Genomic DNA, 243,793 nt, shown 5'->3' on the forward strand with positions numbered 1-243,793 from the left:
ATGGAAGTAAATAAAGTTAGTTATAGTTGGTTTGTGCAATTAAATAATATTAAACGGTTGAAACTTGACTGTTGAGAATTTACTTTTATAGTTTTTATTAATTTTAGTTTGAAATGAAATCACTAATTTAATATTAAATTATTATTATTTTTAAAACATCCTTAAAACAGTATAATTTATTTATTTAGAACACTTCTTAAACAATTTATGTATAACAGCAAACATAATACCAAAGGCATTCTTTACTAGTTAATAATTGGGTTAACTGGTACAAAGCAGTTTACAGATAATATAATCATATTATTAAAAACCTTTAAATGTTTTTCCTTTACAAAACAATTAGGAAGATTGCATAGGGACGACTCAGTTTGCGTAATGCGTATAAGACTAGACTTAAGAATTTAATAATAAATTTTAATTACAATTAATTACTCTATATTAAAAATATATATTTTACTTTCATTTCTAAATTAAGCTAACATTGTACTTTCTGCACCGTGTTAGTTGAAGTAGCAGTGGGAAAGTCGGGGGAAGACGACGGAACAGCAAGCGCAGCATATGTTCATCCACAGAGTGGACAGACGACGACTCTTAAAGCCGTCGGAAGATGCTGGGTGCACAACGATTCCAACTGTTCCTATAGGAAATATCTAAAGGAGATCTATGTCCAGTAACGGACATCTTACAATTAAAAAAAAATTATCTAATCTAATATATAAAATTCTCGTGTCACGGTGTTCGAACTTGAACTCCTCTGAAACGGCTTGACCGATTTTTACCAAATTTTATATGCGTATTTAGTAGGTCTGAGAATCGGCTACTATCTATTTTTCATACCCTTAAGTGATAAGGGTTGTTCATCCTTAAAAAAAATTTTTATTTTTTTGACGAAATTTTTCGTTTTTATTTTTTTTTTGATACAACATACAAAAATACATATAACCCTAAATTTTCACTCCTCTACGATCAACCCTTATTTTTAAATTGAAAATTAAAAATTTTTTTTTTTTGCAAAACAACGTTTGCGGGATCAGCTAGTTTCATATAAATATAACGTACACAATACCTAATACAATATAATTTAAACTATGTTTATATCCGTACAATAAATGAACATAGATTTATCTAAGTTAGTTATGCACAAACTTAAACGTTCAATTAAAAGTATACAATAAAAGACATAGTTGAGCGAAAGCCGAACCTTTCTAAGACAACGCTTGTCATTACAACTGATTGGTTTCTTCAAATTCACATTATCAGACGTTGGTCCCTATGCATACTAATGATGATTTTACTAATTAACTTCCAACAAAATGCGGTGAATTCGTAAGATGAAATATCATCAAAAACTCTTCTTATTTTCTCAATGTGTTTTCAATAAAAACATTTACAAATACAAACAATATATGCAAATTTTAGATAAATAAATCCCATATTAATTAGAAGTGTTATGAATTCCACGTTTATTTGTTAATTTTATTTACATTATTCATGTGCTATAATTTGAATTAGTGTTCGTTTGCAACCAAAACAAGCGTTAAAATTAATTAACAAATTTCCAAAACTTATCTATAGGATGCCGACATGTTACAATGGTTGTAATATGCAAATTAGTTTTTGGATCACAATAAATTTCATAATAACCGTTTTACGTAAATTATATCAATAAACAATATTCGTAGTTTCAATTTATACTCGTAATATAATTCTGTTAAGAATCATATTAATAAATCCACATAATGCGCAGTGTACTAAGCCACTAAAGCCTTAAGGCTCTGGAGTAGGAACTATGAACCGGCAAACGCAGCGTAAGATTTCCTTACATAACATTATCGAAGATGGATCGACCCTACTAAGGTCTTCGGAGAATACTGTATACTGGCTGTTTCAAACCAGTTCTGTTGGAAATCAATAGAGGAGGGCCGTGTCCTTTGATGAACATTGACGACGATGAACGTCCTTTTACTGAAATGATGATATTGGCCCAAAAAGAATACTTGCAAACAGTGAAAAAAATATTTAATAGATCGCAACATTAAGAAAGGAACAAAGGCTCAAATAAAAGAACGATCAGCTCACAAAAAAAGGTAAAATAAATAGAATGGATACATTTAAAACGTGGTAAAAAAAATTATGTATCATGGACTCTTGTCGTATTATACATATATAAAATGATATATTAGATATATAAGATGAAATAACGTCTCCTGGCTTTGGTTCTAGAATGATGAATACTTACTATATATTTATTTATTTATATATATATATATATATATATATATATATATATATATATATATATATATATATATATATACTTTCCCACATCGTGTCATCAACAAACGAGACTGGTTGTCCAGGGAAAAATGGCTCAAGATCCAGATATCGCCATAGTTTGCGATGAATGAAAGTAAGGCGCATTATTTCGTCCTTAAATCTTTACGTGCGAATTACCCCGCAAAAAGATAAATGTAGAGGGACTTTTTGGAAGACCATACCGAAAGGACACGACTAAGAAAATATTTGCAAAATCGAAATAAATTATTCTATATTTTAATTTAAAACTATAAATGACATTGCGCTAAGCTGCGAATAGGTGACAGTAATACTATCACATGCAACTCACTAAAACATTATAAATTAATTAATGATGTAATTATTGTAATATGATGATAAAAAATACAAACACACAACAATCTACATATGTCAAGTAAGTCATTTAAAAATGTTGCTGCTTATACTATTTCGTGTACAAAAAGCAAACGTTGTCGTTCAATTATTCAAGAAAATTTCAAAATTCTACCCTTGCTACACAGATACCTAAAACTTTCTACCACGTACAGCATCGGATATTAACTCACGTGTCCCCGAGATAACATCTTGAATTTTAAAATAGTAAAGTAGTATAAAAAACCATCTGTGTCTTATTGCACTGATTTTAAAAGAGACAGGATAATACAACATCGTGAAATAGAGTCAAAGGTACAAAGTAATAGGTTCGTTAAAATTTTCATCACTATCTTTTATTCTTGTATTGTAAAATTAAAATGGGATATTCCTCATGGTGAACAATTCCCTCTGCTTTTTCCAACCTTGTGCAAATACAAGCTTTCGTCTTCATTATCATTTAAGCCGTAGGAAGTTCACTATACTGAACTTTTTCAGACCTCCGACGACATGCGTTATTAATCAATTTTCGATGTTAATGCTATTAGCCCGAGGACTTTTACAGCTTCATATGTGATGAGTTCACGGAGCGGAAAAGTACGGGTACTTGCGAAAATTTTAACTGAGCACTACTCTACGCGTGTAGATATGCGATATGTTGTGTGTGCGGCTTGGGACGGTGGCGTGGACTGGCGTTGGCTCGGCTGTTTGGGGTTTTAAGGCAAAATTTCTGAAAATGTAAGAAAATACATTGACTTTTCAACAATGCGCTGTGAAACTCGTGCGTTCGAAGTTCGCTTTGAATTTCGAATTGCTTATTTATTTCGAAATCAGACAGCTAATAACCAGTCATCGGTCTTATTGTAAATCTACGTGGAAAACCTATGTTCAGCGATAGCTTTTGAGTAAAATTAAGATGATGATAATGAAGGACATCGTATCAGCCAGCTAGTACAATATCAATAAACACTACTAAATATCATGGATTTAAATAAAACCTAAATTGTTTATGCACTAATACCTTGTGTAATATGTCGATACTTGTGTTTATTTAAAGTGTAGTCTGTATCAGCCAAATGTACTATATTAAGAACATTACAGATTATCTACGGCTGTTACAGCCTATTTCCAAAGTACATAATAATACAATTAATTTGAATAGGCCATTATTTGCGTACTGCAATCGTTAACAATTGGGGCTTTTTAATTATGCCTCGTAATTATTTTCGTCGGTTCAGTGTCTCGTAAAGTAATCTTTAATTAATGTTTAACGATATTAAAGCCGATATTTAAGGCGAAATGTTTTTAGGATCGGACGTGTTTTATCACTTTAGATAAAATATATTCCATCTATACATACTTTTTAAATAGTTGGTACCGACCATCTTTTTCAATGAGTTATTTTTTTTTTAATTTCAACAGTAAAAATTTAATAATAACTTTTCAACTCAGATCATAACTTCTACGTATTTATGTCACTCTCCTATTTAAATATATAAATTTAGTATTCCAAAGGTTGTCTCATGTATAAGACATCGCAAAATACTTTAAGACCACCAAGTCATTTGTCTAATTTGTTGGTGTAATTTATTGAAAATATGATATGCAAAGTACGTAAAAAAATTGTAACATGGTGACACGAACAGTCTTCTTTTTGTTAATGGTCCACGCTATTTGGGGCCTCTAGCTTTCCCCTATCATATTTATGGGACACTCACTTTACTCTCATAATTAAACAATTTTTGCATATTTACATACGTTTCTGTTTTGTTTATATTAGCTTTATTTATTTCACATTAGTGTTATTTTTTTTTCCTATTCCTCTAATTTCTTACGAACAGTCTTCACATTTAACAACCTTTATTTATATATATATATATATATATACGTTTGTGTGTGTGTGTATATAGAAGGGTTCAATTAATACCAGTCATTGATAAGAGGATAAATAATGTTCGGTCTCAAAGATTAACACTATTTCAATCTCAAATGAATAACCTTTCGTTTTAGTCTTTAACGTGTTACGTTTATTTATTCATTAATTCAGCTGAAAAGAAGCCCTCTGCTGGACATAGGAGTGTGGAGTGCGGCCTACATTCAGCATCTTTCGACAACCTTGACAATTCACTTTGTGCGAAGATGTCCTATGGTTGCCTGTCTATAGGCTCCACTACAGAATGTAAAAGCCCCATCTTTTATTTATTCTAGACGCTATGTAACTTACTGCCACTTCAGCTTCCCAATTCGCTGGGCTACTTCAGCTTCTATCGTGTTCATTCTTAAATCCTTAAGACGAATCTAGGGCGTACCTTATTAACAATTACTTTACTTTCGTGCGAACTATATATAGCCCTGTGTAACGTAGAGAACAATATTTCAACCGAATCGTGTTTCCGGAGGCTAAAATATCTAGACAATACCGCAATGCTGTATGTAATAACGATCTCATGTATTATTTATCCAATTGTCACAATCCGGGTAGTGGCGCAGAAATTTAATTATTAATTTTGTACTTAAAGGACTGCTAAAACAGCTACATTCTACTGCATCAACTGTCGCATATGTTGTTGATGCTACCAGCCTTGTAATATTTTCTCACACATAACCTCTCCCTTAGGAGAGTAGTGGATCGTAATTTACACTGTGAGGACTTTCCGGTTGTCCCACGATGTTTCCTAATTTATTTATTTTTCTTTTTTATTGTAAATCAATACAGGATATAGATAATATATGAAATAGGTAAAAGATAAAGCGAAAAGAGCGATCGTACAGGAAATGCACCTTTCTTTCAGACAAGCATTGGATATACTTGGTTGAAAAGGTAACAGCGCAAGGTCATAAACTGAAATAAAGAGTTGAAAATAGGTACATATTACTTACAATACTTATGTCATGAAAAAAACTGCAATATGTAATTAATATATAAGCTGCACAATTTCAATACAATATATTCATTTATCCATACACGTGATAGGCAATGTAGTAAACATCTTCACTTGTCATTGTAATATACAAAATCAAAGAAAGAGAAGTGGTGCTGTTTTGTTAGCCTTTTGAAAACTGTCAGAGATTTATTCTTTCTTAGCGGCACAGGTAACTCGTTAGATCTCCTTTCCTTTTTTCTTATATGTCGCTTTGATAATGCATTCAAAGTGTGTCAGTTTCTGAGGATCGAATTCATAACTTACAATCTCAAACTCTAATTTACGGTTCTTCTCCACTAACTTTGACATATGTGTAATTAATGTTGTAACGTTTTCGTTACTACACGAACCTTCTCGCAGAAAAAAATTGCATTTACCATTACTAACCGTCCCAATTTTCACACGTTCTTGTATAAATATTAATTATAAATATTCACCTAGGCGTTAAATATTAATTTTACTAATTGGATACAATGGCGAGTACCTCTGAACGTACCTTGTCCGGTGATATGGTTACCGGCATGTCTTCTATAGACCAATAACGCGTACATTGCTGACTTTCTTTATTTGTCCGCTTGTGTCAGGCTTAATGAGGCATCTTTGTAATGTATTCACAAGCCAGACTCCTCTTCCTATCTAACCAGATTTTAAATGACTCAACCAATACTTAGAAGGCCTTTACAGGAATGAGATAGTGTTCGCTTTTGGTAGGCCTAAATCTACTGTTACCTTTTACCACCAACTCTATTACATTCGCATTCATTATGGATTCATTCCTAGGTATTTCATCGTTCACCTTAGTTAATATACACTAACAAATATATTTTGCAAAAGTACGTATATATATTTTAATATCACTGAAAAGCTTTCTGTGATTCTTAAAAATATATGATGTAGAGATATCGTGAAAGCTCTCAGATGAATTGTGAACTCTACAAAAGTATTGTTTAAATATACACGTAACTTATAATCTCTTGTAAGCATAAAAGTCCCCGTGAGACGAAACAAAGCGGTCTATTTTATTATTCCTGTCACCGATGTTAAACAAGAAACCCATTCACCGTTACGCTACGAGAGATATTGAAAGCTTAATAAGATCCTTGTCACAGACGGATGGCGTAATTAATACTACTTTGCGTTGCTTACATTTCCATCTAGTATGTTGGAAAGTGCAAATGTATCATTACTTTTAATTAGGGCAAGTTTAAAATTAGGTAACTTGTATTAAAAATTGTTTTTGTATCTTTGATTTAGTTAAATATAACGACTTAAGGGTTACTTTCTTAAACGGATTCATAACTATCCTTTATCTTAATTGAGTTTTAGATCTTAAATCGTTCGATGTTGACATAATAAGTGATACTATTATGATTATTAACACATTTTATTTATGTATGAAGGTTTTCAACCAGTCCTATTCAAAATCCACGGAGAATACCTATGTCCAGTGTTCTATTAAATATTCCAGCCGCGTAGATGTTAATGATGACTGAGGTTTTATTACATTCACCACTCGCTAGGAGTTATTTTACTCAATCATAAAGCCAATATTCCACAAATAATTGGGAAAACATCAGCGTAAACTCAAAAAGGAATTATACAAAAAAGACATCATGTATTGTATACAAATATATATCTGCCCACCTTCAATCTAGCTGGTTGCAATGCTGATATATTAATAGAAAAAAAAAATGTGTGTATCTTCGGTGGTTTTTAATTACTTCATTTTAAACAGTAGGCATGCGAGACAGTTAATTGCAGAAAAGAAATATAATTTTGGTATAAAGCAATTTTTTTAATAGTTATCGTATTTTAAAAGCATATTATTTATCTTCGTAAGTGCTATGTTTTGAAATTACTACAATATCTCTAGATTTATGTAACTTCATAAAAGCCCAAAGAAGCCTACTGAATGGTATAAGCCTCCTTCAAAAAGACATCTACGGATGGATTTACCATAATCACCACGATCGCTGTGTGGTATTATGGTACGCAGAGAACGTTGCTACCATATACCCATCCTCTGGAAATTTGTTTGTGAGCAGTAGCAATCTTACATAATTAATGCACAAAGTGTAAATAATAAATGAATACAATAGTTGCGCAAATATTTCCAAGCAAGAATTTTTAACAAATATTACTACGAAAAGAAGTATAACACAAAAATATCTTATTACAACGTCCTCTGGTTTTCTGTAACTACTGTACAAATTTTTAGAAGCCTATAAATTATACAAAACTTTGACATGATAAGTATTCTATTCATTTGCTGTGTTTATAATTATAAAAATGCATGTAACACGTATAATAATGCTAGTGAAAGATGTAACATATACATTGCATAGGAAAGCGTATTCTTGTAGGAAAGATATGGTTTTTTAAATTCTACTATAAAGCAACGGGTGAAGTAAGCGGTAATGGAACGCTCGAGTTTCAGACAGCAATATACACTCTTCACTATTTAGAACGCAGTGAACATTTCCATTTGTTTTATATTATATGTGGTACATGTTATAAGCCAAACGTTTAAAAATTTCTTCTCATAATTGTGAGTCCTAGTTGTTACCGTTCGCTGTTAAGCAAATATATCGAAAAGAAATCATTTATAAAAATATGTTTGAATATATATAATATGTGTGTATTGTAATGTATGTAGGGACACCCTAAACAACCCACAGCTTCACGTCTCTCATCCAAAGGTTGTCAGGAAGAGATCGCCACGAGCGATTGGACTGCTTCTTGTACCTCTATCTGTTTCTTTTTTAGTTATTATCTGTGGTATATAATAAAGTGTAAATAAATAAATTAATCAATACAACTCAGGTGAAAATGCACTATTACTTAGTCAACGTAATAACTAATTCATAGTGAAACTGTATGCGGCAAGGCAAGAGCAAAAGTTCAGCTAAATCTTTGTACAACTTGCTGGAAGATGCCTGCCCGCCTAATACGTAAGATAAATTTTACTTAAGTTTCCTAAAATTGTCAAAGTTTCTAAAATTTAACAAAAACTTTATAATATGAATAAATAAACTTTGCATTTGACAGTTAGCTATGAACTTCGCGCGTTTGACAATTCGCCAGGAACTTCGCAAGTATGACGTGATTCACGCGGTCCACGCACTGCAAATTTAAACTGACATTTAATAACGGCATCGGTCGGTATTCATTAATCAGAAATTGAATTTATTAATTTCATGTTTAATCAATGAATGAAGTGATTGCTCAGAAACATGTCATATTAATTTATTTTTCTTTCGAATGCGATAAGCTAATAACTTCTGACAAGTCAAAGTATTGGAATAGCTAGTTATTATATAAAAAGAGTAAAATACAACTAATTGTTTCTTTGGTTATTTTGAAGCGAAATATTTTTTTTTATCTGATGCATATTTTATAGTTAGAGGGCTACAGAAAATAAATTCTTACGAGGTTGTCGTAAGATAAAAGATGATAAAAATTAAAGTAACAAAATCAGTTCAGAATCACTATCCTATGAAAGAATTAATTTATTAATAATTGTGTAATATATAAATAACTGTGTCTCTTTTTGTCTTAATTAATAAAGCAGTAGGATGTGTATGTAGCTTTTTTAATACTGCTGCCAAAGTGCATCAGTGTTGGCAGTTGCATACAGATCGCTGTTTAGAAGACCATGACTCCAGCCATTACTGTAAAACTTAACGATTTTCGCTGCTGGCCTCATTTAACTTTGTTTGTGTTACTGTACGAAAAAACTTTAAGGTACCGTTCTTATCCAAATTAAAAAGTTGTTAGTAATATATATTTTTTTGACCTTTTTTCGATAAAGAAACTGAGCATTTATTTTGCACACATAAACATAATCATTTATTTCAGCCATAGAACCTGTATTCATGAACAAAGGCTTCGCGCAAAGGTTAACAAGAAAGACCGTTTTCAAACGGCCTTTATCCAGATTTTCTTATAGGCGCCACCATGCGTGGTGGGAGTGCTACCATACCTGTCCGAGTCTACTCCAGAACCTTAAAATCTTAGGGGTTGTCTGTCCTGCTATGTAGTCCTCAGTAGAAATAATATTAAATATATGTATTTGCTAATCCTTAAACAAGATGATGAAAAATAATAGCTTATATTACCACTATTGGAACATGGTCTTAAAGAAAAAAAATATAGGTACAATGTAATTTCGATATATTTCCATTTGCCCTATGTAACTTTAGTGTATTCCGAAAATCGAACTAAAGATTTCTGTTAGTTTAACATTGGACTATACACTATTGAGACAGACAAAATACATTACCGATCGGATATTTGAATCCATATTTACTTAAGTAGAATCTATGAAAGAGTCTAGAATCAAGAATGTAAAATATCTGGGATATGTGACAAGTAAAATGGATAATCAATGTATACAGTAGCATTTGGTATGGCACACCGGCTTAGTTGATGCCTTATATGGAGTAGCTAAAACCGATGGCAATTATTTATTATATTCAAAATGATATTGAAATCAAAGTACTCGTAATTAGTTAAAATTTTACAGTTACAGAAACATCTACGCACTGTCCACTCAGCCAGTAAATCAGTTTGTAAAGTAGTGCAACTACTCGTTCTTACTTTGATCATCCACCAGGGAGTTTAGCTCAGCTGTAATGTTCAACGACGTTGTAATTAATGTTACCTCTCACCGGTAATTATCTTACCGCCACATTGCATGCACCTTTAAATACATGTTATGAAATTTTGACCTAAATTATAGAGGTAATAGAAGATGATCTACTCTTAATAAGGATATATCTTCAAAATATCTTCAGCTTCAAAAATTTATGGTCATACGTCTTACGGCGTGTTTTATTCATTCGTAAGTAGTTGTTCATTTGAGAGTTCAATAGTAGTCATTTTTGAGCCTGAACATTGTCCTACTCCTAAAAATTACAACAACAGGTATCAACGTTTTCGGTCAGGTAATACATAATAATAGAAGAAAACGTGTGTAAAAACAGACAGTAGGAAAGTATATTTAATATTTCTTAACAAAACGTGCAAAATTCAAGTAAATATAAAAATTACAACCTATTTTCAAGAAACAGCAGTTTTGTTTGAAAATGAAAAATAAACTGAAAAGTTTAAGCAAAATTATTTATTTTCTCTCGGAAAATATTTTCCGGGCGATTTGCAAGTGCAAACTTTTTTCCCTCTTAAAGAGTGTACCATCAAACAATCTTTTATTTGCCTTCATCTGGAATCTCAGGCTGTTTGCAGTCTTCAGAACCTCGAGAAGAACTGTAAATATTATTTGCATTACGATATAAAGTTCATCGTTAATATTAGACAAACTACTTGCATCAGTTGAAAGTCGTCGCAATCCCATCTCAACGGCAAGAATTTCTTTATTTGAGATGATTATCTGTAAATTTTGTAAAAAATTACAATACAGTTTTTCGAGGTCTTAGAAAAAAGCAAATATGAAAATGGATATCATTTAGATAATATAATTTTAAAAATAAATTACAGCGTTTAAACTATCCTTGTAGGTTTACTCTACATAGCCTGTGTCAGAAAAATTATGTCACCTTACCCCTAAGTCCCCATGTAACGATTTTTTTTTCTATTGTGACTAATTATTAATAACAAATTATTTACTCATCAGATGTTCCTGATTCGCCGGTTTTGAGGTTGAATAACTCTGAAGGGACTAAGTTTCTACTCAGATCATCACATTATTGATTTTACAGGATTGAATCAACTATAAACACATAGTTTTATGTATCCAACGAAATATGTACCCGTCTCGTTGTTATAAAAATAACACGTTTCAAATGAAGCAGTAAGTTAAGCGGTCTACAACCCATTTAAACTTCAAGAATATTAACAAGATTATAACAAAACAAAGCGACCCTTGAACAAGGTTTAATGTAACTTTAAGTTCTTTAAATATTCATCTTGAAACGTGAACACTTTTTGCTTAAAAGGATATTATAAAGCTATTTATTTTTAAAACAAATTTATATTGCAACATTGATACAAAAAGATTTTGAATCGTTTATGATATTCAGAAAAGAGTGAACATATGTACGTTTATATTCATCAAGACAATGTAAGACTGTAGAGAAATGCTGAGAATGGTGTTCGTATCTACACAATGATATAATGATGGACTGTAGAGCTAACATATTTATGCACGCCCACACATGGACATTTTCCTACAAAGGAGCGCGATCAGATGATGCTGTAAAAGCCATAAAGGCCTAACAGCGCCTGACTTCACCTTCTAACTCATGATTTTGCATTTCAAAAACATGCAACTACAAAACCCTTTTAAATGGAACAGCATACTGCTCAATGGCGAAAAATAGACGGTACAAATAAACACCTCGTCTGTTACCAGCTAAACAAGACTTTGCAAAAGAAACATTTTAATTTCTTTGGGGTAGAGAATCCTTCGTACACCTCGCACCCACTAAAACCAATTTCTGCGTTTTCCTTCACTTTAAGGTTCCTGGACTCTCCCACAGAACTCATCAATAACTCTCTACATTGCTCAGCGAAAGAAGTATCCTCTACCTGTCTTCTTCTAATTTATTAATGACTTACAATTAATCTGATTATCTTAAAATAAACCACTAAAATTTTCACCAAACCAGTAATTATTTAAATTTGCTTCTGTTGTGTATTTGCTAAGTAATTGTGAAAGTTACTACAGCGAGGGTTCAACTCAAAGTTTCAATGAAAATAAACCCGCATACGAAATTACGTAATTATTAAACGTGTGCACTGTATGTGGAGCCTATTGACACAAAATACCATATCACAACTTTATAACATAAGATTTTCTTAATTTAAAATTTACGTGCTTGAAATTTTGGTTATAGTTGAAGTAAGTAAATATCTTTTAATTAATACTATATCTTTATTGAATCTATGTAAATAATGGTGGATGTGGGCAGTGCAAGACTGGCCGTCGTGGCAATCTTTGAGGAAGACTATGCATTGGATGTCTATCGGCTGACATGAATGATTGAATGTTAATAATAATGAACCGTCGTACATCTCGCTCAAATACAGTTTTTTTTTTGGTTCTAGGTTGAAGAGAAAACAGAAATATTAACTAATATAAACAACAAAAAAAATAATAATATATCTTTATACAACTCTTTTCTTTAACAGTCGCAAAGTGAACTAAAGTACAGCTGTCAAATATTAAACTTCGATGGAAAAAAAGAGAAAAAAAATCGGTTTTGCAGTGTACGAAATAAAAAGTATTAACTATAAAATAATCTTTGTATTATTAGTACAATAATTCAATATAAATTATTCGTCTGATTTTTTTTCTTAAATTGAACCGCAACTGACCAGTTACTTAAGAAGTACGTTATTGTACAATGTCTAGACCGGCTGTTACATATGTGTTTAAAAAATTGTTGCATTATCTAATATGAGATCGTAGTAAGAAAAAAATTATTACTCAATTTGATTTTATGTATCAGTATTAAAAAAAAAATTTCTAACTTTAGCTCCGTCAATTTTTTATTCTCTTTTACTTAAACATAAGTGATTTTATGTTTGACATTAAAAATCGATACTAGTTATAACAATAAAAAAAAAAAAACTTTTTACGACTGTAATAGGCTACCGCTTACAACGTAAATTTACGACCTGAACAAAAAGCTGCCTAAAAGCATTGGATGAAAAAGGTTTCGCTTTTCTTTTAAGCGCGATTTTTTTGTTACTATCTCAGTGTTATTTCCGTTTTCATTATAACGAACCGACTTTTAATGAATTAGTAAGCAATGCATGTACTCGTATATTGTATAATTGTTAAACACATGCACCTGGTGTAAAACTGTGACCTGAGATAGAGTTCGATCCCCACCAATTGTTTAAATTATAGCATGACCTCTGCTATAAAAAAGAACATTATCAATATCTTACCAGGTATAACTTTCGCATCTCCAGACGTTTTCCGACGGTCTAGATGCATGCCATCTTCCAGTGGTCTTATTTGAAATCTGTTTAGACCTAAGACACACAATGGACATTCTACCAGTTCATTGTAATTTCCAGGTAGGCTTCATACTTAAGTGTTAAATAGGGAATTAGTGGTTTAATTTTTATAGGGAATCTGTTTACACCATAAGACGTACATAATGCATGCGTCGTTACTTTTTGGAAAGACGGTAAAGTAAGTTGGACTAACTTCATTATATTTTTTTAATTGTGAAATTGCTTACAAATAACCATACACTGAATCAATAGTCCAATTTTTTATTTATTCTTTTAATTAATTAATATTTATTCGTTATTTTTGTATGCTTTTCAAGACCAAGTAATGATAAATATATAGCTAAAGAAAAAACTTCTTCTAAAGTAGCATCCACTTTCAAATATTTACACAGCAAACTTTAGAAGTAATCGCCTCTGCAATCATTGTGCAAAGAAAGCATGGAATGCGAGTTTGTTACTTGGAAACGGACGCTGCGACTTAGTGCTCGTTGCGCAAACATTATTTACTGTTCTCGAAAGTCCTTGACAGACGTCGGCAAGTAGCTGATGAATCAAGTGAGACCAAATAAAAATATCTCTAGTTCTTTTATTATGACCAATGCATTTTTAAATTAAACTGTATATACCTGTATAGAGATCGATGTATTAAAACGAAAACTATCATTTAGGAATTTACTTGTACCATAAATTATACGATAAAATTATTTTACTAATGATATTATAACTTAACGAACTAAAATCGAAAACGCAATCTAAACGGTTAACCAGCAGTCTGCGGTTAAACTAAAATGCTACGCAAATTGAATAACATAAACAACAAAATCATCATACAATTATGTGTGTATAAATCCAAGAGAACTTGCTATGATTCGTTATGAGGAATTCTTTATTCATTTATTATTTATTTACATAGTAAGCTTCACTTTTGTCTAACTTACCCAAAAATGACATAAAAAAGTGTTACCGAAACTCTTGTACCGCGCCTCTGACCAGCTCGGCGAGATGGGGGAGCGAGGGGTGGGGGGTAAAAGTGATAATACTGGAAAGAAACTACTGATGCTTCTTCCAGTCTTGCAGCGAGCTTATCTAAAGGGCAATACAGTAATTTCGGTAGCACTTATAACGTATAGCTACGGCGCCCACAAGGTATTAACAAATGCATACACACTTTTTTTTGACGATTATTTAATAAACTGAAAACCCACTTTACTGTTTATATTATGTTTATAGTAAATTCCCCAGAACCGTCTGTGTATCCCACGTACATTACATAACATTTAACGACCAAAAATTTCTTTTTTGATTGTCCCACGACATTTACCTTTCTGTGACACTTCGCTCACAAAGCGATTCAGGAGCAATCCCGTGTCCAGTCTGGTAGACTGGACTGGATCTGTTGATCCAACCAACTCTTCGCTAGAAGATCCTTGAATCTCAAACGATATACTCTTCTCTTGATCTTAACGTTATCTATTTATTACTTCATGTTTCTTTATTGAAAAAGTACCTTAAAATTATAATATGAACGATTCACCGTACTTGTGCAAAATTTTATTGCAACAGCAAATTTTTTTATGTAAATGAACTATAATGGTTGATTTTAAATAAAAAAGGCGGGACTATTTGAATTTAAAGTAAGAAACTTAAAAATTATGTGATTGTTATTAGCAGTACTTCTGCCAAAGTGCAACAGTGTTCCCACAGATTGCTGTTTAGAAGACGATGGCTCCAACCATTAACATAAAATCCAATGTTTTTGCTGCTGGCCACGAGAGCACTCTTAGATAGCGTAATTATCCCAATTAAAAATAAAAATTAAAGAGAATGTAGCTCATTTTTTCGCAAAACGCTTTTACACTCTTTTCCCTTTAATCTTAGAATGTGATCACTCTGAAATACGTTTCATTAATTTATTTTTTCTTTTTGACGACATGCCCATAACTTCTGGCGGTATAAAAACTGCAGGGATAAATAGTAAACAATATTTAATTATAATATAATGTAATCTGAATTTACGAAACGCTTTTTCTTACTATATTTCCATTACGTTATTTATTATTTCTGAATCCATTGGTTTTTGGAAAGAGTGTACCAAACATTAATTGACAGCTAATGAGCTAGGCTAAATTAAGCTATAGACAGCTATAAACAGGCTCCCTTCCTTATGATTTGAAGCCACTGCTCATTGCACGTTTTTTCGCCCGTGAACAACTATTCCAATGTCAAAAAAGAAGAAAAGTTTTCTTTGTCGCATCATGGCAGTTGCTGAAAAGTGTATACATTTCTGTATCAAAAATAATAACCTAATAGAGACTTCCCAGTCAAGGCATAATGTTGATGATATATATCCGAATAAATACACTGCGAAGGTTACGCTGTATATTTACCGGGACCAGATCGGTATTATTAAGTAATAAAATCAACCGAAACCATCACCGGCGAAAGTTAAATTAATGCGACTAGACCAAGTAATACAATTAAAAATGTTACATGCACGACTTACAAGCACAATACGAGCAATTACATACACTACATTTTAGCTCTACCAAAAAGATAGGATAAATTACCAAAAATAATATAAGTAGAGATGGGTTACTGTTAATAATACTATTTATTTTAAGCATTTTTGCATAGTTGAATAAATTTTTAAAAAGAGAGAGAACTTAGTTGCGCGTCTAATAACACAAGTTTTGCGCACACGGGCTCTTAGACTATAATTCATTCATTTATATAATAAGTCTCTACTTTCATCAACTTTAATGACTACAACTGTAATTTGCATATAATTCTGTAATTTCGTAGTCGCGTAGATTTGCAAGCAAAGTGTGATTACGATTTAAATGTAAAAACTTTTTTGGTTTGTTTATTACATTCTATAGTCATACGCACGCTCTCTAGCTAAGCGCTAATCTTTGAAAAGTCGTTAAAGAACTACTGCATTGACTCAACTTCGACTCTTAGTAAAGTGGCAAACTTATTTATTATTCTTTCTAACTCTAACCGGAAAGTAATCAGAAAGGCGTTAAGCATTATTCATAATTATAAAAAATTGCCATATAAAATGCTCCCCGACATTTATTATTTTTATTTCTTAAATATTTTAACATCATATCATCCCGGGAGCATGTTCTACGATGTACTTAATCAAGAATTATTTTATATGAACTAGATTTTTTTTAATTCCACAGCACCGCGAAATGAATATTAATATTTATCTCAGTAAAAAAAATATTCCTTCCAATTTTAATTCAAATAGTGCACGGCAATGATTAACTAAAGTTACATGATACAGAAAGCCTAATATTACGTCAGTTTGAGACAAAAAACTCATAAGTGTAGGCCTGACAATTACATTGTATCATTAAAGTCCCTGATGGAAACAAATAATAAAAAAATCTCAAATATCAGCTGATTCATTGAAAATTCCTGAATAAACCTCTGGGCCACGTTTAACCCGCTGGTCGTGTTACATCTTGTATATACGTTAACACCTAATTAAACATACAATTTATTTATGTTTGTATGTTATTTTTTAATAATCACTAATACAAAATAAAATCTCCATGTAATATGCCCTTGTTAGTTTACAGCGCCCCGGTACACTTACTCTACAAATATATTGTTACAAGTTCCAACATTTTTGTCAAAACTCCTATACAGTTGTTTCTGACAAAACCAATAAGTTTGTACTCTATGCTTATTTTTAGATTTCATTATTATTTGCACCATAATAATTAGATAAACATTTTAGACTTATATATTACCCACTGGTTTGCCTTTTCTAAACTATATCCTTAAAAAAGCTCTAGCGCCGACTAAAAGGCGGTACCGCTCTAAATGAAACCATATGAGCTACCGTCTTCCTGAAAATCTTGTTGAATCTACTTTGTCTACTTGGGACTGATACCGCTACGTTAGGAATCCATATTCTACTCTCCTGCTCTGGTTAGAGCAAACCCTGGACCTACCGCCCACATGAAAATTTCGTGAGAAAGCTATTATCTACCACCCCCATAAAAAGCTCCAATGGCTATTATAGGACAGTGGCGCCTTCGTTGAGAACATCTACCGCTCTCATAAAAAGCTGGTAGAGAATCTATAAATTACCGACCGAATAAAACGCCGTCCACGAGGGAGTACCGCCCTCTTGGAGACCTATGTAAAAGTAAAAATAGATCCATAATAAAAGTAGCACTAAACGATTTTGTTATACATTATCAGGTACATTGTATAACAAATTCGTGTAATTCTAAACTATGTTAGCAATATTATTTACATACTCGATATATGGATACATTATTTTAGCCAAGTAGTATCATTAGCTCGACCGGTACACTGTAATATCATATTTATATAATATTATTTACTAGCAGAATCATACAAGTCACTTACCTAGATTAAAAATAAAGCAAAATCCAGTCAATTTTTATTGTGACGGAACAAGTAACTATTCATACCCATGTACTCAAATAAATGTATCGTTACAGTGAGCATTTTTAAGCATTAGATAAATCATTGTGCGCTTAGTTACTCGTTTGATATCTCAAACGAATCTAAAACGAATTAATATACGGTACACTATATCAAAAATTTAATAATTTCAGAAATAATAAATGACTTGATGATAATAAATAGTAATAAAAAGCATTTTAAAATTCGTATTACTACATATTAAAATTAATCACTGTTTACAATCTGTCCCTGCAGATATTTGTACTGCTCGGAGTTATTCGCCTGTCGCATTTCAAAAGAAAAAATAAATTAATGAAACAGTGCGTGGTTACTTTATATAGTATGAATACGAAAAGGAGCAAAAGCTTCAGCGTTTTTGGTGACAAGTGAGCTATAGATTCAACTCTTCATAAGTTTTTAGATCTGTTAATAATCATTCTGTTCATGTTTTTTTTTTCTTTTAATGATACGCTTCCAAAAAGTCCCTACTAGTTGCGACAATAACAATATAAATTCTGAAACCAACCGACGACGTAAGTGTGGGCTCGCAGTATTAATTAAAACAACACAGAGTCTAATCAACGCAAACTGCTAAAGCTCTGTCGTTGATTAAAGCTTTCCCAGCGGTTAACGCGAAGTCACACGGAACTACAAAGTTCAGTTTATTCAAATCAAACGTTTTTATTGTTAACACTCTACGCTCGGTTGAAAAACTTAAATTGTGTTTCGCGACTAAATTTACTCGGTAGAAGAAAAGCAACTCTCTTGCTTTACACAATTCGAAATCATTTTTAATCGTTATTACAATAAGACTTTTAATTAATCTTAGTTTTCTTTCACATTACTTTTACCAATAAAACTATAGTTTTCTTTAAAAAAAAACCTAATAGCAAATGTTTTTAAATTTGTACGTAGTCAAGAACAAGAGCTGATTTAATACATTGAAGTACAATTTCAAGGAAATTTTGTTTCCATTCTATCGTAACAATAGAAGCCATAGCCTATAAGCTCACTTAAGCTATATTTCCCAAGGTTTATTCCGTTATTCTTTTACTTCACTTAGTTATCGCAGTGACTGTTTGTGCTCCGACAATTAAATAAAAAATATTGTTATAACATGACGTAAGCATATCAAAAAAAGTCTACACCAATTTCAAAGAACTACTAGGAAATTCACTGCTAGTAAGTGTCGACGTCTATATTATTACATATACATATTTGCTGGCAAATAATAATTTAATAATACTGTCCTCTGATTTACTGGGTATGAAGTAAACCGAGCTGTTATAATAAATATATATATACGTGTGTGAGATGTATAGTTTTTCGTGTTATATCGTCAACGCTATTTCATTCTACGTATGTTATGTTTATTTATTACTAAATAGCTTGAATGAAAATAAATCTACTTTCATAATGTTTTTTTGTTATTATGTACGTATGCATTAATTGATTTAGAAATATAATATTTTGTAGTTCATTCTGATAATAATTATAGAAATTCGCCAAGGATAGTCATTTTATATTAACGATAAATTTAATTAAATTGGTTGCATTCCAAGCTTAACACGAATGTTATATATCTATACATACAATGGGGCAGTGGTAGCCCTGGGGTGTGTACTCAATATAATATGATTCACGTGTGTTTTATTTATATACGATTGCTATGGATGGGTAGCAGTGTCCTTTGCGCTACATGATACCTCTCTGCGATTGCCAACCCGCCTGCCAAGCGATTATAGTATAAGCCCCCTTAGACATCATTGCGCGATACGATATCTTTCGCGAAACGACGATAAATTCTTACGTACATATGAGAAGTTTCTACCTATACACTGATTAATACACAATAAATCTAGGACTATAAGGTTAAAAGACTTGAATTTTAACAGAAATATTCTTTTTGTCGAAAAGAGTACAATTGACGACGAATTTTACGAAATTTAGAAATTTACAAAGAAGTCGAAAAGACCGTTTATTAAAAACATATATTTTGAAACAATAGCTGTTATAGGTATAAAACTTGTAATTTTTTTTGGCATGTAAAAAATTTCCGAGCATGGTATTATGAAATTGTACCTACAAAAGGCAGGGCGGGTCACGCAGTGGAGGAACAACTATTACAGTATATAAGATAATCGACTTCTGAAATTTGATAAACGTCTAAAATAAATATTAATAATAAAGAATAAAATTACTTGGTTAGGATGTGCATTCAGTTTACAACATATATCGTGTATCCTAACAATGGTGTTATTTTGTCTCTTTTACCAAAGTGAAACTTTTGGCATTAAAAACTTGGAAAGATTAACTTTTATACAGTAGCTTAAAGGCAATATAACATATGACCCCTGGGCCCTTTAAGTTCTAGAGTGGATATAAGGTACAGGTAATAGCAGCGAAGGACGGCCACCTACGAGGTGGACAGGTGACCTTGTTACAGTCATCTGAAAACATTGGAAAACCACTATCGGCCTTATTTGAAATCTCCGGGAGATGCTTGAACAGTGAATGTAGATAGCTGAAAAGTTGATGTTCGCGATGTAATCTTATTTATTTCAAAGAATTGCGAAGTTATTGCAGAATTTTTATTATTACACTAATATTATAATAAGGCTGTATCATATATAGTCAGATTAACACCTTTCCCTTTTTTTACTCTATAGCAATAAACAAAAAATTTTGTCTTCATGTGTGAACCAAGTTGGATAACACGGAACCATATATGCGAAACCACAAAATACATCTGTGCGTGTATATTATTAGATACAATAAAACCACGTACACATAAAAACTATATATTTATTTTTCAACAACACGAGCAACAAATAGTTTCGCTCAACGTTTAGTTAGAGTCAACTTATTAGAGCCGTTAATTCAATTGTTGAGTATTTCTAGACTGCGTTGCAGCAGGATTAGCCGACTCGAGGCTGCGATAAAGCCGGGCTAATAGAATAACAAAACCAACTTACTAGTGCAGTATTATGGACGTACGTTTTAAAATTACTTAAATATTTTTTTCCATGTCCCAAATGTTTACTTACAATGAACTTCTAAATCATGGTTGCACAGACTTTTTAAGACTAGGGGCCACTCGGGCAAATCATGAACTGATGGCGGGCCGGCCGCCAAAAGTATAGGTAATTAATTTTTTTTAGTTTTATTCTGGAATAGAATTCAATATTTTTCGAATGTACGAGAGTATTATTTTTGCTGTCGGTGGGCCACCGGTATTCGACCGGCGGGCCGCTGTCTGTACATCCATGTTCTAAATCCTTACAATTCTTAATAAGTACCATTATGATAAGTTTAATTTTATAACTGTCCTTGAGAAATATATGTGATATATATTCATTCGAAGAATTGCCAGTCTGCAGTGGAAGTAGATAGGGCACATAGCTGTGCACATCAAGCTGGCGGCGTAGATGGACCAACGATAATTTCAAAGGTCGCGGGAAGACGCTAGATTCGAGTAACGCAAGACCGTACATTGCGTCGATCTTTGCGGAAATTAATATAAATATTCAGTTTATTTTACAGTTTTTTCAACTACGTTCAGAAAAAAGCTGTTAGACAGCCCAACTTGTTAGAAAATTCGAGCTCTTGTATCCTAAAGTTTACTAGTTGCGTTTTTTTTTTTTAATTCTTTATGATAGTTGTCTGGAATTATGGAGTTAAAGTAACATCGTAAAAGTTGCCTACGAAAGAGAAATTATAGACTCGAAATAGGTATAACATGCTTATCTTTATTTCTAGTACTAACGTTATGTACATCGCTATTTAGTCTGTTTATTTTAATAGTGTTATTGAAATACAAACCTCCCTCAAGAAGTTTGCTTAAACATAGACCGCGTTCATAACTTTTTATCACAGAAATCAACAGTCTCATGGTCATGATTTCTTACGCCGTTTTTGTAAATTGATCACTAAAAAGTTAGGAAAAATGTAATTAAACTCTCAATATGATACCTGCTTGTGGACCTATTGTTTACAATTGTCTAAAGACTTAGTTGTCAGTGCTTAACTGGGCCTCGGTGTTTATAGGTGCATGGAATGGTTCCCACCCTTTCTTCCCGTGGTTACTGTAAGAGCCCTTATCTGAGAAAATTGAGTTAGAATGATGGGTCGCAGAATCTTCTTAACATATTTGGTACAAGCCCCCTATATGAGAAAGTCCTTGGGGGAGGCCGATGTCCACTGGTGGACCTTTCACGGCTGAAATGATGCCTTGACGTTGGCAAAACTATCCGAACTTCGATTTTCCGGAGATAGTTTAGGAAGTCATTACTCCTCTCCTTTTGACAAGATCTCAAAAGGTGACGCCAAATTTTTGTTCAATTAATTTGATTTTATTTCAATCCACTCCTGTTAACAACGTGTCACAAATGAGGTGAAACGGAATGAAGTGTATTGCAGCGCCACATTGCCACTCCACGGGTAATGTTGCTACGAAATGAAGTGCTTTGATAAATATCAAATCGCCGTTTCCATTACCAGTTCGATGACGGCATGATTTCGTATCGAGATGTTTTAACACAAAAGTACAGTTAATTATCGTTTACGTAGAACTTCATAAGAGTTTTGTTATTAAAAAGTTATAAAAATATTTAAAGAATTGTTTACAGTCAATATTATTTACATTTAATGCTTCCAAATGTTAAAATTAAAAAAAAAATATTCATAAAAAACTCATTTGGCACGACCAATAAGCAGGTTGAAAATTGTAGACATTAGCATCCTTCTAGTCAAACCAATAATTCGATGAAACTAGTCGCTAAATTACTAATTTTTTGCTGTCACACATTTTATTTCTATTGTTATTCAAACGATTTTCATTTTCTGGTGATTTCACTGAATAAGAACACAAACACCGTATCCCTCAGAGGTATTATATATTAAAAGATGTTTTTTTTTTTAATCTTCTTTTGACGTCATTTCTTACAATAACTTTTATTGCTTATTGGGAGTACTATATACATAGATAAATATACATAAGTATTGTAAGTTACGAACGAAAGAAAAAAAGTGTCTAACGTTCGTCGACAACAACAAATGGTCTAAAAATTGATATTTTTTAGACAATTTTAGAATATATAAAATGCCAAAGATACCATTAAATAATGGACTCCGTGAAATAGATGAGCTTTGGACACTTATGCGTCTTATGATTGAGCAAAAAATTCTTATAAAAATTACTCTTTTTATAACACATAGTAAGCCGTCAATAATTAGCTGTCAACAACGGAGAAAGAAAACCAATTGTTTTTATGACAGTTTGAATAAAAATGCACTTTTCAACTTAAACTAAAGGGCGATCAAATGTTTAAATTGGTTTCCTTATAGACGTTTATGTCTTAGGTTTGAAAGTTTATAGATATAAAATTATCGTGTTATACAAAATCTTTCTTTTGTATACAAAATCTTTCAAACAACAGATATTTTAGTCCAACGCTGTAATAAGTTATATGGTTCAGTTTATTTATCTGTGTATTATTAATAATCAGATAATATGTTTTATTCTATGGTTTATATTATGTATAAGTTATATTTAATATGTAAAGGCTTTGTTTTTATAAATAACATCTCACGTCTATTATTTTGATATTTTTTCTATTTTTATATTTACACATCTGTTTCCTATGGTTATCCCTGCTCCATCCTGGGTAGAGAATATCTATAAGGTATGTAGTCTGCCATTATAAAATGTGTGTAGTAAAAGTCTGAATAAATATTTATAACAGTCGTCGTTCCAGGCCGTAGACGCCCACTGCTAGGCCTCCCTTAAAGATATCTATAGAGTGATATACCATAATCGCTACGCTTGATAGGCGGATTGATGATCTCAGTATAGTATTATGAAAAGCAGAGGACATATGCAGCAGGCACATCCTCTGAAAACTTATTTATGAATTATATTTGACTGTTTTCCGAGAATCGAAATCGCGACCTACGATCACAAATCTCACCCTTCTACCACTGGGCTACCACTGCCGATAAATGACAGTAAGTTTTGATCGTTACGAAGTTATAAATATTTTAATACAGTTCAAAAGTTAACCTTAAAATTGTTTTGATATTTGATTAAAATTAAGTATAATAATTTGCAACAAAATCTTAAACCGATTGTGGGTTTTTTACTCAAACAAAATAAAAGGCAGATGTAGAAATAAATCGTGACCGCACCGACACCGTATCGGATTTCACTTGTTGCACACAACGTAGAGCATCGGACTGTTCAAACAGTGTGCCGATTGCGGTTCAAGCTGATGTTTGTGAGAATTTTATCGAATCTATTGAAATTGTCAATTTTTAGAGATAGTCATATTATTCAATAATTCATATTTTTATTAAAGTCATGTTATGAGTTTTAATTCGTAAATGTAATTATGTTACACTTAAACAGACATTAAGGATGTTCGTGAAAGTGATTGAAACAGCAGGCTAAATTTCATGTGGGACGCTCCGACTAAATTTAAATATATATTTCATTACAGATGATTTCAATTTGATATTTGTTTGTATCTAATTAAACTCTGATATTCTTCTCTTGACGTACGTAAATCATCGTCGCATACAATTAATTAGTTTTTTTTTTAAAGAAAATCCTTAAAAACCTTTTAATATTTATTACGAAATAATTTAAAGATATTACACGGGTGCGACAAGTAATACATGTATACCATTACCCATGTTTTATAGATTTGTTTTATGTTTGCAATGGTTATAATAAACTGATTTAATATAGTTGTAACAAAATAGAATTAATTGAATAATTGATAAAGTCTCAGTTTTCATAGCCAACTTCATACAAATTTGTTTTTTTAATATTTTTATTCATAGCCCTGATTATACCGACATATTACTAGATAACTTTTTCTGCAATAGTGGGACAACCAAGCCAACTTTATGGTTCCTGCTTGAATTTATAAAATAAGTTAAATAATGATATACGAGGAGTATTACTCAAAATAAACAAAACAAAATAAATATCATAATAAATGCGTATTAATTAGTAAAAAAAATCATGAAGTCTTATATGCAAAAGCAATAAAATGATACGTTCAATTTCAATGTAAGAATCCCAAAATGAATCATTTGACACGTTATGGTATGATTAATGTTAATATTTAAATGACGCTACACCGAAATGGTTAGCAATATATTCTAGTAGGTAAGTACAGTAATTTATTTCAATAACATGTCAGGTTATATACGCATAGAGCGTAAATGCAACAGCCCATAATAGATTTTCTAATTCTATAAAACCTAAGAGATAGGTCAACGTATCAACCCATAGACGCCTTCTATAAGGCATAGGACTTCCCCAAGGATGTCTGTGAGAGGATATATCATAAACGTAACGCTTGACAGGCAAGTGGGCGATCGCAGCGTAGTATTATGGTACGCAGAGGACGTGGCTAACAATCCGCAGGAAACTTGTTTGTGAGCAGTAACAATCCCTTATAATTATGCATAATGTATCCTATAGGAATCGAACCCGCGACACACGGGCAAGCGTCAGTCCTTGCCACTGGACTACTTCTGCTCGAGAGAGCAGTAGCTGCAACTTAGAGAAAGGTATAACAAGCTTGTCTTTATTTCTAGTGCTTACCTTACGTACGTCGTACGCTATTTTTCTTAAATAAATTAATTTTCTTAAGGACATAGACTACATTGTCACATAAATTAGATTGTAAAGAAATATATACATTTCTTTAGATCCATGAAGAGTCGTAAGTGATGTCGACCACAAAATCTGTATCAACACAATGTATTCGTTTAACTTAAAAAATTTAAAAGCACTCAATTACCAAAGTTACATTTAATTTACCCTTTTTTCTACCTGATACCGAGTAATAAATTGCATCAACTGTTTATTTTATAAACAATCTACAGCCTCGCAATAGCGCAACTTAATAAAAATTCTCTTGAAAATAAAGCATAAAATGGAAGCCTCCGACCAATGCAGCCACTTTGACTAGACTTTGCAAAGATTATTGTGTTATTCCATCAGCTTAGCGCTCCAGTCTGCTAGGCGGATGATCCTGCTTCCATGAAACTGACTCAAGGAATAGCTCTCCATAATATAATTATCGAGAACCCTTTTGAAAAAAAATCTTTAAAAACAAGTAAACCAAATATTCACTCTTCTAGTTTTTTTTAAATTTTCCTATAATATCTATTATACATATACCTTTCCCTCTTTCACATACATATACATACGCACACACACAAGCATTTATTATAGAATTTAATCTTCCGAATTGTTGTCTTTTTACTTCTTGCAATCATACTTTTTATTGTTTTTATGTATGAAAAATGGCGAGTAACAAATTTAAACACAGAAAAAAAATATAAAACGCACTACCGGTCAGCGGCAAATAAGTTATCCTGTGTGCGAGCCCAAGGCTCGTCGAAGTTGTAAAAGAGGAAAAGGTTAAGAGCGTTGACCATTAATCTAAAATAGGGTACAAATGATACTATTTATGATTTCATACGTGACTTTCTGATACACGAAAGAGAGTGAAGATTTTAGATATTTTCCTTTGACAACATAAGTAAATATAACGTATATTATATGTGTACGTGTTTATATATAAATTATTAATGTTTGACGATACAATGTTTAAATGGACTAACAGACTGTGTTAATAATATTCTATTAGCAGTTGTACATGTTTTTAAAAAATGTTTTACATTTTTAATAAACAAAGGAAATATTATGACGGAACTTAGTCGATATACGTATGATAATATTCCACATAAGTTTAGCACCACAAGTAATTATAATCATATATTACATCTTCCTCTAGGCTTCATAAAATTAATAATTTTGTTTGGGCTATTGTTTACGACATCAGAATACTCTACCATGTAATGTCTCTTAGTTATCTTGTAATATTTAAGAAAATTAGTAAAAAAAAATGCATAATTATAATTATAATTTCTTGGATTTTTAAGTAATCATGCTTGAGAATTAATAACTCTACTAAAGTTTATTGTAAAAGTAGTATTCAACACAAGTAGATTCAGCTGAGTTTGATGTGGGCTAAATTAACATCAGGGTGTGTTTGGAAACCGAGTAGTTTTAAATTAAAGCATTTGACTTGACCGGTCAACGTGGCGATTTTTGGGGAAGCATATGCCTTATAGTAGGGTCTATAGGCTGAAAAGAAAAAAAAAGTATAGAAAATGTTTTTACTTAACATTCGACGTTAAAATTTCTATGAAGGTGCCCAGTGAGGAGTGCAGGACTGATTTTTTAAAAAAAAAAAAGATTTTCGCAGCTAGTTCTGAAAATGTAAGTAAACTTTACGTTAAGAGCAACGTTAGTCTAATATTCAAAGTAATTCAGCCTTTCTCAATTATACACAGTGCCTATTTAAATCAACAAGCAGTTGCTATATACCAATCCATATAGAAACTCTTTGTTAGATTACCGTTAAATAAACGCCGTATTCGTCTTATTATTCTTAATTTAAACTTTTTTTTAACAATATACTATATTTAAGGAGATAGCTACGAAAAAAAGACATATATAAAAAATTTAATATCGGTCGTAAATATTTAGATAAATTTAGTTTATTCTAGAACTTACCAGAATGCTGTTGCTGTAGAGAGTGTCGTAAGATTCAGCTTTAGACGCCACATTTCTCAGTTTGCAAGGCTTCTTCAGCGGCGGCGGAGGTTGTCCATGTTTATGAGAGGGAGAGGCTTGCTGATTACCTCCTCCGCCTGCACCACAAATGCCTACGTGGTTCGAGTTCGCTTTATTTTCTTTTTCTTTTACTAGTTTACTGTTATGCACGAGGTTGTTCTTAGTAAAGTTGCCGATCTGCTCGAACATGCTTGTCAGATGTTGGGACATCATTTTGGTATAATTTGCTAATCACTTTTTTCTTAACCGAATTCAAGCATACAGTTTTGCATTGTATAATCCTCAGACGTCTGCACACATTTTTATAGTTTAGAGAACAATATCACTTGCATTATATTCCTTTTAAATGTCAGCAGTAATTCCTAAAAAAAGTTTTTTTTTTAATGAATATTCGTCTCAAAAATTCGTCTTCGTAAAAAAATACATTCCCTGTCACCGTAAAAACTCTCCATTCCGAATTTAACACGCGATGTGGCTTTAATTTCTATTATCAAATTGCCTTTCATCATTACGTTTAATCAGATAAATGTAAGCTGTGATTTGGCGGTTTAAATCAGAAATAACCTTACAGAATATTTATATAAGTAATTTATTATTATTTGTTTCTTTTTTTATAGATAAACTTAAACAAATAAAACATAAACTCTGATTAATAATAATATTTTAATAAGTTTTTTTAATAAAAGTAAACGTCCGCCAAACCAAAAAATTCTATAAATAAATAAAAACGCCTCTTATCTCCTGCTTTGTTCACTTAAGATCTACCATTTTAATGTAAGATATTTAGAAACGCAGGGTTATATTAAAACCTAAACAATTTACGAAAGTATTACGACTACAAAAAGCCTGTATAGTCACATAGTAGCCTGTATATACACATATAAGTTGTAGTACACTCTGGCTGTGGCAGTTAAACAGTAAAATACTGAGACTTGCGATCGCAGGTTATGGGTTCAATTCTCGGGATGCAAACCTACATAATTCAATTGTGCATTATTCAGATAGAATTGCCACTGCTCACAAACAAGTTTCCAGAGGATAGTCAGCAATATCCTCTGCCTACCATATTATCACACTGCGATCGCCAACCCGCCTACCAAGCGTAGTTATTATGGTATATCCCCCCATAGATATCTTTTGAGGAGACCTTTGCTTTACAGCGGGCGTCTATGGGCTGAAATAACGAGGATACGCTAATAGGTAAGTTGTTAAGTTGTATGCAAAATAATCTTATTACAAATAAGAAAGAATGTCTTGAATATAAATTTAAAATTGGAAAGTGTAATTTTTAAATATTGGTAAGAGTTTTTTTAAGAGTGAGAGCAGAAACAACTAAATCGAACACAACTCAGGGTGCAAATTTGCAATAACTTTTAACGTACGTTTCTCCAAAGTATCTATCAATACTCTCATGCAGCCATTTAAGCAAAGTTACCTAAATAACATCTTATAAGCAATGTTCCCATCGCATCGGAACGGGGTCGGTGTGAAACAGTGACGTCACAAACAGCGATACTGTCACGCGGATCCGGCGCTGCTCTGCTAGGGGGAACTTGTCTTAACAAGGGTATAGGGTTGATAGCTTTGAATGTTAAATTGAAAATTTATCGTTAAATTTCTTTTTATTCAAGCTCGAAAATGTTTTTCAGTGTTTAATGAAAAACAGTTTGACATCTATTTAATAATACGTAAAAATTAAAAATATAACTACTCTTCAATAAGTATTTGTATGCTTGTTTATTACGTTTCACAACCTTGGTCTGAACTTATTACAACAATTCTAATTTCAAATTCGCTTTCTAATGCACAAGATATACATAAAGTTTTTACTACTTCTTGATATGAAAATCAAATATGTTTAAATAAATATGAAGTATGACACTAAAGACATTTGTTCGCAATATCTAGTCATAAACAAAGTAAACTTATTTATATAAAGCAACAACAATGAATTATGATTTGATGTCGTCTAATCTTTCTGCAATGTTATGTAAGTATATTTTGAATGTTGTGTCACCTATAAAAGAACACATAACGGAATCATTATTTATACTGTAACTTTTAATATAATTTTAATTGATGTGTATTTATGATGTACCTAAATAAATAAATAGATAAATAAATGATATAGCAGGATAAAGTGGCAGTGAACTGACCATATACAGAGGTGCAGAACAGATTTCAGCTAAAACTTTAAGGTCCTGAAGTGCATGACTGAAGATCTGAAGTGAAGAAAGAAATGAGGAATAGTGAACGCAGCGTATGTAGTCCACCTAATAGTCGTACAGATAACTTGGTTAAGATTGTCGGAAGATGCTAGAAACAGACCACTTACAATAATACCTATTGCAAGGGAGGATTATGCCCAGCTGTGGACAACCTACGACTGGAATGATAATTACGATAATAATCCAGAACGTAACAAAGGTTTTTCGAAAACAAAACCAGATTGCTCTTTATGTTCTCTCTTAAAACTTGAAAGTCATGAATACAAATGCATACTTGGAAGTAGTCTCACATAATTTACATTTGCATGCAGCTAATTATGTTCTCGAGAAAGATAAGTCTTTTGAGGCAACATATACGAAGGAGTTAGACAATAACAGATGAGCGTGCAGTTTGCTTAAAGACTAAGTTGAGAAATAAGTATGCACCGCAGAGATTAATATTCGTTTATGAAATAATTTGTAAAAAGAACAGCTTCCTTAAAAACTTTTCGAATTTGGATGTCGTTATTTACACATTTTCATACAATGTTAACCAAAGGCCACATATGTAAATATTCATCACCATTATCATTTCAGTCGTAAAACGTTGACTGCTTGAGTTAGGCTTCTTCCATAGAATCCCAAAAAGACCGGTTGGAAACAGCCTCCATTTAGCTGATCCGATCAATTAAGCAAAGTCGCTAGTCCTGAGTGGACTTCTATTCTACGTTCGTCGGTCCATGGAATCCATTTCAGAACCTTAAGGCGTCACCGACCATGTATTCTTTGGTCTGCTACTGCCATTTCAATTTGCCAATCAACTGGGCTATGGCGGATGCTTACATAAATAATATAAAACCAAAATTACTCAATGTACGTTCATTATTTAACCGTGAAAAAACGTCACTATTTATTTTACTGGCTGGCATTTTAGACAGTTGCGGATTGGAGACTGCTCAAAGGATTTAGCCTAAAGCTCTTTAAATTCTTTTTGTTACTAACATCAGCAACCACTTTTTGTTAATTAACAAAATAAAAAAAAATTAAATTGAAGTATATTGTACAAAGTATTTTTTGTACTAGCTATGCCTGCGAAATTATCCGCGTGGAATTTAGTAAGAATGTTTTTTTTTTTTATTAAGTTTCTTTTACGTTTAAGAATTTTTCTAATACAAAAGAAGCCGGAGTTACTCCTAATTAAATCAGCTATATAGCCGGTATAAGTTCTGTCAAAATCGGTCCAGCTAATTCAAAAATTTATTGGAACAAATATACAGACAGGCAGACAATTTTAAAAATGTAATTCTGGCGTATGTACCGTGTATACTTATGTATTTATTTATAAACATGTAGTAAAGAGTACTAATTTAAATAATATTGGAAACAAACACTCCAATTTAATTAACATTTTTTTACATTTTTGTAACAAAATATCTTGCACAGAATCTCGTCTATGCTCAATAAGATGATGAGTACGTCTCTATATGTTCACTGGTAACTTAGTGGTTAAGAACAACAGTATACGTTTCTAGGTCGCGGATACTAATTTTATTTTCTCTCTCTTGTGCAAGTACGAACGTACCCATGTTAATTTGATGTTCTATATATTTTTGTATATATCATTGTGTTTAGACGAGTTTATTGTAAATATACATCCATAAATGTAAGTATGTATATAAATAAGTGTATATATATGTATGTCTATATACACCATCGAGTATGTACATGTCTTATTTCCATATTACAAGCTTATTTTTTTTAAGAATTTTAAATCTAATGTATTTATTTCGTGAATTTAGTTTGTGTGTCACGTGTACATTAAAGTACATTAAATTAAATTAAATTAAAAAAAAACAGCAGTATTACTGTATTTATACCAATTTTTATAAAATTTACAAATTGATTTTAGAATCTACAAAGCAATTATCGCTTTCGTTTGAAGTCGATTAAAAAAATCATCAACTTATATGAAAAATTTTAGAAATAAAATTTCGAGAAAATTATGTATTACTGTCACATTAAATTTGAATGCTTGCTGATATATTTTCGATAAATTGTCGTATGTAATGTAGTGTACGCTGTTTGTATAAAGAGCTTTGTACCGAAAGCCGTATTTATTACGGTTCATTGGTTTTTCGTTGATGCATGCACGAGCATAAACATTTTATAATTATAAATTATCATACATTAGTATTCACTTATTTACAATTTGTTACATACAAATATTTTAATTCGTCTCCTAGTCATAGCGCATTATTTTCCTTTTTGCGATTTTTTTTAAATGATCCTTCTTTTTGGGAACTTCTCGCTCCTCCCAGGGGCAGGAACGTTACAACTCGGACGAAGTATATTTTTAATTTTTTTCTCTCATCCTCCACAATCTTTTAATAAATTTTCTTCTGTCCTTCACAATCCCTATCTTTCTTCACATTCAAATCGTTATCCATGCATCACCTCAGCTTCCCTCATTTCCTTCGAGACCACAAATTGCTACATTTTAGTTCTGACCCAATTATTTCTAGTTTTCTTTTTTTTTTTCAATTACTGTTAGTTTTTTATCTTTTCTTATTTACTGAACCTATATTGCTTTCTTCATGACTAACTTGGGATCTTGTTTGACTCTTTTAGACGTACTTCTGAGTCTTATTCGTTTCGATAATGCAAGTGATCTTCAACCTGGCATCATTGGAAAACCCACAGTTGCTCACAGAACCATACAAAGGACTACGTCGGGATAACTCTACAAGATCTAATTTAGAATGGGGAGATCCATATACGAACGAATGTAACCGACATGCCCAGCGAATTGGCAAGTTGAAGTAACAGTGGGCAGATAGCGAACAGAACAGATACGTGTTGGAATTTTGTGATTCTAGAGCGAAGACTTCCAAAAACGGAAATTGTAAACTTATAAAAATTAACAATTTTATATAGCACATGTTCATAAGAGCGACATAAAATTATAACACACAATAAATACATATTATTAGTAATTCCATAAAATAAATAAAGAATATAGTTACAATCTAATTTATATTAGTTCAATAAATAATTATTCTTTTTCATCTAAAAACAATAGCGTCCGATAAATCATATTCGATAAAATTGAATGGAACAATCCCCGATCCTTCAACCTCCTCTATTCGAACAAGGAAATTCTCCAACTATCCTCAAAAGACCGTGAAAGACGTTTCAACGCGAATAAAAATAATAATGAGGCGATATTTTGAGGGGCATTGGACAAAACAAAGCCCCTCAATAATAGGCCTCCACTAAGTTTAGCCAAGGGAAACAGATCGGGGTTAAAGTTGTCGCTTATCTTGTCCAAGTTAGGCGCAATGACACTTATCTAGTTTCGCGCCGCGAGAGCTTTGACGGAAGCGAATTTCTATTATGAAATATATTACACAAACTTTATCTCCTATGACAAGTGATAAAATTAAGTCGTGTATTTGTTCTTTTAAGTTTCACCGACATCTCTTATAACAAGATTTTAAATATAGAGGATGATTGGTTATATTTGTTAAAGCAGGAATGAATGCTCATTTGTCACCAAAATCTTTTAAAGCCTATTTCTAATTACCTTCTATAGTCATTACTCTATAACATGTTATCGTTAATGGAATGCCAATAGCTAATAGCAGTATAAAATTTACAGATTGATACTAAACAATAATTAATTTCAGTATGTAGTAATCTGAATTTTCAAAAGGCTTTTTTTTCTTACTACTACTCCTTGACTGTTCTTCTGTAATATATTAATTTACATAAATGTGCTATATATTCTATGGCTACATAAGGCAAAAACACTGCAAGGCCTTATTAATGCACAAAGGGCAAATTGTATAGGATTTTATGCCGGGAATCGAACCAGCAATCTGCGATCACAAGCCACAGTCTACCGCGGACCTACCACAGCTCTTTAAGTTTTGTATTAAAATCAAATTAATTATAAGTAATTTTAATACAAAATATGACACGATACACATTTCAGAACATTATTATTTTATGTAAAAGTTGTTTCATAAGGATTTACATTTTCAATAATATCATTAAATTGGTTTAAAAAAAGACTAAGGAGAATTTGTTTAAACAAAAACATTATTGCTTTAAAAGTTATCAATGTTTCATGTAATCTTTACAATTGGTATATCCCTAAGACACGATATTACCCGTGAGATCTGAGAATACTTCATTAGGTAGGATTAAAAAAGAAAGTACTTATTTAGAAGTAGGTCATCACACTGTATAAAACTTCTACGTACTATAAAATACTAAATCTAACAAAAAGTTTCATACTATATATAGAGCGGGAAATTTGTGATTCAACACAAGACGCCAACGTCAGCGATTGCTCCAATAACTTAATTCAAGGAGCAACATCCTAGCAATAATTGCCCCTAGCAAATTACACGTCAAAGCGACATGCGCGTTCATGTTACAGACACCTCATCACAAAGTTCTTTGATAACCTTCTTTCGCTTTGAGGTTTAACAAAATAATGAATTCATCGTCGAGTATATCGTTGGCTATTGAAAAAAAACTGAAGAGACTGCGTCGCCGGAGCTATTATTCAATAGCTTCTATTATATGATATTTCAATTTATTTTACCGTTTTTTGAACGTTTACTCATAGATAAAGCAATAAATGTGCATATATCCCCAATTTAAAAAAGGTCTATTGCATTTATACAATTACTGGTCCGTTTTGCAATGTCTTTATCGAGTTATCAAGTTAAGAATCTTTTCTTTTAAAACATGTATTGTATCGTAAAAGAATTAAAGTAACATTATTTAAAAATATTACTAGGTGAGTGAGAAATGAAATAACTACATTAAGTCAAAATCATCACTATTAATTTCCGTCCAATTATAAGTATATAAATAAATTGATGATCATTTTAGCAATTTATCACCCGCTGCTGAACATAGGGATCTCCCATAGAACATCAATAAAAACGGTAAGCAGCCTGCATCCAGTTTCTTAACTTTTACGTTGACTTTAGTTCGTCTATGAATTTTGTCATACATAATTTAATCTCGTAGAGAAATTCCGGAAATGGCTCTTTGTATACATATATAAATTATAAGTATTCAGCAAACGCGCTGCCAATAAACTTAAGTAATTTTGTTCAGATCAAAAAATGATAATTAATTTACAATGAATTGCTTATAATGCTGAATATTGATAATCATGTTCACTTATCGCACATCTGGTCATAGAATCCTAAATTTAGGGGAGATAAAACCGTAGTCAAATTCGAGAACCGTTACCTAGAATTCACCTACATTTGATAGTCACTTCCAGATTCGCGGTTACGACCACATCCTACAGACTGGTACAAGATAGAACGCATAATCAAATCGATTTGTTCCTATTTAAAATTGAATAGAAATAGGTGTTAAATTCAATGCGCTATAAACTAATGAATTGGAAATTTATTGACAAAATTATTAGTTGTTTAAACCTTTAATGAATTCAATATTCAAAATTAAACGTAAGACATTTGATTTTTCATCACAGAAATTCAATTTCATTCAATCTTTCACATAACCATATTGAATATATTTTTTAATTACTATTATGAATATATTATACAAGTAATAAGTGTTTATCTTTACTTGCCACAAAGTGTGTTCTCCATAGGCTGTGTCACAGCCTCAATTGTTTGATGCTTAACAAGATTTTTATATCACATATGCGTTCGTCCTTTCAACACCAAATGGTGCGCATTAGGTTTAGTTTTACTACCTATGGCCCTTTAGTACATGGCGCATTATTCTTTAGCTGTAGAAATAAACCTTTCGTTAGTACATATACGTATTTAACGGGTTTTAAGTAATAGAAACTTAGTTGTCAAGTCAGTAAGATCAATGAGATTTTTATATGAAATTGGTACACGATATATTTTTCTCATGTTGATTAAAAAAAATACCGGTTCTTATTGGCAAGGTCACATTTGCTCAATGACTTATATAGTTCTGCTCAAAGATATACTCTTGATTTCTCAAGAAGATCGAATCAGGAATGATGAGATTCGTAGACGAACTCAACTTAGCGTATCAACAAGTTGAAGTGGCAGTAAGTAGGCCACATAGCGTACAGAACAGATGGGCATAGAAACCTTAAGGTTCTAGAGGGAACCACGGGCCGGCAAGCGCAGCTTACGACGTCCATCCAGTGGTAGACAGATAACCTTATTTGGGTTATTTAAAAAAGCTGGATGCTGTTTCCACCCCTTATTGAACTCTATAAGACAACACTAAACGTAATTTGACTAAAATGTTGATGACGTTAAAGAAGACTGTCATGTATATCGTTCAGTGTTGAATTCTTACCTCATAAATTAGAAAAAGAGGCTTGGAAATATTTAGTTCAAGTAATCGAAGTTTAAATACAAAACAAAATACATTTACAATTTCCGTATTAAAATTTATTTGGAAAAATAAATTTTTGTAATTTTAGTCATGATCTCACTCAAAATTCTCTGTCGTAGGCTTAATAAAATTCGGACAGCCGTGAATCGTGTCTTAAGCCTGCTGTTGACCCGCACAGCGAGCTTTGCATAGTAATTCCTACAGAACAGATTAAAAGCATAGAACCGGACGGAAGTGGATTTGTCGGATTTACACCGCAGAGAGAGTGAACACATCCTTTTAGGATGCACTAGGCTTAAGAAAATTCTCACCTATTAATACTTTCAGAAATGTGTGTGACATTGTCGATTGATTGTAATATAATGATATCTATCCCGCATACCCATGATTATGACTTTTTCTCACATTATTTTTATATGTCGATAAAACAGCGATGTACTCTAAAAATTTATTATTGTGGGAAAGACACATATATTGAAAAAAACTTAATTAACTTAGAAATAATCTCACTAGATAGAAGCGTTGCTAGAATTTTTTCCGCCACTTCTTCGCAACGCTGACTCTTTGCGCAATATTAATGGCCTTAGCCAGGTAATGGCAGCCCATCAGGCCAAGTCTGGGCTCTCTTGGACGCCCTTGAGTCAATGCTAAGCGGGCATTATCTACGAGTGACAGCCCAAGTCAAAATTCTCTTGTAGGGACCCTTGTACCTTGTCACTCCTCAGAGTGTCTACAGTGATCTAACAACTTGGCAGCTTTCCATTCTGGTAAAATAGCTGCTGCTTCTAGTAAGTAGCGGCTCGAGCTAAGGCTATTCCGCGAGGTCTTGAGCTTCACTACTTATAAATATGTCCTCTGCGCTCTGCTACATGAATCTGAATATGCCATTTAGGCAACAATGACAGTCCAGTCCAAAAATAAAAAAACTGCCTATATCGAAATCTTTACGAGGCAACTAAAGACGAATACTGATTGACAGAGGACCTTGTTATGGTTGTCGGAAAATACTGAATACAGGCCGCTTTCACCCGGTGCTATTGGAAATTTGGGAGAGGCATATGTCCAGCTGTAAGGATGATGATGCCAGTAACGTGAATACGATATCACTCATTGATCTGAATATTTGAAATCTACCACTATTGTATAATATAAGGAACAGTTATGCTTTCGCGAAATTCAACAACGTAATTTATATATAATCTTACAATTTTGCAGAATTGTCTCAAGAAGAGTAATAAAAGTCAAGCTCTATTTTTATTTTCAGAACGTATCGCAAATAAATAAATACGTCACAAATAAATCTATAAAGGTCCGTTCTTTATTGGCACGTTACTAGTAATTCTGTAAGTCAGGATCCGCTGACGTGCAGCATTTACGGAAAGGGACTACGCATTAAAGAAATATTACGGTCGTCTCCACCTGACCCTTTATTATATTTACTTTACCAAAATAAAACAAAAGCAAATATTTATAACTTGAAATACTTCGCAAATACCATAATTCTTTCGTTAAATAACGTAATCGTGAGGAATGAAACATATAATCGAGTGTTAAAATAGTGTCGAGTAAGCAATTTTAATTAGACTAAAAAGAATAAGAGCAATAAACGTAACAGAAGAAGGTTATAAAATAAAAATGTAAATAGAAATATTGAAATAGACAAAAACCATAAGACTATAAACTGTAATAAACATACATCAGTTATACAAATAAATAACTTAAGCTTTAATTAAAAAAAGTTAGTAGTAGTGTTAGAGATAATCATAGACTGTGATAATTGAGAAGAGGATATGCAAAGAACAAAATTCAGAACGAATGAGAATTTTAGATTATGTGATATATTTTAGAAGAGTGAATGAATGTTTATGTGAAGACTGGAAGTAGGGCGCAAAAATAAAACAAGTGAAAAATTTATTAAAAATTTTGATGTCCCTTTCCCAAAATAAGCTGGGGTGCACGAAAGGCCCTCAAAAACGGGGACCACACAATTCTTTTGTTACTCATCTATGTATTAAATTTCATTATTCAATTGTAATAAATTCAAAAAAAATTATCAAACTTTTTTATTTAAAATGTAAATTAATGCCTTCTATAAGCATTTAATTATTGACACTGAACAATAAATGTATTTATTATAAAATCGAAATATAACGCTATTAAAATAGACAGTAATTAGCATATGAAACCAATGACATGTGTAATAAATATATGTGTAAAAACAAAACAAATATGAACAGGGATTAGGTCCGAAATATAAAAAATGGATTAAGAACGCGCTCACTTGTAAGATTATTTTTATATTAGATATTAATTTAATTATTTTAATATAATCAGAATTATAAATTACGGACTTGTAAAATAACTACCAATAGTAGAGTTAATAAAATAGTGATAATAAGAATAATAACAAAATTATAAAAATAATTTTAAAAAATGAAATGCGCTTAAACGAAGCTCTTTTAAAAAATATTATTTTATATTTGGAACGCCCCTTATCAGATGCATTAGAGCTATCGAAATCAAAAAACACGTATTCAAATGGACAAAAAAATTATTATCTTTCTTTATTAAATTTAAAAATTAGTATCTTCTAAATCAAACGCTGAATAATGTACAAAAAAAATATTTTTGTTCACTGCCGTTACGCTTATTGAAAGTTTTTATGACTAAAAACTTTAATTAACTATTTAATAAAGCCAAATAATTTCCACGTATCATTTAATACGATCAGGCTGAATAATAATTAAGTGAATAATTAATGTACACTACTGATTAAAAAAGTACAAATAGGCTGAAATGAAAATAATATAACTGATGACATGTGTCTATAGGAAAATATTTTCTGGGAAATTGGGTAGTAAGTACTACGCCGAATTTTTATAATAACCTGTTCCGGTTTAGTCGGCACTACTGTTTGATTCGGCACATTTAACTAAATTGTTGAGACAATGAGATAGACGCACCTTCTTACTTACACCCATGGTCCTCACTTACATACTCTCTACTCGTATGAACTTTACTCTCATACTTTATTCTATTTTATTAACTTCTATACTCTATACGTTCTGACTGCGTACGCTAAAATTATTATACTAATATAACCTCATCTCTTACTTACTTTCTACTTTCAAGTCTTTATTCTCATGCTCTCTTTACGTATAATCTCATCTTTAACACTTTCATAATCTAAAACTCTGGCTACCGCTGCTTCTATACTCTCTATTCTCATACTATAAATAATTTTACTATATTTTTTTCTCTTACAATCTTTAATGATGTTAATAGAGGCTGTAAGATATATATTTTTGATAGAAGATTACGAACTCCCTTACTATTGAGGTCTTTATAAAATGAACGCTAAATATTTCTGTAGATTTTTTGCTTTGAAACACAGGGTAATATCATATTTTGATGAAAATTGTATATCAAATATCATCGTGTAAACTTCTTTTTCATTATTACTATCCTTGTTAGGTTCTAATAATGAGTAACCCTTGATAGATATAGATTGATCCTTTCTTACTGTAATACTTTTGAGCGCTATTAATATAATACTTTTGGGTTTAAGTCTATAAAGAGTCACAGAACTAATAATCTTTATTTATTAACCTCTGCACATTTAATACAACAAAAAATAATTTACGAATTAAGTATAACGAAAAATAAATTACTTTAAATAAATTTATATAAAAATGATAATCGCACTAACATAGAATTTTTAATGTTTAGGTAAAAATTCAAAAGCAACACGTTAGTGATACGTCGTTAACGATAATTACGGTCGTTTTCGGAGCACACTCCGGCCAACGTGATCGTGTGGGCTTGAAAATAATTAACCAGATTTAGCTGAACTTGCTAGTTTGCACATGTCGCTTCATAAAACCGGTTATAAATAGAAATGTACATGTATATTATTGGATGACTTTACAGTTATTTGGAATAGAATTTATTTATTAATATATATTTCATAAACGACTTAAACTTATTTAAACTAATCAATTCAGAAAAATAATCAATTCAGGACTCAAAAGTAATATATTATTTCTATTCTCTGGTGTGTAAAAAAGTAATATTAAGACTTACAATACGAAAATACAATTATCAATTGATGCCAAAAACAATAACTGCCTTTGCCAGTTATTTATCAACATTGAAGATGCAAGTTGCACTGGAAATTTTATTTATTTTTGTAAGAATTTCATTTTAAGTAATGAAACATAATCGTTAAAGTTATGACATAATAATTAAAAAAAAACAAGAAATCCATTTTAACATAAATAGGTTAATAAAAAATGTACAGGTTAATTTTACCCTTTTCATTCCTTTTTTTCCTTTTAATTATTTCTGTTTATTTTAATTTATAAAAAAATAATTAACTGTTATTTTTAATAAGGAGTGTATTTATAATTAAAAGATTATTCTAAAGCAGTATTAAAATTAAATACATGTATCCATATAAGTATCAATTAATTAATTATTTAAATTTATCCTGATCACGACATACACAACATAAAAAGTGTTAAATAATAAATGAAAATGTCAATTGTAAAAAAAATATAATGCGCCTAAAAGTTCATTATTTTATTTAGAGACGAATATTCATTAAAACAAAGTTAAAATCTTACTTCGTGAAACTTGTTCGTACTTTGCAACTTGTTTTACTTTGTAATGACAGTCTGGTGTAGTTCGTAGCCGAAAAACTGGATGCAAAAAGTACTTTGAACACTACGACAAGTCTAAGCTATGCAAGATGCATTCGGATGCGACCGCATGTCCCGGAGTTTTCGCGACTACTGCTGTGAGATTCACTGCTTGGTCATCCGCTGTCGACGTAGAAGCACCTCTTCAGCGGAGCTTCTGCGCATGCGTCTGCAAGTCCCGCCCTCTAAAACTTTTTATTCGTCCACAAAGTCTCCGCGCGCCCTTTTCTAGAACTTACTTCGCGCCTTCGCAACTGATTTATTCAGTGGTATTAACAAGTTTACAATTAATGCCTATATTCTATACTTTGCGAGTTATGTACTGATTTATGGCTATTGTTCCCAATAGATTTGTGTAATGCTTGATTTATTGTCATTACATTTAAATCATTTATTTTAATTCAAGTCAAGTTCAATAATTTTAGTTGTAGGAAACTTTTTTGTTATTATGTTATGAACAATTTGTTTACATTTTTGTAATAATTATACTGCTTGCCTGCTACAATTAAACATAATTAAAATAAAACCAAAAATAGTACAAGATTTTTTATTTATAATACACAAATTCTATTACAAATAATTACTGCGAAGATCTACCTGAATTAAGAGAAAAATCTTTTGTGTGTACTAGTAAGACGATAGTGTTACTTGAATGTAGCACGTAGACTTTGAGTGAAGATTTGTACAATATACTAGCATTAATATATGACACTTAATTGAATGTTTACACTATCTCCATTCTTCCGAAGTGTTCTTGCACCTTTAGAAAACTAACTTGAGTTCCTCAGGTTGACTCTCACACTGATGCTCAACTATGGAAACTACCTTGAGTGTAAGACTAAATTAACTAGTATTAAGCTAGGTGTCTTGAATAAGGTCGATACGAAACGCGATATTTCACTCCGGGACATTAGGTAACTCTATATCAAGCACAAGTCCGGTCATGTATGGAATACTGCTGTCACCTTTAAGATGTCTCGGCTAAATACCAGTTTAAAGCTCAGTACAATCGCATGCTGTTCAACTTATAGATTATTAGTTATTTTATTAAAAAACTTCTCAGCCTTGAATACTACCCGCGAAATCGAGCCCGTTATTTTCTTACAAGATTCGGAACGTAATGACCTTCTCCCATCATCCCCGTTTCTCTATAGGACAATTCTTATCCGCTCGGTCCAAGTATGGAACGATTTGCCGGCTTCCATGCTTGCCGAGAATTATAACCCAGATTTCTTCAGGGTCACAGTGAATAGGACCTACTGTCTCTGCGTACTTCATCTGCAGATGATGGTCAAACACGGACAAGAAAACGTTAACAAAATCTTAGTTTTCAAAATCAAAAAACTGCTTTCTGAACCAACTTTGTTTTACTTTAAACGCAGACAAGTAAGCGTTAAAAAAATTAACAAATTTTTCAATCGTTGTTACTACATTTAATCGTTTTACAATAAAATACTTAAGATACTTTCGTGATCAAACAAGCCATCAGGGACTATACAACGTTTAAAAAACTGAGCAAATTAACAAAAAATTTATTTAAAGTATGTCCGCGTTGCAATCAATGTAAAGTAGCACTAAAAAGTAAAACATGTTGGCATTAGCTCAAATAGCGTTAACGTTTAATATTGCTAAAATAGCGCTTTAAAATAACATTCTCGTGTTCAGCTATAAACAATTTTAGCATTTAAACGTGCATACATAAAGTAATAACAACTCTCAGCTATTTCCCTGCGCTAAGCTCCGAACTGTATACAAGTGAAACTTTATCGCATAGCGCTCGGTGACAACAAATAACATTTTCAAAGTGTAACAGAACTTTTCCTAAAAGCAGTGTACATTACAATACGTGTGGAAGTTTCTAACAAATTTTTAATTCATACGCTATATCCATTATAAGCTAAATAGATTATAAAAATGCACGTATACACGATCACGGTTTATGGCACTGAACGATTTCGAGCAAAATAAATATTGTTTGTGAGTGTACTAAAGGAGCACTTTACGTAAACCAATTGCAAATTGTCTTAGTATCTTTTCTGCTTTTTTATAAAATCGTAGCCAATAAACTTCGTGTATTCGCCATCAAACTGTATATACATTTTGGAACTTTTATATCTACAATAAATTTTGTTAATTACCATATGTACGTGAGAAATAAAAAAAATGTTTTCTTTGTTTATGTGTTTTTTGTTGTATATTTTATTTAAAATGTTATTAAAGTCCTAAAAATTTAATTTAAGTTTATGGTCACCCAAGTAAAATTTAGGCTACGTTTTGGGCATATGTTTGTTAAACAGATGTAACGGGTGAGTTTATAACGACTCTTCGACGTTTTTATGTTTTCGTCGTATTTAGAAAATACAAATTCATGTTTAATTTTCAACATTTTTGCCTCTCTCTTTACTTTTAGATTAAATGTAGAATATAAAATTTACTTTAATAGCTTTAACCAACGTACGCTCTAAATGTAAAGGTATAATATTTACTTGATTGTTATGGAGGATGGCTTACAGTAATGAAACGTGGTCTCTATTCGGGCCTTATGGGCATGCCCATAAACGCTCAACGAATCAAGAAGAAGGCTGTGCTTCGGATTTACTTACGCGATCGTATCAGGAATAATAGAGCATTCATGGACGAACGAAAGTAACCGAAATAGCCCAGCGGATTGGAAAGTTGGAATGGCAGTGGGCAGATTACATAACTCGCAGAACAATAGGCCTTTGAAAGCCTTATGGTTATGGAGTAGAGAATACGAATCAGCAAGTGCAGCGTAGAACTCACTAAGAAGACATGTCTTTGTTATTTTCGGTAGAAGATGGTGGATGAACGCCGCTTCGAACCGGGCCTATGAATGAAAATCTGTAGGGAGGCCTATATCCAGTGGTAAATATCTCACGGCTGAAATCATGCTGGTGATGATGAAAGGACGACCTAATCATACCTATTAGATATCCAAATCCGATCGCTATTAAATTACCAGATTTTTCTAAACTACAATAGCCTAGTTAAATTTATGATTCTATAAGCTGTGTGAAACGTGATAGTTTTACATAAACACTAACAATCTAATCACGTTCGTATCAAAGAGCTCTCTTTATCATACGTTAAACATTATAAGGAAAAGTTGTACGTTAGTTTCAAAGGCTTTTTCAATTTACGATACGTGAAGGAAAAATAAATAGAAATAACTTTTTACAAAGGTTCTTAAAAAGTTTTTCTTTATCAAAAGTATTATATAAATGACATTTATGTTCCCCCTATTCTTTATCATCGGGTTTACATATACTCCTTCATCATTATATTCTTGAATATAATACGTAAGCGATCTCGTCAATGCCTTTCGACAAGACAGACAGATATCAAAACTGTCACTAATAAGTCAGTAAATGCATGCTCTCACTCCGCCAAACAACGAACTACATGGCGAGCAAGAATAACAGGGGCACCGGAACTAACTAAGGCATGACTTAAATCATCCAGACAAGAGTATACGAATGCGAAGTGAAATATATTAAAATCTTTTTATGCAAATTTCTTTCGATCTTTCTTTGTAATAAAGAGACAAATAAGTCCGTAGAAAGTTCAGTACATTACATTAATTGAACAAAATGTTGCAAGTTTTACTCTATAAAAAAAATTACCATTATTGGTTTGATTTTATTAATTTGGTAAAATTTTTTAATTTGTGTTTCGCTCAGAAGATACGCTGCGTCTACGCGACGTAGAGCATGCTACGCCGTAGTATAGTACGGTTAAGGCGAGACAAAAAAGAAAATATCTGCAGATAAATTTAAAATAATTTAATGTGTATATGGTGACATGTTTCTATAGAATAAGAAATGTTTTGTTCCCTTGATCGATCTCTGCTCATCTATCAACCACGAGCCGCTAGACATTGTGTGGTCTACCCTATTAGTGCATGGCCGATTATTGTGCTAATATTTGTAGAAAGCCTATGCGTCTATCGGCTGCCATTATAATTTTGAAAATAATGACATAATATGTAAAAACAGATTCATAAAGTATCTTATTAACGTCCTGATCTCTAATATAACTCTCCTATAGTGAGGCCCACTTCCTCCTATAACATTGGAGCACCTTGACATTTTCTATGGCCGGACCACATCATTCAGAAAACCATTAGGTATGTAATGTTCCTTATATTTATTAAGAAGTTTGACTTTTTTTATTATCTTTGTCTGTCTTAATGACATTTTTGTCTTCATTTTTTTCTTTTTTGTTGTTAACTAATAGGTTCAATTGTGAAAAACTGTTATTTTTGTTTCTAATTTCAATAGAAATTTTACGCACACCTATTATAATCTTATACACTAGTTTACTTCAAACGCTGTATATTTACAAATAATTTTCATATGCAAAAAATAAACAAAGTAAAAAATCATAAACAAAAAATAAATGCTAAAAGCGAAATAAATCCGCTAAATAAGTAAGAATTTTTTGAGATTAACACTGTAAAATAAAAAAAAATCAATAATTAGTGATAGCATATAAGCATTTGCCAGCTCTCGCTTCTTGTTTATCTTGAAAATCGATCGCCCGTTCAAAAAAAAAACTCAAAAGCAAACACTTCTATTGCTTGTGAACAACACATCTTGCATTGACAATAAATATTATTATAGTAACTCTGCCGCTGAACTAGGAAATATAGAAAACAATTCCTAACATCATCTTGTTGCTTTAACAAATAAAATATTATGTGTGATAGGCTTTGTAATGGTTAAGTCCATTAGATCACAAGATTTCACTGCGAGACACAAAGACAAACCAAATATAGGGACACCCACTACAGTTTATAGTGCTGCCTCCCCAAAATCACAGGCTTTATCAATCTGAGATTTCCAGGAGTTTAACTTGCTATAGCAAAGTTAGCTCCGACAAGATCGGATATTATAGCACATATGCATATTTATCAGCAAGTTGAGGTAGGATATAGCATAACAGATAACTGCTGTAGTCTATTCTGAAGAACAAGATGCAGCCTTGTCAAGGTTCGTAAAATGTTGGATACAGTCCGCTTCCTACCGGCCCTCTTGAAAATCTATTAGAGAGGCCTATGTTCTGCTGTAGACGTCCCATAAGTGAAATCATGAAGATGATAAATATTTAGCACTTTAACCATAATTAAGACATTATAACTAAATTAAAAAGACACTGATATATAGTCTAAATTCAATGAAATTTGCACGTATAAATTTCATTTAAAAAAAATAATTAAATCCGGGTTAACGGCAAAATGCTAATATTGTTTTACATCTCTAGAAGCTTCCTAAATATGTGCAGATATGCCAAAAAAGTACTATTTCCTATAATGATTTAATCAACAAAATCAACTAAGAAAATAAGACTAACCAATATTAATCCTTAGTACTCGCCTTTGTATCAAATAAAATATGAGTAGCAAAAGTTAAGATAACTTCCATTTTCTTGGAGGCGCTGTTTATTACTTTTAACTTAGTAAACCAAAGACTGCGGCTTTTAATAGATGTTATCTTCATGTGTCAATCTCCAGTATTACTAACGGTTTTACAAAAAAAACAATATTTAGAGTAGAAAAAACTACGCTCATCCACGACTTCAATCTGTTCTTTTTCTTTTCTTTTATTGTTCAAGACCTTTTCTTAATTATTAAATGGTTGTCTTAACATCTGTTCAGGAGACACGTAGTTATTTATAATTTATAACAATAAAGCTTCCTAATAATAATTACTATACAAACTTCTTTCAAAAATCTTCTTCGTTTTAAAACTTAATATAATACTAAATAACATATTAACTAAATTTCCTCGTACTGTTCAAATCGGGATTTGTATTCCATGTTATAAAGCACTATCTAGATCGAAAGCATTAGGTGTACCAACATTTACAGTTATCAGTGCTTTTATGTTCTTCCATGAGTCGACGTAAACTTTTTTATGTTTAACCGCAACATGCGCCCCGTGAGATAAAACCAAATGACTATTTATTCCATTTAAAATATGCAGAACTACAACAAAATACTCAACCTTTTTAGTTATTATTAAATTCCAAAGATTTAACAAAAGATACAGTTTACTATATCGTCATAATTATTATTTCAGCCATAGGTCATTATCTCCTTTTCTTTAAAGTTTTTGTCTTACCTCTGAAATACTTTCGCTTACTACCATAGTTTAACAACTAAGGGTAAGGCACAGCGCTCGTCACAGAGCGAGCGGAAATAATTTGCGCGCCACTTTTGGGTACAATTAGGACCGGCGGATCACCCCGGACCTCTTGCCGAGGCTGAGAAGCTAGAAGTGAGCAAGGCTCTTAAGGACTCCATCTAGGGATGAGAAGATATAACGTTATCTCTTTATCTCTCCCTCTCTCTCTCTCTCTCTCTCTCTCTCTCTCTCTCTCTCTCTTTCTGAAGCCTCCGTACGTTACTTAATTGATCACTCACTGTCCAACTGACAGTAGTCCTAAGTATCGTATTAATGTGAAAACAATTTTTAAAAAATTAATGCACTGCCATATACGGCTATTTAATAAAAGAAATAAATAAATAATGAATATAAGGTCGCCTCTATAAAAAAACTACGTAACAGTTTCAACTTTGAAGAAGCGCTGCCGTGATGCATGTGGCGCTAAAATGCCGCTGCTCGTTTCGACCCCATTGCCCCGCGGCTATTTTCCGCTTCATACATCACAACGCGCCGTACGTTTCGAACGAGCAAAATATGGTTAGTTATTAGAGCATTTTTAATCAAAATACTTCTGGTTCTCGATCGAAGAGAAGATCGAACTTGATATTATGAAATGTTAAACAAACATCATTGTCATCATTTAAGCCGTAGGATTTCCTCAGCTAAGTATAAGCCACCTTCATCGATTTCCAATGGTACTGGTTGAAAGCGACTAGCATCCAGCATCTTCCGACGACTTAAACATAAATCTTATTATATCAAATTATATTATATATTAAATTTTATTTTAAATGTAACTGACTACGTATTTAAAAAAAATTCTGACGTACTGGTATTCGGTAGACAAGCCATGCGTATGTTTTATGTGCTTTATTATTTTTTTTACCCATTACAACGAAATTTCTTTCTGTATTTTCTACCACAATTTAATAGTAGTGTTATGTTTAACGTTACATGTTCACTTACCCAAATCGGATATATAATAAAATATCGAATAGAGCTGTCCGAATGTGCCCCAGATTACATACACACATATCCACACACGCAAACTTTCACATATTCTCACTCCTTTTAATTTATTAATTTACCCGTTACATATATTTTCAAATTATTCTTGTTCTTGAAACTCCTTAGAACATAATAAAATATTTATATGTATAAAAAACAGCGATATCTTTTAACACAAATAATCGTTGTCATCGTTTCAACACATAGATGCCCACTGTAAGGCATAGGCTTCCGCAGAAGATATCAACAGACGGGTTGGAGATCGCTGTGTGATATCATGATACTGTTGCCCGTCTTCTGGAGTCTTTATTGTGAGCAGTGACAAAACATAAACCGGAAATCGAATTCGCAACCTGCAATCGTAAGTCTCAGTACCCCGCTGGGCTACAACTGTCCGTTCCTCATCAACACAAATATTGCTATACTAAAAAGGAAACACCAAAAACTGATGATGAAATTGATTTATTTAGTTGGTAAAATAAATATTTTGTATTATTGGTGTGTTATAGATATTTTATATCTTTATTGCATTAAATTTGATCCGCCAACAAACCTTGTAATTAAATAGCGTAAAAAAATTACATACCTAGTTAAAAAAAATTACGCAACCTTAACTATACAGTATATATAAACCAACTACTAACTAAAAAGTATAAACGCAGAACGAATATTAAGGTAAAAAAGGATAACAGTATTGCGTGGCGAAAGGATTTTACGGTAATTTACTCCAGTAGGATACCGTGGATTGGGACGGTATTCAGTTTAGAGCATTGCAACGGAATGTATGTGTGAGCATTATTACTGCAAACGTGGGTAGTCTCCTCTCTACGGAGGGACGACATAGTTAAACAACGCAGAAAGGTGAGTACGAAGAAGCTGTAAAAGCCAGAAAGACGCTGTTAGCGTCCAGCACCAATCTAATGTAGCCTGGATGCAGGCAGTGTAAGATCAATCATCAAGGTGGACAATGGGAGTAGCCTTACAGTGAATATCTATCGGCTGAAAAGAAGTACATACCGCGTTATACGGGGTCATATGAGCAAGCTATGCGAGGATGCTAGTACTTTCCCATAACGCACAGCTAATCTACTGTGTTATAGCTCATAATTTAATATATAATTAAACAGTAAATCTGACTTCATTTGCTACTATGTAAATTATAATACAAAAAAAACTTAACTAACATTGCGCTTTGGAGACAATTAGATAAAAAATGTATATATTTTTCAAAAGACCAACATAACGTCGCATCCAATTATTTTCAATTTTCTCTCCAATATCGCAGCCTGTCCGAATCGAAATAGTTCCGAACGTCATTTGAATAGACACTCTTCAATCCTTATCACTAATTGGAAAGGCTTTCATTCGTGCGACATTTATGCAGATGTACTCTTATCAAAGCAATCATGTTCATAATTTTCAGTTTACAACATTGCTGCACTTGGTAAAAAAACAAAGAAGCTAAATATTTTTATGATGTGCAATTATGCGCAGAATCTGGCGCTATTTTGCGGAAGTCCATCCTAAGTAAGAAAAGGACCAATATATAGCTACTTCGTAGTCAGTCGTAGTCGTGCAATAAAGTGCACCGCCCGCCAGCCCGCTGATAAATGCGCATTCGGCAAACAATGCGAATTACACAACTACCACCGCTAAATCACTCAACACGTGTTTACCCCTCCACGGGCATCTTCAGGAGCAATGTTACACCGATCAGTGCCGCTGTGTTTGGCACTGATCGGTTTTGTTCGAAAAAGGCTATTAAATGTATCAACGGTTCGCTCGGCTTTATAACCTGTGGGTTTTTGATTCAAATATACCGTAAAAACAGTTAATGGTTTACAACACCTAACTGCTTCAGGAATTCATCGTAACTGATTCTTACATAAAACTAAAGAAGATTTTCCCATCCCCATGATCCCATTTTCGAGACCTGGCATAACAACCACGCTTTAAAAAGGTTGATTTAGTAATTAAAAGGTCACAAAAAGGGAACTGTAAATTAATTGTACATATATATCGAGGTATAAGTATATAATATGTAACTCTTCTAGTATCTCTGACGGCTAATTAGGAAATCTCTTTACTCGTTCTTCACCATCTCAAAGTTTGATAAACACTTGCTAACAAGTCTAAACATAATCTTTTTAATACTTCTAACGCTACATTATTTCACAATGATTTATGATGTTGCATTTAATAAACGTGTTTCATTTTATTTGACACTTATTGATAATTTCATCCGCTAATTATGACATTAATCGAATCAATACATCATCCTATTCTAGTAATATCGCAGCACCGTCAATCATTTGAACAATCACTTAATCAAAATTTCATTACTAATCATGAGAATTTATTTTTATATTATTATATCACAATATGATGGAATACACAGATGTGTACCGGTTTTACTGATAATTACTGAATTCTAAATCTACCTAGCTATACGAGCATTTTGGACACATTAGTAAGAAAATTGCTGAACGGTCGCCTCCCTGATGAGGAACGAGGAATGACGCATCTTCCTAGAACACTACGGGAAACGAGGTCATTAGCGCAAATAAAACCTAGAAATTATAAGTTTGGGTAAGGAACACACAGGATATAAGTGATAAATTGTTTTATAGAAATAAGGAAATAGATTTTAAAATATTATCCATAATTTTTTACTTTCATAACGATGCATGGAGACAAAGGAAGGGATTATAGAGTGAGATAAAATGAGAAGAACATGATTAGGAAAAATAAGAGAAAAGCGAACGGAAAAAGTAAACGCACCATCATTAACACCAACATATACACGATACAACCCCACACAGATGGCCAATAATAGGTATTGTTAGCGTGATATCATACGCCTCCAAGAAGTTACAAGCCTCAAAATTGAAGGAAACGGTGTATTTATATATAATTCTAAGTTCGCAAATAATAACTGTATCATAATAATTATAATAAGTCCGACAATGCTGTAATTATAAAATTTTTTTTTTTAGTGTTGGCTTATCATTAAAAAATTAACGAACATTCCCGAGCTACATACTGTAGTATAATTGTAAACCCATGCTCTGATTTTCAGTAAAGGACCGGTATTTTCTTTTTAATATTGTTTGTATTATTATGCTCAAACCGTTCAAAAATCGTCCTGTGATCTATGGAATTTTGTAATGAAAATTCCTAAAAAAAGATAGAGGTGGTCGAAAGACGCTAAACACAGACCGCTCCCAGTCGGTCGTATTGAAAATATTTTAACCATCATAATAATTAGTAACTAACACTAGTGTTAGTACAAAATGAAATACTTCAAACCTCAAGATTTGTGTACTTACCAATTTATAATTTACCATTACTTATTTATGAATTTAAATCAAATAAAAATCGTTTTTTTTTTCATTACAAGAGATTAATAAAACCATCATCATTGTTTCAGCCGTTACTGCTCATAATTACATTTATACTCACTCACTATTAAATGTTTAAAATTTTCGAACAAATTCGAAAATTTTAAACATTCGAACTTCGTTACCTTTTTGCCATATATTTTCCTTTCTTGCTGCTGTTAAAATGTAGTAAAAAGTATTTAATAGTAACAGAGTCATAAATAATAAATCATCTTAAGTTATTAATTAAATTCACGTTATATAATTGGGCATCATTTAACTCTGGCACTTAGTTTCACAATAATTATGGAAATTAAATTGAAGTAAAAATTTCTTCCATCAACTGAAACCTCAAAGGTAATGCAAAAAACAGTTTCAAACCTCTAGAGTATACTATAAAAGCGTATTAATTTCAAAGAGGCTTCTTCATTTCTATTTCCAACACAAGAGAAATTTAAATTATTAAAAACCCAATCTAAAAATAACTCGTAACATTTTTAAACTCTCTGTTTATCTGAGGGAAGCCTTGAAGTGTTATCACATTATGTATAGAGGCCCTGATTCCGAGCCGCAACAATTTTCCGCCTTGCACACACAACTTAACGCAAATTACACTGAAGTATTATACATTATTTTGAAGCTATGTAGATATGATCATTTAATACAGCTCTGGACATACAAGCGTTGATAAATTTCCTGCTACAACTTGTATTGTTGCTATTTAAAAGATACACGTTCCAATACTTGAAGGCTAATAAATTGTAAGATAAACTTAAAATAGCAGCCAATGGATCTAAGCTTTTGCCCACTCGGGCATCCTTGAGTCATAATGCTAAACGCTTTTCTGACGTGCAAAGTTCCTTCTTCATTACATAAAGCGTCGAATCAAGTCGATAATTGTTTTCGACATAATCTTGACAACAAATTTAAAATATTTTACTTATGAGTGATTTTTCATATTAAAACGTTAGAAAGCGGCTTATTTCCCGCGTGTTCCGATGGCTTTAACATGGTCACCTTTTTTCCTCGTGTAAGTCCTGTCCTGTTCTCTGTGCTTGTTAGTCTGTTGTCTCCGTTTCAGAATCTTATAGCCCCAGCAGCCATATGTTCTGCGCGCTATGTGACTTATCCACTGCCACTTCATCTATCCAAATAGCTGGGCTCTGCCAGTGACTTCATGCAGACATGCCTTTTTTTGTGTGCAATTAATTAATGGCTGATTTTTGCACAACTAAAGATAACTGCATAACTTAATCTTTTCTTTTAATTTTTTTGAAAACGATGGTAATGATATACCTCAATTAGTAGTAAGTTAGTAAGTTATATTTTAATTGCACACGAAACATAAGTTTCTAAACTAAGCAATTTCTGTCCCTCAACCGCTCTTTTTTTAACAATTGTATAAAAAATTTAAAATCCAAAATTATCTATGCACTACTTAGCAGTAAACATAAGATTTAAATAGCAGGCATACTATAGTAAAAAGAGAACTGCTTTATAATAATATTGATAATAATCGCGAGGAGCACAACTTATTTATAAAGTTTACATCGTGATTCGTTTATATACAGAGTGATTGTAAATTATTAAAGCTTTAAGATGTATAGCTCATAGGCTGTCAAATAATATCATACATTTACTCCAAAAATCAAATTTTAGAAATAATGAATAATGTAATGATAATTTACGAAAAAAGGACGTTTTCAAAATTCGGATTACAACATATCAAATTGAATTACTATTTACTATCTGCTCTTGCAGACTGTATTGCATGAAGTCATTGACCTGTCGAAATACAACGAAAAAATCAATTAAAGTAATATATTTCAGAGTAAACACTTTATAGAGCTTGATTTGAAATAAATGTAAAACCTATTTCCTATACATTGACAAATATGCTATAAATTCATCTCTTTAAAACTTTTAAACTTATAATCAATAATCCTATATATATATTCTTCTATAAATTGAATATTTACAAATTAGAAAACTTTATCTATTTAGCCTTCAAAACAAACATTCATTTGTTATCAGCGAGCTAATATTTGAATGATGGAAGTGAAATGGTCCGTCATATTTTCGTTGACGAAAAGGTATACGTAAATTTATACGCACTGCACGCCATTCTCCGCACAGATAAAAAAGGTGAGTCAATTCAGTCTGAAAAATAGGAGCATTTTCTCTCTACGTAAAACAACAGATTTCCAAGGGACGCTGCGTGGCTTACTGATTTCAATGATGAACCAGCACATGCGGTGTTATTTGGGATTTTTCGTTTTAAATTTCTTATTATGCTCTGATTTGTTAACTGCAGACAAAATCTGACTTTATCACTCACATCTTGAATTACCCAACCATTATGCTTTAGTTACGTATGTTGGGTTCTGATTATCCAAAGAAAGTGTGAATTTGTAGGTAATCTAACTCAAAAGACACAACAATAACCATTCTCAGACTGTAACTACTATGTTTCCTTAGCTTCGAATCGTTGCACTGCGGTTTCTTACAGCGCGGTTCCGTCGTAAATTGAACAGTTCAAATTAATAATATCTATACATTGAAGTATAATTAAAGATATTTGTTTTAATTAGACATTAACAACTAATTTAATATGGCCTTCAATGATGGGAAAAAAACGCTCTATTTCTTATATCATTGTTGTCGATTTTACGCTGTTAAATGTTTTGTACATTTTTCTGCCAAAATCTTTATAATACCTTAGTATCATCCTGCGTAATATGATTACTCTGAAATATGTTAAACTGATTATATTTCTATTGGACTCCGATAAGCCAATAACTTCCGAACACAAAGTGTGCAAGGATAGAGACAGAACATTTATTAATATATACAGTAATCAGAATTTTAAGAACAATTTTTCTTTCAACATTATCATTACTTAATTTATTATTAATGAAATTGTCTGATTTCCTATGGGCTCTTTTTAAACCAAAGCGCGTTTGGAACCGTCGTAGCTTCGAGTTGAAGGTTATTACTGATGACCTGAAGCTGACTAGTTTCTGTCAAATTGGAATCTTTTTCGTTCTTCATGTGACGTACACATGTGGTCATTGTAAATGATTCTAAATATCTAAAATTGTGAACAATTGAATGAATAACTACCTAAAAGGTAACGAGATTATAAATTTTTCGAAAAATATTTTTGGAATAGTATGTAGTAAAAAAAAATAAAAGGTCGTCGAAAAAAACTTGAGTTTCTATTGTAAATCTGTTGACAAGGTATACGTCCAGTAATGGACATCTTTTGGATGAAATTATGATGATGATGTAATAAAATTAAAACTATAATTAGTTCCTTGGATTTTTTAAACGAAGCACATCTAAGAGAAACATTATTACACAGAAATTAGTACTGGCATTACAATAAAGAGTTCAGAAGTAATAGCACCTATACACCTTTACTTTATTACGATCATTGCGTATGCCTATTTGCTACGAATAACACACGCTATCAAATAAATTGTGTGCTTACTTTTTAGACAAGAGATAATTTGCTGAGAAAAATTATCGACAGAAATGTTACGGACTAATCCGCGAATCCTGACCGATGACACTTTAAGTGAAACAGCCTTGACAAACTTTGACCAAAGCAAGTACCTTTTATGTAATTCTCGCATGTGTATATAAAGAAACGTATGTTGTATTTCACTCAACAGTATATTATTACATTTTGAATAGAAAACCTCTCCTTACTCATAAGGTTACCTCCTAAAATATCGTTGCGAAGTTTCTGTTGTATCACCAATTAAAAATCCAACGATACCGTTACTCTATACTGTTATTCTCGTGAATAACGCGAGATTTTAAACAACGTAGTTCCATTAGGATACGTGAAAATATTTTGACTGCACTATAACTTTTTTATGTGTACTTACTCAGATATGTAGTTGCAAAATTTCATGAAACTTTTTATGCAGTTTTTGGGTTACGATACATGCAAATATAAACATAACCTCTAAAACAAAGAAATATTACAATAATTTTCGTAATTTAACAATTTTTTTAATGAGTTGCTTATTTTAAAATTTTATAAAGTACGATAACTCGACTAATAAAATAAACTTTGAATAATTTTACATAATAATTAGACATGAAAATTCATTCCAGTTCTTCCATTTACGATTTTTACAATATGGACACATGTTTGTGTTCAAACATTATCAATAAAATTGGGACTTGAATCAATGATAAATGATGAATGTGTACGCAAAGTGTGAAGAAAATGTTATATTTCTCATTTAATGACAACAAAAGATGTTTTATTTGCAGGCTAATTCGTTCACCATCGTTACATAGAGAGGATAAAATAAACCTTATGGTTAACATGAAAATGTATATGTCGAAAGATAAACGAGCGTAACGACAATGGCTTCTCACATTTTTAACTCTAATGCATTTGCATAGTGCACTTTTATGAATATAGTGCTCTCTTTAATTCCATATATACTACAGGTGAGTTGAGATTTCATCAACATATGGAAAACAGAAATTATTTCATACAAAAAAACTAGGGAGCGTCATAGTTTTTAGTACATATTTATCTTAAACTAATTGACTGACTCGACAGCTATAAATAATCAATTCGAGCGAAGCCTATTGTGAACTGTTAAATGCACCAAGTAATAACTCCCAGTAGCCATTATAATACTGTCGTTTTATTTAAAGTCTCTGCGTTTTTCTTTTTTTCCATTATTCTTTTACTTTAAATTTTAAGAAACTTAAATTATAAAAAAAGGATATTCTTAAATTTCAACATCATTTATTTATATTTAGTATGTAATTGTATTTATAACCATTTTGTCTGATAATGTGACCGGATATTAATCGGTATTGATCGTTGTTTTTTTTAAAAAAAAAACTGTCATGGCGTATAACTTTCATTTTCCTTTGAAGTTCATTAGATGTTATATTGCCAACAAAACAACAGCATTATTGTTCTTCTAAAAAGAACACTTATAAATGAAAGAATATTCAATAAATTTAAAGCGAAAAAAATTATGCCAATTAATAGTTTTTCTTAACATACAGAGAGAAAGACGATAAATCCAAATAAAATCCTGCGTGAACTATAGTCAAGGTATTAAAAACTTTAACTTTAAAATATAAGTGAACAAATATCCGTAAGTATCAAGCATTATCGTGTATTTAAAATAAAAATCCGTACAATAACAAGCTATGCAGTTCCAAGTCGTAGTACATAGTAATTGTCGAAAAAAAAAGCCACAATAAAAGAACTTAATAATCTGTTACGATTACATAAAAGATTAAGAAAAGTATAATCTCACATCTCTTAAGACAAAGAATATTTTACTGTCAATGACTTCTAAACTGTATTCTTATATGTTGTATTGTCTGATTGGACTAAGCCTTCAAACATACACAGCCTTTAAATATTATACTGTTACCTTCTCGCGACCTTGAATAAGTCGTCGGTCCATCTATAGGAGGCCATACCCAAAAGAATAAGTTCACCTAAAAATTCAATTCATACTTTAATTAGAAATGTGCAAATAAATTTCGTTCAAAGGTATTTATGTAATTTGATCATATCCCATACCTTGTCAATAGTTAAACTACAAAATTATTCTGATGATTGCGTACCGCACTGAATTATAACATAATTGATCATTCAAGTGATACGCCAAAATCTCTACGTGCCATTAAACACGTTGGTTTTACCACTAAAGGCATGTTTCAATTTCATCTGATGCCAATACAAACTGATCATTTGTATTTAGATCTGTATTTTATAAGCATTCCATGATATCATTTATCGATTACGCTGCGTGTGTACGAACGTGTCAATCAAAAAAATTTTTTTTAAAGACACGAAAAAGTTGTAATGGAGAAAAAAAATTACAAATTGCGAGTAAAACAGAGAATATTTTTTAAACTTTTGAAAACCATAGAGTAAATTTCAAAACTTATCTCTTTGTGCATGTAATTAGAATGAAAATCATAATTATCATAATTATTTTAGTCATAAAATGCCCAGTGCTGGACGTGGGCCTTTCCCGTAGACTTGTAGGACCGGAAGCAAACTGCATCCAGCGTCTTCGAACGGAAGAAGTAAATGCAATCATTTCATTATTACCGTTATTTAGTGCTCGAAATAGAAAAAAATATTTTTATCAATAATCGTTTATTATTACTACGACATTAAAATCAACAAGGTCATTTTTTTTGGTTTTTCTATTGCATTTCAGTGGGTTTAACTTTTACCATTACGAAGTCTGACGGCGCAGTAAGATTTTTACTATTATTTTTTAGTTAAATAAACACGTTAAATTTTGTTTTCTGATACTGAACGTTAAAAAAGGTAAACAATAAAGAAAAATGAGCCAAAAAATTTCATCCCATTCACGTTTTACAAGTTAAACTCATTACAATCGAATCTACGAATGCGGGAATCGAATGCAACCGATGAGGGCACTGGAAAAACAACGAGCCTTAACTTCAATTAGTAACGGCCCACTGCACACAATTGTATTTCGATATTTCCTATATATTTTTATTATAAAGTATTCACATAAAATTTGTTATTGGATTTTTATTTAGTCTATATTAAATACAAAAACCATAAAGGTATTTGGTTATTGATGTAAACGCTTTAAAGGGTTGAATATTATGCTCCTTTGCTGTCAATTAATATATGGAACAAACTATCCAAAAATCATCTGCTTCAGAAAAATGAAATAACATAATGATGATATAGCAAAAAGGCGTTATCGAAATTTGAATTTCTATTTATTATAATTCATTATAGTTTACTACATATCCATGCGGATTTTGTATTGCCAAAAGTTACAGACCTATTGCATTCCCATAGAAAAAATAAATTAATATATTATATTTAAGAAAGTTTCACTGTATACGGATAGTTGAAAATATGTGTAAAATTTAAACAATGAAAAAGCTAGCCAGTGATCTTATATATAGAACTATGAACTAAATAAAGCTCTACCAAAGTCATGCTCATCTTTATCATTTCATTATAATTTTCTACAATCATTACTAGTTTTTGAATACTCTCTTATTTTAGTAGTCTAGTAAATAAAAAATGATCATGACACTCTTCGCCGTACAAATTTAAACGAGTTCACTTAAATATTTTATGCTAATTGTAACACTAGTTGAAAGTAAAACAAAGTTGGTTCAAAAAGCGGTTTGTTCATTTTGAAAACTAAGATTTTTTGACATTTTTGTTCGTGTTTGACCACCAACTCACCTGAGATTTAGTAAGTATTTAGTAGATTTAGTAAGACCTGGGTTATAGTTCTCGGGAAATACGGAAGCCGGCAGATTGTTCTATACTCGGGCTGTGTGGAACAAAATTATTGAGGTGAAACGCTTGATATGCCTCCGAGGAATTTTTAAGGACTTCTAATCTAATCGTTCTATAGAGAAACAGGGATTGTATAATTAGACCGTGAAGTTCCACAGCGCATTACCCAAAATCAACCCTGTAAAAAAATGACTCTCTAATAGCCATGGATGTACAAGGAAGTTGAAATAGTAAAAAGTCATTACACGGAAATGTTTCCGTCGCAAAACATTTTTTTTAATTTTTGTAAAAATAGTACTTTTAATTTTTAGTATAAATTGCTGGAAAAATTGAACTTGGAACTTATTTATTTTTACGCTTAAATACTTTATTTTTAAAATAAAGTACTCTCCATGATCGTTACATAAAAGAGCGTTCTAAACATAAAATCTTTTTAAATGACCCGGTAAGTTTTCAGTCGGTAACTTATTGAGTGACATATATTCCTACTGTTTCTGATCATGTTGTTACATGTTGTTAGCCATATGGCTCTTCCAACTTTTTCTACTGACATTCATTCTTCTTATTCTTGGCGGGCTTCGTCAGTCTGGAAGACTGGTTGCTAGTTTTTTCGACAAAAGCCATTGGGAAAAACCGTGATTTTTTATTAAAAACAATATTCATTCTGGACATATCAAATAAAACAAATAAAATTGAAAGAAGTGCAAATACTTTGTATTTACTAATAAAAATTACATACTCGTAAAAAACATTCACTCTATACTCGCAACCTCCGTAAAGATTGATCCAAAACTAATATTCACGAGTGGAGAGGATACAATATTTTGTGTATTTGATTGGTTTCTGTCGGACGCGAGCAATTCGATTTCTATTAAAAGGTAACTGTGTGGAACGATTACTGCAATGCTTGGAATGAATTGGTAGGAAATTCAATTTTAAATTCGTAGAAAATATAATATTTCGCTTATTAAAATTTAAACTGCGTGAAATTTGAAATAATTTGATTTAGTCTATTTTACACAATGCTACAGATATTTATACGAATCGAATATTTATAGCATTAATACAATTTTTATAACAAAAAGTTAATAATAACTTTTTTTCGTTATGACATATAAAATACAGCTTCATACAGCGTCCTCCGGTGACCTTAACAAGGTCGTTTTTCCACCTTGTGGGCGTTCCTTTGCTGTACTAACCACTCACTCCAGGTCTTCACTCCAGAACCAGGCCCCTTCTACCATTCGTTCTACACGCTATGTCACCTGCCTATTGACACTTCAACTTGTCAATCCGATGGTCTACATCGGTCTATCTTTTTGTCGTCTACTAATTATTCCTGATATGATATCGCAAAAAACGACTTAAGAACAGCCCTCTCCGTGGTTCTTTGTGTTATTTAGTGTAGGGGAATTAAATTGCCTAATTATAAGTAGTTGTTTAACAGTGGTAGCTTCGCGGAAGACGACTTGCGATCGTAGGTTACAGGTTGTCTTATATATTTGCACACTTTGTGCATTAATTATATGTAATTGTCCTTGCTCACAAATTAATTTCTAGAGGATAGACAGCAGCGTCCAATGCGAACCATAATACGGAACTGCGATCGTCAAGAGAGAGATTATAGTATATCCCCTGATGAATATCTTTGGGAGAGGCCTAAGCTTTGCAGTGGGCGTCAATGGGCAGAAACTACGACGTCGTAAAATCCAGATAATAATAGTAACAGCTAATAATTAAATTTTTAAATGGTTAAAAACGTCAATATTGGTATTTAAAAAAGTCTGTATTCAGAACTGAAGCTTTGGTACTTTTTTGCCGCGTCCATTAAGTGTGTCAGCTGTTGTGAGCGGCTAAAATTAACTTAAAATAGAAAACAGAAACGGTATTACATTCAATACAACACATCTCTACACTCCCAATAAGGTTCTAAATAAAATATTTACCTTTATTGTCGTCATTTATAGGTATTTTAGTACTGTCCAGTTGACGAAAAACTGGACAGTACTTTTGGTTCGATAACCGGGACAGGGCACAATGTGTGATTTATATTGGGAAGGAAAACCTCATGAGAAAACAGAGCTTTACGTCCTGGAATCCTAATCCTTAAAGCATACTTACAAACATAAATATGCAAAAACATTACTCAACATTCAATTTGGCATGGCAAAAATAGAAATTTTACAAGCACTATCGGTTTTAGTTACTGCATATTCATACATATAAATATATATATATATATATATATATATCTATATATATATATATATATATATATATTTATATAGAATATATATAGTTCTATATTATATATAAAACTGAGACTTGCAATCATACGCCGTGTTTTCATTTTCCGGGATAAAATCTTATATAATTCATACTTTGTTCATAAATTTTATAAAATTGCCACTGTTTACAAAAAGTTTCCAGGGGATATGTCGTCTGCGTACCATGACACCAAATTGCGATTGCTATTCCCGCCAGCCAAGCTTGTCGATTATGGCATATCCCCCCCTAGATTTCTTCGGAGGAGACCTATACCTATTATTAGGCGTCTATGGGCTAAAACGGCTACGAAATAATTGTCTTGTAGCCACCTCATTGTTAAAAATTGATTTTTACTCCTGTTGGATGACGTAAATGCCGATACGATGGAAGCCCAATAAGGAGAATTGTCGCTTGAACCGCCGCAATTTACTTTACTGTAGCAATTCTTTTATGGGTATAACATTAGTAGTACAACATTACGTTCATTGGGAATGAGCTATGAATAGATTGCGTGGAAAATATCGAAGAGAAGCGGTGTAGGTGTGCTGCTGCTGTTTAAATAAAATGCATTACAGCAACGTTTCTTTAAGGCTATGATGCAATAAGCTCAATTACCTCGGAACGATGTAAATTTATTTTTAAATGCGATATTCTGCTATATTTTTGTAATGTTACTTATATGGCTTTCCTGTGCTATTCTCAAAAAGCGTAAAGCTCTTTATGTAACCTGAAAAATAAGAGATCTTTAGTATATCTTCCGACACTTTTGCGTCGTCTAAGGTTAATTAAACAAATTATTTAATTAATAAAGCTTACTTTATACCCATATAAATGATAATTAGCTGAAAAAACCACCAAGTAACACCACGAATATCCCATAATTTTGTTATTTAATTAAAATATTACGAAGTTATTGATAATTTACTACATTTCAAATATAACAAAGCATAAATCGAAAAATCGAAGCTTTCAAACATATTTTGAAAAGCGAAATTAAGTTTTATATTATCTTTATGAAATTTAACCACTGCCGGTAAAGCAAACACAACTGTAGTTTAATTTTAACACGAGGTGGATTTTTAAATCACTGTAATAACACTCCATAATATAACAAGAAAAAAGAAATTATTGTCTGGTTCATGTATATTAAAACGATTCCCATTTATTCATAACTCTCTCATTATCATGTACGCGGTTTTCACATCGATATCAATGAAGTATGGAAATGTTTTGCATTATGTAAAAATATTAAAGCGTATAATCATCCGTCCGTATTGTTGTAATATACAGAATAATTTAAAAATGGTGTAAATGCTTTACAGTACACTCTATCTAAAAATCAACAGTTACGGAAAAAAATTATGGCGAAATATAAATGAAGTAAAAAAAAATGTTTTCAAAATACGGATTACTACATATTAAAAATAATTATTATTTTCTATCTGTCCTATAGTCGTATTTCGATTGAAAAAATATATATATTTCAGAGAGATCACGTTATACAGGATGACTGGAAATTGGTAGGTAGGGAAATAAGCTATGCATGTACCTATTTATGCACGCATGAAATATGCATATCCAATTGAATGGCTTAACATTTACAAGTACAATACGTATCGCAAAAACTTTTTGTATTTTTCTTATTATTTCTTTTTTGAAGATAAAATTCAAATCTTGTATTTGTCCAGCTTGTGGACGCCCAACGATACGCTTGCTGGTCCGTGGTCTCTTCTCCAAAACTTATCACCCAGTGGCCATCTCTTCTGCTGGTGCTGGTGATTCTGTTAGTCTGCCCGCTGCTACAAAAAGAGAATCAATTAGATTTAATTTATTTCTGTTTTTTTTTTATTAACCCAATAGTAATTATTAAAGCTTAAAGTTTTTTTCTGATTAAATCAATTTTTTTACTGTTTTTGTAAACAGGCAAGAGGTGTAGTGTTTGCAAAGAAAAAACGTAAGTTATATCTATTTTCACCCCTTTTTGCCTCGGGGAACGAAATATGTAAACGTGTGAAAACACATCCAGCGATGATATTATTTCTTTTTATATAAACTTATCTGGTTGAAAAATTTTCTTCGCTACGATCTCTCGTAGAGTGTTTTTTTAAGTTTTCCCTTCGATCATTCACAAGACATCTGTATGAACTCTCTATCACTAAACTTTACATGTATATAATTTACACCCCTAGTAATATAATTAAAAACAAATAAAGTACTAAGTACTTTTTACTAGTTTTAGTAGTGTGCATTTAAACACCGTATTGGTTTGTCCGAATTCTACCGCAAGTATATTGATTCGAATAGGATAGAAAAACTAGCAAATAAATGGTAAATCATGTAGAAACAAAATTATTTTTCAACTTATTTAAGTTATTTATAATGATGAGCAGTGGCAGAGAACTGAGACTTGCGATCATAGGTCAAGGGTTAGATTCCCGGATTACAACTTTATATAATTCACTATATGTCCTTTAATTATATGGGATTACCACTGTTCACAAGAATTTTCCAGTGGATGTACCGCAGCGATCTCTGTGTACCATAATATTACACTGCGTTCGCGATTCCGACTACCAAACGTGACGATTTTGTTATATCCTCCCGTAGATATCTTTGAGGTGGTATATGACTTGCAGTTGGCGTTTATACGCTGAATATATGTTCACATGTTTATGGGGTAAGGAAACCGAACTTGATACAATATCTTTGCTACAGAAGAGAGCCGTTCGTGTAATCAACAATCTTATTACTTAGGTAAAGAGTCTTCTAGAAAAAAGATTACTGAAGCCAAAGATACGATAATACAACTACCACTACTACACTACTACAAAAACTTTGTCTATGTGCTTGAGAAAATAGTAATAAATATAAGAAAAATAGCATTATAAGAAATACAGTGTGTAATTGTAACATTAGAAAAATAAATTTTGTATTTTAAATAAAGAAATTTTTCTCTAGGACCCATTGTTAGTAACTCTTTTATAGGCAACTATTTACAGTTTCTTTACTTTACTCTTCGATATGTCTTAAATTTATTAAATTAAAAAATATTAATATCTTACTACAGTGTAGACGATTTTTTAAGATATCATAAAGTTTGAGTTAGTTAATTGAGAATTGATAGGGCAACTTGATCGCCTACAACAAAACCTGATAGTTAACCCTTAGCGAACGAATGCCCCGCATGTATGGCGGCATTAAAAGAATATTTGCAATGTCGCGAGTATGGCGGCATTTGTTCGCTCTGTAAATAAAGCACTTAATTTCTTTAAAATCCGTCGATCAACTGATCATCATTAAGAAACCAATAGCTATTTGGTTTTATTACCATTATATTTGTCATGAAAAACAGACTTATTTACAATACATGTACAATAATATGTAAAGTGTAAAAACGGAGATTTGTACAAAAATTATTAAATCAGCATTGTCTGTTCCCCGCTTAATTAAGACTGTGATGAATTAACTCCGCAAATGTATACCGCAATTAAAAATAAACCACGCCAGTGTTTCCGGACAAATGGCAAAGTCGACGCACTTCATTAAGTTTGTAATACGCTTGTTATCCTTAACGAGGTCTCCGAGTATTTAATCAACTGTCTGTTATTCATCATTGTTTGTGCTGGGTAGTAATTTATGACGTCCTTACGGTTCTGAGTGTATGCATGTATAGTGCGTGCATGATTTAATATCCAATACCATACTTAATTTGGGATAAATTGAACACCTTGTTGCAGATTCCTTTAACCGTGGGTTGTTAACTTATATATTTAATTAACCAATCTCCGCAGCATCACGTTTACAATTACTAACTTTACTTATAGACGTGACAATTACTAACTTTACTTATAGACTTGTGGCATTATCCATCATAATTTCAGCCGCAGGACCTGGATTTTGGCCTTCCTCATAGATTTGTAATAAAACCGGTTGGAAGCAGCCTGCGTCCGTCATTTCTTACGACCTTAACAAGGTCATCAGTTCACCTTCTGTTTAGAAGTCTTACGCCGCGCTTGTCGTATGGTATTTGCCGGACAAGGACACACCGACCCCGAAAGGTATCAAAAGACGCCCTCCATAGAGACCAAGGGGGGCCCCCATCAAAAAGGTCACACACAAGGTGACAAGACCCGCCCAAACAAGAGGGCGCACCGAATAGCAACTGCCAGGAGGCAGAAGCAAGAAGAACAACACAACACAACAAGACACTGACGACGACTCCAGCACCACCATCGAAGGAGAAAAGAAGCAGCAACACAGCAAGTGTCTCGCAGCGCACCGAAGCGCCGGGAGGCGGCGAATAGTATAGAGTAGAAAAATGCCCTGAAATCGACGAAGTTGTAAAAGCCCCACAAGGCTAACAACGGAAACAACAACCAAAGTACAGAGTTTGCCGTATGGCATACCGGTAAACATATATCACAAACATTATAATATTTCATTTATATTTAGACATATTTCATAGGAACCATTTACTAGTCACCGTTATACATACATAGATAAAATATTGCAATCCTCTGTTTTCTTCTCGAAATTGTTTACAATAACGTATACTTATATAGAAACTGAACAATTAATAAATTTAACTTATTTTAAAATAAACAATTTTTATTTAATTATTTATTTACACATTTTTGTACACTATAGACAATAAATAGATGAGAAAAAAAGAAACAATTCGTAGGGTGCGAGAGGTGATTTCTCTCTACCAGACAACCTTTGGGTGGCGATGAGAGACATGAAGGAGAGGGCAGTTTAGGGTGTAGGTATGCACAAATATATACATACATACCCGTATTTTATAAATACAAACATATCTATATAATGTACAGACGTAGTATTCAGGCCGCTTCTAACCAAACCTTTTGGAGATATGTATCAAATGTCCAGCAATAGACATCTTATAATGACGATAATAGAGTAAAAATTAATTTAAGAGCTACATATATTTTTTCACAAAAATAAAACTACAAAAATATAATCTCAAAAAATGTAAATACAACGAGTGTTCCATAGTGAAAAACGTAACATAAATATTTTTCCGTAAAGTGCCAGCGGAATAATTTTACGTTCCTTAACGCTCAGGCTATTTCTTAAGAAAGAAAAAAACCTAAAAAATAGGCATTATTTTTTGGCCGCATGCCAAGTTGTTTATTTGTCTCAATTTTATAAGAACATAAAAAATATGGCAGTGAAACAAAAGACGACGGTTACCGGCCGGCTTCCTATAGCGGATTCGTCACACTGTTTTTTTGCTAACATTATATTTACAGGTAAAAATAATAATATATAATCATGTTTGAAATTTTAACGAACCATTCGAATGTTTCCTTTTTAAGTATACAAAATTAAAGAACTATTTATATATTAATTTAAATTTTAAATGATAAAATTATAACATTATGACCATGCCAACCGATAGACAAAAAACGTATTACATCGTCATTTCAGCTAATAAACGCTCACTAAAAGTCAAAATCTTGAGGGAATTAAAGATATCTATTGAGGAATATATCATAATTGCCACGCTTGAGAGATAGAGAGGTATTATGGTACGCACAGAAAGCTGCTACTCATCCTCTGGAAACTTGCTGGGAGCAGTAGCGATCCCATATAGTTAATGTACACAGTGTGAATTATATAAAATTGTAATCCGAGATTCGAGCCCGTGACATACAATCGCAAGTCCCAGTTCTACACTGCTCATCACTAAAAATAAAAATCTAGCTGTGACCGCTATTGTATTTTTGTGATTGACTACTTTTTTCTTTCATGTGTAATTAATAATAAGTAAATTTTTATTACATTTCACCATTGTTATTATATTCATTCAGTTTTAATAATTAAAAACGTTTTTTTTTAATTTATTTATGTAAAAAGATCATTTAAAAATATTTATATGACCTTTTTAAATAATTTGTAAAACACGTCATTTCTTTTTTCGGAAAGCATGTACTTTAGAAGAATACACCGGCTGTATTACACAGATTCAATGCCGCAAAATAAGTTCTTTTTTAATCTGTTTAGTTACTGAAAAGAGCAGATTAAATGAATTTTAAATTATATAGATTATAAATAAGGACAGGAAAAACATAATTGGGAATTATGTCTGGGCAAGTAGTGGTATCGTTATTATTATATATTGACAGTTCGACATAAACAAAGCAATTAATCAAATGTTACCGACCAAAGCATATATATATTATATTTTGTGCACGTAAAGGCTATTTTTAGATGACATTTTAAAAACAGAAAAATGAAAAGAAAATTTTTTCATATTTCATTTTTTTGTTACTAATTTTAAAGTTTTGTTACATAAAAAGAAAAATTACTACACAAAGTGTGACAAAAATTACAACTTTTAAAACTTCACCATCAATAAACACGTTAATAACAACAAAAATATGGATCCTGAATAAAGGAGTCGTCCAACTTTTTCTATAGGAAATCTATAGGGGAGGCCTATGACCAGCAGTGGAAGTTCCACTTTTACGATAATGATAAGTGGTGATATTAATAAGGCAGATATTATCAACTTACTTTAATAAAAAAATACCGCTGCACTTATAAGTAAAATAATTTTAAGAAAAATAAATATAGCCAAAGCACAATTCAATTTTTTATTATTATTACTGTATTATTTTAGGTCCACAGGTTGTCACATCCTTTCAATTAATTATTATCTCTATACATGTCGAATGGTCGCAATGGTCGTGCAAACATATGTAACTATCGCAATGGTATAAAGTAACGTTTTGTAGAAAACTATTTGTAACGAATATTCAGATGAATTAAATACTTACAAACTATTAAATCAATTATTAAATCTCATTCATTTATATAACGTTTCGGTAAAATATGAACTCATACGATACAGATAGTGCCTGCGAAGATAATCTTTTTTATTATTATTACCTGTGTAAAGAAACTATATTTGTTTAATTACCTATTTTATTATTTTTAAACATCTTTCTTAGTAATCATCATTTTAGTTATGGATGTCAATAACTAGACTCCAGGCCGGAAAACACATTGTTTTTTGGCAAAATAGCAAAATTCTTCGTCATTGAGAATGTAGTTGAGCATGTGTTAGCCTAGTGACAGAAAAGTGAGTCTTGCGATTGAAAGTCGCGGGTTCTATTTCGAAAATACATTCGAATATAATTCACACTTTGTGCATTAATTATATTAAATGGCAGCGTTCTGAAAATAAAATCTTTCTTTTAATATTTAGATCATAAATGCAAACGAAAATAATTACACACATTGTTTAACTTAAAACACTCACAGCCCTGTCTTAAAAAAAAGAATGAAATTTAAAGTTCAATATGTATAACTCTCCTTCAATTTCATTTTAGTCATAAAATAAACTACGAGCACACTCTTCGTTTTAGCCCATTGACATCCACTGCTAGGCATAAGCTTCGTCCAAAAAATCTATGGAATATTATATAACCGTCACGCTTGGTAGGCGGGTTGGCGATCACAGTATGGTATTATAAAACGCAGAAGACACTGCTGCCCATCCTCTAGAAACTTGTTTGTGAGCAAAGGCAATCCTATATATAGTATCGCAGGAATCGAACACGCGACTTACAATCGACTTTTACTGCTGGGCTATCACTACTCGGAGAGAATAAAAGATCATAAGTATCACGTTGCGACAATCTGATAGAACGACAGACTTAGCCGATATAAGTCCATGAGACCTAGATTTAACTCCACGTGTTGGACTTGGATAACATGACGAAACTCCAATAGTATTAGCGGCTGCACAATGTGGGTCAAACACCTGTGTTGTGGTACGATAGTTATAATCGATTTATTTGTATTAATTTTATCGCAAATAACATATCTAAATACGTTATTACATGATCAGAAAATACTCGAAGTCGAGTCGTTGCAACAAAAATTTTATACTATTAATCAAAGTCACGAATAACTTAAAGGTTACAGAGTTCTACCACAATTTAATCGCTTGTATACAACACAAGGATACCGTCATAATGATACCGTCATAAGGATACCGTCGATAACATTGACTCTTTAAAATTGTTTAAGATATTTAAATTTGAAACGAAAAAATTGTAAATACAAAAACAACATGGCTTGCTTATTCTTCTCCATATTTAGCTACGGGCTAGAAACTTGGACCTTGAATAAGCCTAATAGAGATCTTGAAGATGCTTTTGATATTTATTTAGAGCAGGTTACTGTAATAATACCGAACAAAATATAAAATCGTATAATATGATAAGGAAATTTCTACTAATTTTTATTTGAAATAACTTCATATTTTACAAGCTAACTTCTTTCTGCAGATCGTCAAAGAGGAGTTAATTGTTTGAGCATTTACGATCGTAAACTTAGGTTTAAGTTCTAAACTTGAAGGTATGATGCCCGCAAGATACCAGTAAGTTTGCACAACCTTTGCACTGATTGATGAACCTGACCCTTTTCGATATCCAGGCAATATGTAAGTTCGGAAAATAACATAGAGTTGTATTTACCAACATATTAAGATAACATTTATGATTTTATATAACATGACGTTGACTGAACAATTTATTTAATTTTTCCGTACTATATTCGTCAATTTACCGCACAGACGTCCACTGCAATGCCTCTCCCAAAGGTATGGGAAAATGTACCATAATCGTTACGCTTGGAAGGCAGGATGGCGAACGCAGGGCGGTATCATGGTACGCAGAGAAAGCTGCTGTCCATCCTCTTGAAAGTTATTTATTAGTAGCGGTTATATAAGTTTGTATTCCAGGAATCGAACCCGAGATCTTCGATCGCAATCCTTAGTTCTCTGCCGCTGGACTACCACTACACGTAATACATAATAAAATGTAAATATTTATTACTTTTACTTTTACCTTTCTTTCCACCACCACATAGATTGGATACAATATATTTGTTTATATATTATATGTTAATGGTTATATAAATTATAAAGAATATTGTACAATAAATACTTTTAACACGAAAATTAAATCATATCAAAAACATTTGAATACGCAATTTGAAAAAATATTTTGTTATCTCTATTAATAAATAAATTGTATTTTGTTAGGTTTTTATTCATTATATTGTATTACGGTACGCAGAGGATGCTGCTGCCCATCTTCTGGAAACTAGTTTGTGTGCATTGGCAATCCTGCATTAATTGATGCACAAATTGTAATAATATAAAATTGCATCTCGGGAATCGGACTTGTGACCACGATCTCAAGTCTTAGTCCTCTACCGCTGGCCTCGCTGGATCGTATTATTATTAATAAATGTCGGCATTGTTATCCCTGCAAGAAGCTACCACTAATTATGTTGCCCTGTTCGATTCTCAATTACGATATGAGCATCATTTATTTATCCACTAATTGATTAATTTATTATCCTTTTAGGATCATTAACAGTGACCATTTGTGATCGTCGTGAGATAAAGGCTAGAAGAGCCCATTCTGACAGTAGCTAGAATCAGATTGTGTTTCCTAATAATGGTTTTCTTCAACGTAAATACATGAGGGTTCTAAATGCGCTCTGATCTGAAAAGAAACATAACAAATTAAGACGAGATTTCTTTTGTGGACAATTACTCAATATCCTTATTATATATGTAGATTAACTTACTTCATTATTTTATTAGCACTTTAAAAATCCCTCGTACAAATTTTTATTCGTTTAACTTCCTAAATTTAGTTTGTTAATTCAGAGACATTAGAAAGGGAAAGGTAATTGCAAAAATTATACATAGTTTCAAAAGAGTTTCTAATTATATGAAGCCTAGAGAAAGGTAAACCAACTAATCTGTTTTGTAGAGGAGAAAAAAATTTCAACTTAATCGACTAAAAAAATAATTTAGTCTTCATCAGTATTTTAAACTGTAGTATGCCATATTTTAAGCATTAACAACATTAGATAGATATAGGTTAGAAGCAATAACATCTGATATCTGTTCAACGCAAAAAATTTAAAAAAAAACGTTTAATTTTCAGTATAAAGCCATTACATTTAGCATTCACAGACATCTTGATTCGAGTACTTCTATAGCCTATTTACATCTTTTTTTATAAATAACGACTTCAAGAATAATATCCAGCCATCGCCTTCTAAGAGTGCCCTAAGCCGTTTTTGACTTTATTACATATGTCACCCGGCAATATAAAAATATAAAACACCTTATATACCTCTTACATATCTTGGATAGTATAATTTAACCTTATTCTTATGAAAATAAAGTTTAAACTATTAAGATTTATGTAACATAAAATTACTTTGTATGGATTAATTCACACGATTGACGTTATTGCACGAATAGTTAAATATAATGCAAAATGGATACCGCTATTATTTCAATTGAAATCAAGTCAGCAAATGGTGAAATATTCTATATCGGATTTTCTTTAGTAATGTTTCTTAACAAGTAATCATAAAGACTGTCATATAAAAACATGGTTTACCTTAGCCAAAATGAAACTTAATAAAAATTTTCATTTTTCTTACAAAAGTAATTTATTACTTTTAGTATTACACTTTGCAATGATGAAGCAATTAGAATTTAACATAACCGCCAAAAAACACTTGCAAAGATAGAAAAGAAAACGAAACAAAATTGTTTTTCCTTTTTAAATCTATGTATACACAAAAACAGTATCATTTCTCTTCGTCACGTTATACTTTGGGAACGCCTCTACTGATTTCGTTCGTTCCTTTTTCAAAATTATTTTAATGGTTTTTTATAGAAAAAAAAAAAACAGAAAACTGAATTGACTTCGTGCGTTTGACACTTCGCTTTGAATTTCGCGCTGCAAATTTATATTGCCGTTTTACAGCTGCATCGATCAGAATTTATCCATTATAAATGAACCTATTTCTTTTACATTTAATCGAAAAATGGAATGATCGTATTGATATTTATAGTATATTTTTTTGAATTACAATGCGACAGGCCAGTATTTTCTGGCAGTGGAAAGTCTGTCGGGGCAGCTAGTACAATATTAAATCTCAAAGCATTTTATTATTTCAAATAATTGCACGAGACCACATTGCCTAACGTTTTAATATTTCCTAACGCCAAGAGAAAAGGCACTGAGCCGATATCCATTATGCAGACACAGTATGAATTAATATAGATGTTATATAACTACAGGTAATTTTCTGATTTTTATCCTATTTCCTATTTTATGCTAATGCCACTTACGATGTGTTTCTTCGCCGTTTAGTAGCAGTGACCCCGCAATTCTATTTCAAGCCCTTCTGAAAATTGAACCACAACAAACAATTATAACATTGTAAGTAACAGTTGATTCATAGTATAATATTCAAGCTATAATACTGTAGGAATAAACTTAATAACTAAAATTATTTTCTTTACATATATATATATATATATATATATGTGTGTGTGTGTGTGTATGTATATATATATATATATGTCTATATATATATATTTATATATATCCCAAAAGTTGAGGGAATGGAGCTCAATTTGAAGCACAACACAATCTTTAATAACGGAAAATGCTTTATTTTCTTCTTACAAATAACATGACATCTGTCCTTCATCACATTGTATATACCTCACCCGACAGTCTTAGAGTGGTATCCCCACTCTCATAAAAATAAATCTTACTAATCTATTACTCAATAGTGAACTATAAACTTAAATATTCCCACATATATAATAGTGTTATCCATAGACGTCCACTGCGAGGCCCTGGCCTCCTGAAAAGATCGCCACGTTGACCGGTTTTGCACTGCCCGGCGACTTTACCCGAGCTTAACTATGTCGTTGGTAACCTCGTAGAAAGACTACCCATTCCGCGTCTACTGGCTGCTGATCGCCTCTCGAGAACTGCTAGGCTGCAACGGCCATCGGTGTTAGTGACTGTTATGAATTACATATATTCTTTAAAATTTTATAATAGGTATGTTACATAAATAACGACATACTATTATAATACATAAAATACGTGAATATAAAACAATACTAACCAGTAATTAGTTCCATGTAATTTTTATTTTGCGCGCAATTGTAGAGAATCCGTTTTATTAGATTTCTATGACTCAAATATCTTCCGGTTATAGTATCATTACACGAATCTATATTTATAGAAGTTGTACCATAATATTGCAACAAACAAACAGAATCTAAAGAGACTCTGATTAATAATTATATACACCAATATAATTGGAGTTAATACAATCAAAGAGAAATCCGATTGCATTTTCTTTAGAGATATGGTAAACTTTAAAAAATTTGTAATCAAAAATAATAAAAGTCGAGAAAGTCAACGATGCCAAACTTTGCCGAAAATAAATGACTCATGGTTTTGTGTTAATAATAACTCAACGCTTGTCTCAAAGAGTAGATGAAGATTGTCAAGGAAACCTCTTAAGACCAATCTGCAGTTGTTCTTGAAATATACAGTCCTGTAATCTTTCTGGCTTATGGATGTTCGAAATCTTAATAGTAAGAATTTTATAAGTTTAGTAACTGTCTTATAAGTATGAAGAAATATAATTTTATCAACTCCTTGTAGTTATATCAGCGGTGCCTCGATAAGATAACCGCTTTAGACAAAACAACAAACTAGAGCGCAGGTCTCAAGTGTCGCTTAGATTGTGTGCGGCCCGTCGGACAAATAGACTTATCTGTGCCGTAAGTTCTAACTACATGCGCCACTTTCACGGCACGTTAAGCTTTGTCACACGGATAAATCTGATTTTATTATTACAATCACCTTTTTATTATTGTCATCGTCATTGTAGCCGTAAACCTTCCACTACTTGACCTGGGCTCTGTCACAAATTTCATATAGCATCAGTTGGAAGTGACTGCAATTAACGTCTTTTAAAGGTTGTGCATCCTTGTTGGTGAACGTCCTACGCTTCTCTTATCTGTCTTTACTACAGAAACTTAACATTCAAGCGACTACTTGTTCTGTGCGCTTTGTGACCTACTTACAGCTACTGTACTTAGCCATTTTGCTAAGCTATGGTGCTTACTTTTGCTTGTCCACGAAATTCCTCATTCCTTGTGGACAAATACCGAGTTTAGCCTTTTTTGTGACTCGTTAAACGAATATGAGATCACCAATGAAGCCTGAGAGATGATGTTTTAGTAAATCGTCACTGGTAACTTACGTTGGTCGTATATTTCGTCTTGACACTGAGACATATTGGACTCCCGTTAATTTTCTCAGATATTGCGTAGTTTCCCGAAAGCTAATGTTATTTTATAAAGGATATCCTTTTACAAAATCCTGTTTAGTGCCATACAAATATGAGCAGACTTAATTGTTAGTCAAAAGACTCCCTCATTCAAGTAATTGCTTCTCTCTAAGAATTTGTCTGACTAAATGTAACTGTAACTCAAAAGTAAGATATGTATGTAAGACAATCGAGATCTTCTGATTTATATCAATAAATATCTATTGACTTGATGAAATGTAAAAAAAAACACACTCAATAATACATTTGTCTAGTACACAAAGTATTAAAAATTCTAGAACATAATTAAAATCTATTTTGAAAGATGACTACATAAAGTGCATTTTATCTATTTTAATATTATTAATGTATCTTAAAATACGAATTAATCTTTGCGGACAGGAGAAAAGGGTGACTGGCAACTAAAAAGTATTGAAATCTCTGTTTGAGACGTAATTACAAGCATTCGTCGAATCAAAAAAAGAACGTGTATCATCTTAGTTTAGGACAAATTTGAAATTCTTATTTGTTCAGGAAATCTTGTTAATATATAAATATTTATTTAAAAAGTAGATGGAACATAAAAAAGTTAATTACTTAAGCAATTATCAGTAATGACACCGTAAATAAGTTTGAAACCACAAAACAATTGAAATTCTACGACATTTTACCAATTCCTATTAACATTTGCGGATCGGTACAATAAAGTTGTCAATTATAATATAGCCGAACACATCATCGACATTTTTAATGTATTTTTAATTAATGGTTATCGAACAAATACTTAAAACAAGTTAAAAATTTTAGTTTTCTTATAACCCAAACAGCTTGTTGTAGTCATTCGTTACGTCTGATATTGCTTGCATTAGGTAATACAGGGTGATTGGTTATATCATAAAAAAGGAAAAAGGCCTAAAGTTTTTATAAAATGTTTCAAATCATTCTGTATAAAGTGATAAATCTGAAATAAATAACATATCTTCCCTTGAAACACAACAGGCCTGTACCTTCGGACATAACAAAGTCTACAGTGACAAATAGTACACAATAATAATTTTTATTGAGTAATTCGAATTTTAAAAACAATCTTTCTTAATATAGTGTCATTAAGTTATTTATTATTTCTGAAATTGATTTTTGTATAGGGTGTACCGTACCATACATTAATTGACAGCAACTGGACTATACTTTCACCTCTTTAAAGGTTTTACACTTATAGCCAATCAATCGTACTATTTGATTAACGTTCTAAAGGTATTAATCAAATAGTACAATTCGTTTTATTTTGTTGAGAAGTCGTCGTTTGATATACACAAAGTCATCTTTACACTTTAAAAAATTTAAATCTTTTGAAACAATGATAAAATCAGAACTAAAAAGTATTTACATTTGTCTTTGTCATTCTTAACATCAACCTCTGTGTGTCCATTAATTACGAATGTTGTAACACTAGTTGTCTGACTGTTTCATTGTCAAGGGATTGCCTGATACATTCACCCGATTGGCTGACGTCAACGCAAATCGCTTTTATATTCCCCAGACACTACCGAACCATGTGAACAAGTCAAACTTTGTATGTTTTATACGTTAGTGTGAATCGTTAACATTTACGCCAACATTTATATGTATGAATACTATTTAAATCTTTTAATAATTCGTTTATTTTTTTTTTAATCATCATCTATTAGATAAACAAACATATTAATAAATCCTAGAAGTTATTTGTAACAATTTTTTAATTGAAATTATCTATATTTATGCAAGCATTTAGAAGCACTTTTTAATTGTAATTTATTTTGATATAAGTAATAAATAATCATTTGTTCGGAATACTTATCTGCTGAAAAAACCTAACCAGAAATTCCACAATTGCACTCATAAAATAAATTTAACAATGTTGAGACAACATAGGACAAGACAATAGGTAAAAAAAGTAGTTTATACGAAAGAGCAGTCGATTAACCTTCTTGATTGGACTTTTTTATACAAACAGAATACTCAGGCTTGTATATGTATCCGTGTCGCGTTAAGTTATATGTTAAGCTTATATCTTGAAATGTTCCCACTGCTTAAACAAACCTATTATAAATAGTACAAATCTGCAATCCGCCTTTTGATGACTGTAAACGTATGTATCTTTCAAATTTATTATTCTCCTATGTTCAGATTGCTTCATGATGTTCACATAATTAATAGAAACACAACACTAAAATTGCATAAAGCAGATGATCATCTTCATTGCAGCCGTTGAATGTCCACTGCTGGGCATAAGCCTCTGTCATAAACTTCCAATAGGACCGGTAGCGGCCTGCATCTGGCGTCCTCCGACCTTAACAAGCTCGTGGCTGTATATGTATATGTAGATATATATATATGTGCCTTGTGAGTGAACGTCCTATGCTGCGCTTGCATGTCTATGGTATCCACTCCAGAGCTTTAAGGCCCCAGTGGCCATCTTTATAAGTGCGCTAACAACCCACGTGACTTGTTTTAAAAAAAAATGTTACACGTTTATTATCTGCTCACGCGTAGATTTATTAGTTGCCATTTTGAATGCGCTCATTTGCGAGCTCTATACAGAATAATATAGTCCAACGCTATCTTTGAATTTAATCTTTTAAAAATTCTTTAGTCTTCATTAACAATTGAGTAAAAATCTGTACAACTGATTATTTTCATTGCCAATTTTCTTTCAACAATTTTACTTTTCAAAAAACCAATGTATATTTAATAATTTCTACATTATCCGTTTAAATAAATTTTAAAATTTAATTACGAATACAGTTTAAAATAATTTTGCAGAAATAGAAACGTATTCATATTTAAATCATCCGTTGTTATACGCCGAATATTTACACATAATACGTACGTTACTAAATTTAATTTATAGCATTATTGTGTTTTATTTATAAAAGGCATTTAAATTCCACTCGCATAGCTAGCTTCCTATTAAGTAATAAAATATTTGTTGATGTGTACAGTGTACATTAAAATAATTTTAAACAGCAGTCTTTAAGAATATTCTAACTATTTTTGAGAACTTTAATTATTTAATAAAGCAATTAATCATGTGGAGTTACATATACTTTCACTTGCAATTAAAAATTCGTAACATATATTTTTAAATCGACCCCTGTTAAACAACAAATAAGAATCAATTTTATTAATTATAACACTTTGTGCATTCATTATTTAAAATTTCCACTGCTCAATAACAGGTTTCCACAGGATTAGCAGCATTGTCCTCTGCGTGCCATACCACACTGCTATGTATTACGTTATATCCCCTTTTAAATTTTTTCGAGGTTTTTAGTTGCTATGCTTTACGTGGGCGTCCATGAGCTGAAACAACAAAGACATGATAATGAAAATATAATCACATTATTACTAAAGTCTTGCATTGTACGATTAGGTAAAGTGATTTTTGTAAGTACCAATGTTTATTATTAAGACAAAAAATTATTACCAGAATGATCGCTACATTTTAAAATACGTTTTCTTTATGTATCTCTCAAGTTTAACTTCGACAGGCCAAGAAATTTTGATAGTAAGAAATATGTAGTGGCAGCTAGTTATAAATATAACTGTCATCGTGCAAATTTAGTATTTTTAGTTTGTTTAACGTAACGTAAGAATAAATAAGCTGTTTATTTTTATAGTGGCATAAGTCACTATTTCAAAAAAATCGAGTTAATGGCAACACTAAATACAGTTGAACGGTATCTTTTAATTTTTAAATAATATCTCGCCTTAAAAACAAAGTTACATTATAAATCTAAAACTATAACATTTTCTGCAGTAAAGGCTTACAAACAGTATACCTCATTGAAAATTTTTACCATACATGATCAAGTTTATAACAGCTAAAAAAGTTGTTTTAAAATCTAGTTTAATCCTATAAATAGACAGAACTCATAAAGTGAGTCGTATTACATTTATTCGCGGCGATTAGCCTATGTGATAAGACGTTAAAAGTATTGGCACGTCTTTATCTTGAGACCAAAATAGAAGATAACCATCATACTAGTGGTCCCATTATAGGACCGCAGAGCAAATGTGGATCCGGCTTAGAGAGGTAAAAAACTTGCCCCCAAATAGTATCATCAGATAGTTAACTGTTTAGCTCAACTAAAGATTCTTAAATGTTCAGTGAACTCGACACTATTAACAAACTAATAATTTATTAAATCTTAATATAGTATGTATACAATTGATTATTGTAACTCTTAAAGAGTGCAATTTATTTGTTATTAATACCTACCTACAGATCGAATCACAAAAGAGTAAAACCACAGAAGAATCAAAGTCCACGAACTTAGCTCAAAGAATTGCTCGTCGCTTGTCGCTGGGGCCGAAAGGTTCTCAAATGTTCACCGCAAAACAGTACGGCTCACTGACACACGCTAGGACACGGCGTTGGTAGGCCCCTTTTTGAAATTATACTTGTCAAATATTTAATTCCTTATGAGAAACATTAGCAAGTTGTAATTCGCAGTGGGCAGGGCATAAAGCGCTCAGAACAGATGCCTGCTGCAACTTTGAAGTTCTGGATTGAAAACTTCGAATCGGCACAGTGCAAGACGTACACCTATAAGATGAACAGACGACCTTGGTAAAAAGAAGCCGGATAGAAGCCGCTTCTAATCGGTTCCATAAGAAGTCTCTGCGGGAGGTCTGTGTCCAGCACTAGGCACCTCACCTCTGCAATAATAATGATGATGAATACGCATTATTATCATCATTCACTAATTCTTAATTTAATTATTATAATTCAACAATATTTATACTTAAAATCATGCCAACATTAATTTTATTAAAAAATATTATTACTAATATTTTGATAACAATATTCTTTTATTTCTGTGACAGAATTACAACACATCTCACAGATTTAACAAAACAATTTCGTAGTGAGAATTAACGTAGGAGCCACATTTTGTTTTGCTGTGTAAGACTTAAAACAAATTATTTTACAAGATTTTTTATAAAATTGTCAATGTGTAAACAAGACATTATATTCTAGAAACTATCTTAAACCTCATTGGAAAAAACAACTTCAACATTAGACGATAACTATTTTTTTCCGTTTCCATTGGAACCTGTCATGCGTGGAAAACATATTATCAGAGAAAACTAAGAACTAACTGTAAAAAAATTCTAGCATTATGTTCTATCTGTGTCAAGTTCTTCCCCGTGTTATTAAGACGTTTATGGATGTATTATTGACACGTGTCAATCTAGTATAGACATACGCACAACAGGGATTACCCCATGAGCTGACAGCATACATTAAATTGTAAACGACCAGAGTTAGATTGACATCATTTTACATAATGTGTTTGTAGTGGAATTTTGAAACATCGCATCTTTCTTAAATTTCTGTTTCTTTCTCTGATTTTTTTTTGTACTCATATTTCGCTATCCTCGTAGCGTCTTTAGGAAAACGGATTCTCAACCACGAAACTCTACATTTTGTTTTACTATTATTATAAAAATACTTGTAGAAAATGTACGACTAAATTGTTAATCTAAATTTAAACCTTGTAAATTATTGTTTGCTAACTGTTATTTCAAGATTTCTTGTGTCAATAATTATTTAAATAAACAAACAGTATCTTTTTTCCTAATGCATGCAGCCTCCTTTGGTATAAGGTATCTATTGTTTAGAACTATATTTTCAATGTTAGCTTGAAACTATTTATGTAACCTATTTCAGAGAATTTAAAACTTAAATTAAAATTATATATTATATTACTTTATTTTCAATCTTATGAATGAAGATACATTCACATATCTTAAAACGAATGAATAGAAAGATGAAATGATGAAAATGAACACAGATCGAAATATGTCAAAGTACCGTTATCGAAACACAAGTATATTAAATAATATCGGTGAAGTCAGATTATTTCTGAGATGAGCTTATTTATTATGCAGGTGACCTCCGGTTGTATTTATAGATAGCTTTCGTGCCTGGCTTCGGTGCCAGTTTTTCGGACATCCGTTGTGGCATATCATGGTCACCTAAAAGTTAAGTTACTTGATTCGCTCCTTCAATTTACTATAATTTACTAATAAAAAGCCTTCCGATATGTTTTAATACAACCGCATATGGTTATTCTTGTAAAAATAAGAATTAAAAATTTAGAATAGATACCCACAAAACCTTATTACCAGAGTCCGTTTGAGTTCAAACAAGACTGTTTTATATAAATAAGTAATATGACAACTGAAGCTGATGAAAGTGTAATGTTTGGTAGAAATAAATGCTATTTGCATTCATAATCTTGAAGTATGTCCAATGCGAGAAAATACGCATATTATTATAAAATGACTCTTTTTCCAATAAAAAACATTTTCGAAAAATCTTTTTTTTGTAGACTAACAACATTGGAACATCTTATGCGATAGCTTTCTCTGTGATGAATTCTATTTATGCCATCAGTGTGCTGTTACTTCTATTCCAACAAGGGTTATAGAAATATATGTTAGACCCAAAAACTAATAGTTTAACAATCTCTTTGTACAAACATTACTGTATTCCAAATGTAACTACTACCAAATCTAAAGAAAATTCTAGTTAATAAGTAGTACCATATTAGATATGTAGATTCCAAAAGCATACGCACATCATTTGTACTTTAAAAAACCGAGTAACGAAATACACATAATTGTAAAGCATATACTCTCGTTACATCGTATAAAAATAAAGAATTTATCGATCGAAAAGTATAAGAATCTTGTAATAGTTTATGTTAATTTTATTGCCCCGTTAATTGCACATTAGGAAAAAGCAGTGCTTTTAAAAGGTATCTTAATTCTGCGCATGTTTTAAACATGTAACAAGCACTAATACATGCCAATGGAATCGGCTATTTATATCCAATTGACAAATACTCGAATGCTCATATTCCATATAGGGTCTAGTCTACTTTTCTCTTTAAGTTAGATCAGATTGCCGTGTATAAGAACAAATAGGTATGGCAAACGTTGATAAATATTTCTGAGATCATAGAGTTTACGTAACCTTACTTTTCCTTTAGAAAATTTTAATTCGCATCTAAATCATATCTACGACTTGAAAATGCTTTATATTATTTATTCATCAATTTAAACGAATAACTATCATCATCATCATTGCATCCAAAGGACGTCACAGGCCTCCTTTATGGACTTTCGATAAGAGTGATTAGAAGTTTCCTGTATCCAACGTATTCCGATTACCTTAACAGTGTCATCTGTCCACTGTGAGGTTGTACGTCCTGCGCTGGAGGTTCTCAAGAATGTAAAATGAATATTATAAAAATAAATCTTTGAAGGCTACAAACTAATAATTTTACACATTTTTATATATTTAAACGATCGGATTCCTACAACAAATTGTCCTTCAACAAAGTCCTCTTCTAAGTCTTCCATTAGCCTTTGTCTCTCGAGCGACTCTTTAAAGAACGCTCTCTCACCATTTTGCTTCTTTTCATATTATTCCCTTGCTTTCATTCACGTCCCTCGTATACTACTAAATTATTTAGTTTAGTCAATTTCTCGTTCCTTTCTCTTAACATTCGTCCAGTTTATTTACATTTTAAAGTCCTGGGTGTTTTTTTTAAGTCTTTTTATCGTCTTTTTAGTTTATTAATCTTATTTTGTAAGCCGCTAAATGCCCACTGCAAGGCATAGGCTTCCTCTAAAAATTGCGATTCTATGTCGTTGATTCAGGTCGGGCATATCCACATTACGTATTGTGGTTGTCAATCTATACCATGGATGCACAGACCGCGGCCCGCCGGTCGAATACTGGTGGCCCGACAGCAAAACTAATACTCTCGTACGTTCGAAAAATATTGAATTCTATTCCAGAATAAAACCAAAAATATTTAATTACCTATCCTTCTGGCGGCCGGCCCGCCATCAGTTCATGATTTTCCCGAGTGGCCCCTAGTCTTAATAAGTTATGCAACCATGCTCTATACCCTTTCGGCTGCAATAACAATCGATGGCACAAGCAATGTGCTGCACCCACTGCAACTTCAGGCTATCAATTATACACGCGTAGCTAAATAGTTTCCTTCTAAAAAATAAACTACATCGCCTCAGTCAGTATTAAATATACCACTCCGCTCCGTGTATAAAGTAATTATAGTCTATTCTATAACGATAAAAATCGATACCAACTTTTATCAACCGTGAAAGCTTCTTAATGCTACAATAATTTTTTATATGCTATTATAAATATTTTAAACTAGGTTTCTCAAGAATATTAATACTGTGAACCTTATTAAATATGTCTGGAAAAAGTGTTACTAAGCAAAATTAATTATTAGCAGGTATAGAATAGTTCTCACGCTCTAACATGGCTCACAAATTTATTGGTATTTTTAAACTAGTCATTTTATATAAAATTTTATTTGTCTTGGTTTTTTTTTGTGTAGCGTGTGTAAACTAAAGTTTCCAGCTTACAGTTTTCTAGAAAAGATCCTTATTAACGAAAAGACCTCCAAGTACTGACAATATGTGTATGTAGTTATTGGCAGGGCTTATTGGTCACATTTTTAGAGGCATGCTAACTCTTAAAAGTTGTAAATGCTTAAGATTTTGTAAACCTTCTGTACCCTTTTAAGGTTATGAAGAAAACGTCGAATGTAATAATTCTTTAACTATGAAAAGATATTATGTCTGAAAATAAAGTACAGTTAAGTTATATTGACCAAATTAAAAAGTCCGAATTTTTTGTGAAATTCATAATACTTTTTTTCGATAAATTTTTCTTAATTTTTTCGATAATTTCGAAATTTACCTTAGAGAAACTGCATGTCTTCACGTGCCCTCACACAAAACCCTGGCTATAAGCATTTTGTGCATAGTAAATTTCATTTGTATACAATTGGTGTTAAAATAATTTGTTATCTGTCAATCTGTTCACCTATCACAGATACCATAAAACAAACACAAAAAAAATCTTTCAAACGTTCAAAATATTTTATTGTGTCTATGTGTGTGTACCGGTACTTTACTTTTAAGATGACTAACCTACAGGATGTTTTATGCGAACGGAATATGAATTCGTTAAAAATCTTTCATCAATATTTATAACATTAGAGTAACGTACGGATTATACGCATCTAGGTTTTTAATATGCAACACCATTGTTGTTTATCGGCCCTAATGTTATGTAATATGGTTTTATAAATTCTGTATAGGATTGCCCAAAATATATTGTTGTATATGAATAGTTGTTATACATTATATGCCATATGTTACAGTTGCTATCACGTTAGTATAAAATATTAAACGATAGAATAAAAATAGTGCTGGCCTTTGAATAAAATATCACACCTATGCAGAATATACTGAAGCAACTTTTCACTTCTATGGCCTATGGCGTTAAAAATGTTTTTTATAGAAAAGATTATCATTAGCGTATTGTAAATACAACCGGGCAGAAGCCGTTAATATCTTAATATCTTTTTAACTAACCTTATGTGATCTATCTTCTTTCTAATAATATTAAGTTAACATAACTTTGCCACATACAAATACTACTGAGGTGTTTTAGAACATACCAAAACAATTTTTGGATCAATAACAAATCGACATCGGTAAGAGGATCGATCAAAAATGTTAGTAATTATAAAGAAATCCACTTTATAGAGTAAATGTACACCCGTGTTCACAATACTGATTAAATTACATCAAAATTTCTTGAGCAGCTCTGAAATAAGTTGCGTAATAATTGCTTTCGTATACATTCAATAGTTTAGGATTAATGACCCCGTGCACTTCAATTATTAAGAGTATTTCACCGGTCTCTTTCGACTTTTTAATCCATTACTTTTAACAAGAATGTAACTTTACCGAAACACATAGATAACTTAATGAACAACTTGGAATTTATACCAAAATTTTATTACGGAATCTTTAGTTTTTTTTTTATACTACAACTCATTTCAACGTTCACTTTATATTCCGTTAACGCAAGAGTTCTTCCCCCAACCCGGTTTTCCTACCTTAAACATTAGTCAAATAGGTAACATCACGTACTAACGGTCTTTTAAAACTGTAACTATAATTGACTTATGTTCCTAATCTATATTTAAGTTAGATTTAAGTATAATTTGTAACTTTAATAAAATGTTTCTGACAGATAATATCATTATATAGGCATACAAACAAATTAACGGAAAAAAAAAAACATTTTTATGCAATCCGCGAAGTTGTTTTGATATAAGTTGGAAGCGGATTATAATCGTAATATTTGTGACATACTATTTTATATAATAATCAAAACTACATACGTATGTAACTATATCGTTAACATATTTAAATTTCATACTAATTAATATTTTTATAGCTTTTTGATTAAGTCTAGTACCCGGACAAACCTGGGCTAGCTTTTTGCGATATTGTAATGTCAAAAATAACCTTTACATATCTTTCATATGAAATAAATGACTGTATAAAATATGTCCCATTCAAATTTCGAACTTAACATTAATTAATATAGAATATCGTTTAGAGTAATAATGGCGCTTAAAAATATGTTTACAAAAGAATGAATTTTTGCTTTAATCAATTTCATACACCATTGCGTCATACGTACTCTTGAAGTCAAAATTCAGTTATGATGTAATGACTTATGCACATGCAACTTATATAAAACCCAAATAAAAGGTATTTATCTGGAGCTTTTATAATTACACGGAGTTGTTTAGCGATGCATCATTTAAAAGATTTTATCTTTGACCAACTGACGTGATCTTGTTGCATGAGATTAAGACGACCCCGAAATTATGAACAGTGGTACAATAACTTATTTATTACAAGCTGTACCCGCGACTTCACCCGTGTAAAATGTAACTAAAAAAGTAATCATTTTATTTAGATTTTTTTCGTTCTAGAATTTTCTAAAATAAAAGTTGCCTAAGTTACTCCCTCATACTTTAGCTACCTGCCAGTATAAGTCCCGACAAAATCGGTTCAGCCATTTCAGAGATCAGTTGCAACAAACAGTCAGACGGACAATAATTTAAAAAAATGTTATTTGGTTGTCTGTGCCGTATTATTTTAATATTAACAACAGACACTCCAATTTTATTTGTCTATACATAAACGTTAAAATTATAAATGTTTTATTTAATAACAAAAAATTTATTCCTTCTTTCACACGAACAACTGGATTTTGAAGGTTATTTAGGACCTTGGCGTTGAGAAAAGTGTGATACTTTTGTCGCGAGGTTCTTTTGCGTGATTATTATCAATTCTACTGCTTTATAGGAAAAAAATATTTTTAATCCTTTTTTATAATACATGCTATTTTATAACACCATCAATTTCACGGTATCGTGCAAACGTAGTCTATACACGCATTTAAACCAGTGAATAGATATATACACAGACAGTTAATAGATTTTCGCTAGTCTGGCAAGAGTCTCCCTAAACTCTTCTGTAGTCTTTATGACCTGATCTATAAGATTTTTAAGAAAACCTTTGAGTATAGCTACTGTGAAGTGGTTTAGACTAAGTTCCTTCACCGATCTAGCATTTAACACCTGGTGAAACAGCTATAAGATTATAACGGGCTATAACGGATAATATTTTGTAGCTAAAATAACTCTACTTTCGTCCGTGATCCGTATTATCATAGAACTATAAGATAAATCGCACAATTTTTTTATTTTATTTAGCTATATACAGGTTGCCTTATATTCCTATGCTGTTACAGGTGTAAAATTTTAAATGAGTGAATGTATAGCTTATTTACTGTCAATTAATTAATAGTATACCCTATCTAAAAGACATCAGTTTCAGAAATAAATAATAACAGAATAATAATATAGTAAGAAAAAATATTTTAACAATTCGGATTACTACATATTAAAAACATTGTCTACTTTCTGTCCTAGCAGACTTTGTACATTACTAGAAGTTCTCGAAGTTATTTGTGTTTACTTTAATCAGGATTATTGGAAATAGGCTCAATAGGCATAGGCAATGGGTAAGGCAATGTTCTGAAATTCTCTTCGTGGTCGACTCTAGTATGATATGTTGATCTGTAAACAAATAAAAGTAACTGTGATAGCCCAGTGAATTGATAAGTTGAAGTGGCAGTGACCAGAACAGATAGCTGGAAGCAGGACGGATCCAAAAGTTCCTATTGGAAATCTCTGGAAGACTGTATGTTCGACCGTGGACGAACTCCTTGATTACTGGCTTAAGTTAAGCTTATTTAAGCGTTAACTAACGCAAGATTTATTGACTCATACTGACACGGCTATCACTAAATTAAAGTATATTTCTTAGTAGCATGTATAAATAATTTATTTCAAATCACATCCCCAGCGCCAGGTGTTTCTGTTGACATTTGAACTACTGGTAAATTGTAATCACAAAGACAAAAATTACATTCAGATTTACATTAAAGATCTCAACGTACGATACTCTACGAAATGTCATCGACATTAAACGTGCGTTCATTTATTTGTACATTATTGCTTATGACCTTATAAGGAACTGCGGACAAAGATTACACGACACTTATAATTGTTGTGCGTGCGAATAAACAAACATGGTTGCAAATTATAGTGGAATTATCGTGAGTAATCTACAGTTAGCTTTATTCTAGTGACTGCTAAAAGTACAAGCAACGTATTGACTGTGATAAATGATTTAAAAATCGTTTATTTTTGAAGACGTAAATTCCAAAGATGTGTTCTTTATTCAAGAAAAAACAGTTCTTTTTTTTATTTACCAAAAAGTGTCTAGACTTATTCGAATGTGCTTCAGCTTGTTAATAACAGTGTAATATTCAAGGTTTTGTTATAAGAACAACGATCCAACTCGTTGTCACAGTATTTTTACTATCTTTAACATTCACAAACCTGCAAAAGAGTTATTCTAAAATTAATTTGTTTTATCGAGTGACTCAACCAATGTGCTGTAAGCAACCATACGCCGTCTTTTGTCACCTTTTAATGTTTATCCTTGATATTGTATATTACGGCATTTACGTTCATATTTAAATATTTTTTTTACTATGAATCACCAGAATAAGGTGTTCTTGTCTGATGCTTTCTTTGCCGTGCTATATTTAATTAATTTAAAATATTTACGTCGTGTGGTCATAAAAACCCAAATTAGTTCGAACGTTATAAAATAAATGTTGCATACTACACTTTAGGTATAATCTTTGAATAAGTAGTAAAATCAATTAAGTGCCTGACAACCATATTATTGACAGTTCAGTGTTTAAAGGAAAAGAAATAATTACTTTAACAATTTATGGTTTCGTGGGGGGAAATCTTTGGGATGTCCAAGGTAGCCTGTCTAGGGGAGGAAGAGATTGCTTCGGATTGCTACCCATTTAAACCGCCTGGGTTATCTTTTGCGCTGGTCACATTCCGTCTACCGCTGTTCGATTTTAGATAGCGCTGTTCACCATTCTTGAAAGATTCGTTTTACTTTTACCATTTGTGACCAACTTGATCCATTTGTCTCAGAATCGCTGAGGCTTGTGGGTGTTTAAAACCTCCACTCTGAACACCCTTGAGTTTGTTGGTCTTCTTTCTGAACCAGAGCCTCATAGAAAAAGACCACGGCCGTCAAAACCGAAGACCTGCCCAGCATCGCCGACACTACTTCTTCGACTTCCACGCCGGCGACCGTATGCGAGGCGAAATAAAATTATTTAACTTTGTCGTAACCGCGCAAAGTTTCAAGCAATAGCAATGTTCGTGTCGTAATGTACTACGTGAGCGATCGCAGTGCGTTACGCTTTAATATCTTAACACAAACGTAAGTTCCACTGTAATAACAAACTACAGCGCTCCCGAAGAAAAAGAGCATAAGACCCAGAACAGCGATTACCACTACAGTCTCAGATTTTTTAGATAAATGCTTTTTTTATTTTTAGTGGTCACTATTTTTAGGAACCCATCGTGCTCCCCTGCCCTGTATAAACAGATATACATCAAATGTTTCACATTATTTTGTTATTTCGATGTTTCTCTTTTGTACTTCTTAAGATCTTTCATTCATTCCTCTTTCTTACCTTTCATTCTCTTCTATTCCTTTCCATACTTTGCTACCTATTACACATCGCCTCTATTCCCATGTTTTCCCTCCAGACTACTCTAACAATTCTAAATATTCATTTTTCATCTTAATTTTGCTATTTTTATATTTATTTAAGATTTATTTTGTATCCTCTATTTTATTTTCCATTACTATTATACATTTCTATATCACAGTTTTTATTTCGGTTATTCACAGTTTCTTTAAAATATTTATCTTTCTTCTTTCTTCTTTACTTACTTCCTACTTTCGTCTTAATATTTTTTACTGTTGTTCCGACTATCCTCCTACAGTACTCCAGAAAAATCTGGCGTCTTGCCTTGGCTAACTTGCGAGACGATGTAACATTCCTCTGACACATGATGTTTGCCTGTTAGCACTTATAGCTTTAAATGTGTTATTCACTCAACAAAAACTTGTAGTAACTAAGATCAAGCGATTCCTAGGGAGCCTCAGATTATGCCGTCATTTTTTTTATTTCATAACATCGGTAGGCCACCAGTCCTATACATCATCTAAACAGATGCATGATAGATTCCTCAGAGATCAAGGACTCCCGACGGGTTACTTAGGCTAGGGTTGCCACTCGGTTCGAATTAGCTTTAAGATTAGATCTAGATGCCCTAGAAAGCTAACTCGATCGTTTGTCATTAAACATGATCATTTATTCTATTGGGAAACCAAAGATTACGCTATGCCTGGTTGAGCTATCGACGAACCAATCTCATGCGTCAGTCGCATCAGATTCTCGCAGTAAAAATTAAAATCTTCTCATCAGTAACTATCTATTGTAAAACATAATATCTTAAGGCACATCATATATGATTTGCTTATTACAACTTTAACGTTTAGATTAATAATTATGAGTAACAGATTAGGATAATGAAAAAAGTCACAATTGACACTAGAAAGACAGAGACACTATATACACATTTCCCATTTGCTGTTAAAATTATTGCAATGTAAAATAATAACTAATGTATGGGGGAAATAGTTTAAATTTTGTTTTTTTTATGTTTCAATATGATTTAGAGTCATCTAAGAAGTTATTAGTAAATACTCGTAAAAACAATAAAAAAATCACATAATTAAAATAACCAAAATAAAAAATTGGTGTAAATAACTTTCTAGGGCAATCAAACTTTACTTTATATATTTTAAAAATATCTTCGTACATTAATTATCTGAAAAATAATAATTAAATGAAACAAACTTCTTTATTTTACATCAATCATCCATATTTATTGAATTAATATATACTTATACAGAATATTCTCAAAAAACAAGATATGTAAGGACAATTAAAACAATGTAATTTATGGTCTTAAGAAAATTATTATAAACAGTATCACTATAAATATATATAAATATATATTATGGACCTAAAATTACGGGCAATGTTTGCGGCAGACTGAAGAAGACAAAGTATAATTAAAAAACAAATCGAAAAATTCCGATTAAGTGCTATTTAGTGTACATACAAGAAACTGACAGAAAAGGAAAGATTGTAATAGTCTACGGTTCATAGAATTAACTTTTAACTGTGTAGCTTCAGCTAAGAGCAGAATAGAAACGGGTGTTAATTACAAATTGCTGTTTTCCCAGACGTTAAACGCTGACTGGCAACTCTGAAAGTTTTTTTTTTCGCATTTCACTGTTTTCATTTTCTTTCGTAAATATCGAGACAAGCTAAGCTTACTTTAACGAAATATAATGTGTAAATTATGGAATTCTCAGAAATAACAGATTATATTACAAATAAAGTTGGATAAAAATAGCTTCTGCTTTTTTCAGTATTGTGACCATTTTCGACAAAAGAAAAATACGAGCTGCAATATATACCTTTTTTTGGATTAGTAGATCTGGCCAAAAATATTTTCTTTAGCTGCGTTATAAATTCTAGAATTGGTTGGTTAAAAGTATGTATCAAGAATAAAAATTAAACATTAATATTCTAAGGACTGATAAAGGTATAATGAAAATATTCTATAACTTACTTATATACCTAAATTATAAAATTATGCTTAATGCTTTAAAACTAACTAAAGTTAGCTATTTGAAATAAATGACTTTAAACCCACATCAGTAAATGACACTAAAGTTCACTTGCACACAAAAACAATTCCCTTCAAATTGTTAACATTGTTCGTAAACGATATTAACTTAAACAAAAAAAACTAACAAATAATAATCTATCTGTTTTGTAGTTAACATAGTGCCGTTAAACTCTACCGTGAATAAATTCCATCACAACAAAATTTATGTACCAATTTTCAATAATAAATCATCCAATAAAATTCATTTAATCCAGCAACGTAACACGTTTTATAAGTACAATAAGCCAATATATTATCTTTTGAAAAGTGCGTTAACAATTCAAATACATCGCGTGTTCTAGGCACTGTTCGTATGATCGGCATAAAGTGAAACGTATCATTAACGTAATAATAATCGTATATACACGAACTAACACACTATCACAAGGTTATCACCAGTGACTATTTACTTCGTATCACAACTGTTTACAAACTATAGTTATATATGATGACGAATGTCTTTCATCACACTGGAGACGGTCAACCTGGACGAAGGAACATCCCCACATCATTCTTGTCTTTAACTTCTTAATTACTATTATTATGGCATATTTATTCTTCTCTACGAACTGTGGAGACTGGTAAGAGACAATATTGAGATATGATTCGGTGGTGCGGTCCAGATCAGCCCATCCTCATGATGTTACGGCGGCGGAGCAAGCGCTCCATTGCGTAGAACACGCGATCTGACCCTCAGTAAGGGCATACTATCCCACCTGCACCTGGAAATGCTACCGCGTCCGGGTAATGCACCCTGCAGATTTCCTTATACGTCTTCCCTTGTCTCTGTGGACGCTCGGTGTGTCTATTCCTCCAGCCATTACCTCCATACCCATTGTAGCCATAGTTGTAATCGTAGTTCCCATAACCCCCGTATCCGTACGATCTTCTTCCATTGCCGCTGATGGCGTCGTAGATAGCGTCGAAGAACGGTGCGCATTCAACACAAGCCACGGCCAAGATCAAGATCGCGAGCAAGAGCGAATTTCTCATGGTAGACATCGCGGAAGGGTGTTAAGTGGCAATTGTATCAATTCAGTTGGCGGTCAGCGCGGCCTCGTGCTGCGGAAGCTCACGGCGTTGGCGGTTAATCGCGAATGATGCCGGCTGCTGATACCCGCGCCTTATATACCGGCCTCGGTTCATCCGACGGCTGATAAACACAAGCGCACGCGGGTTCACGGTCCCTACCCCGGAGACGCATTGAAGTATTCACAGCGTCACTTTGAAAGGGTTAATTTTCAAATAATAACTACATTTAAAGTCACACTGGTGTAAAAGAGAACACGAAGTTAAACCTAATAGAACTAAGGTAACTTTAAAACACCGTTGTTTTTGTTAACAACAAATAATTAAGCAATAACAACTTTCTACTGTGTTCATTTTAAGCCAGCAACATTACTGACTGGTACTGACCTAAATAGTTCTATATTTACACTGATACGGTCGTTAATATATATTGTTTGCAATACATCGATAAAATTTAGTTTAATGTGGCTGAATAGCCGTGAATGCCATTATATGTAACACTAATAACTTTTGCAGTAGTTTGATAACAGATCAAACTGAAAGCTTGAAGTATACAGAGAAAGATGACAAAAGGAGACGGTTTTGCGAGCATTTACTCGGGAGGGCAATGTTAAGGTGTGTCAAGTTCAACCTCTAGCCGCGACGTGCGTTCACCTCTGACCATGACATGCCACAGCGAATGAGACGATCAGAGACGTCCTTACAGATTCAGCCATAATGTCAAATCGCTACGCATCCATTAGGATAAAATGTAACACACTTCAGGACTTCAATTTATGTAGTAAAACTGCATTTAATTTATTGCACTCGTTTGTAAAAGAAATCATTAAAATATTTTATCAAATACATATTGTTTATAAAAGATTATTTACAATTAGTTGTTATTAAGTCTTTAAGGAAATATGATGCGTGAAAATAACACTAATCTAAATTTATATATAGCAATTCAATAACATTGTTGTGAGGATTATTATTACAAGAAATAACATGTACGTCATCGACTGTTTCGATTTATATTTTAATTATTACAAAAGCACAAAATATACTTTAAAAGACATTCTGTAGATCACTATATAGAAAAATAAAAAAAAACATCACCAAAGGCGATAAAGTCTCATATATGTATACCCAGGTAGGTTTATTTCTGAACCTATAAGCTAAAGCCATACAAAAAGGGGATAGATAGGGATCTTTTTAAGTTCGTTGGATAAAACGGATTGCTTGACCCTTATTACCGGTCCTATTGGAATTTAGTGGGGGAGACCTAAACCCAGCTGTGGATATCCTGTGGCTGAAATGATGATGATGAAGCTTTGTAAAAGAAAAAAAGTCTAGCGCAAATCATATAAAAATCAAATCAAATTACGACAACAACTAATTTCCGCAACACCGCCCTCAGGACTAACATTTTCATACCGTATGGTTATAAAAGTCGTATTCAGATGCCATTGATAAAAAATAAATGATAGAAAAAGTCATCTATTAAGTTTTTACTTAAATATCTCCTAAATAAAGCTAAAGCTTACTTAACATAATGGTGCTTGTCTAATGAAGATCCAACAAATAATAAAAAAAATATCTCATTTAAATCTCACCGGCGATTAATTTAGATTTGGTTGGCCGAATTACGTTACCTCAAACAATCAACTATCTAAATAAATATATATGTACAAAATGTTGACATATCTATTCGTAAAATTGACAACTAAAATTACACCAATATATATTCCTAATGTTATATGGCCTACATCCCCTTTTACAGAAAAAAATGCAAGGCTCCCTTTAAATTGTTAAGTACAACAAATTTGTGTCTGCCTTCTATTAATAATCACAAATTTAAAAAGTCTATCGGGACAACGAATATACTACTCTTATAAATGTCTGAAAAATCTAAGCCGTATCATATATCTGTTGTATGTAATATATACTGTAATCCAAATCAGTTAAGAAATGCACACGGGTAATACATTTATTAGTCACCTAAAGGAATAAAAAACACGATTCTATATAATACTCTACCTTTGTAGTCGCAGTCATCTCTTTGTCATCATTTAAGCCTTAGTACATCCATGGTTGGACGAGGGCCTTCCCCATAGATTTCCAATAGGACTGGTCGAAAGCTACTTGTATCTAGCGTCGGTTGACGACCATAACAATATTGTCTGTCCACCTTGTAGGCGGACGTCTTACGCTGCATTTGTCGATCTGTGGTCATCACTCCAAAACCTTAAGGCGCCAGCGGACTTGTGACCACCGCCACTTCAACTTGTCAATCCGCTGGGCTACGTCGATTACTTTAATTTACAGATTTTTTCTTTTCCACATTTCTTCACAATTAATCGTTTTTTAATTACAAAACTTTTGAATACTCTTATAAAAAAATAATGAACGTCTTGTCCACTTTTATCAGTAATGTATAAAACTTTTTTCTCTGGACATTTCACTCAAAGGAATAAAAAGGTATTCAAAATGTTTAATATTTGTCCGTACTTTAATGTAAGGTTAAAGTTCCTCACGCTAGTGTCAAACGAACAGTGCTAAATTCCGATTTTATTGGTTTGTCCCACACTGTTGTATTGTCTAGTCCCAAAGGCAAATAAAATATTCACGGGTCACGGCTCCGTAGCATGGAATCACTTTGATGTATGCACAGTATGTTTGGAAAGCGCAAATCAATCGTGTTATTTGAACGTATTCATGCAGTGCCGTATAAAAAGGAGCGGTGTTCGAAAACAAAACCTTTTGATATGTGACAATAGATTTTCAAGTAGAAACTATAGTACGGAATTTACTTTATAAGGGCGAAAGAATTTTTGTACCAAAATACAAAGGAATTAGTGTCACACGGCGGTAAAGTTAGTTTAGTGATATATTTTATTTTTATTAAAATTCTATGTACATGTAAAAACGATTGCTGTTGCACGCTGTTAGCAGTTTAGGCTTTTACAGCTCCGCAGGCTAATAAATTTTAAAAAATCTATGCCAGATGTGTCTCCTGACATATTGTATTACTAATTAATATCTACTCAGTTATACTAATTGATATCTACTCAGTTGTTCGGAGAAAGGCCCTTTCCTCCGAAGACATTCTAGCTGAATACATATCAGAGCTGGAAGAGGATCGGTTGGAGTCGCCGGTGCGTGCGGCATAGCGTCGCGCACAGACACGAGGGCGGTGCGTTTTAAATCCGATTCGGTTTTCGATAGTAAGAACGCTAACAATAACTTTAGATATTTATACATCACCATTATTTCAGCAGTAAAACATCCTTATTAACTCCACTTAAAAATTTCCAATAGAAATGGTTGGAGGTGGTTTGTGTACGACGTCTTTCGACGACCATACCTTTATCATCTGTCCAACTCACTGAACTATGTTATTTACTTTCGTTCATCAAATCTTACACAATACAATTACACGCTGTATATACTTTACAGTAATATTTCATTTAATAATTATTAAATAAAAACTGTAAAAATATTCTCTATGCCGGTATTTTCAGAAAGTTTTTCGACAGTTGTTTACGGAGCTTGCGGTATTGTAATAACATAAGAGATTCAATGTGTAAAACTTTAACAAGCATTTGCTTGATTTATTCTGAAATTTTGTTTCTTAGCAGTAAATGAAAAGAGGTGAATATCACATAATAACTATCACGAATCGTCAACTTATAATTATACATTTATTACCATCAAAGAGATATAACATCTCGTAGCGTAATTATTGTAACAATGCCTATAGATTCAGCATGCGCATAAAGGCACCAAAATAATATATTGCCAAAAATCCCAAGCGATATATAAAATGTTTATATTGCATTAACAATTTAAATATTGACAAAGAGACGTCGTTTACAGGCACAATCGTGGACTCGTCTACAATCGAAGCTTAATAAAAAGAGATGGCCAATAAAGTGGGCTATGGTGGTGTACATAAATAAAGAAATCGACAAGCCTTATATCTTTTTATTGAAGGTATTGTTTAAAGTTTCTCCCGTTATACATAAAAGAGAATCCATTAGTTATCTTATTAATTATAAATAAAGTTTAAACAGTTTAAAACAGAACTAAACAACATTAATTACTATGGTGCTACCGAAATGTTTGTACCGCGCCTCGGGTATGCGCACGGGGAAACGGGGGAGGTGATACACCTGCTACACGGCTGTGACACACGGCTGCTACATTCCGTCAGTTCGTCGTAAACGCTCGCGACGGCAACGCTCACGCTCTTTTATCATCGGCCAAGATCTCGGTTTCCTAAGGCATGGTAAAGCGCTTTCAGCGCTATAATAGACAAATAGTAACCAAAATTATGACGTCATTAAAAACAGGACGAAAATCTAAATTTAACTTACGAATATCTAAAAAAATTAATTACAAATCCTATATTTCTAAAAGTATGATGATAATATGATAATGAGGGGAAAGCATTAGATTTATTATCTGTCAAATATACCAACACAATTCAGTCCATTGCGAAACATTCACTATTTATTCGTCAGATATTACCCCTAGAAAAGATGCTTCACGGCTCTTAGTGATATGATCGATTAAAATTTAAAGTAACAGACAATTTTCACAAAAACTTCCTATCGTAGTAACTTTTCCAATATAAAATTTTGAATAATAATCTTCTGGTTAGTTACTTCTTAATGTCGTGGTCAATTATGTAAGTCTCTATCGGATTAGACAGTGACTCATGTACCTCGTAATTTCTATTGCTATAGAATTCTTCAATCAGAGCAACTAAATTATTAACACTCGACTATTTGGCGGCAAATATAAATGCCTGAATGGTACTCTGTAAGAAGGCCCCAGCAATAGAGGTTAGCCTTGTTATTCTTAAAGGGTTCGATTTCGCAACTTGTCTTGTCAACTCTGTGACTCATTCAGTATTCATTCATGATTATTTAACTTGTTCATTAATGCTTATTTTACATATACTAAAGCCTTAGCTTGTTTTTATGGTCAAGTTCGTTTAAATGTTGTTTTGGAGAAGATCGTAAATATAATGTTTCAACTTTAAAACGACTTTAATGATTCGACTATTTTTTTTAAATTTTCACTAAGGCACGACAAGGGTTTTGATTAAGATTTAAAAAAATGTATTGTGGTTATATACGTGTATAAAAATATTAATTATTATGCATTTTGGAATTACCCGGACCCTGGAAATAAGATTCTTCATTTCAACAGAAGTTGGCAGCTAGCGTTATCCATGATTAATTATGTTAGTCATCACACAAACGTAACAGGGAAGATACAAAAAACTATTGATGATTTATAATAAATCTGCGAACCAAGTCATTTATCTTTGATAATTTTATTGCAAGCTTCGACTTCTAAATGCAACTTCAGAATATACACGAACCCTAATTATTGGTTGGCTTTGCTTTTGATCCGTTGCATTATATGCTGTGTTGAAACCACCGCTGGGATATGTCTAGCCGACTTGGCTTGCGCTATTGCTACAGAGCACGTGATCGTGGATAAATGCCGATTGAATTGTATGGATATTAAGCTATTTACATTTTATTACTGTCATTTTTACAGCTCTACACTCTATATTTCAACATCCATAAGTGCGCTTACAGTTTTAAAGCCGATAATTCTTACTCCTTTATATATATAAGAATACTTATTCCGTAATGTCATTAACTGGGGTCTCTTTGCTGTATATCAAAGTAGAATTTTATTATACAACAAATAAATCCTACTATTAGAACATTGTTTAACTCTTTGTCTCCAATCAAAATTACTAATTTTGATTTTGCTTAACAAATCATTTTATAGTACTTAAAGTCTTGCATTTTAGCGCACTAAATAAACTCTGATAGCTTAAATACATAAGAAGTGACTTTCTAGTTTTGTTGTTTTAGCACATAGATACCCATTGCAAGGTATAGGCCTCTCCCAAAAATGTAAATGGGGGGATATACAACAATCATCGCTTAGCCAACGAGTTGGCGATCGCGTGTATGGTATTGTAGTAAGCAGAGGACGCTACTGCCCATCCTTTGGAAACTTGCTTTGAAGCAGTGGCAATCCTATATAATTATAGCTCAAAGTGTGAATTATATAAGATTGTATCACGGGAATCGAACCTGCGATCTGCGAACGTATGTCTCAGTCCTCTGCCGTTAGACTGTAAACTCTAATAGCTTTAATATAAAGAAGTCTTTCTAGTGTATGCAACGAGGAAAAGACATAAGCTCTAGTCAAGTCTTCTGAGGAAGCTCCTAAGCTTAGTAAATATAAAGAGGTTTGGGCTTTGTGGTATTTATAATATCACTCAATAACAAAATAAAAAGACATACAAATATTTCTTTAGTTTTACTATAAATATTGTGCGTAGAATCGACACGTGGTATCCAATTATGCGTGAGTAAAAACCGGTCGAAAAATAATTCGTGAACGGAGTCCGAATGGTCACTTAACTTGTATGGTATTTATATATTAGTCACCATAAAGGACGTAAGGACATTTTGGAGAACATAAAAGAATAATAATAATATTTTACTCAAAGTGGTTATATTATACAAGGTGGTCTTATATTTATAACAACTGGTATGAGCTAAATATAAAAGTAAGGAATAGATAAAATATAATAACCTTACTAGCATATTTAAGAGGCTATTATATTATTATATACTAGTAGTATATGGCAGGTCATGTATAATTCATTTTTAATTTGAGGCAGTCAAATAAGATCCACTACTTCTATCCGATATCTTCGAAGTAGAATCAATTAGCACAGCAATTAGCGCAATAATTAGTACAGCTCTTAGAGAAAACTCACAAGACGTCAAGACACTGCCAAAGTGCAAACTCACCGACACTTCATAATCATTATAATGGCGACTAAGGTTGGTTACTTGCTAATTTTGTATGCCGATATAAGATCTCTTTACTGGAAAATAATTTGTTTCTTGATTTGCATTAAATATACTATATTTTCCTTTTAAAAATTGAAAATCTGATGCATGTCGATTAAGGTACTCATTGTATTTTTTTTTCATATTCTTTTTGTGGATTTAACCAGTTAAGAGATTGTTGCGTTTATATAAATGGACGAGTATAACATTATGGGATACATCCACAAAAGCATGCGATATTTATGAGTTAGAACACGTCTTTCAGTAACACGAGTGTATCACTAACGAAAAGGTTTGCAGAGGATGAACAGCTGCACACTCTGCGTACGACAATACAGCACTGCGCCTAAGAGCCTGCCAAGCGTTGGGGGAGGCTTGTGCCTTGCTACGGTAGTATGCGTAAACGTTCCCGTATTTTAATCAAAAGGCGTTGAAGAATAGGTTTTAGCCGGTAGGAGACGGGCATAACCATTTCGTTGCACCTGCAGCGGCGGAGTATCCCAAGCAGTATTTCCCTATGAAAAAAAGCCTCTGTCTTGCAATGCACGTTTTTAAGCCGAATCGACGGCGATGACTATACTCCCTGCTTATATTATAGACTCTCTAGAGAATATAAACAGTTGTGGCTATCCATTTTAAAAATAATAATTAAATAGTTTAAGTGGCCACTATACAGCTATAAACGTAACAGACTACCATCTTCAAAAGAATTATATTATACCATTAACCAAGTAGTTTTATATCAAAATCGAATACGCAATACACGATTGTAAGCCAAGAGAAGTTTTACAATCCACTTAGCCAAAATAAAATAAAATTCTAGTTAATTACGTCCACTACGTTTGTTATGACTACTATTTTTGTGAAATCCCGTAATTTTTTCTAAGATTTTCAACAAATAATTAAAATCGTCAAAATCCTAACCATAAAATGTTTTTAATGAGAACCTACTTAATATTTTATGTTTAAATAAGAAGTTAAATCTGGGTAAAAACATTGTATACACACTAGATTTTTAAATAATAATTATTAAGGTGCATTAATGTAACTGTAATGTTTATTGGTATAAACAACTTATTTATAATTCACTAAAACAAGAGAGTCGTCACGTTGACTTTTGAAGAAGTTATTACTCTTATATAAATAACTGTATTTAAAGTGAGTGGTAATAATCATCTGTTTTAGTGATATAAAAACACTGCGGAGATATATCTCCAAATATGTATTACACAATAAAAGTTAAAATATGAAATATTATTTGTATTAACTACTTCTGTGTAGGCTGGTATAGCTTTATTAATAATTATGATTTTCTAACAAACATACAAAGAAACAAAAAGGAACAAATGTATATCTCTATTAACATATTGTTTACACGTCCGCATTTAAATTTGGAAGCACTATATAAATTACATCTACTAACTACACCCGAGGCCGCAATCAGAAATGTTTTATTATTGGTAAACGATACATTGACTTAGTGTTTCTGAAAGAGATTTGAATGTTATTCAAATACAAATTGTATATTATTGTAAGTACAATAATATTAGTACATCGAATTTCCAACACCTGTCTCTGTATGATCGTCTGCTAATGTTTCCTTGGTAAATAAGTCCATCTAATGTCTGTTTCAAAGAAATCGCCGTTTGCAATAAGACTATCGCTTGTAGTTCTTTTTTTAACTTTTTCATATTATTTAATTTCTTTTTCAGTGTCTTGATGTAGAGTTAAATAAATACAATTATTTTTTGATTGTTTTATAACGGATTATTACGACTCTTCTTTAGGTTTCGAAATATAAATCGAATATTTTCTTACTGTAAGAAATATGTTTTTTAAAGATAGCGCAATGCATGCATGATTGAAATTAGCTTATCAAGATATTAATCATATCATAACAAGTTTACTAACACTAAGTTAGTAAACTAAACATAAGACATGCTTTTATACTAAAATTTTCGTTTAAAAAGGATTGCTTAGGTCCTTTAAGTGTCATTTTAATTCAGCATTTCAAACTTAACACGAGCAGAAACAGCCAAGCGGTAGAGAACTACTATAAGCTCATATAATTTAAACTGTGTGCATTAATTATATAAAATTACCACTGCTCACAACAAGATTCCAGAGGATGAACACCAGCGTCCTTTTCGTACCATAATACTACACTGCGATCGCCAACCCGTCTGCCAAGCGTGGCGATTATGGTATGTGCCCCATAGATATGTTTAGAGGAGGCCTATACCTTGCAGTGGGCGTGTATGAGCTGGAACGACGATATGAAAGTTATATTTACACACAGTATTTATTGATCTGACTATTACAATTTAAAATCCTGCAAGGGTACAATCAGCAAAGGTAAAGAAATCCCGTTCAAAGTTTTACGCTAAGATTAAAGAGAATTCACTGTTCACCATTACACACCGATAAAGCCGCTATAGAAAAATTTACACACGTTTCTTTTACCACCTTTCAGTCCAATCGTATCATTTTTATATTTGTAATAAAACCAGAACATAAATACTTCACTTTACTCATTTACTTATTGCGAAGAGATAAATCTTCATCGCTTAAAGAAGGTTCACTAGTAAATTTCCGATATCAAAACGATTGAAGCAAATGGGAACAGCTCTTAGAACTCATGAATCTGCAAAAGAAAAAGCTAAGGAAAGACATAACTTCCGATCTGTAAGGCTCAATACAGATTTGAAACGAAAACGAAATGTCTCCTTTGCCTCACGAATGTACAAGATATTTATAAAATTCACATTTATATTCGTGTTTGTTCGAATAGAATAATTTCATGCTTTTTGTATGCAAATTATTTAATATTTCGTTTCCAGTAAATGATTATTCGGGCTACACTTTTCAGCCCTAGTAATATCTTCATTCTCAAAATTAGATTATAGCATATTTTTTATTCTAAATTAATTTTTTGATTGTAATATGTCGTCAATGTCTAACTGTGATATGCAGTTTTTTTTATATTTTACACGTATACTTTGTATAAATTACAATAAATTTTGGAGGTACTTCCCTCCATTTTCCTCTTGAGACGATTATTTTGAGATGGTTTGAAATAACTGTACCTTCCAGAAATTAAAACGGACATATTTTTTATAAAGTATGACAGTGATGACAATCATCATTATCATTTCAGCACCACGACATCCACAGCTAGACATAGTCCTATAATTTGATTTCGAGACTGATAATAAGCGGTCTGCGGCCAGCGGCGACAATATTCATAATCAAAAGACTACTGGATTTTACAATTAATGCATATTCATTGCATACCATATCTTTTAGTCGTAAAACACTCATTACCATTCATTCACGTGAACTCCCTGTCATCATACCCTCTTATCAGATTCTTCAATGAATCTATTATGATTCTTAAGAACATGACTAGCATTGAAAATTCATTTTAAAGTACTCAACCATTAAAGCGAAAACTGTAACACATGGGTGGATATTTTGTATAGTTAATTAATAGAAAATACTGACACGTTATTAAACCCTGCTTATGGTCACCTGAGATTTCCCCACGTGACAAATTTTTTGATTTAACTCTAATAGAGTAAATTTACAGTTGTGAAATCTAGCACGTAAGTACGCAATATTTTTTACCTCAATTACTATTAATTTAAAATACAACACCGTTTTTGTTGAGTTTACGTTTATTAAAAAAGGTTCTATTTTATTTTTAGCAGGAATGCCAGTCTACGGCAGCGAATGATATCAATTGTATTATAAATATATTTCATCCTATAAAGGTTCTTTAAAGAAGGTTTTCCTAAAAAGGATATTTCGTTATGGAATACTAAAGAAGGTTGGGTTGGATGCCTTAAAATTATGTTTTCGAAATTTCCCCTTTATATGCAAACGGTGGTAGTAGAAGCATGTGGTATAACAGCTGAATCTCTTTTTAACCTGCTGAAAACTATTCTCCAGTAGGTTAGAAAGAGAGTCAGATCTATACATGGCAAGAGCGAACATCGGCTCATTTTCACTACGAGTTTCCAAGGCAGTATTTGTAGGATTATTAAACAATGGGTAAAGTAGGGAAAAGAATTTTATCGGTGAAGGTGAACGAACAGACCTCTTTAATATTGCTATGTCGTTTGTCAGCCTTAAGCACTTTACCCGAGAAACCTCCCTAAAATGCGATGGACCCAGCACTCGCACAGCGAATCCACTGTATAGTGAGTAATTGTCTTTACTATTAATTATGTTATGAAATTGAACTCATTTCATTAAAAGTAAATTTTTGGTTTAAAAAAGTCTGCGATTGTAAATAAAATACTTCGTTGCTAATTGTTTGTATTACAAAACGATTTTCTTATAAAGGAAATGTTTACATGTTACTTTACCGTAGTGTATGTTATACATTGCAATGACATGGGTTTGCTATATAAATCAAAGTACGTTGTAAAATATACAACATCCGTTTATAACAGGCGTTATTCTGGTTTAATATTGATAATAAAACTGACCGCTGAAGTTAAGCTCGCAAGACTTTTATGAGTATAAAACTTAATAAATAAGAGTGGCTCACGCGGGATCGCATTGAGCCTTTTTCTAATTAAAATTAAAAAAAAAACGTTTGTGTGAATATTACTATGAACAAAAGTAAAATAAGTGAGCTATAGAGAACGGTTGTTACCTTTTTAGTCCAGTCGTTCATTCGATCGTCCTTGCACGACCCTTCTCGCAATTTCCCTTCATTTTTCCCTCTCTATTAGCGAGCATATATTAAAGAGGGATTTTGTAATGCCTATAACCTAATTTGTCGATAGCAACTATACTCTACCCTAGACAACAACAGTCTTCACAGCTTCGTCTTTCTTTTATATGACATAACAAAAGCATTATAAATTTGAAGGCGACCCTTTTTCGAATCCAGAATATTCACAGAAAACCAAATGTTGGTAGAAGACGAATATCCTGGATGAAATACATACGCCGGTGGTTTATAATAGCTGGACACGTTTTCTCTTCGAAATTGTTCAACGCTGCACTGAAAGATATCTTCAAGCTCGTTGACTAGAACGGGCTTGACGTCAACATAAACGGTGAGTATATCACTCACCTTCGGTTTGTCGATGATATAGTTATAATGGCTGAGGCAATGGAATATCTGGATATGCTCGATGATCTCACTAGAGCCACCGGACAATTAGGCCTTAAAATAGATATGGAAAAGACAAAGTTAACATAATTGTCCACGTCGTTTCTACTCAAGTAGTTGCAGGAGGAGCTAAGCTAACAAAAAATCACAATTTGAAATAAATTATCAAGTGCACAAGTATTATATTAAAAGTAATTGATTCTGGACTAAAGACTCTCTAAGAGACAATGATTAATTTCTATATCATATTTAGATTAAGAGTCAATGATCAATTTCTATATTACATTTCGACTAAGAGTCAATGATTAATTTTTAATCATTGTATACTATTGTCCTCACTGTATTATTAAAAGTATATTTTTTATTTAAATTATATACTTACAAACGGTTTCTTTCCATAAAATAATAATTCATGATATATTAGAAATTCGCCAGAAAATGGGCGATACACGCAAAGAAGCCGTAACAGCGAAACAATAACATTGTATCGCAAATAAATCATCACCAAACGGTATTACCATAAATCTAACCGGAAGAATAGATAAATCAGATCGGTTGTAAACGTTAGGGATGATTTTTTCTTAAGTATAAAGAAAGTTGCGGTAGTAGCTTAACTAAATAACATTGTTATACTGACAAAATTATACATTTATCATAACAACTCAACATTTATAAATCTGTGTATAGTCCCAAAAATAATAACTCTAAGTATTTAGCGACGTAATAAAAATTCTCAAAAGGAAAAATTATAATTTTAATAAGGAAAACAATTAATGGGATCTCTGGAAATGCACCCTTTTTAAATTTCCGGCCTTTCATAATTTAACGCATTGTTTCGAAATCCGACTATCTTATCATTGGCTTTTTTATTTGCTTTTATCTAGAAGATGTCTCAACTTTTTAATTATTAGCTGTTTATTATTATAACGGTAACATTATTTTCAGGAATCGTAGTCCTGCAGTAGCGGACTGACACTTGCGATTGTAGGTCGCGGCTTCGATTCCCGGGATATAATCTTATATAATTCAAACGTTACGCGTCAATTATACGAATTTGGTTCTGCTTACCAACAAATATCCAGAGGATGGGTAGAAGAATCCTCTGCCTACCATAACACCACACTGCGGTCGACAGCCTGTCTGCCAAGAGTGACGATTCTGGTATATCCCCCCATAGATATCTTTGGGGGTAGCTTATGTCTTGCAGTGGACGCCTATGGGCGGAAACGATGACTAACATCCTTATAAAACGATAATCAGGGATGCTTCCAGCGTCCTCTGATGATATTGTCAAGGTACACCTTGTAAGTGGACGTTACACTCTTCGCTTGCTGGTCCAAAGTGTCCACTTCACCTTAAAGCCCCTGCGGCACTCTATAAGCTATATTGCCTGTCACCTTGCCACTCCGTTAAACTATGTCAGTTGCTTTCATACGTCTACGAATCTCGTCACTTGCTCTATTGAAACGCTCTCCTATAACAGTTCAGTGCTAATCAATGATTTGCTACTCAGAACTAATAGATCTTATCAAAAGCCTATCCATCACGTAGATTCAAATTTGTTCACTGTATAACAGAAATCATTCACACTTTACGTTCTTGTAAATGCCAGTTTCTTTTCATAGACTCTAAGGAATTGTTTTTCTTGACGGGCTGCGTTCTGCGATTATAATTCTTTCTCCTTAACCTTTAGGCGTTCAATTCTCTATAGTACTGTTATTCGACTTAACATAATGAAAGTATTTATTGTATCCGCGTACGTTATATCTAAAGAAAAGGTTAAATGTACGAAACTATATTGTACATTGACTCATTACTTTGACATTCTTGTATATTGCACATTATTTGCTTCGCCAGTGTTTCCCTTTCGACGACCATACATGAAAGTGTATATAAAGTACATAATCACTAATAGTTTCGAAATAAAGTTACAAGCAAACACATCTTAAGAATACAAAAGAAAGATGAGCGTATGAAATTTGATTATCAGTTTAAAAAATTCACAATTATTTATTTGTAAAAAGTATATTATCCCCACTGTGTTCTGTTAAGAATTATCAATCTGTTGTAATTTAATAAAAATAAAATCATTTTATTTTAAAGATCACACAGTTATTCATAGGTGAATAATAAATAACGGTTATTATTATTAAATATTTTCTATTTTATACACTGCAAAACGAAATAATAATTTTACTGAAATGCTTTATTTTTTGCTTGTACAATATTTTTTCTTTGACAATCTATCAAGTATTTTTTAGTTTGGATTAGCGTCAAATATTTCAAAAAACAAAACCGTTAGTTACTACCGTTACTTTTTTCTCCTTGTGAACTTACGCCACCTACAAAGCAAAGGCTTCCCCCTGATATATATAAATAGATATACTGGAAACACCACACTTTGCAGGCGGTTTGAGGATCGCAGTGTGGCTTCCCATCACCTGGAAACTTGTTTGTGAGCAGAGACGAGAAGAGAAGTGGAGTGTGAATTACATAAGATTGTATCCTGGGAATTGAGCCCGTGACTTATGATTGTCCTGTACCGCTGGGCATACACTGCTCACTTTCCTAGTACCTTAAGGAAAAAAAGGAAAAAAAAATTGGCCGAATTGTTAGAACTTTCCTCGAGTTATATGCTTAAACATTAGGCGATTAATTAATATTTATAAATATACATAGATATAGATAAAGCCAAAAGCAAGGCTAAATCTGATTTCCTCAAGAAGCGAAATCAAATAAAAATCGCAAATACTTTTTGCGTTTGCCCCCTACCGAAGATTGTCCGGGTGAAGGATCGCGGTACAAACCCTAATCCAGCGACAAGGTAATATGTATGCGTGAAACATTTATCAGAGGTGCTTTGTGTTTTTCCCTTTGTTGTACATCATTGGTTTTTTGTATAGTTAAAAAATGCTCCGATAAATTTATAGGCGTCGGCAAATTGAACGAAATATTTATTTATAAGCAATAATTAAATTGTCGATTGATTAATTATTAAACCAAAGTTATTTTATATATCTTTTGCTGTATTTGTCTTCATGTTGAAAGTCATATAAATCATAAAAATAAACGCAATTGAAATTGGCATAATTTTTGTTTGTCTAGTGGAAGCAAGTTGAAGTGATGGCCGCTGGGGCAGTAAGATTTTAGTGTGGAGACAATGAATCGTCTTACGCAGAGTAAGACCTCCACCCTTTAGTCGCTGTCTTTTATGTGATCGAAATAACGGATACTTATGTCCAGCTAGGAACATCCTATAGCTGTACATGTAAAGACCATGCAGCTATTAAAACATTATAATGAATCATTTCATTTCTTTGTCCAAAACAAACAATGGTTTTGACAAATTTTAAATTAACTTCATAAATTCTATACAAAATTCAAACTGTGAAACCAATTCGTTTTTGTAACAATTCCATTGTTTTATAAACAACCTAACCCCGATGCCAATACATTTATTTGCAATGTTCACAATGAAATTAACATTACAATGTCAAAAAGTCACTCACTCACAGCAGCACTTGAAAACAATTCACCAAACGTTACACGAAATTCGCAGTTACCATAGAAGGTATGTCGGTATTAAAAACTCGGAAAACAGCAGGAATTTGTAATCTGTGTTTATTGCGATCCTGATGCCCTTCTAATTCATTCATAATAAAACAGTTCATGACTCTTAAATTGAATTAAGGTTTTTTTTTCATGCTGACTAAAATACGTTAGAAGTAAGCTTGATCAGAAGATACACATGCTTTAAAGCAATGATGCGATACGAAACAGATGAAAACAAAAACAAACTCTACAAAATTGTAAACCAAAGCGAGTAAAGGTAAACAAAACATTAATTTATTTACATTTATAATGGCTATCAAAAAAATTACACTTACAAAGGCCTAATACAAAATCTGGCAATATACATACATATATAATCGTAATAATCTCTAAGGCCTGTTCTTTATCCAGTAAATAAAAAAAATCAATGAATTATGTTTTAATAATAATAGAATAAATGTTAGCATGTTAAACGTAGTATTAATTCAATTTTACACATTTAATTACAAAAAAATATACAACAATTTTTTTTTACAATAGTCCTTCTTAGAAAGGGCAGAATAGCGCTTTGTGTATTATTTCAGACAGTAACGCATTCTTATTATAAATTTAACATGGTATTTTCTTATCATTTACTGCGTAATTATTAAAGAAAAGTAAACAGAATTTTATCAAAAATTATGTTAAACTAATTCAATGTGATGATGAATATAAAATGATCATAAATATCGTAACATACACAAAGTATTTTTAAGCCTTATTCTGTATAGAAGATTAGTATGTTATTACTAATATTCCCACTTTTGGGATACAAGCTTTCCCTCGAATAAAGATTACAGTCCTAATCCACGACGAAAGCCCGGCGGAGATTAGTGGATGTCACATAACTTTCTGATTTTTAGTACAGAGAACCTTCGCCATTGCTTTTGCCGTTCTGAAATAACAATAGTGGTATAAAATTTACAAATATTTTTTACGGAGTTTCACATCCCGCTGGGATTATAAGTCAGTTTTATTGATATTAGGCTTATAATATAATAATATGAAAACACTTGTTTTATAAATTGCGAGAGCTTAATTCTTTAATTGTCTATCATTTTCTAAATGCAATACGAAACTTAACCTAAGAAGCCTGTCTATAATATCGAGAATATATTTAATAAAGTCTAATTAAAATACATTTATGAAACATATTAATAATTTAAACTAAATTTACATTTTTTTAAGTTTAGTGTAAATAAACATAACGTAAATACATCAAAAAGTGCAGTTAATAGTCGTGTCCCTTGAAGCAATTTTTTACATAGTATAGAAACAGACGAAGGACATGTAGCGGGTAGACGACATGTACTTTGTATGAGATTGTATAGAACATAATAAATATATAATGTACTCAAATGACAAATTTTTACTTAGATACAGATGCACATTTATACTTACTTAAAAAAAACTATCATCTTGGACGAAATTCCCACTGTGTGAGAGAGAAAAGAACAAAAAAAATAATTTAATATCGAATCATGGAAAAAATACTCTTTAACGGTTTTTCAAAAATTAATAATGATTTTGCAGATCTATTGGTTACAGGCAACAAATTCCAAAACCGTACAATTTATATGACGAATGATTTTGTGTTTTTTTACTTATTTTTTCGCAAAAACTTTTATGCGAAAGTAATAGATATGGATTCAGCGGTGCCATCTAATTGTCGGTCATCAGTCAGTGTCGATGAATATGCATGGCGTGCGACGCGTAGCCGATACAGATGCATTGATTAGCTGGAGGCAGCGCACTGACTAACGATCAGCCTTGTACACAAACGGAGAAGCTCTGACAGTCGCATGATTGGATATAACTTTGTTACAATATCGATGACATTCTCATTGGCGGAATATTGTATATTGGCAACTAAGATACACGCACGTAAATTACAATGTTAATTGCATTTCTCCTACATATTAAGTATAGTTTGTTTCTGGACATTTCCTTACAGTCATATTTCGTATGTATGCAATGAATATGTAATCTAATTACCTAGTATTACTTAAAGTTTTAATAGTAACAACACATGTATGGTATTAACATATGTTTAAGTTTTAGGGGGAGCTTCGATATCAAAGTTATATAAGAATTCGTAGTGGTTTCCCAACCTATTTACACTATACTACTATTTAAACATGCAATCAATATTTGTTTACAGCTTGCCGGTCATGGATTTCTTTCTAAATACTTCAGTCCCAACAGATTGTATTGTCAGAATTAACCCCATCGCATTCTAATACAGAAGATAAATAAATATAACATATTGTGATTACTTTTACTATTTATTAAACACGAAACAAATAAATTTTGCTATCGATAAATATTGACGAATACAACTGTTTAACACAAATTTATAGATTTTCAGCACGCGAACGTTCTAACGCGCGAAGTTTAAAGCAAAATATCAAACGCGTGAAGTTTATAGCGAATTCTTAAATGCGCAGTTTCAATAGTAAATTTTTTTCTGAAAATTTTACGGTTTTTTTCCTCCAGAACCTTCTACAATGTATAAGGAAACTTAAAAACTAGATGAATGAAATCGGTAAAGTCGTTCTTTAATTACATTACATTTTATGGAATAAAGTGATTGTAGTTAAAGAAGACGGTAGAAGACCACATGCACGATTACCAATCCACTGGTCTAATTAAATTAAATCCATGACTGCAATCTCCATTACTATGGCCCTTAGGAAAGCAGAGAGTAGAATAGTATAGAAAGGGCTTGTCGTTGATTCTGTTAGGGCGTTTCAAGACGAACACAACCTTTAGAAATGCAGACATAACTGAGAAAAGATAAACAAAAGTTTACATACCGTATTTATCACCAACACTCATTGTTTTAATTTTGAAGTGACTTGTGAAAACTCCCGTTGATTAGAATTAATTAAACTAATTGAAAGTTATCTTCAATGACGACCCTCACTTACTAATTGTGAGATTTTTAGGCGAGAGATTTACATTTTCCGCCCGGTATGATTTGCATACGTTGAATATTTTAATTGAATGTCCCGACAAGTTTAAGGGTTTCTTTTTTATATAAAACAACCTTTGTGGGAACACCTATATCCGACCTCTTTGTTTTCTGATCTCAAGTTCTTGATTAACTCTTTTCTCTATCTCGTGCGTTTTATTTAACTTGATCGCTGGTTTATTCAATCATTCATTTTACTATACTCTTACCGCCATTTACAGTGACCATAATTACATAAGTATGTAAACTAGAAGAGAAATCGGACTTGGTCAACTTAGACAACAAACTGAGACGGTTTTTTTTGTGTGGTGGTCATCGTCATTATCATCATCATAGAAGCCGATAGATACCCACTGCAAGGTATTAGTGTCCCCCAAACATCGCCACGATGACCGGTATTTTTCTCGAAAATATATTAATTACGTTATTGAAGATATCATAACAGTCTTTTGATGAACATATACATTAATAGGAAAGAATATTAATTTTACTTATAAGGACGATTTTTCACGCTTGTGTTTCAGAGTAAAATATATTTTAAAAGTGAACAACAATGTATAAAAAAGCTTAAAAGAAGTTAATGTATAGCTAATTTGCCAATTAATTTGTGATATAATATCGATAAAACAATTATTTTAAAATTTAAAATAACGTGATGAGTAAGGAAGAAGAAAAAATCGTTTTCAAAATTCAAATTACTAAAATTAATTATTGTTTGCTATATGTCCCTATGAAGACTGTTCTGTCTTTAGTTATCGGCTTGTAGCATTCCAATAGAAAAAATATATTAATAAAACATATTTCAGAATGATCACTACATTTAGGTTGATTGGAAACGGTGATAAAGCTTTTTAGCTTTTTGCAGAGAAATGAACTTTACATTCACCCTTTAAAATCGCTTACACCTATATACAATCTCACTATATACAGCAAAATAACAAAAGTATTGGGCCTGGATAATAAAACTAAAATTTACTTTACAAAGAGACAAATTTTTTAAAAAAAAGATTGAATAATGTTCAGTATAACCCAATCAATAATCGTCTAAAACATATGTTAACTGTTCTATGATTTTCTATATCTCGAGTCCAATAAATAAAGAATATTTTATACATAACACGTGTACACGAGAGTTCATAATGGCAGATTTGTTAGCAGGGATTAACAGACCCTCTCCGGTCCGAACTCAAATGAAACTCATTTAAATATAATGACACAATATGTCATAACAAAGCCTTTGATAAAACAAAATATAATAAGTTTTTTATAAAATGTAATACGAGAGAGTTATTGTGATTCGTGTGGTCTGAAATAAAAGGTTTTCTACTGCACTTACGCAGTAGGGGTTTAATATAAAAAATTATATTAAGTAAATTACTTTCCTACACGGAGTGATTTATAATTATAGGTGTAAATGAAGCTTTAAATTTATGGTCAACTCTACCCAAAATCAAACGTTTCAGGAATAATAAAAAAGAAATAGTATAGTAACATAAAAAGCATTTGCAAAATTCGGATAACCTCTTATTGTTTACTATCTGACCCTGTAAACTTTGTTTGGCCAAATGTTATTATTACAACAGAAAAAATTAAATTAATGTAGCCTATTTCAAAATGATCACTTCGTAAATGGTGATTGAAAATAGATGTAATAGCTTTACAACGTTTTACTGACAATTTGGCCTGTAAACCTTATTACACCTATCAGCCTTTATAACAATAAAATATAAAAATGCAATACGTTAGTTTAATCATTATTAAGAAATTTAAATAATGTTCTGCTTTTTATATATATTTAACAAAGAACTCAGAAATATAGCGAAGACATATAAATGTACGGCCCATGAAACACAACACGGACCTATTTGGAATTTTGTCACTGACATCTTTTTTTTATTTTTATAATAAGAATAGCTATAAGAGTGGTAAATATTTTGCAATTTTCACGCCATACAAAATTGAAGCCAATAGAATTATATTATTAACCATTATACTAATTCAACTTCGCACGGATGAACATTGTCCGGATTCTGGATTTTGTTATTTCGTGATTTAATATAATATTGTCCCTCATTGACCTTTGTAGACATGCGTTTTTCAGATTTTTTACCCTTCGATTGGATGGTTTTCTCAGGATATTTTCTTCCGCAATTGACGAGTAAAGACATAGTTATGTAATTCACACAAAATGTGGATCTTTCAAGATTCGAACCCGCATTCTTTTTGAATTGCAATCAAAGGGTATAAAAGATAAATTAACGTTCATCATACCTTATTCTCTATGTAAAGGGGTCAATTACGGTCTCAGGTATTATTATTAGTATATAATTAAATAATAACCTTTTGTATTTGTCTAATATTCAAAACATTGCGCAAAATAATTAACAGAATCCCTTACACAGTCAACACCTAAACAATTTAGAGCGGCCTCTAAAGTTCAACGACTGAATACAACGTCGGCAGCTGTGCTGTGCCCGTGTCTACCTTACGCTCCGATCCCACCTTCCGGGTTCACTTAGCGTGTACGTCGCAAACAAAGTAGGGTGACCATATTATTTGAAAGGCGAGGTTTAACAATTTGGAAATCATTTATAGACATGTATGTAATTTTGCATTGAATGTTTTATAACAGAACCCGCCGTTGTTGCATTCCCACATCTCTTAAATAATTTATCATAATAAATGGACTCGGTATAAAATATAAATAATCTAGTTTTCCATAACAATATGATTCTTAAGAAAGTATAAGTTTCAGTTCAATATCATTACCAAGATCTAAACACGAAGTGCACGACAGAAATCAACTATCGAATAAATTAAAACCACAGGATGCTATTCACGTATTTATTAACAAGGCAATTGATCGCTGAAATCAGTAACACCATATTACGCGTATTATTGCAGAATATTCTAGGCTTCTATCACGGAACCTTGGTTTCATAATTCACAATACTCTCGGACACACAACAAGCTTCGAAGCAACTAAATACACAAGAGTGAGACCACCAACTGAGACTCGTTCCCATAAGATATGTTTTGTTTATTAAATTAAATTGGCACATATAAATTTATTTTGTAATACGTATGGAATAATCAAAATTCAAATTACAACATTTCCTTTAATAATTATCTATGATCATGTTTATTAAATTGTTTTTTGTTATTTTGTTGAAAAATCTAAAGTATTAAAAAATATACGGACTTTAATATCAATCAAGAGCAGTGTGAATAGAGAGGATCAAACACCAAATTGCTAAGTTTTCTAGAATCATAATTTCTAGCTTTGAGAATTTTCGCGCAGAACGTTTTGGAATCAATCCTCCTCCTCCTTCTGTATAATAAACAAAAATAAATAAAAACTCTGCACGTGTAGTTATTACTATAGTTAATATCATATCCTAAAAGATAATACAAAATATAAAATATGCATAAAGAGAAAATTTATATTTATAATATAATAACGGCATGGGAATTTTATTTTTAAAAAATAACATCACAGATGTTTGCGGCATCTAACACACTCTTAGAATCTAAGCCGCAAATTCTTAAAAACTCGCTTGCATATAGGTCATTGATAGCGGACATTTCTTTACAAAAAATATTTTTGCTGGGTTAACACTCGTCGTTTTATTGTCATATGTGCGGCTCTAGTCGTACATCCAGAAAAAATAAATAGTGGCCGTGACAATCATTTCACCATTTCATCGGTTCACAAAAGTGTTCAACCACAGTTTCATAAAATCGCTATTTTAACTTTGCCAATTTAAGAAAAAAATATAATATTCCATGTGTCACCACATAATCTCCGTTTTCTATAGATAATACAATAAACAAGCGTATAAAATGATTTCTTTATGGCTGTACTGTTTCCTGGTACACGATGATGAATAATTACATTGCAATGTCGATTCACTCTTTCCACATTCCTCAACAAAAGTTAATTTATATGAATCTACATATTTTAATACACAAAGGCCAGCCAAGTCAAGCTAGTCTTTTATACTTATTGCTCCTTTAATTAAATAAGTATGGATAGTATAAAAATTCACAAAAGCATATAAGATTATTTTTTATCTATCTTCTTTAATTATTAGAACAATTTGGAACAAATCGACTTAGGCGCATTACTTATCTGTGATAAAATCTGATAACGAGAAGTCACTGAGCTTTTTATCACTTGACGTTTCCTTGTCAATATCACATTGATTGAAAACTTCTAGATAAAAACTCTGATATTCATGTATTCTCTTTTTAAATGTTTATGCTTCTAGCGATGATGTCCGCCATGACAGAAAAAAGATGTTATTATTTTTTTTAATAGATTTTTCTCAATTTTCATCTTAAATACTTTGGAATTGGCCCACTTTAGCAGTGTAGAAATGCATTTATTTATAATAATTGTCGGCTAGACCGCGCTGCCGTCGTTTCAGCCCATAGACGCCCATTGTAAGACATAAGTCGCCTTCAAAGATATCTATTATAGGGGAAAATATCATAATCGCCACGTCAGCAGGCAGGCGTTTGCAGTGTGGTATTATGGTATGCAGACTGCAACTCAGGAAATTTGTTTGTGAGCATTGAAAATTCTGTATAATCAAAGCACAAAGTGTAAATTATATAAAATTGCATCGTGGAAATCGAACCCTCGATTTACAATTGCAAGTATCAGTCCTATATCATTGGGCTACTATTGCTCCGCGTTATAAAATAGTCTAATTGATTATAATTGATTACTTATTTTATAGATCTAATTGTTTAAAATTAATTTTTGGGGATGTACCATTATACTGCTGCTTGTTGGTTATAAATAACGACGCACCGACAACATAAGTGAGAGTTTTCTCGTTGTCCCTGAAGACGTTGTTACGCTATTAGCCGATTATAAGATCTTTTTAAACCGTGTTATATTGGAAGTGCATAGTTGTATTCACCAAAATGCTATTGTTGATGTTGACAAAGCTGACATCTTTTTTATAAACTACCTGGTTGAAAGCAGTTGCGGCATTCTGTCAGTACGCGTAAAACAAGAAAATAGATATGCAAGTATTTTCATTTACTTACTAGCAATCATTAAAATTACATAGCAAAATGTTCTGAACAGCTTTTTATTGATACTAGTAAGCGTAATCTCAGAAACGATTGTTGAAAACGGAGAGATTTCGTGATGATTAGTTCGACGCTCTTATAGTGTAATATTTAAAAAAAAAGTACAATTCAATGTACAGACCGTATTTCCAGTTAGATCTAATAATTAACGTGGACAAATAGCTTCTTACATAATGGTCGGTAGACCTTTGTTAAAAGCCGCCTAGTTTAGCTTGTCGGCTTTATTGTATTTCAGCAAATATAATGACAGAGGTAATGAAATACGCGATGGGTTTAAATTATATCATTACATTGTTTTTAGTGAACTGTGCAGAAATAATAAGGATGACGCCCTGCGTATCGTAAATTTGTATGTTATAAGAGCTAGGAATCTCTAGTTCCCGAGGAAGACATCAGTCTAGCGGACACTTAACATTGAAACACCATTGCCAAACTAATTTCTGCGTCAATCATTTTAACGGCCTCAGTTGTAATCGCCGAATTCGTCCTAATCGTCCGGCCTCTACGCGACGAATATTATTGTTAATGCAACTCAATGCCGGCGACGGGTCGCGGGTTGAAGGCCGACGAATGCTGCGGCCCACTGACTCATATCCTACCGAGGACCCTTTCATACTACCAGCTATGTATACCTCGGTAGAGCCAGTATGTAAACAAATCATTGATGTCGCAGAACATAAGGAAGAGCAAAGTTGAACACTTTGTTTGAAGTACGTCCATGATTACTTTGCATGCATGAATTATCGAAACATCGAGTAAAAATAATAATTTATCTTAATATACTAAGACACTAGTGGTGAACCTCTTTCCTCGCGTTATTTCTACCATTTAAATACGAATAATTTTATGTTTGTACCATATTGTATTCCAATTTGAAAATTCCGTAGTTAATGATTATATATTCGAAAAGTTTATGCTTATTATATTTAAAAATATATACTATTGAATATGTATTGTTATTCGGGGCAAGTGTATAAGGACTTAACACGTATGTGGCCGATATCAACACTTGGTCTGAGCCCTTGATCCAAGTTCACGCAACGCCAAATAAGATAAGCTTCTCCGAAACTTGCCGATAAAGACGCCCGTACTAAATACCGACCCATGTTATTCATAACAAAATAACTATTATCCTTGTTTATATTTGTATGTTTATCATAAGACAAGTTACTAAACAATAGAATATCAAAAGTAGAAAAGCATCTAGAACCTTTGTTTGATACTCTATCGATAATTATGTCGTAACTCTGTTTAGTTTAGTTTAAAAACTCTGTAGAAATAATGTAAATATCCCTATAATATTTTGGAAACCAAGTAACATAAAATAGGTTACCTGTATCTTTCTTTTTTTCTTTGTTAAAAATATTTGCTGTCGTTAATTAAAACTATTGCTTAAAGGAAAATCGGTATGACTATTATTCATTCTCTGTGAACCTATTTTATTGCTAAAATTTCTATTGCTCTAAAATTTAATAGAAGATCAGCTAGGGAAATATTATCACATCTGTTACCACACATATTTGAAATCTTCAAGTCATCATTCATTACCATAGACTGGCTGTTCTTATAATTCTTGCCCTTAATCTCAATCCCTGGTAACCAATTTTTTTCGACATAATTTCTTTACATTACATGCGCGTTGGTGGTCATCATTTTTAAATTTCTTTTGCACTAAAAAAAGTAGTGATGTAAAGCGGAATTAGCAAGTTTTAAACAAAGATTTAAAAAAATCGATTTTTAATTTGTAAACAGACTTTTTAAATATGTTTTTTTTGAGGTAATGTCATTCTATCATTTAATAAAGAAAAAAACATTGGAGAAAAATATGACCGCTTCTTTCTTCGCTCGCATAGGCTATTATGCAATAGTTATTCTCAAAAATAAAAAAATCAGTCGAGTGGTACATAAGATCCCAATCTTGCTTTGCATTTATTAAACTTTACCTTTACTAATACTTATTTAATATTTCATTAAATACGGTTTCAAGATGCTAAAACTGTAGCTGCTTTTGAAAAAGCCCAAAGAGGAGTGGACCAATTCTTACAATATTTCTACAGGATAAAACAAAGTATAGATTGTCAAAAGAACTATTCCAAAAAAAAAAATATTAATCATCAGTTGACACTTAATTTAATCATTGGATTTCAAATATTTTCAAAGTATTTATATAATAAACACCTTTGTAATTTTCTTATAAATTTTCCCCAAAGGCTTTAATCAATTATACGGGTTTAGTGCAGTTATCGCTAGATTTTATATTATAACTATCTGATAAAGAGTCTTTTTCACCACTATATATCTATCGTTTCTGAAGAGTGACAATGAATTATAATTTACCTAATTTTTGTGGTAGTTCGTTACTAAGCCCATTGCATAAGATCATAAGTGATTATTAACCACCTGACTAGCAGTACTCGGTGGTTATATAAAAAAGAAGGAAGCAACGACGCACAATAGCAAGCAATTGAGTGTTTAATAGACGCAATGCGACGCATCGAGTGCGACGCAGGATAGCGCGACTTCCGCGTGGCCAGGGTCGCAGGCGGCCCGGCCTTCCCTGCCACGCCACGGCACACTAGCCTTCAAGGAATTGCAGCAAGCGGTCCCAACCCATCGTGGGTAAATAAACTGTTCCTAGTATCAGCCATTACACGGAACTGTCTTCATGATTTAGCTCTCAATTTATCAACGCATAGAACTCGGAATAATGCTAAATATAAATATAAAATAGGCAAATTTGTTATCTGAAATAAATAGTACTGCGATTATTGAACCGGATTATTACCTTTACAAAGTTTCAATGGCAAAATCTCGTTGAAACGTTCCATATACATGGAAGCATTATGTAAACATCATCAATCTGAACAAATATACACAAAGTTATTACAAGAAATTTCAAAATTAGCACAAGCATCAGTAATAGATACGTACATTTTTATTTAAATAAGGTTCAATAAAAAAGTAATTATGATTTGAATCTAGAAATAAAAATGAAGTAAACTATATCGCACACAAACAATATATCTATCTCACAGTCAGTACTTTTATTCTGACTGAAGATGTCCAGTCATAGATTCAGCCATTATTTCTTATTTCTTATTAACATATTTTATGGTTTCAACTTCATTGCTAATTCTACGTGTTTTTAATTTTCTTTTTTAACTTTTACCAATAGTTATAAGTTTTTGTAGGTGACGTATCTGTAATATGTAATGAGTAATTAAAATTATGTATCTCTCTTTCACCATACAAAAAGAAATTAAAATATATTTTAATACAAACTGTAATGGATTTCTTTAACGTGATAATAAATCATGTATAGAAACACTACAATAAAGATGTTCGGACGGCAATTGTTTTGTAATTGACTAAACGATTAAAAATATTATATTAATTGTTACTTGCACATCTTTTTATTATTTTAAAAATTAGGTACGTGTAAACGACTGTTTAAAGGTCTTGACAACTGTTGACATCCACTATTCAAATCTATTCCTTTTACTTGCTTACAAAATTCCAATTGAAAGAGCGTTGTATTAATTCTATGTGCAAATAAAATACCAGGTATAGGAAGCGGCCTACGTTCAGTGTCTTCCGACTAATAACTTCTTCAAATTACAAGCAGTTTTTCTGAAAATTGTAGAAATTTTCAGAAAAACTTTGTATGTGCATTCTGAAATATGTAAAAGACTGTGGACTATTTAACTTTTATAAACTGTTTCTCTTCAAAATTGCGTTTTTTACCTGATAAGTTACGGCGCTCATAAATAGGAACTCTAGTAACTTTGGTACGAAGCAAATATTTTTAGTAATTAGTGAAAAAGTTTTAAATTATATTAATAAGCTTATATAACTCATTCGTCAGCCAAAAGCTTTAAAGCTTTTGCACATTTTTTCAATCACTCTGTAAAAAAGTGTTCACTTTCAAATATGTTACAAAAATTTATTTTTCTATTGTGAAACAACAAAGTCTGCAGGAAAAGATAGTAAATAATAATTAATTTTAATATATGGTAAACTGAATTGTTTTTGGGCTGCGATATGCGATATTCGTGCGGCGATATGTTTATTCCGATCGTTGAAACTTGTTAGCCTTACAAGGCTCTTACAACTTCGGCGCATTCAGGGCTCGCGGGTTGAAGCCCAGACAATTAACTCGTGCGGCGACCACAAGCCAGATCGTCGACATAGTAAAGGAAGCCGCTGGATGCAGGAAGCGTAGAACCAGCTCATTTTTGGAGGAGGCCTAGGTCTTGCAGTGGGGGCCTATCGGCTGTTATGATGATAATAATGAATCATAATTTTAAAAACGCTTTTTCCTACTATATTATCTTTACTTTATCTAATATTTTCGAAACATTAATTGACAGCATCATTAATTATAATTCTTTCCTTTAAAGCTTATAACCATTACGGGTGATTAAAAAAGAGATCTGAAAGTAATAAAATAGAAAGAGGAGAAAACTTTATTACGCAATAGAAAATGTTTACGATAATTTCTAGTACATCTGTTAAGCAGTTACGTGCTATAAAATTAAAACCGATCACATCGTGTGCTCGCCGCGCACTCTGGATGTAAAAGCAGCTCGGGCCGCGTAGGCGGCACGTTTACTTATATAGGTTAAGGCCTGAAGCAATTAGAAGATTGGATGTAGCACATTTTATACGTGAGCAGTCATTATGTATGTCACGAGCCTATAAAATTGACATTCTTCTTCGTTAATTCACTTCCATAAATCGCGCTTTAAAGTCAAACGGAGATAAGACTGTTGACGGCGACTAGGGTGAGTAGACTTTCTTCACTTTCTTCAGGATATTTCCTTATTTTATTTACAGCTTAAAAATTAACACGAAATACAACTGGACAAAATAATAGTATGAAATTAAACGAGATTTGTTATAGAAAACACAAGCACTGCTGAGCATTATTTATATCGAGGAATGATTATATTTAAAATAATAAAGTCGTAAAAGTTTCTAGTTTTGTTTTATTTTTAATTTCATATCACGTAAAATTTGTCGTAAGTGCCATGGAATATCACTAGTATTTAATTTCTAGAAATCACTTTTACATTGTAATAAAACAATTATTAACTATTGTTAATTTGTCATTAGTTTAATTTAATTTTTCATTGAGTACTTAATAAACATAACGTCAAACATCGACATTTGGCTAGTATAAAATAATAAATATTTTATTTAAACTATTATTCATTTTTTAATTTCTTTCGTGAAATTATGTTACCTAAAAATTTTACTAAAATCAGTTCTAGCAATTTAAATATAGAATACAACATAAACAAAATTAATAATATTATTCCAATTGCTACGAAATAGACATCTAGTAGAAGCTGCTCGAACAAAGATTTTCCTTTCGACGGCAATGAAGGTGGCGCTGAGCGGTGTCGAGCTACGTACTCTGTCCAGTAGATGGCGCTGTCCATAACCGATTGTGGTCTATCGTGCCAGAGTTTTGAAACCCGTCGTGCGCTTTCCTGCATCCTAAAAATTACAAAATATATATTAATCGTTTACGCCTTCATATAACATATATAATACCTAACTTTTTTTACACAATCTTTTGTTATGAGATATTTGAAATAAAGTGGTTAACCAATAACAATAAATTTACATTTTAACACGATTTTTTTATTCTTGCACAATTCTTGCACATAAACAATCTATACAACCAGAGAATGCACTTGAACACGGCATTTCGTTTTTCATAAGTAAAGTATGTTCTCTAAGGAGGTGTAGTCATTCTTGTACTAATGACGTTTATGATTAGTGTTCATGTATTTCAATTGTAAGTAAACGTTGTCTCTGATTTCGTACTTCACTAAACTGTTCAAGCGGCCTTATTAATTCTCTATTACCATTTTTTATTAATAGAAATTCGTTTCGCAAATGTTCCGAATGATTAAATCAATTTGAAGCTTCACCTTCAATTATTTTACCTTAGATATTTATAGTTATTCTCTTCTATAAATATTTATATTGTCTAAAAATAGGTTACTTACTCTGGCGACGTCAATTTCATAATTTGCTCGACTAAATTATCAGCATTAAGTTGTGAAAAGAACATCGTGGTTCCGAGACCGGAGGTGCGCACCGCAGCCGCATTAGAAAACTGATCTCCGAAGAAAGGCATCGCAAGCAATGGTTTTCCGCAGTGTGCTGCTTCCGAGAGACTCAACATACCACCATGTGAGATGAACGCCAGCACTTTTGGATGACCTAGTGATAAGAAAAATAAATGAAAATATATATATTCATACATAGTAATAAATCTACGTCACTTATTTTGCCATTCAAAAGAGTAAAAAATCTTGTGCACCGTTTTCTTTTCTTATAATGTGCTATATTATTACGTTGTGTTACTTTTATGTTAATCTGGGTAATCCTTCCAAAAACAGATAAAATTTCATACAGCGTTGGCCAAATTTTAAAAGAATATAACTTTTAATAATAAAACTTTTTATATAACTACATACTAAAAGTAATTGAATTTTTAATTAGTTTTCTGGGACAGCTAACTATATTATTCGATTTCGGTTTGCCTTTGATTTAGGAAACATGGAATACAAATATATATTATAAAAGAAAAATAACATTGTTTTTCTTAAAATTAATAAGAATATTGAATAATTATATGTATATATATTAATATATAATAACATTGAATTAAATTTAAATAGCGATGTTTACGAGAATTAAAATAACCTACTCGTAACCTTGGCAACTAAAGATATTTCCGACGTGTTAAATCAAACGCCGCCGGGAACTATCATCAGTACTTTACTTCTAATTGAGTTACGTTTACGAGGGTGAATCAAAAAATTCTTGGAATCAATATAAAAAATGCAAAGATTTAAATAATAATATTTTATTTTTCTACATAATCACCCTCCAATGCAATGCATATAGAATAACGCGTTTCTAACTTCCTTATTCCTTGTGAAAAAAAATTATTTTCTTGACTCTCGAAAAAGTCCTCTACGGCAGCTATAACCGCGTCATTGTCGTGAAATTTTGTTCCACGAATTTCCTCTTTTAATTTTGGAAATAAGTGAAAATCACTTGGGGCTAAGTCCGGAGAATATGGTGGGTGGTCTAGGAGATTGAAGCCAGCACAGCGGATTGCGTTGAGCGCAACTTCCGATCGATGAGCAGGAGCGTTATCTTAAAGGAACAACACGCCCAACGACAGTTTTCCACGACGTTTTTCTTTAATCGCTACACGCACTTTCGGGATTAAATTTGTATAATAGGGTCTAGTAATCGTCTGGCCTTTTGGCATGTAATCAATAAAAAGGATTCCTTCACTATCCCAGAACACAGAGGCCATAACTTTGCCAGCGGTAGGAGCAACTCGAAATTTCTTAATGGATGGAGAGGATGGTCGTTTCCAAGACATGCTTTGTCTTTTAGTTTCAGGATCAAAATGGTGGACCCACGTTTCATCCATGGTGACAAGATGACGGCAAAAATTATCCGAATCACGCTGGAACATTTTCGAGATTACGCTTGGAAATTTCCAAACGTCGCTTTTTGTTTTCGTCGGTTAACATTCGTGGCACCCATCTTGCAGACACTTTTTTGAACCCCAGTGAATCAATTAAAATGGATTGAACGCTACCAAAAGATATCTTTAGGATCTCAGCTATATGTTTTATAGTCATTCTTCTGTCTTCCAAAACCAGATTCTCAACCTTTTTGACATTTTCTTCTGTAACGGAGGTTGAAGGCCGCCCAGAACGCGGGTCATCTTTACAGCTTGATCTACCTCTTTTAAATTCAGCCACCCAGTACGCAACCGTAGAATAGGGTAAAGCATCACCCCCTAATGTCTGCTGAATGTCCAAAAAAATTTCCTTCGTAGACATTTTTTTCAAACTGAGATATTTTATCACCGCACGTAACTCACTTTTATCCATAATTATGACTTTTTAGCAACTCGTTGCACAAAAAAATTTATTACATGCGAACGAACTGACAAAAACAAGTGACAGTCTGCATAAATATAGTGTGATAGACACTCTTTAATTTGAATATCGAACTTGATCCAAAAAGGTTTCATATATATGCACTTCTAAGAACTTTTTGATTCACCCTCGTACAACATTTTCGCATTTCCCATAACATACATTTCCAAATAAAAAGAATAAAAGATAGAGTAATTCATTCAAAGAATATATATGACAACAAAAGATTAAACGAGTAATGCAGACGTATTCCAAACGCCCCTTTTTATTTCATCTCGCGTAAGAAAGTAGGCAGAAAGTTAGTAAGAAGAAATCAAACTAAAAATCTGTTGATTATAAACTGATTTAGTTCGATGTCTTTATAGACTATTTGTGTCAAGGTGAACAATTATAAGAAATTAAAACATTTGCCAATGGCTGCTCGTAATCTATAGAAAAAAATATTATTCTGTTCAATTGATTCTAACCTCAAACTTGGTGAACCGGTTGTTTTATATATATTGCAAGTCAAAAAGTCTCAAGGGCTTTTCAAATTATCATATCAGTACTGAATTTCGAATTTGTCAATGAAAGTATTAATTTAAATAACGTTATAACCTCAAAATATTCAAAAAGCTATTTTTAACTTTGCAGTGATGTATAATATATCCTCTACAATTGATTGTCAAAACTAATCTGTTATTTTCATTTCAAAGGACGGTTTAATTGCAATTTGTTAACTTTTATAAAATAATCTTGAAACGATTTGATAGATATTTCCATTCATACAGACGAGAGGTCGAAAGCCGTCGAACAATTTTTTAGATCTTTTGCAAAAACAGGTTCCTTTCGAAAACCTGTTGCGTCTTGAATGAAAGTCAATACATAAAACATTCTTTACAATTATTTACTTCTGCAAATTTTTAAACACATTTTTAAAGAAAGTTTCAAACTGTTTGAACCTAAATTATTTTTGAGGAAATTAATATTTTCAATTTAAACTTCTATTGTGATACATCAAACATTGACAAGCTACGGCTAAGTAGTACCGTTTAAAAAAATATGTTTATTCTTTTAAATATACGCACATATATATTTGTTTTTGCTAAGAAAGCGTGAAAGAAAAAAACTTATAGAATAATATAATAAATATTTTATATCTATCTTTAATTTATCCATAAGTTTGAATTATACATTATTTATAGCTATATGATTTAAACATTCCATGTTTACCCAGTTTTACAATTCTAATTTTGAAACGAATAATGCCATCATAGCATAAAATAAAGTAAAGGACCGCTTTGAACCAACCACACAACTTATCAAGGTTATACTGGTATAATACACATTTATAGTCATCTATCGCACCTTGATTTCATATATGGGAATAATCAACCAAAGAGTAAGCATTGAAAGAGGAAAACAACGTTATAGGATTTCTCAACATTGATTTGGGACACGGGGAAAACCCTTTAACACGTTTTCATCCTTTTGCCAATTCAAGCCGCACATTGACCTAATGGCCAATTCAAATAACCGTTATTTATTCGCAACACCTTATTTATAGATCATACAACGGGTATCGTATTTTTCTTATAGGGTGATTAGTTATAAATGCTTTAAATAAGATTAATGTATAACACATTTGCTGTCAATTCCTGTATAATCCATACAAAATAGTTACAGAAATAATAAATTACGTAATGATAAAAAGTAAGAAAAAGCATTTTCAAAATTAGAATTACCTCATATAAAAATTGCCGGTAAAGGCTGCCGAATTATAACAGAAAAAAAATATTTAATTAAACATATTTAAGTTATTACTTTAGTTGTGGTAATTGAAAATAGGTGTATATAATTCACCGATAAACTAAGCCCTTTATAGCTTTTGCACCTATAATCAATGATAATTGATATTTTTATCATTAAATGTTACTTTATACAATACATCTAGGATTCTTCAACCATGTTACTATTACTGATAATATTTGAAGCCATGACTTTTGAACCCATTCATCTACAAGATGACCTCTTTAACAATATTCACCATTATTCTAACATCTTGTCATTATTTAGATACAAATTATACAATGAATTGCTTAATATGTTTATCATTATTTTGTCTGAGTAAAACAAAAAACAAAATTAATTTTTAATTAATTAGCACACGTCATGTTAATAATGATGATGGCGTCGGCTATTTCATTTTATAATAAATGACACCAATTGACAGGACGATAGTTAAACGATCATTGGACTATTGCGCTAATATTGTCCAGTTAGAATACCTGTATAGTTGTTGTTGAAAAATGCGAGTCAAGGACGTTCACTATAAACGTAAAAAAATGGTTTTAATACAAAACCGGCATTTCCAGGAAAAGAATATTAAAAAAAATAGTAAATTGTTAATTCCGTTCATAACTGTTTAGGATGTAGTTTAACTATTTATTTTATCGAAATTTTTTCATTAATAAATTTGTGTATGGGCAAAAATTGTCGGTCAGAATTTTCCTTTTTTAGAAAGTATTATAGATCGTAATATTAGAAAGCGTTTACGCAATAGCAAAATTTGATATAAATATAATTGATATTGCTTTGAATTGCTTTTTTTACTTAGCTTAAACTCAAATGGCTTGTACAGATTCCACAGGTTCTCTGTTTAAGTAAGCCTTCTGCGAAGCTTCGACGCGAGCCGCCAGATACTAGTTTTACAGGATTATGGGAACGCAAAGTTATATCGCTTAAACTCATGTATATAATACTCGTTTCAAGTACACCTGAGATGGCAAAATCTTAACTTGGTCGGTTAGTACTCGTGACTAACAATGCAATTGGTTTTTTATGCTTTGTAATTTTTTTTATTATCAAAAGACATAGTATAGATACTTACATAAAACATCTAACTGTGGCAGCCAACTGCTCGTGTAAACGTTGTCATTGCCCGCTGGAAGGCTCACATTCTCCAACTTCCACACTACCTTCTGCGGTATCCTCTTAAACGCTTCAATGAATTGCTGCAGTTTTTCAGACGACATCGTGTTGGCAATAAGATTCGAACCGAAACTCACATAGATAACCCCATCTGTTGCATTCGCTAAGAACTGGTCGATTTCCTAAAAAGAAAATATTTAAAAATAAGCAAAAGTGTATAGCAAAGATAAAACCAAAGATATGTAGCTTGACGCATATACATAAAACCTAATTTAACTATTGACATTATTACATCGTTTTAAACCGATTACTGACAAATTAATTTGGAGATATTTTTAACAGTTCTATCTACATCATTAGTTCTGGAGAATTAATTACGATTGATTAGTGAATCAGCATGTTTGGATCGGTTCTATTGAGTTGTTTATCTAAGTGTACACAAATTGATACAATGTTAACTATCATCACTAAGAGGAAGAAGTACAAGAGAAACTGCGGCGTAACATTACGTTAAAAACGATATAACAAACAAAACTTAGTTAATACTGCTACTATCATATTAATATGTCGTTTTAACAAAAAGTCGTTAAAAAAGGAGAATCCTTCAAAATCGTTAATAATGTATTGTTTTATATATGTATGCTTCAGTTCAAAATTTAATAATTAAATTTATATTTTGTGATCATAAATAAATAACATTAATATGCTAGGTATGTAATGGCTTTTATTGGAATTACCTTTGGTACTGGTTTTGGTTTGGCGATGTGAATACCACCAATTTCTAGTAACTGTGGCGCTAGCAGACGCCCGCCAGTGACAGAGAAATGCTGATTCGAGAACATCATCTTCATTTTATCTCGTGCCAACTGTTCTATATCGAAGCTAATGTTAGGCAAATGTCGTTGAAACACATCATAAATATTTCTATCGAAAAACCATTTCCCGTATGTTAAGTATAAATTCATCAATATTGATTCGATCCTTTGATATAATCCTGGATTAGGGCCAGAGGTTGAGAAGTAATACGCGTCTGAAGAAAAGTCAAATGGCAATCCCAGTCTAGGATAGGACCACGGTAATAACACGTGCGACGTTATGCCTATTATCGGAGCGTCGTACATAACACCAGCGTAAACTAAACCGCAATCACTAATAAACTGTTCAACGAATATCACGTCATACTTTTTCCGTTGCGACAAATCGTGCTTTGCATTTTCATTAGTTAAAAGATTTTCGCAATCCTTTTTCGTACCGTCAGGACCAAGAACTATATGGCGGTGAAGATTAATCAAATGCATAAATCTTGAATTCATAGTTTCGAACGATGACATAGGCGGTGTACCGTTCCTGAACATATTTTTCCCCTGTAGGTCGACAAACTTTAAGTTTGGCACGGGTTTCTTATCGGGGAAGTTATTCATGACCGTTACAGAGTGACCGCGGTTTGCTAATTCTTGAAAAAGCGTCTGGAAAGCCATGTAATGACTCCTCAGAGGCACAGAAACAATGGCCAGGATATTATAAGCGATTGCATGTTGTGAAAATGCGAATAAGATCGTTATAAATAATAAAAAACGTAGACGAGACATTGCGCGAATTACGAGGTCAACGTTCGAGGAGCGACCCGCGCGACGTCCAAGCTCCGCACGATATCTCTGACTAACTGACGTCTGACTACTAAGTATAGGATGTAATAGAATAGTATTTTTTTATTCTGTTTTGTAACGCACATAAATTATAACAAAACACGATACCCCAAATCATCATCAATCAGCATGTTTTTTACATTTATAAATAAATAAAAAATACGTAAACTATTTTTAACCTTAAGGCAAAAAATACACGAAATCACTTGTTAAACTTTAATTAAAAACCTACTATGGCAATAGGTTAATTTATTTGTTAACATTACAACATAATAAACTGAATTAAAATAAATTTATTGTGATTTATAATCGAAATGATTCACTTGAGGATAGTACATTTCTTAGTAATAGCACTCTCTTGGTGGATTTTGTAAAAAGTGACGGTGTCCCGGTAATATATGCTTAATGATGGATATTATATTATTATATTTACTCAAATTTATAATGACCCTAACGACTAAATCAAGGTCACGGGATGTCGCTGGATGCGGCCAGTGCAAGACCGGTCATCGTGACGATCTTTGGGAGGCCTGTGGCTTGCAATGGGCATCTATCGCCTGACTTGAATGAATGAACTTTTTTAATTTTATTTATTTGTTTTACTTACTTCATATTTATTTTTAAAATGCGTTTAGCACACTGTTTAATGTATTACAATAAGAATCAATAATAGTTGTTATACCCTAAATTTTGTAAATTACGTAGTTTAGTTATTATTGTAAGTTATTCTTTCGTTAGGCATCACCATAGCTTCATTTCCTGCCTGCAAACAACAATTGTCTGTATGCGTCTGTAGCTGTAATTATATATGTTACTGACCTCAGTACACTCACTGTATGTACCTAAAACTTATACAGATTATTTATGTTTTACATGAATGCATATAACCTATGTATATTTTTATCGTGGACAAAAATAGCTGTTCCAAAATAGTCAACGAAAAATAGTCAACGCGGTATTGTATTGCGGGAAGGAGCGTTACTCGAAGTGCATCGTCTATTACTGTGGAAAGTCGAGTCTCGTGACAACAAGACGATTTACAAAAAAAAAAATGGCTGCTCCCCAGCTCCTCCAAGAACCACGCTTTGGGCCATTATCTATTTCATCGGACTAAGTAATTGTAGTAAACTTAAAAGGGCCTATTGAGCTAATAAGAAGCTTCGATATTATAACTCAAAATAGGAAGCGCAAACGCAATGCTAAACATGATTTTAGTGATTAGTTCGATAGCCATATGTAATAAACTTATTAAAAATTTTCTCGTCTCGTAATTTATTGTATAAAAACAAGATGTGACTAAAAATAATGTTCTTCGTTCTCCCACAAAGATAAATAAAACTCTCTCGAGTCGTTGAGGGGCGTTTTATGATTCTGACATTGCCTTATAACTTTTAAATAGGTTTGACCACGTCAACTGCACCTAGTTGACGATTTAAATTGACTTTATTTTTAAATCAAAACTATTTGCTCATTTCATCAGTAAATGTTGCAAAAAAAAATATTTTACCTATATTCATAATCTTAAGGTTAGTGGAAACATTAGTAAAAGAGAAAAAGAAATAATTGAAATATGGCCAATCATCATTTATATGTTCATTTCAAATCTTAATGCTTAATTGCTTCTCTGTTTCTAAAGTTAAAAAGGAAAGTATAATTCATGTTCATCGAGATATTTGTCATTCTCCAGTATTTCCTTGATGCTTTAGTTTATGTTGTTATTCTGTTAAAGTTTTTAAAATGATTTATTGTTAAACCATAGCGCTATCAAGTGTACCACAAATTATAAATGTTGTAACAGCATTTACCAGTTGTACAATATTTATTCATGAATTATTATTTTTATTATTTATTTAAAATAGAATAACTATAGATCTCATTTCGATAAATCGTAATATGATATGATATGCTGTTAACTAATTGAATTATAAAAAAAATATTTACCCATTTTCAGTCAAGGTGTGACATGCACCTGTACATGAATACTGCATAGAATTTTGTAATCTCAAAGCTTTTCGGTGGATAGAAGGCCACTGTCTGGCTAGTTATGGAATTGAAGATATTCCATATAAAAGTAACTAAACATATAAACCTTTATTAAGGGTGTTACTTTCTACATTCATACAAATAAAAGGCAAAGAAGTTGACATCAATAATTTAATAACTGTTTAAATATTTATAAATATCATAAATTTATTAGAATAACCGTTTCTGTACAATGTAGAGACACACAGCCAAAAAGAACAAGAAAGCGAAGAACATTATAATTTTGTCTGTAAACTCCCTTCTGCCATATTTATTCAACAATTTGCTTGATTGTGAGATTGTACCTGCTGTATTCTCTAGCTCTGATTGGGTACCCTGGAAATGAACCATCATTAAAATAAAATAAATCACTTGTACAACTAATAGCCGTTGGGGCCGAAAAGTTCTTGAGCGGCGACTACGAACCGTTGCAGAAGCAGTGTATATAAGCCCTCCGCTAGGTGGATCGACGACGTAGTTAAGGCCTATATATAACTATAATAATATAACCTATACCTTGCAGTGGGGGTCTATCAGTTGAAAAGAAGAAGAATTAAAAAGAAAAGCTTGTAATGGTTTTGTTAAAAACATTTTCCAACTGTCCATAATTATTTAAAAAAAATAGTATAATTATTAATAAAATGGTGTGTACAATTTTTTTAAGAAGTTCAAACCATTTTTTTATTAAATTTTAATTTTAATAGCATGAAAAAACTTTTCAAAAGTAAAGTAATAAGTTGTTTCAATATTCAATATTAAAAAATAATTTACTGACACAATTTATTCACATCATTATTGAAACAAAACAGGATGATAAATGCAGCATCATTATCAATAATCAAGTAATATTTTTTGTATCTTTATGAATAAATATAAATCTAAAGATGTTAACATAGCATTTCTATTTTACACCTACTTGGCATACTTATTGTTAATGTTGTGTTATTGTTACTTTAAATTCAAATTCAAAATATCTTTATTCTAGTAGGCATTTTTGAAATGTGAAATATTTAATGTTGTATAAAGGTTAGTGTAGTTAATCTGTAACTAAGCTACAACACTGTCTTAGAATATTGATCACCTGAGAAGAGCTGACCAGAAACTCAACAGTTGCTTTTATATAATGAAACAACAATATTTAAAGCATATATTATAATAAAAAATCTGCAAGTCAGTCAACAAACCAAGTTCAACAGATTTCAATCAACTAAAAGATCCCATGTGCTATAATTAAAAAAAGGTTACATGTTTATTTATAATATGCTTTTGGTTTTAGATTTTAAACTAAGAAAAGAAAGGTCTGAGGCATCTTGTGAACTTTATTATACAGGCATACACTCAGACCCATGAAGAATCTGTGAACTTTTTTAAAAAGAAATTTGGATGTTACAAGTTAGTTTTATATTTATGTATAAATAGTTTGATGTTTTTTTTTAATCACACAAGACTCACATGCACTGTCGAACTTGAAGAAACCAAGCTATCAAGAGTAGCTTGACTCCTTTGTGTTGTGTCAGCCAACTGCCTACTTATTGAGAGCAGCTGTTCTGTTACCCCTGTAAAAGTAAAGTACTTATATTGAATGTTTAAAGCAGCATGGGAGGCCACACTAGGTTAACCGCCAATATAGTTAAGGTTGCAGGAAGTTGCTGAATACAGGCAGTGTGATTAGTCATTGTCGCAATCATTGGGGGAGATCTATGTCTAGGTCTATTGACAAACATGATGATAATGATGATTAAATGTTTGAAATGCTTAAGATGGCATCTCAAAATTAATGCAATGATTTTTGTAGGAAATTTTAAAATATAGCAATCATATAATTTTCATTTTAAACTTAAAAACTCATTAGGAGATTCATTTTTATTAATAATCAGACAGTATTACAAACCTGTTGTGGCATTTAACAGTCCATCTTTTTTGACTTGTGGTTTCCTGAGGCGTACATTTGACTTTTCACCTTCCATTTTAGATTGAAGTAATTCATCTCTTTGCTCCTTTTCAATGGTAAACAAGGTACTTACATTGGCAGCCCTGAATTCTCTTAGTAGACTGAAAAAAATTACACAAGGAAATTAGCTATAATTTAATATCCAGAGATAACATTTGTAATACTCTACTCAAAAAGAGTATATTTTGTAATGCTTATTGCTTGCAAACAGGGTTTATAGGTGTAATTGGTTATAGGTGTAAAAGCTTTAAAAAAGTGAATGTATGCATTAGCTGTCAATAAATGCAAGGTGCACCCTATTGACAAATCAATGGTTTCAGGAATTATAAATAATGAAATGATAATATAATAAGTGAAAGTGTTTTAAAATTCAGATTAATACTTTTGACTATTATGCCTGAAGTAATTGGCCAGTGACATTTCAATAAAAAAAAATGTGAAATAAAATAATCCATTTAGAGTAATCACTTTATAAGTTCTTTGCTGGATAATAAGCCACACTTATCAATTTCAAACTTTTACACCTATATCCATCTGTGTATGTATTATTAGAGTATGTAATACATGTGTTGCAACGAATAATGCCCTTTTTTGTATCATGTGGAAATCAACGAGTACCTTTCTGCTTCAGGGGCAAAAAAGAGCTGGACTTCTACTAACTAAAACTCTTTGGTTTTCTTTGATGATTTTTCATTACTACAGGAAAGCTTGCATACTGGCAGTTTTAAAGACTAAAAGATTTTGCTCCTACCTTAAGAAATTATAGTGAATTAGATATAAATGAATGTGACTCTTGAAAATTCTGTAGTAGCCATATTCAGACCATACCAACAATAGTTACACATGATTTTACATAATCACTCATTGTTTGTACAATCGCTTTAATTATGTGCTGATTTTGGACATATTCTCATTTATGATTCATTATATTTATTTTTCATTTCATATCTTAAATTCTTTTTCTTTAATTATTATATTATTATTCTAAGTAAATTTATATGTATGTATTTTTAAATATTTAGCAAATATGTTCCTATTCAGAGGTAAACACTATCTACTGTGGCACTGATAGTTGCACAATTACTAAAGTTACCAACTATCTATAACAAACTTATAATTAAGAGAATTTGTCTGAAATATTTTTTATGCTTCACTGTAGTAAAGGTCAATAAATATTATAAGGAACTCTCTTGCCTGTTACAAATTTAAGTATCAGTTTTAAATTTTAAACTAGTAATTTCTTTTAGAAATGATGACAAGTAATAATGATGTGTAATAGTTAATGTAATATTAAAAGTATTCTTATATTTATTTGATACAGTTTTCTTTCAAGATACCAAATATTATTTTTAATACCTGGCTAATAAATGTTTCTGTGATTCTAATTCAACAATGAATCTATCATCTCGAGTTTCTTTTCCATATAAGTCCAAGCTATCCAGCTCTTCTCTAAGCGATGTTAACAATGCTCTTCCTTTTTCATTGTGAGCATTTAACTTCTCCATAGATCTACATTCTAGGATATCCTGTAATATATAATTCCTTTCAACTCAAAATATTAAATAAAAACTGTAATAAAAGTATTTCCCGTTCGACTACACATTAGACATAATTATTTTATGTACTATTATGATATTACATACTTGTATAACAGCTTTTACTTGAAAGTGGTATTTAGCCAGATTTTTAACAAAACTTTGATAATTAGCATCTTGGCATTGTAATTTTGAAAACAATTTTTGATACGTGTCAGTGGTATTGATATCTGGTTTCACGTTTAGCTTCATTGTTATTTATTCACTACTGTTAATATAAATCCCAATCGATAATACCACTTGACATATGTCAACGATTATATTATAGATTAATAATTTTTTGCCACTTTTACAGATTATATTAATCGTACCTAATTTATTAATTATAACATAGTCGTTGCAAACTTATTTTTTAAACTATAAGCGTTACTCTTTTAATTTGTAATAGTTATAAGTTGTAAATAAAACGCTATTCCCAGAGATGCATCAATATTTATTAAGTGAAGTGAATAAAATTTATATATGTTTCTTAACCATTATATATTGTAAACAATGTTGTACATCCTTAATCTGTAAGATCATTGAGAACGGCAAATACGGAATAACCGTTATATAAAGCCTGTAAAAAAAGAAAGCAATGAATTTAGTACAAATACAATATAATCTTTAGAAATTTATTACATACACACCAACAATTAAGCTAAAGCTATATATACTAACTAGTTGCACCTTGTCATTTAAGGTTGCAACTTCATATAATCTATTATGTTATCTTCTAACCAACTTACATATAAGAGTTATAGTTTGAAATCGTGTTTTTTTTTTAAAGAAAAACGCCCCTTAACCCCGTTGTGGGTAGGATTTCGTAAAATTTGTTCTGTGCTGAATTTTATTTAAAAAAGAAATATTTCTATAAAATTTACGATCCCTAATCGTAATAGCTTCAGAGATATCGTGAGAATTGGTTCATAAATGGAAATATATACAAAGATTTAAAGTGCGTACGTATATTGCATTTGTCAGCAAATAATTTAAAGCTTTTACATCTATTTAAGTGTAAAGTGATCTGAAAAATGATACATTATTTTTATAATCCCCTCTGGCTGTACAAAATTTGCAGACTCAGAGAGTAAATAATATTTCATTTTAAAATGTAATAATTTAAATTATAAATACACTTTTTTATTTAATTTTCAAACAATTATCTTTGGATAAGGCGTACGAGTTTGAAATTGACATCAAATGACTTCAACATTTATACGTCAGATACGAATAATAAATAACACAAAGTGTTAATCACATTTATCTGTTGTAAACTTACAACTTAACTTTGACAAAGCATTCCGTAATGGGGTTCCGTATGGAGCAATAATGCAGTTTACTTCACCATCGCCGAAACTATTCTCATCATCGTTTCAATTATGCTAAGATGCATCCATTTGAAGATCAGTCCCAACAGCGTGTTTTTATCATAGTTGCTTCGGTGTCCAGGTGCAAAAATCTCGGGTATACCTAAATAGTTCAGTGCTACCATTCACCTGCTCTCATTCAAACTATATGCCGTAAACGATATCTTTATACCTACATACGATGAAAAGAGGCTAGAACACGACTTTGGTCTTTGATTTCTATACAAACAGAAATTCGTCTTACCGGATAAACTGTGAAAGTTCAAGTGGCAGCAACGTCTTAAATTACATATTAAATATGTATATGGGCAGTAAAGGAACTGTAAAATTATTGTATGTGCTTACTTGACTATATGACTTCATTGAAACGGTGACAACTCCTGCTGCGGTGAGAGATAATGGTTTTTGGGCTACACTAATAAAAAGAAGCAAATCTTTCTGCATATAGAGAGGCCAAGATGTCCACGGAGCTTCATATGCGGCCTCTGCTATAGCTTGACTCTAAAGTTAACATGTTATCATTAATTATAAATTTAAAAAAGAGAATACTTTAATTTACAGATAATACAATAATCGTTTATAAAATTCTGTTCAGTATTTTTTTTCTTTAATGAAATTCTTTTATCGTAAACAAAACACAAATTTTTGGACATGTTAGACATACATTAAGAAATGAAAACTTTAATGATGATTGATCAAAAAGCTAAATAATAAAAATAAGTATAAAGCACGCTATGTTTATATTTTAGTATAAAAACTGTACATGCTAACCTGAATAATCATTTCATTTCCTAAAAAAGAATAAATATATGCATTTATCAAAGCCAATGCTAGAAAACCAATAAAAGTGGCAAAAAGCGTCATTTGCTGATATCCGACCTGTAAATTATTATTAATATATTATATATTTTGCTTTGAATTCGACATTTAAATCTAATTAACGTATCTTTTGACTGACCATGGTTGCCATAATCGCGTTTAAACACAATTCTACTGACACTGCTATGTTTTGTATAAAAAAATACTCTTCAAATATATTCGAGGTAAGTTTTGAATATCTGAAAAGATGTTTTGTACATATCATTTTAATGGCTTATTAAAAAGGGGACATTTTGTTAATCGCAAGTCAAAAAGAATGCTTGTGGCGATTTTTCAATAATTATTACAAATACTTTAAAAAAAATACGAACGCGGAACATTAAAAAAATAAAGCATAAATTCTTTACATTTTAGAAGAAATGGCGTATTTTTTTTAGATTTTAACAATTATTTGTTGGATTTTTAACAATAAATATTTCAGCATACGTCTCGATGCATTGGTTATTTATTTAGTAAATGGTTGTTCACTTCAGAGAGTTCCTATAGCAATTAAATAAAGTTAACTAACTTAATAAAACAATAATGCCATAAGCTAATAATTCGACTATTTTCTAAAGCATATAGTATAAAGATATATATTTTTAATGCATCTGTTTAATCACACACCAATATCCTAAAACTTACTACCTCATCAAACGTATGTGCTTCTTGATAATTTCTTTAAACTCCATCTTCATTAATGTCTCGGTTTCTGGCGAATAATCCAACATTTTGATTCTATTTTGTAAATTAATAAATTGCTGACATAGATACATAGCTATGCTGCATACCATTCCTTGCATTGCCATAGATCTGCCCAAGATTGGAACGCAAAATGATGCAAATAACATTTGCATGGCCAATAAGGAGTTCATGACATTTTTATGGGGGTCAAAAGGTAACCAGGCTTCAACTACCATCTCCCCTTTACATAAAGCCAATAAACCGAATAGTCCTAAAACAACCGCGGCTCCCACAGTAATAATGACCACGTGAAGGATCATCAAACGCTTTATATGGTCAGAAACTTTATCACCCGATGAACGAATTTCATTTATCAATTCACTCAACTGTTTTCGTTTGAATGAGAAAACCATGACCTTTAATACAAAATTGTAAGCAACAAATGTTTTATCCAAATTACACATCAATATAATAAAATCATCTTTATTTTGATATGTTCCAATGGTCGTCACCGTAATATACATTATGGATAAAAAATGCAAAACTATTTCATATAACTTATATAGTAATTGCTTATTTCTTGTAACATCATCCCTTGGCCATAAACCGACATAATATAGATACTTAATATTAAATTCCAAAAAATGTTCTCCGATCGATATGAATCGCTCCATCGTTACGTCTAATATATGACTGACGTCCTATATTAAATCATTGTCAATTAATAGTCGCAACCTTTCCAGAAGTTTTTGCAGAAGTTAACAAATGATTACACGTAATCAGTTAAAGAATCAGAAACTTGTCTGTTGGAAATTAAACCTGTAATTGGAAAAACTATTATTTCTTTTACTTGTAATATCTTAATTTATCGTTTAAAGTGCATTAAATATAATTCGTTTAGTTATATTATGTTTTTTTTATTTTATTTACTAATATAACATCACTCAAGTCTGGTGATCATGGCGATAAGATTCAAGATCAGATATTTGTTACTTACACATTAAAATATAAAATATGTACTAAATAAAGACAGTCACTCACAAATTTTGCATAACATGACTCGATTTCGTCTATCTTTCTATTGGCATTGTATAAACTTTTAATAAGATCCCAGATAATTCAGAAAGAACTTATTGATAGATTTACATTGTAAATTAATTCATATTAGATAGCGCAACTTGGTAATGATGTGTTAGCCTCTGGCCTATTTCAATGTCTACTAAATATCTTATTTTATATTCTTTTAAAAAAATATATGTTCTTCCTCTGAGGTTCTTTCGCCTGTTCCTTTCAGGTCTCAGATATTTTATCTGTAAAATGTACAGAAACGGTGGCCTCATTTGGTGTCAACATATATATGTAATTCATCCTATGTTCTTCTTCTTCTTTCTAACCGATAGACGTAAGGCATAGGATTCACACAACGTGTCTGTGAGTACACGTTTCTTGGTTCTCTTAACCTCTAAGTGACATATGGGAGAGCCCTGTACTCGTGTTCGATTAGTAATATTCCGAATATTTTCAATTATATTTACATTGTCTATAATAAACTATACATTTTCCATTTGTAGGGAAATAAAATAAAACAGTCAGTTTAAATGCGTTTATATTTTTAACGATCATTAATAAATAAATTACAATAACTAGTTTAGGAAAAAGCTTCATGGATGAAGGTAAATTTGGTCTTGCTATCCGTCGATACGCTTTTACACTTATGCCTTAACAATTTGACTAATTTCTTTGGTCCACAGCAATATAAGTTTAGGTTCTCCCTGAAATAATAAAATTTTATATATATATATATATATATATATATATATATATATATATATATATATATATATATATATATATATAATGAAATAATGCATAAGTCGTTATAAATGCTATTTACAAAGATTTTAAACATTTTTTTTCTTTATCGTGGCGTCAGTAACCCATTATTTGTTCCAAATTTAAATTGATATCAAATTTTATTTACACAATTATGAAAAAATATCTATCGTGTCTTAAATAAATTAATGGGTAACATTTTTATGCAAAGATTTTTAGGGCTTCAACTTGAAACTTGATGAATCGTTTAATCTACTCAATTAGCTTTTATGGACATGACGCCTTTTAAAATAACTTTGTGTCGTTGGTACAATGACTTTAAGTACGGTCGCTTAAACTTGAAGGATCGGGAATGGAGTGGTCGTACTTTGGAAGAAAACGTGCTACCAGTGAAAATTTTGCTTTAATAAAACCAGCAACCTTGGCACAAGGAGAATCAGCATATACTAAAACAACTTTACGAAAGAATAGTAAAGTGAGAGATTTGGACATCACATCAGTAAAACCTTGGAATCAATAGCCTGACAGATTTAGCTATGTGTATCTCCTTATTCCCTAACATATATAACAATACAGTTTTCATTGTCAGATAATACGTTTATTGATTTATAGAAGGCCGTTGAAGTGAGGCCAGAAAATGTAAAGTGCAGACTAGCAGATGTACTTAGAAGTATGGTTCAGTCGCATCAAATGTCTTCACATTTGATGCTGTTGGTTTGAATGACAATTGGGTTGCATGAGGAGTATTTTTAAAAAGATTAAATGTTACCTTAAGAATACTTGACACTAAGTATCGGTAGTAAGATATTGTTAAGATAGTGACCCAAGTAACATTCAAAATCCTGACAAAGTTTTGCTGTCCAGTAATTTAATCTAAAAACTTCTAAATAACAATCGCAAAATAATTCATTGTATTGTGCTAAATTATACTTACTCTGGATATAAATGTACCCAATAACCGAACACGCGATCCCAATGAGGCCTGCCTCTTCTAACTCTGCATCCCACTAGTGGGTATTTTTTCGCTACATCATATCCTTTCTCATCACCAACTCCATCTTTATTATCTAAGTAGCCATTACGTTTTCTGTTCGGAGTCAAAAGGGTTGCTTTATCATCGTCACCGTCATTTTTATTCAAAATATGGGTTAATGCCCCTTTTTCGTTAACAACCACTACGTGTGCTATATCATTTTTATTTTTAACGTTATTAGTTTTAGGTTCATTATTGTTTGTGCTAGTTACGTAAAATTCAATATGTAGCCGATCCGGGCGATTAGCATGCCTCAACTGCGATATTACTTTATTAGTTAGATCAGCTAACCATGTGATTTCTTGCTCTTTTCTAATTATCCATATTAAATGTATTCTTCCCGGTAATAATCGCCTGGGATTTCTGTAACATATGTTTAGTTTATTAACAGAGATTTAATGTTTGGAAACACATTTATAAGTTCAAATGCTGGCTTTATATGCAAAGCACTTTCATATCAAAAAAATATTGTGATGTCAATAGGAGAGTGAGAAATTACATCTGTTTGTACGCAAGAAAAGATTTTAAAAATGGTTAAAACTGCCATCATCATTTCAGTCGTAGAATAGAAGAAGAACTAGTTCGAAGCAGCCTGCATCTAGTGTCTTTCGAGGACCTTAACCCAGGTCGACTATCTCTCTTTTAAATGGTCTATGGTTTCCACTCCAAACGCTATGTGGCCTGTCTTCTGCTACTTCAACTTGCTAATCCGCTTAGCTGTGTCAGTTGCTTTTATTCGTCTACTGATGTCATCTTATTTTATTCATTTCCGAGCACGAAAGCCCTCTCGTGGCTCGTTAAGTGACTGTGAGCTTGCCAATGAGGTCCAGAGAGGAAAACCACGTTTCAGTGTCGTAAGCCATAACTGGTAATACACATTGGTCGTACATTTTTGCCTCAAAGCACTAAGTTACTAATGATGTAAAATGACTAATTTTTAATAATTAGTACTTACATGAGCATGTCTTGCAAAAAGGTTACAAACGGCGTTATACCCACTCCAGCTGCTACACATAAAGCAATCTCACTTCTACTAATTCCCTCCATCGGACTCGAGAAAGGACCGTCGATAAGCATTCTATAATTTAAAACTAGTTTAAGTTTTTTATAGAAAGTTTTTCATCATCACAACAGCGGATAAACACCTACTATAAAGCATAGGCCATCTTCAAAGACAGCTGCGATTGCCACCTAATTGTAAAAGAATTCATTTATTTTATTTTTGATCGAGCAATGGTAGCCCAACGGTAAAGAACTGAGACATGCGATCGTATGTAGCAGTTTTGATATCCAGGATACAATCTTATGTAATCCTCAATTTGTGCAATAATTATATAGGATTGTCACTGCCCACAAACAAGTTTCCAAAGGAGGGAGAGCGGCGTCCTCTGCATACAATAATACCACACTAAAATTGCCAACCTGGCTGCCAAGTATAAGGATTCTAGTATTCCACTCTAAGATATCTGTTGGGAAGGCCTATGCTTTGCAATGGGTGTCTATTTTAAATGGTTTGAATAAATAGTTAATTTATGGTTTTCAGTAGGCTAAATAGCGTTAAGCTTAAAGCTACATAATATAAGTGTATAACTTATTCTTGACACGTTATCATTATGGTTAAATTAGTTATTACGATCGACCGCGAAGATAGGAAGCCTTAACTTGCATATTTAATTTTATAATAAAGATGAAAGTTCTACCTTAAGTTACTTGCTCCCTTTTCCATAATCAATCTCTCTAATGATTCTGTCCAATCTCCTTTCACTCTTACCCAAACATCGAACTCTTTACAATTTACTGTCGGAAGCTATAACAGAGACAAAACGCTATTAGAAAGGTAAGGATCGCTGCAAGGCATTATCTACTTATTACGATTCCTTTTGTTTCAAAAACCCATTCATGTTATTTAAATAACTTCACATAAACATATAACTCACATACGCTACGCAGCATATAATTTTGTATTTCAAAAAAAAGAGAACAAGAGAATGATCTCGTTGTTTTATTTTTTTGGCATGGTTATTTCTCTAAGTATCTTGTGAAAAAGCCTAAGATAGCCCAACTTTTGTGAGGGTAGAAGAATGTTATGTGGAATCCGTGCATCCCTCGGTGTCCGCACCCACTTGCGGTTCGGCTTAAAAAGCTCTATAAACTATGTATAGCCAAGGGCCTCCTTTAGAATATAGACGCAGGGGATCTGCTAATACATAAAGTTATGTAACTTTATATATTAGTATGTACCCAAGCTTTTGGATCAGATTTAAAAAAAAGCTCTTGGGTCGCTTAGGCAATCGATCTTTCAAGTGATTCGGCAACAGGGTGCCCTTGATTTAGGTTATTAGCCTCACTATCATACAAAATATTATGAGATCCCCAGCTAACAGATGTAACTTGTTTTACTAATATAAAAGCTGTAGGAGCCATTGTCAGTATTTCCTCCAATTTTCACGGTTCTTATAGATGGCGAATTTTATTTATCTCTACTTTCTTATCTATGTAATAACGAAATAATAAGTTTATAAACACCCCCTTGAGGTTGAAATTTCGAAAAATGGCTTAGTTGATCTCAACTCAGCTAAAGAAATATTCATTCCAAATTGCAAGTCTTTAATGCTTACAGTTCCTGAGATACTGTGATATATCAGTACATATGTGGAAATCTCTTATATATAAAAATTAAAAATTATACTAAAGTAAAATTATTACGTATTTTGTAATAAATGGAAACTTACCTTAACTACGGTGAACGGATGCCACTCAAGTAACGACACATCTAAACATTGCAACAATACATATTGTCCCTTTCGACAGTTGAATCCCTCATGCGGACAGCTGATTGTAAGGCTTAAGGTTCTTCCAGGCATATGAACTACCTAGTAATAATAAATTTACATTAATATATAAATATGTTATTCTTATACTTTTAGGAAAAATAAAGATTATAATTTGTAAGTTTAAAAATATTTAAAAATAGAAAATAACATTTTTTAAAATGACTGTATATTAAATTTTCGTTGCAACGAACATTTTAGCTGCCAAGCACTGTATCAAGTGTACCAGCTTGTAAGGCGACGTAACAACTAAAATTACGAGGTTTATGAAACATTTAATTTAGTTTTACAACGGCTGCGCTAAAATACGGTCAAACACTGCATTTCATATTTAGACTTTATTTTTCCACTTAGTATTAAATTCTTACTGCGTACTATATTATATATCTATGTATTATAGCTGTACATATACAAGATAATTGGTTATAGATGTAAAAGTTTATAGCTCATTTGTCAGCGAAAGGCATTTCTAATCACCCTGTATAAATTGATAACTCAGAAAAATGAAATATTCCTATTAGGCTGCGATATGTTTATAACTTCTCGCAGTAGAACGTATGCAGCAAAATGTAGTAATCCGAATTTTTTTAACATTTTTCTTACTGTATTCCGATTGCCTTATTTATTATTTCCGTAACTATTGATCTTTGGATACGATGTGAATAACATTAATTGTTAGTAAATCAGCTACCGTATACATTCACCGCTTTAAATTTTTTACACTTATAACCAATCATCCTGTATACGGATTCTGGACTTCGCATTTTAAATTGCGTTTAAAAAAAACAATGAACGAGAACATGCAATAATTCGTCCTAAAAAAAACAAATCAAAATCATATCACATATGAATAACGTCTGAGATACACTGCCGCACACAATAGTTATTTATGATTGGTCGTCTCATTTCGTTTTCAACGTAATTTCATTAGTCATCAAAAATTATACTTCAATGGTTCTGTTTTCGGACGTTACCTTGTCTGGGTTAACCAGAAACAATGATTGTTAAAATTTTAATTCAATAATACAAAATAAATTCAATAATACGAAATATCTTTCATTCTTGAAAGAAATAAAAGGGTTTCTCAACCAAGACGCAAAAAGAAATGAATAAATAATTAAATAAAAGCAATATAATTTAGGATGTCAATTTTTTTGTAAAAAGAATCTGCGATACAAATGATGAAGATTCTGACTAATTAAAAGGGGATATTGAATTTAGGAATAAATTTTAATTGACTTTCGTCGGCGACTATACAAACGGATGTAAGAGGCTTATGCAAAGTTTAATCGGTTACCGGACTAAATCGCCGGCGCCGCAGCTGTTTGCTTTTGATTAAAATCTTCAGTTTCATTTGAAAGATCTATTCGTGACGAACATTGAAAAAGAATATTTAAAATGGTACGAAATAGAGCTCTTTTCAGTATCAATGTTTATTTTTGCTTAGAAAAGATATTTAAAAATATTTTGTATAAGCTTACATAGAATATGAACATTGTCATTATATTTTTAAAAAATCTGGGGTCTTAAAATTGCGTAATTAATCCATGTTACTGTACAGCTATCTTCTTGTACATTTGAATGAAGAAAATGTAGGGTCTTAATACATTACGAACACCAGGAGGACCAAGGAGAATTAGCCTTAGTAGTATTTTTAAAAAGCGTCTCTAGCTAGCGTCTTTAACATTATTTTATTTAATACATTCTATTTCCGATACAACACAATTTTGGAGAATCGTTTTACGTTCTACAGTGTATCGTTGTCAGCCGCGCGTTCTGGTGGTTCAAGTGTCGACATTCTTTATTGTGCATTGTGTACTTTGTTCATCTAACCTCAACAATTACTTTTATTTAACAAAATATTTTCACTGCACAAATACAGATTTTTAGGAAACATCGCGGTCAGGCTAACTTAGATATTATATAATTATTTACTTACATTCAATAGATTTGATTTCATCAAATTCCGCGAGAATATTCTCCACAGAAGATCAACAATGAAACAGCTTAACGGCAAAGCCATCCATATCCACGTCTGAAACGTCACAATTACATTCACTTTTCAACTTAATTGACATTTACCTGAGTATTGTGACACCACATTAATATTCACCCAATGTATGTTGAAAAATGTTGTGAAAACCAAGGAACGAGTTCGAAATTTAATGCATTCGAATAAATAAAATAAAGTAGCATTTCAATTCCCTATATATTGTATTAGACTTTGTATTATGGAAACTTCCTCGAAAAGAAGTTTGATATTTGAACGACTTAGTGTTTTATTAGATATAAGCTATCTATCAGTTGTTTAAATGTGGGTCTGAATTAAATCAGGGTACTTAAATAGTTTTCTAAACAATGAAGATAAAAGATGATTTAGATTATACATGTAACAATATATTTAACGTGTCCTTAAAAAAAATATAAGTTTCTCTCCTAAAATAATTATTAATATTATTTGTAACTTCTTGGGGTAAAACCAAGCACTACCGTGAGACATCCAGGAAATAAAACTAAATTAAATAAAAATAAGATCGACAGTAATGTGTATAAGGGCGTCAAGTTAAGGACATAACACACTCGGATACGAATTCATTTACACATTAATTTTTTTTTTCAAACATTCTATTACAGTTTGTATAGTTATAATCGGTAAGTGAGCCAAGAAGAAAGACGCCAGATATTTCTGGAGTACTGTAGAAAGATAATTGGAACAGTAATAAAATAAAACATAAGTCTAAAGAAATGGAAATAAAAATTGTGATATAGTAATAAGTAATGGATAATGAAAAATTAATCCGAAAGAAAACTTAATTAAATACATTTTAAAATAAAAGTCAAAAATAAAAATTTATAATTGTTACGGTATTCTGGAAGGGGTGCAAAAGGAGGGAGGCGATGTAAGAAAGGTAACAAAGTATGGAAAACAATGAAAAAGAATGAGAAGGACAACAGAAGAATGAATCAAAGATATTAAGAAATGAAAAAGAGAAGCATGGAAATAAAAGAATTTTGTAAAAAAAATATTTGTCTCTGTAAATAATGTCCCTGCTTACACATGGCAGGGGAGTAAGAGAAGTCGCCAAAAACGGGAACAAAGAAAATAAAGGGAAAAAGAGAAACGAAGAGGTGAGCCAAGGATTTCAGGAAATTAATAATTATTAATAAAGTACGTAGGATGACATTTCATTTCACGTTGTTAGTAATGATTAGACAGTCTAATTATACTCAAACTGGCATCTAGTCATTTTGATTCCGACGCCTCACTTACATATGCGATCTGGATTTCTTGGGCCTAGGCACTTAATGAAACGCCTGTCGAAGGAACCTAACAGCTTGGTAGCCTCCTAATCTGGTAATGATACCATGTAACTGCTAGATTCGAAGCTCACGGGGAAATCTTCAAGATTAATTAAATAAACCGAGATATAGGCTTATCATCTTTTGTACCGTGTCACCTTAAACCCGTTGAATTTATGAGTACCAACCATGTTACCTTCCGACACAATTTTTTTAGTTTTAACCAATTACTGGATTTTTGTAGCCTAGTACATAAAAAACCACTGTATTGTGTGTAATGCATACTAATCTGGTATTTGTAAGTAGTTTTTTTTTTTAAGTACTAGCTGACCCAGCAAATTTCGTTCCGTCTAGCAGTGAACGAGTGAATAGATTTCGATTTTCAAATTTAAAAAAATTACTAAATTCAATTTTTACACAGCTAGACTGATGATTTTTATGATGTATTTGTTGACATATACATACATATCGTATTGTTATAATTATTATTCGATCCTAACCGAAGATAAATCGAAAAACATAAAAATCCTAAAAATTGTACCAGCGACTTTGCTTTATATGCTATTATTTTAATTATTCGACATAAAATATTTTTATTTATTTATTAAAACTTTTTGTACACCATAGACAATAAATAGTGGGGAAAAAAGAAACAATGCATATGGTACAAGAGGCGGTCTTATCACTCGAGGCGTTCTCTACTAGACAATCTTTGAATGAAAATGAGAGACATGAAAGAGAGAGCAGTATAGGGTGTACGTACATATATATGTATATATTTACATGGAAAAAGTTCTAAATAAATACGAATAATAAAGAGATGCTACACAAAAATCTATTTAAAGGCGAAGGCAGCGCCCTTATACTTCTTAAATATATTATTGTCCCATAAATTATGTAAATACAAGATTGAGAATATTTAGTACTAATTCAGTACAGCAAGTATTGGCACAAGCGGCTTATACAACAACAATGAGAAATAGCGTGCAGTTATTTATTTACGAAGAACTCATTTTATAATTACCTTATAGGACTTCCGTTAAAAAACATTAGATTATTGTATCCTTCTAATTAAATAAGCCTCAATGAATAGGTCACAATAAACCTTTATCTCAGTTACTTATATACGATGCTCTAATCAAAGAAACAACATTTTACGTTTAGATATTGTGGCCAAAAATCCTCCCACTACAGAGTGATTGTTCAAGTGATTTTAAAAGGGTAAATTTATATTTTATTAATCAGCAAAAAGACTTAAAGCTTTTATACCTATTATAAATCATCTTATACACATTAATTAATCAAATTATCAATCAAATAACTTTTGGCAATAAGTAAGTCTACAGGGACAGATAGCAAACAATAATAATTTTTATATGCAGTAATTCCAATATGAAAATTATTTTTCTTAATATATAATCGTAACGTTATTATTTCTATAATAATTTATTTTTTTGTACCGTACATTAATTGACAGCTAACAAGCTGTGTATTCACAATCACCGTGTACGTTTTGAGGTTTCGAATATAGTCTGTAGTTAAATGCCTCTGTGACGACATAAAACACATCACTCCCGTATAGACATTCTGACATTTCTCATATATACATCATTGATATACACATTGAAACTTCTCACTTTTTCTCTGTTAGAACGACTTACGCTTGTGACTGTGTGTTTATTAAACATTGGAGACAAAATAAACGAGGGGTTTCAATCTGTATCACCTCCCATAAACAAATGCCAAGTAGAATTTATAAAATATTACACTTATATCCAAATAAAGCTACATACGACAATGTAAATTACATTAAATACAATGTAAATTGCGAGCTTTTAATTTAATACGCAACGTGTTAATGGAGGCGAAAATTACAATAGCTCCTGACAGCACTCTATAAGTAATTTAATGTAACGAAGAAAGGCACTCTAATTGATATACTCGTACGTCAAACAGCTCCCTAAAATTAATTAAGATGCACTAAAACGCAGCCCGCAATATTGAATCAATTTGACTTACATCCCATACCAGTATTCATTACATGTATGTCAATAGCATCGTCTTATGAATTAAATTAAATGGTATATAAATACATATATTAAGTTTGACAACAATACGTTTTATATTTGTAGTGATATCATCGTCATTATTCCAGCAATTGGATGTCAACTGCTGTACTCTCTCATACATATCCCACAGGACGCGAAAGCAGCCTGCATCCACCATCTTCCTTGGACCATATCAAGTATATCCACCTTATATGTGGACTTTCTGTCTTGTGCTTGTGGATCCGTGCTCTCAAACCTTAAAGTCCTTAAAATCTCAATCTCTTAATAAGCCTTTATCGCTTTTTACAATTTTACACATATTAAATAATTAAAAAGTTGGTTTATCGTCTTTATACTAAGTTGTTCATAGTTACTAATTGTTTATACACATATATATTTTATAGTCGAACCATTTTTTCAATCAACAGCTTGTCTTTCGATAAAGGCCTCCTTAAAACTTTTCCATATTCCTATTCCCCTTTCTGTTCTCGTCTATTCTGAACCAGACAATTTTTAAAGTCGATAACAAGATTATCGTTTTAATTGTCTCCCTTTCTTTCTTCTTCTATTCATGGGACACTGTTATCAATTAAGTCCATCTTTTCTTTAGGTCTCTCTTAGCATATATCCTGTACATGTCCTCTTTAGTTTTACACGTCTTTTGTGCATGTTTGAATATAGTTTTATTTTTATATTTCTATTAGTCACACTTTTGAAACGTATTTGATGCTTTATATGCAAAAGAAAAGAAACATGAAGCTTGGAAGACTCTGTTCCAATACTGATCTTTGTTAAGACAAGGCTCATTTATCTTAACCTATTAAACGCTAATTTAACTTAATGATAATGCAGCTAATAGTTTCTCACTTTTTGCCCTCCTGTAGACAACGTAGATCGAGACACTAGGACCCCGGGACAAAGCACAGAATCAAAATTAAATAACATTGTTAACAATGCTCTTCATTTTATTGGAAATCAAATTCTCTCTAGCTAATAAAATCTGGAGTTAAATTATTTAAAGGTGTTATGATTGCTACGTGGGTTTTAAATTGTTTTCCTCGTAAGAAATTATCCAAATTACGAAAAAAGTGAAAATCAATGGGAGCATGACCCGGAAAGTACAGTTGTGGCAAAGACTCCAGTCGCACTTCTTGTAACTATATTTAATATGAATGTATTTTATTTAATATTAATCTATAAAGCCGAGCATGATGTTAAAAAAGTAATAATTTTAAAAAAATTCTCTTGTCTGATCAGATATTTAAAAGCTTTGTTGGATGATATAAGAACCTACCCTAAGGTTATCAGTATCATCCACGAGGTTCTTTGAATGGAATCATCTTAAACGGAAACGTTGCTGTGTGTGCTGACTCTATAGTGAACTTGTATTCCTCGAATATCAGAAATGACGTGTTAATTTTGTTTTGCCATAGTTAAAAATAGAACAATATCAAAACAAAATGAACTTACCAGTATTTGAGAATCAACAATTATACAGACTTTTGCCTAAAACTTAGAATTTTATTTATATCCATTTATAAGTAGGTTATTATGTCATATTTCCGTGGTTAAAGTACGGTAATTCATCATCTTTAGCGCACCGAAAATACCGCGTAACGCATTCCTAAAAGTAATTTTATATTGAGATATTTCGGGAGACTAATCGAGATAGCCGATGACCGCGGTCAGTGAGCTTTTAATTGTTGCGTAGCATGGTTATGGAACACGTAATTGTTTATTATTAAAATTTGTTTATTGATAAATATACCTTCTCTAATTTAGGGTAAATTATATACCGTTTTAATTTACTGCTATTCTTTCTTATGCATTATTTATTCCTTATTCAACATCGACTCGTTCGTTCATACAAATTATTTTTAATACAATTATATGTTAAAAAACGTAATGTTTTGTCGGGATTCTCCGATGATGAGTTTAATAATATTATTGATATTATGACTTTAATATATATCCGACACTTGTTCTGATACTTTGATATCTTTAAAGGTTTTATTAAGACAAATCCGTTTCTATTTCTTCAATAACACATAAAATATATAGTAATTGAAAATGTTGTAATACAAAATAAGAGCATAGATATATATGCGAGAAATATATAGTTAATTGCTTTAATAATTCCAGGTTTTGCAATGCATATAAGAGGTATCATAAGGTGTAAGTGTAAAATTTGTATATGTCAATTTAGTCTCCGAGAAAACTGACTTAATGTATCAAAAAGTATAAAAGACTAACAACGTAAAATGTTGCTAATGTTGAATGCAAAAATTTTGCGATTATATTACAAAACACTTCGATTATCTCTAGAATCATACAGGTAATTATGTTCACATACAATACATATCTCTTGTTGATAAATGATCATTACGTGTCCATCATACTTAACATTTACATAGGAGTTCAATAAAATTGCAAACACTAATGTGTTTGTTCATGTAAAAGCAATCGAAGCTTTTTTGATATTCTCTGATAACAGATCAGAACATGACCACGACCACTCTGACACGAGTGCACGACCAATAACAAGAAGAAAATTCGCAAATATGATTGTATTTCCGAAGGTTGAAGTATACGAAAGCTATTATTGTTGTATCTATGACATAAATTATTAACTAAGTTTCAAGTTACTCCCATCCAATTCTTACTGGTTGATATGTAGACACATATAGCATCATAAGTAATTGCGTAAACATGCTCACTGACTCGACGCGGTAACAAATAGACGTTTAGGATATAACGCAGTGTTTAACAATAACTAACTAACCTTGGACAACTGAAATAGACTCGCTAAACGTAAAGAAAGATTACTTCGTTAATGCAGTAAGGTAAAACTACAGATTAACCAAAAAAATTAAAAAGGCGAATAATTATGGTTTTCATATTGCTAAGTATGTTCATTTACGTATGTAAATAAAGTTTAAGTGAATTAAAGTATGTTAGTTATCTAAAGTATTTAAATAAAAATTTCCTAAACATTTTGAAAAAAATAATATATTGACAATTTATAAAAAAAATATTTAAAAATCGGTATCTGAAATCAGATTAGGGGTTAGATATTATATAAATATATAGCGGATTTAATGCCTTATTATTTTCTACCAGTTAACTCAGTGTTACAGAGAACTGTTAGGCAGGTATGTAAATTTCGAGGTAAAAAAGAAGTAACACAGTACATATAAAACTACCCACTACATACATAATAAATACAATATTTATAATTTAATTTGTAATAAAGTCATACTTAATACGCTATAAATATATATTTATACTAAACAAATGTGTAGTTACTTAAATACATTCTTTATATTTACAAATAGAGATATATTCTATGTACATAGTTAAATAACAATAAAGTACAGAGACTTGATGCGACCTTTCCGTGATGTCATAAATAGAATATAAGTTTAATAATGGCTATTTTCGTCAACGCTATGGCCAACAGATTATAAAAGAATTATGACACATTAGTTCCGGGCGCTCCCAACATTACAACGTTCCCGGCTCAACCTTCGTCGTATCAACATTGAGCTTATTAAAACCATTACATTGACAATAAACTCTATGGATCATTGATTTGGAGCTATGGGAATATTGAACGTACTTAATATTAATTATGTAAATTAATTTACTAAACAACCTTGACGTACGGTACTGTTGCAGATATACTAGTTACTAGCTACCCGAAATAAAATTATAATTCTGATTTCTAGAACTTTGATCCGTAGGTTTACTGAAAAATGCTGTTTGCTCGTTGGTAGCCTACAGAAACGCGCAAAGAAAAAATAGCCCGCTGAGGCCTCAACATTCTGAAGAAGAGACCACAAATAAGTAATTACAGCGTAAGCCATCCACCCATTAGATAGACAAACCTTTTTAAGGTTGTCGAAAGGCGCTGAAAGCAGTCTACCGGGAAATATCCGGTATATTCCCCAATGCCAAAGCCTATGTCCAATAGTGAACGTAAACGAAATAATTTTATTTTTATTATATACATTTATAACAGTCTCTATTTTTTGGATACATTGACATACCCTTTTTTACAATGCCTGTGTGTTGTTGGTGAAAAAAAAACATTTTTTTTTTTAATAAAATAGAGCCTATTGTGTTTTACAGAAAAATTGTATTATTTTACACCATACTTTAAATTATTTTTCTTTTCGGAAAGAACACATAATATAAATAATAATGTGTGTATATATATATATATATATATATAACTGTAACCTCCGCGGATCCGAGTGCCTTAAGCTATTAAAAAGATTTCTTCAGTAGCAGTGCTCGAAGGCTCTCTCAGAAAGTTCGGCTCGGGCCTCTACATTCTACTGCATATATTACCGACTTTCGAGGTCACAGAGCCCTTGAATTGAAACATAATAGAGAAATTAAAATTTCTCGTCTATACTCTGGATACATTGATCGTGTAACAGATGACTGTTGGGGCCGTAAGTTTTTCTAGTGGTGACCAACACCCGGTAGACGTGGCGACATTATTAAGGTCATCGTCCTTAAGGAGAGGTCTATGTATTGCAGTGAAATTCTATTGGCCTAAAAGAAGAGTTCTTGGATCACTTGAGCGGGCGGTCTATGGAGTGACTTAGCAAGAGTCCCCGAGAGGAGACAACGGCTTGAGTTGTCACTAATTCAATAGACTTTTGATAGTTTAAATAACGCTGTCGTAAACCTTAATTAGATATTTAATAATTATTTTAAAAACCCAATAGGTTTCTTGTTTACATGGGCACTATACAGATGGCGATTAGCCTAAACCAATTTAATAGGTAGCAAAGCTCAAAGGCTTTCTCGAAAGCCTTGGTTACACTCCACTATATTAACGGATTGCTTAGGTTGATACTCTTTGAAGTGACCAGGCGGAGGAGTCCCTGAGTAAGGTCCTAAGCTTGGGCACTAAGTCAATAGACCAGTGATTATTTAAATGACGCAATTATAAACATATCCCATCCCAGTTGCAAAGTTCTAGTATATCTCCATTTTTACAGATAATAATGATTTGTTTCTTCAAAATTACTTAGGCAATTGTAAATGAGATTGGACAGTGCATACTACATATTAGAAATATATTAGTGCTATTTGAACATTGAAATAACATAAAACTTTAGAAACTTAAATATTTAGTTTCGCAACTCGCGATTGAATGCAGAAATAAAACGTATATTTTTATCGTTTCCACTCTATCGATAGACTCACCTTAGACTTTATCGGCACAAACTTTGTCGTATGCGGCGTCGAATCGTTCGACCAACTTGATATGTGACTAGGGAAAAGACTAGTGCGATGTTCGCTTAAAACTTCTTCCTTTAACACACCGCTAGAAGGAATAAAATATTTATAAAAATTTTAATTATTTTTAAGATCTAGAATTAGTACAAAAGGAATAGTTTCTTAATACTATAACATAATGAGAATCAAGATATATGTTTTTTCGTCTCGACACAATTATTATACCGTTCTTATATACGCACTATTGTAAGCAAGTGAAATAAATGGATAACAACGCCTAAACAATAGTAAATAAAATAAGAATGTGTTTACACGTACATATATTTTACAAGTGATGCAAGTAGTCGTAAAATCTATTTTTTTAGTATTGTCGGTAAACGAAAAGTGCGGTCCCTGTCCCTGCTGGGTTTTTCTTTGAACTTGCCATCGTCATATAAACTCACCAAGTCACAATTCGAAATCAATGTAGAAACACATTAAATCACGGGCTAAATATAAATAAATTAAAAAACAAACTGTCGTTTGGTAAACACGATAAGTCTATAGAAAAGTTAAAGAATGGATCGTCGTTCAAACTACAGATACATGTAAACACATCCTTACCTGGTCATGATTTCTGTGCATTTTCTCGTATTAAATACGAAAAATATCGTATAAGACATAATAATTGCATAATACTCTCTATAATTATTTAAAAAATAAATAATAAATTAATGTTGGTCGTTCTGAAATAATGAGTGAAATTTTAAAAACTTCACTTACCTTAAGGGATGAATCATGAGGAATACCATGAAAGGCAGATACAGTTGGTGAGTGTACCAGAATGCGTTGTACACTCTGCGGCGGACTACCCGTAAGGATGTGAGACCCATGCTGATTGCAATAATTAGTAACAAGACACCCGTCACACCCGCCGTGCTCATCAGCAAAATGAATGGACTCTGCAAAAACATAAATATTTTTAATTCGAGTACACTTAGTGCTTCTATTATAAAAATCTCTTAATTATTTTGCAATGAATTTAAGAAGTTCGTTAAACAAAAACTTGTCAAGAATTCTATTACAATGTAATGAAGTGATCTGCTGCACTGTTAAGAATATTCTAAAAGTGACCAAAAAAAACTCCGTCTAAATTTGCGTACGTCTGAGTGTAGGCTTTTTTTAGATCTGGGCGCATTAAGAACCTTCACAGCTTTAAGATCAAGTATGCCGTTACTGTGGCATTCAATCTAATTTTAATTTCTATCAAATTGGGCTTTGATTCAATCTTCTCATTACTGTGTAAATAATAAATCAAATAAATGTATATCCAGAACTTCGTTTTTATTTGTCACGATGAGAAAATACATAGTATGTGTCTATATCCAAGAAATTTTACTATTTCTAACGTCCAGTCTTTTTTTAGTTTGGTGCGCATTCTTCGGGTGTGCCCATGATATTCCGTACCCTGGGGCGAGAATAAGATTTGACTTTGATAGATTTGGCTGATTGTGGTTGCTCAATTTCTGATCCCCTCTTCTCAATTGTTTCTTCATTTCTGAAGGTCGTGTCCATCTTGAAATGCCTCGTCAAAAACAACGACAAGCTCTATTCGTACCATCCTAACCTCTGCTTTTCACGTAGTAGTAGTAGTAGTATTAGAGAATCCAGTTATTGACGACTTAGATAAGCAAGTAAGTGATTGTCCGTCTCTCATCTCTTTAACCGTCTAATTTTAGTACAACTACTAATTTGTTGAAGTCATCTGTTTGTCTGCAGACGATGTGGCTAAAATAACTAAGGACATATTGAGGAGAGCCTAGTTTTAATGTCGAGTTGGTCGAGAGTAGTTGCTACCCTATGGTGCATTATTTAAAAAAGTAGCTCATTCGGGTGAATGCATAGTTTACTCCTATTCGCGGCCCCCGCTATGAGAGTACTGTAGAACAGCCTGAAAGTCAAAAAGACCCTAGGAACGCAACTCCGGAGAGCCTAACGTGACGAGCTTCTTCGCTGACCGCGTCATCTGTGCTCTGCTGATCAAGTTCGGCTGCCTCGGCTAACCTATCCTTCTAAGAAACCTACCAACAAATCCATAAAAAGTGAGTTTATTGGAGTCAATCAATACGTTCATTAAACACAATGTTTAGAATCTTTTCGTTTCTTCCTATAATTATTAAGTAATTGGTTTTAAACAAACTAGCATAAAATTTGTGGGAGCTTTATCATGATGCATGAGATTCAAACTAGAATAGAAATCTGTAAATTTGTTTTCTATTTTAATTTAAATAACAAAGACAATTTATATCAGAAGAAACGATAACATTTCTCAACGTAACTACCACTTTTTCATTAACAACAAAACTCCCCCAAGCGAAGCTGGAGTGCTAATAATGACTAATTACAGTTACTCAGAAGTCCTCTTAACGAAAAGAGTTGGACACTGCACCCCATTATTGAATTTGTGATAAATATTTCCACTTTCTAAGGGCTCTCAAAACTTTATTATTTTCTTCATTATCTGTTCACAACGGTAGACAAGGACTGGACTATTCTATTTTTATAAAAACTAATAAATATTATTTGCAACTAGACTACCCGATTACGCATTGTTGTTGTGTACCTAATTAAAAAATTGAACAAAAAGGCACTTTTAACACCTAAAACATAAACCGATAAAAATAAATAATGGGGATAAGTAGCTAGTAATTTACTAATTTTTTACGGCGACTGGATGTATGGTTTATGAATCTATCGAGCAAACACAGTCTTTTATCTTCATGAATTATTTTGCAAAAGGAGTAATATATTATACTGTTGTATCCCATTTCCTTGCGATTAATGATATTAGGTTCGATCTCTTATAGATGCTTTCTGTAAATTATAACTTAGTCTTTATCTACAAATAGAGGAAAAATATAGAGGCATTATTATAGAAGAGAAATTTGACTGAGAATTTGAGATAGACCACGTTGGGTCAGCGTCGCAGGTAAGCTCTTGCGGATCGAAGTAAAGGTTATAAATTAAAATTTTTTAAATGGATAACCGATGTATAATATATGTTGTAATCCACGTATGCAGATCTTACGTGCTTATTTGCTCAAACCAATGCAGCTACGGTCAGATTTAGACATAGGCCACATAAGCCCCGACCAACGGCGACAAATTTTTGAAGGCCAGTTAATATTTCGACTACGGACTTATACTTTGGTCAGAATTCACTTAGAAAAAAAACAACGTGGATTTTTACAGTTTACGTTTATATGCTAAGTGATTGAATTAGGGTGGCAAATCCATAAATCCAGCTCTGAATACATCTAGCCAGCACTAAAAAAACTGCATTCTGTATTTTAATTGATTACATTATTGATCTTTTTTAGAAAAAGTCCATCAAACTACCACCGATGTTTCCATTTCCGATTCTAAACAAAGTAAGTGTTGCCATGATCCGTTTTTTTCAGAGACAAGAATCACTAGGGCTATTTAATAATACAAATATACGTCAGCAAGACAGCGTTGTAAAAATCACATAATAGATTAACATAGGGTTACACGTTTTGTAAACAACTGAATGATAAAAAGTATTTATTGAGGATGAACAAATATTTGTAAGTCCTTATTGGTGGGTATAGGTAACCATGCAACGACGGAACAAAGAGAGAATTGTAACTTGAACGTGTAAACCTTCGGGAATGTTGTAACACTTGTAGTCGAATAAAAGAGTTTCCGCAACTGTGTTGTATTAGAAGTGTATTTTAATCACCGAAATTAATGTCAGTGATGTCAGAGTTGCTGACATCACGCTTTTTAATAACACTACTGAACCTATTTACACACACCTAACTGTAATTGATTTTATATCGTACGAGACGTATTGCAACACGTGGACGCATTGTTATTTGTATTAGTGTATAATAAAAAAGTTTTGAAAAGATATAAATAATAAATATCCACACCTTCTTTAAATAGCTCTTTGCAATTTTTTGAGGGTTTTTGGTATTGAAAAAAAAATTATACTACTATTTATATCAAATGTAATTCTTTATTACATTCATTTTCTTACTACTGGACTTTATTCATAAACCTGATATAACACGATTCAATATAAATCTTTTATTTAGATTCAATGTAAATCCTTATTAACAATAAGCTTTCACGTGCTATACATACACTATAAGGTATTAAATTGTTTATAAGAGGTTCGACAACTTCAAGTTATGCCTTTCACCGTTAAAGTAAAAGGAAGGTGTTATCTGGCCATAAATACAGATTATAAAGTAGAATGAACATGAAAAGAATAAATCGTTGTCAAATAATTTGAATTTAGAACTTTTATAACCAAGAATAATCTCTAGATGCTTACGATACCCGACTTAATAATATTAATTAGATGGAATACGTAGAAGGAACTGTAAGCGAGCTTTGGTTTATAGGTTTAAAAGCTTTAAAAGTGTGGATATATAGCTCATTTGCTGTCAATTAATGTATAATAAAAAATAGATAACGTAATGAATTTCAAAGTTCATTACTACACGTTAAAATTAATTATTGTTTGCTATCTGTGTCTGCAGATTCTACCAGCAGAAGTTATTGTATTATTATTGACATTCCAATGGAAAAAACAATTAAAAAGAAAAAAAAGTTAATGTAACAGATTTCAGAGTGACCACTTTAAACGGGGTGATGGGAAATTGTTATGTCTTTGAAGTTTTTTACCGACAAATGAGCACCTGTGAGTAATCATCATGGATATATATTACATAAATAAACGTTATGAGATTATCGTAAAATTCCCATAAATAAACCACGTACTTGTAATCGTTTTCTCTACGACAATGTTCCATTAAAGCTCAATTCTTCTCAATAATGGTGCAAACACAGGTCCAGACGGACGTATGCATTATAAAGGAGCCTTCGCACAATGAGCATCAGATGGGGCGTGGACACCACGACTTCACACCCCTACTGGAAGTGTTTGTTCTGCCTCTACGCCATTGTCAGGGTCTATTCTAAACGCTCCGCTTTCTCGATTGTTACGGGATTCGTTTAAATTTTTTTTAGTTTCCCATGTCTTTTAAGATCATTTTCGCCTGAGTCCATTTTTTGTTTTCACATACACGTTTACGTATCATCTTGTATTCATTTCGTTCATATCAGGAGATATGTATTACTGGTAACTATTTACTAACCGCTTTTACAGCATTGAAGAAATCAGAATTCGCGAGCAAAAATAAACCAACAATAATGATGATAGCGAACCTTTTAAATCGACAGACTATCTTACTTGAGTATACATACAATACGTTACTTAAGTAATAATTTATTTTGTAAATTAGTAAGCTCCCCAAAAATATAAAAAGCAAAACATTACGCCCATATAAATAAAACGCCCATGCCAATTCCAAGATTTTTTTAAACAAAAATTCTTACCATACTAAGCCAACAATAAATTAATATACGATATCTGTCAATAACAATCATAAATTGAACAAAAAAACTTGTAAATATTAAAAAATAGTCAGTTTATAATACGAATACACACATTACATGATATGCATTACTAATCCTTAAGAAACCTTTCGAGTACGTTCAACCGCAAATAATATACGTATTTGAGAAGCTTAATATACAGACGGATATAATACGGACTTATATAAACGATGATTTCCTTATGTAAACAGAAGTTATTCAAAATTTTAATCTTTTTAATTTTACATCTTTCTGTAGACTTCATAAAATTACTCCTTTACACTCCAATGCAATATGTAAGAACTATCATTTAAAAAATTAAAGAAGTTTATTAAATAAATAGTTATAAAAACATCAAATAACAATGTGTTTGATTGCTTTAATATGCTGAGATAAGTAATATCTTTAAATTGGTCACAAACAAATCCATCTTAGTTTGTTGAGGGCTTTTCTAAGATCAGGTCGCGTTTGGAATTCTCGTAGCTTTACGTTAAAGAGTGCCATTATACAGTTTCTATTAAATTTAGCAGTCTTTCGGTATTTTTGTCATGATCTACATGAGTGGTAACTATAAATCATCATTTGTAAACACAATGAATAATTGCATTATATTAAGTTGTGTTATTTTTCTTGGTGCATCTAAATATATTTTCAAATACATTATAGTTTAATCTAAAAACAATATGATTACTAACTTTGTTTGACCCAACAAAATCCGGTTTAAATTAGTTTGTTTATTGTCAACCAACTAAAAGTTACGAAAATGACATTTCAATTATTTTTAAACGTTTGTTTAAGTTTACTCCTTGAATATATAATGAAACTAGTAAATACCCCGATGTTTACTTATAAAATACTTGCAACGTACTAAAACAAAACAGCACGAAACCGGAAACGCGTTACAAACATCCCGCGCAATACCACTCGTGGGAGCAGTTTGAGCTTCAGCGACGAATAAAAGGAGGCAGCCTTTCTTGAATCGTGTTTCTGAAGCGTAAGAGACTTCATGTCCTTAAAGTGGCAAGACTCGTAAGAAATAAGATTTTACTGCGAGAGTTTCTTATCTTGTGATTTTTTACAAGCATTGTAATGTTACTCCGTCATTTTGTGTCTGTTACGCTTTTTAACTTTATTTCAAGTGTAAAACCACTTTGGTAATGAACGAAAATACAAAAAAATCTAACAATCACCAACATTATTATTGTCTTTAAAATTACTATCAAGTACACAGTACGCAAACTTAAGACTCTTATTTATTTATTTTAATAAAGCACGCCAACAGCAAAATATGAACATTATTAAAAGTTTCATATCACGGAGTACAAATTTAAAAATGTTTGCCTAATGCAGCCCAAGTCATAACTATGCTAGCTTTGAACCAAATAAAAAATAAATTAAATACAAGAGAATAAATATTACTTTACGTGTTTGTAAAAATAAAAAATCTTTATACGATCCTATTATACTCGTAATATCTTTAGGCTTTTCAATAACCCTACACACATGATATATAGAGTAAAGAAATCGGTATCTTTAACATCAATTATAAATGCTTTTAATTACAATTTAGATTTATGTATTTATTTATTATATTATTTATTCTTATAAAAAAATACAATAGAAAAACTAATGTACTTTAGTTTTATTATTTGTGTATAGTTGAAGTATAGTTCAGATGCATCCAAAATTCATTGTAAAAAGAAAATCTTATTATTATTGTTATTGGCTATATTTCATTGTATGTACCCTATATTATAATACATAATATTTATTTTTATATATAAATAATTAAGGTTGTTAGAACTCTCTCTCACTCTTTGGTGATAATATTTCTTAAATTTTCGTAAGGTTTATGACCTTATCTAATAAATAACTTGTTTAATAACTGAGGATCCTGGAGGTCCTGTTGTTACGCCATAACAGAAACTTTCAATTAACAAAGCTTTCAATTACATCCCGTATGTGCTTATCATTATGAATCATAATATTTTACACACTTATTTGTTATATTTGTTAATATTTATTTAGAAATTACTTAAATAAAATTCACTATTATTTTGTATCCTTTGACATATACTCAGCCTAAGTGGTAGTATTTCTATAAATATGGATCAGTATATATGAAGGAAAAAATAATTTAAAATCATGTAGATATATATTAAAACTACTAATAAATGAGCGTTGTTCATATTTTCAGAATAGTCCCCCTGAATGTTGCAAAGTGCGGCACGGGAGCACGAGTTCCTAGCAAACTAACCTCGTTCCTGTAGCGAGCCAAGTTAATGTCCTCCCACTGTTCGTCGTAGTTGCGCGAGAAACTCCACAGGTTCACGAAATGCGACAAAGAATGTATCACTGCAAGCAAAAATAACTTTTATAGTTAACAAGCTTAAAGTTTACAGTAGCATGTGTTCTTTATTTAAAAAGTACACGAGTTGAAAAGATCGCATATTCTTAATTGTTATTCTCAAGTCGTCGTTGAAGAACCAATATCTGTGTACACTTTTAGATATTTATTTTCTGACTAGTTTGCTAAACGAATTTTAATCGTATAATAAGACCTAAGTGCCTCTAAGGATTATAAAAATTTTCAAAACTATAATACATACATATTTTTACTATATATTAGCTGTCCTGCGCTCAAATTCGCGTGACCGAACCGGCTTTACGGACCTAATTTCATCAAATCTTTTCATGGTATTTTGCCGAAAAAGTATTTTGGCCAATTTTTATACTAATAAGAATTTTTAAGACGTGTTGTATTTTAAATGTAACTGCTGTGACTCTTTTGTTTAAGGGATTTATATCGGTGTCGCTGAAGACGTTAGAAAGGACAGCTGCAGCAGCCTTATTTGGTCTCAAGTACCGCGAACATTACCATAGTTTCATTACAGTTTTGTATTTATTATAAAGTGCATGTACAATACACATGAAATTTCGTGAAAATCTACTACAAATTAGAGCTTGAGGTGATCTCTACTCGCGAAAGAAATTTTTCTACCAAATTACAATTCTCTAAGCCTTATGGTTCCAAATACATCGTAATTAGTATCATATAAATAGAAGAGATTTTCACCTATGCACTCACATAAGTTGAAATCTATTATATATATATGTAGCATAACGACTATATCTTAACAGCTGTAAAGACTATAGAGTAGTAAAAGTCTAGTGAGACTTATAAAGGCATCGCATGAGCAGAAGTAAATTACGTAAAATGACAATAAACATACTTCACACCCCTTACACTTGTAGCACAAAGCGACAAAGCTCTTTAAAATCTAAATACGCACTATATCGGAGCAGGTAAGGCGGCAAGACGCGTTCTAGCTGGTGTGAGACGACCATTAGCCTCCGTCTCAACAACATAATGCGCCACGACGACCGAGGGCGTAGGTCTTATAACATTCAAGTGCCGCTTAATACATGAATGAAATGAGAAGTCTCACTAAGTGACATCTAATGTGTTGTTTGTGACAATTGTTTTAATTATTAATTACTTCAATGTTAAAATACTATTTAATAAAATATATAGGTACAGATAACATATTGTATATAACAATTGTTTTACTTTTAGTTGACAATAAAAATAAACTAACTAGGAAAAATTCTCAAAGAGACTAAAAGACACTTTTATCTTCCACAACATTTCATTGAATATATTTAAACATCTGTCCCTAGCTATGAAATATTTTTACGTACCATAATATGATGCGAACATGGTATACACCCCCATAGATATCTTTGGGGGAAACCTATGCCTTGCAGTGGGCGTCTATGGACTGAAATTACGACGAGCGACGAATTATGAGAATTATATTTGTTGTTTTTATTATAATTGTGTACATATTATTGATGATGCTTGTAAAATAAATAAAGGCAACAATTTTGTACTGATGGTAAATTGAAAATATTTATCGAAGCTACTAGATTATAACTCGCATTAAAAACAAGCAATTGTTAAATTAAATTATAAATTTGTACATTACACCATTGTTTTCCAAATGACAAAATTATAGTTTACTTTTATAAATTCTTTTAGTTTTTTAACTTTATAAAGATTATATCGGAACTTGTATCAGATTTCTTCAAATGGTAATATCCACATAGTAATATTACGATAATACACAGTTCGGTTACGAAATATCGTGTCGAACACATATTGAAACATGACATACGATTTATTATACGCCAACTTGTGTAATATTTTACCATGCTCTAATGCCGGAACCGCCATGATTACGTTATACTTTTTGATATCACATACAGGCTCCGAAATTTAACTTTGCTATATAACCACCCATGAAACTAACATAAAACTCCGATGAAAAAAACTAACCGTTAACTTTTTACTATACAGGATGATTGATTTAAGTTATAAAAGCTTAAAATGGGTTAATATATTGCTCATTTTCTATCAATTAATATATGGCACATCCTATCGAAAGCTTAATGGTTTGAGAAATAATAAATAACGTAATTATAAAAAACTAATTATTGTTTACTATCTGTCCGTGCAGATATTGTATTACTATATGTTATTGGCCTGTCGTATTCAAAATGATATTATAATTAACACATTTCAAATTTTTCAGAGTAATCATTTTATATATCATTATTATTGTAAATAGGTGCAAAAGTTTTAAGGCTTTTTGCTAACAAATGAGTTACATATTGACCCTTTTTAAAGCTTTTACATCTATAACCAATGAACCTATATTTAGTCTAGTCTAGTATTGTGTCAATCGTTATAAATTTAATTTAAAAAATAAAATATTTACTTACCAGCAAACAGAAGAAGCGTTACGGCTACCGTCATATGGAAACTTTTTGCTCTCTCCAACCAAAAGAAAAATAATCCGGGCCATACTTTGGATAATAGGCGACAAAGGATCTGATTGAGTTTTTTGCACAAAGGGAGCAACACCAAAGCGCAACATAGGTTAAGAACTGTCGCTGTCCCGCGTGAAATGCATAGCCCTAACTGAAAGCAAGTAGTAATTAATCATACCTTTCAAAATTACTCAAATTTAAATTCAAATAAGTGTGCAAGAAAAAGGTTCATAGACATTTAAACTAGTGTTCTCACTGTGGAGATAGAAAGGGTTTAATGATACAAATTTAATGATAATAGAAGAATTATATTCCTAATGATACACATGGCGAAACGTGCGTTCGTCATTATAGCGTAAATATAACGTAAATTGTATTCATCAAGCCGAGATACAATTGTAACGACCTACATTATTCAACGTCTGATATAAGAGAACATTCGAGAAAATGAGACATTACGTTGCCGAACGCACGCGGGGAATGCTTTTCAGCAACAGAGGTTAAGAACGTGCATTCGTAATCTCCAGTCACTTGACATTATGTAGATAACTCACCCCTAACATTTGTCTTAAATAATAAAATCGCCGGTTTGTTTTGTAGTAAATAAATGAATCGTAAAAAATGTACATGACTAGTGAAATCCATAAAATCTGGAACAAAAAGAGATATTGCATTAGTTGCACATTTTAAAAACACATATTAATATTTAAAAAAAAAACATCTCATTGAACATTATACACAATTTATTAAAGAAGAGAAAAATAAATGTAAGAAAAGTTATTTGCCTACATAAACAATACATTTTAACTGATTTCTATTTAATAATCCGGAATAACCCGAAAAAAAATATTTTTCTTTATAACAACGCTTTCAATGAATTTATGTGGAAATTAAAAACGTTTTAATTTACGTCTACTAATAAATCTGTCCTTCATATTAATAATGAGGCCATTACTTACTCCCTAAATAATTTATTAGTAAAACAATGCGTAAAATGTTTTTTTAACTTTTTTTATTGCTTCAGCAACAAAGAGATAGTAGTTACTGGAAAAACGACTTCGTTCATTATGTTTATTGTTTTATTTTTAAGATGATGTTTAAGAATTCTAGATTGTTTAAAGTCCGCTATTCCGGGACACAGCCAGTATGTTTAGAGACAGCCTAGTTTTCGTTTGAAAACGTTGAGACTTGAAATGAACGTGAATTCCAGCATTCTGCGCTACACGCGTCGGAAGTCAAACAGGCGTGCCGGGGGACACTTCAGAGCAGACGGCATTCAACGCCCGTGCGTAACTGCGACGCAGTACAACGCCTTTGACAGCCCACCTCCATTGAACAACTGAATGGAGTCGATGACAGGGAGCCCGAGTGTGGTCCCGCATTAATTACTGGATGTCGAACGCTACGCTATTGGAATCTCATTTACATCTGACGACGCAGCCGACAGTAATCTGATACAAGTGACGATATGATACATTTTAATTTACTTGAAAACATGACGTCCCCATGTAGTCCCGGCAGATGTCCAATACGCGATATGATCAATTTCCATTAAAACGAATTTCATTCATTTGAACTCACAACATACATATAAAATTTCGTTTTGCGAATTCGTTCAAGGCGTACCGCAAAACGACCTATTATCAACATTGTGATAATTGTTTTAGAAACCTCCGTGTTAATATTTAGTCACTTTGATTTTTTCGTAACGTTTATTTAAGAAAAAATACATATTAAGTTTTATTAGACCTGCCAATCAACACAGATATGACACAAAGCAAAATCAGAAATCTTCGTATACTTAAAAGGTAGGTTTAATTAAATGCTGAATAAATAGATAATTTATAATTTGTCCAACTCACTACACATGTACCATAATTTTAACGTGTATACTAACAATATAATGAATGGGATACTACGAAAAATTTTGTTTACGTATTCTTAGAGAAGACAAGGTAATAGGAAAACTACTGGCTTTACACTAGGAATGGACAAAACAAAGGATCAGACGAACCATTTCATCTAGGAAGAGCAAGAATTATATGCAAAGAAGATTGTCAACGTTTAGTAGATAGAAAGGCGCTCAATACGAAGAATGTTATATATTATTTTAAAGAAGCGATGTGTTCATAAGTGATGACTGCCTAAAAGAAGACGTTCCTTATTATTAAGAACATTGTAGTTGTCACACATGAATAATCGCCCAATTATAAACCGAAACGTCACTTTAAGCAAAGAGAGAATTTGTATCATTGGCAGATTAAGTACTTCGGGTAACGCGATAATATTAATATGTTAATACAATAATCCTACAACACGACAGATTAGTTTCGCGTTATAGGAAAACTATGTCTTGTATTTAATATACGTATCTAAAATTTAAAGTAAGAATTTTAAATAAAACATACGTTTGTAACATGGAATGTCCTGACGGTATAAAGGGGAAAACCTATTAATACTAGAATAATGTAAGCGCGTTATATAAAGTACCGCGTTATAGAGGGATTGCTATACTGTTATTTATTTTACACAAATTAATATATACACCACTTTATCTATACATATATTAACCATTTACTTTTGTCAGTTTTGTATAATAATAAAAACTGGAATAATTCAAACGTCTATTGAATTAGTAAATGTGTCTTATTCTTAAGAACGACTGCATTTTGAAAATGAAAGATATCTATTTTAAGTGATAAACGATATCATACATTCAATTATGTTTCAAAAAGCTTACTCTCACCATTTTAGTTATAATATTATATGAAAAATAGCATATTATGTTGTACTTTATGTTATTTAATAGTTTATCGTTATCTATGCGGCTTAAGCTAAATCCTGGCGCTATTTACCGTCATGTCAACACGCAGAGCTAGTCTGAACTCTAACCTACTTTTTGCATCTCATTTACTTGAGCGTAGACATAACGAGCCGTACACATCTGCATCAATATACACCGTTATTTCACGAGAGAGTAACATTAAATAACCAGAATGAGCTTTGAGTCTAAGAGATTGAAATGCTATGCTATATGCTATATGTAATGCTATTTTTAATAAGCATCAGACGATATATGAACGTTTTAATGTATCAGTTCAATTTCAAGTTACAATAAAATAACAGAAAAAATGCAAGGCGAAGTAGTCCAATAATTAAACTAGCTGCCGCACTTGAAACTGGAACACAACTGAAATGTTTGTAGCCGTACCTGGTGGCAGAAATAAGCGCCACAGTATACTCGTATATACGGCTGCGACGAAAATCCACAACTACGAATTTGCGTTTAATTGTAAAAGAAGTTAATTAAAATAAAATTAATCTTCTACGAAGAAATTTACAGTTGGATTAAAGAATTACATATTTGTATTTATAACGTATGCACATAAATAACTTATTAGGTTACATACGTAGGCTTATACACGATACCACCATTATCATCGTATCAGCTGATACGATCTCACTGCAAGACAAGGGCATCTCCCAAAGCTCGCCACGATGACCGTTCTTGTGCTGTTCGAATCCAGCGACATCCGTGACCTTAACTATGTCGTCGATCCACCCACGCCGCCTCTAGCGGATAAACATACGCCATAACATTATTTATTAAGTGACGTTACTGATATTTGTACACCAATTCTCGATAATTGTTTTCAGAACTGATAAAGGTTTCCCGAACGCGATGATGAATATTTCAGTTGATCAGGGTCCTAACTTATGGACTTTTTAACAAATATTTGTTTACTTTAGGTGTTATGGACAATCCTGTGTGGGGCATGCCTGGAAAAGGACACTGCCGCTCACGTACTACTTCAATGTACGAGGATAGAAACCTAGAGGCGTGGCCACTTGGCTTGTTGAACCAAAGATAGCAAGAGAGTCTCTCTTGTTAGTTGACTCTGTGTTTAGCGCTAATCAGTGTAACATAACTCCTGAAGATGCCCCGTGTAGGGGTGAAACACGTGTTGAGTGATTTAAGGGTGGCAGTTGTGTAATTCGCATTTGTTTGCCGCAAACGCATTTATCAGCGGGCTGGCGGGCGGTGCACTTTGTTGCACGACTACCACTGCATTTGCGGAAGTGGCTAAATATTGTTCCTTTTCTTACTAAAGATAACAAGATCAACTGGAATTCTTCAAGGAGTTGAGTTGATTAAATAAAAGCAAATCTCAACGCAAAAAAAGTACAGTATCAAAAAGCATAGTGGTCTTCAGTATGGAGACCAGCGCATTGTGATTAGACAAGACAAGACTTGACTGAAACCATTGTACCACGACATACGTATTCATGCGATGAGAGCCCAATGCTACTATTAATACTGACAGACAAACGTGTGGCATTTGCAGTGGGATTCGCAGATTCCGTAGGTGCGAGGAGGCCGGGCGTGGAGAGCGTTTAGCCTAAAACATCTTTTAAGGTAATCGAGTTCGAAGGCTATATGGGTGGCCACGCCATAAGCCGCTACATACGCTTAAATCGCTTAGGAGGACTCTTCATGGAGTAACTTAAGGACCCCCGCTAAGGGAACTCGTCGGGTTGACACTCGTCGACAATACTCGTTTAGTATTCTGATTCAAGGGTGCCCGAGACGGCTGAACCAAGAAACATTAGTCAATGACAAAAACACTCACCTATTTATGGCATAAACTACCGAATTCGCTGTACTATTAAAGAAATACAAAAACGTAATAAAAGGTTTATAAAATCATTTACACACATTAAAATAGGCACCTTTATAAAATAAGATAAATTTCACAAATATTGGTTAAACGGTCACTGCGGCAATTTGCAGGAAATAGTCAATCGAAACGATTTTAATACACACAAATCATTTGCATAATTACTACCGCCCGTTATCAAAGCCTGCACACCGGTCATGCTTAACTAATCCGCTGTTTAGGATGCTGTAACATCAGATCGCAGCTGTGTACATAGCGGCCTCGTAATGCAAACACTAGGCCAGTAATGTAGATAGTCTTATGTATTTAAGTGAAATTGCCTATAGTGTCGACATTATCTTTATTGATTATGTTCATGAACAGTATCAAAAGAAAAACAAATCGTATTAAATGACAGACTTACGTAGATTTCTTTATTCGATTTAAAAAAAAACTAACCTAACCTAATCATCATAAACGTGTTTATAAATGTATTTTTAAAATGGAAATATGCTTTGATTCGTTTACTCTTTTGGCCGACACGTTGATGTAAGTTATTTTAAGCTTGTAATTACAATTACCAATTAAATTGTTCGACAAAGAGCTACTAAATTAGTAAAAGTTGAAATATAAAATTTCATCGTATTTATTAGTGTATCATCATCATTATTTCAGCCGTAGGACGTTCAAGGCTGCCTCCCCTAAATTTCCAATAGGACCAGTTGGAAGCGCCCTGTGTTCAGCGTCTTCCGACGTGTCTCTACTCCAGAATCTAAAGGCCACAGCTGCCATTTGGCCCGTTAATTGCTGCTTCAACATGCCAGTCTGCTAGACTATACTTATTATAAGTACTTCGTTCATTCCAATTACTACTTATAATGCATATTTAGGTTCAAATATACGATATATTTATATATTCAAATAAATAACCATAAATAAGTTTTGTATACAATACATATTGCACTCGAAAATGGCGATGAAAATTGCTGTTTCAAATACACTCGGAGTTCCAATTTAGAAGCCGTTACCGGGTGTTTAAAGTGTTTGCGGAGACACCACTCGCGCTAGACACGATGAGTGATGAGGGAGTAATATCACGTCAATGATAAAAATTGTAAGGGGTTTTGTACACGATACAGACGCACTTGTGTCACGCACGTGCGATTTGCATATCAGAACTATTTCAGACAGTTGACAAGTATATTACGTACTTATAAATTATACAAGGTTGATAGTTACAAAAGTTTTAAAGGGTTTAATGTAAAACTTTAAGGCATTTACACCTATTTGTAACCAATCATTTTGTATACTATGTATAATGGAAAACTCGATTAGTTTTTATTCTTTCAACAATTTTTTATGTAAAATTTTTTATCTAACTCTCATGATATTAAACGAAAATGTCATTTTTTTAAATACTTCATCGTATATTATTTTGATTTATAAACAAAGGATTGAACTCACGTAAGTGTTGAAACAGTTTTTTTATATATTTAAGTAACGTAAGTATTGAAACAGTTTTCTTTTTATATTTATTAGTACGATAAACGACCAGTACTTGTGACAGTTTTTTTTCTTGGTGTATAAAGTTTTCTCCGAATCAGCCATATTCAATCTATGATTGGTTGTTAATATTACTTCTAAACATTGTGTTTTATGTTTTATTTATTGAATCTAACAAAACCTATAAAAATTATTGAGTTATAAGATAGAATGAATTTTAAAATATCCATAAAGCAAATATTACCTTACGGCTAAGTTTGTACCCTAACATGTTTATGGAATAACTTTGTATTGGAAGCTATGTAATGACTACTTTAATGTCCGAACTATGTCTACCGATTTAAAAAAAACTATAGAATCTTACTACACAGCTAAGCTTTCAGAATAAGATTTAAAATATTTTTATATCGACTAAAATTCAAATTAACACACCCCCTGTTTGAAAACACAGTATTGTTTCAAGGTTATAAATATTACCTAGTATAAGTTGAATGAAGACAATAGATTTTTAATTGTCTTAATTATACATATTTTAATTAAAATATCTATAGATAAATAAACAGAAATTATCATCCATGAAATATATTTATAAAAAAGTGGTTTGCGAATGTAACTAGACGTTTGTTTTAAGAATCATAAAAAATAGTTAAAAAATAAGGACACTGAACTAGTTTTTACGTGTTCCAAAAAATATATTACGATGTTAGTCATGACATGAAAACAAAAAAAGATTTACAGACATCAATTTTCAACGTTTTAAATAAATAAAAACCTTTTCTCTTATTTATTTTTTAGATTATGTAAAGAACAGATTAAACAAATTAAACATTTATTATTGCAGGTATTTATTACTGTTTAATTAAAAGATAAAGAATATTAACGAAATCACGGAACTAGTTCAGTAGAGCCTCGTAAATGAAATTTAGAATTGTTGTAGTAACTTTTATTATTTACGACCGCAAGCAAAACTGTTTTTAGCATTCCTGGCAACTTTAAAGGTAAATCAAAATGCAACATGCATGAATCAAAATGCAACAAAACTATGAATCACATACACCAACATAGCCGTTGCGTTGAAGACCGCCTTCATTTTGAAAATCTAACGTATTTTAAAATTAATGTATTATACATTGCCGTTTAACTGAACCTTAGTTATTACTCATGTCCAAGATATTAGGCAATGGGTGAGTAACATATTCAATTCACGTGAAAGCTGACGTAATCACAAAGTTCTTGGAATTTAACTTAAATCTTTAATATGGTGGAAGTAATAATTAAATATAACAAAATTCATATACGTATAATTTCGATTATATTTAATCATTGTTATCTGCGCACTTTTTGCGCAAAGAATTCATGTTCAATAAAAAATATTTAAAATTTGGGTATGACCTGTTTCTAACATTTATTATATACCGAATGAAATATTTAAATAAAATTATTTTTTTGATAAAAGTCATATAACTTAATACTAATAATGTTGAAAACTATTATTTAAAAACTAAAAGAGGACTTATTTTACTTCATATCAAAAACAAAATATAATATTTAAATAACTCACCAAAAATACGCGCCGATTCATAAATGCAAAACAATCACATATAAATCTTGTCATTTTTTACATTAAATCAATTAAATAAGTGCTTAGTAAATGTAGACAAATTAAACTAAATAAAATTAAATAATATAATGGTATTACGAAAAACACATGGTTTCGCGCCCTTTTATTTTTTTTAAGGCATGCAAAGGCCACGAGTCATTGTAGAGCCGGCTCGACCTGCGAGCGTGAGCATGTGACTGCCGCGGCAACTACGAGCGGGAGTACGCTGAGATTTGATAGGTCAACGCATCGCCACCATATCGTTCTTCTGCATTATGTATACCTGAATATACCTGAAACTGTAGAGAACTTTTTTGCAGTTGTAAGCTTTGCTCTGAGGTATCAAGAAACCGGTTTCGCCATCCAGTTTTATAAGGTACATAACCAGTAACCGACATCTTAATATATTAAGGACTCCTAGAACTAGGTTTATGATTACATAAATAAAAATTTGCTGTAAATAATTTCCTTACTGTCGAAAAATTGCAAATGCATAAAACTAAAAAACCTTAAAAATTACGAAAACAAATGTCAAGGTTATTTATAATATAATTTATAAGTGATAGGTGAAAGTAGATCCTTGGTTTAAATTAATTAAGACTATGTTAAAATAAACATGTGATTTTTTTTCTTTTATATTGCATTACTAAAATTTATTTTGCAAAAGCAAAACCTATTTCGAAATAATTTACACGTGCATTTATCAAAATAAAAAAAATATTTAAATTTTTTTTTATTTATCTACGTAATTTAAATGAAACCTTTACGTAGTGCAATATAGAATTTAAAATCGAAAAGGTTTTTCCTGAGATTTAGTTTACCACTTAATACCGAATACATACATGAATACAGGAGGGAAGAAAAGAATTTTTTTTGCTGAATAAATAATGCGGATAGTAAACTCGGTAATAAATTTAATAATAGAAAATCATTTATTTTTAAATTACGAATATTACCAATATTAAACTGCAGTAATTCATTGTTCCAAATTTCAATTAGATAACAGAAATATGATAAGATGGCTTTGATAAACTGTAATATTTACAATATTAATAAAAAAATAAAACCTAACATTATTTTTTCTACTAATCTTAACACGACCTGAACGCGTAACATATTTTAAAGTGTTCTTATGTCTGCCGTATAAGCACTTACGACGTCCCCACATTCTACTTACGTACGGTAACTTTTACTACTTTACTACGTAAGGTATATAATAGCTCCACGTTTAACGTTAGTCTACAAATACTACATTTACTATGTTTTCATTCAACAATTGTGTTGCTAATTACGCCTTGCGGATCTGAGACATCCGGTACTTGACCAACGAACGGTGGAGATTTCCGGCCAACTTTGTCGAACACACGCCTTCATTTCACAAAATGAAATATTAAAAATAAATTATTTTATTAGCTAGCGACATCTAACGGTAAATGCCTTCTATACTCAGATATACCTGCATCAGTAACAAAAACTAGAGATTGTTTTTGTCCTGGAACCATACGTAGACGTGGGAAACGAGTATATAATCTGAAGTTATTTCTGTGATGACCAACGTTGTGCATACGGTGATACCATTGTTGTGCACATTAAGTACGTGCATAATAACTGTGACTCCAAGCTTTTGAGGATACTTTTGTAACTGTTAACCACCGACTGGTTTAAATTGTCGCCGTCACACTTGAAGATATATACTATATACAATCACCCAAATATTAACCCAATAGTCCCGATCGACGACACACTTTAAGATATAAGAGAACAATCACCTTGTTGGCAGACACATTCAATCTCTCTTAAAGCGTGCCAGGATACTGCATTTTCAAACGTCGTCACAACAAGCAACTCATACATCGCGCGACTTTGTGAACCCATTATGATACTATAATATTGTGATATTATAATAATATTGTGGTATTTACCATGTCATTTTTCAATACAAGCATCCATGAATGAATCCTGCCTGGAACTAAGTGTTTACTTCATTTAGGATAAAGGACCTCTATACTCCACGAACCTATCTATTTCTAAAACGATGATTGTTTCATTTGAAGTTATCACAAATACGTTCTCAAAATCATAAAGAAAATAAAATATAACTTGTAATAGCATCGCATTAGGTCAGTCAGATCGATCAATTAGTGATCAATAGGCTTCTATTTATCAATAGACTACAAGAATCTAAAAGAGCAATGTTAATTTAATGTTTGGCCTCCTTAATGCTACAAACTCGAAGCTCCTATGTATATATTTATATCCTAAAAATAAATTATATATATATATATATATATATATATATATATATATATATATATATATATATATATATATATATATATATAAAGATATATATATAAGACGAAGGCATTTACGTAAGCATCATAATATGACCCTGAATTTAAAATCAATCATTCAAATGTTGTTTTTATAATCAATAATTATTCTGTATACGTTATTTTTTCAGTTCTTGATGTTTGCTATTGATTTTGTTTTTCGTTTTTTTTTATATAAATTTAAGGAACAGAAATAATTTTGAATTATTTCTTTAATAAGTAAACACCGTTCACGGTGTAATCATAAGGCACTAAATTTAAAAAAAGTGCAGTAATGCTTTAATTAAGAGATTGTTGTAAAATTACTCATAGGTAAAAATATATTTGTGTTGTATTTTTGTACAAGTAACGCGAATTTTAAAAATATGGCAATTAAAAAGGCAAATTCAAGAACATTGCATCAGAGGGCAATAAAGCGATGTAAACGAAAGGTACATCTAAAAATATTGTTATTAATGTTACATGTTAATAATTATTATTATTTTTTGAATTAAAAGACATTATAAACCATTGAATTTCATATAAATTGTACGAAGAAAATTCAATTAAAAGAAAAGCGTAGGGATAAAATAATAAATGTTCGTTTCAGATCCTACTCTAGTTTTAGGATATAAAAATATTAAAAGAAATGTTTTCTACTTAAAGAACATATTTAAACCTGGAAGGGATTAAACTTATGAAAACCATAGTGACACATAAAAACTAGGCATAGAATAAATCACATCATTCTGAGCCTAGTCAAAAAATTTTTGGTTTATAATTGTAACAGATCAATTAATTAAAATATATTTGTTATCCAAAAAAAGCGAATTCAAACATTTATGGCTAAAGTATCGATATTTACAACCAATTTATTGATGTCGATAACATGTTTGCGTACACCACTAAAAAGCAGCTGTCGCTAAACAGCGTTGCCTTGAAATTTGTATGTTTACAATTGTTAATGGTTGATTTTGTAACAAATACGTGAATTAAAATGTACTAAAAACTTTTGCAACATGCTTAAATAATAAGGAATACGAGTTAAATAAACTTAAAATATAATAATGGAACCATCATCACCATGGAAAACACCAAACGAAGTAATGCAACTTCACAAGTTGAAAAGGCGGAAAAAAGCCTTACAGGTAATTTTGATAAACGTTATATCTTATATTAAATAACATATTTACAAACGTGAATTAGAATTAACCATGTTATTTTAACATATATGTAAAAACAAACATTGTTCATTTTGTCTCCAATTATTTATTTACAGGAACGCATGAAGCAACCACTTCGTCCAACAAATGAGGAAACTCCTGTTTCAAAGGAAATAAATTTAGATTTTTCAAGAATCATTAATGGCGATAAAAGAAAAAATCCATTTACTAAGTTGGTAGATATTGTTTTTAAAACAATAACATATTGAATAAATTTTCTGAATGATTTGTTTATATATTTGCTAAAAATACAATTTGTCTGTATGTAAACAAAATGTATGATTTTCGCAGGTGCAGTACAGAGCCAAATAAAAAAGTTAAATTACAGACAGTCAGTCAATTGGAGGAATCAAGTGACAAAACCCTCTTCGCTCTGCTAAAGTTGCCAACAAAAATTGTTGAAAAACCACCTACCGAAGTAGATACGGAGAAACTTTCCACATTCTCAAACCTTTTACAAAAGTTTACAGCAGAACACACTTTAGAGACTGTATGTTTTAAGATTTTTTCTATCATAATTTAAATCAATTTTTAAGTTTTTTTAAACTTTTAATTATCTTAATAAATAGTAAGCTGATTAAATGATAATAATTTCACAAATTAGGTTTAATTTAGACAATTATGTGTTTCTGATATTTTTCTAGTGTTCATCCCCATATTTTTACTGCTCAAAATTAGCTATTGGATTTGCACATTTATATGAAGCCTGTATAAAAAGTAGACAGCATATAAAAAAGTCATTTCTGTTGAAAAAATAATGTATAAATGGATAGTTGTATCTGCTTATGTGAGTAAGACTACAAACAACACCTGTTAATGTGTAGGCAAAAAATAATCAATTAAAAACTTTAAAACTGCCTCCATAATTTCTAACTCAATATACCTTTAGGTAATTATGCATCACATAAGCTCAACTATCTATTTTTAAAAAAATCATGCTTTTTTTAGAAAATACCCGAAACTAAATACAAACAGTTAACAATAGATTGGGCTCTGAAGACAAAATTAAGATTGATGTCAACCAAACCATTTGCATGGACAGCAAAGTTGAAAGCAAGTGAAGAAGCATCGGGTATTACAGGGTAAGTTTTTTTACAAAATGCAATCTGTAAAAATTGGCACAAGTTTTATAACTACATAATTTAAACTTTTAATGATTCTCATTAATAATAAAGAAAATATAAAATCCACCAAGCTGTGAAATTGAATATAAAAAATAAATGACCTTGAGTAGGTGACACCATGAAGGTCATTTCATGGACATATACAGTGTAAAAGTTTTTCATAATTAATGAAGTAATTAATTAGCTGTGGTGATGTCTGTGCAAACGGTGCCTGTTTCTGACACACTTGCAATAATGCTCCGACTCTTTTCACCTTTCTTGTCTTTAGTCGCTAAGTGAGAATTTAACCACTTTTTTTTGTGGACTGCATTACTAGGTCTGCATAAAGTATATTTTTAGCAGTTTTCCTATGCAAACTAATCTGAAGAGCCGACAGTTTCTGCTTGTTGAGAATGCTTGTGATTTTATTATACCTTTTAACAGTGCAATAAACAAATCTTCGCATGATAAAGTTTTGAACACATTTTCATTATAGGAAATTAACAAAATAATCAAATTTTAGCATCATAATGATAAAATATTGGTTAAAATTAGAATGCCAGTTAATTTTATTTTGTATTCTTGACAATTTTCAAAGACAGACTTTTAATATCTAAAATCTCATTAGGCTTAGATAAATTAATTTTTACAGCTTTTTTGAATCTGTTTTAAAAAAATATATTTCATGATAAAGTAATTGTAAAACATAATGTGAATGTTGACAGGTTTGTCCGCTGCTTAGATACATTATCACCAACATTGGACACTTCTCCGAGGGCACAGTTCCATCATACCTGCCTGTATTGGCAGCACCCTCAGCTGCCATGGCTGCAGCTGTTTCCACGTGCAACAGGTCGCGTCACTGCCACCAATTTGCTGTCCAACAACGTGGAATTACGTGATGCTTTACATAGGGACTGGACTGAAAGCTTTCGTTCCTTATTCCAAGTTAGTAAAAAAATATATTTATATATACTGGTCACCATTGAAACTAAGAATTGCTCGCCTGATCAATGGGTGGGGCATACCGCTAGCGCAACTGACGGCCGATGAAACCGAAAGGTTTTCGAATAGCAACAGTGGATATATATAAGCAGATAGTATATCACACAAATGTATAAATTAACATTAATTAACTTTAAGTTTTTAACATTAAACTTTACTACAGTTAGAAATTTACAGGAAATCAATATCAGGTAAGTAGGGAGTCTACCCAACACGGAAAAACATGGCAAGGGGTCTACGACACAAAAAAGTTTGGGAACTCTGGTCTAACTAATAGTTATTTATTATCTCATAGCATTGTGTAAAGACTTATTATATATTCACAGCTGCTGCGTGCATTACACTGTCCATATTTCTACGTATGCGCGAACTCTTTCACGTGCCTTTTCCGGGCGGCGGGGTTGTGTGGAATCTCGGAGCCCTGTGCCCTTATCACGCCCACCACGCGCGGCTTCCGACAAACTCTGCGACAGGAAGGTAAGCCTGAGAATCACAACTTCACTCTATTATCAGAATATAACTATTATAATAATTGAGATAAAAATAAGATAAACACATACATTCAAACCCGCGGAATCTGCAAAAGACATTTACGCAGCAGTGACAAAAAAATACATACGTATTAAAGCATATTATTACTGGATCTTTTTTTTTTGGTAAATACAAATTTTATTTGTCCAAATACAAATCACTCGTCGAATCCTACTTGGATGGACAGCCTTACAATATACTGCAATGCCTGACAACGTCGGTCGATAACCGGTTTGTTTTGTCGGTGATAATTTACGAATCCGAGACACGGTCGCTGACAGTGGAACCTATGAGAAGGCTGAGTAACTGACCCAGCAATGGAGAGAGTTATGGTCGAAGTTTCGTTACAAGATCGAATTAGAAATGAGGAGGTCTGTAGAAAAATCAAGGCTACTGGCATAGGTCGAAGAATTGCTTGTCTGAAATGGCAGAGGGCAGGTCACATCGCTCGTGCAACCGATGGTGCCGAAAGGTTTCCGAATTGGTCGAACCTGTCTCGAGTTCACATTCTTAGCATCAAGCGTTGCTAACAATGCATTCGGCGATACATTTTTATTCATATAAATAAAAATAGTTCAGCATTTGGCATAATAAACATCGAAAAATCCATAAAAAATGTTTACAGATTTTTTAAATAAATTAGTACAACTTTTCACCTAATAATTGGTCATGATAAATAAATTTTCTTTTTGGATATTTTTTATAATAGTATTCGCTTCATTATTAATAGGTACTGTACATACATATAGGATTTTTAATTTTATAATAATCTGCATATAGGCAGTTTTGTTACTTCTAACATAAAATTATATTTAAAATAACATTATTCTAAATACCTTTCTGGTGATATAACTAACAATTTACCAAATTTTCACGAACATTGGATATATGACAGACATTAATTGATATATGTACAGATTTTTCCGTCTGTAGAACAAATTAAAGGATAGGCATATGGGCTTAATTTACGTGCTATCTAGGAGCCAAATTCACTATTTAGACAATTATAAAAACATTGTTTACCATACTTGAAATAAGCAAGTTGAAACATTTAGTTTTTCTTGACATATCTTCTTCGTAACTTACGCTAATTTATTCAAAAGTTGGTGTAAAGTGCTGAGAGCATCAATTCCTCTAAATTAAATGTCTTTTTTTATTATTAATTCAGACGTTGAGTTCACGATGCCACTTCGCCCCGATAACAAGAAGAAACATAACAATTCAGAGGAGGAGCGTCCGAAGAATTCGTCAATTGACAGCTGCTACGACACCATGGACGACGCGAAGCCCTCGCACCAAAATCAAGAAAATGGACATTGTTCGGGGGATGAGGAAGACCCGGACCAATTCCTGTCGCAACTCGGATTAGAAACAGAAGATCTCAGAAAGATTAACAACGCGCAGGTGGGGAATTGTAAATTTTTTTTTGAATTTATTCTTTAATATTGTCTTGTCTAAACGGGCTGGTTTCCACAACTAAGCGGCAGTGAGCTCAATTTGCGTCGTAGTTGATCTTAATCAAACCAACTCAACTTCTCTAGAAATCCCAGCAGACCCTTGATGTTGCTGACGATCTTGGAGAAGACCTCGGCGATCCGAGATGGGTAGCCCTGTAAGGTGCTACTCTCATACACCAAAGTAGTACATGAGCAGCAGTCTCGTCCTCCTCCAGACATGCTCTGCACAAAGGACTGTTTGTAACGCCTAATGTGAATAGATAAATGTTAATAAGATTACAACAGTTAATTAGTTAGTTACAAAACCAGTTAAGATCCCTGCCAATAAACACAGGTGAAGTCGCGACAGCCGGAGCAGATCGTGAGTGAACCGGCATCTTATGGTAGGCATTACCTCTTTTGCTTGTCGGCACTCCTCATTGCTCATCCATGGCTCTCTGTGTTGACTCCTAGTACGATCCACTACTAGAGATCTAGCCTTACCCATTGATGCTGGGATGAAAGGCTCCGGGCCGTATACGACCATGCTGGAGCCCTTCCGGGGCACCTCATCTGCAGTATCGTTGCCTTTGAAACCGCTATGACCTTTTATTTCATATTGTCATGCAACAAAGTTATCATTACTGTACTCTACGGCATTTTATTACTGTTAAAGCCTCTTTACAAATTAAAATAATAAAATCTGTTTCAAATCGACAAATAATATGTACTTATTTCAAATTATTTGTCACATATAATGTAGTATCACATTGTTTGTGAACAAAAATTAATTATTATACATTAAATTTATTAGATCATTTTCTGTGTTGTATTACAGCCCAATTTCTTCTATTAACTATTAACACTCGATCCTCTATACAATTAATTACATTATATATACATGAGCTATTTATATGTAGATTTAAAAAAGTGGTACTTACCACAGTGCAGTGGGGTGCACCATAGTTCAAGAACGCTTCTTCGCTTAAATGTTCACCTATTTTACCGTACTAAGTACGAGCAGCAGTAATTCATCGGTAGAAGATTGAATCTTAAGAACATATGTCACGGGTTCGATTCCCAGGATGCAGTCGTATATGATTTACACTTTTTGTAGTAATTACAAATTTGCCACTGCTCACAAGCTTACAGAAGTTGGGCAGCAGCGTCATCTGCTCCACACTGCGATCGCCAATCCGCCTGCCAAGCGTGGCGATTGTGGTAAATCCCCCCGTAGATGACTTTGGGAGAGACCTATGCCATGCAGTGGGCGTCTATCGACTGAAAAGAGAGGAGAGACAGTACGATTTGTGAGATGGGATCGGAAGATACCGATATTAATACTTCGTATACTAATCAATTCCCATTTAGAAAGAAAATATATTGAAGGTTTTTGCCAAATTTAATTACAACGCCTAGAACCTTCGGCTTTTTTATTTAGATGCCTAACTTAATCTCGGTAAATATTAAAGTTGCATCTTAAATTGATTTACCTTTTATTAATCAAAATTGGTTGTGTTCATTTGATATGATATTAATCTATTCACCATTTTTGATATAACTAAAACATTCTAACGGTTCTAAAACATTGTTAAAAGCGGTATTGGAAATTTCCAATACCGCTTTTAACAATGTTTCGGATGAACAAGCACTCATTTAAATAAATTTGAATTACAAAGAACACGTGGAAAACTCCAGTTTTGAGACAAATGTTACATAAAACTTGTTTATTAAAACAAAAAATACATAGTTTTATATACAAATGCAGTAGTAGATAAGCATGTAATATTGTAACAGCTGATGATAATACAAAAACACTGGCTGGTCGTATAGCATTAGAGTTTTTAAAAAGTGAACAATCTATTTTTGCCAGGCGCGCCTAACGCACACGGCGGAGAGCAGCGTGGACCGCGCGGCTGAGTCGCTGGTGCTGGTACGCGGAGCAGATGCCCAGGCGCTGTTCAACTTCCTGCTCAACTGCAAGTCCATCGTGAGCGACACGGGTCCGCTGGCCGGCGTGCCGCCCACACTGCTATCGCCCACAGCCTTCCACGGCGGCACCTTACAGTCGCTGCAGGTACAATCAAATTACTAATTCGCATTGCAGACAATTTGCTGACGTCATCAATCTCTACAAATACAATCCTCACAGCTTGCCTTTACCCATCACCGCTATTTTAATGACGCCATTCCGTAAGCAATCATCGTTTTACACCTAGGACTTGCATTGCTGAAAATAATCTGTAAATTTCCAATGTAACAGCACGAGCTGAGATTCATGAGGGAACACTCGGGCTAAGCTACATAAACAAGGTTTATAGGCTATTTTTCGCGCACTGTAATGAAAATCTGTAAATGTCAATAAAGGAAAAGTGTAGATTTAGACCGACTATAAAATTAATAAGCCAGTTAAATAAGTCTTTTATATAGTTTTCATTGTCTTGTTTTATAAGCTCATTTGAATCACGTGTTATCAATTTATAAATATTTTCATTGTCATTATTTTAACCGTGAGACATCTACACATGCGGTCCACATCCAGCATCTTCCAGTGACCTTATCGAGGTCATATATCCACCTTACAGGTTCTCTCTCTCTCTCTCTCTCTCTCTCTATTCTCTATATCTCTATATCTCTTACGGCTGCACTTACCTCTCCGAGTTCCATCCAGAATTTTAAAGATCCAGCAAACATCAAAATCGACCATCAGAACAAATGAATACACAAATAAATACGATTATAAATTGCGCCACTTTTAACTAATTGAAAACTAAAATATTCAATCAATTAGAGTATTTTTTTAATTCTATGATTAAAAAGATTATGTAATATTTTAGCACTTTTTGCAAATATTGTATATCGAAGTATTTTCAACATTGTCGATATACATTAGGGGGTATACTATAATGTTGATTGTAGATGTAACGTATTGCTGCGCTTGCGCTTGTCTTGTGGTAGGGTCAAGACGTACAACCAAAACCTGGATAGAAGACCTTGATTAGAAGACGCATAATGCAGGCTCCTTGCAATCCATTATTTCAAATATAGTGATGGACCTTTGTTTAGTAACGGACATCCCACTGCTGAAATAATGATAATGATTTATTTAGTCTGACCAGACCTTCATAATAATTTGGGCAGAAAGGTAAAAAGATTTTTGTTGAAGTTATAAAGAGAAATAAATCCTTAAAGTATATAAACAAAAATAGAAAAATAAATGGTCAATAGTTGTTGATTTCTCGACAAGGTCTCTCTTTTTTTAAACTTCTTAGTATTCGAAGGCTATGCATTCTGAAGGCACTTTTATAATATCATAGAGAATAAATTTCAATAATCTACAGCCCCATATATAAAATACCAGATACAAATGAACTGGCAAATTGATCCTATTCACACACCGAAATATTTATGAAAAACATGAAATAACTGTAATATCACAGCCATTTAAATTGTCCTTCTATTCTATTTTTATTCTTCTTTAATTACTGCTTAAGACTGTCCACCAGTTACTTTATGTTAAATTTATTTACTCTATGAGACAAACTGATCCTAGTACAGTCTTTTGCTTATATCTCGGTTGAAGTTATTGCTGTTACCCTGGGAGCTTATACAGCTTCGTCGGAACTGAGTTCACGGAGCGGAAGAGTCCGTGAATTCAAAACAGTCTTTTGTTAAGCAGCAAGTTGTGATGTAATTGAGATATTATGGAAATAAAAACATTTTTGTTAATTTATTGCCAAAAATTCATTAAACTGATATCTGTTTGTATGGAACATAGTTCCGCGAGAACACAGTGCTTGTGGACAGCAAGAAGTACTACTCGATCGAGCTGCGCGGACCAATCCTGCCGACGACAGTGCCCTCGCTGTTCAACGTGCTGCGGTCCACCTCCAGCTCGGCCGCGCACTTCAGCGCCACCTTCGCGCACTTGCAGCCCACACTGGCCTTCTCGTGGGCGGCCAAGAATATTGCCGAAGGTAATATAAATGTAGCCCCATTGTTCAGGTGTTGAGGCTTATATATCTTGAGTGACGATTACGAGTCTTTAGACGCAGCGTAGTTAGGCTGCCCACTAAATGGATCGACGGAATAGTCAAGGTCGCAGGAAATTACCCAGTGCAAGTAGTCCAAAACCGGCAATTACGATCTTGAGAAGAAGCCTATGCCTTGCATTGAGCGTTTATCGGGTGATGTGAATGAATGAATGAATGTAAATTACCTCAATGGCTACTACAGTCAACAAGCAACCATAAAAACAGCTATGCTAGCGATTTCTCAATGGGAACGAATCAAGAATGAGGAGAAACATAGACGAACAAAAGTAACTGAAATGGGTAAAGGTATTGACATGGTGAAGTATCATTAGGGGGGGCACAGCGTGCAGACCAGATGGCAGGTGCCTTAATATTCTGGTGGTCTTGTAGAAACCACCGGATCAGCAAGCGGAGGGTAGAACGTTCAACCGTCGTATTGTAAAATCTACCGTGGAAACCTATTTCCAACTGTGAATGTCCTAGCGCTGAAATAAAAAATTTATATATTGGAGCATTCCTGGGAACATTATCAATCATCATCATACAAATCAAAAAAAGGTTTTTTCCTGGAGAGAGAGAGCGACGTTCGCGACATATAAATTTTCACACAATATCATCCCCTGATGCATTGTGTAGGTTCATCTAATATAATTATAAATGTTATTGCTAAGTTAGGTTAAAATTTCTTGGTTGATGACTGAAGCGTTCGGCCGTGCGCATTCATATTGCGACTGTCGACTCTAGGCTTTGGCTAAGGTTTTGTGGCTACCAAGCACCGTATTGAAGTGGCTAATCTCGCATCTTACATATTATGTACAAAAAAAATTGTAAATATTTTTATTTTTTAAAGAAGTCATAGTGACAAATTTGTTACTTTTCAGAGGAAGCTTCGAAGCAAAACGAACCGAACCATTTCACCAAAGCTTTTAACAAAGAGAATTTATCAGACTGCGGAATCAACAAAGACTTGCTACAGTTATTTTGTTCCCCAGACCCCAGTACAGTCAAGTCATTAGATAGTGTTAAATACAATGTAGAAGATGATACTTATACATGGTGATATTTGTGAATATTTAAGCTTTATGCCATTTATTGTTTTAAAAATAAAATATCGAATTAAACTTTTTGTTTTAATTTAATTCATAATTTTCAAAATATTCTCCTTATTAAATCAGTTACAAACACTTTTAAATCGTCAATTATTTTAATATAAGCAGTATACTACTTGCACGGAATGCTGATCTACTGTGAAGAGCCGGTCGGAAAAAACTCAACAGGTTGCTCTATTAAAATTAAATTTATGTTATTTATTATCTTTTAATATTTATTTATATCTTGCGGCACTGCGACACAAACATGTGTAATAGTGTATATTTAAGACCCATGAAAGATTCGTAAACTTTTACAAAACGAAATTTAAGCGTTAAGAGTTTATTTATATTTCTTGTATTTATCACGTATCTGTCACTATTGTTAATTTTATTAAATTTTAACGCATTAACAATGTTTTATTCTCACATTTCTCAGGGAATCCCTAGCTTATTAGTTTTACATAGCCGGCATAGCTCTCTTTTCTAAAATTAATATTATATTATTTTTGCGGCACTATTTCGTAAAAAATTTCTTTGATAAATTTTTAAAAAAATAAGTCGAGCCCTGTTAACGTTCGTCGTTTTATTTTTTTAATTTGCTACGGCAGCCGAGCTAAGTTTACATGCGAATATTGAGAGAATCTCACTGGAGCTTTTTATCTGAAGCTATTATGCCTATTAAAATTGTTGAGTAACTCAGTTCTAACACTTGATTGTAAATAAGTCTAAGAAATGTCCCCCGTTAAGCAAGGAAGTTTTCAGATAGAATTGTAAGAATAGGACAAATAAAAATACGTTTTCACTTAAATCATATGATTTATTCAATTTTCATTTTTGGTAAATTTAAAATAAAGATTTCATAAGTCCACAATCACTTAGCAATAAAACAATACTCATACAGATCAGAATGAAATAAATAATGTGAGAGTTCTGTTTAAAATGACGCAATAGTGTTAACTAACATACGGCACTAATCACTAATTATCACTTCAAACCAAAGGTGGAACAGGAATCTTGGAAAGCTTAGATCTAGGATATTTATCTATGCGACTGTTTCATCCGCCCCTGAAATACAAAATCAATGGTCAATAACATGTAAATCATTATTAAACTATTAAAAATACGATTTGTTTACCTGCAGGGAAATTGAGTTACGTTGTATAAGTTACGCAGGCTTAGGATTTCTGTAATAAACAAACATTGCTATTGACTATTTGCAAATACATAATATTTTTTTACCACTTATTAACACTACATAACACAGTGTTCATCTCATGTAAGTGACATTCCAAGTCTGTACAAAACCGAAGTCCTGTGCTTTAACTGCTTGCGACATACAGTCTGGTATGAACTTAACTAGTAATTACATCAGTTAGGATGAATTACTTATTTCTTGATGGCACACCAATTTTAACTGACATCTATATGGTCTCTTATTAACAATACCTATCTGTAGTCTAGTCAATAGGTCAATAGGTCTTTTTCTAGTAATAATTGAATAAAAGAATAATCCAAATGTAATCATTGTAAAAAATATAGAAGTTGCAGTAGCATCTTCACCACATAATTTGATATTATCATCAGCAGTAAAATTTCCCAAGACAATGAAAGAATTGTTTTCTATATGCTGCATCTTCTTTTTAGCTTGTTAGACGCCTACTGCAAGGCATAGTTCTCCCTCAAGGATCGCCACGATGTCTTGTGCTGCCCGCATACAGCAACTTCCTCCAAACTTAACTATGTCGTCGGTCCAACTTGTGAAGAGCCTACCCATACCACAAGCTGAAAAACTACTCTTAACTAAGTAACTAATGGAATTCTTCATAGAAAATATGCGAGTAAGCACTTACATTAGACGAGGTGGTGGAGGTGGGCTGTCCGGGCACAGAGTATTGCGGTCGGAAGTTGGAGAAATTAGCCGCCGCGGCCGCTGCCGGTGAGAAGCCAGGCAGAGTACCGCTCGCCTGGAAACCCGCTGGGAACTGCGCCATTTGTGCTGCTGACAAAATACACATGTAACCATCTCTAATGAAAAAAAAAAACTTAACTAGACACGAACACAATTAATTTAGAAATATTACCTTTTTACATTAAGGGAAAATTAATTTTATACTTACTAAATACATTTGAAAAATTAAAAATTAAAGTCAATATTCTAAGTACAATCAATAAACACTAATTTAAAAGTATATCTCAAAGAACAGAAATTAAGTTCAAATCTTATTTATTATGGTTAAATACATACAAAATAGCCCAGTATATAATCAATATAGGGTAGCTATGTTGCAAATATTCTGAAAGATCTATGATGATGGTAATGTTACAGTTATTTAGATCTCTGTTCTAGTATTAATTGCTACCTCACATCTTAATCTCATTTTTAACTATAAGCTACGACTATTACTGACAATAATACACATACATGCTTGGTAATATTCCTACTATTATATTTCCTATCCTGCTAACGCAAAGTAAAAAATAATCCATCAATTCAATTATGAAACAGACCAACTTTACAAGTACAAATATGAAATAAACACCCGGATTTCATTACCTGCGGGTACAGGGTTACCGGCGGTGGCTGCTAGGCGCGAAAGGATCGAGCGCTCCGACATCTGCAGGCGCTGCGCTACAGGCGGAATGCGAGCCAGCGTGGCCGGCAGCCGCGACACGTCCGACTTCATATCAGACAGCAGCTCCTCCAGTTGATTCAGCACCTGCACAATTCATTTATAACCAATCAATACAATGTCTAAATATTTGGGGTATCTGGAGGTAAGTCATTCCAGCCAAAGTGATCAAGTTGGTTACAGGCGACAATAATGTGATTATCTATTCATTTGATGCATCATGATCAAGTTGATATTAAATGCCAACTGCATAGATAAACCATGCCTGAACCAAGAACACTATCTATATAATTAATATAAGCTAATTATCGTTTTGTCGTGATTATCGATCGAGAGCTTTGCAACGGTTATGTCCAAATTTAAATGTTATTATAGTTACTAAAAAATTAAATATGACCTCACCTTATGCAAGACTGCGTTGGCGGGCTTGTTGCCGGCAAGTGACTCCTTGCTAAGATGCTGGTGCGACTCTGCGAGGCACTCCACCTCGGCGAAGCGCGCGTTCAGCGACATAGCCGGGTGGTTGGGATCCTGCGTCAGATTCAGGTACGCAGCGCGACGCAACTGCTCTTCGATCACCAGCGCTTGCTCCAATAACTAAAAAGTGTTATTGTAAAGTCATAACTGATTTTACGATTTTACGGTCAACATCATACTGTTATTAAAGAATGAATCCAATATTGAATTGTGTTTGTATTAGCTTAATCTCCTTTAGCAAGATGACATTATAAAGTACAGTAAAATTAAATCTCACCTTAAACCGCCTCGCGAGGAATTTATTCTTGATCTCGAGGAAATTTCCTTTACCGACGTCCATTTTGAATGGCTCATTGATGATAGCAAAACGAAGGTCATTCTGTATGTCTTGCCAGCGGCCATAGCCGTGCGTCACAATGCCCGCCAGCAGCCAATAGTCATGCCTCCTGTGCCAAATCTCATATTCTCTGCCGGGTGCTGCAGCTCTTTCTTCATTGAGCCACAATGTGTGTAGTTCTGTGAAGCCGCCGTCCGCAATGTTAAACATAAACTTACGACGCTCCACTTTAAGGTCTTCTTCTTCTTTAACTAACACGACGTCATCGTCATCGTCTTCCTTCTTTTCTTCCTTGGGTTTCTCCGACGCTTCTGATTCAGTCTTGTCGCTCTTCGCATCGTCTTTCTTTTCGGAATCATCTTTGTCTTCTTTAATTTTATCTGAGAGCTCTTCAGGTTTTTTGTCATCAGGTCTTTCGTCATCTTTAGGAAGATCTTCGTCAACGGACATGCGTCTCTCTTCTTTAATTTCCTGTTTTTCTTTAGTGGCTTCTTTGTCCTCTTTCTTCTGTTCTTCGTCATTTTCTTTTATATCACTGGTGTCCATAGGTTCCTCTTTGTCTTTACTTTCTTTAATGTCCGGCTTTTCATCCTTAGCTTCTTCTTTATCATCTTTATCGGAACCGCCGGGCGTTGGCGCTTGCCCAGTGGATTGTGGCACTTGTGTAGGAGCAGGCGATGGAGCGGCCGATGTTATGGGGGTCGCCGTGGAAGGCGCCGGGCTCGGCGCCGCACTTTCGCTTGCAGCGCCTGCTATTTTCACTGGTTCAACTGGCTTTCGTATCAACTCTGGCATACTGTAATAACCATTGATATGTTCAAATTCTTGAACCTTCTTTCTAATCAGACTCATAACTCCGATTCTAGTTAATACATGCTGTCGAGATAAACCTTCTCGGGGTACCCCGTCAGCAAACGTTTCAGCATTATCGGCGCCAGGTTCACATAAATGACGCATGAATAACGAAACGTATGCTTTGAAATTCCGTTCCGATTTTCCTCTGAGGTCTCTAACTAGCCACTGCGAATTAAAGGCATCTTGAGGAGGCATGCCGTATCGCATTATAGCGTTGAGGAAAGACTTCCTCTGTCGGGCATTAAAACCAAGTACTTCCATATTTCCGCCAACTCTTGCCAGTAACGGGGGAAGCGGCCTATCGCGCTCCTCGCGTCTCTCAAGACGTCTCTTACTGCGGCGGCTGAGGAGATCTCCGTTGTCATTCTTTTCATCAAAGTCATCATCTTCTTTATCGTCTTCGCTGCCCTGTGAGAAGTCAGAGTTGTAATCTGATCCATTCTCCTGCCATGTCGAATCCTCTCTGTTTTCAGTCTGAGCAACACTGCCATCATTGTAATTAACTTGTTTACGAACTCGCTTGCCTTTGCCCAGAGTCCTTGCTTGATCTTCCTGGTGCTGTTCATAATGATGTCTAAGTAGTTTAATCCAGTAAGCTGGATCAGTATTTTCAGCTTCTTGTTTAATAATTTCAGTATCCACTTCTTCCTCCCCGTCGCCTTCTTTTGTTGAATAGCTCGCCACTTTAAATGAGCTGAGGTATTCATTGGCCCAAGATTCTTTTTGTTCAATACCTTCTTTGGATCGATCCAGTAACTCGGCAACAGCTCTGTCGTCATAATGGATGGCTTCTTCTTTACCTTCTTCTTCCTTAAACAACTCTTCTGTACCAAATCTAAGAATATCATCCAGTTCTTGCTTAGTAAAGTTGGCACCTTTACCTCCCATTCCAGGTCGCACAACCAAGTGAGTCAACATCATCTTTCTCTTGGCCACTTGAGTGACGCGTTCTTCTACACTGTTTCGTGTTACAAACCGATAGATCATGACTTTATTCGCTTGACCAATACGATGGGCACGAGAGAAGGCTTGAATGTCATTGTGGGGATTCCAGTCAGAGTCATATATAATAACAGTATCAGCTGTGGCCAAGTTAATACCTAAGCCACCAGCTCTAGTTGAAAGAAGAAATACAAACTGCTGAGCTCCTGGTGCATTAAACCTATCAATAGCTTCTTGACGAATCGTTCCAGTAATCCCACCATCAATTCTTTCATACTTATAGCCTTCTCCTTCCAAGAAATCTTCCAAAATGTCCAACATTTTCGTCATCTGCGAGAAAATTAACACTCTATGTCCTTGTTCTTTAAGTTGCTTTAACATTTTAGACATAAGAACAAGTTTACCGGACGCTTTGACCAGTGCTTGTGTTTCGTAATTTCCGTGTGGACCTAATGGTGCCTCTTCCGCCGCCACCGGAAACAGGTATGGATGATTACAACATTTCTTCAAGTCCATCATAACATTGAGCAAAGAAACAGTTTGTCCACCACTTTTAGGATTCAAAGCTTCATAGTTTCTGGTCAGAATATACTTATAGTATTTCTTCTGCATAGGCGACAATTCTACTCTCACAATGAATTCAGATTTTGTTGGCATATTCTTTAGCACATCGGCTTTCAAACGTCGCAACATGTGGGGCCCAAGCATCTCGTGAAGCCTCTTCACTTGTTCTTCCTTTGAAACATCGGCAAATTCGTTTTGGAAAGCAGCAAGATCATTAAACTTATCTTTATTTAAGAAATTCAATAGATGGAATAACTCCTCTAGATTATTTTGCAGGGGTGTACCGGTGAGGAGAAGTTTGTAATTAATATGATAGCCGGCCAAAAGCCTGAAGAATTTGGACTGATTGCTCTTAAGCCTATGTGCTTCATCTACTACTAGCACAGCCCATTCAATGGAGCCTAAACAAGTAGAGTCAATAGAAATTAACTCATAAGATGTGAGAAGCACATTAAATTTGACTTGTGATTTGATTTTCGATGGTCTACCTCCTCTATTTGCACCATCATCAAATGTTAGTTCATTCTCTCTAATCACAGCTCTGGAATCTTTATCACCAACATATGTTATACAATATAGATCAGGAGCCCACAGTTCAAATTCTCTTTCCCAGTTTATTATCGTTGATAAAGGTACAGACACCAGGAATGGTCCTTTGCAGTGTCCTTCTTTGAATAATGAATAAAGAAAAGTGACTGTTTGAATAGTTTTACCGAGACCCATTTCATCCGCCAAAATAGTGTCAATTCCTTGACCCCATGAATAACGCAACCAATTAAGACCTTCTAATTGATAAGGATGGAGTTGCATTCCAGTCTCATATACAAATGGCGGTTGGTCCTCGTATTTTTTGTTAAGGTTAGTTGTGGGACGATCTGGGGGCGGATTATATTTTTTTAGTTTAATTTGTAGTCCACTACTGCTTTCGTCTTCGTCTATCGCATCTTTATTTTTGCTCTTGCGACCAGCCTTTTTGCCTTTGCTGCCTTTTGTCTTGCCTTCCGAGGTGATGAATGCTCGCATATCCTAAAAGAAAAAACTAACATTAATATTTCGTTTCATCTACCTTGTCACATTTTTGTCTTGTAGCGACAATACTAACGTAATATTTTTGGAATACAAAAAAATCTTCAGTATTGTTTCAATAAATACCTGATAATATTCAATAGCATTCTTTAGTCCGGCAATATCCTCATTTTCTGATTCCCATGTGGCTTGATCGTAAGAGAGATCGCGCCATTTCACTAGAAAATAGGTGGTGCCGTCGCGTGCTGTGCGGTGATTTATAACACGGTGAACTATCAACCATTCTGGTTTTACACCATACCTGGCAAAGAATATATCTAATTAGGTGTATAAAGCAGAATAAAACATTTTTTTAACCAAAGGCAGAACATAGTAAATAAACACGTAATTGACGCTTATGTACTAATCATTAGAACCAAAATTTAATCAATTCAAAAATCTGGATAAATCTAATTAATTCGTAAGTAAAATCAAATAATATTGATTCTCTTTCTTTTCAGCCAATATACGCCCTTTGAAAGATATAGGCCTCCCCATAGATCGCCATGATGACTAACTTAACGCTGTCTACATTAGGCGTCTAGTCGCGACAATAACTATGTCGTCAGTCCACCGAGTAGGGGCGTAATCACGCCGCATCTACCACGGTTGCCAATCGAAAGCCTTTCTGCCCCAAAGGCCATCAGTTGCATAAGCGATGTGTCTCGCCCACTGCCACTTCAGATGAGCAATTCTTCAAGCCATGTCGGCAACCTTGATTCTTAGGCAGATCTACTCATTTCTAATTCGATCTTGCAGCTAAATTCCGATATAGCCCTCTCCATTGCTCTCTGGGTGACCTAGAGCCTCCGTATGAAAAACGTCTAAAAAGTAACCACGTCTTGGATCTATGGATACAACATGTATTTACTTGAATTGACATCATTGTTTTTGTCAACACATGTTCATTACCTGACAGATAGATTATTTATTATCTTTCGCCTTTGTTTTCTTGCTATCTTACAATCTTAATACATTAAGATTGTAACTTACTTGTAATATTTCTCCTCAAGTAATTTTTCATCGGAGTCCTGTTCCTGTTGCTGTTTATTCTTAGCTCGCTTACGTCCCTCTCGTTCTTCCATCGCCTCCTCTAGTTTAGGTGGCTCTTCAGGATCCGATTTACGCATATAATAGCGATACATCAATGGATGGAATACATCCAACTGAAATAAGTTAATGAAGAAGTTGTTAAATGAAAATCAGTTTTCATCAAAGATTATCTGTGAAATATTTCACTTTATCAAACCAACATTTGCTGTTCACATTTTCACTTTCAAAATTTTGACTATCTTACTAACCAAATTTTTATATAGAATGCCTGTTAGGTGACTTTAAGCTTTATATGATGAACTGTTTTTTTAAAAATATACTTAGAGACATACATACTAGAACTTCAAGTAATCTGATACTTTTGGCACAGAACATACTTGTTTGTTGCATTTCATATAAAGAATGGAAGAAATATTAATACATTAATTTTGTATTATTTATATGATTTCCTTAAATTTCACACAATAAAAAAAATTAATTTAAAACAATGAAAGTCACCTGTATTTCAGATATCCAACTGCAGTGCCAATATGAACGTTCATGCCATTTGACAAAGAATTCTCGCGATCGTGGCGCCTTTGACTTAGCCGATTGCTCCTTCCACCTCCAAGTTAAAATTTTTGCTACTTTACCGTCGAGAGGTGGGCACTGAAAAAAATGTGAAATACAACATTATAACATGTGATTATAATAGCTTAGAATATTTTATATATATTATTTTTTACCAATAATAACTATTTTGTATGTTACTACTTTTCTGTTCTACTCACACTACATCGAGGGCACTTCCACTCCCCATCTGGTACTTCTTCGAGTGGTGGATTGAGACAAAAGCGATGGTATGCTGAAGGGCAAGAGTCGCAGCATAAAAGTTCTCCACCATCCTTACAAATCCTAAGGAACAAAGAGAGATAGGTTAGACATTGTTGTCATCAAAGTTATATGCATAAATTTAGACATACATTTTATACACTGAAAAACGAAATACATACAACATAACACACAACAACTCTTTTCTCTAAAAATTGCTAAAGTTTAGGTTTTATAAAAAATAATTAATCATTTTTGTGTACTTAAGCTTGTAATCAAACGTCACACTAAACCTACCAAGAATTCTTGTATATATGTAGGGAAAGGCCTACAGCGCGCGGTTAATTGACCGGTAATTAAAAACGATATTGATTTTATTTTTTAATTCAGATAATAATAATAATGTAAATTATTGTTAAATGTACATAAAAAAAAAGAATTATCATGAAGTGTCGTTCAAATTTATTTTAATAATTTGCAAAATTCTTTATAACAAAACAAACTAATACTATTGTTTTCTACTCTCTTTGATTGAAACAGACTGCGATAACGGTAAATAATTGTACTCCAAGGCAATTGCATAATATTATACGCGGTACATTGCTTTCATAATTAATTTTTCATAGAAAATAAACAAAAATAACTAAATGTAAAGAGTGAAGTAAATATTACATGCATTCTAAAAATTGTCATATAGGTTGATAATGATTAAAGATGTGTAAATTTTAAAAAGGGTCAAATGAGAGACAATTTTTTTATAAAACTATGAATTATGTCATGTGCATTGTAAACCAAATTTTCTAATTATTATTTTGTTTTTTCTTTTGAAACTTACCTACAGAACTCCTGATGTTCATCATCATCCTCCTGATCCTGGTTACCTTCGGCCTCACAGTGTGGACATGACCACCGGCCTTCAGGAGTCTCCTCTAGCTCAGGCTCCAGGCATACCAAATGGTATGCCCGTGGACAAGTGTCGCACAGAATAATCTCTCCACCTTGTTGGCATACCTGAAAATATAAATTGATGAAAGGTCTGATTACCAAAGGACCATATAAGTAGGTTCTACCAGTATTGTTTTCTAAATGTAATAAACTGCCTCAAAGTGACGACAGCTTGTGTGATGCGGGAACTTATTATTTCTCAAGTTGCAAAAGCCTGATCTATTAATATTTATGGATTAAAATGATCTCTAACCATCAGGTGATATCCCATTCTTTTAGTTACTTTTGCCTACATTTTAAATGAATCGATTTTTGATTATATAAAATTAATTATAAGACATTTTTAACACAATTAAATTTACATCTGTTAATTAATCTTAAATTATTATAATATACAATGGTGAAAAAATAGTGACAGTATATTTTTATAACCTATTTTGTTATATTTTACCTTCCATAACCGAAATTCAGTTTTAAGCATAATGTGCACAAACATTTTTAAACATAGTCTTTAATTAAACAATAAAATTACAAACAAAACTATAGTAGTTACCTCACAATAATCTTGGTGCTCATGTTCACCCTCTGCACCATCTGGGAATTTATTTGTTGTCTTCAGTTTCTTCTTCTTTTTGCTCTTGTTCCCAATTTTTGTCTTTGCTTTCTTTTTTGGCTGTTGCTGTAATTAAAATTTGTTATAATTTGTATTCACCTGTATATTTTATAACTCGCATGAACAAATTTAAATGTCTATGATTTATGTCAAAATACACATACTCCTGTAGTTTTCACTAGACATTTCACTTATATGTGAAATAGAATTAAGTATGGCCAAACTGGTAGAAGACTGAAGTTAAAATATGTATAGGACAAAAGGACAAATAATTGAGACATAAATACATTCAAATAAATAAACATTCATTACTACATTCAAATTATAGTCAGTTTTTAAAAATTACATATTGCTTCTTCTATCTTTATTCATCTCAATGGTTACAATTGATAATATTTTATGGTAACATATTAATGCATTAGTACAGTATTTTATGCAAAACTGCAAAATATATTATAACTTACTGGAGCGTTGGGATCTTCATCCTTGGGCTGTGCAGTCCCCTCCTCTGCTGTAGTGGCTGTTGAAGGTTTGGGTTCTTCCGCTTCAGCCAGCATTTGTTCAAATTCTGCATCAGAGTCTGTATTTGCACCAGGACTGCCCTCGTGCTCCTCCTCCTGTTAAATAATACATATTTTTAATGTATAAATAATAATGTGCCCAAGCATTTAAAAATTTAACTCGCACATTTCAAAAGTTTCAAAGTTTACAAGCATGCCTTTTGTCAATATCTAAGTGTAGTCTCATAATAAAAATATAAATAAACATTTTTAAATTCCACAATGCAAGATTTTATTAAATAGGACTTTCAATAGGACTTTAGACAAGCTCCACAGATGAAAGTAAAGGTTAACAAACTAGTCATTCAAAAAAGTTAAATATAAGAATTAACAAATAAAAAATGAAATTTATTATTTGATAATTCTTATACATAAACTTGTCTTCTATAATTAAACTTAACTTCTGTAAAGAAATTTTTAGGGAAATAATTGTGATAAATTTAATCTCACCAAAGAGTGTACAATAAGCAAGACTGTGGTCATACATGTAAAATTAAGATAATGTTTGGGTATAAATGTCTGAAGACAGGGCGCACACGAAGGGCGCTTAGCCTAAAACCTCTCAAGGCAGCGAAGCTCGAGGGCCCCTGGTAAGCATCAAGCCAGGCCACAGAGTACAGTTTCACTGAATTGGGTGTTTCTATTGTTTTTCTGGCTAGCTTTAAACATGTGCGACTAAGAAAATAGATAGCTTGCCAAACGTAGAGCGCGAGGTAATGCAATAAACTCACACTGCTCGTTCTCTTGCGCTTGCTGAATTTAATCTTGAGCGTGGGTACTTTGGGTTTCCTGCCGGGCTTCCCGCGTGGCGTCGCGCCGTGCTTTGGCCGGCGACCACGTTTTCGCGGCGCTGGAGTGCCACCATCACTTGCCTCTTCCTCTTCCTCTTCTTCAGGCTCGTCGGTAGCATCTTCTATCTGTAAATATGACAAACATTAATCCCATATATCGTCACTACGTCTATTGATCATGGATACAATGCTCATTGTCTTCATGGTATTGTCTACTTAAAATAAAATTATGTCATTTAGATATATAAATTTTTCCCAAAATTTGAAAATAAAGTTGTGTGTATATATAACATAAATAATGGATATTATGTATATATATATATATACATAATATCCATTATATAATATATATATATTATATATATATATATATATTATATATATATATATATATATATATAATTATATATCATACGATCATTACCATATGAGGACATTATTAACTGAACTAATTATAATATTACAGATACTAATTAATTGCACAAGCATAATTCACTTTTATGTTCAATATATTTAATGTGGTTAAAAATATGAAAAAGAATTTAGTTTAAAATAAATTATTGATTGTTGATGTCCAGCAGTGGATGTCTTATGGATAAAATGATGATGTACGTAAAATAAAGAGAAACCAAATTCGATTTAACCTAAATTCCATCCAAAATTGATACTAACGTTTAAATTTCTTATTTAATTTTTATATGTGGCGATGCAGGAACTGATTTTATAAAAAAATAAAAATAAGCCTGTCAACTACTCACATTAACAGTTTAATAAAGATTAATTGATAATGGCTAATTAGTAATATGGGGTATATATGCAAGAAAATTACTAATTGCTTTATGAACTGTTCAACAGCATTTTAATATAACATACATATTCTTAAGTAAATTTTCCTATAAAAATAAATATGGGGGAACTATACCTTGTCTTTTGTCAGGCGTCCGGCCCTGGGCTTAGGTGCGTAATCTGACGCCGTGGAGGTGTTTGTGTTTTCCTCTGATCCTAAAGTCTGCGTGCCGCCGCTGAGATGTGGGTTTGTTTCACAGAATAACCGCCACTTCGCTGCCACCAGCATCATTAACTTCGACACCGGCACCTGTAAGACGATATTGAGGTATATTTCTTTGTTCACTTTCCTTTTATAAAATTGGAACAACATGACATAAGCGGCGTATTGTAGGAAAATCTTGAATTGAAACAATTACGTAATTTTTGTGTTCGATAATTTAACAAAAATTTTAAAGCATATGGTATTACCGTCATACTTTAAATATAACTATCACAGTAAATTTGAAAAAATATACATAATCTTTTGGATTACTTGCTGAGCTTTACTGTTGCGCGTAATCAAGCTCAATTTCAAAATAACACAACAACATACATTTTTTTAATATTAGGAATTCATTATACTATATGATATTTGTAAACATGTTTAACTTGTATAAAAAGACTTCAGTATGTTCACCGTTGTAAATTGTATGTGTAAAAAGTGTAAATAAATAAATAACCCCATTTCCCTGGGTCACTCAGTAATCTTAGAATGACTAAAGACTTCCTCTTTTTTAAAAAGTTAATAAGTCCTAAAATTTTATGGAAGGTAAAAAAATAGAAAATCGTACAAAAACTTGAAAAAAATTCACAAAATATCATGACTTTCTAAACTGCGCGCGAAATTTATAATGTTAACTGTCAAAAACAGTTCGTTATGAATTTCGCGTGTTTGGACAGTTCGATTTAAGTTTCGAATTGACTACTAATAGCTGTTATAAAATAGGACGTCTGTCGAATCAAGTAGTACTTTATAGATCCTTATAAATACCAATTCATTTATTTACAATCAATATAATAAATTTAAAGAATTACCTAAATTTGACGAATGGAAATACCTATTGTTGTTCGTAGGACCATTTAAGAAATGTTTACATCATGTATACAATGGTAAAATTTCCTAAATTTAGGCATCATACCTTTGGATTCTCTTTGACAAGAAGTGGTCGGACATGCTGTTGGAATAACTTGTACGACGTGAGATTTTCTAAATCAGCTTCACTATATTGAATGTCTACGTCTGTGAGGCCAAACGAAGAGCACACCTCTTCAACTGTGGGCATACCTGAAACAAAAGAAAGCAAAATAAACAATAAATATATGTAAAATTATTTTTTAAAAATATAAATATATAAGTCGCGACATATTCAAATGGCTTTGGGAAGATAACCCGTTAGTTTCCCGAAATCTTTAAACCATGTAACGTATTGTATAATCATTTGTGTACCTCATGTATATATATATTTATTCATGTTTAAAAAAATACGCTTAGAAGTATTTATATACGTGTAATATATGCGTATATCGCAACAGACGGAAAATTACCTCATTTTTGCATAATAGCTATACACATATACATACTATAAACTATAACAATAATTAACATATGGCGTTTTTATGGTAGTGAATGTTAGTTAAACTAAACATGGTAATGTTTGTGCATTTTGAAGCAATAATTTTTTTAATAGATTAACTCTGCTCTTATGGCATTTCAATATATTTTTTAATCTCTAACGAAATGATTAAGAAAATCAAAACAATACATGCAAAGATAGATGAAGATCTATGTCCAACAGTGAACTTGTTGCGTCTAAAACGATGATAAAGGTATACTGAGTAAAATCTGTATTTCAAAGCCCTGATGGTCTCGTCTAAATGTTTATCATAATATATCATCAACCTATCACTAGCTGAGAAAGCTATTTATAACTAGGTCTATGAATTATAAATGTAGCGACGGTATTACGTATAATCATCAATGTCCGAGTCCGCTATCAATTGTACGTTCAGAATGAGGTTTGTTATCTACAATGATGTATGTGTTCAATCTGTCTTCCCATGCTAATAATATTTATTTTACATTTCCTAACAATTGCAAATGATTGGCCGTAGTTTTTCCTTTTCAGGCACCATTGAAAGAGAAACCAAGCCTGTTTACTTCAAGGGGTAACCGGCGAAGCTATCTAAGAATGCTAAAGCTACCCAATAGCTCAAGCGGAGGTTCCCAAGGAAGCTTTGTTTAGTAACAGAACAAGAGCTTCGGGCTAAACGCCCTAAGTTCTCTGTCACCTTAAATCTATGAGAAACAATGACTTTTGGTCATGCAATAAATGCCTTATTTTTAAATACAAAATATTACACACCCGTTAGCCCAGTAATTTCGTATTTTTGGTAAATTCATACGACAGAATCGATGAGATTTTGAGATATTTTATACGAACATAATATTTATTAAATGATAAAGTTACTACTATAGTTTAAATGAAGTTGTCCGTGTTGTCATGTACGTTTGCGAACAAAACGACATAAGTAAATAATTAATCGCGGTACGTAACTAGTGTAACATTTATTTGTCATTGCAAACTACACTGTTTTTCTTAAACTATACTGTTTATCTACAAGCTTTCGTGTTGACTTTTCATAGGTGAAAATAGTTGCTACTACTTATTGAAACTTAACACTTACTGCGTAAGTATACTAGATATTCAAAAACAGTTAAGGAAAGGTTTTCTTAACGTAAATGTGACAATGATTCAAAACAAGCAACACTGACGTATAAGATCATATCAGTAAGTGAATTTAAAAAAAACAGACATACAGGATATATTAACACATTTCATGCCAGGTGGGGCATATACGACCCCCGCTGTACTTTCCGTTAAGGTCATTTGCAGTTCTCATTGAAAAACAAAGGATTGTTAAAAAATTAATTGTAGGGTCGAATACAGACAACTTCACATCACGTATGCGCGTACGTAATGCATATTAAAATGTATAACTTTTTCCCGCTAATTATAGCTTGCAGTATTGAAAAAGTGTAAAGCATACGTTTATACGACTTTTTTAATTTTTAAATTGAGGGTCGTATACGCTACACGCAGCCTGAATGCAAAATCTTCAAATTTTGCCGTGGCACGGAACGTGTAAATACATAAAACCGAAGTTGAAAATTACACCAATGGAACTAGTGATATTTATTATAGGAAATGTGTTGAAGTTGCTAAAATGTGCTTGAAGATCGCATTGAAACCACCTGTCCGGTATAACTCATAACGGAATTGCATGTCATACAATGTCATACAATTTTCGTATATCGATACGACGATATGTTTAGACTCAACAGTAACCCGTAATAACCAAGTAATACTAGACAAAGATTGTACGTTTCATAAGCCGATCGAATGCAATTAAATCTTACGAGACTAGACGACACAGGCCAATAAAAAGTATTGATAACTTTTCGTGTCAAGGCCTTTCAGTCTACTAGTATCGAGTAAACGTCATTCACGTACATTTATATACAATACTATATTGTTTAAAAATTAATATCTTTGTCGACAAACAAAAATATAGTATCAATATTTATATTGATATATTCTTTATTAATATTTCAGTCAATCAAAATATTATAAATGAAGTAGGCGATACTTTTTTACATATTTTTTTATTATTTTTAAATAATTTCATAAACACACTTCCGACTGGAGGGAAATTGACTTTTCTTTAAAACTAAATAAAATTAATTCGTACTATATTTACACTGTCACGAAGATAAAGTAAATTTATTTCAATCATTATATTAAAAAAGGAGCTTATTCGCTAACAGTTCAAAACTTTTTAATTACGAGACTAATCCATATGTGATTTACTGCGGTCGAAGCTTCAAAAGAAAGTAATACCATTAATACTCCCTTTGTTTGCGGTTTATTTTAATCTATCAGTAGATTTTATCGTTTTAATGTTGTGCGAAAATACGACCCTTTACATTTCAGAGGGACTCTATTACGGATTAGTAGCGGTTTTTTTTGTTTTAGGCCATACTTGGTTTATTTAACTCGTACAAACAGCTTACGTTAAATACAGGGGACGACAGCTCCCAGTTATTATAAATAGAATCATTCCTGAGTTACTTTCGCCTCTTCTGCATGAGCTTACGCTTTTTAAAAATGGTAGCACTGACAGTACAACCATTTCGAAAAGTCAACTAGGTAGCAACCGAACAAGTTGAGGTTTGGCTCTCCGCGAACGTTAAACGTTTTGTCATTGATAACCCAAGCAGGGGCCACCTCCGGGGCCTCAAATTAAAAAAACAAAGTTCAAGTTGAGCGTCATATGCATCCTGCCCCTCTCAAAGTCGTAGAAATTGTAATGCCAATACTGGCTAACATTACAGCCACTACGGCAAGCGTTAGCGCTAAGAAAAGAAATGATGGAAAAAACGCTACCGCAAAAAGCAACGATGCTATCTAGAATGCTCGGGGTTGGCGATCTCTGTGATACAAAAGCCGATCCCGATTCTGACTAGGCTGATTGGTTTTCGAACGGCTGTGAAATGTTTTACACGATGCCTGTCGTCATGTCGTTCAGGACGATACCTAGATAGAAGACTTAACTTGTTATGCTCGTAACACTGGGTTGGCAATGATCGAATTTGGATTTGAAAGGTAACAGCTACGCTCCGAGAACATTGCCGCACTTTTGCTGAAAGTCACTTTGAATCTCTATTTCTTGGACTTTTGTTTTAGGACGTTTGATGCAGTTTTGAGGCGTTCGGTGGAAGTGTTAATAACGACGCCTAAAGTATAGATGCAGGTGACTTTTGCAAATACGAGCTAGCTACCTTTGACGCGTGGAATAAGGACTGTACAGAGCGTGTATAGAACCAATGTATAAGACCGATCTCATCCGATCTCTCGAAAGTCCAGCATAACAGAATCGTATAACTTGCATATGAGTCCGTTATACCAGACTGTCGAACGCTTATTTTCCACTACTAAAATTTCTTTCTCACTGAATGCACTCTTTATTATATAATGTAAAAATTACTGTACAATTTTTAGTATGTTATTCCTCTTTTCCGTTTACCTTAAGAATTAAATATACTCCCGTGGTATTATGCGTCAGAAACAAGGTATACATTATATCTCAAGAATAATTAATTAGTAGCTGTAAATTTGTGTTGTACACCGATCATTGGCGATAAATTTAATCAATTTTTTTACGTTTTCACGTTTCTGTTTATATTACAAAATTAAACCTAAAACGTTACAAGCTTTGCTAGAGATTTTTGATTACAAATTTAGGTAACACGTGATATCGAAAAATATTAATTGACCTATGTTTAATAAACCGTTTTAGTCGATGCCAACCGATAACATTTGAAATGTTTACCTCAAAAATTTCGAAAACTCTATCAAGTATTTTCTTTCTATTCGATCGATTGGTTCCGGCATCCGCGCGCGGGGCATGACATAAAAGCTATTCTGTATTAGGAAAACAAAAAAACAAAAAATAATGTAATGCAATTTGTACTACATTTTTTGTACTGCTTGTAATAATTACATTTACCAAACTGCGCATTAAGTATGACCGTAGTATAGACACGAATATGTACGAGATACAAATGACAAATTTATACTTTTAGTTAAGTGCTATAATTATGTTACTTCAAGTTACGAAACAATTTTTAACAAATTAATGACTTCTTCGCCGGCAACATTTAATAATTATAAATCTAATCTGTTAATTTTTTAGCCTAAAAACACCCAATAATTCCCTGAAGATATCTATAGCGGAATATACCATAATCACTACGCTTGGCAGGGGGGTTGACGATCGAACTGTGGTTATGGTATGGTATTATATGGTTCGCAGAGGATGTGATGTGGCAATCCTATATAATTAATGCACAGTGTGAATTATATATATAAGATTGTACCGCAGGATCGCAAGTCTGTCTGTACAGCCTGCTAGCGCTCTATCACTGGGCTATCAAATCAAGTCTATACTGTTTTCGCAGGGCTTGGAGGCTGGAGTATGGACAAAATACCTTTATTAGTTTTAGCGAAGATAAGCAAAGGATGAATTTATGTGCCTTCTTCGAGTATCTTACTTTCGTGTTGATTGTTTCTGTTACTTTACAATTTATCGTATTTTTGAAATCATATCTATTTTACCTGCGTTTAGAGAACATTTATAGAAAGTTCATCAGAAATCCAACAACAAAGAAATCGGACAGGCATTTTTCGTCCGCCGAGAAAAAAAATAGCGGCATGTAAACCGGTCTTCGAATTTCTTTAGTCTCTGAACCTCATTACAATCATCCGTCCCTTTCGTTCACTTACAAAAAAGTGATTAAAAAGCGAAAAACTGGTGAATGTATAGATCTTTTTGTCAATAAAATGCTTTAATGCTTTCACACCTTTTTCCTATCACCCTATATAAAGCGATATATTGAAACTGTCTGCAGAGGCATCAAAGTTAACGATAAATAATTTTAATATGTAATAGTAATCCTATTTTTGACAACGTTTTATTTCTGAAACTTATGATTTTTGAATGGGGTGTAACATATATTAATTGCCAGCAAATAGGCTATACATTCATTTCTTTAAAGCTTCTAAACCTCTAAACAATCATCCTGTATACTTTGCCCGGCGAATACATAGTCTCTATGTTAGCAATACTCTGTGAAGGCGTGGCCTTCCCGGCCTCGTGTTCAGGTAGTCTGCTTTTCGTGTAGCGTGACTACCTATTGATTTGCTGCGTTTATTACGCAAGAATCAAATCTCATTAAACTTACTTAAAAGTATACACCACTATTTCCGTGTCATTTATGTCATAATTAAAAAAAATAGTTTATAATTATTTTGATTACAATTACAATATTAAACCATGCCTATTAAAACAAACAAACCATAACACAACTTCACTATAAATTCAATATATACATTAATTACAAAAATTAAAATTTAATTTTAGGTTAATTATAAAATTCGTATAGTTTTAATAATTACTAATTGGTAATTGAAACTCAATATAGATATTTATTAAAAAAGAAAATACTATTTATGATATTGATAGATTTAATATTTTTTAAAAAATATTTCATCGCGTAATTATTTTTTTTAATCGACGCCATTTTTGTCACGTGATCAAATAGGTGACGTAGCAGTTAATATATTGCGATCGAAACTTAAGGTCAGTGATCCTTAAAACCTCCAAAAAACTGAATAATGTTTCCGTTGTTTGTTTAATTTATTTTAAATTACATCATCCATTATAATATAAATTATCTGTTTAAAATAATATTTCGAATAATATTTTGGAAAAATTTGAAGAAAGAAATGACCAATTTAATCTTTTCTATTCTTAGAATATAACTCAATTTCATGTGCAAAGAAAAAGCCCAACAAAACACTTAATTATATTCGTGTTGATTTCAAACACCTATGTTATTTCTAACACAATCTAATCCCCTCAGAATTAGAGAGTCAACAAACCGGTACATGATCTAAAAGGTTAGACCTATTCACAAAAGAATAATCATAACTCTCTCAATTTATTTACATGTTATAAGTTTATTCAAGTGTTTCTGAGAAATTATGTAATAAGTATAGTACTTGCTATGTATATGTAGCATATGTTCATATAATTTTTACATTATATTTTTACTTTTGTATAACATTTAAACATCTGCCTATATTTACATATATCTATGAAACACCTTGGTTTGACTAGTAAAGTGCCTAAAGGCATCAAGTTCACCATTACACAAATTGCAAAGTCTAAATGAATGAACAGAATGTCACATGTTTATCAAAAAATTGTGTAAACCTGAATAATTATTATTTATTAATAATTTATACATATAGATGTAATATAGCCACTCACCAGAACCTGAATCAGATGGTGCTGATGTGGAAGTGTTATGTTTACTTCCTCTGCCTTTACGAGATTTTTTACTTGAAGACATTGCACTGAGGGCATAGTCGCTATCACCTTCTGCCTCTATTTCAAGGCCAAAGTCATCATCCTGCAACAAACAGTTATAATGAAAACAACTGCATTTATTTATGTTCAGTGAATTCTATTAAAATAATATAATTTTATTAAGCTTTTAAGTGATTCTATTGAGCTTTGTAAATATCTTACATCTTCACTTTCATTCTTTCGCTTCTTCTTTTTCTTTCTTCCTTTTTTCTCTTCTCCTTTGGCCTTTCGCTTCTTTCCTTTTTTCTTTTTTCGGCCATCTTCTGGTGAATAATCATCATCTTCCTAAAAACAATAAGGTTGAAACAACAACAAAATTTTTAATAGAGGATTAGCCATATGAATGATTATTATATTATGATTAATAGTTTATTCAGAGTTAAAATTTTTGGAATATATTTAGAAATTTCAAGTTTATGGTTCTCAGAATTCAAAAAGTATTTGGTGAATTCATACTATTATTATGCATTTTGGATGCTAATAATAATATATTAAACATTGCTAATCACTACATTTATTATATTCAATGAAATATCAGTTTGAAAATCAATATTAATATTGATAATAAAAAAAAACAATGTCTTTTCCCTTTTTTCTAAGTCAGGGTTCAACTCACAATTATTTTAGTAAAAACGTAATAAAATATTTTAATTTTTATTTACCTTTGGTGGTACTTCATCACTCTCACCAGAATTTTCATTCTGACCCTCGCCTTCCTCTACGTCTTCGTCGCCTGTAACAAAAATTTGCATAAAACTGGTCAAACCACTCACCGCATGCTTTACACCTGTCCATCTCATGAGGAACCACCATTTTTCCCAAAGCACGCGCAATGCTCGCGGTAAGGTCACTAATCCCTTTGTTTGGCGGCGTCCATTTTGTTAAGTAGTAATGAGGGGTAATGCATGTTCTTTTCTGTCACGAGCTGCCACATAAAAATATTTACAACCGAACGACAACAAACTCGCCATTGTGCTATTAAAACGTGTCCTTTAGCACTGCACTACATAAATCTTATCAATATGTTACACACACAGCATCACTAAACCCGAAATCTCCAGATATTTAATTGCTTACCGCAAGTAAACATATGATACCGCTATTCGCGGCTTACCTATGACATGCTAGTAACAAAATTAACCGTTTACCTGCAAAAGAACCGTCTACTTCATCGTCCGATGCCATTTAGAAAACTATTTAACACAAGTTGAACACGGATGAATGAATTTAATATACTTAAGATAAAGGACGCGCAGTTTTTGCGACAAATGGTAATTAATTCAGAAATTGATGCCGCCGTCACTACGACCAACTAGCATGGAATAGCGACATATTTTTTTCTCACTCTTGCATGCATAGAGAGAAAAAGAAATTTTTGGGATGCCATTTATGACATATAACGAACAACCCAATTTATCGGTAAAATAAAAGAAATATTTAATTTTAGCTTGTTGTATTTCTTTTAAACTCATTACTTATTTCTTATTTTCATAGGGTTGAAATTTATTTATTAGTTTATATCTAGGTTGTACACTCTTGCTTTTATTCACCTGCACCAGTTTCTTAATTAAATTTCTACGTAATTATCAAAATTTAATAATGCTTAATCTTTGGCTATTGAAATTAAAATGAAAAATTAATGTACCGATTTCTAGATTTATCAATTCAATGTATGTACGTGCCTATAACAGGATTTTGACATTTATGATCCTAAATATATAGATACATCCTTAATGATATTTCAACATCTCTACAATTTCCCTGCTTTGACTTATGGGTAGAAGCTTTTTAATATTAGGATATTAAAATAGTAGCATCTAGCCTCTTATTACAAGGCATGAGCTTCCATTTAGATCACCACGATGAACGCTTGTTCGGAATAATCTGTAGTCAAAAAGAAAGCCCTATTTGAAAAACATTTACAATATCCACGGCATTTGACGATAATTCGAGTGTTTATATTTTGACAGACGTTTAGGACCAATTATCATACACCACCAATACACATCGAAGTTTTAGGCGATAAATCGTGTATCTTGTTAGAAAAAAGCCTTATTCCATTTGTTTTAATATCAAACAGTTATCGCATATTCCATACAAAATAATGCACCAAGCTACATGTTATTGTTTTTAGTACATCATTCTATCAATTACTTCCCATATTCTGAAATCCTTTAATTTATTTCCTAACTATATGAATTCAACTAAGTTGTATACTCTAAGGACATTACGTAACATATTATATATACATTTCTTATAAGGGAGTGTTTCTACCCATTTATGTATCAGTCGAGTCGGCATCGTAAAATCAGTAAGTAGTAGAGTATATCAGAATATACACTCCAGCATTTATTGACAGAAGACGAGGATAGTTTAACTAAATGTTTAATGCTAAAAAGAAAGCACCATAAATATTTCTTTAAATTTTATGTAAATATTTCATAATTGCGAATTAATAAGGTATTTTTAATATAAAGTTGCAATATAGTGGAAGTTGCCAGTGGAAAAATTTTTATCCTCTTTTAATCTGTAAAATTATTATTTTTCATTCGTTTACTCTAGTTGAATTGATCTAAGCTGCTTTTTAAAGTCACATTTTTAAGTTTTTGTGTATGAGAACAAAGATTTTGTTAATAGGTCTTTTAGGATCTTTCCATTTCCTCAATGAATGCTCTTTTAGATTACGGATCATCATCTTCGAGTGATAGTGATGAAAATGAAATTATTGACGAAGAGAAGTAAAATACCACATATTTTTAGAGGATTTGTAATTGATGTTATTATAATAATAAGCGATTTAATTCATGATTTTAGGAACAGTAAAGATGAAACGAAACCTAAATTACCGAAACCGACTATCGGCGAAAGCAGCCTACAAACATCTGTATTCTCTAATCCATTTGTCCAAGAAGAGTTAGCGAAAGCAGCTATACTTGAGAAACATGTAAAAATGGTATATGTTGAGTTTCAATTACAAAATTTTAACATTCTTCCATGTCATGTTGAAGCAGCGCGTTCCTAGTTAAATAACTTACTCTTAGTTGAAATGTCAGATATAAATTGTTATAAACATATAATATTATCGCAATGTCCCCTAAAATAGCATAATCAGGTTAACTTTTACGTTTATTATGACGAAGTAAATGTGATAGCAAAACATAAAAGAACTGGCTAGGGAGAAGCTCCTAGAATGTCATCTCTATTCCAACCATGAAATAAAAAAAGTAGATATCTATTATTCTCTGTGTATATTCACATATTAACATCACAAATAGGAAAAGCTTATATAAAATCATATATATAATCGTCAAGTACATAGTCGGTGACTGTAAGGTTCCAGGTAAAGACAATATGCAAATGATTAATGGAAGGAAGATATGTTGGAGCTACAGAAAGGGGAGGTGTCGGTTTGGGCATAACTGCAAGTATGCTCATGACTCTGACATATTGAAATCTGAAGTAGAATTGGAAGCGGAAAAGCAGGTAAAATTGCAGATAAAAGTAACTTACACAATAGAACTGAATGACTAATTTTTTTTTTACAAATTAACTTGAGATTAGGTTCAAACTTATTGAGATTAAGATTTATGTTAGTTATAATTCAACAAATGCTTTGGAGTAAAAGACCTGTAATTAGAGTCTGGTATAGAAATATTTCTACTCCATGTGGTCTTGTGTGGCTCTCTACAACTCTTACTAACTGAGACAGTCTCTTTTTTGACTGATTTCCTGGGCAGATGGATTTTCTTTGCCACCAGGATGCACTCACAGTTTAACAATAACAAAATTTTGTTTATTTCTAAAGTTTAATGATAGTAAAATAATCCATATGTTGATGTTATGTACTTTTTCATATTTCCAATTTACAGAAATTGAAGACTGTGGTTTGTGAAGGAACAGGGACCATGTCCTCTGCACCACCTCCACAAGTGGCCTTAGATATCTCAGAACCAAATGATGACAGTGTCTGGGAGGGTGGAGCGAGTAAGAAGAAAAAGAGACCAGGCTTGTCCTCTGGGCTTGTCCCAGGAAAGAAAGTAATTAAGATGTACAAAGAGCAAAAACTCAAAGATATGTTTAAAAAATAAGTACAAAAATGTTTTACTAAATCTACAAACATATTTACAAGTATACAATTATTGTTTTAAAATTTAAATGAAGTTATCTTATGTTTTAATGCTTGGTGCATATATCATGCATGCAGCAGAACATTTATTATTGTATAAAATTTTAAATTGGTATTGCTATTTTTATCTGTTATAATTCAAATCAATTCAATAGTTTGTTAATGTACAATAAGTATTTGCATTCCTTATTATGTTAGGAGTTTTATTATATAATGAGGCATGTCTATATTGTTAAGTGAAATGTATTTTGCTATTTGTGTGAATTAGAATTTCTTTGTACATATTATGTACTACTAAATTACTTTATTGAAAAGTTTTTTGACTACATATGAATTATTTCTCACTGCAAATTAACAATAGAACTTCTCAAGCACACAATTTAATGTTATACTAGATGAAGCTTTCACATATTATTGCATGTTGAACAAGTTTCTCACAAAGAAAATGTGATTTTATTCTGCATTAAAACATAATTACTGCAATCTCATTCTTAATTGAATATAAAAATGAAATAAGGAACTTTTAATCTGTAATGTATTTCTTAACAATGTAACATATCTTATAATTTTTAATATGTAAGTACCATATCCATTAAGTTACAAACTATGAAATAAATGTTTCTGGTCATCACTTTTTTCAACATAACAAAGTGTTTTGGTAGTTAATCATTACTTATGGTGCCAAAAATATAACAATTACTGGGTTATAATCTGATTTGGAGTTATGGTTAACAGTTTTATTTTTCTATTATAGGTTGTCTTCTGGAGTATTAATTTTTTGTGTGTGTATTCAAATTTGAAAAACTTAACGTGATATATTTTATCAAAATTGTTGTCAATATTGTATATGTTCTGACTATACGTTGTATGTCCTACCATACAGTGTTTATTATACATTTTGAAAACTTATTTAAAAAACTAACGATTGACGGTCCTAGCTATTAGACGAAAGTTTATACATACTCAATATACAGATTTTTTTAACAGAAGTAACACTAGAGCTGCGGGTGCCTCCCAACAATGAATGGTGGCTCTGCGATACTACGCCCTCTTCTTTAAGCAATGATCTCGCTGCTACTTTTTAAAGATTGTCTTACATTTCTAAAAATCTATTGCAAAAATATCTTCGCTTAACTACGTAATTTTTAATCTGATTTAAGCCTATCCACACTCTTTTTCAGTCTAGGTTGAACATTAAAGGATATTATAACGACAAACAAAATATTAAAAACAGTAAAACAAATCTACACATTAGATATTCAAAATTGTACTAAGATTTTACCATCCGATACTTCTATTACCCCATTCTCTTCAAGTTTTTATGAATTCAGTGTCACTTTTTTTGAATTTTTTACTATTATTTCTTGAAATTGAAGGGTCATCGCGGTACCAATATTAAACAGATTCCGTAACCAGCATGTTATATTGCAATTGCAAGTAGGGTGCAGTTCGTTTCGGCGTTTAATTCACTATTTAATAGCTGGCAACACTCGCTCCAATCTCATGCAGCTTGTATTATTAGTAAAAATTAAAACACGTCCATTTTTGGGATACAACACACAGTATTCTTAGTTTCATGTTTAGTTTAACTGAACTGTATCGGTAATACGCTATCTCTGAACGAGTCAAGATTCTATTATCCCTAGTACAGCAACCTTTAAGCAGATTACGCCGATGATACCGGAAATAGGCTCACTCCGAACTACCAATATGTGGTAGAGACGACAATACGCTCGTTTTAATATGTAGCATGTACCCCTGACGATATCAGCAGTACCCTCACTCTGAACTCTTGAAATCTGTTAGATAGCGCGCTCGCGTCAACATATAACACATATTCTAATGATATCGTTAGTACTTTAACTTCGGACTCTTCAAAATGTGGAAACGTTTTGAAATCAGTTTGTAGCAGCTTCCACAACACGGTTGCTCAGAAGCCTGCACCAAACGATAAAACACGCTGACACTATCGTTCTTTGGTTTAAATCTTTTGAATTAACCTACTTTAGTGTTACGATGTATGATAAGCAACCAATTTCCTTTAATTTGTTAGCATTGGAAGGGCTCCCCAAGTAAACGTGTATGTAAATAAATGTTGACAAACATACTTTTTGCCTAGAGAATCGTCAATGCTACTTCATACATTAAGCTCAAGAATTATCGCGACTTCATTTATGGTCCAATATATTTTGAAAGCTGTATGAATGAATGATTCAACTGAATTATTAAGTTATTGAACCAATCTAAATTTTGTATTTACATTTTTCATTTCATCTTGATTATGGTTAATATTTTTAATGCCTTTCTTCGCCTTATATGTTTTATCTGAAAGCGTATTTGAAACTGTGCTACCTGGGGCGACTTCACACTTTGATGTCCAATTCTCACTCAAACTCTTCTTTGGGTGCACCAGATAAGATTCCGAGGACGGTACGGAAGTCATTCTTTTTAATCTTCATTTTTCCCCATTCTTATGTATATAATTAATTATATCCAATATGTATGTCCTGATTATCCCTTAATGTATAATATTTTTATATGCTCTCGAGGTCACCCAGAGAGTAAAAGAGATGGCTATGCTCAGAACTCCGCTGCAGCATTGAATCAAATATGAAGAAGAATCGTGCGACTCTTCAGTTTTTCGTCACACTTGCATAAGCAAGAATAGTTACCCAGTTTGTATACCAGATTTTTGTCTTACACTTAAGGTGAATATGCATCCGTGCATGGAATCTGTTTTTAAACTAAATCACCGTGTCCCAAAATGCTCCAGATGGACTTCCAAAAGTCCACGTGAGATTACGGTCTACGTTAGCATGACAAAAAAGTGAGGGTCCACCAAAATTCTGCTGTACCTATCAATGTGGACAGATAACATTTTAAAAGATCAGCGAGTATATTTCAAATGTATGCATTATGTTGAAACTTGCAAAACGTCGCCGTTGTCTACACTTTATAATCAAGACGTTGAATGCCACGTACCTTAATAACGACATATTGGTCAGACCGCGCGGGCCGGTGCAGAAGCAATACAGAATTTATACGATGCAATGGTATATTATCAAGAAATTTTAAATTTGCAGTTGAACTTTTGCAACAAAATTAAAGCGATCTGAAAACATTGTTCAAGTAAATTAAAAATAAAATATCGCATAAATAAACAATTTTAGATTACAACTTTCAGTCACGGGTGATAGACGTGATCCAAACGAAAGGTTGTTTTAGTCACCGATGACTGGCGTGACGTAATGTAAATCTCGGTGTCGGTCACATATGACTGACATGGCACTCAACGTGTTACCAACCTTTTCGCATTTTTTTAGAAAACAATACCTATTTGTAACTCATTCTCTCAAATTTCAATAGTTTAGATCTAATCTAGAGTTTTGTGAAGACGGTAGAGATGTAGGTGACCACCGGAACCAGCTAAATTTTCGAAAGTGACAAAACGACAAATAAAATAAAACCCAGATGTATAATTGCATGTTTTCTTTATTGAGAAACAACGCGAGATGTAGTACATGCAATTTAAGAAGTTCTCAATTTTTAAGCAGCTGTCAATGGCACTCACAAAGTACGTGATAAACAATTGTAGGTATAGTCATTATTTAAACATACAAATTAAGCGATCTCTACATATTTAGCGTCTAGTTACACATTCACTTGAATAAAGATCTGTTGCTAAAACATCTATCACATTTGTATAGACAAACAATGTAATGTAACAAAGGTAAATAAATATGTCACTTCTGCAATATTTCATCTTCCTATACTTGTGCTAGATTTGTATGTTATATGCTCATATTGTTTACATTGACACTACATTATTATCAATGTATAGCACAGCCATTAAAATGTATTTAGGGAACTAATCCAACACTTGAAATAAACATAGAATATTTCAGTAAACTATTAAATTCAAGTGCTTGTCTGTTAAAGACATATCTTTTTAAAAATGCTTTCATTTGGGATTTTTTTGAACAAAGATTATTTGATTTGATTTTTGCAGACAATAAATAAATATACGAGCGTAAAATACTTTCTCACTTACACCTGTATGCCGCAAACCAAAATACTCTTAATTATCTGTTCATATTTTTCAATGAACTACTGATATAAATTAACATGAGTACATTTTAAGTCATAAATAAGTGTTTGTATCACGAAATTTATAAATCAGTGATGCCCTCCTAACAGTTATTAAAAACATTAGACATTTAGGCTTCTACTGCAGATAGATTTAACCACTACAGCATACTTGACCAAGTTAAACTACAGAAACTATGACGCTACAACATCAAGATCTTCAAATTTTTATTTCTAAACAATGCATCAATTCAATTGGCCATAGTTAACAATAAATATAATTTAAGAACAGAACTGCATATCAGAAATTATAACTTGTTTAAATACAACTGACAGTATCACGATATTTTATGACGTAACAGTACCTATTAAAACATTAATGCATATATTAAGTACGACAATGTATGTGACATATATAATCAAATGTACAATACTGTGTAAAGGCACAAACAATATAAAACTAGCAATTAATTTCATTATTTAAATATGCATTCCAGCACAGTGCAGGATATTGTATTACATATTAAGTTTTTTTTTATAATCAAGGAATACTATAAAAATAGATTTCATTTGGCTTTTATACAATTACATCAATACATATTATACAAGTGTTTAAGTGAAACAGTTTTATTTGCAATGGCGACAACATAGCGATTTATTCAGCATGACATCCATATTATTTAAAACTTAACTTAAATTTCCGTTTGGTGTATATTGAAACATTTAAAAAGTGGAATTTCATAAAGCTATAATTCTAAAATACATGTATGTAGTGTTTAAGTTTTCAGGGCAACCTTCTTCAGTATCTTTGGTGTTCTCAAATTTTCACGGTTCTTGTAGTTATGGAGCTCGGTATCATGAGCTTTGCCATTCATTACAATCCCCCCATTAGCAATAGGGCCAAGGCCATTCTTCTTATGGTGACCATTCATCTTTCCATCGTGACCATTGATTTTCTCACCATGTCCATTTATCTTATCACCTCCATGACCATTAATCTTGTCACCATGGCAAATAATTTTGTCAATGTGACCATTAATAGTCCATTTAGCTTGTCCTGGTAAACCAAAACAAATACATGAAAAACCATTGACCCCATCATATACATCCGTTTAAACACTGGCAAAATTGTGTTTATCAAAAATTAATTAAACTCCCAAAATGATATTGATCCTCGTCAATCTAGTCCGTGTTAGGCGATTCATCGGATGAAATATAATCAGTGGACGGTTGTCCCGCACTGTTGACTTTCGTATCTGGAAAACGACGTGCTGCCTTTAAAACTCGGGCAGGGCCCCTTCAGGGCTGCGCGTTAAAGACAAATCTAGCGCTAACAAACACAACAATACTGTGCAACACATTCAGTATATTGCCATTGAGCACAACATCTATTTATATTTACTAAAGGATCACATCGAATAACATCTATTTCAAATAATAAACGACTATATATGACTAATACACAATTACGCCAGTGTTCATAATATTATAATTAAATACGACATGCACAAATAATTTATAATGCATAAATATATCAATTATTCAATTAATAAGTAGGTTTGTAGATAGATACATAGATGACTGTACAAGCAAATAAATAAATGGTATTATTTAAATTCAAATGAAATATTATGTTAGTCAACTTTTAGACAAGTGATAAGAAAATAAAATGTAAAATCACCTTTATATTTCACAAGTTTACTTATTACAATAGTAGTAAGTAAATATTATAAACATAACCTTTCATTTGTGCGTGTTGATAATTGTGAATGGGTTAGAAAATTAGCATGCATAATGAATTTATTATATAATAATGACATCAAGATTTACTCCCAAATACAGCATTTGTTTAAATTACAAATAAAAAATTTAACAAATAATGCTGTAAATTAAAGTAAATAAATTGAAAATGAATAATTAATATACTCACCATTTGCATCGCTGCCGGAGTAATACTTTTTTGATGTCTTCCAATCTTCTTTAAGTGACAAGTTATACATGGAGTAGGCTGGGTCACCAGTGACCTCCTTCTCTATGGTTAAAAATTTGGGTAACGATTCTAAAAGCGCATCCTGATCATAAGCTGCACTATATGTCTCGAGTAACACCAAGCCGCGGCACCTAAAACATATTTTAATAAGTTTATTAATAAATTAGTCAAAATTTAACAAATGTTTCTATATAACTAAAAATGTCTCCAAAAACTATTCCACCAATTCAGCTAGTTTTTTCATATTTTCGGCACGAGTCTTTCACATAAATAAATATAAAAGAATTCTTATTAAATGAAAAAAAAATATAAGTATTCAGGGGAAAATAGTAAAAACAATACTTAGTAGCTCAAACATTTTAAGGTCATAAAAACTAAAAAAAGCTGTTAGAAGTAAAACAAAAATTTCGTGTACCATAAAAAGCTTGGACAGTGAAAATGCTTATAAATTCATAATTATTATTGAAACCTTGTAGTACAAAAAAGAAAACGTAGTTTTGTAAGTAACTAATGTTAATTATTAAGATATTAAATAAAGCGACGATTGTGAAAACAGTTTTTTTGACTATTGGATACTAACTTTGGCAAGTTCAAAGTATGCGGGGTAGCTAGTAATAGATAATAATTATATATGTAAATCACCTAGGATGTGTGGGCTGCCTGTAAATGTCCAACTGATAGTACTGGTTATTGTAGATGAAGCAACGGCGTTTCTTAAATATCGTGAAGTGAGCGTCGTCGCGCTGCGGCAGTTGATTCAGATAGTCTCTATGCGTCAACTGCGTGCGAACCTCTACGGACTGTCCGTTGGTAGGATGGAACTTCCTCACAGTGTGAATATACGACCAGTGGCCCTTCTGACCACGCTTGCGCAGCCGTACCTGCGCCTTGCGGAAATCGCTCTGCAAGTAATTATGCACGACATCGAAGTCCTGGAAAGGAGGGAACTCCGTGTCCGGTGGGAGAGGAGTTTTAACTAGGAACTTGCGTTTCTTGGAGTTGACATTAAGGCGGTCGCCGGTGTCGATGCCTATGCGCTGGCACACGCACGCGATCAGACGATTCATCTTCTTGTCGAAGTCGGTCGAGTTGTCAATCACGTCGAAGTACGGGTGACCGACCCACGCGGCGGCCGCGTTGTAGTCCAGTTCCCGCGCCAGCTCCATGCCTTCGGAACGACACGCGTGATCCTGTCAAACAAAAACGCTTACATTAATTATCCATTATTTATGGAACCTGTAATAAACTCCTTAAACTTAACTCCCTCTCTTATGGTCGTAACTGTGGGGTACGTAATATATGTGTGATAATAATATATGAAAACCTGTTTTTGTTCGCTGGATAAAAATCGCGATAAAACACTGCAGACCTCAAAGAAAATAACGCACTACCTTACGAAATAACTAGGAATTTTAATGCATAATCATCATCCTTTGTAGTCTGACAATATACGAACTTTCTTATGGTAAACTGATTAAAAATCTTTTGTCACTTGACGATACTACCTCGCACCCGTTTAGACACCCGTTCAGTCGGTGATCAGTTTTTTCGACGACTGTTGTTTTACTAGACGCTCGCATGTCTCGGTAGCTAGAGACAAGAGACTAAATACTTTTTACTATCAAACACTTCGACGATTACATTCCAGGTTTAATGAAAATTGCATATAACACACAATAGAAAAATAACACATATTAAACTTACATTAACAGGCCGCATAAAAACAGGTTGTGTGTATATATGATATATACATACATTAAACGCATTTACATTGTAGATATGGATACTTATCATGTTAGCATACCGATCGATACCTTTTTAAGTGTAAACAATCGATTAACTATGTAAGAATAAGTGTAGTGTATACAATGTATTTATTTACAAAATTACAATATCAGCATTGTGAATTCTATGCAGTGTGTCTCAATTAAATCGCTGGTAGTGAAGGTCGCTCGTACAATTACTTTGTAGAAATTACACGAGCGTGGAAATAATAAGAGCTAATGGTTGTTATATCAATAATTATATAGTATTATCTTACACACAGGCTTTTATTAGTATAGAATAAATATAAGGTAGGCAGCCCGGCTTCAAAGCTATTTTGGTCTGTTAAAAAAAAGGTTTTCATAGTAAACAAAAATAGACAAATTTTTCTCTTTTATTAACCCTTCCCTTACCGCAATCCGTCCGAAGTGAAGCAGCTATTACACCTTTGCATGGCGGTATGCTGATATTCGAATTTTCTCGTTTGTGTTACAAATTTAAAGATTTTATCGGTATATTGATTAAAAATATAAGTTAGGATAATTCTTAGTAATTTATTTGGCAGTGATAAATCTTAAAACAGATATCTACACATAAGCCCACATTACAAGGTGGACGCCGGCTAACTCCGGCGCTGGTAACGAAAGGGTTAAGAATGAATATTTGACAAAAGCGTGCTAGTCCGTACATACTAGTGCAAGATTTTGTTCGACATTAGTAAAACACTGGCGACCGACAATAGGTCGCAAATCTTTTTAAACAAGATTATATAATTAGGCCCCACGTCCGCGTCGACCTTTTGTAGCGATGCTGTCGCGCGTTTAGTAAACGCAACGCTACTGGGAGTGATCGAAGGGAGGACGGCGCGTGAGTCAACAGCCGAGCACCAGTGTAAGGTTTTTAGTATTTTAACACGTTCCATGCCATGACAATTTTTGAAGATTTTCCAATCACACCGCGTGGGGCGTATACAACTCACTATAAAAATTAAAAAATGTCGTTCAGGACATATACTTTACACCATTTCAATTACTGGAAAAAGATTATAAATTTTAAAACGCATTACGTACGCGCATACGTAATGTGAAGTTATCTACGTATATTCGACCCTACAATTCATTTTTTTTAAATCTTTTGTTCAATGAGAACTACAAATGTCCTGAACGGAAAGTACAGCGGGGGTCGTATACGCCCCACGTGGCATGGAGTGTGTTAAACGTTGTTACATGATGTCCACCAAGTAATATCATTACTAAATTGGTGCATGCGATATTGACGCTGCTCAAAGAGCACCAAAGACTACGTGATTAAAAATGTTGCATCAACGAAGTCCATCTTTCATTAAAAGCGATTGCAGGTATTTATGTGCCATTATTGAATGACATTTGCATTGCCATTGTATCGCGACTGAAAGATACACGACAATATCGCTACAAAACCTCGCTGTGGGGGTAGAGCCTTATAGGTTAGTTTCGTTCAATCGTCTATCCCCGCAAGGTTGAAAGATCAAAGTCACTTCCAAGTGATACTATTATTGGAAATCTATGGGAGATGCCTGTGTTACAAATGAAATGCTGATGATTGATAGCTTAGATTTATTTTTACTATAATCATTAATTCTTATTTAATCATTTATTTAAATTCACAATTGCCATTGACATATTAAGTAAATTATTATATATTAAATTTCGCCATATTTACACTTCGATGTAAGTCTGTCGGTAGTTTGATATTAAGGTATAAATAATGTTATATTAGATCAACTAAAAGAAATGATCTCAGTAGACATGTACGTTTGTGTCTACATATTTGATGTATACACCGAATATACGGTATAGATAATTAAAATCTTACATTTTTGATAAATTCACTTCTGAGAAAACAATTTGCGACACGAATGATAAGAGGATTCAAAACATAAGATAACTATATCTTGCTTTAAATATAGGTGTTATCGTCCTTTGTTTATGTGGATTATGATAAAAAGTGTTCTATATAATAAATGTTGTAATATATTGTTATCAATGATCCGGAGATGTGCCCGTTATCGGCGCCGGCGGGCAGCCGTGTCAAATTCGGTGGCAAGTGGCCAACGATACATCATTGTCAATGTGTAAAAGTAGATGCATCGATGGCAACTCATGCGAGATGTTTCAATCATATTTTAGCACGTGAGCGGTGACGAAGACGTGGTATGATTATATCCGGTATTTGTGCCCGGCGAGTCACGTGCGCAGCCACGCTACGCCCTTACGCCTCTTTGACATTGCAATATTCATGATCAACACGTTAGAGACATTCACTCTTAACTCACTATCTCACGGACATCTTTTGAATTTTACCTGGTTCCAGTGGGTTTACTTCTACCATATCCCTAAAGTTTGACAAAAATGTGAAGATCAGAAGTTACGTCTTGGCACTTAGTGAATATGAAATATGCTACCACTTACAAGTAACTATGGCTGCTATAGCTTCTCAAATATTATCTTAAGAAGCTATAGCAGCGACTATACCTGTCAATGTATGTGCCTACACTGACTTCACTATGGAATGTTGACAAGGACAAATTGTGACCCCAGTTTTTATTAAGTCGATCAATATTTCTCTAGGTCCCTTTGGGAAACATTCGTTTACTTCATACGCAGATAAGATATTCAAAAGTTTTTAAATTATAGAGCCTTTTTCAATTTGTTATACGTCTTGTTGGAAGCGGTGAGAAATCACTCTTCTGCATATTTATTCCATCTGTGATGGCGAGCTAAATGAAAACAAGGTATGATCGAAAAGATATATACAAAGACTTTTTACAAATCATAACTGATATAAATACGATGGCAGCGACCATCACGCAATAATAATTTAACACAAAAAAATACAATAATTGAAGAATAATTGGAGAATCATTCTCAAGAGAACTACATTGTTACTAATAGAATAAATTATAAAAAGGGATTATTTTCGGGTTAAGGCGCGTAAATATAAGTAAAAATAAGATTTCGATGCAAAAGTGTTTTCCATAATAACCTAACAAGGTATACGGCGTTGCAGCAGTCTTGAAAAATAACGTCATCATTTTTCTAGCATACAATAATGCTGTTGCAATTCTAAGAGTTGCAATTGTAGATTAAGTTATTTATGTTTACACTGAAAACCGTAAAATAAAACAACGTATGTTTCATTATATTATCATTGATGGAATTTAGTTGCCTATGATAGTGCCACGACTAAACAAGATACTGTTTCATAGCTATCACTTACACAGGGGATTCCCAGCAATCTTGCTGATAAAACGTACGGAATGTTATTTGTTTTATACACAGAATATTTGTTATTACATTGTCTAAGACGTAAGTAGTATTCATTAGTAACGTCCGGAAAAAAATGGATAGGGTTTTATCTCGTTGTATTTACCTCTGTTGAATAGAAGTCTTCAGCACCATTGGCAGCGGAGACCATGTGAACGATATGGTTATATCGATTATCACGTAGTTCAACGCTGTTCCAATTATTAGCGTTCAACATATCTTCCCACTTCTCCTTCGAAATAACTGCAATGGATAGTGTACAAATTAATTTGTGTGTCAAAATCGATTGAAATGTTACATATGTTCTTTCTTAATTTTAGTAAGTAGCTTATGTTAACATTGATGTAAGCAGTAAACGGAGTGGCTGAGTCATCTTTGTTGTTGCATAAGCTAATAAAACTGAGCGAATGTGAATTTTAGCATTTCTTAATCCACACAGCAAATTGGAACGAATTTTTCCTTAAAACTATTTACACATGTGCACATGTATAGATGCGTAAATATTTATAGATATATTTTATATATCAGGACGACCGTGAGAAGACCACGCCTTAATTGGCTACCATGGTAAATAAGTTTTTATTGTAGTTGTTTCGTACGAAGGGAAATATGAAGCTACCTTTGAGGAATTCTGTAGCATTTGACATCTACTGGGTGATTTGGCTATATTCGTAAAAGCCTTACACGGGATAAAGTACAGCTCAATTATCAGTGAAACGTTTATTTGTTTTTAGGACCTTTTTTCTGTCTATGTCTATATAACTCTCTGGAACTCTATTTGAATGGCCAGGATAGGCTTCTCGCAGTACAAAGTCTATACACAGACCCCGAAAGGGGATCAAGCACCGAAGAGCAGGGAGGCCACCAACAATGGTCACACACGCACTAGACACGCCACTGCAAGATGGCCACCAAAAAGGAGAAACCTAGGAAAAAGGAAACTTTAAACAGAGGAGCTACAGAAGCTGCCTAAACGAAGGCAACAGCTACGGAACGGGGAATGCTAACCCCAATACGACCTGGAGATGAAGAAACGCCACATAACATCCTACTGGCGCACGAGAACGGACAGAACTAGTAGTGGGAGAAATTAAATTTTATCTCCAGGATTGGAGAGCCCTGTTGATTGATGAAACTGTAACAGCTCCAGAAGGCTAGCAGCGTCGACATCCATCGGAAACTCGACAGTGCAGTAATATAATATATATTATCATTACTTTATTATTTCTGAAACCATTGAATCCTGGATAGGGTATACCACACCTTAATTGAAAACAAATGAGCTATATATTCACCCTTTTAAGCCTTTACACCTATAACCAATCTTCAACTTCTAACATGTATATCAACAAAGAAATAAAAAAAAATGTATATATGACATTTATGACAACATGAACGATCAACTTACATGCACTAGCATCCATAGCGCCGCGGTCGCATATTATAAGACAGTTCCTCTGACAGGTCCTTCCCAGTTCGAAGAAGGTGTTTTCAATCTGTATCATAGTCTTCAAAAGGTTCTCTTGGAACTTCACCGCTGTAACAATAAAGACACGAATGAATAAAATCAACAATTTTCTAGACACGACAAGTTTTATTTAATCGAAACTAGATCAATTTAATGTTGGTTAAAGCAGAACCGGAATTTAAATGCCTCTTATGTTTTGTTGATCGAAAAGGTAAAAAATTACAAAATACTGTGTTATTTCCACTACGAAATATTTATCATCGCTTCTTCAGCCAAAAGAATGCCAGAATAGCCCGCGATTCATTAAATTAATAACAATTTATAATTGTAATGTCTTCTCTGAACAGAGTTGCGAGATTTTTAAACGCAACCCCGAAGAGCATACAATAAATTTGAGTCATAGGTCACTTTCAAAACCACAGCTAATTCATTTGCATATGTCCAATATCAGAAAAAGGTATATATCACTGATTTTTTTATTCAAGCATTATGATATATCATAATCTCTATGTCTGGAAGACGGGGTGGTGAACGCAGTGTGATGTTATGGTTACGAAGAGAACGCCACTGCCTATGCTTTGGAAATTTATTTGTGAGAAATGGTAATCCTATATAATTTATATACAAAATGTGTGTTATATAAGTTTACATCCCGGGAAACGAGTCCGTGACCTACGATCGCAAGTCTCAGTCCTCTACCACCGTTCATTAAGATTCAAAAATTGATTGTATATATACGCTTATAATGCAAATGTTTTAATATAGAGCAATACATTACCAGGCTGTATTATTACTTATAAAATTCTCTACATGGCATCATGTGATTATAATATTGTAACATTGAATAATATACAGTCGTAGCAAAAAATAACTATCTTGACATGACAACCGCCTTACACGAGTACGCGCATGCCATACTAGGCGATTATACGGTGTCAAAAGGTCGTCTCGTCTAACATTTAGGACAATCAAGTCACTTTGTAAACGTGTACTTTATTTTCTAGAACAATATCCAGCAATCTGCTTATTTGAACCGCAGCCAACAAGTAGCCTAAACAAATACTAATAAGGCGGACGACAAACGGACGGATGGCGGTGTCGTTTACAATGGCGCAGTGGAAATGTTTTGAGCCGTGGTAAAGCGATTGTATGTACAGAGAAATTCTGAGTATTCATTCACTGTAACGGAAACCTTATAAAGCGAATATCTGATAATTGCGGTCTTTGATTGCTAATTATTTCGTAATTCTCATAACGTAAGCCAAAACATAAAATCTAAATTACATTTTAATATTAAACATAGTGACGGCAAATACATTTATGTATAAATTGCTCACTCTAAAATAGTGCATAATAATTAATTTTTTCTATTGGAATGCGAGAGACCTATAACGTTTGACAGTACAAAGGCTGTAGACATACGTAGTCAACATAATTAGTTTAAATATGTTGTAATCCGAATTTTGAAATCGCTTTTTCTTCATTTGTCATCAAATTCAAAATATGTTTATTCATGTTGGCATTTACATGCACTTTTGAATGGTCGATTTTTTAACATTACAGGTATTAAACTACCACCGGCTCTGAATGTTGTTGTTTGCCGGTCAATTTAACAATTTTTATGTATACATTATAAAATCAAACATATAATTGAGTTAACAAACCAAGTTCCATACTTCGATCAACAAAAACACCATAATAAGATTTATTTAATGATATACTTTTAATTTTAACATAAATATTATTTCTGAAACCATTGATTTTTGGATTTACCCCATTAAAGCTTTTATTCCTATAACCAATCATACGGTATGATGATAAATAAAAAAATATAAACAACGCTAATTACCGTTCTATTTTCAATTTATATACACACAAAATTCCAAAATTAGTTCATTATAATACAATATAATGAAAGTCGTAATGAGTAGAGTGAACTCTCTTGAACAACGGCCCCTTTGCTGAATAAACATAGACAGGTTGCCAAGATCGCAAAGGACAATAATAAATAGGACAGATAACTCGTTCAATATTTTTTATGACGTCAAAGTCATAAAATTGAAATCATTAAAAACCATTTAGATGTTTTAAAAAATTATGTATGAATTATTGTGTCATTTGAATATGACGCAGTACGTAAAAATAATACGCACTTTGTTTGCAAATATCATTTGTCGCATATTAAATGAACGATCAAAACTTATGTTACTGTTTAAAAACATTCTGTAGGTAGAATATTCCGATTATTTCACTACAACGACTACTAAAAAACAAGATATTTTTTGAGTTTTAAATAGCCATTTTAAATATGGTTCTGTTACGACCTTGCATCTATGTTTATTTATAAAAATAAATCTTATAGACAGGCTCTTTTACGCGTGACTTTAACAAACAATGTTTACGGAATTGAGTGTTTTATTGTGAAGCGCTTTGCAATAAATACAAAACTATGATGCAGTTATTGTTAGGTCATGTTCGCGGAACGCGGGGCCACGTCAGGCTGGCAATCGAGTGCAACCAGGTACCCTATACCTGGCACTTTCCCTACACCCTCAGCGATACCCACATTTTTTGCCTAGAGTCCCATACCTGCTAAATTTTAAAACACCACGCCTCCTACCCAGTGGCGTAGCTATGGTATTTGGGGCCTGGGGCAGATTGGGGGCTTGGTGCAAAGAGTCTAAATAATTTCAAAATTCAGAACAGAATGTAGTTAATATATATTTTTTTGGTTCAAAATAATAATAAATGTATATAAAATAACATTAGATCTTAATAAAATTTATTGGGAAAATTTAAAAACGAACATTCCTCGCTTTTTGGCCTACAAAGTCATTAATCACATTTTCAAAATCAATAGTGTTGACTAGTTTGAAACACAGATATGTGTTTTAGTGATTTAGAGCCCTTTTAAAAACACTTTATGTGTTTTGCGAATGAAAGGCTTAAACACTGTGTATATTATAATTTTTAACCGTTTACTTTTTTTAATAATCATATTATTTAACAACTTTTTTAGCAAAAAAATAGTATAATTCGATATTCTTTTTATGTTATTTACTTTAAATTATGGTTTTCTTTTAACATTTCATTATTCATCATTCAAAAAAAAAATTCAAAAAAATTATTTTCAACTTTGGTGCCCCCCTGCTTGTGGTGCCTGGTGCGGCCGCCCCGCTCGCCACCCCCTAGCTACGCCACTGCTCCTACCAATACCTTTTTTGGCCGTAACTTGAGTATGATTAGATAGATTCTTATAGAAAATATAATAATAATGTAAACAATGGGCATTTGACAGTTCACGCGTAGCAAGTTTATGTTGTCGTTTAATAGCTGCGTCGGTGAGTATCAATAACAGAATTTAATTTGTTTATTTCACATTTAATCATCATCATGTAAAGCGATCACTCTGAGATGTTACATATATTTTTTATTGGAATACGGCGGGCTATTATTTTTGGCACTTCGTCTGTGAGTACAGCTAGTGTACATGACAAGTTTAATTATATACCACTTTTAACAACTATATTTTTTTATCCGAGTAGCACATAACAAATTACTGGTAGCAGAATACTTAGATGACTGTTAAATTTATAATGTTTAAAAAAAAACTCTCATTAAACGCGTCTGGAAATTCGCATTTAATTAACCTCGCAAGATAAAGGCCTATCGCTGACATTATTTATATAACCTACGTATTGGCTTCACAATCAGCTTTAAATTGGTATCAGTCGTTGTACTTTGCTGGATATTTCCGGTTAAAACAAAAATAAGGAGGAACAAATTGCGCAGAGAGAAACGACAAATGATTGTCACACTTAAAAATAATTATCATAGATTATACTTTCTTCAACTTATTTCGAGCAATAAGCAATTACAAAATAAAAACTTATCTATGATATTGGAAGCAGAGAAATATCCATCTACGTTATGTGTGGTTATAACGTTCTACGGTTTTTTTTTGGTTTACGTTCTTAAAATCATTATGGGTCTAAACATAGGAATAACGATCAAATATATAACAATCTGTACGTTATAAATTATTTTTTTTCCTTGTTCTGTTATATATCATCATTATGTCAGCCGATAGACGCCCACTACAAGGCTTACCTCCTCAAAGATCGCCACAATAATCTGTCTTCCACTGTCCGCATACAGCGACCTTGTCTAAGTCATCGGTCCTAGTGGGGGAGGGGCTTACCCACGCCGCGTCTACCGGCTACGACGAGTTGCACGAACAATGTTTACTGTCACTTCTGACGTGCTCTACATCGGTGACCTTTTTTTCTAAGTATCTTCCCATTGCTGATTCGATCTTGCCATCCGAGTTGCTATACGTGTATGTCAAGTGATTTTTTCTTTTTAATGTTGAATATCATTACGAATTCGCGGCAACAACATTTAGACTACCAGTATTCCTCATACAAACAGCATAGAAATATATACCGCCGCATTTAAGTGTTCACCAACTGAAACTGATACTTTGTCGTATGTAACAATGTCTGCGATATGATTTGCGACGACAATTACATAACCATTGCGAAGTTTAAGATTAGAGCTATTATGTTAAGTATAAGCAGGCACGAACTATCTTAAACCACTTAATAACATGCACTATTTTGTTAAGTATTTTTTTTTTCGGAATATCACAAATTTTTTGCTTCGTCTTTCGTTGACTTCGCTTCCTGTACCTCTTTTATATTACAATACATTTCCAACTATCGTAATAATCATGTAATAAATTTAAAAAGTAAAAAAGAACCTGAACATTCATTCCTTTTAATCCTTTTACTTCTATAACCAAACACCTGTATAGCGGACAAAGAAATTACATCCATACTAAGTGGGAACGTACTAAAATATTATAATCTTTACAGAGTTCTGTGACTTGAATAAGTTAAAAAAATTAAAATGACGGCAGTGTAGAATTAATTAGAGAAGTAGATAAAAATAATTCATTCGTACTACTGATAAACAATTAGCCGCCTCAGTATGAATTTTCCACACGACGCATTGCTTATACATTAAATAGTATCTATCATATGAGTACACCAGCCAACAATAAGTACTTATTGATTCATTGATAGCGAATATTTATTACGTGTCCATATATCACCACAAACATATTGTTTTACGTTAACTATTATTCACAATTTACATATTTGTCGAAAAAATAACTTTAGTGACATAAAGTAACATTTAATATTTATATAAAATGACCAATATCATAATTACGGAGGTATATATGACTAACAGTGTCACCAAATCTTGAGATGTCCAAAAGCTTCAGACATTCAAGATACAACTTTTTTTTTTCTATACTGACCAACAAGATTTACTAATGTTGATCTACACTCAACTAAAAATTTTAGACAAGCGATTTTTATGGCCTTAAATGTGCTATATATGTATACGAGCAGTACTAAAATAATAACTTAATAAAAAATATGAAGTCCATAATAAATTTGCGTGGATAAAAGCGAGTGTAATCATAATAAAAATTTTAGTAACGGCGTGTCAATGAACTTGCGTTCATAACTACACGATGTACTACATGAAAATGGAGGACTATATAGGTTGATTCGTTAAAACGTATATTTAGTGCCGCAAACGTGAAATTATAAGAATAAGTTGATTCCTAGAGTGTTTCTCAGAGTTACCAGAGATTCAATTTAAAAAAAAAATAATTTCATTACAAAAATTTATTTCAATGGAAAAAACACACTAAATTGAAACCACTGGTCCGTGAAGGCTGACCGTTTCTCAAAGGCATTTAACGACGTAATAAAGCTAATCTCATTGTAACAGATTTAAAAGAAAAAGAACAGTAAATCCGTATTACACTGGCATTTTTCGCATTTATATTTACATAGACGTTTACATAACTGCGTACTAACATTTTTACGAGTCCAAATAAAATGACCTTTAATTTTATTTTTAATTAATTTCAAACGTCTTGCAATGTACTGACGATATGACTATTTTCCCACAGGCTTCTTAGTTGAAACACCAAGATCTTGAAAACTTATAAACAAGAATATTTATCATACAAGAAATTTAGTAAGGATATGTACTACCTCCATGTCATTTTGTGATAAAAAAGTATGAAGTATTATACAAAAAAAGGTATACAAAGGAAATAGTAAAGTAAATACGTTATGTACATACGTATGTACGTTTGTATATATGTATGTTTTGCACAAGTTAACTACCCATTATTTGTTCTTCTAACTTTTCCATATTATAGTTTTCTGTAAGAGATTGACTTGTGTAATATGACCGCCATTTGTACTTTTTTTTATTATTATGAAATTATTTAAATGTCTTTTAGCGTGTATAATTAAGAATATTAAAGAATAAATATTTCACGAGTAAAGGAACCTGCACTAAGCATTTAAACTTTATATAATTTTAATTATACTATTTTTATAATGCGAACAGCAATCGTATGGAACAATCAAACGGCTTCGTTGTTTTCAGCTAACTATAACTTGGGAGTCTTCAAGTCAAGACTGAATTAGGTTTCTTCTATGCAAGCATGTAACATCGTAGAACCTGTCAACACTAAACATTAAGCAAAACATAGGTGAAATGCTTTTACTACAGTCAATAAAAAAACATTCGTACATATATTTAAAAAATATTAAGTTGCCAAACCATGTACAGATGAATATTTATTGCCACATAAATCAACAAATTCAGAGGGTGTACGACACTTGTCTGAAACTACAAAAGACATAACGAGTCCTGTGCTATGATTATACCAGTGACCGTGCCAAGTCCATAGGACTTGTTCAAACATTGCTATCTAATACACACATAGGCTATTTATACAGAACCCTCTTCGAACCCAACTGGTTTTATGTATACTTTTATTACGTCGTTTGTAAGTTAGTCGCAGAATTTTATTTGGACCGTTCTCTTTTCAAATGTTATATTTTCGAGAAAGATTTCAATGACAAAGTTAAAGCGTATCGAAGGAAATCGATCTAACAGATTACAGCAACGAATTTTTTTTTTAAAGTAATATATACTTTTTGCGCTTACCGGTCGGTCTACTTTGGATTGTGTTAACAATCCATAACGTATTTATAATTCATGACGAATTTTCAAAGTAAGACTTCTGATTATCTTTAGATTCTACAAACTTACGTGGATCGAAAACAGGTATTTTTACATAGACTACATAATTAGCTTCATACAAAGAGAATTGAAACACGAAGCAGTAATGTAATGCGAACTAAACCAATTTGTATACATCATCCGACGGACAGCAAGCGTAATGTATCGTGTGAATTACCGTGAACTTGATATGAGAGACGTTATTGCGACGAGTGACGTAAGCACAGGCACTTTTCTACACATACGATACTCAGATATTGAGGAATTAAATTTCAAATTTTAACGTTCCCGTCTTATATTTAATCAAAGCTTTTTATGAATACTTTTAGTACACTTGCTTAAAGAACTCAAAATATTAGGATCCTATAATACAAAAAGGGTTCCTTAGTAAAGTGGCCAAACACGTAATCTATTGTTAACTGTTTACTCTGTATGTAATTTTGTATTAATTACTTGGTAGTCCAGCCGGTTGAGGACTGACTTGTGATCGTAGGTTCATTCCCAGGATACATTCTTATAAAATTTACACTGCGCAATAGTCATCATATAGAATTATAACTGCTTACTTTTTTTCTACTTTAATTTTTCAGAGGATGGACAACAGCGTCCTCTGCGTGTCATAATATTACACTGCGTCGACAACACGTCTGCCAATCGTGTCTATTATAGTACATCCCTCAATATATATTTATATTTAATTATAAGATATATTTGGGGAAGGCCTATGTCTTGCAGTGAGCGTCTATAGGTTGAAAAGACAACGCCGTCGCCTCTAGTTTTTAATTAAATTTATATAAAAGTTAACAGGAGTACCTATCGTTGCTAACAGATTAAGTGAACAGTTTTTTGTTATTATATGTGAAAATAAATAAAATAAAAAAAAATATACGTAAAACCCAGCTTAATGCTTCATGGCTTCCTGCAAAACAAAAGTATGTAAGACGTTAGAACATTTTCATTAAATAAAATAAACTCTGATAGATAAGTAGATACATATGTTATTAAAACCTTCAAAAGTAAGGAAACAGCGTATGTCTATATACTTCAAAGATTATTCACAAAACAAGGCATGACTAAAAATAAACTGAAATGGAATTTCCTCACAATTGGATGTATAAAATCTTTATAGTTAATTTAAAGTGAAATAAAAATTACAAATATACATAACATATAACTCGAGTTTGAATTATCATTCACAATTGCAAAAGAAAAGAATAATTGTAACGTAAGAGATACGACGTAAAAAAAAACAATGTTTGAATCTACAGCATAATTCTCATGCAATCTGCAGCTGAAACTAGTTTTTATCATTGAATAGATAAGAGATAATACAATGTTGCATGCAATTGGTTAAACACTATAAAATTAAGATTTAAAAACCAGAATTTTCGGAGAAAATTGAGACCAGTGCTATGTATATTTAAACGTACATTATAACAAGGTTTTAAAGGTGCTTAGCAAAGCCTTTTTTAATTAATAAATATTTATTCTATTGTGTCTAACGTTACGTAATATAACCCCATGACTAGATAGAAGCTCCATAACAGACCGAGACGTATATTCTCTTTATGCATTGCGTAATATGCGGACTGATTTATTATTTGTGCGCATACACGTAAATTTATTGCCCACATATCAACTATTTTATTATAAAGGTGTATAATGTCTACACATACAAATTACGTGATATGAACAATACTGTTAGCATATGTTAGCATCGACATTTCTTTAGTTTAACGCATATTTTAATTTCACGATTATAATTATTTCGTTACAACATGATAATTAATCTTGCAGAGTCATGCTTCTGTGCAAGTTAAATTTATTTACCAGTATAATAAAGATGGTATTATTAATTTAAACATAAAAAGCATTATATTTATTAGGATAGTATGTTTTAATTACATGCGAAAATAATACATATAAAAAGTAAACACCGAAGAATTTCAATTTTCTGAAATTAATCACAGGATTGGAAAATGAATTATTATTAGACTACAAAAACTTGGAAACCAAGTTGACGAACTTTTATTTTCTACGAAGTATTTATTTCAACATTTCCCCGTTTCGCAAAAGAATATGACAAAGTAATTGATCTAAAATACATCTAAAAGACACATAGCCGAGTAAAACCAATTTAACGTAATTGAGTTTGTAAAGGTTAAAGAGATTATTTTCTATCCAAGGTCGTGACGTCGTAGCTTAGCGTGTATTCTTTTTATTTGTTTTGTATAATAGGGTATTACTTCAACGTTTATTGTTAACGAAATGATCCCTTTATAAATTACATCTCATTAGGCAAACCTTTTGTTTAGGTAATCTTTTAAGCTGACGTCTCATTTGGTTCGATACCCCTGCAAAGTTTAATTATGTCGCCAAAGAAAACAATAAGTGAGCATTATATTTACGTGCGCCAACGTAGCATTGTTTTCCAAAATAAAATGCAGTTTTGCGCTGCTGCGACGAATTTTGCATAACTACCTTGTATTGCACTACCAACAGACTCCTTCGCTACTGCGTATATATTACTTCGGTGTGATTTAGATTTTATATATTACCATATACACAAATATCGTTATTAGCAATCGAAGACACTAGATGCAAACCGCTTTGAAGCAGTTCTATTAAGAAGGCCTATGTCCAATAGCTGTCCGTACACAAATCCTACGGCTTGAATCATGATCATAATCAGTACTAGCCAAATTATATTTACTACGAGCCAAAATTATATTTAGTACGACGTCAATTTTATATTTTGAAGTTTGATTGACACACCAAGAAAGATGACAGTCGTTTGTCATTTTCAGTGTACCACGAATGAAAAAGTAGAAACGGAAATTTATATTTATCTCAAAGAAAACATGAAAGTACAGATTTGAAATAATTGAGCTTTCTAAATATATGTGAAACAGTTATTTTTTTAAAGATTCAACTATCTTATTTTCGGGACAGGGACATACAACCTCCTTCATTACTTACTACCTTCACTCTCTCATCCTTCACAAGTTTTATCATTCAGCATACATTCAACATAAAGCATTCACTCACATTGTATGAAAGAGTTATAATCGGTATACAGCTCCCCAAAAATACCAAAATTCAATATCATTTATATAATTTCTCAACGAGAGCGATAACATCTACTGTAAGTAGAAATTTTTCATAGATGAGGTATCGGGTTCGAAGGCAAAAATGGGTGTCGTTATGACATATTTATATTTTCATGGATTATATTTAGCTAGTCGTCTAATTGATAGGAGAGGAATATAAAATTGGTATAATTAACTATTTCGTATAAGAGGGCGTTGGATTTGTTTTCTTGTGTCCTTTAGATTTTTTTAATAATTATGTCTACTCTCGTAACTATTTAATTTAAATAGACTTTGTCTTATTTTTCGTAATTGACGTACTTTATATTTCGTTTTGTATGCATCAGAAAGCTGTGAAGGACCTTGGAATGAATAATTTATATATATACATAAAACAAAGTCGTGTTAGTCAGTTACACTATTTATAACAAGAACAGCTGGACCAATTTTCCAGATTTTAGGGTTTTTGGATTAGGGTAATAATAAGTATTAAAATATGACATTCATCAATTTAAAAAAAACATTGATTAAAACAAGTCTAGCCCTGTAGAAACTTCCAAAACAAAAATCTGGTTATTCATTGACTGATATGCAGAACGAAATTCACTAGATCAGCTAGTTGGTTATAGGTTTCTGTAGCTACTAATGTATCAGAGCAAATACTAAATTTTATATGTAAAACCTACAAGGTTCACCGTATTGATATTTTAAAAAAAAGTTCTTTATAAAAGCAAAACAAATTGAATGCAGGTCCGGATGCGATGTATAAACTTGACTGCATTATTCATTTTCAAACTGCGCACCGTGAAATTATATGAAATTTAAGCATGCAGGTGGCATGCGTTTGAACACCCGTCGTAAACAGAATATGTTTCATAACATTGTATCACCATAAAAATGCAGTTGCTATTGTATCGGCAACCTTGTAGGAACTCTCCTCATAATACTAACTATCCACCGGTTTATTCCATATATAGTTCAGTTATTAAAGTTAAGGTCAAACATAGGTAACTAACTAAAGTGTATCAAGCAAACTTTTTTTTTGTCTTTAATTATAGGTTGGGATTTTATCCATGTTTGGACATGTGAAACCCACTGTTACCATAAATATTAACCATTACAACACTCTAAAATTATTTTAGAGGCAAAACGCCAATCGGCAAATCGTTTAGCCGCTTCCGACTTAAGTTCCGACAAAATAGATTGCGCGGTGCCAACATCGTACATACTAAATTCCAATTACCTCCATGGTAATTCTCTCTTACTTCGATACTTGGCACATTTCATTTACACGTCGCAATTAGTCAACAAACTGTAAAATATCATATTCATTCTTTTTCCAATAATATGACATCAAAATAAATCAAAAAAGACCATCTTATTCACTTTGAATCAAACATAGTGATTAATTGTGTATCTTATGACAGAAACGCCAAAAATTACAAACGCAAGTTGTACACAAACAGTCCTATAATACCACAAAAACCTTTTGTTTTTTTTTCCTTATGAATAATTTTACAAATATTCTAAATCTAGTAGATAAATGGGTCAATTAACTTAAAGTTTGATTTTTACTTAAAACGCTGCAATAATATTCATTAATATATACATATATTTTAAATAAAAATTAATGTTATTAGTTACATTAACAGATACATTTTTTAAATAAATGACTAAACCCTGTCCACGAACAATCTATTTTATCAGCAATAAAAAAATTAAATACTACTTAAGACTAATGTTTATTTACAACGACAGCATTTAACATGCCATGCCCTTCGTTGTATTGATTACGCTTAAACATTTGTACTGTCAATAGTACCGACAAAATATCCGAACTATATAAACTAACCAATCATAGAGGCTTCAAATGAAGGAATCGCGTGATTCTTTACGTAAGCAAATCGATCGAGTTCCACTGTCATACGCTAAAGAAGTTTACAAAGGAAGTAAATTTGTGGTACACGTTGTTCCAATTTGTTTCTAAACGAGTACTAATTATGTTTAGAAACCTAAGTTATAGACATTTATTAAAGAACGTTCGTGTATTAAGAGTAACTCCACTGTAATGTTCAATGTTCGCCACCAAGCTGTTTCAATGTATGTAATGTACATTACACTTTTAACAAAAATATAGTCCCACTGTGTGTCTATCACCTGTTCTCTTCGGATCTAAGGCATCATTATCCGAAGATGGCAGATTTCTTTTGATGTCAATAAGACAAGTTATCCATCCTAGTTAAAAAATGTGTAATTTTTAATAGCAAAATTTTTGAATGAAAAAATAAAAAATCAATGCATTTAATACATTTATTAAATGCATTGATTTTTTTATTTTTAACATGTTACCTGCCAGACCGTATTATTCTTGTCTTGTCTCTGTAGGCTTAATTCGATTATTTTGCATGGGGTGACGGTATACGACTTTTGAGCGATACTACGCTACCAGTTGCGATGCGCAGGTCCGTTAAAATATATATACATATATATATATATATATATATATATATATAATATATTTAATAGTAACCTGCCGATGATCGAATACGTGAACTATAATTTACCTAAGATTAATCAGTCAGTTTATGACGACTCTACTATAGTTACAAATAGATCAAATAAAAAAATGTATTTCAAAAATTCATTCTTGCACAAACACTTAATAAAAACATAATAAAATTTTATTGCAAAATTTCCGTGGAACTAATAAAACAACCGTGTTATTAACAATTAAAGGTTAACGTACTTAGACAAACATTTGAAGGATGACTTCACGTATACAAACAAACATAGTTCATAACTAAGTGGTTGTCATTTCCGACGAAGATTGACTTGTGACTCATGTATCAATTATACGGAATTTAATAACATTACCCCAAGTGTTTGACGCATTAGAACAAAAGGCTTTATCAATACTTGATTGCCTCATCAGCATTAGATTAGTTATTATATAACAGTTGCACATACACTTATCATTAATTATTCAATTAATAATAAATTATAACACAAAAGGTGCATCAGTATCATCAGTGTGTGTGTGTGTGTGTGTGTGAACTTGTTATGAAACGGACTTTGCAAGTGATACTACACAAGTACATACATATCCGTATATTTTTCTTTAGACAATGTCTCATTACATTTTTTTTATTTTAAAAACTCTACCCCATATTGTTTTCGGGATAGGGATATACACACTCCTATTTTCACCCTCCCTCTCTCTTTCTTCACAATACTCTCTTTATTCTCTCTTCCATCCTTCATATATTGTATCATTTAGCGTACGTTCAACATACAGCATTCACCCATTCTTGGCCACACTTCCTGTTACATGGTTTTGTTATGCCTAATAACGTCACCCTCCTCTTCCAAAAGGGAGTTATTATATGTTTATAAAAGAAGGTATGTCTTGAATAATTAACCGACATAGATGTGTACTTTAAAGATAATGCAAAGAAAGCATTTCACTCGGCAAAGATAAAAACCGGGTCAAGAGCGAGAGGGGCTAGTTTAGTCCGGTGTTTAGTTCCGCTCATTTGTAGGTATGCATGAGATTTTAAAATCAAGGTAATGCTGATATAACTCGCGAATTCTGCGCAAACTAAATATTACATTTCATTAAATAGTAGATAGTTTGTATCTATAAATACGCAAAAGGTCACATTCCTTTAATTTAAAAAAAAATACGAATTTTTCTTCGAAATTGAATCATGAATGAATGAAGGAATGAAGATCCGTAGATGAATGAAAGTAATCAAAATAGCATAGAGGATTGACAAGTTGACTGACGACTGCTTTTGGGTGAGGAAACCACTGACCGGCAATGATGGAACGTTCACCGAAAGGTGAACAGACGACCTTGGTAAGGTCGTCCGAAAAGCTAGATAGACAGACATAGAATTATCTATGGGGAAGCCAACATCCTATGCCTACAGAATATAATCATCATTTCAGCTATCATTAAATTATATAGACATTTGACACAATAATATACTGCCACAGATGTGAAGAAAAGTAGTTAGATTTGACTAAAACAACTTGTACGCTTTCTAGTGACGAAATACAATAATAACAAAGTTGATTGGTGAAAGTTAAAAAAACTTACTTATTTTTTTCAAACATGAATCATGGAGCATGCGTCCTTTTGATACAGACTTGTTATTTTAAGCGGAATACCCCATGTGTCATCGTGTTTGCCTATACCGAGAGGCACTAAAATCAGGTCTTAACCACAAGAAATATAATGAAATTGAGTTTTTTTTTTATATTTTAACTTTGTAATTCTAGTAAAATAAATTTTCAAACCAAATTAAGGCTGTTAATTACAAGTGAACTGAAATTAGTTATCTCCTATCTATCATTATTAATGAGGCTTTAAGTATAAATTAATTGGTCTGTATTAACAAACAAATAGATTGTTTCGAGTTATATAAATTTTAAATTATTCGCATTGGGGTCGACGAATTGCTTTGGTGATAAGAGTTTATTTCTACAGTTTTTTTTAAGGTTCATAACAACTCCTTTAAGTTTACTGACTAACAAAAGATTAGTTACAAACATTGCGATAGAAAATAAAATATTTCTTTTAAATTATAGGATAGATATTAATGCTAAAATATATAAGGTAAATTTAGAACAACTTTTAGAGTATCAAAACTTAGTGTCTTTTGATTTGTTTTCTTTTTACATTTCAATATTCTTGCACTTATTCGTAACTTCTTTATTTCTACAACTCTTATTTTTTTTTTCTAAACAAACTAATATCTTATTTCTACTCTTTTTTGTCTGCCAAAGTTTTATTTTATATTCATATTATGATAATATTTACTTCTATATATTACCATAAACATGACATTAGGCCAAAAATTAGATCGACGAGATTTCAAACAATCAAAGTCGGTTCGGACTTTTGGCAGCGGTATCCGAACGCCAGAAGCGAGCGCGGACGCTCATAATTTGCCTTCAACACTTTTGTTTTACGTCATCGGGGGCACAGCATTGGCACTGCTGACATAGCCAATCAACGTTAGTCCAAAGATAAACATTTCAACAGCGCACATTAACTGTGTAATGAACTTAAATTATTTAAAAATAGAAATCGAATAAAAACTACAACACTGTGACGTTTCTGCTTTAGCTTAGTTCTAAATGACTAAAGATACAATATAAATATGACAAAAAAACAAATATTTTTCAAATCAAATGCAGATGATAAATAGGTCCTTACATTGATAGCGTAGTATTTGCAGATTCCGTGGGCTGAGGAAGGCGGAAGGCGCTTAGCCTGAATTCTTTAAAAAACAAAACTCCAGCTCCTTAGGGAGCCCCGGCTAGAGCTACATTTTAAATTTTCATTGATCGCAATTCAGACGTAATAATGCGAGGAGTCCCTACACGATCAAGCGTGACGCTATCTAACGTATGACAGTAAAAATCCCAACGAAATTGCCTGACCAATGAAAATTAGCTCCACTACATGAGTATTCTTCAAATAGCATATAGCGCAGTCAAAACGTCCGGGATAGCGATCACTACCGCAAGTGAGCCACTCACCGCCGTAGCCCTGGCTCGCCTGCGCCACTGCTGCAGCAGTACAGCGTTTGCACTGTGTTGGGCAAAAGTCGCCTGAAACACTTTTGGGTAATTTCCCTACAACATACCACCTCATTACACAACTAGAATAAAATTTACTACTTATAAAACGTAATTCCCCGAAATTGGTAAATAGTAGATTATATCATCAACGTGTCAGTCGATGGACGCCCTCTGTAAAGCATAGGCCTTTCCCATAGATGTCCAGCTACTTATTGCGACCTTAAATATCTTGCGATCTATGTAGTAGCAGGCCTATATCTTCGACGGCTCCAGCGGCCATAAGTTGCAAAAGCTAATTGCTCCGCCTACTTTTACCCCAGCCGAGCATTTTTTTGTAAAACGTCGGTGACCCGTATAGTTTACTATATATTCAAGGTACAGATATTACGAAATCTATAAACACCGTGATCCGGTTTCATTATAATCATAACAAAAAGAGTTATACAAAGGCGTTACATAACATTTACAAGAGCATAAGTACCAGTGACAGGTGCGACCTAAAACACGCCGTACAACAATGAGTTTAATCATCAAGACTTGAAATACGTAATTTGATCTACATTAGAATAACAGCGCGCCCATGGCAATGTGAAAATATCCAAGACCCTGAAATAACCTCGAAGTCGCTTTCACAACGTAGTTTCGCAACGATTCGATATAATTATAAATGACAAAGTTTTCTCTAATAATCCGGTTATTTTAAATTTTGGCATGAAATGTTTATTTTTAACAGCGAAACTAAAACATTATTGTTTGCAAAATCTGCAAAGTTTCTTCACCGCTGTAATTCTACAGATGATATAAACTGCCTGCGAATGTTTATTGATCGAAAACATGAGTTAATGGATAGAAAACATACAGGCGAACTAACTTGTTTATAATAATGATTGACGTCACAATACAAGTACGTAGTCTTAAAGCATTTCTAAACAAACCTACTGATACGAGCCTTGTACACCTGTTTCTATAAAACATTATATATTGCCGGAGAATAAAATATACAAGTCATTACTCAACGTTATCAAAGAAAAATGTATGGTACTAAATAAACGTATTTTACAAGGCGTACTTAATATATCAGCGAGGTAATATATACAGGCGGTTTGTAATGACAACAAATATAATAAATTCTAACAAACACTTTATATCAGTGTTATCTCGTTACAATTTACTGCAACAATAAAAAAATCATATTGTTTCCTGTCTTTTTAATTCTTATTTATTTAATGCATATACAAATGTACTTTGTGTTTAAGAAACGAATTTTGTGTCGGGACGATACAAGATGAAATCGGTTATGGCAAGTTCGTTTTACAGAAGGCAACGAGCGGCATTGGAGTGGAAACAAATGTGTTCGTATGGAAAATTATGGCATGAGCGAGCGTCAGTTATAATGCACCATTTGGCTTTTCAAGTATATTGTTTATATCTGAACATAAGGAAGAGAGTTCACACCTATGTAACTAGCGTGGTAATAAATTGACATGATTATAGCATCAATACCCAATATAATGAAGTATAAAATGAGTTTTTATTTTATCTTCTTCGTCATCTTAACACATTCCATGCCATGTGGGGCGCATACGACCCTCGCTAAACTTTTCGTTCAGGCCATTCGCATAACATAGATAGCTTCACATCACATATGCGCATGCGTAATGCATATTAAAAGCTATAACTTTTTCCCGCTAATTACTGTATTGTAATTGCAGTATTAAAAAGTGTAAATCATAAGTCTTAAACGACTTTTTTTTAATTTTTAAAGTGTGGGTCGTATACGCCCTACGCGGCTAGAATTTTAGATATTGCCGTGGCACGGAAAGTGTCAAAGAGAAATATGTTACAAACAGATATTTTCAAACGAATTTCAGTATTTCTTTTCTATCATCACCATTCCATTGTAACTTCTTGGCGGCATTCATTGCGTTCTCGTATCATTATACGACTAGACACAAGCCTTCCTCTCTCATTGAGGGGACAATAAATCGAAATATAACGAGATTGTTACATTATCTATTTGTTAGTCATTCCATATAAATAACGGGGGGAAAAAACTCATATAATATCTAAGAATTTGTAAAGCTAATTAAGGTTTACAGATAATATATATAAAAAAATCCAATATCATATAATATCATATAAATTTACGGATATAAAATTAGAAGTGGGAAAAGTCTACAACTGAAATCGCCAATTACCTCGTGACCAACTCAATATATTGCAAAATTAAGTTAAAAATCCTGATTATTTAGATGGCAACACTGTTAGCCTTGTGGGACTGTTACATCGTCGGTCACAGGACTCGAAGTATATTATTTGAGCTAAACATGAACATTGCTTATATTATGAAATCTATTTTGTCATTTACGTAATATTTAATAAAAAATAACATCAAAGAAACTAACAATTAACAAAGGTCTCATTTTTTATCTTTTACTTATCACTATATGCACTATAATTAAACACCTTATTCATTACAATAGAATTGACATAGTTCTGTACTTAAAAAAAACCTATAAAGTGGAAATTGTATTTATATACATTGTATATAAAAATACCACAGATACTGTAATAGCTCACATTTTTTTTTATTAGCGAAGATGTTAGTAAATAAAGACTACTACTAGATTTGTATAATTAAAGCGTCACTAGCTGTTCATATGGAATACACAACAGCAAAAAAGCAGAATGTACCGCCAGCTGGCAATTCAATGATTATAATAGTAAATTGCTTACTGACTGACGACATAATTAATTTTGCGATTCAGTAAAAGGGCATTCGGTTAAAATGTTAACGTACTCTGTGATACAGATTATATATTAAACACATATCTTATTTAATTTAATTATTAAAATTAAATTTATTGCTTTTAATCTACAAGTGCCGACAGACTAGATACGTCAAGAATTATTTTGTTTTTAAATAAAATAAAAAAACTTTCTCCAAACAAAGCAATATTGTCGACTTATTGAAAAAGATAATATATATCGGTTATAAATATATTAGAGTATATCTTGTTTTAATACTGTTTGAGATTTCATTTAAATTGAATCTGTATAGCGAAGTTTAAGAGAAAAAAAAATAGAAAAATTACGCGTAAATTAAGTGACATAATATACATTTATTGCACCGGACATTCTTTATTAGACTTTATACTACGCTATTATTTTTATTTACATAACATAGAAGTAGCCGCATGATAGTTTAATATAAAATTTATTGAATCGTATAACACGTTTAGCAGTGAACTTGACCGTGAGTATGGCGTAGGTTCAACGAAGCGCGCCTTTACCCGTGAAGCCCCATAACGCTCGACTCACTACGCACCTCCATATTCAATGCTATTTATATACATACTGTATATTACGACGTAGCTAAATCCTATTATAAAATTAACCCTGATAAATATTTTTAAAATACGTGTATTCCATCACAGATTATCACGCCCCATTTGTGAATTAAAAATTTCGACGTTTAAAAATGGAACATGAATTACATTTAATTTAAAAAATGGCGTCAAAACTTCATAATGTCTGGCAATAGCAACATTTAAAACTAAACTTTTCTTATCTAGTTTAATTTTTACATACGTACGTCTGATATATAATATTTTCAATAACAAATTTATTATGTAGGTTATAATAGTAAATAATACACCTGACGTAGATATGAGCTTTAAATCCGTTGATATTCCCTAGACAGAGCTTCTGACAAAAATAAACATCGCAAGTGAGCGCTGACCGTATCTCGAGACAAATGATTTTACGCATTAATGTGATTCTTTCTTAATAAAATTTCGGTCGGCTGTGGAATATGACTTGGCAATGACTACAATATTCTAAAAATAAAAACTAAGGAAATAGGGTTCTAACCATGTGATTCTATGAAAATGAATAAACAATAATCATGGACACTATTATTCAAACCTAACAATGCAATAGTGTTAAATAATAATATTATTAATAAAATTTCAAATCAACAAGTGAGAATTACCAATGTATTTATATTGCAATATGATAAGCCATGCATATATGCATATTTTGTACTGAATTATAAAATTGGTAATGTTACTATAGCATTTAAATAAGTGTGTCATAATCAAATTAAAAACCTCTAAATTTCAAATCATTAAAAAGTAACTTACCTTCATCTGGACTGAGATCTGCAAACTTTACACCGCCACTGCAAGAAAAACATTCATAGTGAAAAAAAAACTATATATGCAGTAATAATTTAAATTACTCAATGATATATTTGTAAAAAACTCAACAATTAAAATTTGAACAATATTCAGAAAATACCATAGATTTTTTTGTTTTTACAAAATTAGATAGACTAGATATTAAAGTCCTGCAAATTACAAAATATAATTTTTAATTTTATGCAACAATAAATTTTATCTATCCAAATAACTTAACTTTTAAACGTAATATAGATGTCTAACATATGAATTACAAGTCAATATTTGTATCTAAATGCACTTGTCAATTTTGTGCTTCGTACCTTAGTAGCACGGTAGCCGTTTCCGGCACCCGGAACACCTGGAAATAAATACATTGTGGAACCATGTTTTACTGGATCTCCAACAGGAGAAACCATAGCAAGAAACAAAAAAAATATTTTGATTTCTGAATTAAATATAGCCTTGTATGGGTAATTAATTAATGTAGAATATATAATTCTGGGTAATACTTACAAAGAGACAATATTGGTAGCAAAATAATTATCAGCTAAATACGATCATGATTAATCAAATAATAATCCAGATTTTTTACACGTGTCATAGTCAATATTAAATTACATAAATAAAAAAATAACTTTTTCAATACAAACCATTAAGTGATAAATATTTTATAGGATTTTTAGTTGCAAGTTTTTAGAATTAAACTTTAAAAAGCATATTAGTTTGCAAATGAGTTTTTAATCTGATTTGCGACAAGAGAGTTAAAATATTTACGTCTTAATAATATATACATAATGTTATTTAAAATTTGGGTCTGGTTGCAATAATCGTAGTTATGTTTTGTATATTTACCTTCCATCCTAAGTTCTCGAAGAAAGTACTGAGACGGGATTGCCCAGTCGTTTTACCGCCACAAGGACCTGCATAGGTTAAAAAAGTACAATGTGGATTGTTTAATATCGGTGCCAAATTAACACGTGCGGAACCATAAATTACATTTTCGTTTAATTTTTTACTAGAGGTGTAATATTGAAACATCACAAACTAAGTAAGGAATTGTAATGACTTCAAATCCAATAATTAATATTAAATATAAGACTTACCTCCAGTTAAAACCAATCTGTATACAATTTTGGGTGATTGATTCGCCATTTTATATTAACGCAGAAATATAAATATGAATAAAAATTAAATTACACTACCGATTATTTTTATACTATAATATATGTAATATAAATATCATAAAATTGTTAAATGTACAACAAAGTTGGATGAGGCCATCACAGCGCTACGCGCATCGCCTGACAGGCGTGCGAACAAATGAAAGACTAAGATATCGAATTAGAGATTGTCTCCTGCAAAATCATTCTTTCATTCACAGCTGAATGAATGGTGATTTATGGTTTTGGTTGTCAGAATAGTAATGTAATGTGGGTACAATAATTGATTATTTCTTTATTCTCTTATCATTGGTAATAGGACTAGGTGTTTAAAACTAAACAATAAATATTGATTGCTATTTGAAACATATATTTACATTGTCACTCTTTTTTTTTAAGTATTGGCAGAATATGCTTTACACCTTTAATTAAATAAGTTTTTATGGTGTCAAAGTCAAATTGTCAATGTTTTTACTTGTTTCAATTTACAACGGGGTATTAACTATTGAAAATCGTCGATGAAAGATTTAAAAATATCAAAAATAATGAAAAAGCTCGTTAATCTTAATAATGCCTTACTAACAAAGAGTGTTCTCAAAAATCTTGCACAGAATAACGTAACAACCATATTAAACTTTCTTCAACATGATATAGAGAAATTATCGATGCTAACAAAACTAAATTTATCTGAGATTCTAGAAATAAGAAATGATATCTACAAAAAATTTGCTGCTCCAGTGATAGATGGTCCTTCCTTAATAGAGAGGTACCTTAATAAAAAACGTTATCTGAATACAGGAATAGACAGGTGTTTTATCTTTACCTAAAAATGTTGTTATTACAAAGAAAATATAAAGTTTTGTAATATAAAGCCATGTGTTATAGTTTGAATGCGGTGTTGGATGGTGGTTTACCTATTGGGTACATAACAGAAATATGTGGTCTTGCTGGCTCCGGGAAAACCCAATTATGTTATCAATTAGCTATTAATTGTTCTAAAATAACTGGGCAAAATATTCTGTATATAGATACTAAAGGAGACTTTTCTTCAATAAGACTTCAAAAGATTTTGGAAAATATTGGATACAGTCATCAGGTACTGGTTTCTTAAAACTTATTATAATGTGTTTTAAAACTATAACTAAATTTTAGCACTTGTAGGAAATGGCAAGAAACTTAATAAGAATAAAAGTTGTGCATATATGGACAATGGAGGAAATAATTAATTTTCTAAAAAAATTGAAAGACAGGACATTAGTTATAGAAAAATTGGCTTTAATAATAATTGATTCACTTCCATGCTTGATGTTGCAACACTTTGGTGATGAGAATCAAATAGGTGGTGATTTTTTTTTCAATTCACTCTGTCTCATATTTTATTCATGTTTAATAAAAACAAATTCTATTCTTTCAGGTTTAACATATTTGAATATATTTGTAAATTATTGCCGATTTATATGCAAACATTATGAGCTAGGAATTGTATGTGTCAATATTCAGACAAGATGGGTTGAGCAAGACACCTTACATGTTCTGGGTTTGTGTATAAAGATTGTGTATTTTATATATTACAAATTAAATATCTCCAAAAGGAAATTGTTTTAATTATGACTATATATATTTATTTTTCAGAGGAGGAAGATGAGACAAAACAAATTTCATATGTAGAAAAACATAACAGAGGCTTAGGGAAATACTGGCAACAAATTCCAGCAGTTGTGCTTTTAATGAAACAAATTGATTTGGAACAGAATATTAGTAATGACAATAGTAGTTTTTTTGTTAAACTAAGTATGATTCGATGCAATAAAATCAAATTAGGACAACAATGTACATTAAAAATTGATAGCTCAGGAGTAAATTGATTTTAAAATAAAAAAATGAAAACTATTTTGTATACTTTATGGCATTATATCACAATATTTAAGGCTGCAGTGGAGATATGGCATATTTTTATAGGAACTACCTCTGGTAGTCTTAAGTGTGAAGTGCAGTTCTATCTTCTATTACCAGTATGGTTGTAAAATATTCTGTATTTACCAAGACCGACAAACGCTTTTCTTAAAAATTAATATAGTGGATACGACTGTAGTACATTATTGCAAACATTATTCCATATTTATCACAGTCCGCTAAAATAAATAATGTGATGGCCAGA

General features: G+C 32.3%; 9 protein-coding genes across 13 annotated transcripts; 3 read left to right on the plus strand and 6 right to left on the minus strand.

The window, feature by feature from the left end:
• Window positions 1-120,354: 120,354 nt before the first annotated feature.
• Window positions 120,355-127,739, minus strand: LOC137930246 (UDP-glycosyltransferase UGT5-like). The gene is made up of 4 exons (XM_068773451.1): window positions 126,842-127,739; window positions 126,064-126,286; window positions 121,230-121,446; window positions 120,355-120,711 (listed from the first exon to the last, which is right to left on the minus strand). Exons 1-4 carry the CDS (start codon window positions 127,691-127,693, stop codon window positions 120,417-120,419), a joined length of 1,587 nt encoding a protein of 528 aa, XP_068629552.1. The 5' UTR covers window positions 127,694-127,739; the 3' UTR covers window positions 120,355-120,416.
• Window positions 127,740-129,890: 2,151 nt separating this feature from the next.
• Sec20 (vesicle transport protein Sec20) lies at window positions 129,891-133,546 on the minus strand. The gene is made up of 5 exons (XM_068773858.1): window positions 133,367-133,546; window positions 133,080-133,249; window positions 131,664-131,824; window positions 131,225-131,328; window positions 129,891-130,108 (listed from the first exon to the last, which is right to left on the minus strand). Exons 1-5 carry the CDS (start codon window positions 133,508-133,510, stop codon window positions 129,944-129,946), a joined length of 744 nt encoding a protein of 247 aa, XP_068629959.1. The 5' UTR covers window positions 133,511-133,546; the 3' UTR covers window positions 129,891-129,943.
• A 277-nt stretch (window positions 133,547-133,823) lies between these two features.
• LOC137930243 (odorant receptor 49a-like) lies at window positions 133,824-136,733 on the minus strand. Its single transcript, XM_068773448.1, has 5 exons — window positions 136,174-136,733; window positions 135,626-135,725; window positions 135,439-135,546; window positions 135,013-135,168; window positions 133,824-133,877 (listed from the first exon to the last, which is right to left on the minus strand). Exons 1-5 carry the CDS (start codon window positions 136,731-136,733, stop codon window positions 133,824-133,826), a joined length of 978 nt encoding a protein of 325 aa, XP_068629549.1.
• Window positions 136,734-137,857: 1,124 nt separating this feature from the next.
• On the minus strand, window positions 137,858-170,547 carry LOC137930585 (NADPH oxidase 4-like). Its single transcript, XM_068773880.1, has 12 exons — window positions 170,514-170,547; window positions 163,346-163,441; window positions 162,744-162,942; window positions 160,216-160,313; window positions 153,273-153,451; window positions 152,478-152,598; window positions 143,846-143,941; window positions 141,808-141,948; window positions 140,776-140,882; window positions 140,031-140,153; window positions 138,977-139,438; window positions 137,858-137,981 (listed from the first exon to the last, which is right to left on the minus strand). Exons 1-12 carry the CDS (start codon window positions 170,532-170,534, stop codon window positions 137,858-137,860), a joined length of 1,767 nt encoding a protein of 588 aa, XP_068629981.1. The 5' UTR covers window positions 170,535-170,547.
• Window positions 170,548-173,790: 3,243 nt separating this feature from the next.
• Window positions 173,791-183,301, plus strand: hd (humpty dumpty). 2 transcript variants are annotated; one of them, XM_068773675.1, is made up of 10 exons: window positions 173,791-174,012; window positions 174,144-174,259; window positions 174,379-174,577; window positions 175,036-175,169; window positions 175,916-176,138; window positions 176,522-176,672; window positions 177,895-178,130; window positions 180,036-180,239; window positions 181,941-182,139; window positions 183,078-183,300. In XM_068773675.1, the coding sequence occupies exons 1-10, from the start codon at window positions 173,932-173,934 to the stop codon at window positions 183,254-183,256; spliced, it is 1,722 nt and encodes a 573-aa protein (XP_068629776.1). In that variant the 5' UTR covers window positions 173,791-173,931; the 3' UTR covers window positions 183,257-183,300. The 2 variants fall into 2 exon arrangements, with proteins under 2 accessions (XP_068629776.1, XP_068629777.1); XM_068773676.1 differs by lacking the exon at window positions 173,791-174,012 and having other exon boundaries at window positions 174,153-174,263; window positions 183,078-183,301.
• Window positions 183,302-184,100: 799 nt separating this feature from the next.
• Mi-2 (chromodomain-helicase-DNA-binding protein Mi-2 homolog) lies at window positions 184,101-205,080 on the minus strand. Of its 3 annotated transcripts, XM_068773890.1 has the most exons (20): window positions 204,898-205,080; window positions 204,412-204,482; window positions 203,912-204,034; window positions 203,651-203,792; window positions 196,897-197,042; window positions 195,852-196,025; window positions 194,870-195,055; window positions 194,043-194,195; window positions 193,519-193,644; window positions 192,856-193,031; window positions 191,981-192,104; window positions 191,709-191,858; window positions 191,151-191,323; window positions 190,245-190,419; window positions 186,672-190,118; window positions 186,320-186,514; window positions 185,842-186,004; window positions 185,138-185,286; window positions 184,423-184,471; window positions 184,101-184,352 (listed from the first exon to the last, which is right to left on the minus strand). In XM_068773890.1, the coding sequence occupies exons 1-19, from the start codon at window positions 204,932-204,934 to the stop codon at window positions 184,463-184,465; spliced, it is 5,919 nt and encodes a 1,972-aa protein (XP_068629991.1). In that variant the 5' UTR covers window positions 204,935-205,080; the 3' UTR covers window positions 184,101-184,352; window positions 184,423-184,462. The 3 variants fall into 3 exon arrangements, with proteins under 3 accessions (XP_068629991.1, XP_068629990.1, XP_068629989.1); XM_068773889.1 differs by lacking the exon at window positions 184,423-184,471 and having other exon boundaries at window positions 185,138-185,283; XM_068773888.1 differs by lacking the exon at window positions 184,423-184,471.
• A 1,242-nt stretch (window positions 205,081-206,322) lies between these two features.
• LOC137930513 (uncharacterized) lies at window positions 206,323-208,460 on the plus strand. The gene is made up of 4 exons (XM_068773789.1): window positions 206,323-206,487; window positions 206,564-206,702; window positions 207,083-207,232; window positions 207,619-208,460. Exons 1-4 carry the CDS (start codon window positions 206,414-206,416, stop codon window positions 207,835-207,837), a joined length of 582 nt encoding a protein of 193 aa, XP_068629890.1. The 5' UTR covers window positions 206,323-206,413; the 3' UTR covers window positions 207,838-208,460.
• A 2,891-nt stretch (window positions 208,461-211,351) lies between these two features.
• Ttd14 (TRPL translocation defect 14) lies at window positions 211,352-241,795 on the minus strand. Of its 2 annotated transcripts, XM_068773437.1 has the most exons (9): window positions 241,579-241,795; window positions 241,328-241,395; window positions 240,796-240,833; window positions 240,437-240,474; window positions 220,429-220,557; window positions 219,127-219,263; window positions 214,594-215,141; window positions 213,892-214,082; window positions 211,352-213,018 (listed from the first exon to the last, which is right to left on the minus strand). In XM_068773437.1, exons 1-9 carry the CDS (start codon window positions 241,625-241,627, stop codon window positions 212,738-212,740), a joined length of 1,479 nt encoding a protein of 492 aa, XP_068629538.1. In that variant the 5' UTR covers window positions 241,628-241,795; the 3' UTR covers window positions 211,352-212,737. The 2 variants fall into 2 exon arrangements, with proteins under 2 accessions (XP_068629538.1, XP_068629539.1); XM_068773438.1 differs by lacking the exons at window positions 240,796-240,833; window positions 241,579-241,795.
• Window positions 241,796-242,140: 345 nt separating this feature from the next.
• On the plus strand, window positions 242,141-243,500 carry Rad51D (Rad51 recombinase D). The gene is made up of 5 exons (XM_068773617.1): window positions 242,141-242,443; window positions 242,521-242,731; window positions 242,797-242,974; window positions 243,050-243,172; window positions 243,268-243,500. Exons 1-5 carry the CDS (start codon window positions 242,154-242,156, stop codon window positions 243,498-243,500), a joined length of 1,035 nt encoding a protein of 344 aa, XP_068629718.1. The 5' UTR covers window positions 242,141-242,153.
• The last annotated feature ends 293 nt before the right edge of the window (window positions 243,501-243,793 follow it).

The sequence above is a fragment of the Battus philenor genome, unplaced genomic scaffold, assembly GCF_028537555.1.
Source record: "Battus philenor isolate CCGP_79_NKW_IND1 unplaced genomic scaffold, ilBatPhil1.0.hap1 SCAF_6, whole genome shotgun sequence".
In the NCBI taxonomy this organism is placed as follows: Eukaryota; Metazoa; Arthropoda; class Insecta; order Lepidoptera; family Papilionidae; genus Battus; species Battus philenor.

Coding starts and splice junctions, on each gene's coding strand:
- Sec20 (XM_068773858.1), bottom strand. CDS start 133,510: ATGAAGCTAAACGTGAAACCAGATATCAATACCACTGACACGTATCAA. Junction 133,250..133,366: donor AAGTAAAAGCTGTTATACAA/GTATGTAATATC, acceptor TATATATTACAG/GATATCCTAGAATGTAGATC. Junction 131,329..131,663: donor ACTGTTAAATGCCACAACAG/GTTTGTAATACT, acceptor TTACTTTTACAG/GGGTAACAGAACAGCTGCTC.
- Mi-2 (XM_068773888.1), bottom strand. CDS start 204,934: ATGGCATCGGACGATGAAGTAGACGGTTCTTTTGCAG. Junction 185,287..185,841: donor CGGTAACCCTGTACCCGCAG/GTAATGAAATCC, acceptor GTATTTTGTCAG/CAGCACAAATGGCGCAGTTC. Junction 184,353..185,137: donor CCTCCACCACCTCGTCTAAT/GTAAGTGCTTAC, acceptor TTTGTATTTCAG/GGGCGGATGAAACAGTCGCA.
- Rad51D (XM_068773617.1), top strand. CDS start 242,154: ATGAAAGATTTAAAAATATCAAAAATAATGAAAAAGCTCGTTAATCTT. Junction 242,732..242,796: donor ATATTGGATACAGTCATCAG/GTACTGGTTTCT, acceptor TAGCACTTGTAG/GAAATGGCAAGAAACTTAAT. Junction 243,173..243,267: donor AGACACCTTACATGTTCTGG/GTTTGTGTATAA, acceptor TTTATTTTTCAG/AGGAGGAAGATGAGACAAAA.
- LOC137930585 (XM_068773880.1), bottom strand. CDS start 170,534: ATGAATCGGCGCGTATTTTTG. Junction 153,452..160,215: donor TGGCTCGCTACAGGAACGAG/GTTAGTTTGCTA, acceptor ATGTTTTTGCAG/AGTCCATTCATTTTGCTGAT. Junction 139,439..140,030: donor TTTTTGCAAGACATGCTCAT/GTAAGTACTAAT, acceptor CATATGTTACAG/AAATCCCAGGCGATTATTAC.
- Ttd14 (XM_068773437.1), bottom strand. CDS start 241,627: ATGGCGAATCAATCACCCAAAATTGTATACAGATTGGTTTTAACTGGA. Junction 219,264..220,428: donor CGCTATGGATGCTAGTGCAT/GTAAGTTGATCG, acceptor TATCCATTGCAG/TTATTTCGAAGGAGAAGTGG. Junction 215,142..219,126: donor AAGACTTCTATTCAACAGAG/GTAAATACAACG, acceptor TTTGTTTGACAG/GATCACGCGTGTCGTTCCGA.
- LOC137930243 (XM_068773448.1), bottom strand. CDS start 136,733: ATGTATATTACGGTGACGACCATTGGAACATATCAAAATAAAGATGAT. Junction 135,547..135,625: donor ACGCGATTATGGCAACCATG/GTCAGTCAAAAG, acceptor AATAATTTACAG/GTCGGATATCAGCAAATGAC. Junction 133,878..135,012: donor CAATGAAGTCATATAGTCAA/GTAAGCACATAC, acceptor CTTTTTTTACAG/GCTTTATATAACGGTTATTC.
- LOC137930246 (XM_068773451.1), bottom strand. CDS start 127,693: ATGTCTCGTCTACGTTTTTTATTATTTATAACGATCTTATTCGCATTT. Junction 126,287..126,841: donor AACCAAAACCAGTACCAAAG/GTAATTCCAATA, acceptor TTTTCTTTTTAG/GAAATCGACCAGTTCTTAGC. Junction 121,447..126,063: donor GCCACAGTTAGATGTTTTAT/GTAAGTATCTAT, acceptor TCTTATCACTAG/GTCATCCAAAAGTGCTGGCG.
- LOC137930513 (XM_068773789.1), top strand. CDS start 206,414: ATGAATGCTCTTTTAGATTACGGATCATCATCTTCGAGTGATAGTGAT. Junction 206,488..206,563: donor GAAATTATTGACGAAGAGAA/GTAAAATACCAC, acceptor TCATGATTTTAG/GAACAGTAAAGATGAAACGA. Junction 207,233..207,618: donor AATTGGAAGCGGAAAAGCAG/GTAAAATTGCAG, acceptor TCCAATTTACAG/AAATTGAAGACTGTGGTTTG.
- hd (XM_068773675.1), top strand. CDS start 173,932: ATGGAACCATCATCACCATGGAAAACACCAAACGAAGTAATGCAACTT. Junction 174,578..175,035: donor CAGAACACACTTTAGAGACT/GTATGTTTTAAG, acceptor TGCTTTTTTTAG/AAAATACCCGAAACTAAATA. Junction 182,140..183,077: donor GGCCAAGAATATTGCCGAAG/GTAATATAAATG, acceptor GTTACTTTTCAG/AGGAAGCTTCGAAGCAAAAC.